We start from the raw sequence: 269269 nt of genomic DNA, 5'->3' as shown, positions 1-269269 counted from the left end.
CCTAACGAGCCGAAGAGGAGACCCTCACAATGTCTTCACCTTTGTTACCGAGCCGAAGAGAAGACCCTAAAATACAATGAAGAAAATAAAATGAAAAACTCTCTTGCCTCTTTAGATAGGCGGATTACAAATTTGATAGCTCACAAACACTCCAAGGAAGATAAAATGTAAAGCCTATGGAGTTCCTCTTCATAGAATGTAAAAATCAAGTTCAAAGAGGTTTAGTTTTTGATAGAAAGGTTTTAGCTCAAGGAAATGGGATTTTATCATTTCAAGAATGTTCAAAAGCTTTTAGAGATAGGTTTTAATCATGTATATATAATGTATTTCAAAATATGACCGTTTGGGGTAAAACTATAAATAACTGGCTTGAAAAAGTCAAGCAAAAACGCCCCAGCGGCTAGGTTGCCCGACCGTCGCGGTCGATCGAGCCACCGTGGTCGACCGAGCCACCGCGGTCGGGCGCCCTTGTCGGGCGCCCTTTTATATTTTCAAATTCCTTACCGTCGCGGTCGACGGACCCCATGGCGGTCGCCCGGCGAGGGCTACCTGTTCGCTCAAATTTTAAGCTCAAAAACCTATCCGCGGTCGACCGACCCACGGCGGTCACCCGCCGAAACCCATGACGGATTGTTCGTAACTTTCCAGGAACACCTCCACCCGGTCGACCGACCCACTAAAATTCCGCAAGTGCTGGATGTCCAACTACCTTGTCGCGGTCGCCCAGGACACCCCCGGTCGACCGGCCCTAGTTAAAATTCCATTTTTACTTTAAAGTCTAGGGGCTTTTGGGCCATGGTCTTTGGGCTTAAGTCCTAGGCTTTCAAACACATTTTTAGGTGTGTTGATGGTCTTCAAAGATGTAAAATGTTAAGTATAAAAACCATTTGAAAATCTTTTGAAAGTGTATTTAAACATAAAATCAAGAAAACTCCAAATACATTCTAAAAATGAATAACATGAGTCTTCTTGGAATATGTCGGCTCATTTGCACTTTCTTTGACTTCTTCGATTTGTGAGTGAACTTATTGACATTGTTTGGCTCTTGTGACTTGTCCTCCAATCTTCAATGCATGTTGAGGTACATGAGGTGTCACAATGGCATGTTCAACTCCAAGCTCCTTCTTAACACTTGTTTAGAGAACTTGTGGAATCTTCATGACGAGCTTCTTGATTTGAACATCTTCAAATGAGGATGTCTTCATTGTAAGTGCAAGCTCTTGGTTCCTTTGCTCCTTGATCCACAAGCCATGTGTTGTGAAGAGTTGTGTAATGGCGATTATGACATGAAATTCTTGTATACAACACAACACCTCAAAGCAACACATTAGCCCATAAATGCTAATCAATTTAGTTTGCTAGCATCAAAACAAGAAGGTAAGGTGAATGATTAACCCATGGGAATCCTTGGGCTTACAAAGATTAGTTAAGTTTGTGTGATAATCAAAACTGGGTTGTGTTAGCGTCATTCGTCTAAATGAAAGAGTAAAGAGGGTATGAATTATCGAAATTTGGGTGTGCAGATATTACCCTCCTTTTACTGTAAAAGACAATGCTCAATGAGAAAGGATTTGCCATTTTTTGTTAGGGCGATTTCGTAATTAGGGTATGGCTTTTGTTTTAAGCAATCCTTAGGAGCCATTAGATCAAATTAGAAGGTTAGGATCATGTGGAGAGAAGAGAATTTTTACTCTTTTTTCTACTTGGACCCCGCCCCTGTAGGATAAAAGGTGTTAAAAATTACAATAAGAGGGGTTGTTCCAAGGCAAAATAGGGGGGTTAAATATATCACTTCCCTTCACAAAAACCCACCGAATTAGGGCTTTGAGGAGGGGGGTTCTCATTTGAGAAAAGAGGAGAAACAGGGTGAGAAAAAATTTCGGGAGAAGGGATCGAGAGAAAGAGAGTTGCAAGGAGAGGGAGGAGCTCCCATTGCCACCACCATCGGCCGACCCCTTCCATCAGCACCACCACTACTATCATCTTCTCAGACCCCATTCGCTTGAGAGTTGATTTCTTAGTTGACTTCTTAGTTTTCAGGTTGAGTCTAAGAGAATTTGGAAAATAGTTAATCTCTAAACCCCTCTGTGTCTTGGGGTCATTGACAAGTTTGATATTGGCTATTCTCTAATTTTGTTTCCCTAACGACTAGTGATTCCTTTTCAGGTGTACTAGAAGAGAAAAAAGGAAAACTCTCATTAGATGTCACCAGTAATTGAGTCTTGGGCCATGCCCCATGATTTGATTTTGTCACGCATTGACCATGATTTTGATGTCTAGCAATGGGCCTGAGGCAAATTCCCTTTGATATTTATCCGATTTTGGTTATGGTTTTGGACCATTGAGTCCGGTCTCTCTTCCTCAATGTCGGTCTCCTATCGTGGTTGAGTCAGCTTCGTTTCTTGTGAAACAAGTCAGTTGAGGTGATGGAGTTATTCTCTTAGCTATATTAGCTTCGTTCCATATGGATCAAACCGGTTAGTAGGACAAATCTCGTTGTCATTGCCCCTTTTGGTTCTCCTCACCTCAGCACCCAAGACTTTTGTAGGACTTCTTTGGCCTTGGGCTATGATGAGGCTACTCGGGCCCACTCCTTTTCCTTTCCTCTTCTTCCCCTCTAGGCTTGAGTTTTATTTAGGATTCTTTGAGCATCTTCTCGTCATTAGCGGTTCTCATTAGAGATTGGGGTTCTCACGCGTATTTGTCCTACCCTTTGTTTCTTGGGAGTTTCCCCTCGGGTCAGGCTATGACGGAATGCTTCTTGAGCCAACTCATTCCCTTCCTGCCTTGGAGCTTTCGCAGGTTAAGGGATTTCTTCCTCTTTAGGGTCTTTCTTAGAGTTTAGGATTTTGTCCTATCATCATAGGGTCATAGGAGTCTGTCCTACCATCATATAGCCATAGGAGTCTGTCCTACCGTCATAGAGAGTTAGGAGTCTGTCTTACCGTCATAGAGAATTGGGAGTCTGTCCTATCATCGTAGAGAGTTAGGAGTCTGTCTTACCATCATAGAGAGTTAGGAGTATGTCCTGCCGTCATAGAATCTTAGGAGGCTATCCTACCTTCCTAGAGTCATAGGATTTTGTCCTACCCTTCAGAGTCTAGGATTATATCCTTCTTTCATAGAGCTTAGGATTCTGTCCACTAGTCTAGGAGTCTGTCCTCTTGAGTCAAAAACTCCTCTTTTAAACAAAAATAACAAAAAACATTTTTCGAAAAGCTGTTTCGAACTACTTTGGCTTGATCCTTTTCCGCATGGTACGTAGGCAGCTTGGGACCGTCATCCCAAGTCCAGTCAAAATCTTTTTGATAAATTCTTTGAAAACTTTGTAAGTAAATCTTTTCAAACCTTTTTGATAAATTCTTTCAAAACTTTGTATATAAATCTTTCAAACCTTTTAAATAAAACCTTTTCAAACCTTTTAAAGCAAAAAAACTAAAAAATGGGCAAGGATGGTGATTGCCAGGTCACTCGGAGCCCTCTTTTCATTTCATTTTTTATTTTGACTGTGGTTTTTCGGTTTTCATCGGTTTTTCAACGTTTTATCGGGTCTTGGGACGGGTGACGACGTAGTATGGCCCCTTAACAGGGATTGTCCACGCTGAGCCCAACAATAGGCTATGACAACCGCGAGACTCGTCCGATCTTTAGCGGATTAGGACCGCTGGGCTTGATTCCTTTAGAATCGCTCCCTGAGCCTATAGTATGTCCCCTCTTCTTTTCCCTGACGTTTTTGGTCCTCATATACTGTTGATTTCCCGATTCCTTTCTTTCCTTGCATCTTTTAGCTCATTGTGTGTTTGTCTTTAGTTTCTCATGTGTTACTTTTAGATTGCTTATTTTTCTAGCATGTGATTGATTACTATTTTCTTAGCATTATCTTTTGCATAGGCTCTCATGCTAGTGTGTTTATTCTACTGCTATAGTTGTTTACTGCTGTGCTTATCTGTTCATTCATATGCTTAGATGTAGCATTTACTTATCCATCTTATCTGTCATTATCTGCTTAGCTATAGCTGTGCATGTGGTTGTTTACTGCTTTTTTTAGACGGGATGAGTTAGGATTAGATGTGATGAGTTAGGACTTGTTTGTTTTATTTGCTCATCCCTGGGTCATGCATGCTTAGGTAGATGTCTTCTCTCGGGGATGCTTGTTCCCATTTCACATGATTTTCACCCAAAATTCTTCAAAGTTAATAAAAATGGCATAAGAGACCGAGTGCGCTCGGGCGAGTGGGATGCCTAACACCTTCCCCACTCGTAATCAGGCATGGGCCCAATTATCTCTGGTTTATCCATTGCACAGAGCAGATTTTTGGTTCCATGGCCATATTTCATGGATGATGACTCTGAGTTATTTTAGGTATGTCTTGATTTCAAGGCTTTTGTCTCCGAATCAAGAGGTATCTCAACTATATCGCCACTCATGTTGTGAGGGCACCATTAGGAGAGTTCCTTAGTAGAGCTCTCCTTCACATGTGGAGATCCAAAGGATGTAGGGGGATCCATCCCCCGCCGTTCTCAGATCGCGGGTCCACAGGTTCACTTTCACCCTTTCGTTTTCACTTTGTTCATCAAATTTTACATGTATTGCTTATTCCACGGTTAAGGTTCTTTGGTTGAAGACCCTATAAGACTTGCTCGTGGTGGAGTATCCTACAAATATACCTTCATCTGCTTTATGATCAAATTTGTGTAGATTGTCCTTTATGTTCAGAATATATCACTTACAACCAAAGATTCTAAAATAACTGGCGTTCTTTCCTTCCAAAGCTCATATGATGTTTTGCTAGTGTGGGGTCTTATAAGTACTCTATTGATCATATGGCAAGCTGTATTCACAGCTTGTGCCCAGAAATGCCTAAATATGTTATTGTCATGAAGGAGAGTTCTGGCTGTTAGCCCAAGGGTTCTCATGGGTTCATTCAATCACCTTGTTTTGATGATTAACAAACTCAAATTGATTAGTCGTTTATGGACTAATTGTTTGCCTTGAGTGTTGCACTATGGACAGAGAATTTATAGGTTAATCCATGATAGTACCAACACACACAGATGGCCTTTACTTGAAGATGAACCAACCAATGGACAATGGAGCTAAAGCATACTTGGACAAAACACACCTTGGAGGATCAACCAAGGAGAAGCTCAACATCATCCACATCAAGCATTGAATATACAGAAAAGATCATGAAGGCCAAAAGGATCAAGAACCAATGCAAATGACCAAGGAGCTTGTACCACAACTAGAGAAGTCAAAGCAAAGCTCACCTTTGAAGATCCCAAAGCAAGCCAAACACCTCATTAAAGATCAAATGAAGATTGGCTCAAGAGAAGTTCAAGAGAGTACTTAGAATGGTAGTATGTGTCACATTTCTCTCTTGTGTTTTCTTTTGATCAAGGCACATCTTAAAACCCCTTAAAAATATATTTTTCAAAGAAACAAACACATCATTTAAGGACTTAAATGAATAAGTGAATGGCCATAGTGGTGTACCAACATGTTGGTACCCATATGGCATTCAACACAACATTAAACAAAATAGAGTTCCGAAGAAACAACCTGGACCAGCAACTAAATCCTATCCAAACTTATTTAAAATATTTTTAAATATTTTTTAAAATATTTTAAAATATTTTTTAAAATATTTTTAACAGATATCTCTAATTTTTCTCATATCCGTAGAGTATAAGAACTTCAAAATCTGATAAGAAACGAAGCAGATGAATTTTACAAAATCGAAAAATCCTGCTAGAAATCTAGTTTCGGAATTCCGAGAATTGTTCTCGGAATTCCGAGCTCGAAATTCTGAGACATTTTCTCGGAACTCCAAAAAACCCCCTGGACTAAAAAAAAAATAGTCGTTGGGGGTCCAACGACTAGTTGACTGTTGGACCCTAAAATGACTGTTTTGCCCCTGAAACGGTCATATTGAGTTGGGACTTCATATATACCCATTCAAAGAGTCTAAAAAAAAGATGAACATTCTCCAACTCAATTAAACCCTTGAAAATCATTTGGCCATTATTTTTGGGTAAAATCTCTCTCCATCTCACTTATGCTTTGATCTTGAGGAATTCTTTTGAGATTGGATTAGGCTTTAGTTGTAATTATTTTGAGAGATTCTTGTGAGCTTTAGATTGTATCAAGCCTTCAAGAGGCTAAAGAGTGTGCTTCTATCTTCTTCTTCATTGTAAACTTCGCCGTATTTAAGACCCTTGGAGCTTGGACGCTCGGATTGTACTTGGCGAAAGGAACACCGTATTTAAGTTCCTTGGAAGATAGTGGATTCTTCAAGGAGACAAAACTTGAGAAGAGTAGAGTAGGTCTTGGGGTTAAGACCGAACCACTATAAATCTTCGTCTCTCTTGTGTGGTATTTATCTCTCTCTCACCCTCACTCTTATTTGTGCTTGTATTTATACACTTAGAATTGAGTGAGTAGTTAGCATTGGTAATTAACTTGCTTCTCTAGTACCTTGCTAATTAGCCCATTTAATCTTGTTAATTAAGTCTGCATGAACCTTCTACCAAGTGTTTGATAAAATGCCTAAAATAAACCATTCATCTTATTCATTTATCTTGTTGTGGGATTTACATTATATTTGTAATCTTTAATCATCCACCAACTATTTTGATAAAAAAGATTAAAAAAGAAATAATCAACTAGGGTTTTCAAAAGTCACCTAACAAGTGTTTGTTAAAAAAGTCTACGAGAGAATATCCACTTCAGCTTTTGAAAACTAACTAATCTTGCAAAAGTTTTTAAAGAAGATGAATTTTTTTAAAAGACACCCAATTCACCCCCCTCTTGGGTTGCCTATTGGAATTTCACTAGCCATTTCTTATAAGACCATATTCTTTATTTCTACAGCACCATTTTGTTGAGGGGTTGTAGGAGCTAAGAAGTTATGATCTATACGTAGTTCAGTGCACTATTCTTCAATTAAAGTGAAGATTGTTGGGAAAGTTGCCTCATTTCCCAGTGTCGAGTGGGAAGGCAATAGGCAAAAATTAGAAATCCCTTTTTAGGTTTTGGAAGACCTAAGTATTAAAGGCCTTGAATCCCACGAATTGTGTGGTCGGTAATATTGGTGAGAGGCTATTTGTGTGTTCGGCTGCACACCAAACCACCGGTGGATCTGACGACTCTGCCACTGCTTTCATCGCGTTGACTTCCTTCGATGCAGACGGTTTTTGAGAGGCGGTCCCTCTTGTTTTCAGGATGACCTTAGAGATCCAGTCACGAGTCACGGAATCTTCTATTTTGTTCCCGGTATCGACAAAGTGTTGCATCATCTGAATCTGCAAGTCTGAGAAAGACTCCATGGATCCTTGCTAGGAGGTCTCAAGATAGCGTTGGGAGGTTTCTATACCGTCTTCATAGGAGAATTGTTTGACAAATTCATCCATTATGCAGGCCCAGCCCATAGTTGGTAGTTCGGCCAGACTTAAAAGCCATTTTTTGTGCTATCCCCTTCAAGAACATTTGAAAAACCAAGACTAACTGCTCTGGAGACAAATTTTGAGATCGAAGAATGCCTTTGAACACAGTGAGATGCATACGAGGACAGCCTATTCCCATATATTTTTCAATGCCTGGCCATTTGAAATTGGCAGGAAGTTGTACATCGGGGAACAAAGAGACTTCCCGCATGGTGAGTCTTAATGACCCTTAGACTTTGATACCGTTGATTGAAAGGACTAAGTTTTGGGTATAACATTAACCCTAAGTGATTTAGAGAATAAGCATGATTACCTAATTAAGTGAGATTAGTGTTTATTATTTGATTTATTAAATTATTTAAGCTAGAGGGGTATTTTGGTAATTTCACTAGTGGCAAAACTGTAATTAATAAAAAGCCAAGGCTAATAGTCAAGGGCATTTTGGGTATTAGATATTAGCATGGCTGCGAAAGAGAGGAGAGTGACACTTGAAAATTCAAGTGTCATCTCTTTCATGCAAGGTTATTTGAGAATGAAAATCAATTTTATTTCATTTTAATTATCATAAAATCAAGAGAAAATTTGGGAAAATTCAAGAGAAATTCGTGCAAAATTTTGACAAAATATATGTTATATGATCTGTGATTTGGAAGTGTTTGAGAGCAAAGTTTATTGTAAAGAAGTGGAAAGGAGAAGAAATTTCTAAATATTTGTAACTTTAATCTTGTCTTTCATGTCCTTATGATTCCTGTGTGATTTCCACTCATTTTTAGCAGTTTTGATCAACTAAAAAGCTGTATATCTTGTTGAGTTAGTGTGATTACATATAAAGTTTTCCTGGTTTGGTTTTGATTTGAGAAAGTTATATCAGTTTTACTAAACTACAGTTTTAAAGACACTAAATGGTGTTTTCAATGTTTTCCGGCCACCTCTGACAAGATTTGGCAGGAAGTGTCAACATGAAATTTGTTGGAAATATTTTTACCCGGTTCAAAATGTTTTAAGAGGTATGATTGTTGCAAGATTTCAGTTTTGAAGAAATGGCAGATTTTGTGCTCTTTGAAGTTTTAACTTTTTCGGCCATCTCCGGTGGGATTTGGTGGGAGTTGTCAACTAAACAGATGTTCTTTGCTTTATAATCTACAAGTTCTATGTTTACAAGTTTTGATAATTCGTGCATTTGATTTGTGTTTAGAGGGTGCCAAATCCCAGTAATATGGATCTCTGCTTCAGGGCGGTATACCGACATTACCAGTATACCGCGACCCCTCTGGAGTTTATTTGGTGGTGCAGTTGTGGGGCTGGTACACCGGCAAGGCCGGTATACCGCCACCTAGTGTTTGTGTAATTTACACTTTAAAGTGTGTTTTGGGTTTTGAATCATGGTTTCACCACCTTATACTTGATGTTTAAGACCTAAGAAATGCATTGATTTGGAAACCCCAATATTTTAGGGTTTCAAGAAGAAAGAGAGAGAGAGAGAGAGAGAGAAAGAAAGAGAAAAGGCAAGGATAAAGTGACTTCCTAGTAAGTGATATAGTATCTGTCAGTATGCATTATATGTTATGCAAACTAAGCAAGTAAAAGACATGATGATGTGAATAAGAATAGTTAGTAACGTGTGTGTGTGTGTGTCTATATATATATATATCTATATATATATATATATATATATATATATATATATATATATATATATAGAGAGAGAGAGAGAGAGAGAGAGAGAGAGAGGAGAGTGTTCCTAAGCTATAGCTTAGATAAGCTTATCTAAGCTATAGCTCAAAAACACATGTGGCCCCACATTTTTTGGGGATCCAAAGCACTCATTTGGAAGGCCCTTCCATGAATAGGGTGTGTACCAAAAATCAGCCCATAGGATCATGCTAACCCAATCAAAGGTGGGTGGAAAATGGACAGACACTATGTGTCCTTGTTTCTGCCCATTTTTTCCTTCAACAGATGGCAGGGTTAGGATGATCCTATAGGGCTGGTTTTTGGTAAACACCCTATCCATGGAAGGGCCTTCCAAATGAATGCTTTTGATCCCCAAAAAATGTGGGGCAACATGTGTTTTTGAGCTATAGCTTAGGTAAGCTTATCTAAGCTATAGCTTAGGAACACTTTCCTCATATATATCTACTACTGTATATATGAGTGAAGTGTTCCTGCACAAGAGTACAGATAAGCTTATCTGCACTCGAGTGCAGGAACAGGGTGGTCCCACATTTTTTGGGGATCCAAGGCATTCACTTGGAAGGCCCCTTCATGGATAGGATGTGTAGAAAAAATCAGCCACATTAGATCATCCTAACCCTACCATTTGTGGAGGGAAAAATTGGGCAGAAACATAGGTTAGGATGATCCAATGGGGCTGATTTTTGGGACACACCCTATCCATGGAGGGGCCTTCCAAATGGTTGCTTGTGATGCCCCCAAAAATGTGGGCCTCCACCCTATTTCTACACTCGAGTGCAAATAACTTATCTGCACTCTTGTGCAAGAACACTTTACTATATATATATTATGGTTTGATTGATTTCTGCCTGGCTGGCCATTCCTCTGATTCGATTGATTTCTATCTGTTTGGTTATTCCTACATACGCTTACTATTCAATTTGTGTATACATTCTCTGATATGGTTCTTTTATATGCACGGTATGTCTGAAAAACTACACTTGCAATATGAATCTGCCAGTGGTGTGGCTGGATATGGACCCGCCAGTGGTGTATCTGGACATCATATTCATTTTGAATCTGAATCTGAACTTGAGCATGACTCTTGATATATTTCTTGTCAAATAAATTTGTTATATTTAGTTCTGCGTTGACTTGAACATGAAAATGTTATATGATATTATATGATACACTGCTAGATTACTATATTGCTTATTAGCCATGTGCTCATGTGCTCGATGTTTCACATTTCAGACTCTGAGGCATTCCTCATTTTCGATCCGTCCGTTCAGAGGCCTGCATATCAAGTCTGAGTTCAAGAGAGTGGCCATACCATAGTGAGTATGGTGATGTACCTTTTTTTTTTCTTTTTTTTTGTATAAAGGAACCTTGAGAGGCTTGTATATAAATGAATGAAAGTCTCTTTTATTCCCGTGTATTTAGTTATTTGTGGATATTATGTTTCTAACATATTTGTCTGGATTTATATATATTCAAAGGCCTTGTACGCTTGTCGAGTTTGCCTAGTTAGCATGCGGCCCCCGTCACATGCCTCAAGGGTTCCCGGGTCAAGGGCGTGATAGGAAAGAATGGTATCACAGCATAAAGATTCATAAATACTAGGTGTGGGAATCATTAGATAAGGAGCAACCAGTGATAGCACGATTGACTTGAGTGTGCCGGAGACGCCTAGTAACACAATAATTAATTTTGCAAAAAGAATTCAAAGTAATGAACTTGTATACGTCTGTGGCGCAGGACGATATATGAGTTAGTTACCTTGGTTAGTGATTATATGAAAAGAGCTCCATATGTGAGAATAAGTTTCTGCTATAGGCCTGTTTTGAAACAGGATGAGACCCCCTCGTAATAGAACAATAGTTTTATCATTTATGTCACTCTGTCATGGCATCATGTCTATGAACCAGTATGTGGCCGAGTTTGAAAGATTTTTGAGATATGTACCTATGATCTCGTCCAGCACTGAGATGAGGACCCATCGCTTTGAGCGGGGTCTTGGACCCTAAGACCAATGGTGCTTATTGTTCTAATGCATATCTGAAAGAGAAAAGGCAATGAACTAGAAGATGGTCCAATGATTGCTCACTACATCAACAAAGAATGCACTGACTCGCCATTTGAACTCTCCTCCATTTCAATCGGTCACACGTATTTTTTTTCTCCTTGGCTACAATCCAAGCAAAAGGCCACTACCCTAGGTGGAGCTGCTACTTCCCATATTATTGTGCAATGAGAGACTTCGTATCCATAGATGTCAACCTGTAGAAAAAAGAGCGCCCTAAAAAAAACCTGTAGGGTCAAGAGTCCAAACACTGATCATCATGGAAGGACAAAAATAGAACGAATCAAAACAAGACAGAAGCAAGGACAAGCAACGGATTTCACAGTCTCTACCCAAAATCTTGTCCCATGCCCTCTTCCCACTACAAAACTAACCATATGTTGATATAGTGACCTAGACTCACATATGGACTTCCATGCCCCCGAGCCTTTCCCTGAAGTGAAAGTTGTTACTTGCTTCTCATAAAGCTCCACTTGTCCTTTTTGTTCCATATGATTAACGCAAATGCAAAAGTGGTTGTTAGAAAGGTTGAAAATCCCGAGCAAAATCGCTAAATGTTGCGGAAGAATAAACCATGTGGAACAAAAAATTTGCTCTTACCCAGGATTTCTAGGGACTAATTGATCTTATGGTGATTTAATAGACATAAATATAAGTCAAATACCTTAGTTTCTATACAGAAGAAAATGTCTACGTGATCTACTCCTCGAAAATCCGCCGACGATCTAATCGACATGAAACCGCAACTTGAATCGATGGATTCCTTTTGTTGCACAAAGGAATCTGTGTACAACTATTTGTTTACTTTGTAATCTGATCTAAACCAGAATATACTATCGGAATATTTGTTTATAACAATGGAGCTTAGTTGGATGATTGTCTTTAAGCTCTAAAAGCCAAAACTAGTTGATGGAATTGAGAGAGACAAACAAGAGAATGAATTTGGGGTGTCTCTACCAATTTCTAGCACATGGAATTTTGGGAGAGCTCTAAAAAACTCCAGCAATTTTCTTATATTTATAGAGTTTTCAATTGCCTTTAACACAATCCAAAGTTTCTAGAGAAATCTCCAAAAAATAAGGAAACTAGTTAAAATTGGAATCCCAACTTGAGAAACAACCCAAACCCATTTGGGAAACCCACATGGGGCGCCCAAGGGGGGCGTGGCTTGCTGCCCAAGCAACCTTGGGTTGCCGCATGTGGTTTCTCTTTTCCAATTTTGTTTAGTCAATGTTTTCTTCTCGCTCTAATTCCATTTTCATCACATGTGTTGCTTTAATTTGTGAAAACAAATCAAGCAATAATATTTCAAATAAATATTTGAATTTAAAATTGATAGGGGCACACCACAGGGGTGTGTGGGCATGGGTCCCACCCAAATTCGTCCCATGTGGGTCCCACCTATCCAATTTAAATTCCCTTGCATTTTTTATTTAATTCCTAATTAAATTAATACAATTCAATCATATCCAATAGGATTAAAGCTCCAACATAATTTATGTTACTCCCAAAATATCCTTATGGTTAATACTTAACCATTTTGGTATTCCCAATGTATCCCATAGTGCATATACACTATATATATTGTGCATATCCTTTCAATGCATCCAATGCCATGAAACTAGTTCGTGTGAGCAACTACATAAATGCGGGACCTCTATCCAATAGATTATAATAGGTCAATCGAGTAGTGAATGGAATCGTAGCAGGGATTTAACGGTAGATCCTGCAGAATCCATAAGTGGGCCCCACTACGATTATTATTTTGTTGTTAATGCTACAAGTGCATTGACTCAGTGGCCTCCATCGAGACGTAACCATGAAGATAACTGTCAAATCATCATACCCCTAATCACATCAAATGTGCAAGTCCTTCTTCCAAGTCCACATCTACCAAGTTGAGTCCTACGAGGAATGGACATTAACTACCCCCTGAGCTCACTCATGGTTTACCTTTCAGTCAAGCAGTGTTGGCCTGCAAATGCATTTGTTACAACAATTTCAAATGAAAACTTATTTTGTGAAAACTTTTTGATAATCATTTTATGAAATCCACCTAGTCAGGTATTTTTCTAAGCCTACTACTCTGACAAAAACCATAGATGTTTATCATATTAAATAGGCGAAGAATTCCATGTCGGGTATCACTATTGACTTCAAAAGTTTGTCCAACACTCTAGTACTACCCTCTTGTGACTCCAATAAGAACCACGGTTAGATAGACCAAAAATAAAAGACTCTCCAATAGACTAATATGACCCCTCAGGTCAAAGGACATGTAAATGGTCATGTCTGGTAGAATAACTCAATTGTCTCATGTCCACAAGATATTCTAATGTAATCATTTTCAGTATGCAATCCCATTGTCGTACCCATTCTATCTTGCTCAGGGTCCACTACCCAAGTGATTGAGATAAGTCACTCCACATCTCGTGCATGTAGGTAAGATAGATGCTAGTTGTGTACAGGAGGTGTCTAACCTCAACGCTAATTAGGAACTACTAAGGTCTGCAAAGAACCGGAATCCCATATCTCCCTGCTCCCTAGGATTTGTGAATCCATGAGCATGGGTTTCCTACTTCGCTTCCTAAGGACAAATACGTGTCAATAACAAGTAACATCTCACACATATTTAACTTTTAGTTCCTATAAATGTCATGAAAAAGAAACTTTTATTGATTAATATTTGAATATACTAGGTTTTAGGGCACATACTCTAACAGTGGTCACCTTGCAAAGAAAGCAACCTCACTCTCCAATGTTATAGCAGCTCTATCCTTCCAATAGCCTGGCGGAAGTTCAAGGGAAGACCCACACAATGCTAAGCACTTCAGAACAACCAAATCTTCCTTACTTATGGACAATGGAGAAAAAATATGGCTTCACTTCTCATCCCTCTTTTTTTTCCTTTGAAAGATCACCCAAATATATTATTAAAAAAGGAGAGAATGGAGATGAGGGAGAGTAGGGCTTCTCCCTAACGAAGACCTCAGAAAATGAAAGAAACAAATTAGACAAGTATGGTCATCCCAAGAATTGCAATGGAGGAAGCCAATCACACACAACAAGAACATCCTAACACACAATCCCTAGCCAAACCAACTACAATCTCATTTGCATTCTGCCTAAAGATCACCCAAATATATTATTAAAAAGGAGAAAATGGAGATAAGGGAGAGTAGGGCTTCTCCCTAACGAAGACCTCAGAAAATGAAAGAAACAGATTAGACAAGTATGGTCATCCCAAGAATTGCAATGGAGGAAGCCAATCACACACCGCAAGTGCACGGACCGTGTGCAGATACGGGTTAAACTCAGGGAAGAGAAATCTAGTTCTCAATCTTATTCTTGTACCGAATAGAATACTAGCTATGATATAATGTTGCTTGGAATGGACTCAGGATTTTCGTGGACTTGACCTCGGAGCCAACACTATATATAAGCGTATATTCTAATCAATCTAAGAATCAAATTTAACTAAGATCTTTTTTATTTAAAATCCTAATTTAGGCAAAGTGTACCAAATTTTAATGATCTCTATTAACTATTTATCTAATTTAATTAGAAAACCAAATTCTAAGGGCTTAAGTAAATTATAATATTACAAAAGAAATCTGGAATAGTGTAAAAACCTTAAGTCAATATAAAAGAGTACTTAGGATTAGAATCCACCATGGGTTTGGATCAAAATTGATTAATTAAAATAACTCTTGAATTGGGTTGAAAATTCGATTAACTAATCAATAAGGAATAAGATTAAAGGGATGTCATTCCTTATAAGTAATTAATCAAATCCACTCTCAAATTTACATCAATTATATAGAACTTTATATTTGTTAATCAACAATCATTCATACGAAAGGGGAAAGCCAATGGCATGAATGATTGGGATTTTCCAAACACATAATCCTCCACAATTTTTCAATTGAGTAGATTGATTTAATTATAAGTATTTCTCATTTTCCATGTCTTCAACTAAACCCTAAGTAATTAGGATTTAGTTATTCATGAAGAAGCGAAGAAAAACAAAAATAAAAAAGATAGATGGGAAAATAATTGTCATATAGAACTTGAAAGGAAATGAAACAAAAGCAAATTACTTCTTCACTAACTTAAATTGAAACAAAATTACATCAAATTGAACTTAAAATAAATAACAAAAATTAAATAGAACTTAGACTTTTTCTTCTCCAACTTTGGCCAAATCCTCCTCTTCAAGCTTTAGTGTCACATTGGATTGAACGGTGGATGATTGATCCTTGGTTGAGAGTAGAAAAGAAAAAGAGCATGAAAAAGAGCAAGAGATAACAAAAAACTTAAGAGAGAGAGAGCTTGAGAGTGGTAGAGAAAAGAGCTTTTAGAGAAAAGAGAGCATAGGGAGAGAGAAAGAAGAGCATGGGGGAGAGAGCTACTAAGGGAAGAGAGAGAGAGAGAGAGAGAGAGAGAGAGAGTAGGCAAAAATATTAGGGGAATAGAGAAAAGTGTTGGACAAAATTCAAGAAGGGGAAAGATAAAAAAAAATTGATGAAAATTCAATGGGAAAAGAAAATTGCATGAGAGAGCAAAAGAGGATCATGGCTGCTGTTTTTATGCTCCCCCTTTTATGCTATGCTTGCTATATTCAAAAGAAAAAGAAATTTGGAAAGTCTCCCAAACTTTGGCTGCTTCCTTAAAATGTTGCACGTCTCTTTCTCTCTTCAAAAACATCCTTATAAAAGACAACGCCACATGGCAGCAACATATTATGCAAATTTCGGCATCCTCCTGCTTTGGTTGTCTTCATTGCCACATTCTCATAAAACTAAAATAACAAGTGGCTATTAATGTGCATGCCTTTGCATGGCTTTCCAAAAGCCATTTTCCCATAAAACGAAAATAGCAAGTGGCTAATAATAAATATAAAAATCAGCCACAACATTACTATTTTAACTTTTTCCCTTATTAGTAACAACACTCATCAAACTCATGCAAATATAGCAACCTTGCTGCTTTTTTTACGTGTATGCTTACATCATCAATTCCATGCAAATATAGCAAGTGACTAATTAAATACTACCTTGGATGTTCGGTCATCTCCTTCTTACTATTTCCATGCACATGCAGCCCATGTAGATATGACAACTTGCCATATCATTCTCCATGTTGCCTTCCTGCATAAGTGACCGAATATATATGCTTAAAATCCTGATCTTGGTGGGTCCCACTTAAATGACCGAATCCAAGATACAAGGCAAAGAGAGTGTTGCACCAATTAGGAAGGATCACAAGATGCCAAAAGTGGGGGCTGTTTTGGCCTCTTCTCTCTACCAATAGAAAATTTCTATTTGTAACCATCATCCAAAATAGCAAGGAGAGAGAGTGTCGGTTGAGTTTCTTTGGATTGATCCAAGCCATCCAATTGATTGGCCGACTACCCATTTCCATGCAATTCGTCCACCATTCAGTCAACATTAATTCCTATTTTTTAATGGTGGCCCCACTTTCAAAGTTGGTCGAAATTTATAATGAGAACAAAATATAACTTTTAATCCAATGTGCCTATCCCATTTTCTCATGTTGATCCGAACCGTTGAAATTGTAAGCCCTAATGCAAAACTGGTTGTAACCAAGGATAATTTCTCAAATTAATCTAGGCTGTCCAATTAATGAAAAAAAATATGTGAATTAATTATCGCCCATATTCCATTCCAATAGGTCGATCTAATCCGCACAAATGATGGCCCACAATGGGAATTGGTTATCCTTTGAATTTTTATTGTAAACAGCCCACTTTAACTTGCCTCATCAATAGCGAAATAATATATTCGGCCATATTTTCTTCGCACATGCTTGTGTGTGGCCCACATCATGGCATGATCCAAGTCATTCAATATTGATGATCTACACAGCCCATTTGATCACACACAGACACAGCCTACTAAATCAGTAATAACTTTTTAACCGCTGCTCCAAATTTTGGCCAAAAGTACTTGTTAGAAAGATCTTGAGAAGACTTAAAACTTTGTAGTTTACCACTTTCCCTAATTCTGTCATTTAATATCTTAAACATGTGGTTGAAAAACGGACTAGCAATGTCATTGTGACAGAACTGCCCCTGCATCAAAGATGAAAATAGCAAATGAGACTAGTTCGTTATGGGCCCTTGGTGCGACTTGGGTGAGGATGGTGAGAGCTGATGTGTAAATAGATGCCATCATTGTATAAGAGAAGTGATATTTACACCCACTTCTTGATTTTTGACCAAATCGATGCCCTTTTTATCTTTTTAGCTTCATTTTTTGTAAAAATCCATAGATAACCTTGTAACACCAGAAACACACAAAATATTAATAGCACCACTTTAAATGATAAAGATATGCATGTTTCCTACTACTATCATTCACACATAAATGTGTTCATCAAATTCCCCCATACTTAAGCTTTGCTTGTCCTCAAGCAAACAAGAAGAAAAAGAAAATTAAAACAAAAGAAAACAAAAGACAAGAACAAAAGAAAATTCTAACTCGCTTTCGTAGGAATCACGGTTGCACTTAGCACGTGCAACGAGCCTTTGAATCCCTAGGTTACTCTAGTGGACGAGTTTTGTCTCGTGAGTGTTTGTAGTGAATATACACACAAAATTCTAAAAATAAACTTTTCTTTCCAAATCTCACTATAGAGTAAAGCTAAAAATTTCTAATCATGTTGCTTTGATAAATTGCTCAAAATAGAAGAACAAGAATACCCTCATACTTAAACTTTGCATCCTATCCCAAGTTGGAAAAATTAGAAAAATATTTTAATCAAAGAATCCTCTTTTGAATTTGTCCTACTCTTCTCCCTTAAATTTGCTTTTAATTTAATCATACGATAAAAGAAATTTTATTCGAAACTTAGTAGAAAAATTACAAATTTATATGGTCCACTATCCTTTCCACTTTTCCATTACGTTCTAAGAATAGAACTCACTTTTTGTAATCCTCTACTGCTTTTGGCGTGAATGACATGCAAGGCATGCACCAGACACCCAGGCTACTCAGCAGTGTCAGAATAATCATGATTTCCATATATCATAGACATTGATGCATATGAGTCCAAATTCACTTTTGATTATGTGCAATGTTTTGATTTTTTAAGCTTTCTAATTGACCCATGTATGGAGTTTTTAGTCAATTGCTCTCAGGCCAGTTGGCTTCAAGAAACTAGGCATAAAAATCCTTCAGACTTAATAGCTCAAGTCAAAAAGGCTACAAATCAAAACTATAATCAAAAGGTAAAGTTTCTAAAAATATTTTTTTATTTTTTTTTCAACATTTCTTTCATTTTTCACCATACCATATAAAAAACAAGTTTCTATTTCTATTTCTTATTCAAATCCTTTCAAAAGAAAGATTCGAAAAGAAAACAAAACTAAGAAAGAAAAATATTCTTTCTAAATTTTTCGGATTCCAAAATTAAAATATCTACTTTCTTTCTTAAAATAGAAAAACAACTTTCTTTCTAAGAATACCAAGTTATTTCTAATTTGAGAAAAATTACCAAAAATAAAAAGAAAAGAAACTTTCTAACTTTAAATTATAAAAAAAACTAGAAAAGAAAAGTTTCTAAAAGTTACCCCCTCATACTTGATTTATGCATTGTTCTCAATGCATTAAAAGTAGAAAGAAAAATATGATGACTAAAAAATAAAAAGGAGGGTACGTACCTTATTTTCTTAAGTAGAATTGGAATATGAAGGTTCATGGAGAACCATGACTTCTTCCATATTCGGCTTTGACAACTCAATAAATGGCTTTAAACGTTGACCATTAACTTTAAAAATCTCACCATTGCTTGGATTTAGAACCTCGACCGCACTATGGGAGAAAAATTTGTTAACCACATATGGTCCATCCCAACAGGATCTTAACCTACCTGGAAAGATATGCAATCTTGAATTGTAAAGAATCACTTTTTCGCCCTCTTGAAACGATTTTCTCAAAATATGTTTGTCATGAAAATCTTTTGTCTTCTCTTTGTAGATTTTTGCATTCTCATAGGCATCATTCTGCAACTCTTCCAACTCGGCAAGTTGAAGTCTTTTATGATTACCTGCATCAGACAAATCAAAATTTAGTTTCTTAATAGCCCAAAAAGCTTTATGTTCCAATTCAACAGGGAGGTGACAAGCTTTTCCATACACAAGACGGTAAGGAGACTGACCAAGATCAATCTTGAATATCGTCCTATGAGCCCACAAGGCATCCACTAATCTAATGGATCAATCTTTGCGGTTTGGATTCACTGTCTTCTCCAAAATTTGCTTAATTTGCCTATTTGAAACTTCTAATTGACCTTTCGCTTTGTAACTCTTCCTAAGGATTGACATGACCTACAAGCTTAACAAAAATCAAAAGAATCTCTAAAGAGACTAGGCCAATAGAAATCACATTGTAAAACTTTGTGCGCGGTTTTCTTCGCACTAAAGTGGCCACCACAGGCTTGATCATGGCAAGAAGATAGAATCGATTGGTGCTCATGATCGGGCACACATCATCGGACAATCTGATCCGAACAAGTTTTGAACAAATAGGGATCATCCCAAAAGAAATATTTTACCAGTGAGTGAAACCGGGATTTGCCTTGGTTGGACCAATAATCCAGTATAGCACCTGTAACCAAGTTTTTACAATATCCGCATACCATGGCTCACTAGAAATAGCAAACAATTGCTCATCAGTGAAGTTTTCATTAATTGGACCTTCGTCATTCTTTGCATTAGGAAGTCTAGATAGGTGATCGGCAACCAAGTTTTTCGTACCCTTTTTATCTCTAATCTCTAAATCAAACTCTTAAAGAAGTAAAACCCATCTAATGAGGCGAGCTATAGCATCCTTCTTTCCAACAAGATACTTGATTGCCGAATGGTCAATATAAATTATCACATGCGATCCAATCAAGTAGGATCGAAACTTCTCTAATGCAAACACAACCACTAAGAATTCTTTTTACGTAGTGGTGTAGTTGAGTTGTGCAGCATTGAGAGTCCTACTTGCATAATAGATTACATGCGGTAATTTATTAAATCTTTGACCCAACACAGCTCCTATTGCAAAGTCGGAATCATCACACATAATTTCAAACGGTTCGGTCCAATTAGGTGCTTAAATGATGGGAGCCGTGTTAACTCTTATTTCAAACACTCAAAAGAATCGAAGCATTCTTTGGAAAACTCAATTTTTGATCTTTTGCTAACAAGTTGGTTAGAGGCCTAGCAATTTTAGAAAAATCTTTTATAAAACGCCGGTAAAAGCCCGCATGACCCAAAATTGATCGAATATTCATCACACTTTTGGGCGGTGGAAGATGAACAATGAGATCCACCTTGGCTTTATCAACCTTAATATCTTCTTTTGAAATCACATGTCCTAGAACGATGCCCTCTTTTACCATAAAATGACACTTTTCCCAATTGAGGACAAGGTTCTTTTCTCTACTCCTTCCTAAGACCAACTTTAAGTTATGTAAACATTCGGCATAGGTGGAGCCATGAATAGAAAAATCATCCATAAAAACCTCTAAGAAGGTCTCCACCATGTCAGAAAAGATAATCATCATGCATCTTTGGAAAGTTGCTGGTGCATTGCATAACCCAAAAGGCATGCGTCTATAAGCAAACGTTCCAAAGGGGCATGTGAATGTCGTTTTCTCTTGATCTTCAGGAGCTATGAGAATTTGGTTGTAACCCGAATATCCATCAAGAAAGTAATAATACTCATGACCTGCTAACCTTTCTAACATTTGATCAATAAAAGGCAAAGGAAAGTGATCCTTCCAAGTAGTCGCATTAAGCTTTCGGTAGTCAATACAAACCCGCCACCCCGTTTGAATACGACTAGGAATAAGTTCATTGGTAGCGGATTGTATAACTGTAACTCCCGACTTCTTAGGCACTACTTGGACGGGACTCACCCATTGGCTATCTGAGATGGGATATATGATCCTGTTATCTAAGCATTTTAAGATCTCTTTTTAGATGGCTTCCTTCATCACTGGATTAGCCCTTCTTTGAGGTTCCCTTGAAGGTTTGGAACCCTCAATGAGGTTGATGTGGTGTTGCAGAATCAAAGGGCTAATTCCTTTGATGTCAGCCATTGTCCAACCTATGGCTTCCTTGTTATCTATTAGGAATTTAATGAGTTCCTCCTCTTGAGTGGAGGTTAGGTCCGCAGCAATTATTACAGGCAAAGTACAATTATCATCCAAAAAGCATAACGTAAATGAGAAGGCAGGGGCTTCAACTCCAACTGTGGGGCTTCGTCGATTGATGGCTTTGGAAGAGATGTTGCTAGTGGTCCAACGGGCTCCGCATTTTGGATGGAAAAAGCTTTGGAAAAGAAATCATTTCCTAATTCGTCCAAGCATTCTTGGAATCCTGCATCAAAATCAATTTCAAAATTAGAAACAATATCGTCAGGAAAGGAATGCAACATATTGATTTCTTCATGAAAATTTGGTTGCTTACCCAATCTAAAGACATTAAAATCAACCGATGTGTTTCCAAAAGACAATTTCATCAATCCATTTCTACAATTAATGAGAGCATTGCTTGTAGCAAGGAACGGCCTGCCAAGAATGATAGGAATTTGGTCATTGTTATTAACAACGGGTTCCGTTTCCAAAACCACAAAATCCATAGGAAATAAGAAATCACCTACTTTTACTAGGACATCCTCAACCATACATTTTGGTGTTTTAATGGATCTATCCGCCAATTGGAGTGTGACGGTGGTAGGTTTAAGGTTACCTAGTCCTAATTGCTTGAAAACCGAAAACGGTATGAGATTTACACTAGCTCCCAAATCTAACAATGCATGATCAATTTGAGTGTTTCCAATAGTACATGATATAGTGGGACATCGTCCTTATATTTTGCTACCATTTGATGAGAAAAAATAGAACTAACGTTTGCGGCCAATAAAGCTTTCTTGGGCACATTCGTTGTTCTCTTTTGTGTACATAGATCTTTCAAAACTTTAGCATATGCGGCGACTTGGGAAATCGCATCAAGCAAAGGAATATTCACATGCACTTGCTTTAAAATATTCAAAACTTTATCAATTTGATCTACCTTTTTTATTATTAGCAAGTCTCCTTGAAAAATGAGCTTTATGAATGAAATCTCGTGCAGGGGGGCAGTTACCTCTTCTGTACTTACCTGTTTGGGCTCCTCTTCTGAGCCTGGAAAGGAAGGTTCTTCACTTACCTCCTTTGGAAGATCTTGCGCATTTTTAGAAGGTTCGGTGCTGACCTCCTCTTTTTGGTATTATTTTCCACTTCTCAAAGCATAAACCGATTGCATTGATTCGCAGGGTCCTGCTGCGGCAAACTATATTGCATGGCATTCAACTGATTCACCTGTGGTTGTTGATTCCCATTTATGGCCACATTCCTTGGATTAGGAATGGGTTAACTTGGCATCTTTCTTTTTTTTCTTTCACTTAGGGCCGTAGCAATTTGAGAAATTTGCTTTCCTAAGTTGTGTTCGCCCGTCATGAAGGTACTCATGAGAAGCTCCATGTTCTTCTCTAAAGATGTAATTCGTGCCGACTCCCCTTGTTTTTGAAAAACCGGAGGGGGCTGATTTGAAACATTATTAATCATGGGGTTTTGAAAAGTCGGAGGTGGAGGTGGCCGAACAAAAGTGGGAGGGAAAGTGGGCCTAGGTTGGCCGAATTGGCCTTGGCCTTAGAAATTAGATGATCCATCTTGACTCCATGAAAAGTTGGGATGATTTCTCCATCCCGAATTATAAGTGCTAGAATAAGGATTATTAGTATAAAGAGTACTCACATTCTCATTAGAATTACCAAATTTAGCAAGAGTTTAACACTCTTCCATGACATGGTCTGTGGCTTGACACCAACTACACATAGGAACACTATGTGCAATTTGATTGACTTGTGAATGTCCTTTAACAACTATTGCTTCTAGCCTTTTGATTAGGCTATCAAGATGGGACTCTTTTGCCACGGCACCCTCTATTAGAAATTCCTTGCTTGAAGTGGCTCTCTCACCTTCTAGAGTAGATTCTCACTCTCTTGTTTTTTCCGCCAAATCAAGTAAGAAGTTCCATGCCGCGGCCTCATCCGTGAAAGATGTAAAACCGTTAGGACACATGGACTCAAGAAGTTGTTTTGTTTGGTAATCTATGCCCTCATAAACAATTTGGCATAAGTGCCACAAATCAATTCCATGGTGAGGACACTCTTGGAGTAGGTCTTTGAACCTCTCAATAAACTTAGAAAATGACTCTAATGGCTTTTGTTTGAATTGTAAAATATCGTTCCTAAGCTTATTAGTTTTATATAATGGAAAAAATATTTTTAGGAAAGCGACAGCGAACTCCTCCCAAGTGGTGATGGAGTTCGTTGGGAAGCCATAGAGCCACTTTTTGGCTCCATCCTTGAGTGAAAATGTTATAAACCGCAACTTTACCCCATCATTGGTAAGTTGTTGCAACTTAATCAAAGCACATACATCTTCAAACTCACGGAAAAATAAATAAGCATCCTCCGAAGGGAGGCCATGAAAATGAAGAAGCAAAGAGATAAATTGCGATTTTAGCTCAAAATTATTGCCCTGCGCAACCCGCAATCTAATGCAAGAAGGTTGCGTGATTCGGGCCGGATAGAAGCGATCACGCAAAGTCCTTGGCGGCTCTTGTTCTTCCGCCATGACTACTTGATTTGGATTTTTGTTCGATGTCTTCCGCCGTCTCTGACCGGTTAATTCTTTCGAATCGATTGGCCGAGTTACGCACCCAACCTGCAATCATAAACATAAGAAAATAAAGTAAGAGAGATGGACAAGCAAGAAACCAAAAATATAACTAAACTAAAAATAACTACTAATCTAACACTTCGAATAATTAAGATTATAATGCAACTCTCTTCCCCGGCAACGGTGCCAAAAACTTGTTTATGATATTAAATAACCGCAAGTGCACGGATCGCGTGTAGATACGGGTGAAACTCAGGGAAAAGAAATCTAGTTGTCAATCATAGTCTTGTACCGATTAGAATACTAGCTATGATATAATGTTGCCTGGAATGGACTCAGGATTTTCGTGGACTTGATCTCGGAGCCAACACAATATATAAGCGTATATTCTAATCAATCTAAGAATCAAATTTAACTAAGATCTTTTTTAATTTAAAATCCTAATTTAGGCAAAGTGTACCAAATTTTAATGATCTCTATTAACTACTTATCTAATTTAATTAGAAAACCAAATTCTAAAGGCTTAAGTAAATTGAAAAATTACAAAAGTAATTTGGAATAGTGTAAAAACCTTAATTCAATATAAAAGAGTACTTAGGGTTAGAATCCACCATGGGTTTGATTAAAATTGATTAATTAAAACAACTCTTGAATTGGGTTCAAAATTCGAGTAACTAGTCAATAAGGAATACGATCAAAGGGATGTCATTCCTTATAAGTAATTAATCAAATCCACTCTCCAATTTACATTCATTATATAAAACTTTATATTTGTTAATAAAAAATCATTCATACGAAAAGGGAAAGCCAATGGCATGAATGATTGGGATTTTCCAAACACATAATCCTACACAATTTTTCAATTGAGTATATTGATTTAATTATAAATATTTCTCCTTCCCCATGCCTTCAACTAAATCCTAAGTAATTAGGATTTAGTTATTCATGAAGAAGGGAAGAAAAATAAAAATAAAAAAGGTAGATGGGAGAAGAATTGTCATATATAACTTGAAAGGAAATGAAACAAAAGCAAATTACTTCTTCACTAACTTGAATTGAAACAAAATTACATCAAATTGAACTTAAAATAAATAACAAAAATTAAATAGAACTTAGTCTTTTTCTTCTCCAACTTTGGCCAAATCCTCCTCTTCAAACTTTAGTGTCACCTTGGATTGAACGGTGGATGATTGATCCTTGGTTGAGAGTAGAAAAGAAAAAGAGCAAGAGAGAACAAGAAAACCTAAGAGAGAGAGAGAGAGAGAGAGAGCTTGAGAGTGGTAGAGAAAAGAGCTTTTAGAGAAAATAGAGCATAGGGAGAGAGAAAGAAGAGCATGGGGGAGAGAGCTACTAAGGGAAGAGAGAGAGAGAGTAAGCAAAAATATTAGGGGAATAGAGAAAAGTGTTGGACGAAATTCAAGAAGGGGGAAGATAAAAAAGAATTGATGAAAATTCAATGGGAAAAGAAAATTGCATGAGAGAGCAAAAGAGGATCATGGCTGCTGTTTTTATGCTCCCCCTTTTATGCTATGCTTGCTATATTCAAAAGAAAAAGAAATTCTCCCAAACTTTGGTTGTTTCCTTAAAATGTTGCACGTCTCTTTCTCTCTTCAAAAACATCCTTAGAAAAGACAACGCCACATGGCAGCAACATATCATGCAAATTTCGGCATCCTACTGTTTTGGTTGTCTTCATTGCCACACTCTCATAAAACTAAAATAACAAGTGGCTATTAATGTGCATGGCTTTCCAAAAGCCACGTTCCCATAAAACGAAAATAGCAAGTGGCTAATAATAAATATGAAAATCAGCCACAACATTGCTATTTTAACTTTTTCCCTTATTAGTAACTACACTCATCAAACTCATGCAAATATAGCAACCTTGCTGCCACTTTTACGTGCATGCTTACATCATCAATTCCATGCAAATATAGCAAGTGACTAATTAATACTACCTTGGATGTTCGGTCATCTCCTTCTTACTATTTCCATGCACATGCAGCCCATGTAGATATGACAACTTGCCGTATCATTCTCTTTGTTGCCTTCCTGCATAAGTGACCGAATATATATGCTTAAAATCCTGATCTTGGTGGGTCCCACTTAAATGACCGAATCCAAGATACAAGGCAAAGAGAGTGTTGCACCAATTAGGAAGGATCACAAGATGCCAAAAGTGGGGGCTGTTTTGGCCTCTTCTCTCTACCAATAGAAAATTTCTATTTGTAACCATCATCTAAAATAGCAAGGAGAGAGAGTGTCGGTTGAGTTTCTTTGGATTGATCCAAACCATCCAATTGATTGGCCGACTACCCCTTTCCATGTAATCCGTCCACCATTCAGTCAACATGAATTCCTACTTTTTAATGGTGGCCCCACTTTCAAAGTTGGTCGAAATTTATAATGAGAAAAAATATAACTTTTAATCCAATGTGCCTGTCCCATTTTCTTAGGTTGATCCGAACCGTTGAAATTGTGAGCTCTAATGCAAAACTGGTTGTAACCCAGAACATTTTCTCAAATTAATCTAGGTTGTCCAATTAATGAAAAAAAAATGAGAATTAATTATCACCCATAATCCATTCCCATAGGTCGATCTAATCCGCACAAATGATGGCCCACAATGGGAATTGGTTGTCCTTTATATTTTTATTCTAAACTGCCCACTTTAACTTGCCACATCAATAGCGAAATAATATATTCGGCCCAATTTTCTTCGCACATGCTTGTGTATGGCCCACGTCATGGCATGTTCCAAGTCATTCAATATTGATGATCCACACAGCCCATTTGATCGCACAAAGACACAACCTACTAAATCAGCAATAACGTTTTAACCGCTACTCCAAAATTTGGCCAAAAGTACTTGTTGGAAAGATCTTGGGAAGACCTAAAACTTTGTAGTTTACCACTTTTCCTATTTCTGTCATTTAATACCCTAAAAAGGTGGTTGAAAAATGGACCAGCAATGTCATTGTGACAGAACTGCCCCTGCATCAAAGATGAAAATAGCAAATGAGACTAGTTCGTTGTGGGCCCTTGGTGTGACTTGGGTGAGGATGGTGAGAGACGATGTGTAAATGGATGCCATCATTGTATAAGAGAAGTGATATTTACACCTACTTCTTGATTTTCGACCAAACCGATGCCCTTTTTATCTTTTTAGCTTCATTTTTTGTAAAAATCCATAGAGAACCTTGTAACACCAGAAACACACAAAATATTAGTAGCACCACTTTAAATGATAAAAATATACATGTTTCTTACTACTACCATTCACACATAGATGTGTTCATCATTGTACATAATGTGTGTATGTGTGTGTGTGTGTGTGTGAGAGAGAGAGAGAGAGAGAGAGAGAGAGAGAGAGGGGTTAAAGGGGGCGAATTTATCAGCGCCCTTTGTCTTTTCCTTAAATTTTCAGCCTTTGCACACCCTCGCCTCACTCCTACTTTTTCTAGTCTCTTCTTCTCCCACCTTGCCTAGCCTTCTCATCATTTGATAAATTAAAATTTCATAGAAAATATTTTCATCACGGCCAAACATGGCCTTAGTAACAGACATTTTTCGAAAGGGAAGTGATATATTCGCCACTTTTGATTACTTGGACACCCACTAGTCAGAGGGTCTGATGTACTTCACATAAGAAGGATTCAACGAGGTTGATTGCCATGTACACTGCTGCCCCCAAGTAATCAAAAGGGGCAGATATATCACTTCCCTTTTCGAAAATATCTAGCAAACGACAAATTTTAAAAGTCCAAAACATAAAAGAATGTTTGCCAAACAAGAGAATAGATTTTCCCGAAAATATTTTCAACAAAATACAACTTTGTTGGGGGCAGCTTGTTCACAGCCGCAAGCATGGAATTTATTTATTTTTAACCCGTACAGGCTTAATTTTCTGCAGCGTTACCAATGGGGGACAAACATTAGGTAAAATTATCAACAGAACCCATGCTTTTCAAAAATTATCAACGGGGGACAAAAGAGGTCTTGTCAGTAAAAGCTGGACGAAAATGCCCATTGGGATTTACAACACGTTTTGACCTTGGTTTTCCATTCTTCCCTTGTTGATTTAGAAAAGTAAAATGCCCTTTGGGATTTACATTTTCATTATCACCTTGTTGATTTTTTACCCTACCAGTTATCTTCCTCCTTGTTCAGCCACCATTGTTGTTGGCAAATCTTGAAAACTTGAATGTTGAGTTCTTACCATCTATCTCTTTGTATTTAGGTTTTGTTTTTTGTTTTTTTAGGGTTTTGCACTATTTTTCATTCCTCTATTTCTGATTTATCTTGTTTAGGGTTTAAGCTATTTGGTTTTTAGGGTGAGTTATGGAGATAATGCATGAATGGCTTCACTCACTTTTTTGGAAGACAAGTGGTTGTATAAGAAAAAGTTGATGTAATGCATGAATGGATGGCTACACATTTTTTTATTTACTTAATTATTATTTTTGTAATACACAAATTGGGATGTAATACATGAAGCACATTTAATGAAAACAACATCCATTTCTTTTGTTATTTCTATCATGAGCAGAATTGTAATGCCACTAGAAGAGTTGCTATAGGTAGGGGGTTTGTAGCAGAAGGGGTTTATCAACTCTCTGGAAGGGGGTTAGTAACTCTCAAAAGTAGGGTTACCAATTTTCGAATGGGCTTATCAAGTGCTTGAAAATTGGCGGAGAGTACTGAAGTTTTGGAAGAGGGTTTTCAAGTCTCTAGGAATGGGGTTATCTAGTATAAAAAATGGGGTTACCAATTTCCGAATGGGGTGATCAAGTCCCTGGAAATTGGCCAAGGGTAGTAGATTTTTCGAAGGGGGTTTTCAAGTCTCTGGGAGTGGGGTTATCTAGTATAAAAAATGGGGTTACCAATTTTTGAATGGGCTTATCAAGTCCTTGAAAATTGGCCGAGGGTACTGGAGTTTTGGAAAGGGGTTTTCAAGTCTCTAGGATTGGGGTTATCAAGTATCAAAATGGGGTTACCAATTTCCGAATGGGCTTATCAAGTCCTAGAAAATTGGCCGAGGGTACTAGAGTTTTAGAAAGGGGTTTTCAAGTATTTGGGATTGGGGTTATCTAGTATTAAAATGGGGTTACCAATTTACAAATGGGCTTATCAAGTCCCTTAAAATTGCCCAAGGGTACTGGAGTTTTGGAAGGGGGTTTTCAAGTCTCTGGAGTTGGGGTTATCCAGTATCAAAATGGGGTTACCAAATTTCGAATGGACTTATCAAGTCCCTTATGAATACGTTTTTACTTCCTGTTTTTTTCACTCGTTCATTTTCACGTTTTTTTCTTTCTACCTTACGATTCATCTTCTTCATCCTCCATTGAAAGGGAGAAGGAGAAATGCAAAACTCTAAAACAAATGAAAAACAAAACCTAGATATTGAGAGATAGATGGGAATGAACTCACGTTTCAAATTTTTGAGTTTTCCCGCCTCCAATGGTGGCTGAATGATGAAGAAGATGACTGGTAAGGTAAAAAAAACAAAGTTGAAAATGTAAAAGTAAATAAAAAGAGGGAAAGAAGAGAGAAGAGGGAAAAGTGGAAAAGCAAAACGTGTTGCTTAAGAAAATGACATTTTCGTCCAGCTTTTACTGACAAGACCTCTTTTTTCCCTCGTTGATGATTTCTGAAAAGCATGGGTCCTTTTGATAATTCCACCTAATTTTTGTCCCCCATTGGTAATTGATCCTAAGATGAAAAGTAAAGCTCGTTGTCTCACAAAAGGTAGTCAGTACCAAGGTTTAAATTTCGGTTTCGATACCGGTTTTCGGACCTTGAAATTTTAAGATTTCAGTTGAAATTTGGTACAAAAAAAACAATATTTTATTCATTATTAAATTTCGGTGTAATATTAAATTAATATTTTAAAAAACAGATTTTTTTTGCCTAATTTCGGAAAAACTGAAATTTCGACCGAAATTCCAAAATTTCGGCCGAAATAAATGACCATTTCGGTTTTGTGTAGTTTCCGTGTCGGTCTCGACCGCCGTCGAAATTTAAAACCATGCCAGTACTCAGATTGTTAATAAATTATGGGAAATGATATATTGGCCCTTTTATTTAGTTGGGACAGGCCCCTCTAGTGTAAAGGAGTTACTTATAAACACACTAGAGGGGCTGTCCCAAGTAATAAAAAGAGGCGAATCTATCACTGCCTCAAATTAATGGTCACATGGGCGTCCTTTCTCTGGCTTTACTTTTGCTTTATCACGAGGATCTAAGCACAGCTTTTTCCTCTTGATTGATTTATTCACAGAGAAGGGTAGATGAAAGGGCGCCCAAGATGAAAACCCACGGTGATGTTGCTCCATTTCTCTCATGGAAGACAAGAAGTGCATATTGTTGATAAGAGAAGAAAGTTTCGCCTCGCCCCTCACTCGAAAGTATCGAATCCCATCAGTTAAACTTTTATTTGAGGCAAAATGGTATGTTGAGCCTTTCTTCTTGCAAAGGCATCATTTCCTAAATCAAAAACTAGTTACAAAACTACTGAAGGGATCTTATATGGACAAAAGTCCGGTAGAAGTCTTGCTTCACATCTGGTTCTGCTATAGTGACTTACCCTCTCATATAACTAATAAGATAGGTGTCAATACGTCAAAGTTTGCTCATTGAAGATGGAATATTAAGGAGTTCAAGTGGATCCATGAGCAATCTTTGTAATATTTTTCATCCATTCAGAGATTACCGAGCTTCTGACAGTTTAGGAGGTAATTATCCATTACTTTATATTAATTTACTTCATTTTTTGCTTTATAATTCATTGTTCCTATATCAAACTTCGTGTCATATGCTAGTAGTTATTCGTGTCATATGCTAGTAGTTACTCAGTCATGCTCGACTATAAGCTCTTGGCCATATATTTCACAATATGAGAAGATTGGATAAAGATCAATCTTGTCAGGGTTACTTGCATTTTAGATTCTACCTTTCTTCTTCTAAGTTTCGTGACATGTGTATTCTACTATTTTTTTAATGGTATGAATATTCTACTATTAATTGATGTTATGAATATGAGGAGCTTATTTTTAGAAAATGGAAGCCGTGGAAGGATGGCATTGACCCAGTCTATGGATCGTTGTTTCATTGGGATCATTGTAGTTGTGGTGACTAAAGAAAACAAGGTTGAGTGAATATAGTTACATAGTTTAATCGTAGTACAAGTTTTCAATTTGATATGGAAAAATCGAAAAAACTGTTTTAAGTCACTAAAAGGGAGTATAATTATATAAGCCTCACCATTCAAAAAATAAATAAAAATTATATAACCCTCCCCTTGATCAAAGTGAATTTGATCCGGATGAACAATGACAGTTGGTCACAACCGGTGGTCCTATATTGGGAGGACTATTGCAAGGTAGTTAATTATCCACTAAACTTAAATTCTAGTAGTCCGGTTTGATTTTGTTAAAGATCATAATATATAGGGCGGCCCAGTGCACGAGGCTCCCACCATTGCGGGGTCTGGGGAGGGCTAGATGTACACAGCCTTACCCCTGCTTTGCAGAGAAGTTGTTTCCGTGACTCGAATATATACTTTCATTAAAAAAATTATAATATATACTTATAGATTATACAAGCAGGCGCACCCGGATGCATCTAAATTTAGGACGAGATCCATACTGCATTATGATGACTGATGAATTTGCACTATTTTAACAACACAGCTGCCAAAAAAGATTTGCCACAACGTGTATTGAAATACTTATGGATGATGCTATCATAGAGAACCATGAAGCCAAAATCGAGGGAGGCGAGTCCAGATTCAAATGTGATGCAAATATGGGCATTTCTTGAGAGAGTATACGGATGCAAACATGGGCATATCTCGAGTGATTAGACGTCTGTCTGTGACACCATCGGCGTCAAATTGTCTTAAAATGCGTGAAACAGAAATATTGAAGGGATTGTGGATATCATCCAACGAATGCTTGATGTTGTTGGTAACATGGTTCATGGTAAGCAAACCTAGGAGAGGCCCTTGAGAATCTGTCTGGAGTAGCAACGAGCTTATGCACTACTAGAAGCTAAACAAGGTAGATCAGTTTATGAAATGACTGACATTCCGAAAGAGATGGCTATTTTTTAACCTCCATCGAGGGTTGTCTTATGTATTTTCTGATGGATCATGTATTCATTTGATGGTAGTCTTGAGAGATGCACTAGTTGTTACTTTGACTAATTTGATATAAAAACATTTGAATGTATTTATATAAGCTATAGAATTATAGTAGTTTTTATATCGTGGAAGGATGTGCATGCATGTGCAGCAAAAAAATACGTCGGGCCAACATAGTTGGGTTATTTAAGCCATTCATTTCTTGAGCCCTAACATGGATAGGCTGTGCCCAAAAATCTTCTCCAGAAGCTGATCCTAATCCTCTGATTTGTGGAGGTATGCTGTTATTCCCGAGAGGAGTTCGATTCAAAGTTTAAATGGGTGAGAGAATTAAGTTCTGGAATGATGCGCTGTAAAGGATGATTTTTTCAAACCTTTTTACGGTGGCTTTAGACTACGGCTACTTGGTCAATGACTCCTTCAGAGAAACTCTTATATTCAATTGGAGGTTCTTGTTTCATAGGGATTACTTTGATATAGAAATTGACAGGCTGGCCTTGCTTTTATCCCATCTTGACTTGATATACATTAGACTTTCTGGGGTAACCAGAGAGTTTGGACTTGTAACACTGATGGATTTTCCTGACCATTCTCTCTACCAACTTCTTATGTCAGTGACAACTTCCTCGCTATTAGATCTTGAAAAACTCTAGCTCCTCCTAGAGTTTATGCCTTTGTTTAGATTGCGTGCCTCAACAAAATCGTCACACAGATCATCTTATGGAGCCGAAGGATGATCATCATTACTGTCACGCCGCAAGCCACTCACAAACATATTAATTTACAATCACAAGGCCTAGGGGTGCGACAGCGCCACATACCTGCAAAGTCGCCTTCACAAGCGTGCAAGGCTAGCAATAACAAAACCATGCTCAAATAAACTAAATCCAAATGACCATCCAACCTCAAAATAAATAAATCCATTACAATCCATATTCAATCTCTCATCCCCATGCCCAAAAATAAAAATAAATTAAATGAGTCTAAAGCTCTCTAATACTCACTAGTAACCTAAGAAAGCAAATAAAGAAAATCTCCAGATAATCCTCCCTCGCTGCTCCAACGTCAAGCTGGAAATCACGCCTCATGATCTGAAATTGTTAAATAAGGGTGAGCTAAACGCGCTCATGTGAAGTAATAAGAAAGCTACACTAATAGATATGGCATCAAAAGCAAAATCAATCAAAAGACGGTAAGGCATTCAATGGTAACAATAATCGGTAATTCAATGGGCATCAATTTCAGAAGTAAGGCATTATTCAATTTCAATATTCGATAAGGGGTTGGAGTTTCAATGGGTCAGAGTCTCTTGAGACATCGATAGTGCTATGTTTATTGATTCGATATCTGTCTACTATATGACAGTAATTACACTGGCCAGTGGTATCCAAGTGCCAAACGTATTTTGCATTCTCCCAGTGGCTAAGGGTCTAGAAATATAGTATAGTCTCTTATTACTCACCTCGATTGTAGTTCGAAATCCTTTTCACAGAACACCTTGGTCACCTACAATCAATATTATCCATATTCTCCATAAGTTCTATTATTAATAGCAGTCCTATAAGGTATATATATCCTTTCACTAACACAAGACACCCTTTGGTGCTCGATCGGAAAAGAATCGGTAACTCATCCGATAGTTATTTTTAGTATTTTGGTGATATCATTATTGTTAAATTTTCAAAACCTCTTGAAACTATTTTTAACAGAAAGATCACGTTTCCGGCATATCCGTAGAGTACAAGAACGTCGAAAACGGACGAGAAACGAATAAGTTATGAATTTTCGAAGTTTTGGAAAAATTGACGTGCCGGCCGTTCGAGAATGACGGACGTTCGGGATTACGGACGTCCGAGAATTGCGGACGTCCAAGGATCTATTGTTGCCAAACGTGGTAATCACGGACGTCCGCCCCACTCGCGAACCCAGATTTCTCCAAAACGCGATTTTTTTCACCGTTTTTGCACTAAAACGGTCATAACTCCTTGTTCGACATCCGATTTGCGCGTGGTTGGATCCGTTGGACTCTTATCGACGAGAGGAATCCATCTAATCCAATTCCACGCTCGAAAATTCTCAGATCTAATTACAAAATTTAATCAAAGCTTTTAGGGCATCCTTTAGATCATCATATATCATCCCGACGTCTTAATCTTATTCTCAATCCTTCGATTTCTTGTTTTAGTTTTCTTTCATTACACCTACGGATTATAAACGAGGGTTTAATTTCTTACCTCGATTCGCGTCTCCGATTTCTTGACCTCGATCTTCGTCTCCTTCGATTTGCTTCTCTCTCTCTTTTATGGCTGCAGAAACGATTAGGGTTGGAGTTATGTTCTGCAGAACCCTAAATGATGTATTTATAGCTTTCTTATTAGAAGTCCTAACCCTAATGGGTTTCCAAAAGACAAAAACACCCTCCTCTTTCAAAGGGTACGAAATTTTAAGTAGGGGTATTTTTGGAATAAAATTTCGGGCGTTCACAATTATGCCTTATGTTTCGAGGCAGATGAGGCTATAGATCATCTTTTCATTCAATGCAGGTTGACTAGAGCCATATTGGCATTTGTACTTCAGCTTTTTGATATCACCTGGGTATTTTCTACTCATATCGATCACTTGCTTGGCGGATGTTTGATTGCCCCTTGGCTTATAAGGGGTCGAAAACTCTGGAGTTTATCCCTTCTGGCTTCTATGCGGGCTATCTGGAAGAAAAGGAGCAAGTGTATTTTCAAAGCTATAGGCAAGAACTATCAAGTTTGAGCCCGCAAGTCTTTTCCTTGGTATTTCAATGAGCTATTGTCTTTCCAGAATTTAGAGGAATCGAGTGTGTTAGAGAGGAGATGAAGTGGAGAAAAGTGAGTTAGGGAAATCTCCCCCTCAGTTATGTATTTATATAAAGAGAGAGAATATTACATGACCATTATGCCCTTAGGCATATTACACACTCTAACACTCCCCCTCAAGCTAGAATGTATATATCATACATTCCTAGCTTGTTACAAATATCACTCAATTTAGACTTGCTTAATGACTTTGTAAACATGTCAGTCAACTGATACACTGAATGAATAAACTCAGTTCTTATATCCTTTTTTTGAATTCTTTGACGAATAAAATGACAATCCACTTCAATGTGTTTTGTGCGTGTTAGAACCTAGAAGTAATAATCATAAGGGAAAATTGGGAATATGTAATATATTACAGATATATATATATATATATATTAATATGCGTGTGGGGGAGAGAACAGTTAACGTTCTCTCCCATTCACGCCTCCCCTTCTTCGTCTCTCTTTCTTTCTCACATGTACACACACTCTCTCTCTCCATCCACAAAGGTATCATCCCATTCCCTTCTCCTTTGTTTTCCTTCTTAAAACCCTAAACAACCTTTCATTTGGGGTTTTCTATTAAACCCTAACCCTAACACTTGTCCCACCACTCTTTTCATCCAAAACCTATTCAATCCCTCTCCAACCCAACCGTCGTCCCTTTAAACCGTAATCCTTTCATTTTTTTTTGGTTTTTTAACCCGAAACCAAAACACAACCCTTTTTCCTATCTATCCTAGCCGTACTAAGGTTGCTGGAGCGGGAATCGAAGGCTCCCGGAATGGTCAAAAGCAGGGAATCGTGAAGTCATCGGAGATACGTCAGAGTCGCCGGGAATCGTTTGGGAGTTTGGAATGGCCAAGGAATCTCCGGGGAATCGCCGGAAAATCATGTTTCACATTGTAAGCCCAAGTGTACATCCCACTCTTGTTTTGATGATCAACAAACCCAAATTGATGGTAGTTTGCTAATGGCTTCTCTAGTGTTGTGTTTTAGACAGATTTCATTCAAGTCAACACTTGAAGCTAGAAGAACAAGGGCTAGTCTTGGAGAAAGTCAAGTATTGGTGGTTAACCTTCAAGCCATATGGTGTATTGAAGAAACAAGGGAATCACAAGCACAAGAACATGTTCAAAGACTATTTCAAGACAAAGGAAGACCCATGCAAGCATCCAAGAAGATTGAAGATCAAGAAGACTCAAGGTTCTTATGTTTGGAATGCATAGGAGTCCTCTTGGCACTTAATGTTTGCATGTTTTGATGTTTTCAAATCATATTTAAAACCATTTTTCTAAGTGTATTAATGTATTTGAAAACACATGTTTAAAGCCTAAAGACCAAGACCCTAAGTCCCTCCCACAAGTATTTTAAAACAAGTTTTTAAAGCAAGGCCGGTCAACCGGGATATCCGTAGACGACTCCCAGAGGAGGACATCGCTAAGCAACATACCCTGGTGGTTGCTCCGTATACTCCTCGGTGAGATCCCCATGAAGAAACGCATTCTTCACATCTAAGTAATGGAGGGCCCAACCACCATTTACTGCTCGAGAACGAACTCGAACAGATGGAATCTTTGCAACTGGAGAAAACATTTTAGTGTAGTCAACGCTAAATGTCTGAGTATACCCTTTTGCAACCAGACGCGCTTTCAAGCTATCAATACTGCCATCCGGTAAGTATTTAATGAAGAACACCCATGACAACCAACGGGGCGAGCACCAGATGGTAAAGGAACCAGATCCTAAGTCTCATTAGTGTGAAGTGCACCCATTTCTAGGTCCATGGCCGCACGCCAGCCAGGATGGGCGAGAGCCTCAGCCACAGTCTGTGGTAAGGAGACAGAAGACAAAGAAGATACAAAGCCTTTGAAGGAGGGAGTGGGAGATTATCATACGAAACAAATTAGAGAGGATTTGCGGTAGAGTGAGAACGAGTGCGGGAAGCAATAGGGGAGTCAGAAACCTGAATAGAGGAAGACTAAATGGATACCTGAGAAGACACTGGGATCATCGCCTAAGAGGAGGACAGATCGGCTGGAGGTGGCGTGGGATCAGTCTTTTGCCGGCGTCGTTGATATTGCTTCGTAGTAACTAGAGGTTCTAGCAGTGCCACCGAAGCGGGCAAAGTCTTAGGAGCTGGCAAAGGAGCCACTGAAATAGAATGAGGAATAGATGGGATCACTAGTGAATCCTACAGGACCGGTAGAGGAAGAGCGATCTCTGAGTTTGGAAGAGAAGTAAGAGGCTCAGCGTTCTGAGTGAAGAATAGCTCAGACTCAAAAAATGTAACGTCATAACCTTTAGAAAGTAAAATTCCATAGAAAGTAAATAAAAGCCCTAAATCTAAATAACTTGAGAAATAAAATCCTACAAACTAAATAACATGTAAATAAGAATCTTATAAACTAAATAACATGGAAATAAATCCCAATGGGCAAATACACCACTTATTGGCCTACTATCTGTATCATGCTCCCCCGCTTTAAAAGAACTTGACCTCGAGTTCTAATCCTCCTCGATCAAATATGTACACAACCAAATCAACTAGTAAGAGTCGTAATCCGGCAGAAGAACTCGCGACATCTAATGCTTGCGACAATCCTGAGAGTAGCCTGATATGCAGGTAGAGCAATAGGGAAGAAATTGCCCACGTAGAATCATAAGAACATAAACTGTGCCTGAGAAGTAAACTGGCTGGGAAGATAGCAGCGTACTCCTTCTGGATCAGTGGGATCGGCATGACAGCTATGTGCAGTACCAATCCATGACTAGCCTCAATAAGGTCAACATCTGCTAGTATCAAATCTGGCTCAATGGAATCAGGAACAAAGCCAACTGCTAGAACCGTATCTGGCTCAGTGATGTCAGGCTGACAACCTTCTTGATGATCATTATGTGCACTGAAATCCTCTGTCTCAACCTCCACAATCATCTCGAGTGGAACGTCTACAGTAGAATCAATCCTATCACTGTGCTCATATACTGATAGCATCCTCAATGAACTGCTCATGCGCTGCATGCTCTGGCAATGAATCATCAATCACTAGACTCTCTGGCTCTATATCTTCCATCTCTGATTCTGTATCTGCCATCATGGACTATGTATTTGACATAAGTTTGGGCTCAACAACTATAATGGTCTCATCCACAATGTCAACTGGATCATCAGGTGGCTCCTCATTAGTGTTAGCAAAGTCCTTCTCAACTGATTGATTTGTCAATTTCCTCATCCAAGTCATGCACTATCCTTTCAAATATTGTGTGAACTTCATCTTCTTGTGCAAGTCAAGCGGCTTCTTCACGCATCAATCTTTGTTTATACAGTGCTCGCTCACGTTTCAATCTCTGCTGATACGAATATGCATAAATCCTCGGCTGATACCAAATTTGATGTAGGACCGGGGAAGAGAAAATAGAATAAAGAGATGAAAGAATAGGAGAAGAGAAAGAAAAGAGGAGAAAGAGAAAAAGAATAGGGAAAGAAGAGAAGAATAGAAGAAGAATAGAGTAGAAAAAAAGAGAAGAGAAACCTTTAGAGGGAGAAGCCAATCAATCTTTATTCATCATAACTTAAAATCTCTAATACATGAGGCCTATTTATAGGCATCTGAAATAAAATTCCATGGAAAGTAAATAAAAGCCCTAAATCTAAATAACATGAAAAATAAAATCCTAGAAACTAAATAACATGTAAATAAGAATTTTATAAACTAAATAACATGGAAATAAATCCTCATGGGCAAATATGCCACTTATTGGCCTACTATCTGCATCATTGGGTCTCTTGGCAATCTAGTGATTAAGCTTGGCCAAGCCCACATAAATGATAAGGTATTAACACCCATTCCATAGATGATGCCATTGACTAGCCCTTTCATTTGATCTCTTTCCTGGGAGCTCACTATAGAGTTCTGTTGCCTGGTCCATCTTGCAGCCTAGCTGGTTGCAACTTTTCGCTCTTGCTTCAACTTCAAGCTCATTGACATTTGGAGAGTTGATGAAGGCAAACTTATTTCAAAGGGATTTGTAAAATTACCAAGCCCATTGGGCAATTTATCTGGTCCTGCTAGTGTCGAGACATATTCTAAAAACTTCCATAAAACTGGTTGCAAACTTTTTGGGTATTCCTGGACTGTTGCAACTCTGCTTCAAAACTCAGTGGGCTATGGTCAGCGTAGTTTACTAAGGTGCACAAGCAAAGAAATCTGGTGGGCAGAGCTCTTGATCTGTCCAAACAGCATGACCATGTTGACCTGTTAATTGAACTTGATATCTGCTTCAAATTCAGTGCAGCAACATATCATTGGATATCACATTATGGCGATGCTTGGTTGCGCGGGGGTGGCTCGGAGAGTAGTAGAATAAGAAGTCAACAAAGAGGAGACGAGCATTTGATTTGTCTAGAAAAATAGTGGAATAGTAGTAAGTAGTGTTTGGTTGCGCGGCGGTCCTCTTGGAGAGTACATGAAAAAGTAGGGGTGTCATTACCAATATATATATATATATATATATATATATATATATATATATAGAGAGAGAGAGAGAGAGAGAGAGAGAGAGAGAGAGAGAGAGAGAAAAGTCAAGACCTTTTCCACTATTCTTCTACCAAAATTTTACCATTTTGGTAGAATTAGGTTTGAATACGAGTACGAGGGACATTAGTCCCACATGGGCGCCATATGGGGAAAAAAAACAATAATGATGTCTGAAACATGTTTGGGAGTCAAGTGGAATTTCAATGCAATATTGGCAACCAAATAAGAAATCTTCATTCATTGACATTTAAAATTCCAATGAATGCCGAGCGTTTGTGGCGCGTTTGTGCAATCAAACAGAAACAACATTTGGCATGTTGAATATACAACATGGAAAAAAATCTGCTTCCGTTAACAGTTCGTCAAGGTCCTTGATGGACGTATGCGGGCATACCGGTCCACCTCTGTTGGAGAAGGCACAGTAACTACGCATGAGAATATTCCCAGCAATTGTTTGTCGGAAAAACTATACTTCGAGTGCCTCTGCAGTCAGCTCCTCAATTTCCATCTCCAAATCAGTATGTGTAAGAGCAACATCGTCATTGCAAGCTATGCAAATTCCAGAGCTGATAGTCTCTCTTCAACGTGCTCAACAACCACTTGATCTGGTAAACTGTTCCTCAAATGTTGAAGCTCTTGGTCAATGGTATTGTGTAGCACAAGAAGCCCGTTCTTGTTTCAACACAACATTCTAATTATTCTAGTGCCTGTTTTGGAGCTATTAACCACAGGGATGACGATTCCCAACTTAGATTCAAATGTGGTGTATACTTTCTCAGCCCTCCAATTACTACCAAACGGTAGGCATTTGTTAGTTTTGAGAAAGACAAACATCATAGGAATCTCAAACTGAATTTGAGTTACCATGATATGTACACAACCAAGACAAATGTAAACAAGGGTGGCAAGCAACACAGCAAAATGATAAATTTGAGCTCGTTGAAGTCTAGTTGATGCAGCACTTTTTCCTTTTACTTTTTTGCCTCACTTCGCTTTAACAGACAATCACCGTCGAGCGCTGTTTTGATCCTTCTATATTCTAAATCTGTAATCCATAACAGCAACCTCTGGCAAATTGGCTCTGAACTTGATGAATTTGATCATTTTGTCCCGATTTTGATAAAGTCATAAACATGTGGCAACTCACTCTTCATAAGATTTGAACAGTTCTCGAGCACAATATTTCCTGAAACAACATCTACAACAGTTTTTGCAGCCACCAGATGATTCATTAGCATGTTCTTCATAAACTCTCACTTGGCTTTTTGAAGTCGTAACAATATGCACATCTAAATTATCTGCTATCCTGTCAATTTCTGAGCTAGTGCCCACATCATCAATGAGCTTAATACCAATTTTGTGCCTTGTGGCTATACCAGATTGGTCCACCATGTTTCTGTTATGTAATGGCATGACTATTGTAACTGTGCACATCTGGTAGGAAGAGACATTGTGATTTTGGTTTTTCTTGTATATTGTGTCATGCCCCTTCCGTGTCAATTGCTAATTAGTGCATCTCGTGCAGGCTGGAATAAGATCTCTTCAAACTCTGCCCCGATGCAAAGACAGCAACAGAGGTTGTTATAGTCTTACAGAGGAGATATAGAAGGTGATACAACATCTCGGATTGCAAAGGAAACTAGCAATTATGATTCATCACTTTTCAAAGGAATATTTGGTGGAAGACTGGGCACGTGACCCAACTGCATGATGTTGGCAAGTATGTTCTGTTCTTTTTGTCTTGAAGCTCAGCTATGCAGGCATGTGTAACGACTGAATTCATTCATCAATTTCCATTTGCTCTCATCCTTTTCCTTTTCTTGTTTTGTCTAGGCATGCAGCAAATACATATGCCATATTTTGTACAGGTAAGTGGAGACAGGTGCAACCTGAAGACCACATGCTAAACAAGTACTGGGAATTTCTTGGTGTGTCTAGCAGAACATCGCATCGCATCTGAGCAATGGTAATTCTTAGCAATTCTCACCAATTCAATTCTCACCTTTTTTTTTCTATTCTCCAATTCAGTCTCTGTTTGTCGGACTTATTGGTGTTTCCTCTTTTCATGTTCATTGTATTTTTTGAATCTTCTTACAGTTATCAGTCGTGAAATATTCTTGTATTTGAATACATTGTTCTCCATATCTATCATTGATTGCTGGCCACTACAATCAGAATCCATCTTATATCATGATTGGAATCATCTTTTCTATAGATCGAAGAAGAAGTTTACCATTCTCTATAACATTTCATTCAGATCTCGTCTGAATGCTCTCTCCCATATCCAAAGCAACACTCTTTTCCCTCTTTAGTGGACATTGATTTCAATACATTAATGCTATGTCCAATTTTGAAGCAATGTTTGCAATCACAAAAGTCATTCAGTGTAGAGTCTGTGCTATAACTCTTTGAAACATATTTGTTAGAGTGGAAATGAGAGAATGAGAAGAGTTAGACTAGCTCTTCCTCTCTATCATATTTATATATTAGAATTATATACACTAACTAAACTGCCCTTAGGCTTATTACATATGTCTAACACTCCCCCTCAAGCTGGAATATAGATATTATTATACATTCCTAGCTTCTTACAAATGTCATTGAGTTTAGCTTTGCTTAAGGGCTTGGTAGACACATTTGCTAGCTGATCCACAGATCGAGTGAGGGCAACCTGAACTTCGCCCCTCTGTATCCTCTGGCAAATGAAATGACAGTATACCTCAATATGCTCAGTCCTCTTATGAAATACAGGATTAATAGTAATGTAAATGGCAACTTTATTATCACAATAAAGCTGTGCTGGAAATGACGATGAAAAACCAATCTCAGATAGGAGAGATCGTAGCCAGAGAAGCTCTCCACTCGCGTGACATAGCTCAATACTCTGCTTCTGCACTAGACTTGGAATCTATATCCTGCTTTTAACTTCACCATGATACAAGGTTCTCCCCATCAAATGTACAATATCCTGTGGTGGATCTCCTGTCTGCTGGAGAACCTGCCCAATCTGGATCAAAAAAGCCTTCCACATGGGTATGTCCATGTTTCTTGAATAGGAGACCTTTCCCTGGTGCCCCTTGAATTACCGCTGCCCAGTGAGAAGTGCGTGGTGCACTCATAAACTGACTAACCACCCCAACTGCATACGAAATGTCTGGATGAGTAACAGTAAGGTAGATAAGCTTCCCAACTAGTCGGCGATTTCTACCAGGATCATCCATCAAGTCTCCTGCCATAAGTTTAGTATTGGGGTTCATAGGCACAACCGCTGGTTTCATCCCTGTGGAACCAGTCTCCTCCAACAAATCCTGTACATATTTTCTCTGTGAGAGAGATAAACTAGTACTAGAGTATGCAACCTAGGCGTCCAAAGTCCTTTGTAGCAAACTCTTTTTGTAGGAACACCTTATCACTCCTTGTAATGATGATATCGTCTACATAGTGCTATTTGACTGCTAAAAATATTTGAAATTGCTATATCTTTAACCAACTATCCTCAATAATCTCGAGAAAAAATGTCTCACGAAGGGCATGGTCCGATCCTTGGACTGTTTACTGTTACTTCAATTTGGTTTCAGCAATGTCTTAACCATTCATTGTGTGTGCTTATGAAAAGTTGACATAAAAGATTTGAAAAATGCCCCTCTTGCCAATTTCAATCCACAATAATTGCATGAGTTGTATGTTGGGCAAACTCATTTCTTTTAGTAGCATGTTGTTAACTTTGCAGCTCATAGCTTTATAAATTATAACTCATTTCTAGTCCCATTGTGCAACTTTGGTTGTTGATTTAAATAAGTGTATGTAGTTTATTTGATATTGGTTGATTACATTAGTTTTATTTTTTTATTTATGGTTGATATTCATTATTTTATATATCAGAAATGGTTGGTGAAGCTTCTAACTTTCAAAAAAAAAATCTCATGGTTGCCTAACATGGACAACAATCTGTGTGACGCACTAGTCCGTCAAGTGAAGCTAGGTAAAAGGGGGGGAATAACCGGTTCTTTTAGACCCAAGGTGTGGAATTCAGTCTTTCAAACATTTCTTTTAGACCCAAGGTGTGGAATTCAGTCTTTCAAGATTTGAACAACTCATGCAATAGAAATGATATCATGGTCAACCACTGCAAAAATCGAATGAAGACATTGAGAAAACACTATGGCGTCGTCAAGCATTTGCGACTTATTGGGTTTGGCTGGGATGGTGTGCAGAAATGCTAGCGGTCGACAAACATGTATGAGATGTCTATCTTTAGGTACAACTCCTACTTTAAAAGTCATACATGTGCTAATTATAATTTGTTTAAAATAATGGAATTGAATTTAATATAATTTCATATATTTTGCAGGCTCATTTTGAGGCAAAATTTATAGGAAGAACAATATGTGCCAAATTTCGATGCATTGATTATTATTATTACTGGCGATGACTTAGCTGAAGGTAGAAGATCCAAAACTGGCATCGAGGTAAATACTAACGAATGAGTCTAAAACTTGAAGGACCTTAACACCAACAGTGAAATAACACTTAAGGATGATGATGGGCTAGGAGTTGAGGGTGGTATGGAGGATTCATTCATGGGTAATAGTTTGTCTAGGCAGAGTAGATCTTGATCTCCAACATTAGGCCCATCCACACTAACTAAAAAGAAAAGAAAGACTACTAGCTAATACATTGCTGAAACAATGACTGATTTGAGCAATGCTATTAGAGAACTAAGCACTATTAACAAGCGTTTAGTGAAAAGGGTACTTGATGAGGCTATAAAGATTTCAAATGTTGATATTTCATTTCAAGATCGAGCTCGACAGGTCATGATTGCAGATGGGAATACAACAATGTGGTTCTTGAACCTCCCCGGTGATGAAGAAAAGATGGCCTTAGCATTTACTTAATGCTTGAGAGGCAAGGATTCTCCCTCCCTCCTCCCTTATACTTGGCATTTTATTTTTACTTTTGGACATGTGGTAGTTTACTTTTCAAGAAGTAGAATTTCAGTTTTGATGTGTAGATGTCATTACTTTTATATGATGGCATTTTAATATCTAGTGGCCGAGTTATGGACATGTAATTTAGCTTTGATGTGTGGGCGCGATTTCTTTTATAGTTTAGTTGATATGTAGACATGATTTCTATATTGGCCCCTTCGATGTTTCCAACAATTTGGTTTTCAACAATATGGGTACTTTGAACATTTCCTGTATGATATCGGATAGGCAATAGATAGCAAACCAATGCTGGGAACCCTTTAGTTTTATTGGTAATTGAACTTTCATTATGGTTCGATACAAAAACATAAATTCCAAAAAATATTGTCCTTAATTTATAAACCAAATGCAAAAAAATGTTTTTCTTGAAAAATATTTTCCTTTTCAGGATTGGTAAATCCTAATAGTAGAATTTTATTTTTATTTTTTTTATTTTTTTGGAATTGTTTGGAAAATCACGCAAAGAAAAAAAAATCCCCAAGAAGAAATTTTCTACCAGAATTTTTTTTTTAATACAAACAAGCCCTATGTCATGGTTTAGTTTTTATTGTTTTTTGAATTGGAAATGGGTAAAGTATTTCTTTCGCCACATAAAATAGAACAGTAAAATTTTTAAGAAGGTAATTGTTTCTCCCTTCAGTCAATTTGGACATGCAACCCTCAACTCAACTCAACTAAGCCTTTGTCCCAAACTAGTTGGGGTCGGCTAATGAATCCTTTAGAAAATTTTGATGAAGAAGGTGAAAGGATCTACCTGGCTCAAATTGACTAGGTTTAATCCTGACACTCGGTGGGTTCGTCTACATGGATCATTTTCTTCTATTCTCTCCTATTCAAGGTCATGTTCTCTGTGATGTTCATAGCCCTCAAGTCTTTCCTCACTGTTTCTACGCAAGCCGTTTTCGGTCTGCCCTTACCTCTTTATACTCCAACTTGGCACGAGTCACTTCTTCTCACTGAAGCATCCAAAGGCCTACGTTGGATATGCCCAAACCATTTGAAGCAGTGCTCTCTCATCTTCTCCTTAATTGGTGCCACCCCCACCTTTTTACGGATGTCTTCATTTTTAATTCGATCTAACCTTGTGTAGCCACACATCCATCCAAGCATCCGCACCTCCGTTACACTCATCTTATGCACATGCTACTTCTTGGTGGCCCAACATTCTGAACCGTATAGCATGGCTGGCCTCACAGCTGTCTTATAAAACTTTTCCTTCAACTTGGTAGGTATTTTTATGGTCGCACAGAACTCGGGAAGCATGCTTCCACTTCAACCTCTTATTCTGTGGTTAACATCCTCTTCAATCTCTCCTTCCTTATGTAGGATTGAACCAAGATAGCATAAAATATCCCTCTTAGGTACCTTCAATCCAGTAATATTTACTACGTCCTCGCCTCGCCTCCTTACATTACTAAAGTTGCACTCCATATACTCAGTCTTGTGAAAATTATGTGTAAGCTGAAATTTTATTTTTTTGAAAGTTAATGTTTCCATTAATAAATCAAAGGTCTTAAAATTGAAAGGGGACATGATTTCCCCAAAAAAACTAAAGTACAGACCAGTGACTCCCCCCCCCCCCCCCAATGGCCCTATGATCAACAAATATCATCGATTCATTGAATACCACCTGTGTGTCTGTCTAATGTGTCCCCTCTCTTGCCAGACCCCGTCCACCATATAGTTTGCCGATCGCTGCCTATATGTAACTTGAGGAGAAATAGTACGGCTGAGATCACGAATCTCATCCAGTGTTTGGGATAGTCGCCAAGGACCGGAACAATGGTTCAATGCCCAAGCGATAACGTTGGAGGAGTCCCCTTCGACAATAAGGGGGCCACGATTGTGCTTTTTGTACCATCTGAGCGCGAAAATAAGGGCCCCCGCCTCCGCTTCGTTCGCGTCTGTTGAGAGAAGAGATTAAGATGAACATAATGAGTTGGAGATAGCTCCCCGTCACTTGGTATTTACATAAAGAGAGAAAGAGTACAAAGACGAGTGCCTGTAGGCACATATACACCTTCTAACAATCCCCCTCAAGCTGGAATGTATATATCATACATTCCTAGCTTGTTACAAATGTCACTCAGCTTTACTTAAGGGCTTGGTAAACATATCAACCAACTGATCCACTGATCTAGTAAAAACAGTGTATATCTCTTCTGTCTGGATTCTGTGACGGATGAAATGACAATCCACCTCATTGTGTTTAGTCCGGTCATGAAAGATCGGATTTGTAGCAATGTGAATTGCAGCCTTATTATCACAATACAACTGAGAAGGAGATGAAGTAGTGAGACCGATTTCTGACAGAAGAGAGTGTAATCAGATGAGCTCTCCACTCGTGTGTGCCATAGCCCTGTATTCGGCTTCTACACTAGATATGGCTATGACATCTTGTTTCTTGTTTCGCCATGACACCAAGTTACCTCCTACGGAGGTACAATATCCAGTGATTGATCTCCTATCTGTTAGAGATCCTTCCCAATTTGCATCAGTGAACCCTTCTATCTTCTCATGACCGTGCTGCTTAAATAATAGGGCTCTTCCTGGAGCACCTTCAAGTACCTGAGAATTTGGATCACCGCCGCCCAGTGAGAGGTACGAGGTGAGCTCATATACTGGCTATTACCCCAACAGCAAATGAGATGTCTGGGCAAGTGACTATAAGATATATGAGCTTGCCAACCAACCTCATAATTTTGTCAGGGTCATCTAACAAATCTCCCTCCTCTAGAAGGAGTTTCACATTCGGTTCCATGGGCACAACAAGAAGTTCTATCCCAAGGGAACTTGTCTCTTCTAATAAATCCAATACGTATTTCCTTTGTGAGAGGGAAAGGCCTCTGCTGGAATAGGCTACCTCAATCCCAAGAAAGTACCTTAGGCGATCCAAATCTTTGGTGAACTCTTTTTACAAGAGGGACTTCAACTTCTGAATACCAACTGAGTCACTCCCAGTAATGATAATATCATCAGCATATACTATCAGAAGAACACAACCAGCACACAACCAGCAGTAGACTGATTGCTAAAGACGAAGTGATCGACAACACATTGTTTCATGCCAAACCGCATGACAGCCTCACTGAATCTCCCAAACCATGCTCTAGGACATTGTTTTAGGCCATAGAGAGATTTTCTCAAACGACAAACTGAGGAGAACATCTCCCCCCGAGCAGCATACCCAGGAGGTTGCTCCATGTACACCTCCTCGGTAAGATCACCATGAAGAAAGGCGTTCTTCACATTTAGCTGATAGAGGGGCCAACCATGGTTAACCGTCAAGGAAATCAACACGCAAACAGAGAGAATCTTAGCGACAGGAGAGAAGGTCTCGGTGTAGTCGACCCAAAGGTCTGCGTATACCTCTTCGAAACTAATCGCGCCTTGAGGCGCTCAACTGCCCATCTGGCAAGTACTTGATGGAGAAAATCTATCGACACCCCACAGTACGAGCACCCTAAGGAAGAGAGACCAAATCCCAAGTTTGATTGATCTGAAGAGCACCCATCTCAAGGTCCATAGCAGTGAGCCATCGGGGGTGAACAAGAGCCTCGGCCAAAGACTGCGGCAAAGAAACATAAGACAAAGAAGATACAAAGCTGTGAAAGATAGGAGTGAGATTATCATAGGAAACAAAGTTAGAAATAGGATGGGCAGTAGAGTGAGAACGAGTATGAGAAGCAATAAGGGAATCTGAAGCAACATCAGGAGCAGGAAGAAGAGGTACCTGAGAGGTAGGGGCCGGTATCTCCAGCTGAAAAGATGACTCCTTGAGCGGAGGTAGATGTGCATCGTGTCTTGGACACCGCTAATAGGTCCTCATAGCAAGAGGAGGAGGAGGAGGAGCCGCTGGTACCTGCAATGGAGAAGTGTACTCTACATGCAATGATGAAGAAGGGGACACAACCAGGTCCGGAAGAACCGGAAGGGGAAGAGGGATCTCCAAATTGAGTACTGGCACTACTCTCATGACAAGTAGTAAAGAAGGACTCGGACTCAAAAAAGGTGAAGTCAACGGCATCGAATAATCTGCGTAAAAAAACGGAAATGAATAATCTGCGTAACCGGGGACTATAATATTGATAACCCTTCTTGGTATGAGAGTAACCCAGTAATACACAGCGCTCGACCCTAGGGTCTAATTTATCGAGACTGGGACTTAGAAAAAAGCAAACAGAACCAAAGACCCGGGGATTTAGAGGAAATGGATCCCGCTGAGGATATAAGACAGTGAAATGGGATTAACCACCGATAACCGATGAGGGAAGACGGTTAACCAAGAAACATGAGGTAAGGATGGCATCACTCCAATACGCTTTAGGAACCCGCATTTGAAAGAGGAGAGTGCAGCCCACATCAAGTAAATACCTCAATTTCCTCTTAGCAACACCATTTTGTTGAGAAGTGTAAGCACAAGAGGACTGGTACACTATACCATGAGTAGAGAGAAAATCCTTAAAGTTATTAGTGGTAGAAAATATTTCCTAGCGTTATCGGTGCGCAAACATTTCAGTGTACAATTATATTGGTTTGTGACCTCAGCATGAAAAGTACGAAAAACAAGAAAAACCTTAGATCAGTTTTAAGTAAGAAGAGTCATTTCATACGAGAGAAGCCGTTAACAAACACAATAAAATATCTATATCCAACAAAAGACAGTCCTTGAGGGACCACATACATCAGAATGTAGGGCTGCAAATGAACCGAGCCGTCTCGCGATCATGTTTGGGTTCGGCTCGTTAAAAGCTCGGCTCGGGCTTGTTCGTTTACTAAACGAGCCGAACCCGAGCCTAAAAATTATGCTCGCCAAATAAACGAGCTGAACTTGAGCTTTGTATAGTTCAGCTCAGAAAAGCTCGCAAGCTTTTTAGGCTCGGTTCATAAACGAGTCGAGCCGAGCTTTAAAGCTTGGATTATGTTTGCTTTTTATATATAAAATAAAAGAATGTGGGTTGTTTATCACAAATGAAAGTTTGGCCGAGTGGTTAAGGCGCTGGATTTAGAGGGGGCTTGGGTTCAAATCCCACAGATGCATGTTTTTATCATTCTTGAGACGAGCCGAGCCGAACTTAAGCTCGGTTCGTTCCCACTTAACGAGCCGAGCTTTTTCGAAAACTAAACGAGCCGAGCCGAACACGAGCCTTCATAAAAACTAAACGAGCCGAGCCCGAACACCCCAAAGCTCGGCTCGGCTCGGCTCATTTGCAGCCCTATCAAAAATGGACCAACTCAAAAGGACGGGAGACCCGACTAACTAATCTGGGCACGCGATGGTGTTTCCCAAGTTCGCAGTACTCGCACTGAAATGACTGTAGGGGGCCAAAAACAATGGACGTCTGCTAAAGTCATTGAAGAGATGGATGGCCAAGGCGACAGTGCCACTGGTAGGCATCGATGGAGCTATGCAAAACGGCGCGTGGGGAACTACAATCCAGACGATAAAACCAATCAAGAGATCTTGAAAGAGACAATAAGATGGATAAAATAATATAGAGAAGTTAAGACTTTCGATAAGTTAGCTAAAAGAAAGTAAACTAAAAGATGATTTAAGAACACAAATAACGAAGGATAAGGTAAGGCCAGGATGGGGAGAAATAATACCAACACTGAAGATGGGAGTAGTGGTCCCATCAGGAATAGTAACAGAGTGAGAAACAGAATGAAGAGACCGAAATGAACTAAGTTGACAAGGATTACCCACCATATGGTTCGAGGCCTCGGAGTCAATAATCCAGGAGCTGGAGTTAGTAAGGAGGGAGGCAAGATAGCTACCTAGCTATACAAAACTCGCGGTGGGAAGGCGAGTGCCCAAAGCAAGCGCTGAAACTCATAGTCGGCACAGGAGAGGAGGAAAGTATCATTAGGAACTGCTGGACCGGCGGTGAAATATGTAGGTGCATCAGAAGGATCGGTGTCTGTGATGTGAGCGAAACAGTGAAGGCGAAGCTCTGGATGTAGGGCATAGCAAGTATCAACATGATGGCCCTCCCTCCAACAATGAGTACAATATGGGCGGACACAGCCACCGGCATCCCGGCCACCACCTCTACCTCGATAACCCTTACCACGGCCAAATGTACTGCCACCGCGGCCGGAACGATCACCACTTTCATATGCAACGAGAGCCAAACCATCAACAGGGACGGCATGAGATGACTAAGATGCAGGAAGTCAGGGCCCAATGTGTCAAGGAAGTGAACAACGCGTAGCTGGTCCCGTTGTCGAGCTAGAACAGTCAGATCAGCGGTAAGAGGCATGAGTAGGATATCGACACTTGTGCTTTTCTTCCTGATATGCTTGCAAGGTAAATAATAATTATTACGACTTATGTTACCTAATTTGATAGCTCCCTCGAATCTGATTTGGGTATGCAATTCATATTTCGCGAGTTTCATATGACCCACTTTACTTCTTTGGTTCTCTTCAGCTTGCTAATTTGGTTTCGCCCTTAGAAGCACGAAACGGGTGTGGAAGCGAGGGCGGAGGCGGGGCGGGGGCGGAGGCGAAGGTGGAGGCGGGAGCGGGGAAGCGTGGAGTCTAGAAGAGTCTAAGTTTGGGAGCGCCATGGGAGTGTGTATGCAATATTTTCTTTATATATCTTTCAAAATTCAAGTACATCAAATAGTTTATAACCATTTTCATATGTATCTTTCAAAATTTAACTACATCTAAAAGCTAATTTCTAACCATTTTCAACATCTTCATTGGTGTGCACTCGTTCCTCATGCCTTCTGAAGTTGCACAAGCCTTTGTGCTTGCTCCAATGAAGTACTTTGCATAGTTTGAGGAGTTTGATGTAAGGAAGTTAGTGATGGTGAGACTTATAGAGTAATAGAAGCGGTCTGGGAGAGTCATTAGAGCGGTTCCCGTCTATCTGGGACCGCGCTCCCTAGAAGCTCCTTCCTAAGGAGCGCCGAATCGAGGTTCCAAGATGGGAGCGGCACCCCAAGAGAAGGTTTCTGCTTCTAAGGTTTCGCCCTTACTCAACGTGTACACACAACTTATGTATAGTTTGGTTAAAACTGCAGCCACTACTGCCAAAACCCAGCTTCCAGTAACACTGCTGAATTTAAGAGAAGTTCGGATTACCACTTAAGTAAATTTAAAGATGGTCGTCCCCTAAAAAATTTGGAGTTATTTAGTCATCGTCATTCATAAATACATAATGCCATCGAACATGCCTATGAAGGTATGTTTCTCTATATTGAAGCACGACGTATCCATATAAAGCACAAGTGAAAATCATCATCGTTTGTTGTATCAGAGAATCAACAACATGAATACATGATGATTTGGGCTTTGAGAGGTACAGCGAGCACAATTCCAAAGAAGTATAAGACAAGAGAAAGAGATTTTCAGTCTAAGATTCAGAGAATTTTCAATATAAGTGACAGAGTTGGGATTTGATAGGGACTTTCTCAAAAAGGCATTTCACGGATGACTGTTGCATGAGAGAGCAGCCACCTCAGATGAATTAAATGAATACTACAAAATCTGCTGAAAAGTGAGCCTAGGTGGCTGCTCTCTCACGCAACAGCCATCCGCTAAATGCCTTTCTGCGAAAGTCGCTGGCAAATCTCGATGGAGTTTGAATATGTAACCCATTCGCTTGTATATTTGATTTGAAATTGGTGATACCCTAGTTTATATTATAGATATTATATTTTTGATTGATTTTATCTATGGTTTATTAGGAATGTAGATATTCAAGTTCCTAGTACTAACCAAAACTCTGCTTGTTAGACATTAGGTATGGACCATCATCCTCATTGGACTTCTGGTGGAGCAAACACATTTAGGGAGGTCTGAGAATGGTTTTTTAAAAGTTGCATGGAAGGATAAGGAATTCAAATCTAATATTACAGGGGACCATTGCAAGAGTTGATTGAAAACTTAGAGAAACCAATACCTTATTGTAAAGAGCATATCGAAGGTGATTGCTGGTGATAGTCAGGGAAGATCATATGGAAGTACACATGCTAAATTGTAGTGGTAATTGATATGGTATTCTCAAAATTATTGGATATATACATAATATAACTTATTTTCTCCGCAGGTAGAGCCCAATGCAATACAATTTCGAAGAAAGTCTTTGCCAAACTATCATGACTTGCCCATCATTATGGGAAACGATCAAGATGGAAGCAAATACAAAATGAGCAATGAAGTGGAAGCTGATAACAATATTGCAGGATTGGATGATGTGACTTCAGTTTTGGATGATAACATGGAACCTATCACTCATGTGCACAACTTCAATTCACTATAATTTGTGCAAAATTTAGGAAAGTCTCCCTTCTTTGTGCAAAATTTACTATAATTTTTGCCCCCTTGTACAAAATTTTAGATAGAAATTTCTTCTATCTTAATTTTAAGATAGATAAAAAATTACTATAATTTTTGCCCCCCTTGTGCAAAATTTCTAACATCGCCCCTGTCTCTAGAGAAGAGGAAGAAGGCTATGGATCTGGTGTCTTTTTTGGTTGAAAAGGACACTTTTGATCAATAAATGCTGCTTATCTAACGGTTAGATCATTCTACAATCCAAATCGGCTCTGTAGTGATTGTGGCTTTGTGTAAAACTCGGTCCATCTCGTAACGGTCATTTGACCGTTAGATCGTGACCGATCGCCAACCTGAGGCCCGGACCGCAGCTGTTCTGTATATGATCCTTGTTATGCAATTGGACGCGATTTGGCAATCAAGATCGCACCTGATCTAGCACCGACCATTGTCATGTGATCCGATCATACAAACCAATTACAATTATGATCAACGGCTCAGATCTAATTTAGAAAAATTTAAGCAATCCAATCGCTCCTCATAACGATGCGGACGTGAAAAAATGAATTGGAATTAGTGTCAAGAGCACAACGAAATAAAAAAGCAAAAATCCATGTAGTACTTTATAATGAAAGGGTGCAATTTGGGTCGGGTCAGGTTGAGCTTTTGTTAAAAAATGAATTGGAATCAATTCTACTGCGACCCAATTTTATGGCAAGAGCTCAACTCGAATCCCCAAAAAACGAGCCAAGTTGCACCCTTTCATGGTTTAGAGTTGTTTGCTTTCGATGGTTTAGAGGGAAATGGTATGATTATGGTTAATTTAGAGGGATATCATCATAAATTGAAGTTCCCTCTAAATAAAAATTGAATAGGGTTGGTTTAAGTTATCTTCTTCTTGTGTAAAAATAAATTAAGAAATTTCTGAAATATTTTCTCTTTCCAAACTTTTCCAGAAAATCCCTGCAATCCCAGGGCCAAATGAAAGTATTTATTTTATCAAAGTGGCAGGTATGGAAGGTCATGCTTTTATCATAACAACGGGTTTGGATGCTCTCTCGAACCTTGCTTACTCCAAATTGTGGCCCCTGTTATGAATTGGCCAAAGTTGCAGGGGAAAATGATATTTTCGCCCCTTTTTTTGGGACAGCCCTTCTGGGCTGAAAGAGTAGTCATAAGACTCATAAATACATTAGGGGGGGGGCTGTTAGAAGTACAAAAAAAACAGAAGAATATATCACTAACCGGTTGCATGCGGTCCTAATTCCTAACCACCCAATCAGTTGTTTTTTACAGTTGGACCATTGCCCGCTTTTAGCTGAAGATTTGAATGCTACTAATCAAAAGGTCAACAAAATTCATAAATTTAAGGACCAATTACCAATGGGGCACAAAAAGATGATGTAATTATCAATATGACCCATGGTTTTCTGAAATTATGAATGAGGGACAAAAGAGGTCTTGTCAGTAAAAGTTGGACAAAAATGCCCTTTGGCATTTACAACAAGTTTTCACCTTGTTTTTTTCTTCTTCCCTCTTCTTTTACTTTTCCATTTTCACCTTTTTGATTTTTTACCCTACTTGTCATCTTCCTCCTCATTCAGCTACCATTGTTGCTTGCAAATTTTGAAAACTTGAAAGTTAGTTCTTACTATCTATCTCTTTGTATCCCAAAAACTTGAAAGTTGAGTATTTTTTACCTACTAGTCATCTTCCTCTGTTTCTGATTTATCTTGTTTAGGGTTTAAACAGTTTTTATTTTAGGGTGTGACCTGGAGATGATGCATGGATTGTTTCACTCACTTTTTGGAAGACAAGTGGTTGTATAAGAAAAAGTTGATGACATTAGAAGAGTTGCTATAGGCAGGGGGTTTTGTAGCATAAGGGGTTTATCAACTCTCTGGAAGGGGCTTAGCAGCTCTCAAAAGTAGGGTTACCAATTTTCGAATGGGCTTATCAAGTCCCTAAAAATTGGCTAAGGGTACTAAATTTTTGGAAGGGGGTTTTCAAGTCTCCGGGAATGGGGTTACCAATTTCCAAATGGGCTTATCAAGTCCCTGAAAATTGGCCGAGGGTACTCGAGTTTTGGAATGGGGTTTTCAAGCCTCTGGGATTGGGGTTATCTAGTATAAAAATGAGGTTACCAATTTCCAAACGGGCTTATCAAGTCCCTGAAAAATGGCAGAGGATAATGGTGTTTTGGAATGGGGGGTTTTCAAGCCTCTGGGATTGGGGTTATCAAGTATCAAAAATGGGGTTACCAATTTCCAAACAGGCTTATCAAGTCCCTAAAAATTGGTCGAGGGTACTAGAGTTTTGGAAGGGGGCTTTCAGGTATCTGTGATTGGGGTTATCTAGTATAAAATGGGGTTACCAATTTCCGAACGGGCTTATCAAGTCCCTAAAAAAATGGCCGAGGGTACTGGAGTTTTGGAAGGGGGTTTTCAAGCCTCTGGGATAGGGGTTTTCTCGTATAAAAAGTGGGGTTACCAATTTCCGAATGGACTTATCAAGTCCTTTATGAACACGTTTTTACTTCTTGTTTTGTTTTCACTCGTTCTTTTTCACAGTTTTTTTCCTTTCTACGCTATGATTCATCTTCCTCATCCGCCATTGAAAAGGAGAAGGAGAAATGTAAAACCCTAAAACAGATGAAAAACAAAACCTAGATACAGAGAGATAGATGGGAATGAACTCACGTTTCAAGTTTTCAAAACTTCCAAGCAACAATGGTGGCTGAACGATGAGGAAGATGACTGGTAGGGTAAAAAAATAATGTTGAAAATGGAAAAGTAAAAAAAAAAAAAAAGAGGGAAAAAAGAGAGAAGGGGGAAAAGTGGAAAAGTAAAACCTGTTACTTAAGAAAAGGGCATTTTTGTCCAGCTATTACTGAAAAGACCTCTTTTGTCCCTAGTTGATAATTTCATAAAAGCATGGGTCCTGTTTATAATTAGGTCATTTTTATGTCCCCCATTGGTAATTTTTCCTAAATATAATTTGATAAGATGGATCCAATGGGGCCACTTCTGTAGCTGGTTTTTGCAAGGGCACCTTTCAGTTTAACATTCATCCAAAAAAAAAATACATTTGCATATAATTTTTATAATAGTTTTAGAAATTATCAAGATAATGGCTTCCAAATAGGCCTTAGATTGCTGTTTGCAAATGAGATTAAATTTAAGTAATATCATTCACAAATGAGGACTAATTTTGGTGGCATCCAAAGAGGCCCTATATCATTTCTAAAACTATTACAACCATTATCTCCAAATAATCATACTTCAAGGCCATCTATAGATAAGAAAAAGGAGGAATGATAGATGCAAGGGTGCCCTTGCATAAACAGAGGCCCCACATGTATTACGGAATTTTAAGTAGGAAGCAACCAATAGGGTATTTTGGTCTAAAAGTGTTTTTTTTAGGGTTTTAGAACTTTCTAGTGCTCCTCGTTCTTCATACATATTGTAAGCCTTAGGGTACTTTTACGAATGCTATGTTATGTGATGATGAAAAAAAGATTTGAAGTTCTTTCTCTTATGTGGATGTGATGTCTACTTCTTGTCGAGGTAGGATGCCTTGCTCTTCCCTAAGGTGCAATGCCTAGGAACCCCTTGGTGTGATGCCTTAGGTTTTGGTTGGTGAGAATCCAACCTTGCTATTTATCTCTTTCATGTTTCTTTTCTTTCTGATTTTTCCCATAAATCACTGTCCTAGGAACCAGAAAACCTCTCTTGCATTATGTTTCCCTCATCTTCTACACAAAACCCCTAAAATATCCATTAAATAAATTTCTCAACCGTAGAAACATCATTCAAATCCATCCCTATCTCGTGTCTCTCTCCTTTTGTTCCAAAACTCATTTTGCACCTTCCTTGCATCTTTTGAAAGCTTCACGGTATCCTTCGAAAACCTCCCAGCACACGTTTGTGCCATTCTAAACCTACCCTAAACCTAGTAGAAATATTTTTCCAATCCCATAATTATTTTAGGAACCAAAACCTAATTTTTACCCATCATTTTCACCCCATCTGTCCCTTCATAGACCCATCCGTCATCAGATTTGGTATAAGACTGAAATATCAGTTAACCTTCGGTCGTCATGCATTAATTTGGTATCAGAGCTCAGGGTGGAAACATGTCGTTTAGATGCACTGAAAATCGAATAGTTAAATTGTTGGAAGGCTTAAAGTCCAAATCTGATGGGTTGCTATCCCACTTGGATTGTGTGGGTCACATTTACCAAGATTTTTATGCTTGTCCTCTAGCCATAGAAACTTCGAAGATTGCACAGAGTCCAGAGATTGTTCCAGAACAACCTTTATTGATACCTTATTTAGAGAGCACGAAATTAGAACAACAGACAAAAGCCATAATCGTCATACATAGATGGTTCCGATTGAAGTTAGTTCGTGAACATTATATGAGAATCAAGAGAGCAACGACTGCCATACAACACGCCTGGAAGAGGAAAGTCACTCGACCTAATCAGCAGCTAGCAGCTGTTACTCAAGAATTCAACATGGTTCCATCACATCCATCGGAGAGCTCGGCCGAGAGTTCACACACACCTTTTTAACAACTACCCTTGCCACAAGTGTATCGATGTTTTGATCGTTGTTAAAGAGAAGAAGGATCATACCCTCAAGGAATATTGTGACGCCACCAGACCGAATTTCAGGTCTAGGTACATAACAGTGCCACATATTCATCAAACCACGAATATGTAAGGCATTCTCACTGGAACCATGCAATAAACAGAGCCGCTAAATAATGACCAATTTATTAATCAACTATCAGAGTAATCAATGCGGAAACTAAATATCTTTGTCCAACGGACTACATCAATTAAACTAAATGAAATAATTAGATGTTCATTCCTACTAAACTACTATCTCAATTAACTGAATAATTGGAAATAATAAACCCCTAAACTGTCGCCCTTGCTCACACCCGAAGCCGACGCAATAAGCATCCTATTGTTCTCCACCTGTAACATAGAATGCGAGGAATGAGCTACCGCCCAGTGAAATATATATGTCTACACTAATAACATGATATTGACCCTTGTGTACACCAACACAGTCAATATCAATAAAGAACATGCATAACTTTGCATAATAAGTCATATTCAATATGTAGAACATATTTACTCACCCGTGGTACTTGTCTGTGTTTGTTTCCGATGGACAAGATCCTCAAATCACTGTGTAGCATTATCAACTACAATCCATATTAACCATTAATTAACACTTTGGATTAATATCTAATTTTTATGGGGCAGATCTGTGCCCTTCAGAACTAATTGGAAAACCTCCCAAAATCGGCCCCTCATAGTGTGTTCGGGCGTCCGAGACTTGTGATTTGGGTTTTCCCAATTCGCGCAAGAACATTATTTTCTCCGGTTTTCTACCCGAAAACCCCTCATTCTTCTTCCTTTAAGCATATTAAAATATCTTAACAAATTACCTTTTGATTTCCTCGATTGATTAGGATATCAACGCGAAACGAAAACGAAGATCTTCGGAAAAATCAATTCCCACAATCCCAATCTTTGGTTCTTGACTCGAGAAACACAAAAGCTAATTCAATTACTATAAGTACACTATAATCTTCATTCCAAAGAGATTTGAATCTCTATAGAGAGTAAAATAAACCATAATTTTATTTTATTTATATTTACATACCTCTTTAGGAGATGGATTCCCAAGCGTTTCTCCATTCTCATCTCCCAAAACTCCACATGTTTTCTCTTTAGGGTTAAAGTTCTAAAATCCGTAGCTTAAGTGTGTTTTTATTGATTCTTGTTTTTAAGAGTCCTAATTTAGTAGTCTTTTAGAAACCCTAATCTATTCAAACTAGGAAACTAATCATCCCCCTTTTCTTTATTTTATTAAATAAACTATTTTTTTTATTATCTACGGGATCAAAATACCCCTCCAAAAAGGTGTACCGTTTTGGGGTATTTCAAATATGTTGCTCGATTCAAAGTCGAGGCCTTGGAAATCTAGAAACTCAACAACTCTATAGCTTTGATCGTGATGCAAATGGGAGTCTGGAACTGTGATCTTAAGCTTCCAATTGGTATGCTTTCATTCTAGTGCGAGGTTTAGCCTGGCGAGGAGTGCCTCATATGTGAAGACTTTATTGACAAGCCTTTGGTAGGTAGCTCCAGCATTCCTCATGCCTATGGGCATGACCAGGTAACAAAAGAGTCCTTGCTAAATGATGAAGGACTTTTTCGGGATGTCCAGTCTGAACATCTAGATATGATTATAGCCAGAGAAGGCATCCATAGAGCTCAAGTGTTCATGGCCCGAAGTAGCATAAATAAGGAGGTCGATTCGGGGGAGAGGGTAGTGGTCCTTAGGGCAGGCTCGGTTAAGATCAGTGAACAACAATGCAGTCGACCAGGAGAAGGTAGGATTGACGCTCATCTTGTGAACAACAATCTTGGAAGAAACCCATGGTATATATGTTGCCGACCAGGAGAAAACATCGGTGTTCGTTGTTAAGAAATTTATGAGGTTGATCCGAAGTTTACCTCTAAGTAGTGAACCGATATGGACAGTGCAATCGTTGCTGCATTCAAGGACTGGCATCTCAATTATTTCTTCGACAGGTTCTCCTCGAATGATCTGAGTTTCATCTCGAATATTTGGTGCCTCAATGAAGAGGGCATCTTTCACCTTAATGGTGCCCTTTAGGGCGGTGACATAGCACGGGGGGCACCTCTTAGTCGGCTTTCACCTCATCTATGCCGTGATCAGTGGGGAACTTTATCTTAAGATGACTGGTAAAGACTACGGCCTTCAAGGTGTTCAAAGCAGGTCAGTCGATAATGGCATTGTAAGCCGAAGGAACATATACGACCATAAAAGTTTGCATGATCGTTCTCTAACATGGGTCGGCACCTACGGTGATAGGAAGCTCAATTTACCCTTCAACCTTGACCGTGTCCCCATAAAATATGTACATGGACCAATCCACTGGTATAAGTCGATCTAATCCGAGCTTCATTTCCTTGAATGCAACGAGTACAAGATATTGATCGAACTTCTGTTGTTGGAGAGAATTCCTTTGATGTCAAAGTCCACAATAGTCATTGTCACGACCACAGCATCATTATGAGGCAAGTGAGCATCGGTGTAATCTTCATCAAAAAAAGAAATTACCTGACTGGTCTTAGATGACTCAATTTTTTATTTCTTACTCGGACTTTGCATAGAGTGTACTTGATTGGTGTAGGCTTTCCACCCGGCGGTGGAAGGTCCTCCAGCTATTGGACCTCCAGCAACGGTATTGATGACTCCGACAAGAGTGAGGTGCTGTCTTTCATGTTGGAAGGGTTTTCACTCCCAGGCGAAATTACTACGCGCAACGGAACTAGAATTCGCGTAGAGGAAAAAATTTCTTCGATTTCGCTCGTGTAGACACCCTATTTTGACCGGACCCTAAGCCATCATGTTTGAATAAAAATATCACAAATAAGTGAATTAGAGTCCTAAAATTCACCCAAAGATAGTTTAGGATCCCAAGAAGGTCCCTGCTAAATTTCAGAAAAATCAGATAAAAATTACCTAATAAGACGAGCTGAGTTTGCATCACAGTGCAAAAAGATGTGTGAATTATCCAATTAACCAATCAACTTATACACTAAAACCAAAAGGTGGATGCATTAGCTGAACAAGAAGAGAACCTTAGCTTCATATCTAAGCTACCTTGGTATGGGGGGGTGGTTTAACCTACTAATTTTCCATTAAAAAATTTTCCCCAAGACCATCCTTTTTGAACAAAACAGTAGGATTAAAAATACTCAAAAGGGGCTGTCCACTGGCAAATAAAAGGGTGCAAAAATTATTAAAGCCTATAAATAGTAGTTTAAACCTTGTTCATTTTCATTTTTCAGACCTAGTATCGAGAAAACTCTAGTTGAGTGGAGAGAAAAGGAGTTTTCCATGATTTTCGGCCTATAAACAGTAGCTTTTCTCCGACGAGATCCCAAGCTTTGGCCATTTCACCCCTATTTCCGATTAACCTCTTCATTTGCCAATCTCTTCTTCGATTTCTCTCTTTGAAATTGCACTATAAACCCTAGACCTATCATTTTTCTTCATTAACAAGAGATCTAAACTATGTCTTAGCTCCATAAAACTTTAGATCCGAGAGCTTAAATCTTAGATTTGATTCTCATCTTTCCCCTTCAAACTTCATTTGTGAAAATTTCAAATGATGATCGTCAAATTTGACATCATTGAAGAAGAATAAGCAATTCGATTGATGCCTCGAGGATCTGAAGTGAGAAGGTAAGAAGGAAAAAATGAGAAGAAAAGGTAAATGTTTCTATCGAATTTGATTTCTCTCAATTCTTTTGCATGCATAGTTATTTCCATGTGGATCTAAGTTATAACATTGATTTGTTGATCATGTTGTTTTTTATGGTTATGATCTTACTGATTTGTTATTTATTGATAATTTTGTGTTATTTTATCATTTGATGCCTATAATCCCATGGATCTGAGGCTATCTTGCTATTTAATGTTTGAGATTTCATTGATCTGTTCAGAGCATAAAATCCTCATGTTCAGCTTTTATTTGCTTGATCTGTTCGTAGCATAAAATTCTCATTTCAGTTTTTTTATCTGTTTGATCTGTTCGGAGCATAAAATCCTCATGTTCAGCTTTTTATCTGGTTGATCTGTTCGGAGCATAAAATCTTCATGTTCAGTTTTTTATAATCTGTTCGTAGCACAAAATCCTTGTGTTCAGTTTTTTATCTCTTGGTTTTAATGATAGAATAATACTTGCATGTTATATTCGATTGAGATATACAATTGTTTAATCTGATTATAATACAAAGTTTATGTGTTCTGTCTTTAATTTTGAATGATTTCTCTTAGTCTGAATGATGGAATAATGCCTATACGTTAAATTTGATTAAAGCCTATAACTATCGATCTTGAATGTGGTAAGAAAGTTCATATGCTTTGTCTTTAATTAATTTTCTTTTGTTTGGATTGCAATATGTAGTTTGTGTGACTTTTTTCTCTGTTATTTTCCCTTGAAATTCAGTTGTTTTTCCTCAGCATGTTTGAAAATTTTATAATAGTCTTGTCTAATGGGGAGGTTTGGGTTATAAATGTGTTTTTGGTTCCTAGAATTAGTTGTTTATAATCATCCTTGTTGTTTTCATCATTGCACATATAGGAAAATGTCTTTTATTCAGGTTGAGAAGTTTAAGTTACAATTTGGACTAGCTTGTATATAAATGATGATGTTGTTTATTGACATGAAATGAGTACATCAATGCCTTAAGTTTCTATGATTACATCGAAGTAGCATGTCTTATTTGTAGATTTTCAAACAACTTATATAATATATTGTTCTTCTCATCAAATTGACTGTTAGACATCGTTTAGTACTTTATCAGTATGTATTAAGGCTTTGAGAATGAAAAGATTTTTCATTACCTCATCACATCCATCTTATCCAATTTACCCTTATAAACCTTCATTGTTAGTGCTGGCTGGAAATTTGTTTGTTACAATTTCTACTTTAATCTTAATTTTCAAAGTTTATGTTTTCCTTATAGTTTGGCCCTTGTTTTCTTCTACTATATCAGTATTTCCCCTACCTCTAAAGCTATGACAAGGAGGGGAAAAGGCATGGTTATTCTTGTTCTATTATAGTGTATGTTATTGTTAACCATCATTTTTTATAACATTCTCTTTCAAAAACAGTATGTATTTCACCCATAAGGATCTCGTTGTCTGATAGGTGCTTTCTTGCCGTAGATAATTTTTGCATAACATTTGCTTAGAATTGAATGATTTTATCAATGTGTGACTGCATGGGAATTACCTTCTTATTCATACTGAAGATAGTTGTACTGTGCATTTCATTGAAATTAGATGATTCGATCATTTTTCAGCTGGCCTGTTGGTCATTTTAGAGGTTATTTTCATTAAGTATATAAGTAAGATATAAAGAGGTCGTTAGATTTACTGATCATCTCCTATTCATTTTATGAATGGTTTGTGATTGGGTATATAAGTGAGGATGAATAACTTCATTAGTTTAATCATCATTTGATGAGTGTTATCAATTACCCCCCTCATATATATCACGATTAGTTTGTGTGGCACAACAAGGGTTGATTTTTATTGATCCCAATTATTCGGTCAATGTGTGTGTTGTGTTCATTTTGTGAAGGATTTGTGATAGAAATGTAACAAAGGTCAACTGGTCTTCTCAATATTAGCTATTTGATTAATATTTCTTCTTTAATTTCATAGATGGCCTGTGGTTTAGATTGAAGAATCCTATTAATTTTATAATTAGGTAACTTCTCCTTATTTTTCTATAGGCTGTTTATGTTGAGATAGCAATTGAGATGGAATAAATTCAGGATTTTATTTATCTTTTAAGACCTATTTTGAAGGCTTCTAAAATTTATACATTGGTTTGGAGCACCTACTGGTCTATAGAATCATATTGCCACATTCCCTTGATTCTTTGTAACTCAATTTATAATTACTTACTAAGGTGCATTTGATTTTCAAAAGCTCATCACTGATTTTATGCCTCATCTTATAATTGTTTTCATATATGCCCTAGTTGATTTCTTTTAAAGAGTTGTCTGTATTTTATTGCACCAAGACTATATATTTCTTTTAAAGATAGCCTTACTTATGAAAATCTATAATGCATTGAATCCTTTCATTTTCTCTGACCATAACCTTTTTCATTAGCAGTATTAGTATTGTCTTGAAATGACCCAGCTACACCTTGACTTTTGAGTTCAAATCTGTTACTTTTTTTTATAGTATTTATGTTTGAGACATTATATATATATATATATATATATATATATATATATATATATATGCTATTTATTTGTTTGCTCTATTCAGGCCAGGTAGAGTAGTTTTGCAGGTAATATTATTGGTAGAGTAGGGGCACTAATAACTTCTCATCTCAATTTTGAATCTTATTTTTTTTAGTATTCTCCTTTCCTTTCTTTTCTTTAAGAAGACCTTCTCCAGTCTTTTAAACATATAGCCTTAGATATTAGATTCCCTTTATTCATTGCAAGGGCAATGAAAGAGTCATCTAGAGCCCCCTTCAGGAGATAAATTTTGTCTCAGTTAGAGAGTTTATCTATAGGAGGCTAGCCTAGCTTCACTTGTAGAACCCCTCATACTAGTTGAAGACCAACTTGGTCTATTAGTTGTCTATAATCGTATTTATCATTGCTAGGGCAATGATAGGGATACTTGGAGCCCCCATAGGAGACATACCTTGTCTCATTAGTGGTAGTTGTTTCCCCTTTTAAGAGACACACTTTGTCTCATTAGAGTTATTTGTTTCCCTTATAGGAGACAATGCTTTGTCTCGTTAGAGTTAATTGTTTTCCCATAGGAGACATGCTTTGTCTCGTTTGTTTCAGTTGTCTTTTTCTTTGTTAAACACTCTTTAACTTATTTGCACCCCATCCTTTAGTGTTACTAGTTTTGGAGTCATCCTTTAGTTAAGAGTTTATCCTTTGGTTTAGGAGTTTACCCTTTAGCTAGGATTTACCCCCATAGCTTTAGAGATTATCTTTTATAGAGTAGGAGTTTATCCGTTAGTGTTGTTGTTACTCATTTTTTCATAGAGACTATATTGGTCTTATTAGAGCTTACCTACTTGGGATCTTATCCATTTTCATTTTCACCATGGGACACTAGTTTACTTGTTTGTAGATCATTTTATTTTCTGGGACATTAGTTCACTTGTTTAGGATTTTCCTTTTAGCCCTAGGAATTTTGCCCTAGTGTGTTGCTTTGTATGTTCCCTTTGGCTAAAAGAGTAAAGCTTTCATTTTTGAAAATCTAAAAACATCAAAAATTTGAAACTCAAAAAGATTAGAAAACATTTTTAAAATTCAAAAACATTTGGAAAAGTTAAAATTCTTTAGGAGAGTATTAGGAAAGTTTGTTTCCGAGCTACGTTGGCTTGATCCTCTCCCACGAGGTACGTAGGCAGCTTGGGATTTTTATCCTAAGTCCAGTCAAACATTTTAAAAGAAATCATTTTAAACCTTTTGAACAAATAGTTTCAACTGTTTTTTTAAAGATCTTCCTTTAGAGTTAGGAGTTTGTCCTAGATGTTTGAAGTGTTTTAGAGTTTAGGAGTTTGTCCTAGAGTCAGGAGAGTCCTAGAGTGAGGAGCCCCTGTGCGGTCAGCTTAACCATATAGCTTGGCGCACAGTCGGTTATGGCTAGATTAGGATGCACTTAGTTAGCCTATTGTTTTCTCTAGGATACAGCCTAGTTACACGTAGGATGTAGGGCTCGCCAGCATTAGTTTAGGGTTTAAAACTTTGCATTTAGTTAGGGCATATAGGAAGTCCTAAAATTCACAATCAACTTCAACTTAACTAATCGCCTTAAAGAAGCTTTAAAAACAAGTCGGATCCTTTAGGTTGAGTCTAGTTTAGTGGTCTAGGCACAAATAGGTATTATAGCTTAGAATAGGCCACAGAACTACCTTGACCTTGACCTTGACCTTGACTCTAAAAGGGGGCTTGGATATGTAGGCAACTTGGATGGCTGGTCATCGTGGTACTGTTGCACATTTTTTTAGGAGTTTCTAGTTCAGTACTTGTCATTATGTGTTGCATAGATGCATGCTTGTGTGCTTTCTTCCTTCGTTTAAGTGTTTACTCTCTTTAGATATATCTTTTGTACAGTTTTATTGCTTGTTATCATCTTCTATATAGGTACATGATAGTTTGTTCACTTATTTCTGCTGACCCCGATCTGGGAGAATCGGTGTTGAAGGATGCGAGATCCCCTGCAATCCTCTGAGATCTCCACAATGTGAAGGAGAGCTCTACTAAGGAACTCTCGAAATGATGTCATCCTTACAGCATAGCATGAGTGGCGATACAAAATGAATGAGATACTTCTTGATCCGGAGCCAGGGCTCGAAACCAAGACATACCTGAAATAACTCAGAGTCGCCATCCATGGATACGCCATGGAACAAAAAATAAATGCTCGTTTGCAATTGATAACTAGAGATACAAAAGGTCTGTGCCTGGTGACGAATGGAGAAGGTCCGAAGAGCACCCTCAATTTGTCCGAGTGCGAACACTTGGTCTCTCATGCCATTTATTTATTAACTTTGAAGAGTTTTGAGTGAAAATCATGTGAAATGAGAACGAATATCCCCGAGGAAAACGTCTGCCTAAACATGCACGACCCAAGGATAATAAGCACATACAAAATAAATAAAAAAAGTGTGCCACCTAAGCATTGCTAGGTTATGAGTGACATGCCTAATGGGTGTCTAAGTTCTGGTGGACAAACACATGCATGCTATAGCTAAAGGTATAAAGTCTGCACAGGAAAGTAAGAAAACACAACGAAACATACAACATGACAACAAAATAAATCCTAAGACTCTAATGATTAAGCCCAGGTCTTTAGATGGTCTGGTATTCATCCAAAAAAGCCTACGTATCCCCGCCTTCCCAAGAATCAAGGCAACGTAGTTTTTCGCGCCTATTCTAAGCTATGATGCCTAAGACACCTAGACCTCTATTCTGGACTCGATCTAAAAGACCGGACTAGTTATTAAAGTTTTTGAGCGATCATTTAGATTCCACTGAATTGTGGATTTTAGGACACCCTATATGCCCTAACTAAATGCATGTTAGCCCTAAACTAATGCAGGTGGTTCCTATATCCTATGTGTAACTAGGTTGTGTGTCCTAAGGAAAATAAAGGGATTACTAACGCATCCTAAACCTAGTCATCAGTCGGCAATGTGAATCGCCAACTGACCAGACGGAGGCGCAACAAACTCCTAACTCTAACACAAACATAAACCAAACACACAACATATCAAGGACAACCTCCTAACTCTAACAACGCACAAACCAAAACACACAACATATCAATGACAAACTCCTAACTCTAAAACTCTCTATCTAGAACAAACTCCTAACTCTAGAGGAAGAGCTTTTTGAAAATAATTTATAAAAGAATTCAAATGATTTATTTACAAAATTTGGCTGGACTTGGGATACAGATCCCAAGCTGCACTACGTACCTCATGAAAGAGGATCAAGCCAACGTAATTCAGAAACGAACTCTTCTAACTACGCTCCTAAAACTTAACACTTTAGATGCTTTTGGATTTTTCTGATTTTTTCAAATGTTTTTGATGTTTTAAATTTGTCTTGAAGTGTTTTTATATTTTTTGTGTTTAAAAGTGCGTTAACACCCTTTCAGCTAAAGGGGATCCGATAGAAGAGCCTCTATACCTACCATATCGCGGTAAGGTATCAAAGAGGGAAATAGGATCCCTAAAGCCTAGGGAAAAGAAAACAAACGAGGGAAGTAAAATTCCGATACGAGTAAACAATCTCAAAGAGATGACCAAAAGCTGACGAGACTTAGCCAGTCTCCAAAATAGAGGATATCTAACCTATGGAGTAAAACCCTTAAACAAATAACAGATGAAAAGCTTCTAGCTCTAAGGGCAGACTTCTAACCAATGACGCTAAAAAGGGTACTTGACAAGACAAATGGTGTCTAACAACTCTATGAGAAAGGAGGGGAGTATGAGGCTAGATAAGCCTCCTAAAGAAAAAACTCTCTAAATGAAACAAGGCTTGTCTTCAAATAGGGGCTCTACAAATGAGGCAAGGCATGCCTTATAGACACAAAGGTGGGCTCTAAATGAGGCTTGTCTCCCAAAGAGAACTGCCTCACGAGACAAGGTATGTCTCCTAATGGGGGCTCTAGATGGCTCTTTCATTGCCCTAGCAATGAGGGAGCTAACTATCTAAAAGGGCGTCTAAAAGACTAGGCAAGTCTACTATACAAAGAAGGGGAACACTACTTGGACTGAGTAAGTCCCATAAGGATGGGCTTGGGCTAACGCCTTTATCGCCCTAGCAAATGAAGGGGAACCAATGACTTGAAGTTGTCTAAAAGACTAAGAAAGTCTTTATCAAGAAGGGAAGAATGAAGGGGATACTACCGAGACTAAGTAAATCCCCCTAAGGATGGGCTTGTTCTACCGAGACATAGCTTGTCTCTAAAAGGGGAGGCTCCGGCTAGCGCCATCATAGCCCTTGGAACAAATGAGACCAATAATATCTAAGAGCAAGCGTCCAAAAATCTAAGAAAGTTTCTATCCTCTACGGGTGATGAAAGGATTAAGACAGAAATCACAAGATGCACATAACATCATATCACGACCATGTGAGAACTGATTTCTGGATGACATGCATCAACTGTCTTAAAAGAATTTATTATGATAATACTACATGAACTCTCAATTATCTTATATTTCTAAAAGATAAGTCACGATAATTAAGATACTAATCAAACATAGTTACACAATAAAACTAGTGGTGAACCTTGCAAAATTAGACTTTTCTTAAATACAGTTATAGACAAAGCACCTGTACATTAACCCACTCATCAATGAGTACACTTAAAACAGTATCTATGGCAACTGAACTTTTGTAACTAATACTTTCTGCACAAATACAAACAACAATATATATATATATATATATATATATATATATATATATATATATATATATATATATATATATATATATATATATATAAGAGAAAGAATACTCCAAATGCTAAAGCGAAGTGCGGACTGCATATAACAAAGTGAGATATATCAAAGTGAAAGAAAGAGGATAGAGTCTGAAATATGTAAATGTGAAAGGCAAATTGAACCTGTACAGTTACAACATAGATATAATAAGCAATGAAATCCTGTTTTCATTCAAATTGAATTCACAATAATAGCAACTATGAAAGGATTATCATACAAGAGAACGAGCTGATTCGATGACATCTAAAGCAAGGATTTAACTACAAAAGTATGGGTTGATTCCATGGACTAGTTCATAGACTGAACTCTATGCCAAACAGGAGCTGAATGTATGGACAAAACTGTGCCAAAAACAGGGGCTAAACTACGGACGGATTCGTGCCAAAACTGGGGCTGATTTGTGTGTAAAACTGGTGCCAAAACAGGGACAGATTTGTGCTTAAAACTTGTGCCAAAACAGGGACAGATTTGTGCTTAAAATAGGGACAGATTTGTGCTTAAAACTTGTGCCAAAACAGGGACAGATTTGTGGGTCAAACCTGTGCTCAAATGGGGGCTGATTCGTGGGTGAAAGCTATGCTCAACAAGGGCTGATTCGTGCTTAAAACAGGGACAGATTTGCGGGTTAAACCTGTGCTTGAATGGGACCTCATTCGTTTGAGCCCTCCACTCCCACCTATTTATCATCGCATAGATTGGAGAACAGAAATAAAGGAACCCAACACTCACATTTATACATCTTCTGCAGCGCACTCTCTTTTCATCCATCATCAAAACCCACCACAGAATCACAGTCAAGAACTTCCCAAACACCCAATTACTTAAATAAACTCAGCTGCATGTGATAGATAAAACACCCCATCATCTACATTCAAATAGTATTTCCTCCAATTCATATACATAAAGTCGATAAAATTTACACGGAGCTTGATTTTCTCAGCACACCTAACCCACAAAAACCCTAGAACAGTCCCTCCTCACAAAAACCCACTTGAAAAGAAACCACATTTACGCAGTAAACTAAAGAAAACTTCACAAAAAAAAAGAAGAGTAAGAGATAACCAAAGCCAAACAATGAAGAGGATAATCTCCTGCTCATACCTGACAAGCTGCTCCCACGAATAAATCAAGGAAATGACTTGCAATATAGAAAATCAACCCAAATCTGCGCCTCAAGTCACAATCGGAATATGCTCAAAATTTGGCCGGAGAAGAAGGATTCGCCGGAAAAGAGTTAGGGTTTGGACGAAGCTCGTTCTAAATACCTCTCTCTCTCTCTCTCTCTCTCTCTCTCTCTCTGTTTTCTCCACGAAAAATCCTCTTCAATGGTGGCGTTGGTGGTGGAAAAATGGGGGTGGAGGCTAAGGGTAGGAGATGGGTTTTAGTGATGAGGTGGGTTTGGATTTTAAAAATCTGAGAATAACTTAAAAATAATGGTAATGGAGGTGTGGTTGGATCAGAGAAGATGGAGGAGGTGGTGGTGCTAACCGGCGGCAATGGGGAGGCCGCGAATCGGATTCCAGCCGGAAATGGGGCCAGAGAAGTGGGTTTTTGATAGACATTCAGATTGATCACTCTCCGCTAAACCAGAGATGAGTCAAAGAAGTGAAGAAAGGAATGCTAACCTGCAACACAATCAAAGAGGAAGGAATAAACAACAACCGATTTGGATGAGAGATGATGTTGTTACTAAGTAATGATGGTAATTAGGTAGTAAATGAGAGATTAGTTAGTTTCAGTTTCTAGAAGAGAATATGCCAGTTGTAAGAGAATCAATTAGTGTCAGCCATTTTGTAACTAACTGACAGTGACAGCTTCTCCATAAAAGAGCATCACTGATGTAGAAAAGGGCAGAGAATAACGAAATACTTTTGTCTTTTCCTTTTCTTCTTCTTCTTCTTCTTCTTCTTCCCTTCCCTCTTCTTTCATGTTACTCTGTTTTTCCTGCAACTTTTCTTCAGATATAGATTTGAATCTATCAAATCCGTATCATTGGTGCTTTCATTGATCCCATTCATCTCCGATGGCTGATAACACACGCGCTCAGGCAAAGATGGATGAACAATTCAAGCAATTCCAACAACAGCTCAATGATCCGCGTCTTGTTCAATCTCAGCAACACGACGAACTCGTCGCCGTGATAAAACAGTTACAAGCTCGTTCCCAACCCGCTTCTTTCCAACGAACTAGTGGAGAAGATCATTCTGCAAGCAGTTCAGAGGACGGAATCGTTGCAATTTCGCCCACTTACAGTCGATTTATCCGCATGGATGTTCCCAAATTCGATGGATCTGATCCAATTGGCTGGTCATTTAAGGTTGAACAATTTTTCAACTGTTACAATACGCCGAAGGATCAACGATTGCAAATCAGTTCATTCAATTTGGAAGGACCTGCTTTATCCTGGTTTCAATGGGCTCAAAACAATAAACTCATCAATTCATGGAAAGGATTTCTGGATGCCATCCAGTTAAGATTCGGCCCATCTCTCTACGAAGATCACAAAGCCGCTTTGGCCAAATTACATCAGACCTCCTCCGTTGAGGAGTATCAATTCCGATTCGAGGATCACTCTAACAAGGTTAGTGGTCTTCCTGAGACATTTCTCATCAGTTTTTTCATTTCTGGGTTAAAACCAGATCTCAAACGAGAGCAGTTGGTCCAACATCCAACTTCTCTCTTGCAAGCATTTTCGCTCACTCGAATCTATGAGCAGAAATATGAGGACATGAAACGAGCATGGAAGCCACTGTGGAATACACCAGCGATGGGAGGCTCTGGATTGTTACCTACTCCTACCGGCAACCCCCTCCAGCCAATCACAGCTCCTCCATTGAATCAAATTCCTGTTCGCACTCGCCAGTTACAATCAGAAGAGATGAAACTCAAACGAGAAAAGGGTCTCTGTTATTTCTGCGATGAGAAGTACTCTGCAGGGCACGATTGTCGAAAACGTCTCTACCATTTCGCTGCCATTAACGATATCTCAGATCTTGGCGTCAACACTGCCGGAAGTGACATACCAGACGACGTCGGAGAACATTCCGCTGAAATTAGTTTTCATGCCCTCGTTGGCCAACTCAATCCTAATACATTTCGCGTTACAGGGGTCAGTAATACACATTCTACTCATATATTGCTCGATAGTGGCTCCACTCACAATTTCGTGAAGGAAGAAGTTGCTAAATCAATTAATTGGCCTATATTTTCTACTGTACCTTTCAGAGTTCTAATTGGAAATGGGGAATCCTTACTCTGTATTGCAAAATGTACTAGTGTTAAACTCACCCTCCAATCTCATGAATTCTCCTTTGATTTGTTTCTTATACCCATAAAAGGAGCTGATATCGTTTTGGGTGTACAATGGTTAGCAGAGTTAGGACCGATTCTAACGAATTACAGGGAGTCTACAATGGAATTTCAGTGGCAGAATAAACCAATCAAACTGGTAGGCGAACCGGCCCTCAATCCAAATCCCATTAAGGCTTCCCATCTCAAAGGTCTCTCCAAAATCGATCCCGTTGCTTCTTGCTTCCAACTGATTTGCACTGACATTTTGAATGATACCCCTTCTCCTAAGGCAATCATATCTGCTGATCTTCCACCTGACCTTCCATCTTCTATTGCTGATCTTTTACATAATTTCAGTTGTGTATTTCAGTTGCCAACTGAACTTGCCCCTAACCGTGTCATTGATCATCAAATCCATCTCTTACCTGGGTCTTGTCCCGTGAATGTCAAACCCTATCGATACCCTCACTTCCAAAAGACGGACATTGAGAGGTTATTCCACAAGTCAGTTGCTACCAGAGCTTCACACAAACTCAGCAAGAGATTTTATGGACCTTTAGAAATTGAATCCAGAGCGGGAAGAGTTGCTTACAAATTGAAACTTCCTGAGCATAGTAAAATCCACCCTGTCTTCCATATTTCGTTACTCAAGCCTTACTATGGTCCTTTCCCACAAATCATTTGCAATTTACCCACTCAGAGTGTTGATAATCAGCCAGTTATCTCACTTCTCGCCATTGTGAGAACACGGACTATCCTGCAAAATGCCAAACCCCTTCAACAGGTCCTGGTACAATGGCATGGTCTTCTTCCAGAATACTCTTCCTGGGAAAATTTCAATGACTTGCAAAACAATTACCCCTACTTAAACCTTGAGGACAAGGTTTGTTTCCAAGGGGACGGCATTGATAGACATTCAGATCGATCACTCTCCACTAAACCAGAGATGAGTCAGAGAAGTGAAGAAAGGAATGCTAACCTGCAACACAATCAAAGAGGAAGGAATAAACAACAACCGATTTGGATGAGAGATTATGTTGTTACTAAGTAATGATGGTAATTAGGTAGTAAATGAGAGATTAGTTAGTTTCAGTTTCTAGAAGAGAATATGCCAGTTGTAAGAGAATCAATTAGTGTCAACCATTTTGTAACTAACTGACAGTGACAGCTTCTCCATAAAAGAGCATCAGTGATGTAGAAAATGGCAGAGAATAACGAAATACTTTTGTCTTTTCCTTTTCTTCTTCTTCGTCTTCTTCTTCCCTTCCCTCTTCTTTCATGTTACTCTGTTTTTCCTGCAACTTTTCTTCAGATATAGATTTGAATCTATCAAATCCGTATCAGTTTTCTCTCTCAGATCTCTCTCTGTGATGGGTTCTAAAACCCTAAATGATAAGTAATGGATGTGGTTGTGGAAATGGTGGGAAGGGAAGGATATGGGTTTGGGGGAGAATAGTGGTGGGGTCGGATTCAATGGATTCTTGGCCGAATTCCGGCGAGATGCACGGAGAAGATGGAGATGGTGGAGGGATGGTGGCTAGGAAGGTAAAAAAGAAAAGAAGAAGGGTTTGAGAGAAGAGGGTTTGGATGATGGTGGTGGGGTCAGATTTAATGGGGGTGATTGAATGAGATGGTGGCTAAGATGGGAATGGGTTTTGGAGGAGATGGGTTTGCAGGTTTTTGCACATGGTGGATAAGGGGTTTGAGAGGGTTTGGTAGAAAAGGGGTGTGGGAAGAAGGTGGTGTTGGTGGATTCTCGCCGGATTCCGGCCGGAGAAAATGTAGAGGTGGCTGGCCGGAGAAGATGGTGGTGGATGAATGGTGGCTGGGAAGGTAAAAAGGAAAAGAAGAGGGGTTTTAGAGAAGAGGGTTTGGATGATGGTGGTGGGGGTCGGATTTAATGGGGGTGATTGAATGGCATGATGGCTGAGATGGGAATGGGTTTTGGAGGAGATGGGTTTGCAGGTTTTTGCAGATGGTGGATAAGGGGTTTGAGAGGGTTTGGTAGAAAAGGGGTGTGGGAAGAAGGTGGTGTTGGTGGATTCTCGCCGGATTCCGACAATTCGGACGGAGAAAATGTAGAGGTGGCTAGCCGGAGAAGATGGTGGCTGAGACAGAAATGGGTTTTGGAGGTGGTGGATAAGGTGATTGCAAATGAATGGAGGAGAGGAGGGTAGTGGTGGTGAAAAAATGGAGGTGGAGAAGATGGGTTTGTATATTAGGGATCTCTCTTTTCTTCCTCTCTCTCTGGTTTTTTGTCCAAGAAAATCAGCCTCCATCTCCAATGCCCTAATTCGATGGTTTTTATAAAACCATAATATTCGCACCCCTCTTCTTCCCTAGATAGCCATCTCCAGTGCATTTACTACTGCTCTTTTCTCAGCAAAGGGGTGGCTCGGGTGAGAAAAATAGAAATGGCATATTGAACCCCTTTTGCTTCATGGGCAGCCTCCATCTATGTATTTTTTTTACATGGGAAGGTGGTCCAGGGCAAGAGCAAAGGAAAAAAATTTGCAACAAATATCTTTTTTTTTTTTTTTGAAAATTGATCTCAACCCTCCAAATCCTCTTTAGATTCAATGGTAAGAATTGAGGGCTTTTTAACCACCTAGGAAGCTTCCAAGAAAGCTTCATAATATTCCCTCCCAATTAATCATAGCCCTAAACCTCAATTAATCTAGATTAGGCTCTAATCATTACTTGGAAATGAAGAAAGGAATCTTCCTTATTTACGAAACTGTCATGTTCCCGGATAATGCAACCCCCGATTATGTTATACAATAATCTGCACGCCTGCATATCCTCCTGGACAGCCTTCTGTAGTAAACTTGAACTAGCTTTCCAAGTTCAAATGCACCCCCCCCCCCCATCTGGATAAATCGCCACCCTTATTCCTACACTACACTATACTACAAACGTCATTCGTTCACTAGGCAAACCTTGACAGATTCAGATGAAATTTCATGGGGACCTAAATGAGATTTTAACCTACCCTAGGAACAAATTGGGGACGCTAAAACACTAATTTTATGGGGTTTCTATCCTAACTAAGCTTATTAGGGTTCGGTCAAAATGGGTGTCTACAATTTCTTTTGATTATCTTTATTTCTTGCACAGCTTCACATGTTTAGATGTAGTATACTTACTCCTTTATCGCTCTCATTATTGCTTATTCATATGCTTAGTTATAGCTCTTTATTGCTTACTCGTTTATTATCTCTCAAATCACATGTTTAGCTATAGTTTTTTTTACTGCTTTCCTGCTTATTTTAGTGTAGACACTCTCATTTTGTTCCGCTTTATCCAATGAAACCGTTTGTTAGTTCTTCTCATTTTAGAGTCCGTCCCTTATGTCTTTCTGTCATTTTCTATCGTTTTCCATCTATTTTCTTTCCAATTCCATCAGGTTCCCCTTAGAGGTATATTTTCCGAGGAAGATTTAAAGGTTAGATTTCGGTCAAAGGGCTCACCATTTTTAGGAAAATTGTAATTAAACAAGAGAATGATTTTTGGCAAATTGGATAAGGAGGCTTCCATTTTCTTGATGATTTCCAAACATTTTCAGCTAATATTGGATGGGGTCCACCCATAAACAGTGCTCTTATGTAGCCTATCGGAGTTGTTTCTAAAAGAAAAGAAAGTTGGGCAATATGGTCCTAGATTCGTTGGGCAATATGGTCCTAGTGGAATCTGATCACCCAAGTGGGGCCCACATTATGAATGATCCAAGCCAATCACTCGGTGGCCCATTAATTGGATGGCTCGGATCAGCCCATGGAGGTCATTTTAGAGCACAACCAAATCGTAGTGAGGCCCGCTAATTGGACATTTCGGATTATCCTATGGCGGTGGGTTGTGGGGTGCGACCAATTCACATCATGGCTCGTCAATTGGATGGTTTGGATCATCCTATGGAAATAATTAGGGGCTCATTCCCTTTGTGTCATCGCCCACCAAATGGACAGTTAAGATCATTCTATGAAAATTATTTTGGTGCAACTTGATATATTGCAGCTCATTGAAATGGATGGGGAGATGTAAACCACATGGTGGGCCCACCACAATGTTCTCAATCAATTCGGCCAGTGTCTAGTGAGGAGTGCCATTACCAAAAGAGGCAAGTCATGTTATGTGGGAAACTCTCTCTATATGGTGGAAGTTTCGGTCAGGGATCTTGGCAAACTACGGATTTTGGCAATTCCATTGCGTTCTTGGAAACGACTCTCTCTCTCTCTCTCTCTGTCTCTCTCTCTCCCTTAATATAAAAAGAAGGTGATATTAAGAAGGTGATATTTTGAAGGGCTGATTTTCTCTTTGATATGGTGGACGAAAAAGGAATGATTGTTTCAACAAGAGTAACTCCTCTCTATTAATTTGGCAGTACCGATCACATCTCGGCAATGGTCTAATTTCGGCAATTCCATCTCGTACCCAGAAAATGGCAAATCTCTCTATTTTTGTAATCTCGTAAAGATGGTAACTCCTCACCTGCTAATATGAATGGCAATTCTTCTCCCTACTTCTAGAAAAACAGTAACTTTCTCTCTTCTAAAAATCTTAATAAAAGAGGGCTATCAAATAAGAGTGGGGGGGCGGGGGGGAATTTAAATTTTTTATGAGGCATTTGGATAGGAGACTTTGCAGGGGTCATTCCACGTTTTATATTCAACCACTCCTCTTTCCCCATCCTTTGGATTCCTCTTGCATCTCATCTCATATCATAATTCTCATACCTCTTGTCTCACTTCTCAGGGCAAACCGGGAACCCTTTCCATCCTACACCTCACTGTATCTCTCCCCCACTCATTCTTTCTATTATGATCTCTACAGACCTTCTCTTCTCACATGTATTTTGAGTTGAGATCTCATATCTCTTATTTCTCACACCTATTCTTTCATCGGAAACCCCATTGCTGAATTTTGGTGGGCATAAATCTTGGTGGCCGGATTCTCGTGAAGCAAAATTTTGTAACCGAGCGCTCTCTTCTCTTACTTGGCCGAAACCAATATCTACCAATCGAGGTGAGTTCAATTTCTTTATCTCCTTGCATGTTCCAGTTTCTTCAAATTGTATGTCTTTAGTATTAATTCCTTTTGTTTTTAATTCACATGTTGAAGGTTTAATTTTCTAGTTTTAATTGCACGATCCCTGATTAGTGGTAGGTTTTCTTACACTAAATGGATTTTTTTATGCTAATATTTTCATGTTTAGATATAGTTTATTTAGGGGTACCTGATTTAGAGTAGGATATTTGAATTTATTAGCTCTAGGGATTTTCGAATCCTTTGGACAAAGCCATTAAAAATTAAAAAACTGATTTTTTAACTTAAATGATCATAAACCAACAGCCTGCTCCATTTGCTATCAACAACCCTTTGCTTCAATCTGATACCAACAGCCTACTCCCTTTGATATCAACAGCCCATTATTTCAATTTGAAATTTATAGCCTACCTTCTCAATTGATATCTACAGCCACTAGACAATCCATTAACCCATGCATCCCATCTAATACCAAACAGCCCCAACATGCATAAAAACCTCATTGAATATCCAACAGCACCTATAAACCCATAAGTCACAAAATGTTAAACCCATCTCCTGTCATTCACATAGAGCACCAAAGCCCATCTTCTTTTATTTTCACAAACTAAAAACCCACTTTTGCAGCCCATGGAATCGAATTTTGCAGCCCAAAGAACCCAATTTTGCAGGCCAAAAACCCAATTTTGCAGCCCCACTTAATCTCACGAACCCACTTTGCAGCCTACCTTTCCAATTAACAATCACAATTGATAAATAATAAAACAAGACAAACAAAATTGAAATGGAAAAGGAGGTGATGTCAGCACAATTATATTACACAAAATCAACTTGTCTTTTACTTTCTAATTGGCTAGAGCTTTTTTTTTTTGGAAAACGTAATAACCCTTTTCTTAAAACCCTTTGAACACCAAAGGACAGGAAGTAGGGATAAGACAAAAACGAGGTAGTGCCAATATCATTTCCGCCATAGTGTTGGTTGCCCGTCTTGTGACTAGACTTCGAAACTCTAAACAACAGATTCACAAAAAATGGTAAACTACAAAGTTGTAGCTCTTTGAAAGATCTTTCCAACGCATATTTGCACGCTAAATTTGGCCAAGGGTTAAAGAGATGATAGTTTTAGTGGATTGCGTTCGTTAGATCTTTAAATGGTCAAGCCTTTGTCAAGTTTGTACAATTGTCAAAACATGGTTGTGTTAATGTCGTTCTCCAAACAAAAATAAAAAAAACCCTAATCTAAAATACACCCAACCTAAAAGTCACAAATCTAAAATTCACCCATTTAAAATCCACCGATCTAAATCCGTTAAAAGCCATTAACCAAAAGACCACTAAAAATCACAAGTGAAACTAAAGTTTCCAATTAAACAACTTAAAAGTCACTAAACACACCTAAATATCTCCAGATAACTAAAAAACTTTCAGAAAACTCTAAAAGACTCAACAAACCCAAAAAGAACTCGAAATTCCTAAGAGCTTTTGGATTCAAAATTTTCTTTATGAACCATTAGAGCCCCCTTTAGGAACACGTAGATCACGTCGAGTTCTAGGTCTTAGGGAGTCCTAGAGTTAGGAGTCCGGTTAGCCTCATCATGGTCGGTTGCTATTATTAGTAACTGACTCTTAGATTAGGTTTCACCAATTAATCTCTTTTCCCTCTAGGACATACCTAGTTAACCTAGGATGTAGGGCGTACCTACATTATTCTAAAGAGTGTCTTGCATTTAGATATGATCATATAGCATCTTAGATAAAGTCCTAAGATAATAAAACGTAATCAACTTAAATTAATTAAATTCTCTTAAAACTGTTGAAACAGTATGTCCAGTCTAGATCGGTGTCCTAGATGAGTTAGGCATAAGTAACTTAGTTTAGGCGCACCGAACTACGTCGACTTTGATCCCAGTGAGGCTTGGGTACGTAGGCAACTTGGATGCTTGGGTGGCATTCCATGCTCAAGTCGACCCTACACACATTCCAGTAGGGTTTTAGGATTTTATTTTATTTATTTCTCGATCATCTTCAAATCCTAAATTAAATTGATTAAATCACTTAGGATTTTTCCAAAATTAGATTTTAGGAAAACTCTCACATAGATTAAACCAAACTGAATCAAGAGAATCAAAAGATACACCTAGGAATCACATTAAAATCAGATCATTACATGTCCCGTAGTTTGCATATCAAGAGAGTTTAAATGAGCCTTTTAAAAGAAATTTAAATGAGTTAATCTTTGAAATTGAAGACCGCGTATGGTGGTAATCCATCATACCTTCCATTCATGTAATCAGGTAACGAACCTAAACTTCTGAGATCGTAGATCATTGCAGTGCCACTTATGAGTCCTAGGTCCTTTACCTAGGTGGCGACTCTGGTCATTCTCTTTTGCGTGAAATTCGAATTTCTTTAATAATCCTATGTTCACGGAAAAGATTATACATATCAATAATAAAAAATGCACGCCATTCATGTGGGTACTAAAGACTAAGAGGGAGGCGGGTCACGCCCCTCTCGTGGGATCGGGTCCCACATTTAGCTTATCATATATGCTCATTATCATTACCATTACCTACTTAGCTGTAGTTGTGCATGTGGTTGTTTACCGCTTTCCTAGATGTGATGAGTTAGGATTAAATGTGATGTGATAGGATTAGTGGAGATAGATATCAGGGTTATCTTACATTAGATTGGCTCTAGTCTTCTCCACCTCTTTTAGAGACGGCAGATTATAGTGTTCAATCCAATGTCAGGTGACACTGATATCAATTCTCTTTAGGACTTGGATGTTTTATTTTTCGTTTGCCTATCCCCGGGTCATGCATGCTTAGGTAGACGTCTTATTGGGGATGATTGTTCTCATTTCACATATTTTTGCCCAAAATTCTTTGAAAATAATAAAAATGGCATGAGAGACCGAGTGCGCTCGGGCGAGTAGGGTGTCTAACACCTTCCCTGCTCGTAACCAGGCACGGACCCGATTGTTTGTGGTTATCAATTGCAAATGAAGTATATTTTTTTGGTTCCATGGATGACGACTCTTTGCTGTTTTTAGGTACGTCTTGATTCCAGACTTTATTTCTGAATCAAGAGGTATCTCATATATCGCCACTCATATTGTGAGGGCACTGTTTCGAGAGTTCCTTGGTAGAGCTCTCCTTCACATGTGGAGATCCAAAGGATGAGGGGATCTACATCCTCATCGTCCTCAGGATCGAGGTCCACACTCGGATGGCACGACATTCTCACTTTCCAGGATCCTTGGTATGTATCTCCTTCTCTTGTTCATAATTTCTACACAAACCTCCGTGTCTCCGTAGAAAACAAAACCCTTATCTCAAAGATAAGGCACCATAGTGTTAAACTCATTCTCTCCGAGTTTGCAAACATTCTCCAACTCTCCAATGACAGGCCATAAATTTATTTTGGCTGGACGACGACATTGCCTCCATCGGCATCCCACCGTCCACCGTTTATGCCTGCAATTGCAAAGCCTACGATCCCTCCATTATGGTCAAAACTAATCACATCACTGAGACCGCCCGAATTTATCACTTAATCATTTATAGCAACATCACTTCTAGGGCCGGTTGCTAGGATGAAGTACGCCCTCTCGAGGCGTTCCTCACCTTCGCCCTTCTCACGAACACCCCTGTCAACCTCGCTTATATCATTTTCTGCCATATGGCACGTGTCCAAACAAAGGCCCACACTCACCTTCCATATGGTCTTCTTCTCAACCGTATTTTTACCCATCTCTTGATTGACCTTGACATTGAAAAGAACTCTCCTGCATCTGTCGACATAGACAAAACCACCCTTTGTCGCATGCGCGTTCCTCAGTTTCTTTCCGATCCTCCTATTCTACATGACGATTCGGATGCTCCTAAGGACACTCATGATGAGGATGACATTATTGATCCTCCAGCTACTTCTACACCTCCTCCACCGTATTCATCCACAGATGGTCCTCTGCCTCCTTAGTTCACTGGCACGGCTTGCGATTTCCACATCCTGTACCGCGGTCTCCAAGGCTCTTTTTTGCATCACTATGATAGGCTCTAGCATTCTTTTGAGCAACTATGTTTGGAGAACAAGGCTCAGTACGACAGCCTTTCCAGTTCAGTTGAGTGACTATCCGTTGACATCGCTCATCTCCAAGAGGATTTCACTAATTTTTAGGGACGTTTCTTCCCGCCGCCGTCGCCGCCACCACCATAAGAGGATTAGGACTTCGGGTCCTATTGTGTTGATTTACATGCCCTTCTGATCACTTAGCTTTACTTTCTATTTTTCTCTTGGCATGTATTATTCAGGTTCAAAAACTACTTTTTTCCTTTTCTACACTTGATACTTACTACTATTTGAGGTGCCTTCAGGCTCCTTATGTTATTTGGTATGTTATTTCTGGTTGGATGATGGAATCTCTATCTCCATTCTGGCTGACCATGCATGGGAACTTGCTTATATTTCTCTATCTCTATAGGGAGAACGTATATGGTGCCCGACCGTCAAAGTAACAAGGGCGGAGAGAGACAAACCCACAGCCCTTTTTTTAATTTTTGCTGGATCAGAAATCAAGGGTTGCGGGTTTGTCTCTCTCCGCCCTTTATTTTGACGGTCGGGCATCATATAATTTCTCCTCTATAGGTATTATCTTTATTGCCATAATGTGTAGATGTTATGGATATTTTGAAAGGCTATATCCTCAATAATTTTACTATGAATCTGTTTGACCTACTTGTTGCCATTATTTTGGCTACCTTTCTATTACTCCATACTATGCCATGCCCTTCTTTGTAGCTCCCTTTTTGCTTATGTCAAAAGGGGGAGAAATAATGCAATGGTATTGATTGACTTATAATTGCAGTCTCTCATGCCTTAATGGTTGTTATTCAGGGGGAGCTTCAATTGAGGGGAGCAAATCTTATTGCTTATTAATTCTCCTACCTCTCAATCAATCTGGGTTTGCCATCAATAAAATAGGGGAGATTATAAGTCGAACGGCTTTCGATCACTGAAGTTTTGATTGGAACCAAACCCACATTGATTGATCAGTTATATCTAATGTCGCTTGCCTATGAAGTTATCAGGGTATGATACATCGCATCCATGCAAAGCGACTCAGACATTATAAGGTCCATGGAGCTTTTACGCACATACGATGTAACAACTTGGATTTTTACTGCACGGATTGCTACGGGCAACAAAACATATTTATTCCTATAATTACACAACAGAAGGTTAGTACATCCTGAATTTACAAAAATCCCAAGTATGACATATTTAAAACCTTTTTACATCTGAGGAGATTGACTAGGTTTATCATTTCTGTATTTTCTCAAGTTGCTTTCACACTTCTCATAACTAAGGTTCCTCATTGACAAATACTCACGCATCCAAATTTTTAAATCTTGGTAGGAAAAAGTGGGTTAGGAGAGCAGGTATATAGAAGCTTCGACAAGTAGCTGAAATCAATAATAAGAGATAGTTCTATAAAAATATGCAGTATTTTGTATAGAACATAATGTGAATTTAAAACTAATACTAGTAGGATTTTTTTATGGAAACAATTTAACCAGATAGTAAAACAAACCATTTAAAGCCCAATAGTTTCTAACTGTTTCTATTTCTGAAGTTTCCTGTAATGGTCTGTGTCACCCTCATATTGTCCGCTTTGGAATTGGCCTGCTTCCGCTTTTGGGTAAATTGATGGCTCAGAGGTACAAACACGTCACACGAGAGAGACTATCGTACATTTACCTCTTTCATTTCTCATTTTCGTTCAAACTTTTCGTGCATATGAAATCTAACATTTCATTTCATTTTCCAGAATGAAACACATTTTATCATTTTTAAACAAATATGATTTGATATTTTCCAAATGTAAACAATGAATATTTGAAGTAAAACGGATAAGAAATATCTGAATAAAACAACATATAATCATATCCCTATCACTTTCATTGAGAAAATATACCAGTCGAGTTTAACTATCACCAGCCTTATCAAACCTGAGACGTAGGAATTTGAAGATGCTTGACCTTGAAGATGACAACGATCAGGGAGAAGTGATTCTCCTAGCCTTTTCCTTCTTCTCCCTCTCCTCCTCCATTTTCTTTCTCTTTCTTCCTTTTCTCTTCCTTGCTGCTCTATTTATAGGAAAAACTGAGGAGAATAATAACATGTGAATAGTTTTTATGCATAATAACTGTTATTTTTACCGGGTATTACATTCTACCCCCTTAAAAGAATTTCGGAAAAGAGTTTCCTCCCCGAAATTCCTCTCTCCATACTCTAAGGAGAAAACAGTTCTACCCTAATCGTAACAATAAGCAATGGTTACATTCTACATCTGTAAGAGGAACACACAGAGGATTAGATATATTTCAAGCTCGATCTATTATCTATGTTTCATCTATCTAACCCCTTTCCTAAGACATACCCAAGACTCGTGCAACCAGGTTCCTCACAGACTAAATCTGGTGGCTATGATATTGTCTGGTTCTAGACTGCAGCCATCCTGGTTTTGTTTTTCCGCAGAAGACCCCTCTACACAAGGAAGGTGGGGATCTACACAAATAGCCCAAGAACTTTTTCTTTCCGCTTCCGGTGTGGGACCAACACACCCTACTAGAGGAGATATAGCTTTGATACCAACTGTAACGACCCAGATTTTTACCACACGGATCACTACGGGCAACAAAACATATTTATTCCTGTAATTACACAGCGGAAGGTTAGTACATCCTGAATTTACAAAATTCCAAGTATGACATATTTAAAACCTTTTTACATCTGAGGAGTTTGACTAGGTTTATCATTTCCATATTTTCTCAAGTTGCTTTCACACTTTTCATAACTAAGGTTCCTCATTGACAAATACTCCCGCATCCAAATTTTCAAATCCTGGTAGGAAGTGGATTAGGAGAGCAGGTACATAGAAGCTTCGACAAGTAGTTGAAATCAATAATAAGAGACAGTTCTATAAAAATATGTAGTATTTTGTATAGAACATAATATGAATTTAAACTAATACTAATAGGAATTTTTATAGAAACAATTTAACCAGATAGTAAAACAAACCATTTAAAGCCCAATAGTTTCCAACTGTTTCTATTTATGAAGTTTCCTGTAACGATCAGCCTCATCCTTGTATTGTCCGCTTTGGACTTGCCCGCTTCCTCTTTTGGGTAAGTCGACGGCTCAGAGGTACAAACACTTCACACGAGAGAGACTATCGCACATTTACCTCTTCCATTTCTTTCATTTCTCATTTTCGTTCAAACTTTTTGTGCATATGAAATCCAACATTTCATTTCATTTTCCAGAATGAAACACATTTCTTCATTTTGAAACAAATATGATTTGATATTTTTCAAATGTAAACAATGAACATTTGATGTAAAACAGATAAGAAATATCTGAATAAAACAACATATTATCATATCCCTATCACTTTCAATGAGAAAAGATACCAGTCGAGTCTAGCTATCACCTACCTTATCAAACCTGAGAAGTGAAAATTTGAAGATGCTTGGCCTTGAAGATGACAACGATCAGGGAGAAGTGATTTCCCTAGCCTTGTTCTCCCTCTCCTCCTCCCTTTTCTTTCTCTTTCTTCCTTTTCTCTTCTCGGCTGCTCTATTTATAGGAAAAACTGAGGGGTGAATAGTTTTTCTGCATAATAACTGCTCTTTTTACTGGGTATTAGATACGACAACGTGGATTGAAGTCCGAAGATTCATGAAGGTCAAGAAGAGAAGAAGAAGAGAAGACCACTTAAGGCAAATTAGATTGTAGGATCTCTCTTGATAAGTTTGAATGGTTTTGGCACTTAGGGAGTACCCTCATTAACCTAAAATATGTCTAGAAAGAACACTCTCCAAATAGGTTAAAAGTTCGTTGATAATTCCCCTCAGAAATACAATTTAAAGTTTCCAGGGAAATCACAGACGTCCGGGATTTTGGCGGACGTCCGTCTGTAACCTGGCCGATCATTAAAAGAAAAATCTGAGGCGATCACGAATGTCCGGGATATTCGCGAAAGTCCGTCTGTAAGTGGACTCAAAAGTTTAAAAAATGGCTGAGCCAAAGCTGGACATCTGGGAAATCGGCGGATGTCCGTATGAGATTTGATCTGAAAATAAAAAATAGCCAAGCTGACACCGGACGCTCGGGAAACCAGCGGACGTCCGTGACAGAACTGAGCGCACTTTTGAAATTCAGACGGCACTATTTGTTGGATGTCCGGATTTCGTCCTCGACGCCCGTGAAAGCCTAAAATTAAGGTTTTCTTGTTACACTACTATTTATACTCTATTTCTTAAAAATCCTAGAGCATAACTCTTAGATCTTTGATCCTCCATTGTTTATCTTTAAGTCTCCACCTACATTCCCTTTACACCTTGATTGAAAGAGAATATATCTACTTCTCTCTAAGTGCCATTACTTTTACTTCTAGAAAGATTCACTTGGGATCTATGTATTGAGTAAGACAAGAGTTACTTCACAAGCCTATATCTTTGTAATAGCCTAAAGAAGAGGCAAGAGAGATTTATATTTCCTTTTCCATTGTAAAGAAGGGTTGTGACCCTTGGAGAATTTAAAGACTCGTTGTTTGTAAAGAGGCCTCGAACCCGGCCGTGGTGTGGTGTCCAGAATAGTGGAGAAGCCCAAGGACGACAAACTTGAAAAAGTGGAGTAGGTCAGTTGAGAAGACCGAACAACTATAAATCTTGGTGTTCTTTGTGGTGTGTTTCTTACTCCTTCTCATTGCTCTTTGTGGTTGGTAATATCCCTTAACTCTTCCTTTTACCTTCTTAAAGTAACAAGGATTAGAATGAGTTTTAAAAAGAGTTGAAAAAGGGTGATTTGCAAAAACAAGTTTCCTGAACTATAATTTTTTTTATTATACCCAATTCACCCCCCCTCTTGGGTTGCTTAGTTGAATTTCATATTCCCTTGGAGGTTTTTTGTAAGAATGGAGTGTTCCTTGGAGGCGGTTTGTAAAAGAGGGATTGTTCCCATGAAGGAGTCAAGTTGTAAAACCCGGAGATTCTGCGTGCGGAATCTCAAATAGTGAAAGAAATCCCAAGGAAAGACCAAGTACTTGGGTAGTGGAATAGGTCCGTTTGTGACCGAACCACTATGAATTATTGTGTCGTCTCCTGTCTTCTATCTCCTTCATATTTGGGTAATTGGTAATATCGAAACCCTATTTCCATTGTTATGTTTATATGAACAAGGGTTAGAGCTACACCTGTTAAATTGATTTTAATATTCCACTTAATTCGCTTGAATTTTTTAATTACCCAATTCACCCCCCCCCCTTTTGTGTTGACTACTGGGATTTCAAAAACCAAAGGCATCACACCAAGGGGTTCCTAGGCATCACACCTTAGGGAAGAACAAGGAATCCCATCTCGACAAGAAATAGACATCACATCCACATAAGAGAAAAAACTTCAAATCTTTTTTTTCATCATAACATAGCATAGCATTCTTAAAAGTGCCCTAAGGCTTACTATATATGTTATAAAAGAAAAGCACTAGAGATTTTTAAAACGCTAAAAAAAACACTTTTAGACCAAAATACCCTCTTAGTTGCTTCCTACTTAAAATCCCGTAATACACAAGTGGGGCCTCTTTAAAACATACATAACTCAGAGAACTTAAGCTATTTGGATGTAAGAAGACTCTAATACCCCTACTGTAACATAAAGGGCTTAAAAGATACCTAAAACACACTTACAAATTAAAATAAGGCCCTACAATGGTCCCCATCATTCTCCCCCGCTTGAAAAGGTTTGACTCCATCAAATATATTGATTGGCATGATAAGTAAGAGTTCTTCAACTGGAATCCTTGCACGTGTCGTATACAGTTGTCCTTTCCAACGAACTAGGTACTTCCAACGCACAAGTAGCTTTAGGCAGTCATGTCATTGGTTTGAAGTAGGGTGATCCTTATGTGCACTTTCGATGTATTCCTGATGACATGTCAGCTTAGGCAAAGAGAAACTTGGTTCTTCAGCTTCCTTAAGTCTATTGGCCTCTACTTGTGTATCCTCGAGCAAGTAGTAAAAATTTGGCAAGGGTCCACACATTACGATCAATGACTTTCTTGGTAGGAAAGTGTTAGAAAGGTTGAAAAATCCCGAGCAAAATCGCTACACGTAGCGGAAGAATAAACAATGTAGAACAAAAAATTTGCTCTAACCCAGGATTCTTAGGGACTAATTGATTTTATTGTGATTTAATAAACTCAAATATAAATACATTTAGTTGATCTAGAAAAGAACTCGTCCGCTCGATCTACTCCTCGAAAATTCACCGCCGATCTAATTGACGCGAAACTGCAAGTTGAATCGATAGATTCCTTTTGTTGCACAAAGGATCTTGTTTACAACTCTTTGTTTACTTTATAATCTGATCTAAATCAAATTACAATATGAGAATATGTATTTAGATCAATGGAGTTTGGTTGGATATTTGTCTTTGACCCAGAAAAGACAAAACTAGTTGATGGAATTGAGAGAGAAGAAGAAAAAGATTTTGGGGTGTCTATACCAATTTCCATCACATGGAATTATGAAAGAGCTGTAGAAAACTCCAGCAATATGTCTGGTATTTAAAGAGTTTTCAATTTCCATATGCACAATACAAAGTTTCTAGAGAAATCCCAAAAACTAAAGAAACTAGTCACAATTGGAGGCTCCAATTGGGGAAGCAAGCAACCCCATAATTGGAAACCCATATGGGACGTCCAAGGGTGTTTGCTTACTACCCAAGCAACCCTTGGGTTGCCCCGTGTGGTTCCCAAGTTTCCAATTTCGTTTGTTGAATCTTTCTTTCTCTCTCTCTTTCTAATTTCATCACATGTGTTGCTTTAATTTGAAAAATCAAATCAAGCAATAATATTCCAAATATTATTTGAATTCTAAATTAACAATGACACACCACATGGGGCGTGTGGGCATGGGTCCCACCCAAATTTGTCCCATGTGGGTCCCTTATCCAATTCAAATTCCCATTGCATTTCATTTTAAATTCCCAATTAAATTAATGTAATCCAATTTTATCCAATAGGATTAAAGCTCCAATATATTTTATAATGTTCCCATAATACCCTTATGGTTAATACTTAACCATTTTGGTATTCCCAATGTATCCCGTAGTTCATATACACTATATATATTGTGTATATCCTTTCAATGCATCCAATGCCTCAAAACTAGTTTGTGTCAGCAACCAAATAAATGTGGGACCTCTATCTAATAGATTATAATAGGTCAATCGAGTAGTGAGTGGGATCGTAGCATGAATTTAACGATAGATCCTGGAGAACCCAGAAGTGGGCTCCACTCCGATTATTGCTTCATGCTAATGCTACAATCACATTGAGTCAATCTCCTCCATCAAGACGTAACCCTGAAGATAACTGTCAAATCATCATACCCCTAATCACATCAAATGTGCAAGTCATTTCTCCAAGTCCACATCTACCAAGTTAAGTCTTACGGAAGGTGGACATTAATTACCCCTAGGCTCACTCAGGGGGCCAACCTTTCAGTCAAGCAGTGTTGGGCGGCAAATGCATTTGCTAAAACCATTTCAAAACTTATTTTGTGAAATCCTTTTGATAAACATCTTATCAAATCCACCTGGCCAGGTATTTTTCTAGGCCTACTGCTCTGACCAAAACCGTAGATGTTATCCTATTAAATAGGTGGGGAATTCCATATTGGTATCACTATTGACCTCGAAAGTTTGTCCAACACTCCAGTACTACCCTCTCGTGACTCCAAGAGAATCACGGTTAGATAGACAAAAAATAAAATACTCGCCAACAGACCAATATGACGCATCAAGTCAAAGGACATGTTTGATAAAATAGCTCAACTGTCTCCTGTCCACATGCTATTCTAATATGATCCTATTCAGTATACAATCTCATTGTCATACCCATTCTATCTTGCTTAGGGTCAACTACTCAAGTGATTGAGATAAGTCACTCCACATCTCGTGCATGTAGGCAAGATAGATGCTAGTTGTATACAGGAGGAGATGTCCAACCTCAACCCCAGCTAGGAACTACTAAGGTCTGCAAAGAACCGCAACCCCGTATTTCCTTGCTCCCTAGGATCTGTGAATCCATAAGCATGTGTTTCCTACTTTGCTACCTAAGGACAACTACGTGTCAATAATAAGTAACATATCACACATATTTAACTTTTAGTACCCATTAATTGTCATGAAAAGAAACTTTTATTGATTAACAAGCGAAATATACAGGGTTTTAAGCCACCAACTCTAACAGAAAGCTCGACACATCACCCCATCAGATATGCTTTGGAAGAGCATAGTTCTATGGAATGTTAAAAGATGCTCGAGCGGATCGATTGTGCTATCATATGACTCGAACTGAGGCATCTTAAAGTTCGGAGGGGTTAAGTCGGCCAATACTCCTGGAGCAAATGGGGAATCACCTTCATGCTCTTACTCTTCTAGATCGCTTCTTTCCTTCCTCTCACCGATCTTCTGCCGCATCTCCTTGATTTGTTGTCGAAGAATGGAAATAACAGGATCGACCTCTCCATGACAGCTTGGTTCGACGGTGTGGCTAGAGTTTGAGGTGGAAGCTGAAGGCGTGTGTCTTCTTAGTTGGTGCAGGCTTTTGGGGGTTTCTCTAGGTGGGGCTTGATCATCATATTCCGGTATAGCCGCCATGGCCGGCCTTTCGTTTGCTCACCTTGGGGGTCGTTCCATGGCTCTGGCTGCTCTGGTATCATTGACGATGAAGGTTCTGAACATCCCGGCCAAATTGATGACTTTCTGTGGCAAGTCATTGAACTGGTCAAGCATTGGTGCGGCAGGAGGTTGAGTACTCTGAGATGGAATTCCTTCGGGCGGAGGAGGAATCTAGGTATCATTCGCAGGAGGGATTCTCATTGATGTGGATCCACGACAAGTTTGACTGCTTCGAGTCATCATATCACTCGGTTTGCAAGTTCTTCAAAAAACGATCCCATGGACGACGCCAATCTGTTGCTGTCTAAAACTGATTGGGTCGGAAGAGCTGATGAGGTACTTCGTCTGTGCTCGTTTTGCACTCAAAGAACACACGTAAGAGGGCAGTCTCGTTTTGCACTCAAAGAACACACGTAAGAGGTCCTAGAATTTGTACTCCGGGAAGACCCTCCAACGCTCAAGTCAGGAATCGGCACAACAGAAGGAAATTGAGCAACAATGGAGCAGAGTAATGGTTCAAGTGCTAGAGGATAGATACTTACCTTAAGTGTGGGGATCTATATACATAGCTAGAGTGTTAGGAAACTTAGAAGACTTGCATTTCTTGGAGACTTTTCCACTGGCTGACTCCCCTATTATGTTGTGGGCCCTATTATGTTGTGGGCCATTTGCTCATGATTCATGTCAAAATCCCAGACTTACATATTGATTTAATGTTACGTGACTAAATGGGTCCCCCCTTGGTTGAAATAAATTAGTTGGGATATTTTTTATTTTTATATTAGCTCTCTAGTTGTTTAGTATAGGTAGGATTCTTAGAGATGAAGGTTATCTATAGTAGGGGTTATTTATAAATAACATGTACACACATTTTCAAGGAATAAAGAAATTATCCCCAGAAATTTGTGTCTTTGTGCACAAAGGAAGAATGATCCTTCCCTCGAAGTGGATCAAGAGGCTGATCTTCCCTCAAAGAAGATAAAGTCCGTTGCACATTCAAACAATAATCAGCGATAGAAGAAAGCGCTTTAATTACACATGATCGAAGATCTGCAATCGGTTGGTGGGAACAAGATCAACGAGCTGATTATCTGATCTGTGGCTTCTGATCTGTGACTTTCTTGATCCATGACCGTCCAAATTAATTTGATTCTTTCTTATTTTCCCAAAATTACTTTGCTGCGCCTCTGCCCCGAGCATGAGCCGGAGCCCAACACTAACTGGCTGGCGCCCGCTTAAAAGATGTGAAAGGAAATGATATATTATCTCCTTTTTCTTCCCCGGGCCAGCCCATTCTAATGTAAAACATATAGAAATAAATACACTAAAAGGGGTGTCCTGGAGAAAAAAACGGAGGTTGTAATGTAAAAAAGTCATAAATACACTAAAAGGGGTGTCCCGGGGAAAATGGAGACTCTAATGTAAAAAATCTCATAAATATAGACTAAAAAGGGTGTCCGGCGGAGAAAACTGAGGCGAATATATCACTTCTCAGACGCCTCCTCAAAAGTCATTTGTCGCTCATGTGGGCAGTATCAATTTCCCGCGGTTTCCAGTGCCGCTAGGGTTACTGTTAAGTAACCTCCCGTCTCTAAAGCTCTAAAACCAGTGTAGTTAGGGTTTAATCGAGGCACTGCTGCTCCTCTCTTCCTACCAGTAGCAGGGGTCTCGAGATGCTTCCATTAACGCTCCTCGCTCGAACCCTACTATTACTGCTGGCACTTGTTCCGGCACCAATAGAGTCGGTTTCTGGTCCGCACATTGCCGATTTGAACGTATTGTTGCCTCCTCGGATGACTAACCCCGTCGAATATCGGCTCCAAGGCAGCGATGGCTGCTTCTCATGGTATGCCCCATAGTTTCTATCTTTCTTTTCAATGTCTAAACCTATCTGTTTCCCTCTTCCTTTTTGTTGGTCTTGAACATTAGCTGTTTGATAGAATGTCTGATTTGAAAACCTTGTTGAGGGCTTGTTTTTATTGTCTCCCTGTTTGTTATATTTTATGGCTACATAGTTCCCTTTCAAAGCAGCTTGCTATGAGAGGGAAATGGCAGTTTTTTGGCCGAAATGCAAGCAGAAATGCTACTGTGATATGGAGTAATTGAGATTTTTCATCTTGCATTTTGGGATTTAAGGACATTTTATGTGGTCTTGTGAGACTTTTTTGTCATCGATATTAATTCTTTCTTGCTTAATTCTTCTGCACATCATTTTTTTTTGCTGGTATGTTTAAAATCCTCTAAGTCTGAGTTGACCTGTATTTCCACGGTTAGCGAGTGATCGGGAATGCGCACTGACCAAATTAAGCGTGGGGGACCCTTTGCTTCTTGCATTTGGATCTTTGGCCAACCTTTTGTAATTGTTTATTTGTCCCACTTCCTGATTTGACCATAGGTTTAGTTTTGTATGTCTGAATTTTGCCCTTTTCCATATAATTTTTTTTTTCTATTAATGATGATTTATTTACTTGATAGGTCGTGGGACCATCATGATATTCTATCTGTTATACCCGAGTATAATGATAGTAGTCTCTGCTCAACAAGTGCTCGTTTAATATCAATTGCTCCCTATAGTGGTCGAAAGGAGACAGCTGTTTATGCTTCTGACTTCCTGAGAGGGACTGTCATACGTTGTGAAGTTTTTATTGATAAAATCTCGAGGATCAAGATATTTCATCACTCTGTTAAGCTTGATCTTGACAGTCTAGCTACGCTTCACGTCCGTGCCTTTGACGAAGAAGGTAAACACTAAAATATGTCTGCATATTTAATTTTAGTGTGATATTTATTGTATCAGCGTGTTTTTCTTGAATTCAATGCTGTCCGCTCTGTAGATACACAAGTTTTATGATTAATAAGATTTTATGATCGCATTTCTTTGTCTCTGGAGAAAGAGAGAAACTGCTTCAGTTAGTAACTTGTAGGAAAAAAATTTAATTTAGTTTAGCATGAGTTTTCGTGATAAATTAAGTAATCCCAACAGTATAGTCAACATCTAATCAAATTACTATGGGTATGTGGTAGTAAATGTAGAAGCCATATTCGCCACTTTCACTAGATGCTCCCGATCTTGATCTCATCAAAAACTAATTTGTACTATGCTTTGTTGTTGCTCTTTCACTTTGATGTCGGACATTTGTAGGGAAGGGAATGCTCGATGTGTTGAGAGGGTTTGGGAAATAGATTTTAGTAGTGAATTAGACGGTGTCCAATTTGAGAATTTCAAGAAAAATCACTTCGAAAAGTTTTCGAATTTAGAAAAATGGTTATTTTTAGAATATTGTCAAAATGTTTGTCAATAATCCTACCGTTTGATCCTTTTGAAATTTTAGTATGTGGTAGGAAATCAATTTTGGGTGACTATTAAAATTCAAGGTCAATCGGATCACTAAAACTCAAATTTGGGCGGTTTTTTTTTAAATCTGCAGGGTTTTCAATTTTAGGATTTGAAACTGGTCATAGATCACAATCTGACCGTTGGATAGGAATAAATTTTGACTATATTTAGTAGATTATAGTCTACGATAAAACTCTAAAATTTGATGGGGATTTAACAGGTAGATCATTGACTATAACTGATTATCAGGATAGGGTGGGAGAAGCATCAATATCTTTCCATCATGTAAGGAGGTCAGCCAATGATATGGCTGATAGGTTAGTTAGAGAGGGGGTTTCGAGGGAGAGTGGAATTGTTCGATTTTCTCGCTCCTTGACTTCTTTTCTCCTTTGTATGGCAGAGAACTTGCTATTGTATTTCTTTGTTTATTCAGTTGTTTCCTCTTTGTTTGTAAAAACCTCATCCGTCTTTGTTTGTAGTTAATGAAATTGCTTACCATTCAACTCAACTCAACTCAACAAAGCCTTTGTCTCAAACTAGTTGGGGTCAGCTAAATGAATCCTTTAGAAAAATTTCATGAAGAAGGTGAAGGGAATCGACCCGGCTCTAATCCTGGCTCTAGTTGGGTTCGTCTACATGGATCATTTGCTTCCATTCTATCCTATCCAAGGTCATGTTCTATGTTGGCTATCAAGTCTTTCCTCACTGTTTCTACCCAAGGTTTTTTCGGTTTACTCCATCAACTTGGCACGAGTCACCTCTTCTCACTGGAACATCCAAAGGCCTACGTTGGAAACGTCCAAACCATCTTAAGCGGTGCTCTCTCATCTTCTCCTCAATTGGTGCCACCCCCACCTTTTTACGAATGTCTTCATTTTTAATTCTATCTAACCTTGTGTGGCCGCACATCCATCTAAGCATTTGCATCTCCGCTACACTCATCTTGTGCACATGCTGCTTCTTGGTGGCCCAACATTTTGAGCCGTACAGCATGGCTGGCCTCATAGCTGTCTTATAAACTTTCCCTTCAACTTGGTAGGGATTTTACGGTCGCACAAAACTCCTGAGGCAAGCTTCCACCTTCAACCAACCTGCTTTTATTCTATGGTTAACATCCTCTTCAATCTCTCCTTCCTTATGTAGAATTGAACCAAAATAGTAGAAGATATCCCTCTTAGTTACCTCCTGTCCAGTCATATTTACTACATCCTCGTCCCGCCTCCTTACATTACTAAAGTTGCACTCCATATACTCTGTCTTAGTCCTACCCAGTCTAAAACATTTGGATTCCAAAGTAGTCCTCCATTGCTCCTCCATAGCTCTAACTTAGCATTTACTGCTGCTTTGGTTTCGTTGATTAATACTATGTCATCTACAAATAACATACACCACGACACCTCATCTTGGATGCCCTCCGTAAGCTCATCCGTAACTAGCGTAAAAAGATAAGGGCGTAGAGCTGATCCTTGGTGTAGTCCTATTGTAATTGGAAACTCACTAGACGTGCCATCCGCGGTTCTGACAGTAGTTATTGCTCCATTGTACATATCTTAATCACATCAACATATTTAATAGGCACTTCTTTCCTTTCAAGGACTCACCACATAACACTCCCGGGGACCCTATCATACGCTTTCTCCAAATCAATGAAAACCATATGAAGGCCCTTTTTATTTTCTCTATGTCTCTCCATTAACCGCCTAATTAAGAAGAAAGCTTCCATAGTCGATTGTCCGGGCATTAAACCAAACTGATTCTCCGACACCTCAGTGCATGTTCGACAACACTTCTCATTCTCGCCTAAAGAATCGCGCAGAAACGGAGTGATGAGAAACTTTAGAAACGGTTATTTATCGCTTCGAGGAATCCTATTTTTTAGTTGAAAAAGTAGCAGAAATTTTGGAAACGGACCTTAGCGGGTCACGCAGCCGAACAAGATTTTTTAGATTTTTTTAGCTTTCGTCATTCTCCACCCTTAAAAAAGGGGAAAATCCCGTAAAAGAATAGTTGCCGAACACGCCCTTAGTCTCTTTTCTTAGTCTATGCTCAATTACCCTCTCCCAAAGCTTCATGGTGTGACTCATTAGCTTAATCCCCAGGTAATTGGTGCAACTCTGAATATCCCCTTTATTCTTATAAATAGGTACTAATGTACTCTTCCTCTACTCATCAGGCATTTTCTTAGTCTTCAAAATATTGTTAAATAATCTAGTTAACCAAACCAAACCCACATAACCCAAGCATGAGCATCTCCAAGTCTCAATAGGAATATTGCCAGGCCCCTAAGCCTTACCTAATTTCATATTTTTCAAAGCTACTCTTACCTCTGATGTTCGGATTCTACGAACAAACCTCCAGTTTGTATCATCAAAAACATTATCAAGTTCTCCCAAATTCGCTACAGGTTCTCCATTAAACAACTTATCAAAGTAACTTCTCCACCTCTCTTTAACCTCATTTTCTTTTACTAACAATTTTTGATTCTCGTCTTTGATGCATAAATTGCTTACCATTAAAAAAAATAAATTGATTGAAAGTGATTAATTGAAGTCAACAATCTATATGATCACAACTATATGAATTTTAAACGATAAAGAATGAATAGACTGGAACATAAAAGCAGGAATCTAACTCATGGGTGCTACTCCCGCGCCAGAACTATGATTGAGCGCTCCTTAGGAAGGAAAACACTCCCATGATGCTCCCATAGAGATAGAAATCGCTCTCATGGTGCTCCCAACCGGCTCCTATTAATCCATCAGTTCGAGCATCACCAACTTCCTTGCATCAAACTCCTCCAACCATATTTTTGAAACTCCCTCACGTCATCATGGACACCCTCTAGTTGACTCCCTTTTACCTTGGCCGTGTTCCCCGTTTTGCTGCCGCATTTCGCGTTTTGCCGCTGCATTTCACATTTTGCCCTACAGAGTTAGTAAAAACTCCTTTACTTTCCCTAATTATGACCGCTTCAACTGAGTTCTCAACCATGTCAACTAAGTACTCGACCACGTTGTGCCGAGTCTACTAGGATTTTCTTCATCCGCGTTCCGTGCCGCATCCTCGTTTTGAAACACTGCTCCAACTCTTCAAAGTACTTCATTGGAGCATACACAAAGGCGTCTCAGAAGGTACGAGCAAAAGCTTCTAATCTTTATTCCATTCCATCATCCTTCCAAAATGTACGAGGCTTTCTCTTTTAATTTATGGGACGTTCTAGTAGTTATGGAACTCACTTTAAAAGAGAGAATGACACATGACAATGGGTGAATTTGGTAGGAGTTAACTACGTAGGACTTGGGATTCTCTCTTTTGAAAGAGAGAATGACAAATGGTAAATGGTGGTTTTAGTAGGACATAAATGCTTGGGCAACTCCTTTAACGATAGTTGGACACATGACACACTTAACATTTTACAACACATAATTATCAGGTTAGATAGATGATGATGATGATGGGCGGTCCAGTGCACGAGGCTCCCGCCATTGCGGGGTTGGGGAGGGCTAGATAGAAAAACTAAAATTAAAATACACAAGATAAATTAAAAATAAAAAAGGCCACTTTGAATCCATGGTTCTTCTCTTGGTTGTCTTTGTGTTCCGTATGGTCCCCCATCATACTCCATTTCGAAGATCTCAAATGTTGAACGGAGAAATCTGATCCATCTTCCAAGTATCCTCGAACGATGATTTATCTGTTCTTTAGAGATCTTTCTGTCTTGCATCGTCGTCTCAAGCCCAACATAACTCAAGTAAAATCCCAACTAGAAGAGCATCTCACCAATCTAGATAGGTTCTCGATGGAGTCACACTTCCAAGCTAGAAAATAGTCACGCTTCTCTATAACCGAAAGCTTAGAGTTATTGTCGAAATGAAAACAACATTTCATTCTTTTGAACCGATGTCATCCACCCTATGAAAGTCTATTGCAACATGTTTAACCCAGATTTTTCTTTGATACGAAACTGATGTAGGACATTTCTAGGGAATGTTCAACGGGTTAGAGGGTTTGGGAATTAAATTTTAGTAGTGAATTAGACGGCGTCCAATTTGAGAATTTCAAGAAATCACTTCGAAAAATTTTCGAATTTAGAAAAAAAATGCTTATTTTTATAATTTAGTAAGTTTTTTTTGGCAATGATCTGACTGTTGGAGCTCTTTGAAATTTTATTATGTGGAAGGAAATTAATTTTGGGTGAAAATATTATAATTCGAGGTCAATCTGATCACAAAAGCTCAAATCTGGGTGGTTTTTCAAGTCTGCTGGAATTTCAATTTTGGGATCTAAAACCGATCATAGATCACAATCCGATGATTGGATCGGGTTAAATCTTACTATGTTTGGTACACTATATTACAAGATAAAACTAAAAAATTTCACATAAATCTGACAGTCAGGTCAACGACTATGATCAATCGATTGAAATTGATTGCATGAAATCAACAGCCCACATGATCGATAGTGCATGAATTTTAAACAACAAGAAGTAATGAATAGATTGGAGGATAGAGAAGATAGTATGCTTGAATAGAAGGGAAATAGTGATCGAAGAAAAAAAAATAACGAGTTTAAGAAAGGATAGGAGCTAGGCATCACACTACTAACTAGCCAAAGGCATCACACCAATGGTACCAAAGGCATGACACCAATGGCAACAACATGAACATCACACCCGTGTCTAAGAATAATGGAAGTCAAATCCAATGGCAATAAATGAACATCACATCCGTGTCTAAGAATAATGGAAGTCAAATCCACCAAGAGCGAAAGCTTTTTATCTTTTTTCCATTTCATCATCTTTGGTATCAGAGCCATAGGTTTGTTTTCTTTTTCGTGTTTAGTGTAATTAGCTGCCTATTTTAAGACACCGTTTAGTTCCCCACTTGCATGCCCAGGCGTAGTGAAATTCACTATCACATGGGATCACCATCAGGACCCCCAAATCCTGACGAATGGGTTGAGATCCTTGCTAGAATCAAGGCTAAGCTAGACCATACGATGATCACCCACCAAGAAAATTTTGAGGCATGTGTAGTAATTTGGAGAATAATGCTAAGACTGTGGAGAATGACAACACCAGCAATGATGGACATCCTAGTATTAGAATCATGAGGAGAAACTCAATCCACACGAATGAAACTCAGCCTTTTCCTGGCTATCCATTTGAGCATGAGGAGCAGGTTGGACCTCATCAATATCCCCATCCTCCAAGGTTCCACACCTACCACTTCTCGAGGAAAAGGACTGTGATGCCCAAAATCATGAGTACAACTTGTATGGGTGCGACCTTGCTGGTGATATCTCACAAATAGCTAAAGTTGTTGTACCTTCTTTTGATACTAGACTTGACACCAAGGTTTCCCTAGACGAGATATCTGACATTCTGACATGAACCATTTACTTTGAGTGGTATGACATGTCTGATACCTGACGGGTTAGGTTTGTGAAAATGAAACCTATGGGTTAGGCCAAATTGTATTGGGCTAATGTAGAATGCCACTACGACAGAATGAGACATGATCCAATAATTTACTGGGATGAAATGAAGGATAAATTAAAAGAAAAGTCTCTTCTAGTTACTTATACAGATAATCTTATCGATCAGTTGCTCGCCCTTCGGCCGGGGAGTATGTCTGTGGCCGACTACATGATCCTATTTAATGAGCTAATGGTCCGTTGTGGCGGTGTGGAGGACCCGAAGTTGACTTTCTCTAGATTTCACACTTGGTCGAGACTTGAGACCCAAGATTAGGAGAGATATGATTCTTCATCTTTTAAAGTTAATGAAGAAAAATTTCTAATTGGCCTTAGAGTTAGAGCAATACCTTAAGCCCCCAACTATTAGGAAGTTTGGATCCCAAGCGAGGGAGTTTTCAAGTTAGAGATTTTTTGAGGGTGACCGACAACTCAAGACTTTCCTCCCATTCCCACTCTTCTAGAGCTGGTATGTTGGGACTGTCCTAAGGTATAAATTTTAATTTTTATGTACCTTTTAAGTCCTTTAAGTTATAATAGGGGGAACACAGTCTTTTTCCACTAATATCACTTAGTTTCTTTGAGTTATGAGTGTTTTAAATAGGGCACACATATGTATTACGAGGATTTTAAATGGGGAGAGAATTTTTAAGTCATTAGAGTGTATTTTTTGTCCAAAGTGTTAGTTTTTTATTTTAGGGTTTTAGAACTTTCTAGTTCTCTTCTTTTTCATTTTATATTGTAAGCCTCAATGCTTTCATATAGCCATGATGGAATGAATGAATGAAGAGGATTGTTCTTTGCTACTTTGCAAAATTGTGGGTGTGAAGCTTCATCCTCAAGGTGCCATACTTTGATCTTTCTTAATAGGTGAATCTTTGGGATTGCTAGTGTGATTCTAGCAAGTTCTTCTTCTTTGGTGAGATGCCAAAGAAAACTCTTGGTGGGATGCCTTTAGATAAGTTTCTTATTTCCTACACTACATATTTCTCTATTTTTTCTCTTTTTTTCTTCATTTCATGTACGAAAATAATATGCCCAGGAACTGAAAATTTTCTCTCCTAGCCTAAAACCTTAAAACTCTAATTTTTTCTTGTTTTACCCATCCCATCTCACCTAAACCTTGCACCTCTCTCGTTTTCCCCCAAAACTAATTTTATGCATTCCTGGCATCCCTCGACAGCATTCCGACATATGTTTGCACCTCTTCAAACCTATCCTAAGCCTCGTAGAAATATTTTCCCAATCTAATGACCCGTTTTTGGACCCAAACCCCAAATTTTCACTCACTCATATTTCTTACCATATTGTCTACACCATCCCGGCATAAATCTGGAACTTTTCGACTTGTGGCGACGCACCTCTAACATCCCTTCCTTCGAATGTCCTGCATTAAATTTGGTATCAGGGCAAATTAATATACATTCGTATCTTCCTTCGATTGCCTTGCATCATAGTAACAATCTTCAATCCCAACAAAGTGACACCAAAGGAAAAGGAGTGGTTTTTGAGCTCAAATGGTAATAACAAACAAGTGTGCTATACGTGTGGAGGCACTGCCCATTATGCTTATTAGTTTCCTACCCAAAACATGTTTGTAGGAGTAGGCAGAGATGAATAGGACAAAAAAAATGTTAAAGAAATGATCCATAACCCAAAAGAGGGAGTAAGTGATGAAGATACCAAGGAGTTGGATGAGACCATCCCTATAGTGTTTGTTGGCGGTTGGATGCTTTCCCAACCTAAGCGTGAGGATGATTGGAGAAGGATCACCATCTTCTGTAATTACATGAAGTGTGGAGATAAGTATTGGATGGCATAATTGATGGTGGAAGTTGTATGATACTAAAATTTCAAAGAGATCCAACGGTCGAATTATTGTCAATCATTTTGACCAGATTCTAAAAATATGAGTTGAATATGACACCGTTTAATTTACTATGGTCGAAAACTTTCAAATGTTTTTTTTATAAAATTCTCGAATTAGACACCGCCTAATTTGCTACTAAAATCTAATTCCCAAACTCTCCAACCCATCGAGAATTCCCTTCCCTAGAAATGTCCTACAACCAAGGTTTTAAATTTCGGCCGAAATAACTGAAAAAGTGGTATTTTATCAAAATTTTGGCCCAGATTTCCGAAATTTCTACCAAAATTTGGTCAATTTTGGCAATTTCGGTTTCAGAATGTTTCAGTTTCAGTCTTGACTAAATTCTGAAATTTTGGTCCAAAATTTCGGATTTCAGTCGAAATTTAAAACCATGCCTACATCATGCTCCCATCTCCCATCCTCACTATTACTCTACTCCTAAGGATTTTTTTTCAAATGGTAATATATTAAAAAGAAATCGAGATGGTCCACAAAGAAAATTACAGAGGGAGAAAAAACAACAATAAAAAATAACAATTATGGCGGCATATAATCAAACCACTCCAAACACACTATTGATTCCTGCTTTGGCCAAAAAATCAGCTTCGCCATTAGCAGACCTCCTAATATGCACAAAGGAGGTAGAAGATCCCATCACCCAATCTGAAATCTCCTCAACCATGCTAAGAAATCTCCATGGAGGGGGAGCAGAACCCGAAATCCATCTCACAACATTGGAAGAATCTCCTTCTACATTCACTTTATCCATTATTTCCTCGCCCAAATGTAAAATGCCCGAATAAGCGGCTTTGACTTCCGCCTCATTAGAGTCTGTAATACCACAGGGGCCAGAGAAAGCCCATACTACCAAACTTTCATCGTTCGTGAGGAGGCCACCAAATCCCGACGGGCCTGGATTCCCAAAACTAGCACCATCAAAGTTTAGCTTGAAATATCCAATCCGAGGTGGATTCCACTTTTGAATTACCTTAGGTTTGATTGCCGCCTCATTACATACTATTTGCCACCCCTCCCATAGATCGAAGGTTGAGACGCAGCAAAACATTGGGATGCTCCTCGCCCATTGGATGGATACTGCAGTTATTCTCAAATAAACCCCATAAGCTGATTTAACCTTCCCTTCAAATACTCTTCCATTTCTTTCCTTCCAAATGATCACCCTTTGGCCAAAAGGCAAATCCTCCATAAAACCTTCCCCTTCTTCTGAGGGACAAAATCTCAACATTTAAGCAGTTGGGAGATTGATCTTGGAAAGACCCATTGGATACCAAATCTCGACAGAATCAGATCCCAGATTTCTCTAGCAAACCTACAATACAAAAACAAATGATCAATGGACTCACCATCCTGCAAACATATAGGACAGTGGTCCACTAACCACATTCCTCTTTTTCTTAGGAAATCCATAGTCTGAATTCGACCACAACTAACAGACCATCCAAAGAAGCCTACTCTTGGGGGACAATGAAATGACCAAACCTTCGCCGATAAACAATCCTCCTCACCAACAACCAGCTAAGCATAACAAGATTTGACCGAAAAAACACCAGAAGGGCACAAAGTCCAAATTCTTTTATCCATTCCCGATCTTTTTATATGGACAATGAAATGACCAAACCTTTGCCGATAAACAATCCTCCTCACCAACAACCAGCCGAGCATAACAAGATTTGACCGAAAAAACACCAGAAGGGCACCAAGTCCAAATTCTTTTATCCATTCCCGATCTTTTTTTATATAGCATTTTTCAATGATCTCGAACAAGTTCGAGAGGGAGGACAATTCCCTCTCAAAAAAGTTTCTTCTAAATCTCGGGCACCATACTACCTTCTGCTCAACTCTTCCAAAACACTCACACACTACCACCTCCTTATTTGCAGCCACCAAAAGTAAATCAGGGAATAACAGGCTCAAAGGATCTTTGGAACCCCACGCATCGAGCCAGAATCTGATCCTATGGCCAGAATAAACCTTGAAGCAACAACCTTTTCGGAATTCATGCCTCAAACCAAGGATATCCCGCCAAGATGTTACTCCCCTCTTCTCGTAAGAGTCATCTGATTCCCAATTTCCTGAAAGAAACCCATATTTTCTTCCAATAACCCTCACCCACAATGAAAGTTCCTCTTCACCGAATCTCCATAGCCATTTACTCAATAGGGCATTATTGAATCCCTTAATTCTTTTGATGTTCAAAGCTCCTTTTTTTTTATTGGAATACCTTTTCCCATTTAACTAGTGGAATTCCATTTTTGGTGTTTGCTCCTCTCCATAGAAATCTCCTTTGAATCTTCTCGATCCTCAATGCCACACTTACTGGGCACTTAAATAAGGATAGGAAATAGACCGGAATATTAGCCAGCACCGACTTTATCAGAGTTAGTCTCCCTCCTTTTGAAACAAGGTTTCTCTTCCAGGTCTCCAATCTTCTTTCTATTCTATCCACTACCGGTTCCCAGAGATTTTTACTCGGTCTGCCCACCCTCAACGGGAGTCCAAGATAGGAGGAGGGAAGAGCTTCAATCTTGCAACCCAAAATTCCAGCATATTTCCTTACTTCCTCCAATGGGATATTTAAAGCAAATAACCTTGACTTTAGGAAGTTAGATCACTGCCCAGAAATCAGCTCTTAGCATCGAAGAATTGTCTTTAAGTTCAATAATTTAATCTTTTCTGGCAAACTAAAGAGAAGAGTATCGTTTGCAAATTGTAGAATTGATACTTCAACCTTGTCCTTCGCAATATAAAATCCTTCAATCAAGACCTTTTCACTTCCCTTCTGAATCAACTTACTCAGAGTTTCCGCAACAATAACAAAAAGAAAGGTAGATAAAGGATCCCCTTGCCTTAAACCTCTTGAAGATTTGAAGAAGCCTTTAGCAGACCCATTAACCAATACAGAAAACCACGTTGATGACACACACTTTCTAATCCAATCTCTCCATTTGCTGCTAAAGCCCATTCTCCCAAGAAGATAGTCCAGGCAATCCCACTCAACACGATCATAGGCCTTCTCCATGTCCAATTTACAAACCACCCCTTTTTCTCCATTCCTTGAATAAGAATCAATAGCTTCATTTGCAATTAACGAACAATCCAGAATTTGCCTATTGCTTACAAAAGCACTTTGACTAATGGAGATAATATTGGTAAGAACCACTTTTAGTCGATCTGCCAAGACTTTTGCTAAAACCTTGTAAAGACAATCCACCAAGCTAATAGGCCGAAAATCTGAAACTTTCGAAGCTCCCTCCATCTTAGGAATTAAGGCGATGAATGTAGCTCCCGTACCTTTATGAAGACTAGCCCCCTCGTGAAATTCTTTGAAAAATCTCAGAATATCGCCCTTCACAAAAGACCAACAAGACTGGAAAAAAGCAATGCAGAACCCATCTGGCCCAGGCCGAGCCTTGTCTCTAACCATGGAGAATAGAGCTGTTTTAACCTCTTCCTCACCAAAAGCCCTATCCAACTTAGAACTTTCCTCTAAAGTAAGACTCTCGAATTCAACCCCGTCCGGAATTGGACGGACTATGTCCTCAGATGCATACAAAGAAGAGAAAAAATTCACGATTGTCGAAGAAATACCTTCATTGCTGGAAACCATGCACCCATTCTCATTTAGCACTTCAATTCTATTTTTTCTTCTTCTAACACTAGCCATTGCATGAAAGAATGCTGTATTTTTATCTCCCTCTGACAACCACTTCACTCTAGACTTCTGGCGCCATGAAATCTCCTCATGCAGAAGAATAGCTTGATGTTCTTGCTTCAATCTACCCAACTCCTCCCACTCCTCTTCCCCCCCCACACCACTTTCTTCCAAAGCTTTCAACTCCACCAACCTAGTCTCAAATTCGAGCTTCCTCGCAGACATCAATTCTTTTTTATCTTTCACCCAAACTTTAATTTTATTCTTGATAAATCTTAACTTTTATCAAGAATAAACATGTGATAAGGATTAAACATGTAAATACAAAATCAAGCTATAACTTAGCAAGTTAGCTACATAAACATGTTATAAAATTCAAACTTCCCAAAATAAGGACTTGAAGGAATTCCATTGACATTAATAATTAACCAGGTGGATTCGGTGGTATTAAGAGATGGCCAAGGTAATGTCATATGGGCCTACTTAGGCCCGATAGGTGTCACGGATGCAAACGAGGCAGAAGTGCGGGCTATCCACCATGGTATTAAGCTTCTCATAAATGTTGATTTGGAAAAGGTGGAGATAGAAGGGGATTCAAAGAATGTGATCAGATGGATTAATGGAACTCACCCAATACCGTGGAGATTTGCTGCATTCTTTGACGAAATTCAAGATAGGGTCGGAGGAGCTCATATAAATGCATATCATGTGAAGAGGTCGACGAATGGTGTGGTGGATAAGCTAAGCTAGAGATGAAATTTTAGTTTGATTATCTTCCACCCTGAATCATTTCTTTCACTTCTATTCTTGGCTTTCTTGTAATTACTGTTCTGACCTTCTCGGTCACCTTTCGTTAATATTAATTCTACTTACCATTCAAAAAAAAAAAAGGATTAAATTTTTTTTTTTGAGAAATCACATCCTTTATTCATATTAAAAGTATCCTTTTCAAAATATTAAATTATTACTGAAAAATTTGCTATCCTCTTTTGATTATATATAGGAAGTAAAATTGTTATCTGTTATCCTGAAAAGCAACTAATGCATGTCATACTGACATGTCTATCTAAACTATCTTATTTAAGTACTTTATATCCCATTTTGATTTAACATTTCGGCCTGCCATGTTCATATGAAAGACGAATTCAAATTTTTTTTATTTATTATTTTCCACCTTGTTAAACTGAACCTCCTTTATAATAGATCACCTAGACGGAACCATACAAAAAAAAATAAAAATTCTAGATGGATATGTCTTGATAATGCTAAATGACTACCCATACTGCATTAGATGCATCTGTCTGCCATTGTGCCTATTTTTGTTCTTTCATAGGCAACTTTTTTTCTTAGAACATTGTTTAAGACTTGAAGTGTCTTCAGTTTCCAAGTTTTTTTGTTCCTTGAAAAGTATTTGGCTGTGTATGTTATCCTTTGAAGCATTGATACTAATGCTCTTTTGTATTATATGTGTTACCTCTAAAAAATGGGACAGTGGCACATGCCTACAGTTGAATTTGCCCAAATTGTGAACAATGGATTTTTTGCATAGGTAGAAGAAATTTAATATCAAATATTCACCTTATCTAATTTGTGTATGGGTTTATCTATATCTCACTTTTCACTTGTGGATAAATTGACTCGGTTTGTTCTCTTTCTTCACTTTGATTTTTTTTTTGTTTTTTTCCTAAATACTTGCCTTGTCTGGTCAAAAACCCTTTTATTGATATGCGGTTAACTTGCCTTGCAGAAAACATATTTTCATCACTGGTGGGCTTACAATTTATGTGGCAGCTTACGCCTAAACCTATTGAAGCTGTTCGGACGATTCATCATCTTGTTCATGTTCCTTTGCGAGATACTCCACTGAGTGACTGTGGTGGCTTTTCTGGCGACCTTAGCACCCAAATAAAACTGGAAAATAGTGTATGTATGATGTTACTGATGGCTAATGATCAGATAATCATGCTTTTATTTATTTATTTTCTTTGTGCAGTGAATGCCTAGAATTAGTCATTAGTCTATATCATGGTTTTAAATTTCGACTGAAACCAAAACCACCTGAAACCGAAATTTCAGTCAGAGTCCCAAAATTTGGCCGAAATTTCGGCACTTTTCAGAAACTTCTGCTGAAATTTACGTCTGGCCTAAATTTCAGTAATTTTGGCCGAAATTTCGGCACAAGTTTGAAATTTGTGTTTTTTTACCGATTTCAGTATTTCGGCCGAATTTCGGTTTTGGCTATGTCCGAAACTGAGACTGAAACCGAAATTTTAAACCTTGGTCTATAATAATTCATTTCTGAAATTTATATTGCAGGGTATAGGGTCTGACTTGTATGTAGTAAGGGGAACTGAAATTGGCCATGAGGTTGTGTCTGTGCACTTGCTGGAGCCCCAACTAGAGCATATCACAGACCAGATTGATTTAACTGTTGCTGAAGCTATGTCATTGGATCCTCCATCACCGATTTTTGTTATCATTGGTGCTTCCGTCCAATATAGTCTTAGAGTTATTCGCCATAATACTCCTCAAGGTGATCTAATACAAATTGCCACACTTTTATTTTTAATTGTTTCTTTTCCTATTTAATGTAACGTTTGCATCACTTTTAAGTTTTAACTGCTGACTGGTTATCAAGTGAGAAAAATTTCCTATGTGGCACTATCTTGTTTTTCCATAGCAGCTGAGCATGTAGAGAAAAAGATGTGAATCCACAATGATGTTCAATCTTGTTTCATTGTAACTGTTTTGGGTGCTTTTTCTAGAAGGGGATGTCAAAACATCACTCTCTGGTGCAGTAGTTTATTAAGCTCAAAGAAATATGCTTGTATAATTTTAGGCGAATTGATAATTCTAAGCCCTTTCCCAGCATTTCTGTGCCCCCTATTTTTTGTCTTTCTTATACGTACAAACAAAAGGCTGTAGAAATGCAGTCATTTTCAGGAAAAACAAACCAACGGGGTGGAAATATCATTTCTCTATTTTTTTGCTATGTAAATTATGCATGAACATTTTATAAAGTGCTATTCATAGACGGGAAGAATGACTAAACAGAAGTTCCTTGTTGTGATCAGTGATAACAGGCAATTTGAAGGTCACACAGGGGGACATATATGTGAAATCATGACTGTTTATCTTGTAGAAACAGGCAATTTGCAGGTTACACGGGGGCATCTATGTGAAATTATGACTGTTTATCTTGTAGAACATCATGATGCGACCAACATGGTCTTGGTCCCATCCTGAACTGACATCCCATGCCTAAGATAAAGGGCTACACAAATCAACGATTGAGGTTTTCTTGGTGGAACCCTCTATGAGGCTTGGTGGATAAAGACCATCTGATCAAGGTGCTCTCAATGACATTTGGATGGACTTATGATTTCCATTTGGGTCAACAGATCTGATCACGTATGCGAGTCATAATTGGGGCCGAATAATTGTTCTTAGGAAGCATGACAGCCCTTGTGTTTTTGCCATTTCCCTTCTTAGACATGTACTTGTAGGAATGGGATCGACTATTTTGTTGGATAACTTCCATGCACATCGAACAAACAAGGACAAATTAAAAGGAAACCGAACAATAGAAATTTATTTTAAAAATGAGAAAAAGAAGTTCGACATGGTCATGTGGACCCAATCTTGGTTTGACATGCATGGCACTGTTTCCTTCAATCATCATTCACCACCATTCTGCCAACAAGGCCAAATTCTTGGTCTTATGCCGTTTTGCTTCAAGGAACCAACATTTCTTGGGTGACAGACCTGACTCCAATTGACGAGGTGGGCTCTATATGTGTGTGTGTGTGTATATGTATGTATGTGTATATATATGTGTATATATATAGAGTAAAGTGTTCCTGCACAAGAGTGCAGATAAGCTTATCTGCACTCGACTGCAGAAACAGGGTGGTCCCACATTTTTTTGGGGATCACAAATTCACAAGCATTCATTTGGAAGGCCCCTTCATGGATATGATGCGTACCAAAAATCAGCCCCATTGGATCATCCAACCCTGCCATTTGTGGAGGGAAAAAATGGCAGAAACATGGACACACAGTGTTTGTCCATTTTCCCCTCCACCTTTGATTGGGTTAGGATGATCCAATGGGGCTGATTTTTGGGACACACCCTATGCATGGAAGGGCCTTCCAAATGAATGCTTGTGATCCCCCAAAAAATGTGGACCCGTACCCTGATTCTGCACTCATATGAGGAAAGTTTTTCTAGTCGGCCGACTAGAGAAGCTTCTCTAGTCCGCCGACCAAAAAACACAGTGTGCCCACATTATTTGGATAATCCAAAACATTCATTTGATAGGCCCTCGCATAGATCGGGTGTGCCCAAAAAAATCAGCTACATAGGATCATCCTAAACCTTTGATTTGTGGAGGTTAAAAATGGACAAATTTGTGGAGTTTATACGCTTCCATTTAAACCTCCATAAATTGAAGGGTTAGGATGATCCTATGGAGATGATTTTTTAGGCACATCCTATCTATGTCAGAGCTCATCAAATTAATGCTTTGGATCATCAAAACAACGTGGGCTCACTGTGTTTTTAACCTCCACTGTCCATTTTTAACCTCCACAAATCGAAGGGCTAGGATGATCCTATGCAGCTGATTTTTTGGGCACACCCTATCTATGCCAGGGCCCATCAAATGAATGCTTTGGATCATCCAAACATGTGCCCACTGTGTTTTTGGTCAGCGGACTAGAGAAGGTTCTCTAGTCGGCCGACTAGAAAAACTTTCCTCATATATATATATATATATATATATATATATATATATATATATATAGGCAAATGATTTCAGCACAACTATGTTTTGATATATCTGCTCATGTATCTTGTCTTTTAGCATATAATTGTCACGAAAGCGCTTTTTGGGGACTGTAAAATACCCTTTTACGGCTCTTTAAATATAAAAGACCAGAAACATGAGCGTCATGTATCAAACATGTTTGTGTTGAAATCATGTGTGTGTGTGTGTGTGTGTGTGTGTGTGTGTGTGTATATATATATATATATATATATATATATATATATATATATATATATCAGAAGAGAAAATGAGAGAATTATTTGAATTTCTCCCAAAATTCTAAGAGAATTACACATAACTTTTTTTGACTTTTTTTAACGAAGGGACCCATTCAACCCACATATTTTCAATCCTAGCCCCTCCTTTATGCTTTTTAACAAAGGCACCCATTAAAGCCACATAATTTCAATCCTACCCCCTCCTTTATGCTTTTTTAATTATGGAAACCTCTATAGATTGGAGGGCTAGGATCAGCCTATGGAAATGATTTTATGGGCACAACCTATTGATGTTGTGTTCCATCACATGGACGGTTTGGATCAACCAATGATGTGGTCCGTACAGCCTGAGCAACCCACTAAATACACCATCTACCATGTTGTTTGACTCATCCAACCCATTCATTCTATAGGACCTAACATAGATAGGGTGTCCCTAAGAAATCATCTCCATAGGATCATGGTAAGTGTTGATTTGTGGAGGTTTAAAATGGATGGCTACAAAATGGGCTTCTATAGATCGAATGGTTAGGATGATTGTATGGAGATGGTTTCTTAGGAACACCCTATCTATGTGAGGTCCTATAAAATGAATGGGTTGGATGAGTCAAACAACATGGGAGATGGTGTATTTTAGCGGGTTGCTCAGGCTGTGCGATACCTCAGAAACCTCTCTCTCTCTCTCTATATATATATATATATATAAATATATATATATATATATATATATATATATAGAGAGAGAGAGAGAGAGAGAGAGAGAGAGAGAGAGAGAGAGAGAGAGAGAGGAAATGGTTTGTGAGCAGCTGCTTAGATAAGCTTATATGAGCAAAGCTCACAAACATAGGGGGGCCACATTATTTGGATGATCCAAAGCATTCATTTGCAGCTGCTCACAAACCATTTCCTCATATATATATATGAGGAAAGTGTTGGTGCGCTCGAGTGTCCAATCACATGGGTCCCACATTTGTTGTGGTGATCCAAACCATTCATTTGAAAGGCCCTATCATAGATAGGGTGTGTACCAAAAATCAGGTCCATTGAATCATCCCAACACCTCCAAAAGTGGAGGGCAAAAATGGGCAGATTTGTGGACAAACAGTGTCTGTCCATTTTTGATGATCCTATGGAGCTGATTTTTGGTACACAGCCCATCTATGTAAGGGCCTTTCAAATGAATGGTTTGGATCATCCTAACAAAGTGGGCCCACATGTGATTGGGCACTCGAGCGCAACATAAGCTGGGTGCGCTCGAGCGCACGAAGACTTTCCTCTCTCTCTGTATCTCTACACACACACACAACCAAAAAAGAAAAGAAATGAATCATATTAAAATTTAGTAAATATGGATTATTATCTAGGTTTACCATAAAGTCCAACTACTTACGAACTAACAATGCATTGACAAAATCATGCACAATAGAAACTTGCATAGATAATGAGAGAAGAAAATTTGAGTATTTTTTTGTAGCAAGAAAAGAGCAGGTAGATAAATAGGTACTTGAGAGACATTTGAAAATCATATTATAGAACCAATTAATGGAAAAAGATTTATCTTCATTTTACTTATAACAACGTTGAAAAACCACAACAATTTTATGATAAAAAGAATAGCCTAAATTTCTTTGTAAAAAAAGAATAAGATAAACATATATCAAATAGAAACATGAATTACTCAGTTCAGCCCTGATTCATCATAAAGAAAATGTTTAAGATGAAAGAAGGCAGGAACACACAACGTATTTCTGAAGATGGCAAGGACGCAATGAAAATAGAGAAAACCATAAAAGCAAGATTTCGTTTGTTTTAAGAGAATTTAAAGGATACTTCAGTAATAAACTGTGTTTGAGACTCCACCCTTAATGCATCATTTGAAAACTACAATCTTCTTTTTAAGCACAGCCAATTTACGAAGAGAGCCTCTCGATTAGCTCAACTGAAGACCCCAGATCTCGATTTTAAGCTTCGATCGTACATATTTGAACAGATCAAAACCCTAAACACGAAACATTCCACATAAAAAATCAAAATATAAAGGGAAGCTACATATAAATTTCAAATAATGACCAAAAGAGATTCTAATTCGTACAAAGGCAAAGGGCAAAACAAAGGGTAAGAAATCAGATGCTTCAACCTACCTTAAAGATCAAATCTCCATGTGTTTCAAGCACACTATGAAGAAAAATGTCCACTCCCATGCATCCTATGTGTCCTTTCATTGTGAGAACCCTAGAAACCCTTGAATGCTTCATAGATTTTGCCTTTTTCTTTCTTTTCGACTGCTTCATTGAGATTGTTTTCGGGGAAACTAAGAAAACGTAACAATGCGAGGATGAAAATATAAGAGAGGGAGGGAGGGGGTTTGAGAATGGAGGTGGTGTCCGGGAGAGGGTTTTGATTTAGGGTTTAGTCGTTGGAGAGAGAGAGAGAGAGAGAGAGAGAGAGAGAGAGAGAGAGAGAGAGAGAGAGAGAGAGATGGATGTGTGGATTCGAGAAAAGAAAAGAAAATCATGCTTTTCTCTTCTGCTGTATATATATATATATATATATATATATATATATATATATATATATATATATATATATATATATATATATATATGGGAAGTGATATTTACGCCCACCAAGGACACCCAGCGTCAGTGTATCAATGACAAAAGGGGGGCTAATGTACTTGATGTCAGAAAAATCCAGTGGGTTTGATTGCAACGTACATTGGCCACTGGGTGTCCCTGGTGATCAAAAGGGGCGTAAATATATATATATATATATATATATATATTTTGTCTGTCACCAGAGTTGGGATCTTGTAGGGCATGGTAAATTTTGTAGGAATATTTGGTAGCGAGGCTTTGAGGAGCATAATTCTACAAGAGAATGAGTGGCTTTTACATTTTTCAGGATTCAACCTGAGACTCAATCCTCTCAATAACAGGATCCCAATCATGGATGTTGAGTGCCCCATCCTTCCGAGGGAAGCTCAAATATTTCATTGGAAGGGGCGAGGCTTCAATTCCCAGAATCGTACCCAAGGAGGAGATCCTTTCTCGACTCTTTATCCCACAAAATATTTGTTTGTGTTTAATTTTTGCCTGTGGTTTCTACCATGAAATCTAAATGAATATTTAAAGTTCTCACCCGGTTCATGGAGACTAACGAGGATAATGGCATCGTCAATGTTTTGAAGGTGATAGATGATTGGGCCTCCAGTCACAACTAGCTTGTGGAGAGTCCGCTATCACACGTGTGAAAAATATATCCGATTGACTCGGCGGATGAAGTAAACAAGAAAGAGGAGATAACGTCCAGCTGTCTAAGAATTCTTGATGGAAAGAAGTGGCCAACTTGTCCACTATTAACAATGATGGAAAAAATGGACTGATGAAATAACACCAAAGCATCCATTTTCTCCATCTCAGCCCAAAGCCCCTTTTCTGGAGGCTCCATATATGGGTAGACCAGTCCATCCTGTCATACGCGCAAACACAAGTAAATTTTGTGGATCATCCCTTTTGCTTTGGAGTATTAGACAGAATTAATGATCTTGTTGGCAGCAACGATGCTGTGCAGAATCTGACACCCTTTCACTAACACCCTATGATTTGGACAATAAGGTTGCTCATTATTCGGTTAAGTGAATAGAAAGAACCTTGGAAATAATTTTATATACCTCCTCCAGTCCTCCATAAGAGTAATAAAGGTTCCTCAATATTAGTCTCAATATTTACGCCTCAATATTAGTCTGCTTGGAGAAATAATTTTATATACCTCCTCCAGTCCTCCATTGAACGCACTGACTGTTTGGTGGCATAAGAAAAATTCTCCCATGACCTCTTCATAAAATCCCCCTCAATAGTATCCTAAATCTCATGAAAAATCATAGAAAAATCATATTGGCCTGGGATTTTATCCTTATCCATAGCTAAGAGATCAAGGTAGACTTCTTTTATGGTGAATGGGGATTCTAATATTCTTTTTCTGACAGGGGGAGGCAGGAAAAATACCATGTATCCAGGGTAGACTCTCTTCACCCGCCTGTAAAGAATAACGAAGAGAATAGCTTATTATTGCCTTCTTACCGTTTTTTTTGCTTCAAATGTTTTGGAGCTTACTTGCATTTTAAAAATTAGTTTTTTATTATAATGGGAGGTAGCGGTGCAATTATAACTTTATGTTATAGTCTCGAACATAAAGCTAGAGGCCCCTAGATATCTGTCTCCAGAAAGTTTCCTGATTCTCATTAATTCAATCCATCCTTTTTCAAGATGTTTCTCGTATTTCTATTTGCATCCGTTAATGGACCAAGCTCTTCTAGACTATCGAGAGTGCTATTTATTCCACATTTTTTTTTCTTGGTTGAAAGTTTACATAAATGATCTTTTTTTTTTGAAATGGCAATATATTGAAAGAATGGAACCGAGATGGTCCACGAAAATACAAAGAAAAGAAAAATTACATAAAAAGAGTAAAAATACATTTCACGGAGGGAGATGATCAAACCATTCCAAACCCTCTTTATGAACACCCGCTCTCGCAAGGGAATCAGCTTCACCATTGGCTGATCTTCTAACAAATTTAAACACTATGGATGACCCTGAAACAAGATCAGTGATTTCCTCAAAGAAGCTAAGAAAGCGCCACGGAGGTGTAATCTTCCTAGATAGCCAACTGATTACGTTAGAAGAATCACCTTCCACAATCACGATATCGAACGTATCCCTGCTCAAACGTTTTATTCCTTGAAAAGCCGTTTTAACTTCCGCTTCAGATGAGTCGCTTCTACCAATTGGGCCAGCAAAAGCCCAAGACACCACCCCTGCAGAATTCCTAGCAAGGCCACCAATACCTGCCGGACCCGGATTACCCTAACTAGACCCGTCAAAATTTATTTCAAGTACCCTTCAGAAGGGGCCTCCCATCTTTGAACTATCTTCTCTCTCCTCAACCCTTCCCAACACACAGTTCTCCAACCTTCCCATAGATCAAAAGCTGAAACAAATTGAAACCGAGGAAGACTCTTCGCCCAAAAAATCACCAAAGCAATAATTTTCATAAATAACCAATAAGTTGACTTAGCCACTCCATTAAAAACTCTCGAATTTCTTTCTTTCCAAATAACCCACCACAAAGCTATCAAACACAGCTTCCAGAGCAATTTCCCTTTCTTCCTCCAAGGCACAAAATCCCAACTCAACACTAGTTCTGGTATAGAGTTTGGGAAGATCCAACAGATACCAAACCTATCCAAAATGAGGCCACAAATCTCCCTTGCAACCTTGCAATGAATAAACAGATGATCAATAGATTCACCATCTTCCATACAAAGCGAACAATAATCTATCAACCACATTCCCCTTCTAAGAAATTCAATGGTCTGAATCCCCCCCCAGCAGACTGCCCAACCAAAAAAGGAAACAGATGGAGGCCCAAGGAACTTCCAAACGTCAGCTGCGAGAGGGGAGCCTGAAGCATGCACCAACCTAGAGTAAAATGACTTCACAGAGAAGAAGCCTGATGAGTCCCAGATCCAAATTCTTTTATCCACCCTACTTCTTTTTATATAGCAATTCTTAATCAAAAGAAGTAATCGAGAAATGGAATTTTACTCCCTGTCAAAAAAATTCCTTCTGAAGCTAGGCTTCCAAACCACCTTGGTGTCCACTCTCTAAAAACAATCACACACCAACACATCCTTCTTCAAAGCCGCCGAGAACAAATCAGGAAAAAGAGTCTTCAAGGGTTCCTCAGAGGACTAAGCATCCACCCAAAACTTTATACGATCCCCTTTATAAACTTTAAACTTAATACCCTCCTCAAATCTGTGCTTGAACCTCAAAATGTTTCGCCAAACAGTCCCCCCTTTCTTGCTATATGAATCATCCGAGCACCAATTCCCATTTAGGAAGCCATATTTGCTACTAATCACCTTTACCCACAAAGAAGATTGTGTCATACCAAAACGCCAAAGCCACTTTCCCAACAATGCACAGTTGAACTCTCTCAACTTTCTTATCCCCAAACCACCATTCTTTAACGGCATACAAACGTTTTCCCACTTCACTAAGGGTATACCACCCTTAATATCGGCACCTCCCTAAAGAAATCTTCTTTGAATCTTTTCTATTCTCAACACTACACTAATCGGACAATTGAACAATGATAAATAATACACTGGAATATTAGCTAGCACTGCTTTGACCAAGATGAGTCTCCCACTCTTAGAAACAAGATTCCGCTTCCAAGTTTCCAACCTTCTTTCTATCCTTTCCACTATAGGAGTCCAGAGCTCTTTTCCAGGTTTTCCCACCCCCAATGGAAGCCCTAAATACAAGGAAGGCAGGGAGTCCAACCTACACCCCATCACCTTAGCAAACTCATCAGCTTCAAAAGGGGAAAGATTAATAGCAAACAAGCTAGATTTCCTAAAATTTGATCTTTGACCAGTAACCAATTCATAGCATCTTAGAGTAGCCTTCAAGTTTAATATCATCTTCCTATCAGGGGCACAGAAAAGAATGGTGTCGTCAGCAAATTGCAGAAGAGAAACTTCCACTCTATCACATCCAATAACAAAACCTTCAAGCAGACCCAAGCAACAACCTTTACTCATCAACCTACTAAGAGTTTCCGCAATGATGACAAAAAGAAAAGGTGAAAGGGGATCCCCTTGCCTTAACCCCCGAGAAGACTTGAAAAAACCTTTCGGAGAACCATTTACCAAGATGGAAAACCACGCAGAGGAAATACACTTTCTCATCCAACCTCTCCAGTGATTTCCAAAACCCATTCTTCCAAGCAAAAAATCTAAGCAATCCCAATCCACTCTATCATAAGCTTTCTCCATGTCTAACTTACATAGCACACCTCCGGCTCCACTTTTCGAATAAGATTCGATACCTTCCTTCGCAATTAAAGAACAATCCAAAATTTGCCTCTTACTGATAAACGCACTCTGACTATCCGAGATAATATGAGGTAAGACCACTTTAATTCTATCAGCTAACACCTTAGCCAATAGCTTGTACAAGCACCCCACCAAGCTTATTGGACGAAAATCAGTCACCTTAGTAGCACCTTTGATCTTGGGTATTAAAGTTATAAAAGTAGCCCCTGTGCCTCGGTCAAGAGTCAGCCCTTCATAGAATTCTGTTAAGAATCTTAAGAATATCACATTTCACAACCGCCAGCAAGCTTGGAAGAAGGCTAGGCAAAAACCGTCGGGACCAGGAGCTTTATCTTTAGGCATCCTCTTTCAACTTCCTCTTCTGCAAAAGGTTGTTCCAGATTTGAGCTAAACTCCAGATTCAAACTCTTAAACTCCACTTCTTCAGGAATGGGGCGAAGAACTCCTTCTGAAGCATACAGAGCAGAATAAAAGTCTACTATGGCTGAAGATACCTCTTCCTTAGAGCTAATTACAGCACCATTTACTGAAATAGACTCAATTCTGTTCGACCTCCTTCGAGCACTAGCCATCGCGCGAAAATAAGCAGTATTCTTATCACCCTCCACCAGCCATTTGACCCTTGATTTTTGCCTCCAAGATATTTCATCCTGCAGCAATAGCCCTTTGTGTTCCTGCTTAACTTTCCCTAACTTCTGCCAATCTTCCTCAGAACTTAAACCACACTCCTCCAAAGCAAGTAATTCTTTTAACCTAGTTTCCAACCAAAACTTTCTACTATTTACCTGCAGATTCTGCTCCTTAGACCATTCTTTTAACTTTATTTTAACAAATCTGAGTTTTTTCCCAATCACCACATCCGCCGGGCCCTCAAAACGGCATGAAGACTACCAACTCCCCAATCTATCCTCCATCTGGGGGAAACTAAGCCAAGCCAACTCAAATTTAAAAGGGGGAGGACCCCACGACTCAAGATGAGGGTCAAGAAGAAGGGGACAGTGATCCGAAACCGAGTGCACCAATGCTTTCTGAGAGCTGTCAGAAACTAAATTCAGCCACCCTGAGCACATAAGAAATCTATCCAAACGACTCCGACTAGGACCTCTGGACCACGTGAAGGAAGCACCCGCTAAAGGAAGATCGATTAGCTCAAACTTTGCCACAAAATCAGCAAAGGCTTTGATCTGAGAATTGGTTCTTACATAACCTAATCTTTCTCGTACTTTCATAACCTCATTGAAATCACCTCCAATGCACCACGGCAGAGAACAAGCATCTCCGACCTTCTCCAGTTCCTCCCAAAACAGAGCCTTTTCCTCTCGAAGAACCCGGACCATAAACTCCGGAGAACAACCACATCGAATTATGTGCCTCCTTTTTCAAAGCAATCGACAGAGAATACTTTCCTATCCATTCCTCCTGCTTTTTCCAAACGTTCTCATTCCAAGCTACTAGAATACCACCTGAGGCACCATTAGATCCTATAAAGGAAAACTCCCACTCAGCCCGAACTCCCAACCCTCTAAGATCTCCCCTATCAACGGACTCCATTTTGGTTTCTTGCAAGCAGATAAGATCCGGCTTAATCTTCTTAACTAGCTTCTTAACTTGAGTTCTTTTGTCCTGATGGTTCAGGCCATTGACATTCCAAGATACAATCTTCATTATAAATCTAACTTGACAGACGGCTTCCCCTTCCTCCCGCTAGGTTTTCTTTTTTTATATCACTAGAAACCCCGTCCCCTTCCAAATCTTTACCAAAGTTAATGTCCATCCTCAGCTTCTGAAGTTCCCTGAGCTTCCTCCTTGAAGGCTCGATAGAACCCTTGCGCAAAGACTCTTGTTCCTTTGAATCCCGTAACTCAGCGCATTTAATTGCAGATATGAAATCCTCCTCCAACCCAGCGTAAACCAATCCCAGAATCTTGCTAACTCCCAGAGTATGAGACACCAAACCATCAATGTCCTCCATAATAACGGCCTCCCCAACTTCATCCCCAGATAGCCCTTCTACCGACTCCGAAAGAGCCTTCAGAGGCTTCATTTGAATATCAAAGGGGACACTATCTGATTCCACATCCATTTTTTCAGGGCTACTTGCTACTTCACCCCCAAAAACCACCACAAATGAAGAATCTCCAAGAGTATCCCCAATTGGAACTTCGTCTATCTCGATAATGGGCTTCAGAGGCTGCTTTGGAGAGACATGCATGACACCGTCTGTAACCTTTTTCAGATTTGCAGATAAAATTATTTCCGTCTCTCGACAAGATCTCTTCTTTCTACAGTAGCTTAGCCCCAACTTTGGCATAGGACAGCCCTCGATCCTTCCTAGCTCCCTAGCCTCTGATGGATAATTATACCGCACCATAATTCCCTTAAAATTATTTACCACTTCCCAAGGGCAGAATTGCTCCACTGATTTGTCTAAGAAAATACTTTCGAGATTCAAAGAGACCACCCCTACTTGCTTAAAAACCCAAGGATCGATACATTCTCTTACCACCACAGCCCTGGACCCAGAGCACACGCTAAAACGGAAAAATTCCAGGGACTCCGAGGCACTCTCAATGAGCAGAACAGCATCCCTCAGTATTCTATCCACCTCCACAGAGATATCATCTTCTGAAACTGATTCAAAATCTAGATGCCTAACCACATCCGCCAAATCTGCAGAAAGATCTTCAAGCTCCGTGTTATAACCTTTAGATTCTTTGATCTTAAAGACTTTACCTCAGGCGAGAACGAAAGACAAGTAACAGAATAAGGGCATCCCATTCCACTCTTAAAGAGTAATTGATTAGACAGTAATGGAATTGAGATCCCAATTCTCGAGTAACACTCAGGGGATTCCAAAGCACCCCTTACTCCACAACGGCCCAGAGGCCCAAAAATAGATGAAGAGGGCCCACCGCTAATATTCTCCTGAAGATGGGCCACCTCCCTTCTTTCGGAAACCACTGAGGGCGATTGGGAGCCCACCATCCTAGGCCCATCACCACCAAACTCTTGATCCACTCCCGAAAAGGAATAAGGATTTCTTCAATAGAGCCCACCTCCTGAAGCCCATTCGGACTTATGCTCGGATCCATCTCCAGATGAGACTTACAAATGTCCTCTGAAGTAGATCTTGGAGAAAGCGCCTCATAAGTATCACAATAGCTGTTAATACGGCAAGTGGGGCCCACCAGATCTGATGAGACAGGCCGAAAGTCGCACACACTCCGCCACCTGTACTCTAAGGGAGACAGGTTATTTTGAAATTCAAAATTTCCGCCAGATGGTAGAGGACTATCCTGCTCCCCATGCAGCGTAGGGTAGCATACAATGCTATCGTAAACTTCTTCTTCCACTTGGGGCACCACTGCAACCTGAGAATTATCATCATTCAATAACCCCTCCTCCAACCCACCACCCAGACCCTCGCTACTATGACCTCCTTCCAAAGTTCCCACCTAAGAAAAATCTTCATCGACCAAACCCTTGCCCGACAAACTGTCCTCATCTACCACCACATTCCCCACTTCCTCCACCATCCTAACTCTCACCCACCTAACCGCCCCATCCAGAGAGACTTGGAGAGGTACCTCCTGATTTATCACCCCAACTGTGGAAATAAGCACTTTTGCAAGAGAGTACCCCTCCCCCGCCTGGCACGACTGGTTCAACTCCACCACTCTTCCAATTTTCTCCCCAATTCTACTAAAATTTTCCTCACACCAAGCCTGAGGTGGCACACCTTCAACGGTCCACCAATGTTCACTCCCTTCCAGACTAAATTTCTCCCCCCAAAGTAAAAGTTCAATAAAAGGAGAATTAATTGCCTCTGTCCAAACACTAATTAGATGTAGTCTGTCAGCTCCTATTTGGGCAGAGATCAGAACCTCCATTGTAGATATTTTGTGTACAATAACTTCGCAATTAATATCCTTCCTGCTACTCAACCAATTTTCCAACGCTTTTAAATCACCTGACCACCCTTGTTTGATCCTTCCCCAAAAACCTAAATCAACATTACTTATAGACTTCAGAGGAACAGCTTCCGGGTTATAAGATTCTACCCCCTCCTATGAGAGAGGATCCACTCGATCTACACCCAGATTTTGAGAAGGCTCTTCCCTCTCTACTCCCAGCCCAACGATGTTTTCAGCCACCTGAGTTACCCTTCCTTGGTGAGGGGGAAAATTAAAATCAAAACCTGACCATATTTTTTTGCACTCCCAACAGACCTTTCTTCTTTGGAAGTTCCTGAAACCACATCGACAACATCTCCAGTCTCCAAAGGCTTCTTGCATTCTTCGCCTCGCTACCCTTTCAATTCTTTTAGTCCTCTTGTCCTTCAGCAAAGACCAGTTGTTCACAGTGGGGGTTCTGTAGATAAGATTTCCCCCTAAAGAGACCGAATTTGCTCCAGTGGCCCTTTGGACAGGATTTCCTCCCAAAGGGATCAAGTTTGCACCAGTGGCCACCCCTACGGGAACCCAGCCTTCTATTCGAGACCCTCCCGGACCAGCAAAAGATCTATCTCCGCCTCTCCTCATAAAGAACAAGCCTCACAGCCACTCCTCGAATCAGAAAGAATGTGCAGGTCACTAGACAGGAGAAATCCACCAGACTCCGACTCCAATATTCACGATGACACCGAGACGGAAAATGAAACCGAAGAAGTGGAAGATACGGAAGTAGAAGAGGCAGATGAAACAGAAGAAAAGTACGATGAGCCCTACGTGTACAACGTAGAAACCTCTACATCAGAAACTTCAGCAACAGCGTCGGAGAGGGAAGAAATCGAGGCTGAAATGGAGAGAACAAGGGAAAGTGACCAAACCACAATGAGTAGAACTCGCCTGAGAAGAACCCCCTCCCCAATTCCACCCAACTCTGAATCTCTCCGATCTGCTTACCAGCCACCCATCAATCGCCAGAGAAGAAGATCACCACGCCCTCTAAGTCCCATGGCATTCATAGATCTATCTACAGATTCTTCTTCAGATTAATCTTATCCCGAAGCCACAACTTGATTTCGCCGGAGAAGGAAACGGAACTCACAACCTCTCAGCCCCCACTTGGCCAAGACATAACGAGTAGAACTCACCGGAAAAGGAACTCGCCGGAGCTAGGAACTCACCTCACCTGAACAACATTTCAATTTAGTAAACCCTAGATATTGTGCGGCCAATCTGAAGCTCCATCATATCTTACCATTCTCTAATTGCAGAATTTGATACAAGAATTTATACTTCTCAATTTTACATAAATGATCTTTATGCATTTAAAGAAGAGCAGACTTCAGTTTCTTGTTTGTTCTGGGTGGTTGGATTTGGTTCCTGAAATTCCCAGAAAGCTTTGGTGCACCCAGTTTCGGATCACTGTCCCCTTCTTCTTGACCCGTGTCTAGAGTCATGGGGCCCTCCCCTCTTTAGATTTGAAATTGCATGGCTTAGCTATCCCCATATGGAGGACAAATTGGGCAATTGGTGGTCTTCGTGTAGTGTGGAGGGTCCTGCGGATGTGGTGATTGGGGAAAAAGCTCAGATTTGTTAAGAATAAATTAAGAGAATGGTCTAAGGAACAAAAACATCAATCTCATGGCAGGAAGTTTTGGTTGGAAAATCGGTTAAAGGAATTGTTAGCTTTGGAGGAGTGCGGATTAAGCTCTGAGGAAGATTGGGAGGAGTTGGGTAAAGTAAAACAAGAACATAAAGGATTATTGTTGCATGAAGAAATATCTTGGCGACAAAAATCAAGGGTGAAATGACTGGAGGAAGGAGATAAGAATACAACTTATTTTCATGCGATGGCTAGTGCTAGAAGAAGGACGAATAGAATCGAATCGATCTCAGTGAATGGTATCTTGTTGAATTCCAAGGAAGAAATTTCCTCGGCTATTGTTGATTTCTTTGCTTCGCTGTATGCTTCAGAAGGTATTTTGCATCCTATCCCTTAAGGTGTGGAGTTTAATAGTTTGAATGTGGAGGCAAGTTTGGATCTGGAACTTCCTTTTGAGGAAGAGGAAATTGAGAAAGGTTTGTCCTCGCTGCCAAAAGATAAAGCTCCTGGTCCTGATGGTTTCTGCTTAGTTTTTTCCAAGCTTGTTGGCTGGCGGTGAAAAGTTTCTAAGATTCTTTAAGGAGTTCTATGATGGTATGTCTCTTGATAGGGGCACAGGGGCTACATTCATTACTCTAATTCCCAAGATTAAAGGTGCATCTAAGGTGTCTGATTTCCGTCCAATCAGCTTGGTGAGGTGCCTGTACAAGTAATTGGCCAAGGTGCTAGCTGATCGAATTAAAGTGGTGCTCCCTTTATTATTTCTGATAGTCAGAGTGCTTTCGTTAGTAAGAGGCAAATATTGAACTGTTCTCTTATATCAAATGAAGTTATTGAAGCTTATTCGAGAAGTGGAGTTGGAGGTGTGTTGTGTAAGTTAGATATGCAGAAAGCCTATGATAGAGTGGATTGGGATTGTCTAGATTTTCTCCTTGGGAGGATGGGTTTTGGAAATCGATGGAGAGGATGGATGAGAAAATGCATTTCCTCGGCTTGGCTATCCATTTTGGTTAATGGGTCTTCAAAAGGCTGTTTTAAGTCTTCTAGGGGCTTAAGGCAAGGGGATCCTCTCTCTCCATTTCTCTTTGTTATTATTGCAGAAACTCTAAATAGATTGATGTTAAAGGGAAGTACTAAGGGGCTTTTTGAGGGTTTTATCATTGGTAGAGATAGAGTGGAAGTTTCGCTTTTGCAATTCGTTGATGACACCATTCTTTTCTGTGCTTCTGATAGGAATAAGATTTTAAATTTGAAGGGGATAGCTAAGCCAATGATCACTCGTGAACGATCAAACTTTATGAAATCTAGTTTGTTTGCTATCAATTTACCCCTTTCAGAAGCTTCTGATTTTGCAAAAGCGATGGGTTGCAGATTGGACTCTCTTCCTTCCTTGTATCTAGGGCTTCCTTTTGGGGTGGGAAGACTGAGAAAAGATTTATGGACTCCTATTGTAGAAAGAATAGAAAGAAGATTGGAAACTTGGAAAAGAAACCTTGTGTCTAAGGGAGGGAGACTGATTTTGGTCAAGGCGGTGTTGGCTAACATCCTGGTGTATTATCTGTCATTGTTTAATTGCCCGGTTAGTGTGGTGTTGAGAATTGAACAGATCCAAAGAAGATTTTTGTGGGGAGGTTCAAATAACAAAAGTGGAATCCCCTTAGTGAAGTGGGAAACGGTTTGTATTCCGATAAAGAATGGTGGTTTGGGGATTCGAAGATTGAAAGAGTTAAATCGCGCTCTTTTGGGTAAGTGGCTTTGGCATTTTGGTGTGGAACAATCATCTTTGTGGGTAAAAGTGATTGGGAGCAAGTACGGGTTCTTGCATGGGAATTGATGTTTTGATGATATTTACAGTAAGAAAGGAGAGATTATTTGGCGCAATATTTTGAGGTTTTGGCAAAGTTTTGAGGCGGGAATTCGGTTTAAAGTTTACAAAGGGGATCGAATAAAATTTTGGTTGGATGCTTGGTGTTCGGCTGATCCTTTGGCGGTGCTTTTCCTGGATTTGTTCTTGGTAGCGTTGAACAAAGAAGTGCTGGTGAGAGATTGTTTTGAGAGGGTTGATAGCAAGGTGATATGGAAGCCTAATTTCAGAAGGAATTTCTTTGACAGAGAGTTACTTTCTATTCTTCATTTGCTTCAACTGATTGAGGGCTGCTATTTAAAAAGAAATGGGGTTGCCAAAAGAATTTGGTTATGGGATCCGTCCGGATTTTTCTCAGTGAAATCTTTCTATTTTCGGTTGGTGCCTGCTTTCGGATCCCCTCTCTCAGCTGACGTTTGGAAGTTTCATGGTCCTCCATCGGTTTCTTTTTTCAGTTGGGCAGTGGGAAGATTCAGACCATTGAATTTCTAAGAAGAAGGGGTATGTGGCTAGTGGATCATTGCTCGCTTCGTTTGGAAGATGGGGAATATATTGACCATCTTTTTATCCCTTGTAAGGTAGCAAGGGAGATATGGGGGTTCATCCTGAAAAGGTTTGATATTTGTTGGGTTTTCCCAAATTCTATTGCTGTGCTATTGAAGAGTTGGGATTTTGTGCCTTGGAAAAAGAAAGGGAAGGTGCTTTAGAGATTGTGTTTGTTAGCTTTGTGGTGGGTTATATGGAGAGAAAGAAACTCGAGAGTTTTTGAAGGAGTGGCAAAGTCCTCATACTGGTTATTCATGAAAATTATCGCTTTGGTTATGTTTTGGGCGAAGAGTCTCCCTCAGTTTAAATTTGTCTCAGCCTTTGATCTTTGGGAGGGGTGGCGCATTGTGTGCTTTGAAGGTGTGAGGAGAGAAAAGATAGTTCAAAAATGGGAAGCACCTCCTGAAGGTTTTCTTAAGATTAATTTTGATGGCTCCAGTTTGGGTAACCCGGGTCCAGCTGGGGTTGGAGGTCTTTGTAGGGACTCTTTAGGGCTGGTGTCTTGGGCTTTTGCAGGTCCAATCGGAAGGATTGATTCAATTGAAGCGGAAGTTAGAGCTGCTTATCATGGGATAAACCATCTGAGTAGAGAGATTTATGATAGGGTGATTGTGGAAGGCGATTCTTCCAATGTAATTAGTTGGCTATTTACTTCGAGGAAATCTCTGACCTCATTTCAGATTCGTCTATGGTGTTTAAGCGTGTTAGAAGATCAGCTAATGGGGAAGCTGATTCCCTTGCTAGATCTGGAGTTCATAAAGTGGGGTTGGAGTGGTTCGACTTTCTTCCTCCGTGAGAAGTTTTATTCTGTTGTTTTTCATTGTAATTTTCTGTTTTCCTCTTTGTATTTTTCGTGGACCATCTCGGTTCTCTTATTCAATATACTGCCATTTCAAAAAGAAAGAAAGAAAGAAGAGCAGACTTGGAGAGCTTTGAGCCTCCGAAAAAAATCTGATCCCATGACTTCCTCTGAATGCATTAGATTTCCACCAATTAGTCACAAAAGATCTAAAATCCCTGTTAGAGGGCCAATCTAGTTCAAATCAGAACGGATCTGTGTTCCTCGAAAAAAAATCAGAACGGAGCTGTCATACTCTATATTTCATTTATTTTAAAATGAATAGGGGAATGGTTGGAAATAGGATGAGGGACGATCTTCTCAAATGACATAAGAAACAATTCCTTCCACCCAGATGATAGGAGAAAGTGGTCCAACCTCCTCATCAACAGGATAGCTTAATTCCTAGTCCATATAAATTTGCCTACCCGTGACACGAATCCACCATTGGAAACTGCCAATTTATGTGATGAGTGGAGCTCCGTAGAGCCCACAATTGACATCATAATGATGTTTTGCTTGCTTCGGGCCTACTTTTGGATCTTGATCAACCATCCTCTCCTGTCAAGTCATAGTTGCTGATTTATGGGTGTGTTCATGAACTTTTATTGTATTAGTTCTCTCTGCTTGGAGAAAACTCTCGCCACCTTCAACTGCCAATAAGTAATGGTAGTCTCATGTCTGCAAGTCTTCTTTTGAAAACCACAAACCTTTGATGCTTGTGATTGGAGAAAACTGTCTCTCCACTTGCAAGTACCAACAAGTAGTGGTAGTCTCATGTTTGCAGGTGGTCTTTTGAAAAAAAATACAAACCTTTGATCCTATGCTTGTTTTTCCTTGTTTCGCCCATCGATTCATCATAACAAACCATCTTCGAAAAAGTTTACAGTAATGATGTTATCAATTTCTTAAGATTGCATCGACTAAGCAAAACTACCAAGTTATATCAATCTAGCAATTTCCTTCAAGCTTTAAATTTCTATCCAGTAATAAAAAAACAATTTTCCTGTTCGATGCTTCCCAACCATATGAAATATCACCCATCGTTCTGGAAAAGAAGCTATTTTTTTAATCTGATTTACCAACTTTCGAGAGCGAATCGAACTCTTATATTCTCGAAAAATCAAAATTCATGGAAGGAATGGGCTTTCCTTTCTCCATTAACACTAGAGGCTTAGGAGTGATTGTTGATTGAACATCGTCCTTACTAACTACACATACTCAATTTCCAAGTCATTGTTATCTTCTATGATCTTTTGCAAATTAAAATAAAAAGTCTCCTCTTTACAAGGCCTGGGTTTTGAATCTTCCTCCATAGGCAAAAATGCATTTTTTCTCCATCTTTCACAAAAGAATATATGTTTTTCTTTCTTGTATGAGTTATGTCTTGATCATATTGCTCTGCTTTCCCTACCAATATGCAATATGCATCCATTGGGACTACATCTCATCACATCACATTTCCTCCTTGTACTTGGGTCCAATAGAAAGTGAAACTAAGCTATGAATAGTACCCCACTTCCTTTCATGAATCATTGTATCTTGTACTGTCAAGGATGCTTTTCTTCTTTCAATTCTTATGGTATTCTGGCCTTTATTCTTGAGTGGCGATTTCGTTCTTGCACTTGGACAAATTGATTGTCTCCATAGTTTTGTTCTTGATCTCAATCACCACAAACTCGACCTTCAACTTCACATGCCGAGGCCCCACATTGATGAAAAAGGTTGGGAAAGACGTATCAAGATCCGGCTACCCACCTCGTCCACTTCCCTATCGACTTCCAGCTCGGGGCCTAGAAGGCAGGCTACCCCTTATGTGTTTCGCAACTCGAGATCCCTCTTTCCCAAATTGGCCTACTGCCCTATTGGATAAGACGAGAGACAAGGCCAGTAGGGTTGATGTCGGTGCATCTTTCCATCATTGAACACACATTGGTTTCATGCCCATTCTCCACTTTCCCACCACATGGTGATTCAACAACCAAAGCAAGTCCATATCTAGTATTTGCAGCACGTCTTGGGGAATTCTTTCCAGTCGTTCAATCATTAGATGTTATCATTCCTTGGTGCTACTAGGAATCCACCTAAAGTAGACACTTGCTACAGAATTGGACGATCACACAGGCAATCGAAGAAATCATTGCAGATGATGCTATAGACATAAAGTGAGAATAGATTCAATCAACAGAAGATCAAAGTAGGGTAAAACCCAAATCTAAAGGGAAATTTCATAAGTAATCATTAACCTCTTTAAAAGTACATGGAAACTTCATAAAATTAGTTGCTCCAAAAGCTTAAGCTGATGGGGACGGCGTTATTTAATCTTTTATACTTTAACAAATTGTAAGCGTAAGTATAGGATCCATTTCAGCCCTTAGATCAACTAAATAGAGTGTAATTTCTATTTTAAAGCAGCCCAAAATAAAAGTAGAAAGTGTATTACATGCTGTCTTAAAAATAATTTTCACATTTTAGTTACACATTGCCAACCCAAAATCAACTTCAACTTTGCCTAAAGTAAATTAATTATCATAAATATTTTTGTCAATTTTCGTGGTGAGCTGAGCTCTTAGGGCCTGATATTGACATTGGTATAATGTTTTGATCGCCTTTGGGCCTACTTTTTGATTTCAATTGATTCTCTTCTCTAAGCATCTTTTATGAATTATTGCTTGTTTACGAAGGACTGACTTGCCCCTATGATATGAAGTACACCACTAATCTCATTCTTTCTAATGCTGAGGCTTAGGAAATGTTCTCATTATGTTCATTTAGCACCATCTGGCATCAGGGGTGTTTGATGAGTAAGCCGACTGACTCTGCATCATTCAGCGGGTGATCATAGGAATATAGCCTAATGGAGGTTTTTGATGAAATTGTCAGTGTTCTTTGTAGTATAGTGGTGTTTCACTTGTCAGTTATCTAAAGGGAAGTGAACTTGGTTCCTTACGAAAAGTCAAATTGTATTCTAAAGGGAAAGGTAGTTTGGACTCTAGAATATTTCTCTTATTCTAATAGTATATTTTCTGTGGAAAATGAACTTGTGAGGGTTAGTATTTGATGCAGTTTGCATATTTCCATCATTCTCGTCCTTTTGCAATTTTATTTAGAGGGTTATGCTTTTGCTCTTGTACATATCTGAGTATTCTAGATACTATGCTTCATTTCAAATGTATGCATATTTACTGAGATGGGCCATGCTTTTTTTTTTTTTTTTTTTTTTTATAAAAAAGTTGATTTTTCTTTTATAAAAAAGCTTTTATATTCTAAAATAGGCAGTTGGTTTGTATGGATAAAATAATCTTTCCTCAATTTGACCTATGAGGGCTTGATGGGATATTTAAACGAGACGTGTACATTAATCCTGTTGGACAATTGATGATTGTATTTCCTTTGCTTCCATAGTGATTGATTTACCATCTCCCTATCACCGATGGTATGTGTTGAACTCTTCGGTAGCTCGGGTTGACTCCATGATGGGATTGGCTCATGCACTGAACTTTGGAATCACGAATGTCATTGTTGAAGACGCCAGAGTGGCTGGCCACCTACAGATGTCATCCATGCATGTGGTCCTCCCAGATAAGTTACATTTATACCTTGTACCTGTGACCATTTCTTGTGACCCTGTTGAAGGAACAAAGTCTACTCCATCAACAGTCCTTTGGTATGTTGTTGCTGGCCGACAATATGTTGTGTACATGAAGGTTTTCTCTCGTGGACCTGGTGCACAAGAGATATATATTACAGGGGTATTCACTATTTTCGTTTATCTGCATTTTCGTTGTACAGTTTTCGATTGGGACCGAAACCGAAATTTCACAAAATCCGAAATTTCGGGACAACCCCGAAATGAATAGTTAATTTTTTACTGGATTTAGGCCGAAATTTCAGGATTTCGTGAAATTTCGGTTTCGGCCAATTGGTACCGAAATTGAAATTTAAAACCATTGTTGTAGATAATATTAATAGGATGTTTATTAGCAGGAGGATGGCCTTTCTGAAGATATTCTATTTCTGCACGGGCACTAGATTGTATGGTTTAGATGCATTTTCACCATGCATGGCTCACTTGAGTTTCATTTCAGAGATGCTTTATCAATTATTTGATCGTTATTTATGCATCCTAAATTCTGAGCGATGGTCATTTATCCTTATTTCCTTGGCAGACTGATGATGTTAAGTTGCAATACAACCATTCTTCATACTGGGATGTGTTCCCGTTGCCAAATGGTATTGCTGCTAAACATGGTTGGAGGTGTTCTAGATTAATCAAAGCAACTTCTCAGGGACTTGGAAGTTTGGCTGCTTCTCTTTCTTACCATAGTGGGAATGCGGAAAAGACCGAGGTGACCTCTTTTTGGTGGTTTGGAATTTGAAAAAGAATATAGGCATGTTAATGTTTTGGATATTGTTGCTTTGTGGGGGAGTAGTTCTTCAGAAAGCATTATAACTTAAGTATCAGCTCCTCACTCAGTCCGATATTCTTTTTTAGGTTCTCAAGATTGTTCAAGATGTTATGGTCTGCGATCAAGTCAAAATCCGCATGCGTGAAACAAATGAGTACTCTCGAACCATTCACCTTCCTTGGGCCCGCGGAGTTTATCAGGAAGTCAAGCTAACTGCAGTAGGAGGTCCGTAGTTTTTTTTTTTCTGAATGGTAGTTTTTTAACTTCTATGTTTTTAAATAATTGATTTCCTCTTGACATTTTTCGATGGCCTTGGGTTTTCACTGATTGCTACAGGTTGTGCAAAAAGCTCCAAAGATTATAGCTGGTTTTCCTTTAATGTGGCTGTGGCATCAGTCTCTGATGCTGGGCTTGTCCGTGTCAATAGCCCTGGGCAAGCTATCATTAGAGTTGTATCAGTTTTCGACTCAATAAATTGCGACGAGGTATTTACATTTGAATAGCATTTCTTTTTCTCATTTCGCTCCTCGTGTGCTGCATAGACTATACTGTATATTTAGATCAGTAATGGACTGTTTTTCATGTTTAGGCTTTTAGTTGACTTGTGGAGTGCTGTAAGTTTCATTACGGGTTAACTTATGGAAAAAAGACGAACTGTAATGGCAACAGAAAACATGTGTCTTTTAATTAACTCAGAAACTTTCCGAAGGCATAACTTTTTATGCAAGTGTCTGTTTTAAGCCGTCATAGCTTGTTCCGATGATCTTTTCAAGATCAATGACAAACTTTTATCTGGATTTTGGGATATTTAATCTCTTTTTGGCCTCAAAAGGTAGCCCAAATGTTACGGTCAAAATTTGTAACACGATGTGGCAGTCAAGAGAAAGCTGACTTGGTTGGATTATGAGCGGGAAATAGCTGATCTGATACGTACCACGACTAGGCCTGCACGTGGCTGTGTCCTGCACAAAGTAGCACCCGGTCAGATGACCAACCTGGAGTGGTAACTCTGGATAGGTCCTCCGATACTTACCGGATAAGGAAAGTAGAGCTGTGAATGGTAAGTTTTTTGGGATTCAGCCCCATACCTTAGAATTTATGAGGTCTATTTATAGTGGGGGCTTAGGTATTAGATTACCCTTTTGCCCTTTGACAGGTGTCAATTTGTAATTGGGCAGGATCTGCTTTAGGGTTTTCTACTGGGGTGTGATTACTTGCTTACCCCTGGCTTTGATGCCTAATCCCACTTTTGCCTTTGTGCCACGTGTTGACCAGTGATTGGGGGTTTTCTTTTTACACTCCATCAGTTGCCCCCCCCCCCCCCCCCCCCCCAAATCTAGTCTGACGGCTTGAGTGGGATCATCTTTCCACGTCTTCAGAATCTGGATGTTTAGGCTTTGGACGAACTGAACATCAAGACTAATATTCAGTTCGGCTTGAGACGATCTGGGCTTTGCACGAACTGAACATCAAGACTAATATTCAGTTTGGCTTGAGACGATTTGAGGAATCTGGACGGACTGAACTTCAAGACTGATATTCAGTTCGGCAAGAGATGATCCGAGGGATCTGGACGAACTGAACTTCAAGACGGATATTCAGTTCGACAAGAGACGATCTGAGAGTTTGGATGAACTGAAATTCAAGACTAATTATTCAGTTCGGCATGAGGCTGTCTGAATTTGGACGAACTGAACTTCAAGAATAATATTCAGTTCAGCTTGAGACGATCTGAGGAATATGGAGTTCGGCATGAGATAGTCTGAATTTGGACGAACTGAACTTCAAGACTAATATTCAGTTCGGCTTGAGACAATCTGAGGAATCTGGACGAACTGAACTTCAAGACTGATATTCAGTTCGGCAAGTGACGATCTGAGAGTTTGGATAAACTGAAATTCAAGACTAATTATTCAGTTCGACATGAGACGGTCTGAAATTTTGTCGTTTTGTGGATTGCGCCATATCCTGAACGGCTTTAGACAATCTGAATTTTGTCGTTTAGTGGATTGCGCCATACGACTTCAGACGATCTAAATTTTGTCGTTTAGTGGATTGTGCCATATTCTGAACGGTTTCAGACGATCTGAATTTTGTCGTTTAGTAGATTGCGCCATATCCTGAACGGCTTCAGACGATCTGAATTTTATCGTTTAGTAGATTGCGCAAATCGTGAACGGCTTCAGACTATCTGAATTTTATCGTTTAGTGGATTGCGCCATATCCTGAACGGCTTCAAACGATCTGAATTTTGTCGTTTAGTGGATTGCGCCATATCCTTAATGGCTTCAGACGATCTGGATTGTCTTTTAGTGGATTGCGCCATATCCTGAACGACTTCAGACGATCTGAATTTTGTCGACGAACTACTATACGTAGTAGTTTTTGTCTCTTTTTTTGAAGCGTCGCGTCACTTCGTGTTTCATACCTCCTCTTTAATGCTTGCTGCGTGGCGTGATTTGGATCGTGGATGTGAGCTGTCGTCTGACAGGTTCGGCTATAAGAGAAGTGGCCTCATTTCTCCATTCACCTTTTGTATTTCTTACTTTTGCTTCGCTGATCAGCTCGTCTCTTCTTGTTCTGTTCATCTTTGTTAGGCACTGCTTGAGCTCGGGGTCGCATCTACTAGACCGGTAACATTCCTTAGTTCTTCTCTTTGCATTGAGTTTTTCTTTCTTCATAATGTCCAGTAGCTCTAGTTCGGATTCTAGTTCCAGTTTGTCCTCCGGAGAAACTTCCTCCTCGAGCGGTTCTGGAACTAGTTCATCCGAAAGGCGAGATTTGATCCAAATAGGGGAGGAGGCCAGACTATGGCCGATCAAAGTGGAGATGTGATCGTCGACCTCGAAGGGGAGGGAGACTATCAATATGTAGAGATCATCATGGGTGGTGGGATCTTGGAATTGAACTCTAGTTCTGTTCGGGTAGATCGTCCAGACGCGGCGGAGCCGAGCGGTGAGGCTGGTGTTGAAGAGGATGACGATGACGACCACAGGGCGTCAAGTTCCTTCGCGGGAAGCAGGGCAGCTGACGTTGTGGCCTCGGCCCAGATGGATGCCGATCCCAAGTACAATATTGCGGCCGTTTTCGAGGAGAACGTCCTTGACGAGTCTAGGCTTAGTGACGTATGAGTTAGGTACTACATCCCTGATCGATTTATTTTGAGAGTGGCCATTGAGGGAGACAGTACGAATAATGATAGTACAGATGTCTGCATGTACGAGGAGGCCTTGAAGGCCGGCTTTAGGTTCTCTATCAATTCTTTCATCGCCGAGGTGTTGCGATTTTACGGTCTAGTCCCACCTCAAGTGGTACCGAACTCCTGGAGAACGCTGGTCGGCTTTATATACTTGGTGCGGTATAGGCTGAGAAGGGATCTGTCAGTGACCTTGTTTCGTAGGTGTGCGCATTTGAAGTCGCACCGGTCAGGGGGTTGGATTTACATCAGCCAACGACTCGAAGTGAAGATGATTATCGGAATACCGTCCTCAATCCATGGATGAAAGAACAGTTTTCTGTATGTAAGTCTTGCGGATCCTGAAGAGGGGTGGCCGGTCCCCTTGAAGTGGTCATCCGTTAATACCAAGGCACTGAGTCGGAAGCCACCATTGGAGGGTGAGGACGAGTTGACCTTCGTGAAGATCCGTGAAGAGATCCGTCGTGGCTCCAGGACCTGATGGGTTCCCCATGGCGTTCTATCTCTGATATTGGGAGTTCATCAAGAGTGATGTATTGGCTGTTATGAAGGAATTTTTTGAAAGGGGTATCATTAACAAGGAGGCAAATACTAAATTCTTACCTTGATCCCAAAGAAGGAAGGCGCCGTTGAACCGAAGGACTTTCGGCCAAGAAACCTTTTGCGTGGTCTGTACATATTATTTGCCAAAGTTTTGGCTATTCGATCAAGTGCTGTCATGGGGGAAATATATCCAAGTTTCAAGGGGCCTTTGTAAATGACCGTCAAATACTTGATGGTGTACTTATTGGCAAAGAAGTACTCGACTTGGCAAAGAGGACTGGTGATTGCGGCATTATTGCTAGAATTGATCTGGAAAAGGCTTATGATCATGTTGATTGGAACATGTTGGATTATATCATGAACCAAATGAGGTTTGGGGCTAAATGGAGAAGGTGGATTACGTCCTGCATATCCTCAGCATCGTTTTCAATATTAATAAATGGCTCTCCTCAAGGATTTTTTTGGTAGCACCAGAGGTCTCAGACAAGGTGACCTCCTCTCTCCTTAAACCTACCCGTAACTCCGTGACAGTATCACACCTTCAATTTGCAGATGACACGTTAGTATTCATGAGTGAAGCATTGTTAGTATATGCCCTAGAAATCCAGGAGAATAACATTTTGTAATCAATAAATGCTTATTTCATGACATGAATGGGTATTTATATTAATGAATGTGTGTGGTGTGCTTATTTTATGACACATGTTCGTCCTTAGGTAACATAGTAGAAATGCCATGCTCGAAGGATTCACAGATCCAAGGGAGTAAGGAGATATGACATCTCGGTTCTATGCAATCCTTAGTAGTTCCTAGTTGGGAAAGAGTCTGGACATCTCTTTCTGTATATAACTAGCACCAGTCTTACCTATATGCACGCTCTGTTCTAAAAGGCGGCCGCCTAGGCGCCGCTTAGGCACTGGGCGCAGAAAAAGCGCATCGGCCAGGCCCTGTGCGTTTAAAAAAACGGTCTCATCGCCTGGGCGTTATTAGGCAGCCGCCCAGGAGATGAGGCGGCGCCTGGGCCCTGAGCGTGGGCCTGGGCGGGGCGGGGCGGGTTTGAAGACTCAGATGAAGTTAGAGTCTTAGTCTTGGAGGGAGAGGACAATGATCGGTGAAGACTGAAGAAGTGCTTGGATTTTAATCTTTTTTTGGTCATGGATTTGTGTTGTATTGTTAAATACTTAAATTATTAAGTACTTTATGCTTAATTTCTTATTATGTTTTTGACTTTTTGTTATAATTTAATGTTTAGTGCTTATGCATAAAATGGTTTGGATTGTTATGTATTCAAGTATTTATATTTTATATAAAAAATGTAAGATATTATGAAAATGAGGAAAAGGATTGTACGCTCGACCATACCTAAAGTTAGGTACGGTAGAGTGCCAAATCACATGGGTCCTCCATTTTTGGTGAGCATCTAAACCATTCATGTGCAAGGCCCCATCATAGATAGGGTGCATACCAAAAATCAGCACCATTGAATCATCCTAACCCCTCCAAAACTGGAGGGCAAAATGGGCAGATTTGTGGACAAACACTGTCTGTCCATTTTGGCCTCCACAAATGGATGGGTTAGGATGTTCCTATGGAGCTGATTTTTGGTATGCACCCTATCTATGATGGGGCCTTGCAAATGAATGGTTTAGATGCTCACCAAAAATGTGGGACCCATGTGATTTGGCACTCTACCGTACCTAACTTTAGGTACGGTCGAGCGTACAATCTTTTTCCTCTATGAAAATATATTAATATCTAAAAAAATGAAAAACGCCTCAAAACGCCTGGGCGTTGGGAGGTCAGTCAGCCGCCCAGCTCCGCCCAGCGCTTTTTTGAACACTGTATGCACGTGTTGTTAGGTGACTTATCTCTGTCATCTGGGTAGTGGACCCTAAGTAAGAAGAGTGGGTGCTACGATTTGATCGCCCAATCGAACCAGATCAAATAAAAGAACAACTTGTGGACAAGAGAGTGTAAAGTTGTTCTTCCATACAGGACCCCTCACATGTCCTTAGACCCGAGGGATCTTATTGGTCTGTGGGTCCGTTCTAGGGTCTTAGTCTATCCTGGAGCAAACCCTCACTCTATAATGATTCTAATATAGAGTCACAATCGGATAGTGCTATATCTTGGAGCAAACCCTTAAGACCAATAGTGATTCTCAACAAGGGATTCTTTGCCCTAAAATTTAGGGAATGACATCTACAATTTTTTTAGAGCGGTAGGCCTATTAAATAACCTGTCCAGGTGGATTTGATAAAAGGTTTATCAGAATGTTTTCTGAAACATTGAAATTTTTTTCAAAGGATTTTACAAATGCATTTGGAGGCTGAACACCGCTTGACCAAAATGATATAGCCAGAGTAGGCCAAGGGGGTAAGAGGTGTCCACCCCCCGAATGGCTCAACTCAGTAGATGTAGTTAAGAAGAAAAGACTTGCACATACAAGATGTGATTAGGGGTAAGATGATCTGACAGTCATCTTCAGGGTTACGTCTCGATGGAGGCCACTGATCTAATGTGAGTAGTTTAACTACAGAGCGAGATCGCAGTGGAACCCACTATAGGATTTCGCAGGATCGACCCTCGGATCCCTGCGACGATCCCACTCACAACTCGAATGACCCGATAGCATCCAAACGGTTCAGGGTTCCGCATTTTATGTAATTGCACGGATGGATATGATCCGTTAGATGAATGTTGATATTTATTAAATAATTATATATATATATATATATATTTGTATATATACTTGTCTTTGTTAGATAACTAACAAGAGATAATGAGAGAATTTTTAAGAACAAAGATTGGAGCCGAATTACTCCCATTGGATGGGAGTTATTGATTTATTAGTTGGATAAATTAGTTATTCATTTAATTAATAAATATTAATGTTATTAATATGATTAATAATATTAATATAATTTGATATCCAAATGAGGATAGTTATTCCCAAATTGGTTTAGCAAAGAGAGCCAAGTTAGAATGGAATTGGGAATTGGAATTGTCCTAACATTGGAAAACTTGTGGTGGGGCCCACCACATGCCCAACACCGATGGGAGACTTGGGAAAACGTTTCCCAATGGTTGGACTTCGAGTTGCACTAGAACTCCTTTTGGAATAGGAATTGTTCAAATGAAGCTTCTAGATTTCTAGCAATTCGTTTCCAACTCGAACACCTCTATTGGATAAGGCCTCAATGGGCTGGAAAGTGACTTCAAAAAACGTCCCCATAAGGTTACTTGGGCGTCCCACTCAGCCATGGTCAGTTGGGAGAGTCCCATTCGGTCAAGGAGTTTCAATGCAACTTGGTTTCCAAATTGGATAGGAATTGGATGAGAGAAAGCTGGACTACACCATCCAAACTCTTTTATTATAAAAGTGGAAAAGGCTGGACGAATTCCCAAGATTGAGAAGTCCAAAATTCGTCCTCCCTTCTCCCCTTTGAAAATTCGTTTTCGCTCCCTCTCTATCTCTTTCTCAATTGCAAAAAGGGACACCAAAGATCAATAGAAAGGCTTCCAATCTAGTTTCTAATCTCTACAACAAAGGTACTGATTAGATCAGAGCATATAGAAGTGAATAAGAGTTATTCACATCCACAATCAATGGTGCAAAGAAAAGAATCCATCGGTTCAACTTGCGGGGTTCGTGGTGTTCAGAACGATCGCAACTGTTCGAGGAGTAGATCAAGCAACGTGGTTTTCTAATTCCTTCTTGAAAGTGGTAATACTTATGTTAGATTAACAATAATAACTAATCTAGACTCTTTTGTGGGGTTTAAAACCCCCAATAAAGTCATTCCGAATCTTCCGAAAGAGCTTTCGCCTTTGCATTGTGCGTTCAGTGGATCGATGAACTCTAGTTTATCCCTTAGCAAAGTCAATACAATCTGTAATTTTCAACCATCCCCCAGTGGTGTTAACTGTCTTCTATCAATCAATAGGATCCAGTCACCACAGATCCTTTCGTCAGTCAATCGGATCCCGTCACCACGGATCCCCCTCAAACACACGGTAGCCCACCAGGGTAAGTCTGTTACCACACTGTAGCCCACCAGGGTAAGTCCATTACCACACAGTAACCCTCCTGGGTAAGTCTGTTATCACACGGTAGCCCTCAAAAGCCAGAGTAAGTCCGTTACCAGGGTAAGTCCGTTACCACACGGTAGCTCTCAAAGACCAGGGTTAGTTCGTTACCACACGGTAGCCCACCAAGGTAAGTTCGTTGCCACACGGTAGCCCTTCTAGGCAAGTCCGTTACCACACGGTAGCCTTCAAAACCAGCACTGGATGCTAGAACGGCATCCTACCTTGTAGGTTGCTCGTACTCGTACGGCAACCAGTTTTTTGGCCAACCCTCAAGGCTCCATGCACTGGATGCTAGAACAATACCCTATCCTTGTAGGTGTTTGTATCCGTACTGACACTAGTCTTTTGGCCAACCCTTAAGACATCAACCTTATATGTCAGAAAGGCATCTTCCCAAATCAAAAACCCATTAGAACACGATACCTCTTGTGCAATTTTATCAAATCTCATACATAATCTGTCGTAGCAAACACTGGATGCCGCACAGGTATCCCCTTCATCAACATTAGCACTGGATGCCGAAACGACGACCCTCGAGGTCCCTCCCCAAGTCAGGCACCATACCTGACTTTAGATGACCTTCTTGGCTATTAAGAACGACATCCGCCCAAGGCTCGTTTAAGCAGTCACACTTTTAAAATTCAAAACCGTCAGGGAGAGGTATCCACTCGAGGACCTGACAGCAGGACTCCTCGGTAAAGGCTGAGAGCCTAAGGGGTCCAATGCGAGCCTTGCAACCCTATCATTAGTCCCCACTGACAAAATTTTGCTGTCTCCTTACTTTGGCATTCGTGTGCCTTTCACCCTCTACCAAAGAGGGGCATCTGTAGACACCCAATTTTGTAAGGTGGTACTAATGATAGGTTGTCGTGAGGATGACTCCCATGACGAGCCCAAGGCCCCTGTTTTCTTTCTCCTGATCTCTCTCTGGTTCGCGAAACAGGAAATACTTCTCAGAAACGAAATTGTCCCAAAGTTAAAACCCAAAAGTCCATCGGGTCTGACCGTGCAAGATTTGGAGTCCAAACGAAGGAGTTTCGGCCCGACGAAGCTCCCGAAAATCCCCAAAACCAATCGACCTAATATGGGCCAACAAATCAAAATTTGCGATTTTCAAATCGCAAATTGCGATTTGGGTCCGAACCTATATATAGGAGGGATAAGTGTAAAAATCAGATTTTAACCATTCAAGAAGTTAATTTTCAGTAAAAAAACTTCAGTCTTTTCTGTTTTTCAGAGAGTGAGAAAGTAGAGAAACACTTATGGAGCTTACACTGGGCGTCGGCATTCTGCCGAATTTCTGAGGACTCGGAGCGACACTACTTTCCTAGCGCCGTTGTTCTGGCGAATGTCAGAGAACTCGGAGCCCTACTATCCGACTAGCGCTGTTGTTCTACCGGATTTCGAAGAACTCGGAGCCCCACTGTCCGATTAGCGCCATTGTTCTGCTGAATTTTCGAAGAACTTGGAGCTACATCATCAAACTAGCGCCGCTACGCCGCCGACTTTTCTGAGGATGTTGACGCTTCATCGGTATATTTACATTAATTTCCAGCTTTCCGCTTTTCTATTATAAAACCCAGTATAGAGTAGTTATAAGGTCCGGGGTTCCACTTGCCCTGAATCCAATAACATAAATCCCGTTCCTTTCTTTGTAAATAGGGTTATGTTCCCTCTCCTTATCCCACCACTCTCTCTCCGTTCCTACTACGGAGACAAAAGAGACAGAGATGAGAGCCCTTGTGCCTCAATGGTGTTGGACAAACGGAGGGAATTAAACACCCTTTTTTTTTTCTTTATTTTCGCCACTCCATTCTTTCGAAATAAAAAAGGGAATTAAGCTTAATATTAATTAAGGATAAAAAGTTAAGGTTTTGGATAAAATTCTTTAAAAAAACTGCCATGTCAAGTGACTGGGTTTTCCCGGGCATAAGGGGTGCCTAACACCTTCCCTGAATGTAACCATATCCCTTATTCATATTTCTGTAAAGACCATGCCTAAAAACAGAGTAAAATTACGAGTTCTAGGCCCTGACCAAGATGACAGCTTTGGTTACTGCTCTTCCTATGAAATTCGGATCGTTATCCCTGTTTCATCAGAAAAGCAAACACGGGTCCTAGGCCCTAACTAGGTGGCGACTCTGAGACTCTTTTCTGTGGAATTCGGATTTGGTCCCTAGTTCACGGAAAACACACACACATTCACGAACACTCCCCTTCGACCCCGAAGAAGACGTGGTCTCGGGGAACCGGCATCGCAAAGGTGGAGGATGATCTGCATGCCAGCACCTCTGATAGACCTTCGTAGTAGTAGCAGGAGGAGGAGGTACTGCCGAAGACTGTAAGGGGGCGAAATTTGATAGAGGGGGAACCACTGTGTAAGAACCGGTAAAATATATATATATATAAATATAAAAATGGCCTCATAGGTGGGTAATCATCGGCCATTACTCATTTTCCCCAAGTTAATCGGGCATGAGGACATCTGGCATAATGGGGCGTACACGATTCGAACCCAAGTCTAAGCTAAGATTGAACGGCTTCCTACCACTAAGCCACCGCCCCAGATGTCAACAAAAACGGAATAGATATATATATATGTTAAAAATTTCCAATAGTCACTATTCACAATTACTATTCACAATAGTCACTATGCGAGATTACTATGCAGAAATACTATGCAAGTTCACTATTGAGATACACTATTTAAAAGTATTATTCACAGTAGGACCCACCGAGTACTATTCATAAGCGGGTCCCACATCAGCGGGCCCCATACAAGCAGGCCCCACATAAGCGGATCCAACACCAGTGGGTCCCACATCAGCGGGTCCCACACGAGCGGGCCCCACGACCAGCGGGTCCTACCACCAGCGGGACCCATCCCTAGTGGAAACGAAAATATCATCGCACCGACGAAAATAATAATAAAAAAATGCAAAAATACTATTGACCGACAAAATTAATAATAAAAAAATATTATTAACTATGCAAAATACTGTTAACCGACGAAAATAATAATTTAAAATAGTAAATAGTTTTTACTATGCAAAAGTACTATGCAAAAATACTATTGACCGACAGAAATAATAATTTAAAATAGTAAATAGTCTTTACTATGCAAAAAGTACTATGCAAAAAAATGTCTATAAATAGAGGAGGAGGAGGAGAAGAAAAGGAGAAGAGAAGAGAAGAGAAGAGAAGAGAGAGAGAGAGAGGAAGAGAAGAGAAGAAAGAGAAAGAGGAAGAGAGAGAGAGAAGAAGGAAAAAGAAAATCCACTACCAAGTAAGTCTTTTATAATAGTCTCTCTTTCATGGTTGGTTCTACCACCTAAATTATTTAATGATCTCTTTCAATGGTTGGTTCTACCACCTAAATTATTTAATGATCTCTTTCATGGTTGGTTCTACCACCTACCTATATTTTATTTGAAGTAATGGTTGGTTTTACCACCTATATGGATAAAGTAATGGTTGGTTCTACCACCTATATACTTAACGGTGAAATACTAGCATAGTAACCGTAAAGTAAACTTTATCAACTTATGGTGAAATGAATAGTGACATGATGGGGCCCACATAAATAGTGACATGCAGGGCCCACATGAATAGTGACATGCGGGGCCCACATAAATAGTGACATAATGGGGCCCACATGAATAGTAGCATGTGGGGCCCACATGAATAGTGAACACAGGGAACCTTATTACAACTGTAACGACCCGATTTCCGACGAGTCGCTACGAGCAAAAGAAAGCAAAAATCATGTAACTATTTTTTTTTTTATACAAGCATCAACCACGATAGAATCTTATTACAACTGAAAGATGTCTTATCATAACAAAGTATTGATAGACATGGTAAATGACGCAAGGCGTCAAAATGTAAAAACTCAGGAACAAACTCTCTGATAACACAGTCCCTTATCCCATGGTTCCTTCATTTGCAAATGCTCCACCATCTAATGCCTCAACTCCTGTGGTGGAGGAATCAACGTCAAGCAGAGTGATAGTAACCTAGCAGGTATGATAGTTCAATCTAAACAGCAGATCAAGATCCATATTTATTCAAATAACATTCAAATACTTTTCCAACATAATAATTCATAGAGATTTTCTAAACCAGAATTCAATTCAAATAAACTGAACAAATACTTTTCCAATATGATAGAAGGTCCAGCCCTGATACCATGATGTGAAATCCCGATCCTACCCATGTAGATACTGTCCGCTATTATCCGGTTCTGGGTCATGCCCTTTTGGGTCACTGCCCTTTTGGGTCCACGCCCTCCCCAGTTTTAAAACACGTCTACATAGTGAGGAGAAATTTTCCATATACAGCCCAGCAACCTTTCCTACCTTTCCTCGAGATTTTCAGAATCATTTCAAATAAATACAATTTAAACTGAATCCATTTCAACATATAATATAGAATAACTTAGAAACAATGTAAATCAAATACTTCACCATTCTTGTTGGATACATTGAAAGTCGTACGAGCAAAGTTAGGTATCACCTGCCTTGTAAAGACTTCGGATGTATATATATTGGGACGGCCTCTAAGTGAGGGTGTGAGGGGCATCATCCTGAAGATAAAATCATATTCACGTTCTGTTTTGGCATAGACACTCATTTTGAGGCGCTATACTGCTGTCTCATTTTTTTATATCAAACTTCCACCAAAGATATATATACCCCAATTTGAGGGTGGTTCCACCTTGCACGTGTATGCCTCCCTACCAAGTGGGCCCAAAAATTAACAGTTATCATCAAATTCATATTTTAAGGTAGTGTCCTTTCTATCCAGGTAATGTCCATCAATGTCCAAAATAATGTTCCCTGTGGACCCCATATTATTTGTTATCAAATTCATATTTCAAGATCATGGGGCCTAGCAGACACTATTCATATGGACCCCACATGTTACTATGCATGTGGACCCCATAGGTTACCATTCATGTGGACCCCACATGCTACTATTCATGTGGGCCCCGCATGTTACTATTCATGTGGGCCTCGCATGTTACTATTCATGTGGGCCCCGCATGTTACTATTCATGTGGGCCTCGCATGTTACTATTCATGTGGGCCCCGCATGTTATTATTCATGTGGGCCACCATTCTTTGGCTACTATGCTCAGCAGTTCGCCTTTCTTCGCCTTTCTTTCCTTACAGTTTACTTTACGGTTACTATGCGAGCATTTCACCGTTCAGTATATAGGTGGTAGAACCAACCATTACTTTATCCATATAGGTGGTAAAACCAACCATTACTTCAAATAAAATATAGGTAGGTGGTAGAACCAACCATGAAAGAGATCATTAAATAATTTAGGTGGTAGAACCAACCATTGAAAGAGATCATTGCTTTCAAATAATTTTAGGTGGTAGAACCAACCATGAAAGAGAGACTATTATAAAAGACTTACTTGGTAGTGGATTTTCTTTTTCCTTCTTCTCTCTCTCTTCCTCTTTCTCTTTCTTCTCTTCTCTTCCTCTCTCTCTCTCTCTCTCTTCTCTTCTCTTCTCTTCTCTTCTCTTCTCCTTTTCTTCTCCTCCTCCTCCTCTATTTATAGACATTTTTTTGCATAGTACTTTTTGCATAGTAAAGACTATTTACTATTTTAAATTATTATTTCTGTCGGTCAATAGTATTTTTGCATAGTACTTTTGCATAGTAAAAACTATTTACTATTTTAAATTATTATTTTCGTCGGTTAACAGTATTTTGCATAGTTAATAATATTTTTTTATTATTAATTTTGTCGGTCAATAGTATTTTTGCATTTTTTTATTATTATTTTCGTCGGTGCGATGATATTTTCGTTTCCACTAGGGATGGGTCCCGCTGGTGGTAGGACCCGCTGGTCGTGGGGCCCGCTTGTGTGGGACCTACTTGTGTGAGACCTACTTGTGTGGGGCCCGCTGATGTGGGGCCCGCTGATGTGGGGCCCGCTGATGTGGGACCTGCGGGTGTGGGGCCCGCTGATGTGGGACCTACTGATGGTGGGACTCGTTTGTAAATAGTACTCGGTGGGTCCTACTGTGAATAATACTTTTAAATAGTGTATCTCAATAGTGAACTTGCATAGTATTTCTGCATAGTAATCTCGCATAGTGACTATTGTGAATAGTAATTGTGAATAGTGACTATTGGAAATTTTTAACATATATATATATCTATTCCGTTTTTGTTGACATCTGGGGCGGTGGCTTAGTGGTAGGAAGCCGTTCAATCTTAGCTTAGACTTGGGTTCGAATCGTGTACGCCCCATTATGCCAGATGTCCTCATGCCCGATTAACGACCCGATTTCCGTCGTGTCGCTACGAGCAAAAGAAAGTAAAAATCATGGAAATATTTTTTTTTTTTTTTTTTTTTTTTTTTATACAAGCATCAACGACGATCCCGATAGAATCTTATTACAACTTAAAAATGATACATGACGTAAGACGTCAAAATGCAAGGACTCCAGGAACGAACTCTCTGATCACACAGTCCCTTATCCCATGGTTCCTTCATTTGCAAATGCTCCGCCATCTAATGCCTCAACCCCTGTGGTGGAGGAATCAACGTCAAAGCAGGGTCATCCAAAGACCGAGCAGAGTAAAAGAGACAATATAAACAGTTCATACAATATAATCCACATTTCAATAATGTCTAGAATAAAGATTACAATGCCCATGGCAATATAAATCAAAGGAGTGACAATAATTTCAATGTATGCTATGTATGCATGTATGCAACAATTTTATAAAATGAGACAGCACATTCCCCAGGTACATCCGGCTTTTCCCCCATTTATTTTTCTGTCAGTTCTTTTCTGACTTTTTCATTTTATTTTATTTTTTTCTGCCGGTGTCCTTGCCGCACGGCTAACCACTACCCCTGTCTGAAGGTAGTGACGTTATGGACTTGGATTACGGTCTCGCATTTTGCCGAGCCGGGGATACTATCCCTCGGGGATACTTTCCCTTTTTGGTTGGTTTGCCAACGAAAGGCAGTACACGCTTCTCGCGTTGGCCTTTGGACCTTAGGTCCCAGGATGATTCCACCACACCCTTATGTTCCCCTTCACTCTCCCCCATGTATGCAACATGTATGCAATTACTTACCTTTGCCTTTCTTCCTGCATTCATTTCAATTCATTTGATTCCAGCATTCATTTCAATTCATTTGATTCCAGGCAAGCGAGTATAAATTCACTAAGCAGGTATTTATCAGGCAATTTATAAGCAGAGCTACATTGCATAGACAATTATATTGAATACCATTACAAGACAAGGTCTAGCTGTCACCTGCCTTTTTTTATAGTCGCAGTAGGACGAGATGGCTCCTGTAGGCAAATAAGTGAAATAGGTCAACTTATTTTAGGACATAAATGGACACAGAAAGGACAAGTGTTGTCTGTGTGATATTAAAAGGACCTAGACTAAAATAAGTTGACCTATTTCACTTATTTGCCTACAGGAGCCATCTCGTCCTACTGCGACTATAAAAAAAGGCAGGTGACAGCTAGACCTTGTCTTGTAATGGTATTCAATATAATTGTCTATGCAATGTAGCTCTGCTTATAAATTGCCTGATAAATACCTGCTTAGTGAATTTATACTCGCTTGCCTGGAATCAAATGAATTGAAATGAATGCTGGAATCAAATGAATTGAAATGAATGCAGGAAGAAAGGCAAAGGTAAGTAATTGCATACATGTTGCATACATGGGGGAGAGTGAAGGGGAACATAAGGGTGTGGTGGAATCATCCTGGGACCTAAGGTCCAAAGGCCAACGCGAGAAGCGTGTACTGCCTTTCGTTGGCAAACCAACCAAAAAGGGAAAGTATCCCCGAGGGATAGTATCCCCGGCTCGGCAAAATGCGAGACCGTAATCCAAGTCCATAACGTCACTACCTTCAGACAGGGGTAGTGGTTAGCCGTGCGGCAAGGACACCGGCAGAAAAAAATAAAATAAAATGAAAAAGTCAGAAAAGAACTGACAGAAAAATAATTGGGGGAAAAGCCGGATGTACCTGGGGAATGTGCTGTCTCATAATTATTGCATGCATAGCATACATTGAAATTATTGTCATTCCTTTTATTTATATTGCCATGGGCATTGTAATCTTTATTATATTGTTTCTAGACATTATTGAGGATGTGGATTATATTGTATGCACTGTTATTATTGTCTCTTTTACTTTGCTCGGTCTTTGGATGACCCTGCTTTGACGTTGATTCCTCCACCACAGGGGTTGAGGCATTAGATGGCGGAGCATTTGCAAATGAAGGAACCATGGGATAAGGGACTGTGTGATCAGAGAGTTCGTTCCTGGAGTCCTTGCATTTTGACGTCTTACGTCATGTATCATTTTTAAGTTGTAATAAGATTCTATCGGGATCGTCGTTGATGCTTGTATAAAAAAAAAAAAAATATTTCCATGATTTTTACTTTCTTTTGCTCGTAGCGACACGACGGAAATCGGGTCGTTACACACTGACACCTCTTAAAGAAGGAGGACATGGTGCAACTGGGACGGGAAGAGAAAGAGGCATGCGTGAGGCAGGAAGAGTAGGCCCATGCTTAGTATAGGTAGTATTAAAGGAGGAAAGAGACTCAATGAAGGTAACATTGGCGGAGACAAAGATCCGACAAAGTCTAGGGATGTAACGCTTATAACGATTCTGGGTACGAGAGTAGCCCAAGAAGACACAGCGCTCTGCTCGGGGTTCTAATTTATCCACACCCGGGGCAATGTTGTGAACTAAAGCAAACACAACCAAAGACCCATGGGGTAAGGGGAAAGGGGTCTCCATGGGGATGTAATATAGAGAAGGGAGAATGATTTCCTAAGACTCAAGAGGGAAGACGGTTTGCTAAGAAGCAGGCCATAAGAATAGCGGTTTGGGGACTTGCATCTGAAAGAGCATGGTGCGAGCCACATTTAGGAGATACCTTAACTCCCTCTCAACTAAGCCATTCTGCTGGGAGGTGTAACCACAAGAGGATTGATGGTTGATGCCATAGGATGTTAAGAGCTCCTGAAAACCATTCGAGGTAGAGAAGTACTCCCTAACATTGTCTGTACACAAACATGTAAGGTCAAAATCGTATTAATTTGTAATTTCAGCATAAAAGGTGCGAAAGGCATTAAAGTCCTCATATCAATCCTTAAGTGAAATAACCATGCCATTTGAGAAAAGTCATCGACAAAAACAATAAACTATCTATATCCAACAAGCAACTTGGTCCTCGATGGACCCCATTACATCAGAATGAACCAACTCACAAGGTCTCGAGACCCGACTAACAACCCTAGGGGGGAAGGACGTACCACGATGTTTCCCGAGCTCACTTGACTCGCAGTGAGAGGGCTGAAGTGGAGAAGAGATAATAGAGGTCTACTGGAGTCGCTGAAGAGAAGGATGACCAAGGCGACAATGCCACTGATAACCATCGACAGAGCTATGCAAAATGGTGGGCGACGGTGTACACTGAAGGTGATAGAGGCCGTCCACCTCACATCCCGAGCCAATCGTCCTCCTAGTCGAGAGATCTTGAAAAAGATAGTAAGAAGGGAAAAATGAGACAGAGCAGTTAGGCTTTGGTAATTTGACTAACATAGAGCAAATTAAAAGGGCACTTTGGAACACAAATTACGTAAGATAAAGTAAAGCCCGAATGGGGAGAAAGAGTACTAAAACCAGAGATGGGAGCCGTAGTCCCATTAGCAAGAGTAACTGACTGAGATAGAAAATGAAGGGTCGAAATGAACTAAGGGGGGGAAGAGTTACCAATCAAGTGGTTGGAAGCCCAAAATCAATAATCCAGGGACTGAAGCGAGTGAGAAGAGTGGCAGGTGAACTACCTGGATGCACAAAGCCGGCAGTGGGTGGTTGGCTGCTCAGACGAAGGTGCTGGAACTCCTCATAATCGGCCCTGGATAGCTGAAAGGTATCATCAGAGGGGCAGGTACAATAGGCAAGGAGGAACATTAGTAGTACCATCAACAAACACGTGTGTAGAGCGAGAGAGACGAAGCTCTAGATGTAAGGTAAAGCAGGTATCAACGTGATGGCCCTCTCTTTGGCAATGAGTGCGAAATGGGCAGATACGACCACCACTACCTTGACCACCACCAAAATCGCGGCCACCGCCACGGTCCCGACGACCGCGACCACGGACAAAGGAGCCTCTGCCCAGTCCAGATCGGTCACCAGTATCATACGCTGCAGGGGCAGAGCTCTTGGCAGGGAGAGACGGGAAGGAACCAGCCGGGAGGACCTGCTGGGCGTGTGAATAAATCTCCTTGATAGAAAGAAGAGAACCAGATCCAATAAGCTGCTGCCTGAAGGGTAGAAAGTTCGGGCCCAAGGACTCAAGGAAATGAATGGCAAGGAGTTGGTTCCGCTACCGAGTAAGGACTGTCAGATCAGTGGTGAGGGGCATGAAGGTGTCCAGCTGCTGGCATAGAGTAACAAAGCGGCTGTAATGAATAGCGAGATGGGTATCACCATGCTCAAGACGTATCCACTCGAAGTAAGTGGCGCAAATACGTGTGAGGTTATCAGCCCCAGAATTGAGAAGAGCAGTGTGATCCCAAATGACCTTGGCAGTCTCTAGGCACATCATCGTACGGGTGCCATGAGGGGCCATGCTCTGCCACAGTAGAGTGTGAATCAAGGCGTCATCCTGTCGCCGCCTGTCATAGGACTGATCCATGGAGGGAGGTGGGTCACGTCCAATCAGAGAAACCTTACTCCGAGTGAGGAGGTAGGTTTGAACGACTATGCGCCAAATGAGATAATTGGATTTGGATCCATCAAGTTTCTCCGAAGTTATTTGTGAATGGAGTGCTCCACAGATAGTATGTGGAAGGCGAGTAACTAGATGAAGGAGGCGGGGGTGGAGCAGTGAAGCTACCAGTGGAAGATGGGCTGGCAGACAGATCCGTGACGATAGGAGGATCCATGAAATGAGAAATAAAGAGAGGCTCTCACTCGCACTAGAAATAGGAGGAAAAGAAGGAGAGGCGGAAGATATAGGGAGAAATCACAAAACAGATTCGAGCATGAGACCGCGGCCCCGATTAAGAAAGATAATGGCTAGGGCCATAGGAGGACTAGCCAAAGAGAAGGCGAATGGGGCTAGAGCTAGGACAAAGAACTAGCAATATCGGAGTTGCGAACAAGGAGGAGAAAGGAGTGAAATTGATCTAAACCATGGAGGGAAGGAGGTAGAGTTTGAAGAGGAAGGTTAGAGGTGCAAGGTGAGAGAGAGAAAAGTTACTATATAGTTGTTTAGAGTTGGTAGAGAAGGGAAGAGGGGACAGATATGCGAGGGGGAAGAGAAGGGAGGTGTGTGTGTGTGTGCGCGCGGAATCGTAGGGGTTGGGGGGTGCAATTATTGTTTTTTGTGGTGGGGGGATCATAAGATGCGATTAGGGTGGGGGAGATTGGGAATCGCAAGTTGCGATTTGGTTGAGGCTGCAGGAGGTACTGTGGGCAGCTGGCGGGCGGGGGAAGGGTTGCGGGCTAGGGTTTTGGGTGGGAGAAGAAGAAGAAGAAGAAAAAGGAGAAGACGAAGAAGAGGGAGGAGAAGGGGGGTTTCTCCAATGGTGGTCGCTAGGGCATCACAACCCTATTGCTCTGATACTGATATACCATGTTGAGAGAAGAGAAGGAGAGAAGAATGAGAGGAAAAAGTGAGTTGAGGATGACTCCCCCTCACTAATGTATTTATATAAAGATAAAGAGATACAAAGACTAAAATGCCCTTAGGCATACTACACACAATACTCACTTCTAACATATATATATATATATATATATATATATATATATATAGTGAAATGTTATCAGCACTACTGTCTTTTGATGATGGCACTCCTCACTTTATTAAAAGTATGGTATGGCCTGCATGATAGGATGATCCAAACCGTCCATTAGATGGGCCACGGCCTAAATAGGTTGTGCCCCCAAAATTATTTCCATAGGTTGATTATATCCCTACGATCTATAGAGGGTTGGGATCAACCCTCTAACATTTAGATCGGAGGGTTAGGATCAACCTATGGAAATAATTTTTGGGGCACAACCTATTTAGGCTGTGGCCCATCTAATGGACGGTTTGGATCATCCTATGATGCGGGCCATACCGTATTTTAATAAAGTTAGGAGTGCCGTCATCAAAATACAGTAGTGCTGATAACATTTCCCTATATGTATATATATCTGTGTATGCTTTTGGTATAGTGCATATACCTTCCGAAATACTATATATGCACATAAATATATATATATATATATATATATATATATATATTATTTACCATTCAAAATAAATAAATATATATATTATAATGATTAGAAATAATAAAATATATAATATAGTGTATGTATGCATGCATCCGTTTACCTGTTTATTTATTTGTCCAATTGTCCCTGTTATATTTAAAATTATTAGGATGCCTTTTCTATTTCTCTGTAGAACAATTTTGGAAGTTCTTAGCTATTTTTTGCATTATTTGATCTATTGATTATTTTTTATCTTGTGCAGTGCCCATTAAATTTTCATAATGCATGCCAGAGTATGATCCACTATTCATCTGAGAATTTGGAGTGCTGGTAAAATAATATGTATTCCACTACTATATTATTCATACCACTCCATGTGTAGTGTATATATACAAATACATTATAACATGATGTCTTATTATAATTTCAACTGAAAACCAGGGAATTTTCTATTACTTTGATTCTAGCATTGGATTTTTGTAGTACCTTGGTTTATGGATATTCACGGATGGACTTAATTTAGTGAATAAAGAAGTGGTCACTGCCCAGGACTCGATTGTCTGCTTGACTAGAAAGACATTATTTAGATTTGTAAATCCATAGTTATGTTATGACACACTGTATCTTCCGTTACCTTTGTGTTCATCGACCAAAGCTTCGAATCATGTATCCTTTAAATGACCTGCTAATGTCATGATCAATTTTCTACTTTTTAAAAATCCAGAGAATATAATATGCTCTTTCACAGGTTTCCGTATTTATAACATTAGTAACTATGTACGTATTTTTGTTGTTTTTATGGTACTCCTGTGTTTGTTTGACTCCTTGTTACTTCTTTGTCTAGGTGGTTATCGAAGTTTCCATCCCCACTTCTATGGTACTTCAAACCTTCCCTGTGGAGGTTGTTGTAGGGAAACAGGTGCAGGCTACATTGACTATGAAAACATTTAATGGTGATTACCATATCCCTGAAGTCATCTGGAAATTGATTTTTTTCTTTCCCATTCCACTTAACTTCATACTCCTAGTTAGTTATTCTTATTGGTATTTTTGCAGGTAATGACTTTTATAGCTGTGACGCTCTTAGTTCCTTTGTAAGATGGGAAGTGCATGCTGGAAGTGAGTCTTTCAAAATTGTTAATACAGTAAGGGACATGCAAGCCTTCGACAACCTGTGGAATGTTGAGGACTCTAAATCACTTTATAGTCCTCCATGCTCATGGACTTACTTAATTGCTTCTGGTGCTGGCCGTGCTATGTTGCATGCAACATTGCCCGTAGATAGGAAGGGTTCAGATCACTCTTCGGACGGGCCCATTATTATAAACGCGTCATCGCTTATAGCTGCTTACCTTCCTCTTGTTATTCATCAAGCTGGGAGTGGAAACCGATTTGGTGGTTACTGGGCTGATTTAGCAGGAGTACAATCTGCCTTTAAGGATCCAGTTTTGGCAGGTTTGGATGAGCTGTATCTTGTTCCTGGAACAGGGTTAGAGGTTGTACTTCTAGGAGGACCTGAGCCGTGGGGTCAAGGGTTTGAATTTGTTGAAACTGTAGAAATTTTCACTGAAGGTCATAAGCTTTACAAAGATGGAGTTCTTGTAAATCAGGCACCCACTGGTGGTGGAAAATTTTACAGAATTTTTTGTCAAAAAGTGGGGAACTTTGTAAGTTGTTGCAGATTTCTTATTTTATTATTTTTTTCTTTTTCCTTTTTTTTTCTTCCTGTTTTTGTATTTTCAGGCATCCCAAAATTGCTTATCTAACAACCTTCATAATTGATGTGAACTTGGATTTTCTGTTAACATTTTTCTGGTTTTGGTTTCTCACATGACAGACACTGGTCTTTTCACGTGGCCACTTAGCTGGGGAAGGTCATCCGCTGCCAGTTGTAGAAAATGTAGAATTGCCTCTTATATGTAGCTTTCCTTCATCGGTCGTAGTGATTGCTAACGAACCTGGTATGAGTAATGTTCATTCACATACACTAATCACATACATGCATATATCTGCGTGTGTGTGTGAAACAACCAATTACTCCAAAAGCTTAAGCTGTTGGAGACTCACGCGTGGTCCCTCTTTCTAAGGTTGGCCTACATGTGGCACCTCTTTTGGGTTTGGCCATTGCATGTGGATTTTTGCTATCAAGGAGGGTTGAACTCAGGACCTTTGGCTCTGATACCATGCGAAACAACTAATTACTCCAAAAGCTTAAGCTATTGGAGAAGGCATTATTTATTCTTTTATACTTTAACAATATTGATTATTTTATTCATGCATGCGTGCACTAATTTCTTCTGGTAATGTGCATTCCATGATATTGATTATTTTACTCATTTCATTTTATTTGATTTTTCGTTTCTCACTTAGGTAATTTACCTCTATTATGTCTTTCAGTGAGCAGGGCTGATCTCATATGGGCTGCCTATCAAGCTGATCGTGGTCCAGGGAAAGTTCGAAAGTCTCCAATTACTGTGGCAAATGGCTGCACTATACGTATAGCTGCTGTTGGAATTCATAACTCTGGAAGGGCATTTGCAAACTCATCGTCCCTTATCTTAAGGTGGGAATTAAGTGCTTGTGATGACCTGGCATATTGGAATGACACTGGCAGTTCAGAAAGCTCCGAGTCCGCCTGGGAGAGGTTTTTGGTTTTGCAGAATGCAACAGGACTGGTAAAACCAAATTATTTCTATTTATATCTCCTCAATAATGCTTTGTTTAATCCTTCTGAAGTTCCTCGATAAGATAGTACTCATCCAGATATTGTACATTCCAAGATAGTTGTACGCTTCTTGGTTTCCTCGGTGTTTATTAGAAATGAATGTCATAAATTCAAGAGATGGATTAGAAAAACTTGGAATTCAAAAACTATGGTCACACCTACTATGGAAGCATTTTTTATTACTTGTAAGTTTTAACTGAGATTCACATCATGTTCAACTTGTTTGAGCAGGAAAGGTTTAGAAAAAATGAAATTCTAATTCTGTTTGCTTGAGTGCGGGTAAAAAATGAAGCAGGGAAGGTTTAGAGAAAATGTATAGGATATTTGCTGTGTCTATCAAACTACTACAACACTAAAGTGTATCTTACCGAGATTATTTCTGAACTTGTTACTTCTGGTCATGGACAGAGCTCATCTCTTGTCTAACTTCTCTTCTTCATTTGTTACTTTTCCTAGAACTTGAAATCCTGCTACATGTAATATATTCGGGCTGGTTTTGATATCACTATCTATCTACAGTAGTTTTAATTAGAGTACTCCTACTATATTATTGGTGTAAAGTGAAATTAATATATATTCTGTGAGATTCAAACTAGGGAAAGTGTACTTCCAATAAGTTTCAACTTCATAAATATAGGACTTACTAGATGGTTGGAGGAACACAACAGATCTTTGTTTTTCCTTATATCCTTCTACCTAATGAATATTACATGTAGATTGTGCATCATGAGTGCCTTCAATTTAAGGTACCGGTTCTGTAATTTGTTACTTGCATATGTTTGGTTGTATGCCTGATGCAATTGTGAAACCCACCATGAACAATTTTAGTTTATCAAGAATTATGGTGCATCTTGATAATTCAGGGCTTAAGTTTGAAGTGTGTCAAATCTTCTCTTGAAATCTGAGGAATATTTGTGACTGGCGTGTGATTTTTCGTTTCATTGTAGTGGGAATTTGTCATTTGTTTTCTCCTTTACAATGACAGAAATCTTGATTATAAGCTCAATTTGAATGATCAGGTTTTGATGTGTTGGTGCTGTTTTCCTTGGGTCAGATTAAATTTGGTTGAATCCAATTTTGAGGGAATTTCAACTAGTTTCACTCTTATCCTGCCTCTTCTACTACTATCTTTTCTGATTCAGAACTTGATCTTCCCATCATATTATGTTAGAGGAACCATACTTTTGCATCTCACGTCATTCATAGCCTTGTATCATAAAGGCCTCTTTCTCCTTCATTCTGGGCATTTATTTTATCTATTTTCTTTTTGGTGTTTTTGTTTAATGCTAATGTGCGCTGGGTCAATATACAAGAGGAAAGAAACCATGATAAAGGAGATGGAAATATAATTAAAGGATTAAGATCCAAGAATTCGTCGAGTGTTCTCTTTTTTGTTTTGGTAGGAAAGCAGGGTTTGAATCCTTAAGCTTCTGGATCTGACACAAAGCTCCATTCCAACTTAGAGAGAGACTGAATCACTGTATGAGCCAAGTTGCCATATGAAAAGCATGTGTTGGTGTAAGTAGGTATCTTTCCGTGTTTCCGTAGAGAGTAGTCTGACTGGTTGCCGAGGGCTTCAACAAGCATACTAGGTTGTTTACCCGGTGGGATTTGCTTCTATTGCAATATACAACTCCATGTTTTGCCAATGGAAACTAATTTGTCATGCTCTCTACACCAGCTTTACATAAATAATGCATTATTTCAATGTGATTTTCATGAGGATGTAGAATGGGTCTAACGCTAGGGTTCACATTAATGGGATGAATACAATGCGTGCAAACTAAAGAATTCCATTTATATTGGTTTTTTTGTTGCCTGGTAACTTAATTGATTATTGATCAACCTGGGATTATTTACTGAAATGCGGTGATGAAGTTGCTAATAAGTTTCTTTTTTATTACATTATATAAGTCTTGTATCAATGTTATAATTCATACATCTGACTGTTTTACAATGAAAAGGAGTACCTCAAAAGAGTTTTAATCAGATACACCATAACTTGTTATGGATATGAATATCCCAACGAATCCTATTTTTTCATATCATTTTTCTTAACATTTAGAAAATTTTGGTCTCCTTAATTATTGTGGGTTGTTTTGATGTATATGCTCTATCTTTTGTCACGCTCCCATAATTTAGTGATGTAGGCTATTTCATACACATGGTTATAACAATTATTACTTATTAGACATGCTATTTTCTTTTCTCTTGCTCACAAAAGCTGACTTATTTATTTGCTTTTCTTCCTAGCTTCTCACCTGGTTTCGCCTGCTGAATATTTATGCTTGTTTTGAATTTGCTGGGATATTTGCTCACTAACGTTATCCAATGAATATTTTACTTCTCAGTGTATTGTTAGATCTACGGTAATTGGATTTTCTGATGTTTCTACTGGTGATGTTTTTGAGAAAGTGTCTTTACCGCTAGAAAGTTCTAAGAGTGTTCTCACAGATGCAGTACAGTTACAGGTCCATTGAACATATTTTCTTTTATAAACATACCTGTCATTTTTGTTGTTTCTCTCTTTTTGATTCTTATTTGGGTGTCTGTTGGACTGATGCAGCTGGTGTCTTCACTAAGAATCATTCCAGAGACTGTCTTAATGTTCTTTGATCCTGATGCAAAGGTATCAGTGTTTCCCATGCTTATCTTCCAGGCTAACAGATGGTTTCATGATTGTACCGTTCCTAGTAGCATTCATAAGTGCTGCCTTGGTATCTGTATGGGTAACTTTCTATGTCACAAATATCTCCGATATTTTCAAAATAACGCATTTTTATCGCGACATTTCGGTAAAACGACAAAATCCCGAAATAATCCTTAGATTTTAAAAATATAGCGTTATTTTCATTTTTATCATAAAAAATATTGCGATAATATCACGATATTTTCCTGGTTTTTTACAATATTTTTATTATATATAGGGATTTGCTAGCCAATTTCGCAGAAAGCCATTTTTTGGCTGGCTTTTGGATGTGAGACTTGTCCGTATGTGAAAGAATGGGAGGGAAGATGCCCGTTGGTGACTTTCCCAATCATGCTTAACATTTGTTTTTGGGCAGCTATTTCTTCTCAATATTCTCCATAAAAGATCCGAGTATATGAACTGATGTAGTTCTCTTTGTAGGCGAAGGGAAGCACCGTATACCATATTCAATTAAGTCAAGCAACTGTCCTTCTTTGTGCCATTAATTGTTCTTGAAGAGAGTACCTTTGCCATCCCCAATGAATTGTTGAATCTTGGGTCTTGCTTCTTCTTCATCCCGAGTGACTGAATCTGATTTGCGTCAAAGAGGCATATTTTCAGCAATTTTGTAGGAGAGGTCGAGAGGGGAAGCGCCATATACCATATTCAATTAAGTCAAGCAATCATCCTTCTTTGAGCCATGGATTGTTATGGAAGAGAGTAGCTTTGCCATCCCCAATGAAGTGTTGAATCTTGGGTCTTGCTTCTTAATTTTTTTAAATAGAGGCGGACCCATTTGCATGATTTTTTAAATATGCATGTGAACATACCATCAGCATCCAGGTGGCGTTCTCAACCTTGCAAGGATAGACTTGACATATCAATGTTTAAAGTACTTTGTGGTCATCCCTTAGATGTGCAGCTAGAAAAGAGCATTCAGATCCTGCACATGGGCAGTTATATGGTCTGAAGTTACACTAAGCTTCGTGTTTTGAGTTTACCGTAGTATGGGAAAATCTCTGGACAGCCATGTGTGTGGTACTTGCTAGGTAGTTCTAGTAACTCAGCCACGTTTTTCAGCACTAGACACCTGATGTCTCCAAGCTCCTGTCTACAACTTGGGCACCTGTTTTGCATCCTTGATTTGCAGGTAGAGCATAGTGTATGCCCTTATGCCTGGATTGGTGGGTACATGTAGACCAGGCATTTGAGCAGCTTATAGATGCTGGTAGCTGGAGAAAGTGCCGACAAGATGTTGTTGTGGGTATCTTCGTGCTCAATCCCATCCGACGATGAGATGCATTCAATGCCATCCAATGCCATTAATAAAAACCTCGCGTCTTGCTTTCATTTGTACATTCAGAATATCCCTGAAATCCCAAGAGGACTTTGATGGAATTTAAATGTCCCAAATTGAATTATCTTTACTGTATTTTCTCTTCACCTAATGACAGACCACAATTGAAGAATGAAAGAAGCTATGTTTCAATGATAAAGCATTTATTGTCCAATGCAATCCTGGCTTTGTTTACAGATATTGACCGTTTTTAGTGGACATTTTTTCGTGTTTATTTTGGGTCCAGACCATGAGAAATCATAACAGAACTGTTCAATTTTGTTGACGACTTTTGTAGTCAGAATTGGCTGGTTAGAATACTAGCCATTCAAAATTTCTTTAGCGAACTCCAGCATCCATCATTATAATCCTATCTTCATTTTGATTCGTCAATTTGGAGAGGAAATTCCAGTTCTGTCAAATATAGGAAATCAATGGAAGGCCTAAATAAAGGATGGGCAATATGTCTCCATCCATACCTTGCTTAGAGAGAATCCCATCTTTTTTTTCTGGCCAGTAGTGCAATATGTCTCCATCCATACCTAAGTTAGAGAGAATCCCATCTTTTGCTGGCCAGAAGTGCTGGTTAAGCAATCCCGACTTCTGTAAACTTGCCGCTACATCATGTCCCTGGCTCACTCTATTCCTAATTTTTTCCTTGGAAAGTGGCATTGTCTTATTCATTTGGTGATTTCTGTTAGCTATATTCGTCATGGAAAGCATTTTACTAGAATTTTCAGGTTGATTTTTTTTGGGTAGATTGTTGATGATGTACCATGACCTCATTTCAGGAAATGATTGTTTTCATGCTTCATAAATTTCACTTATTTCTGCACTTGTTCTTGGCTTTTTTATCCTTCTTTATCTTTCGAATTAGATAAACTGATAGGATAGTTCTGCTGTTGAGATGCCTTTATCAGTTTTATCTTTGGCCGTCATTCACTATTTTGATGCACACTATGAATAGATGAAGAGCAGCCATGCGCAAGTGTGTTCCAAGTCTATATTAAATGTTCTTTTCATATGCTTCTCCACACTGTGCATAGGTATATTTATGAAAAAAAGATATATAATAAGTTGGTCTTCTGTTCATCTAATGCTCTTGTACTGAAATGGCGATATGCTCTCTCTTTCTTTGGAATCATGGGTGCATATCCATGTGTGCCACTAATTTCATTAGTCTTTTAGTCTATTTAAGATTGTATAACGCATTCATCTTTCTTTTACTCTTGTCTGGGTCACTTGTTCTAGGTAAATCTATCCATTACTGGGGGAACCTGTTTCCTTGATCCTGCTGTGAATGATACCCAAGTCGTACAAGTAATTCGGCTGCCACCAAGTATGCAATGTTCAACTTTGATACTGGGTGCCAGAGGGTTGGGAACTGCACTAATCACTGTTCGAGATATGGGACTTGTTCCTCCTATTGCAGCGTCAGCATTGGTAATTTATTTACCTTTCCATATGTGCGTGCGTGCGTGCCATGCTGGCAGTCAGTTTGAACAATAGGTCTTAATGGCATAGGAAATACTTTTTGGGTGTCGTTTTGCCTCTTGTGCTTTCAAGAGCTTCTAGATTGTACTTAATGACGTTGAAAGAAAGATGCAGGTTAAGAAAAGCACTGGTCATGGTAAATCTTAATACTTATTCAGGGGAAATTCCTAATCTGCCTTGGTTTTTCTTTTTAATATTTATATATTGCATCAGTGATATGTTCAACGTGGTTCTGGATATTGAATCTGTTTAACCCATTCACCTAAATCATTAATTTTCACAATTGTTTAAAGGGGCGTGCATATATGTTCTGTCCTAGCAGCTTCTAATATTTGATATTCAACCTTTCAATGTCCTAGTCTAATTTTCCCCTCTAATTTTAGATACATTTCTGGTGTAAAAGTGGACTTTAGTATGATAATTTATAGTAGACATTAGTTTGTTGTTTCCTGACACCTTTTAAGTATAAAATTAACGATGCGTGTCGCAAAAATTTGTTATAAGTTATAATAATGTGTAAAATAATGCTTATGGTATCAGAGGAGGCCCCGGTGAGAATCAAGCTTCCAGCTGTTATAGATGACGTTGTGCACTTGATTTTAGTTCGAAAATTAAACAATAGGATGGGAGGTCGAGAAGATTTAGAAATAGCTGGCGGCGAGGATGAGAAACGATAGTCAGAATGTTTCCTTCCTGGTGATGTTTATCTGGAAGTGGTGGAGAGTTGTCGTCGATGGCGCTCGATAGTGTCGCGGCTCACGATAGTATGAGGATGGCACACGATAGCCGAGCGGCGAATTCGACTTTTGAATTAGTCAGAGAGCAGAGTTTCCATGTGCAGGAAGAATCCATCTGGCAGTTGAGGAGAGGGGCGTAGAAAGTGCAGTTGATCAAATGGCGGGAGTTGTGGTAAACCGGCTAACTTGAAACACAATCCCGACAGCTGTCCAGATTGAATGTTGATGTGAGTTTGGAGGGGTGGAATTTCGACAAATATCAAAATAGGCGAGAGGGCTCACCTCATCAGGATTGGATAGCCATATCTTTGTATTAATAACATTCCCTACATCATTCCCAATGAGTAGGATGTCGTATACATACAAAACTATAAACGTCACAACACTCCTACTTACCTTTTTATAAACACGTGCCTTGTCCAAGTTTTGTTAGAAATCAAACTCTTTTATTTCCTCTTCAAAACGGAGGTCCAACTCCACGGCGTATGCTTCAAGAGATCAATAGGAGATGATTACTTTGTCGTTTATTCGATGATCGGAGAATGATAAGGGACAATTTCTGTCTTTGATTGATCAAGAGTTTAATTGGAGATGATCACTTAATATTTGCAGCATTGTTTAAAGACTCATACTCAGTCAAGAACTAGATAGATGGGTTACCATTGAATATTGAACACTTGCACTGTTCAATGCACTTTCAGTGCACTGCGTTGCTGGGATTCTTTTATTCTTCAAAAATGTTTCTCATTGTCCGGATAACAGTACGAGCACCAATAATTAGAACTATATATTCTGTTAATTTTGATCTCAACTCCACTTTAGTGACTGATTGTGCTGTAATTGCTCTTGTTTCTCATAATTTGTTGCTATATATGATTCTACTAACTAGCCCGAACTAATCTAGATGCAGTGAACGAAAATCAGAGTGAGATTTGATAAAAAATACTCTTAGCATGTTGATATCAGTAAGATCTTGGCGCTTACCAACTCTCCCAAAAGTAATTGCTGATGGGAAAGGCGCTATCATCATCTTTATTAAGAGTCCAGACCAGGGGGCATTGCTGGCGCAAGGCCTAGGACCACGCGGCCAACCTCCGATCTGGGTCTAGTACCCGCCTAGGCCAACAATCCCCCACAACAATGACCCCCGGGGGACTCGAACCTGAGACCTGGCTTTGATACCACTTGTAGGATCGTGACGCTTACCAACTCTCCGAAAAGCAATTGCTGATGGGAAAGGCGCTACAATTATTTTTATTAAGAGTCCAGACCAGGGGACATTGCTGGCACAAGGCCTAGGACCACACGGCCAACCTCCGTTCTGGGTCCAGTACCCGCCTAGGCCAACAATATGTCTATGATGTCATTTAGTAAATAGGAGCCCTTCATAGGAAGTCTGGATTTTAGATCTCGAGTAAAAAAGTTATGAGCAGAAGCCCTTCATTAAGATGTTCCTAGATGCATTGTATTGGTTGATAGTGATACTAAAACTATGGGTTGTTTGGATATAAGAGTTACTGAAATTTTTTATAATGAACATTAATAAATTGACACTTAGCATGTTATGGCTTTAGGTTTACAAAATGTCGCTATATTTGACGTGCGAGGCATTTTATGGATTGAGGTTTACAAAATGTCGCTATATTTGATGTGCTGCCATATTATTGCTTATATCCATTTAACACAGTTCCATATCTAAGTGTACATGAACATCCGGTGTTGCAATGTGCAAATGTCATATGTTTTCAGAACATGGTCCATTTGTCTTATTAAAGATTGGTCCTTGCTTGCCTATTTAGTTTATGTTTTAATTGGTACTCGAAGCCACTTTTAGAAATTATTTTCACACCATATTCCTCCACATTCAATGATGTTTTTCAAGATGGTATCTACCGTTACAGGTTCAAGTGGCAGATCTGGACTGGATTAAGATTGTCTCACAAGAAGAGATAAGTCTTATGGTATGTTGATTTGTCTCATGGTGATCTTCTATTTTGTTATCTTGTACGTTTGATAAGTTTTGCTTTCCTTGTTTGTAGGAAGGGACGACAAAGTCAATTGACATTTTAGCAGGGATTTATGACGGAAATGTCTTTGATTCTTCTCAGGTTCGAAGAGTTCCGGGTTGTATTTATTTGAAGAAGCCTAATTTCTTTTTTTCTGTTCTACTTCTATTGTTCTTCACTCATAAGTTACACGATATGTGCTTGACACAAAAATATGCTTGCATCTCCTCAAAAACCCTCCTTTTCTAGACAACTTCATTCATATCTAGGGACTCTACTTGCCAGAATAGATGTTTAGATGGATATTGCCTACCTAATGGAGAATTCATGTGTATATGCATTTTGATAGCAAGATGAGATCTAAAAGTATGATGAAACTTGTGAGTTGTTCCACCCCTTGACACCTAATTATATTCATATGTAGCTTGCTACTTATATACCTCCAATGTCCCTAGCAGTAAGTCTTGGGTAGGGGAACAAAAGAAGAAATGAACCAAGATTATACCTATAGCAGAAATGACACTTTTGCTCTTCCACACTCTGACAAGCTGGAGACAATGGTGTATTAGCAGGTTTAGCCTTTAGTTTACCAGTTTTATCTAGAAGATTGAGAGTCTTTCTATGAGAAAAATTTATCGGATAGGCAACATCTATTCAAAGATGTATTTCAAATGCGGATTATCTTTAATTTAAAAAAATGTAATGTTCTTTAGACTACCTAATTTAATTCTTGTTTCATTTAGATCTTATATAATGGTGTAGTGTTGTTACATGTGTCTGATTAGATCAATTCATTGTTGGTTATTTGCCTTTATTGTTTCCCTCCCACGTTTTCTAGTAGTTTGATAGATAAACAATTCCTTGTTGGTCATTTGCTTTTATTGTTTCCCTCCCACTTTTGTATTAGTTTGATAGATTAAATTATGAATGATTGAAATTGAAATCATTCAAAGTTCTCTGTGTCTATGTTACTTATCCATATCGGCACTTGCATATCAGGTCTGAAATACAGGTGTGACGATCCAATCCATTTAATTAAGCACTAATTAGTTTAACCCTTGTTCAAATAGGTATATCAATAAGCTCTAGGGATTAAACTTTCTAATCATGCACATTTAGCTAACCCCTGTTCAAATAGATATTATAATGTAATTTAGGGTTTAGACATTTATCTTAAGTGCATTCACTAACCCTTGTTCAATTAAAGCATAAACATAAGTAAGGTTAGAGATTACCAATCACCACACGAGAGAGAGAGAGAGAGAGAGAGAGAGAGAGAGAGAGAGAGAGAGAAGAGCAAGCATCCACAAGGCACAAGATTTATAGTGGTTCGGTCACAACTTGACCTACTCCACTCTTCCAAGTTTACCTCATTGGGATCTCCACAAAAATGATGAAGCCGTACACCCTACTCCTTCATCTCCAAAGGGAACAAACCCTTGCTTTTCCATTCTCAAGGGCCAAAGCGAAGCCCCTTGCACGAAGCCTTGACAAGGGAGTCAAACTCTTGCACATGATTCACCTTTCTTCACAGGCCGAATCAGAGACCATTTTTTTCACCTTTCTTTACGGGCCGAAGAGGAGACCCTCACATGAAGAACAAATTAAAAAAAAAACTCTCTTGCCTCTTAATAGGCGGATTACAAAGTTTAAGCTCACAATTACTCCAAGAATATACAAATGTAAAGCCCTATGGAGTGCCTCTTGATAACAGCTAGAAATGGAAGATCAAAGAGGTTTTTAGCTTTTGAAATAAAATGTTGAAGCTCAAAGAGAAATGGGATTTGATCTTTCTCTAATGTTCAAAAGCTTGTGGAGATAGGTTTTAATCATGTATGTATAGTGTATTTGAAAATATGACCGTTTGGGGTAAAACTATAAATTTGGCTTGAAAAAGTCAAGCAGAAAACGCCCCAACTGCTAGTTTGCTCAACCGCGGCGGTCGACCGGGCTACAGCGGTTGTCCGCCCCTATCGGGCGCCCTATTCTATTTTCAAATTTCTTACCGTCGCGGTCAACTGGCCACATGGCGGTCGCCCGACGAGGGCTAACTGTTTGCTCAGAAAATTTGGCTCAAAAACCTATCTCGGTCGACCGACCCACGGAGTTCGCCCGCCCTAGACCAAATTGGATTGATCTGTTTGAAACAGAAGCGCATCTGCGGTCGCCCGGCTTAACCCGGTCGACCGACCCGATAAAATTCGAGATGGCCTGGATTTCCAGGATCCATCCCGCGATCGCGCGGTATAGCTCGGTCGACCGGCCTTGTATAAAATTCCATTTTCACTTTTAAGATCAGGGGCTTTTGGGCTATGGTCTTTGGGCTAAAGTCCAAGGTTTTCAAACACATTTTTGGTTGTGTTGATGGTTTTCAAAGATGTAAAATGTTAAGTATAAAAACCATTTGAAAACCTTTTGAAAGTGCATTTAAACATAAAATTAAGAGGACTCCAAATACATTCTAAAAATAAGAACCTTGAGTCTTCTTGGAATGTCTTGGCTTCTTTGGACTTTTTTGGACTTCTTCGGCTTGGGTGAACATCTTGACCTTGGCTTGGCTCTTGTGACATTTTCCAATCTTCACTGCATGTAGTGAGGTGCATGAGGTGTCACTAATGGTATGTTCAGCTCCAAGCTCCTTCTTGACATTTGCTTAGGAACTTGTGAGATCTTCATGATGAGCTTCTTTACTTGAGCATCTACAAATGAGGATGACTCCAATGTAGGTACAACCTCTTGGTTCCTTTGATCCTTGATCCATGATCCACAAGTCATGTGTTGTGAAGAGTTGTGTAATGGCGATTATGACATGAAATTCCTGTATACAACACAACATCTCAAAGCAACACATCGGTCCATAAATGCTAATCAATTTAGTTTGCTAGCATCAAAACAAGAAGGTAAGGTGAATGATTAACCCATGGAAACCCTTGGGCTTACAAGGCCCTTGCCATATGTATATCCTGAGATTTTCTTTAGAGTATCCCCTTACTTGCCACTGAGGTTTTAAATTTCGGTTTCAGTTTCAATTTCGGTCACCATTGAAATGGAAACATTCCAGTTTTGATTGGAAATTTCAGTGGAAATCCTGTAAAATCATGGAAACATACGAAAACATAAGCAAATGGTAGAATTTTAAGATGAAACTTCAAGAAATGCTAGAATAGAAAAACACATGCTTAAAGTGAGGATTAAAAATGAGGAAAGGAACAAAAGCAAACAAAGTAGAAGTGACCCTTCTTCCGTTCAAACAAAGTATTCGTAGCTATTGTTTGATTTTATTTTCTATTTTTATCTTCATAGGATTTTCTGTCTACATATGTTTATCCATATGGTACGCCGAACTCGTAAGCTTGCTCTCTGACATGGATATGTTTGTGTTAATTTGATTATCCTTATTGACACATGCATCGGATAGAAAATATTAACTTTTGATGTTTAAGCATCAGTTCTTTGGTTTTTTTTTCCTTGTAATTGAAGAACTTTGTGAAAGTGATATGCCTATATCTTGATTTTTCTTACGTTGTATTCATCTTGGGGAAGTATGCGTACATGAATATTCACGTGCATCTTATGGACGGTGTACTCGAGCTTGTTGATGAGGATGGTTTCCCACGCCCTAGTGCTGGGGAAATCCGTCTGCCTAATTTTGTTATTCGAGCGGTACATCTCGGGGTTACAACTCTTCATGTAAGTCTGTGTTTTCCGTCCTTGTGATTTACGCTTTCTCATTTCAGCTATTAGTGCCAAGATGCTCTGACATGTTTTAAGTTTGCGATTTTGAATATTCAGGTCAGTGCTAGAAGACAATCTGGGCATGAAATATTGAGTCAAGTTATCAAGGTGGAAGTCTATTCACCACTAAGAATTCACCCTGAAGATATTTACCTTTCACCTGGTGCATCATATGTGGTATGTGCTAGAATATTTATCATGTTGTTTGATCCTCTTGGGGATCCTTGTGAAACAACCAATTACTCCCAAAGCTTAAGCTGTAGGAGAAGGCGTTATTTAATCTTTTATACCTTAACACTCCCCTTCACTTGCGGCCCCTCTTTTTAGGGTTGGCCTACACATGGCACATGTGACCCCTCTTTTGGGTTGGCAATTAGATGTGGATTTTTATTATCAAGGAGTTTTGGACCCAGGACCTTGGCTCTGATACCATGTGTAACAACCAATTCATCCAAAAGCTTAAGCTGTTGGAGAAGGCATTATTTAATCTTTTATACCTTAACAATACTGATATACTACATTAGTAATTGAATTATAAATGAAACTTATCATGGTTTCCTGCACATCAATTTCTCTTTATTTTTCTTTTTTTTTTTTCTTTTTTTTGAATTGTAAAACTTTTCATTTTTCTAGAAGTGCCAATACGATAACAGTTTGCACTTCTAATCAGTAGATGATGTGTTAGGAGTTTCTGATCACGTCTTCTATTTGTTGGTAGCAAATACTTTTTCGTGTCTTTCACATTATTACTGTGTTGTCTTATCCTTTCTTGTTTAGCTTACTGTGGAAGGAGGGCCAAGGATTGGTGTGGTTGTTGAGTATGGTACCGTGGATAATATGATTGCCACGATCCATAGATCTTCAGGAAAGCTTTCTGCAGTGTCCACGGGAAATACTGTAAGTGGTCACCAAATATTCTGGATATGAACCATGTGCTCCTTATTTTAACCTCCTGATGGGTTTCTTAGTTTCTTCTTTTTTATTGATTAATATTTTTACCCTTTTGTTTTCCTTTTTATTGATTTCTGTTACTCTGTTCCACTTTTGCTACAAAATTTGTGTTTCTTCTTTTTTATTTTTTTAATATTTTTACACTTTTAGTTTTCTTTTTTATTGAGTTACTCTGTAACGCTCCAAAATTTGTCTTGGTTCTTGTATAACTGTGTATTGGTTCTCATGGTCAGACTGTAAGTGCCAAAGTTTATCGAAATGGAGGCAAAGTGATTTGTGAAGCACGTGGAAGAGTGAAAGTACGGATCCCATCTTCAATGATCTTGAATTTACAGAGTGAACAGCTTTCTGTTGGTCGCGAAATGCCAGTGTTCATTTCTTCCTCTGAGGCAAGCATGAAAAGACCATGTTTTTGTCATATTCCTACTGTGCTCGGTTTCCTCATGTTCAATTAACACATGAATGTATCCCCAGGGTAATTTGTTTTCTTTTTATGAGCTCTGCAAGAACTACAAATGGACTATAGAAGATGAGCAGGTTGGAATTCTTAATTCTATCCTCTGGTTATGCTTGTGATTCTTCAATTTCTTGGGGAGTTGGCAGATTGCCTTTTGTCTTAATGACAATAGAACAACATTTTTTTACTTGTATATGTAGGTCTTGCGCTTCCAAATGGCGGGATCCTCACGTAATGATGATGTGTATGAAGTTCCATTTTCTGGTGCAGAGGACAAATATTTCCCTAATTATTCAAATGGGAATGATCTTGGATTTATTAATACACTCTATGGAAGGTATTTTCTAACTATCCTGATAATACTAATGCACTTCTAGTGAAGATATCAGCAAAATACTGAAATACTCATTCTCAACAACTTGACTGAGAACTTCCCGAAGTTGCAAGCTATTTTGAAATACAGAGAAAACTAAGAGTGTATTTGGTCTACTTATATTTAAAATTCTAGTTTTGACTTTTCACTTGAAAGTTGTTGGAAGGGTTCAATAATAATATAGTCATTTAGGGGTATTTTAGTCTTTCTCCTTGTACAATCCTAATATATATACATATATAGGGGATTGCTAGCGTCCATTGCAAAAGGCATTTCACGGCTGGTCTGGCGCATGTCATACCAGCCACCTTGTGAATGAAGACAACAGCTTTTGTCTCCATTCACATGGTGGCTGGTCTGACATGCGACAGACCAGCCGCGAAACGCCTTTTGCGATGGACCTTGGCAAATCTCTCCCTCCCCCCCCCCCCCCTCCCAACCCACCCGCGCGCACACACACACACACACACACACATATTTGTGAGAGGTCATATTATTGACTCTCTTTTCAACCGTCATTCTATCTCTCTCTTTCTCTGCTCCATTGTTAACATGGTATCAAAGCATTAGGCTAATAATATGCACCACCATCTTCTCTTCCTTTTCTTTATACACAAAGCAAATCAAAAAATGAGGAGTCAGATCTGTCGCCACTAGGGTGTCATCCACTGTCCGCCGTCGCTGTGGCCCGCTGTTGCTTAGGCATCCCGCCGCCACCTGACACTAGGGATGACGTTAGCAACGCCGGTGCTGGCGTTAGCAGGGTCTTGTGAGACCTGAGATCTTGTCTGCTGATGATGAATCTTATGCTCATTTGAGGATTTAATGTTGTGATCATTTGATTTTTTTCTGTATGGTCCTTAGAAATCTGAATATAGGGCTTGTTTGGTGCTTTGATCACATTGGAATGGCGTTTTTCTTGAGTCTAAATGGTTTTAAGGCCTGACACCCCCAATTGCCTTCTTTTTATGGATTAGTTGTTCGAAGTGTCTCTGGCATGTTTGTTGTTGGCTGCCTGTTGTTGTGACTGGGTTCTTGTGGCTATTTGAGAGACGTTTTTTGCACTAGGACATCTTCTTTGCGGTGTTCTTATTGGCTTTACTTGGATATTATGGCCACTTCTATTGGTTCTTCAACTATGGAAATTTAGAATATTCGGATTACATCCATTAAATTATATGCATCGAATTATCCTCAGTGGCGAATGACGGTTGAAACCTTTCTCCTTTCCCGAGGAAATGTTGAGTAGATCCCCCCGATATTGTGAGGATAAGTTGTATCGGAAGTGGAGGTAGGAAGATGTGATTAAGACCCTTCTTTGGAATAGTATGGAATCCAAAATTGATGGCCCCATAATGTATATCAGATCTTCCAAAGATATTTGGAAACGAGCTGAGACCCTATATTCAAGGGTAAATAATTTGACTAGCATCTGTAGTGTCTACTCTGAACTCCTGATTTTAAAGGATGGAGACAAGTTTGATTTTAAAGTGTGGAGATATGTCCGTTTCTGAATTCTATTCCCAGTACGTGACTCTTTTTTTTTTGAATGGTTCCCAGTATGTGACTCTATGCGAGTAGATTGATATGTACTTACCATTTTCGACTGATGCCACTGTCTTAGCCAAGCGTCAGCAGGATTTGTGTGTTGTTCAGTTTCTTGATGCTTTGGGACCAGAGTTCCTCTATATCCGTCAGGAGATTGTCGGTTTAGGCTCTCTTCCCTCTCTTGATGAAGTGTTTTCTTAAGTTCAGAGGTCTATTAGTGTTGAGTGTCCTAGTGAACCTTCTGTTGAGCGTTCAGCCTTAGCTGCTTAGTTGGGTGGTGATTGTGGTGGTCGATCTGCTTGTGGTAGATGCCCTCTTGGTCGTGGTAGCGGCCATGATTCAAGAGGAAGTCGTGGTGCTAGAGGTCGTGGGATCCGCTTATGCACTCATTGTTGTATGGAGGCTCACTCTATCGACTATTGTTATGATTTGCATTCGGAGTTGCGTCCTCCTCGATATGCGAATCATGCTTCAATTTTTGTACTTACGAGTTCAGTGCCATTGCCATCTGGACAAGCTGAACAAGATGATTCTCTAGCGCTTTCTTGTGCTGAGTATGATGAGTTTTTAAGATCAAAGGACAAAGGCAAGCTGCAAGGTAGCACCACCTTTCCTTACTGCTTCTAGGTCATGCCTTATTTATTTAGGAGCATCAAACCATATGGCCGGTAAATCCGATATACTCTATTCTTTCTCGTTACATTTTTCTCCTAATCAGAGAGTTACCTTGGTTTGCAAGTTGAGCTACTTGAGTGTTACTCGTCCTGACATCTCCTTCATTGTAGGCATGGTTAGCTTGCTTATGAGTTCTCCACGAACCTGTTAGAAAGGTTGTAAAACCCCGAGCAAAATCGCTACACGTAGAGGAAGAATAAACTGTGTAGAATTTTTTTTCTCTAACCCAGGATTCCTAGAAACTAATAGATTTTATGGTGATTTAATAAACACAAATATAAATACCTTTATGGAGAAAAGAACTCGTCCGCTTGATCGACTCCTCGAAAATTCGCCGGCGATCTAATCGACTCGAAACCGCAAGTTGAATCGATGGATTCCTTTTGTTGCACAAAGGATTTTGTAAACAACTCTTTGTTTACCTTATAATATGATCTTAATCAGATTATAATATGAGAATTATTGTTTAGAACAATGGAGATTAGTTGGATGAATGCCTTTGAGCTCAAAAACTCAAAACCAGTTGATGAATAAAGAAAGAGAACCAAGGGGACGAATTTTCTTGTGTCTCTTTCGATTTCAAGCACATGGATTATGAAAGAGGTATAGAAAACTCTATTCCTTTGTCTTGTATTTATAGAGATTTGAATTGCCTTTGATACAATCCAAAGTTCTTAGAGAATTATCAAAAAACAAGGAAACTAGTCAAAATTGGGAGCTTCCAATTTGGAAACAAGCTAGGTTGGTTTTTTTTTTCAAAATAGAAACTAAACATTGTGGAGAATGTTTTTAAAAATTCTTGGACATTTAGAAAGCCCTAAATTGAGCGTTTTTCAAAGTAGAAAACGTGGGTTGCTTTATTAGATAAAAACAATCCCTAAATATCTCCCACATTGTTTCCTTTTTCTACTTTCCCGCTATAATGCTGTAGGTCAAATTTCGACTTCATTTTTGGATAAATAAATGGCAGAATTAGAGAAAATCATAAACTACAAAGTTGTAGATCTTTCAAAGTTCGTCGAAATGAGTACTTACATATTAATTTTTGGCCAAGAGATGAGTAAGTTATGACTGTTTTAGTAAAACAAGTCTATAAGCTAAATTTACAATTGTTTATTTAATTTTTTAATTAAATAAACATATTTCCTCCCGTCCAATGGGATAAAAGCTCTATCCATATTTGTCTATAATTCCTAAAATACCGTTATGGTTAATACTTAACCATTTTGGTATTCCCAATGTATCCCATAGTGCATATACACTATATACATTGTGTTTATCCTTTCAATGCATCTAATGCTACAAAACTAGTTCGTGTAAGCAACCAAATACCTCTATCAAATAGATTATAATAGGTCAATTGAGTAGTGAGTGGGATTGTAGCAGAGATTTAACAGTAGATCCTGCAGAACCCACAAGTGGGCCCCACTGCGATTATTGCCCCGTAGCTAATGCTTCAATCGCATTGAGTCAGTGGCCTGCATCTAGACGTAATCCCGAAGATAACCGTCAAATCATCATATCCCTAATCACATCAAATATGCAAGTCCTTTCTCCAAGTCCACATCTACCGAGTTAAGTCTTACGAGGAGTGGACATTAACTACCCCCTAGGCTCATTCGTGGTATACCTTTCAGTCAAGCAGTGTTGGCCCGCAAATGCATTTGCTAAAACCATTTCAAAACTTATTTTGTGAAATCCTTTTGATAAACACTTTATCAAATCCACCTGGCCAGGTATTTTTGTAGGCCTACTGCTCTGACCAAAACCATAGATGTTATCCTATTAAATAGGTGGAGAATTCAATGTCGGGTATCACTATTGACCTTGAAGGTTTGTCCAACAGTCCAGTACTACCCTCTGATGACTCCAAGAGAATCACAGTTAGATAGACAAAAAATGAGAGACTCGCCAACAGACCAATATGACCCCTCAGGTCAAAGGACATGGAAAGGGTTCTGTCTGGTAGAATAGTTCAAGTGTCTCCTGTCTACAAGCCATTCTAATGTGATCTTGTTCAGTATGCAATCTCATTGTCGTACCCATTCTATCTTTCTTAGGGTCCACTACCGAAGTGATTGACACAAGTCACTCCACATCTCGTGCATGTAGGCAAGATAGATGCCAGTTGTGTACAGGAAGATGTGTCCAACCTCAATCCCAACTAGGAACTACTAAGGTCTGCAAAGAACCGAAATCCCATATCTCCTTGCTCCCTAGTATCTGTGAATTCATGAGCATGTGTTTCCTATTTTGCTACCTAAAGACAAATATGTGTCAATGATAAGTAATATATCATACATATTTAACTTTTAATACCCATAATTTGTAATGAAAAGAAACTTTTATTGATTAACATGCGAAATATACTGGGTTATAGGCCACCAACTCTAACAGAACCTCTCATTGAGGAGTAGCTTTTCAAATAGTTAAATACTTGAAGAGTGCTTCGGGAAAAAGGCTTATTCTTTAGAAGACATAATCATGTGAAGTTGCAAGGATTCACTGAAGCAGACTAGGGCAGGATCTCCTGTAACGACTCGGAAAGCCGAGCCTCTATGGGAAAAAGAAACTTGTTGAAAACCATCATTTTTTTTTTAAAACATAAGGCATCAATATAAAACCAAATTCTAACCACTAAACATCCATATTCACGAGTCTTATTCCAATTATTAAGCTTCATCCACAATACATAAATGTCTCCATAATAATAAAAGTATCAACAACAAAAAGTAAACAAAAGATGACGAGGCTCGTCATCGAGATCATTATTAGCTCCCCCATCCGTGCACACCCCTTATACTTTAGGGCTCCTCATTGGCAAAGGCCGCACCATCCATGACTGGAAGTCCTGCGGTGTGAACTATATTAGAGCAGGATCCCTTAGCGACCAAATCAAGTAATTACAACAATATTAGAGAGAGGCATTGTCATATGATTCCATAACTATTAGTGTTAAAAGAGTGTGGTAGCACAAAATTATGGCAAGAGATAGTAGTGAGCCTGTAAAACATAACCTGAATCAAAAGACAATAATAAATAGTACGTGTCAAGTGCGTGACATGCAAATGTTATGAGACGGCTAACCCCAGGTAATCCGGCTTTCCCCAATCCGGCTTCTTTTCCTTTTCTTTTTCATTCTGCATGTTACCCGGCCACACGACTACCCACTACCCCCGTCAAAAGGTAGTGGCGTTATCTTCTTGGATTATGGTTTTTCCAAACCTCCTCGGGGATTATGTCGCTTCGGATTTATTGCCAATAGAGGGCTGTACACGCTGCTTGTATTGGCCTTTAGACTTAATAGTCCTTGGATGGCATCAACGACCACCCATCACTCCATCTACTCATGCCCATGCAAGTCTTTGGTATAAAGTGTAATAACAAGTTTCTCCTTTCTTTTTTTTAAACAAGTAATACAGATCTTTATTACATTGAATGTGTCTAATATGCTAAAGCATCATGATACGGTTACGAACAAAATTAGATGCAATTTTTTCATTGATAGGACGTAATTGGTTAAAGCATCATGATCCTTATTACATTTTTTTTGTTTCTTTTGTTTTGGATTTTTAGTTCACATTTATCCCCTTTAATTATCACCTTAATGACTAAAGCTTTTACAAGTTATAAAATTAGGTACTTAGTGTAACGACCCGGACTTTTTTTTTGGGCATTTTTTTTTCCAAAATCTGAATCGCTACCACAAGAGAAACAAGATAAGTCTCAATTGAAAAATACTAAATATATTTTCTTGAAATTAGATTATAATAAGGACTCAAAAAAATATTGATTTGAAAATCATATCCATCCTTTTAAAACACCATCATTAGTTAAGAGAGTTTAACATAATAAAAGAACACTAAGACAGGGCTTCCGTCAATGCCACATGACTAAACCAGACTCTTTGCGCACCCCCCCTTTTTTTTTCTCCCCAATGGCATTAGTTTCGTCATCCACTGTCGTGAAACCTGAAATATATATCAACATTAGATACAACGATCTAACAAAGTCATTCAGCTAACCAAACAAGTATAGAGATCAACAAAAGAGTGAAGCAGTAATAGAATGACAATCTAGAATAAGCAGGAATAAAACTCATAAGGATGATTAGAATAATAGAAATATGAGTAATAAGGAGAATAACTAAACAGTGTGTAATATGCATGAAGTATGAGACGAATACCCAAGGTACTCCGGCTCCCCATAGCCTGTTACCTTTGCCTTCACGGTCGGTTCCGTGAAGGCTTGTTGCGGCAGATCCTATCGCTTCGGGGCTTTTAGTGTCCAGAGGATTCCTCATCGACAAGGGTTAACGCTTATCACTCTTGACGTCTAAATATCCGGGGATTAGCTCGTTGGCCTCCCATCACCCACCCCATTAACAATGTTCATATAATGGTTCCTTTTTCCATTTTGGATCCAAGGCATAATAACAATTTCTTTTTATGCAATAGAATCTACTATCACATGACAGCTATAACATTACATCTCGTTGGCCTCCCATCACCCACCCCATTAACAATGTTCATATAATGGTTCCTTTTTCCATTTTGGATCCAAGGCATAATAACAATTTCTTTTTATGCAATAGAATCTACTATCACATGACAGCTATAACATTACATCCCTGTCAAAGAACTAACCGTTTTACCAGTTTTATTGCATGCTACAAGCACAACAAGTATGGTGTAACATCTTATCAGGTCTAAGAATATATCATGTTATCATTCAATAAACTACTTCCCTTATTGAAAACCATACAAAGTTTAGGTTAGCTGTCATCTGCCTTTTCAAACCTGTGAATTGAGAGAATCAGCACGGTCTCTAAGTGAGAGGATAGAGTAATAGGCCTGAAACCAAGGAGTTATACACTAAGTTTTCCATTTATTTCACAATTCAAGTCCTATCCTATGGTAGATTAAGTAAGTCATATAGGTCTATATGTTCTTACCCTAAAACAACCCCCATTTTGACTCTATATGCATAGATATACATACATATTCATTTACACCAAAACAATACTTGAAACTGATACGTTTGTTTATAGAAGATAATACACAGTACCATTATTGATCATTTTCTTTTTTCTTTTAAAATACACGCGAACAATACTTATTCTTATCATGCTCGCACATGAAGGTAACACCCAACAATACTTATGTTGATCATTTTTTTTTTTGTGATAGTGCACACAAACCGGACATATCTCGTCCTTTTCGTATATTTAAATATAATATAAACAATTCCTAGTTTGATCAATTTTTGTTTATGAAAAATATATGCAACAGTACCTAATACGGATTATCTTGTTCGAGGAACTAACACATTAAACTAGATCTGAAATTGGTCCTTTTGTACACGAAAACACATGTGAAATAGTACAGTATATGGGCTTGTATATGGAAATAGCTCATCAAATATTACCAATTTTTTTTTTTATGAAAATGCCATGCATTAATAGTACCAACTTTGGACAGATTTGCACTCAGATTTAGGGCACACAAACAGTCCCAAATCTGGACAAATGTGCACTCCAAACACTCGCACAATCAGCTCCAAATCTGGACAGATGTGTGTCCCAAAAACTCACACCCAACCCGTCCCAAATCTGGACAGATTTGTGCTCCTAAGATAAAGCACACGAACAATGTGATTGCTATCCAGTTTTTAAACTCACACTACTCACACAAACAGTTACAAATCTGACCCAAATTGTACTCGAAGACGGACCGCACAAATTATTCCAAATCTAGTCTGAATTGTATTCGAAAATAGATTATATAAACAGTCCCAAATCCATAAACACACGTACAAACAGTTTCAAAACTGATCTTACAAAAACATAAGAATACCTACTCAGATTAGTCCTAAAAAATATTTTATCTTTACATGTGTGATTAACAACGTACAACATGGATATTTAGCCTCAAAACTGTCCCAAAAATTTGATTTTTACAGAAGAGATTAATAACACACAACATGGATTTTTACCCAAAAAAAAGTCCCAAAAATCTGATTCTTTACATGCCAGGTTTGTAGCATACAAACATAGATTTTACACTAGAACAAATTCTAAAAGTTTAGGACTCTTTTTTATTAAGAAAAACTGTTTTCTGGATTTTGTTTTCCAGGAAAATATTCTGGAAATCTGTTTTCTGGATCCAGATTTCCAGGGAAATAGGTTATGGAAACCTGTTTTCTGGGTTCAGGATTCCAGGAAACAGATTCTGGAAATCTGTTTTTTTTTTCTGGATTTCTGGTTTCTGGGAAACAGATTCTGGAAATCTGTTTTCTGGATTTAAATTCCAAGAAAACAGATTCTTTAAATAGAGTAAAAGTGTTTGGTGGATTTCTACGAAAGATGGAGTCCTTGGATTCGTACTTACCTGGAAGGCCGGAAAATGCGAGGTTCTCCTCCGATCATCCCTTTCTTCCTGACCTCTCTCTCTCTCTCTCTCTCTCTCTCTCTTTCTTTTTCTCTTTCTCTCCCTCTCTACAAGAATTTTCTTTTCTATGGGGCGAGCTCCCTCTCTATTTAAAAGAAACTTACCACCTGAAAGGATTGTTACCAACCCTTTCCAAGTTTATTCCTTTGACATGTGTGCTTGCCAAATTAGAGGTACGAAAACGTAAAGATTCCATGAGAATTTTCCCTCTCAAAAGCTAGCCTTTTGAATTATGAGCAATCACTAAAAATGGAAGATAATGAATAAATTCTTGCTACAAAAGAGATTAGTAAGTCAACTTTCCAACTAAAGATCCAATCAAATCAAATCAAATCTCATCGGATTCAAATAATAATGGACATTATTTTAATAACGAAAACTTGTCCAAAAAGGGGGGGGGGGGGTGAAGAAGAATGACATTATTTTGCAAGATCTCTCCCAAGATATCAATCAAATATTCTTTCTTTCTTTTTAGATGATACAAGATTGGATAAAGGGAATATTGAGTATCCAACAAATCTTGGAAGGAATCATATCTAATCAAATATGGGAGGGAAAAGAAGTCAAACATTGTGATTCACTTTTTCCCTCCAAGGGAAATTCGTCAACCAACAAGGGGCCCACTAGATTTGTTGCGAAAAATAAATTCCAAGGAAGATTTTTAATGTAAATAGCATACTTGTGATTTTTTTTTTTTTGAAAAAAAGGGGAAACAAAGAGAGCCCTTGACCATACTCCTTGATCTTAAAAGATCAAGAAATAATTTTATTCAAAAAGTACGATCAGATATGTACTTAGGATAAATCACTGATCCAAGTGATCCAACACTTGATCCGACGGTCCAAAAAGGCTCCTAGGGACCGTCGATCAAGAGAAATTGATCCTAAATAAAAGAAATTGTTAAACCGAGTGACCCAAGGTCACAGGACTAATGATCAAGACCATAGGTCGAGAGATTTATGGTCAGATCATTGAATCAAACACAAAAAAAACTAGACCCAAGTAGGGTCAAGTCTTTACATTCTACCCCCCTTAAATGAATTTCGTCCCTGAAATTCCATTTTTTTGTTTGAATCATTGTTTACATTACTGACATTTGGCGAGGTAGGGCATTACACTTGGGTTCGTGCATTTTTGTAGCGTTTGCTCTTATCTTTGATAATTGAGTTTGAATTAGCTGGCTTCTCCTATGAATTTAGGACAAAAGTCTGAACTTCACAAAATGAGCAAAAGACCAGAGTCGCCACGTAGGTAGCCTAGGACCCATAATTAACTCTGTAGGTTTGGTTTACGAATCAAAGTTGGGTAAGTTACCTGGTTACAAGATTGGAAGGTGTTAGGTACCAATCTTGCCCGACAAATATCGGTCTTTGCTTTTAAAAGCTTTAATTATTTGAGTTTTAACTAAAATGGATAAATATGAGTGTTATTTGAACTAATCTAAGGGTTTCTAAGGATTTGGCTGTTCACAGTTTAGACTCATGCGGGCCAGGAGTTTTGAAATAGCATTTGAATGGTGAAGGGAATGGAGAAAGAGAGGGAAGGGTGTAGCAAAATGGGGTGTCTACAGGAATGGTCCAACCATCCTTAAACTAAGAGCTGAATATAGAATAGTCCACAGCGCACTAAGTCATGCCAAACCTTACAACTGCTTCACTGGATCTCCCAAACCAGGCATGGGGAGATTGCTTAAGGCCATACAAATCCTTGTTCAACATACAGACAACATTTTTCATCTCCCCCAGAGCAACATACCCAGGAGGTTGCTCCATATAAACCTTCTCCTGCAGATCACTATGCAGGAATGCATTTTTGACATCTAACTAATAAAGTGGCCACGACATATTAACAAGTGAGATCAGAACTCTGACTTACGGGATCTTAGCTACAAAAGAGAACGTGTCCGTGTAATCAATGCGATATGTTTGTGTGTATCCTTTTGCTACCAGTCTTGCTTTCAGTCTTTCCACTGTACCATCTGGTAAATATTTGACTGTGAACACCTACTTACAGCCCACTGCCTGAGCTCCATGAGGAAGAGAAACCAACCGCCATGAATGATTAATCTGCAAAGCACTCATCTCAGCATCCATCGCTGCTCGCCAACCAAGGTGTGCTGAGGCCTCTGCAACTGAACGAGGCATAGAAACAGAGGATACAGATAACAAAAAGGAACTAAAAGTAGGTGACATGCGAGCATAAGAAACTACTTTAGAAATAGCATGCTGGGTGGAACGGGAACATGTACGAGATGACACAGGAGCATCATCAGGCACAGTCGATGGAACAATTACCTGAGGAGCAGTGGGAGGGTCAGCAGGCTGTGGTGGAGGTGGTGGCTCATATGATGGGCTGTCTGCACATGTGTGTAATACAATTTGTCGAGGACTACGGGAATAAACTTTCATCCTAGGTGATGAAGAGGCTACGGGTGGAACAAGAGCAGGCAACGGAGGTGGTGGTACAGGTAAAGAAGGAGTAGCAAGCGCAGTAAAGTAGGGCGTGTCCTCGAAGAAAGTGACATTTGCAGAGACATTAACACGTAGAAGCTGTGGACTATAATACCTGTAGCCTTTCTGAGTGCGAGAGTAGCCAATGAAGACTCATTTGATGGCACGTGTAGCAAGCTTATCGAGGCCTTGTGCTAGATTACGAACAAAACATGTGCATCCAAACACTAAAAAATAAAGGGAACGGATTCTCCGACAGATGTAGTCTTACCGAAAAATGAGACATTCCATGCCCTCGGAGAGTGCTTTGTCGTGCTAGGTCACTGACATATCCTTTGTCTTTATCGGACCCCAAGAATGGATTGGATCGAAACGACTTTCCTGTCGCAGGTGAGTCTATTGTAGATCCCCATTTCGGATAACCTATTGGCATTGGCACCTTGCCAGGTAATGTTCAGTAGTACGCCCTGTTCTCGAAAGCCGAAGAGCAGCTAAACTAAGCAACTTGTTGGGAGATTAGGCGGCAGTTGAAAGAGCTGCTCGAAAGCCCCTTGTTTTTTAGTATTTTTCTAAAATGGAGAATGGTGACCTATTTTGGAGGATAGAGGAAGGAAGACGGTTCGCTAGAAAACATGATGTAAGAACAGCGTCAGCCGAGTATGTCTATGGAACATGCATCTGGAATAAGGGAGTGCATGTCATGTCAACCAGATATCTAAACTTCCTCTCGGCAACACCATTTTGTTGGGAAGTATGAGCACAGGATGGCTGGTGTAAAATGCCATGACTAGAGAGAAACGGCTAAAATCCATAAGAAATAGAAAAATATTCGAGTGCATTATCTGTGCATAAGCATTTAATGGAGCAAGAGTATTGTGTAGAGATCTCAGCATAAAGGGAAGAAACACATTAAATGCCTCTGAACAATCTTTTATTACATATAACCAAGTCATTCTCAAATAGGCGTCCACCATAGTTGTAAATTCCGTTTCGGTCGCCATTTCGTTTTGGCCACCGAAACGGAATTTCGGTGGGATTTCGGTCATTTCGGTGCATTTCGGTCGAAACTTTTCGTTCACACAAAAAATATATTAAAAAATATGAGAAAAATCCAAAAAAATAAAAAATCAATAGAAAAAGATGAAAAACTAATAAATAGTCCAAAATATGTGTCCCAAAAGGCATATTCATTACTTAAACACATAAAGTCTTGCACAAGTGCAACTGATAGTCTGATACATAGAAAAACATTAAAAAAAAAGATACATGAAAATGAAACATAGACAATAGCTAGTAGCAACAACTCTTAGTCATCATAACCCGGATGATCATACTCAATGTCTTCTTCGTCGTCGTCGTTGTCGCCGCCGCCGTCATCACCACCTGGAGGGTGGACCACCAGTATGGACATCTTCTTCAAGAGGCATGAGAAAGTCGTCGTTGTCGTCCCCGGCCCCAACCACAACAGTAGGTGCTTCAAGATTTTCCCACCCAATGTCTTCCGGCGTGAATATGACATCTTCTTCTGCAACCCAATCGATCATGACATCCAGATGGTCTATGCTCAAAGGGTCACTAGTGGTAGATGATTTCCTCAACAAGTCCCTGAAAAGGAAAACATTAAGTTTAATCAATGTCAAAGGTTAAACTTAAAAGCTTAAAGTGATGAGGTGAGAGTTGAAAACATTATATTACGTTGTATACCTTTCTCGAAACTTAAGATTGTAATGGACAAACACCAAGTCATCTAATCTCTGGTGCTCCAACCTATTTCTCTTTGCAGAGTGAATGTGTTCGAAGGTGCTCCAATTCCTTTCACACCCAGTCGCACTGCAGGTCTGACTGAGAATTCTGATCGCAAATGTCTGTAATTCTTCCACGTCACCTCCGAATTGATTCCACCATGCAACTGTAAAGTAACAAATAGTAAATCATTATTTGTTGAGAAACTGAAAGTTAAAATGAATTATACTTAATTAAACAAAAAACTCAAATATACCTGGTCCCAACTTCGTTCGGTTGCGGATTGCAAGCTTCATTCCAAACATACCCTTAGCCTCTCGATAATCCTCAATCTGATTGGTGATGAGGTCTTGTGTACCTTCATCAGGTACCAGTCGAGTGATGCATGCCAACAAGCCTCTGGTTACTTCACTGTGCCTAGAGAAGGTAGGAGTGAAAAAGAGAGCAGGGTTAAGAAAATATCCTGCTGCATGGAGGGGACTGTGGAGTTGCCTATCCCATCTTTGGTCGATGATCCTCCAGATGAGATTGTAATCTGATTTTCTCTTCAACCTTTCCTTGATGTTCTCTTTGGCCTTATCCATAGCCTCATATAGGTAACCCATCGCCGGTTTGTCCTGCCGATCTACCAAGCGCAGCACTCTCACTAAAGGCTCGCTGATGTTTAGAATGTACTTGCATTGGTCCCAAAAAGATTTATCCAACACAGTACTAACTACCCCTTCACTCAGTGGGTGTTGGACAAACCTACTAGTACTATACTCATCAGACACAAACATCTGCTGAAGTGCTTTCCGATTCAACACCAGACTTTGTATGCTAATGAAATTTGTAGCAAATCTGGTTGCAGCAGGGCGGCACAACTCCTTCCCTCCTGTGAACTTCTTCCTCATCAAATTCAAGAGGCTTCCATGGTTGTAGATGAACTTTGTAATCGTTCGAGCCCTCTCAATTGTGGTTGCTATGTGAGGAAATACAGTCGGTTTGCACAGATGCTCCAAGATGAGATCTAAGCAATGAGCTGCGCACGGAGTCCAGAAGAATGTACCAAACGCGGCTTCTAGTCTTTTCCCAGCAGCTTTGTAACTTGGCTCACTGTCAGTTACAAATTGCACCACATATTCCGGATTCACCTCTCCGACAATCTTTGCAAAGATATTGTATAATTCATCGGCATTCTTCACTATGCCAGATGCATCAACGGATTTGAGGAATATGACTCCTTTAGGGCAGTATACCAAAAAGTTGATTAGGGAACGTTGTTTGGTGTCTGTCCATCCATCTGCCATAATGCTACAACCAGTGTATCTCCACGACATCTTAATTTCCTCCAAGTAGTTGTTTACCTCATCCACTGTATTCTTCAAAATGGGACCCCTTAAAGCATGATAAGTAGGTGCCTTATAACCCGAACCCACGGCAATCACAGCGTCAAACATAGGTTGCCAGAAAGGTGAATTGGCAACGTTGAAAGGGAGATTGGCATCGTACCAAAGCATGCCAACCGCCATGTCTGCTCTATCCATTGTTTCTTTAGTAGCCAAAACACTTTTAATGCTTGGCTGGGCTCCAGGGGTTGTTCGTGCTGCAAAGAAATTCCTGATCCCTCCTGTGATTCCCTTCTTCTTCCTTTTTGTACCACTCGGTTCTACAAGAACTTCCTTACCTCTTCGTTGAGGGACTTGAGGCAATTGTGTGCCAAGGTCTTCTTCATCCTGCTCTTCTTCTTCGTCTGGTGTGCCATAAAAACCTCCAACCTCTGCTCTGGATATGCTCATCCTAGCCATTTCTTTTCTCTTTGCATCTAAAAGGTGCTTCATTCGATATTTTACATCTTCAGTCACTTTTTTGCATGATGCTACTTCACCAGGAACAACTGCTAAATGTTCTTTCAAGCGGGTTATACCTCCACCCGATATGACTTTGCCACAGAATATGCAAGTTATTTTATTTCTTTGACCCGGAACCAATGTACCGTAAGACCATGCCGGGTCATCCGATCTAGCGGGTGCCGAACCAATAGAGGATGCTCCTGCAGAAGGTCCCGAACCCGACCCACTCATTCTGAAATGAAGTAGAAGAAGGGGAAAAATGAATTAGAAGAAAGAAAATTGAAACAAATTACAAAAAAATGAAGTAGAAGGGGACAAATGAAGTAAGAAATAAAAGAAAGGAAATGGAAAGAAATAAAGAGAACCTTGGGGTTGAACTTGAGTTGAAGAGAAGAAGAAAAAATTAGCCTTCACTCACTTGAAATAAGCCTTTGGAAATAGTTCTTGACTTCTTGTAGTGGTAAGTTGAATGTATGCCTTCCCTTTGCTCCAAAATAGACTTGGATTGAGTTGAAGAAGAGGGTAGACTTGTAGGAAATTTAGTAGAATAGATAGTGTAAGTGAAAGTAGAGAAGAGAAGGAGAATCACTTATGTGAAGGTGGAGGAAAAGAAGGTAGGGAAAATGCTATTTATAGAGTTTTTTATTGATTGTGCATTTAAAAATGACTAAAATACCCTTCCCAACAGCTATAAACGGTCACATTTTGAGGTTAAAATGGTCAAAAACCAAAAAGAGCCGTTGCAGGGGCATTGTCGTAAATTCTGCAAGTCAAACTAGCCGTTATGGACGATTTCGGCCGGAATGGAGAATTTCGTCCATTCCGGACGAAATTCCGGATTTCGGAAAATTTCGTCCGGAATGGACGAAATGGAACGAAATTTCGTCCGAAACGAAATTTTGTCAATTTCATTCCGGAATTTGAACGAAATCGGTTCGTTTCGTCCATTCCGGACGAAACGAAACGGTATTTACAACTATGGCGTCCACAAATATATTAAAATAACGATGTTCAAATAATGATGGAGTTATACAAGGACCCTAAATATCTGAATGAACAAGCTCAGACGGGCTAGATGCACGATTGACTGGCCTCGACGGGAAGGAAACATGATGGTGTTTTCCGTAGTGACCGGACTCACACTGAAATGAACTAATAGGACCAGACACGATAGAGGACTGCTGAAGATGATCCGTGGGGGTGACCAAGGCGACAATGCCACATGAAGGAATCAACAGAAGCGCCCAAGGCAGAAAAGGAATGTGCACTGTCAAAGTAGTAGAGGCTGCCCGCCACATTGCTCGAGCCAATCCTCCTAGTCGCAAGATCCTGAAAGACACAATAAGATGGAAAAAATGTTATAGAACATCGTAGATGGCGAGTAATTTGACTAACATAAAGTTAGCTACAAGGAAAACTTGGAACACACAATATAGAAGAAAGAGAAAAATCAGGGCCGAGCGATGTGCCCCTTGTACCAGAAATAGGACACATCGTTCCATTTGCCAGGGTGATACAAGTACGGGCAGAATTAGGTTCAAAGGAACTGAGGATTCTATTGTTACCAATCAAATGATGAGAGGCTCCAGAGTCAATAAGCCAAGAACTGGACTGAATGAGATAGCAGGATGGGGTGCTACCTTCCTTAGCAACAGTGGCAATTACTGGTTTCCCTGATCCTATGTGTGTAAAAGAGCCTCATATGCAGTGCGTGAAATAAGCAGTGTGTCCGAAGGAGTAGGCTGCGAAGGGGCCTCAACAGAGGTAGAAGAAGTCACTCCAGAGACGTGATGAGCAGCACGTGAGGTCGTAGCTCTAGATGTAAATCGTAGCAAAAGTCTATAATATGACCCTCATTGCTACAATGTGTACAATAATGGGATTCATGGACTCCCCCTGAATCTCTACCAGCACGTCCACGACCATGGTCGCCACATGTACCACGACCTGAACCGGTATGCACTATAAGAGCGGAACGCTTGATGGAGGAATCATCAGGGACCTCTAGCCGCAGAGCATGCTGAACTCGGGACAATGTCTCTGTGAAGGACAATAAAGATTTCTGCCCTATAATCTGCTGACGAATCGGTAAAAAATCACGGCCCAAACCATCAAGGAACTGAACAACCCTCAAGTCACTTTATTGCTTGGCCAGCACGTCAGGGCCTGTAGAGAAGGGCTGGAATGTGTCAAGTTGCTCACAAAGGTGAACAAACTCGGAATAGTAATCAGAAAAAGCCTGATCACTATGCTCTAGATGTTGTAGAGCCAAGTAAGTGTCACAAATCCGTGTCAGATTATTTTCACCCGAATACAGTGTTTTAGTATGATCTCAGATCTCTTTGGCCATGTCAAAGAGGAGAGTCTGAGTGTGTGCATCTTCCTTTTGCCACTGTATACATTCCTTACTTTTTGATGAAGGAGGAGCCGATGTAAGATAACTAGTTTTCCCTTGGCTCTAACTTAAATTTGAACATACCGAGATGAAGCAGGATAGTTCTTGCCATTCAATTTGACAGAAGTCATCGGAACCACAGCGAGGGTCATAGAAAACCTAGAAGCCACAGTCGACGTGGTAGGGGTCGCCATAACGAATCTTCACAACTGCTACAAACAACACGAGCAATATATAATCACTAATCATCACAACCTCACAATAAGTAACGAGGGAGGCAATTAGGGTTAGGGTTTGAAGAAATCCAACATTTGGGGGGGTTAGGTTTTGGGTTGAATATGACTTGGTTTGAAAGGGTTAGGGTTGGAGAGAGGTTGTGGCTAGGGTGGAACAGAAAAACCCAAACAAGTTAGGGTTCGACTATTGTAGGGTGGGAGAAACCAAAATACTATGAAGAAAGAGGATGAAGAACCTTCGTTTCCTTCTCAATGTTGATGTAGATCCCTCTAACATTTAGCTCTGATACCATGTTAGAGGTATCCTATCTTCCATGATAGAGAGCCGAAGTGGAGAAGAGAAGAGAAGATGTGGAGAAGAGTAAATCGTGTATGAGAGAGTCGGTCACACTCCCACATGATATATTATTGTTCAATCTTACATCTTAATATGTGAGAGATGAGAGTGGAAGAATAAGAGAAAGATGAGTAGAGAAGATTGGAGAAAAGATGCTTGAGAGATTAGGTCTCTCTTCACACGAAAAAATATATTTATATATGGTGTATATACAATGACTGAATACCCTTAGGCTTGCGCACAATAAGTTAACACTCCCCCTCAAGCTTGACTGTATATATCATACATTCCGAGCTTGTCACAAGCATCTTTTAACTTAGCAGGTCCTAAGGCTTTGGTAAACACATCTAGGAGGATCTGTTGATCAAGTGAACACAATACAAATTTCCCCTCTCTGAATCCTCTGGCGAATGAAATGACAGTCAATTTCGATGTGCTCATTCCTTTCATGAAAGATAGGATTACTAGCAATATGAATTGCAGACTTGTTATCATAATACAATCGAGCTGGGCCTGGAGATGAGAGACCAATCTCTGATAAGAAGGAACATAACCAGATTAATTCTCCACTAGTATAAGACGTGGCCCCGTACTCTGCATTTGCACTTGATTTAGACACAATGTCTTGCTTCTTACTTCTCCATGACAGCAAATTACCCTCAACAAAAGTACCATACCCAGTCGTGGATCTCTTATCAGCTGGAGACCTTTCCTAGTCAGTATGTGTGAATCCTTCTACTCTCTCATGTCCATTCTTTTTGAAACACAATCCTCTTCCTGGGGTACCCTTCAAGTGCCTAATAATCTGAGTTACTGCTGCCCAATGGAAGTCCGAGGAGAATTCATAAATTTACTGACTACCTCTACAACAAAAGAGATATCAAGACGAATAATTGTCAAATAAATCAATTTCGAGCCTCCTGTATCGTGCTAGATCATCTAACAAGTCACCTTCCTCTGGAAGTAGTTTAACATATTTGATCCATAGGTGTAGATGCTGGCTTTACCCCCATTGAGTCTGTCTCTTCTAAAATATCTAAGGTGTACATCCTCTATGAAAAAGATAGTCCATACTGAGAACGAGCCACTTCATTGCCAAAGAAATATCTGAGGAAACCCCAAATCTTTGGTGGAAAACTCTTATTGAAGAAAAGTTTTCAAACGGCATATACCAACTCTGTCGTCTCCTATGATTACGATATCATCCACATATACAATCAAGAAGATGTAACCCGCTGAAGACAGAATGATTAACAACGCACTGTTTCATACCTAATCCCGGAATTTCTGCACTGAACCTCCCAAACCATGCTCTCGGAGATTGCTTGAGTTCATAGATAGCTTTCTGAAGACGACAGACTAATGAACACATCTCCCCCTGAGCAACATACCCAAGAGATTGCTCCATATACACTTCCTCACTGAGATTACCATGGAGAACTGCATTTTTAGCATCAAGTTGATAAAGTGGCCAACCACGATTAGCAGCAATAGAAATCAAAACCTTAATAGATTGTATCTTGGCAACAAGAGAGAATGTCACCTGATAGTCAAAACCAATGTTACCTGGAATGCGGTTCATTCCGGTACGTGGTACGGAAACGGGTGCAAGCTACGATCGTAGCCCGGTACGTTGTACGATGAGGGTATGCTACGTTGGTTCGCTATTCGGGGTCGTGGTTCGGTTTGGAGCACTAATTCGGGTCGCTCCCGTACACACACAATCTCTCTCTCTCTCTATATATATATCTATATATATTGTGTGTGTGTATATATATACAATTTCATATATTTTTACAAGAATGTCATTCCATAGTACACACTACATACATTTAATACACAAAATATAAAAACCTCATGTATGTCATACATATTTTTTTCAAAAAGAAAGTTCTCGTTGGAATATATGAATATCCTTCCATAGTCCATACTACATGTATTTAATAAACAAATAAAAAAAAACCTCATGTATGCCCTACATATTTTTTTCATAAAGAAAGCTCTAGTTCCAATCGAGTAGGCCCAATAAGCTCTATATTTTTTAACATGGGATTTTTCGTCCTAAAATTTAGGGACTAACATCTACAATTTTGTTAGAGCAGTAGGCTTAATAGGCTGGCCAGACGGACTTGATAAAAGGTTTATCGAAATCTTTTCAAAGGATTTTACAAATGCATTTGGAGGCCGAACACCGCTTGACCAAAATGGTATACCAAGAATGGGCCAAGGTGGTAAGAGGTGTCCACGCCCCGTATAACTCAACTCAATAGATGTAGTCAAGAAGAAATGACTTGCACATACAAGATGTGATTAGGGGTAAGATGATCTGACGGTCATCTTCAGGGTTACGTCTCGATGGAGGCCACTGACCTAATACGAGTATAGTTTACTACATAGCGAGATCGCAGTGGGGCCCACCATAGGATTCTGTAGGATCGACCGTCGAATCCCTGCAACGATCGCACTCATAACTCGAATGACCCGGTAACATCCAAACGGATCCCTACGACGATCCCACTTATGTAATTGCACGGACTGATATGATCCGTCAGATCAATGTGGATATTAATTAAGTATATATATATATGTTGATATATGTATATTTACATGTCTTTGTTAATAGTCAACAAGAGAAAATGAGAGAATTTTTCGAAGACAAATTGGAGCCGAAATAACTCCCATTGGATGTGAGTTAGTAATTAATTAAATGGATAATTAATTATTAATTAATTATTCATTTATTATACATTATTATATATTATTATATATTATTAGGATATATGGTTTGTGTGCTAGAGCTCAGCCTGAGCTAGAGCTCACAAACCATATATCCCATAGTTGGTTTAGTCATCCAACCCATTAGTTTTATAGGTTATAGTTATGGTTATGGTTTATGGTTAGGGTTATGATTTGTGGAGGTTTAAAATGAATGGCTAGAAATTATGCTCCTATAGATCGGATGGTTAGGATTATGGTATGGAGATGGTTTCTTAGGAACATCCTTTCTATGTGAGGTGCTACAAAATGAATGGGTTGGATGCGTCAAACACCTATGGGAGATGAGGTATTGTAAGCTCTAGCGCAGGCTGAGCTCTAACTCACGAACTGTGCCCCCATATTATTAATACGATTAATAATAATAATAATAATAATAATAAGTATAATAATGTGAAATCCAAATGAGAATAGTTATTCTCAATCCGGTTTTGCAAAAGTTGCAGAATTGGAATGGAATTGGGAATTGGGAGAGGACTACACATTTGGATAAGGTTGATGGGGCCCACCACACTCCCAAAACAGTTGGAGAGCTGTGGAAAACGTTCTCAAGTGCTCAGGGACTTTGAGTTGCACTCAAACTCATCTTTGGATAAGAATTGCTAAAATGTAGGATGTACAAAGTAAGCAATTTGTTTCTAACATCAACTCTGATGAGATAAGGCCACAAGGGCTAAGGAGAGACTTCAATACACGTTTCCCAAGGTTTGTTGGGCGTCCCCACAAAACCTTGGACGTTTGGGAAGAGTCCCAATTCGTCAAGGAGTCAATGCAACTAGTCTTCGTATTGGATATGAATTGGGAGAGATAAACAAGCTTCTTATTATTTAAGTGAGAGGGCTGAACGAATCTTGGAAGTATTCCATCTCCAAAATTCGTCAGCCACTTCTCCTCTCCTTGGAAAATCGTTTTCACACCCTCTCTCTCTCTCTCTCTTCATTTCTTCCAATTGTTGGAAATTCACCCTATAGTTTCAAAGAGAGAGGCTTCTAATATAATTCTCTGATCTTTATATCAAAGGTAATGATTAGATCAGACCTTCAAGAAGTGAATAAGTGTTATTCACTTCCACATTCAACGGTGCAAAGAAAATAATCCGTCTGTTCAACTTGCGGGGTTCGCGACGTTGAGAACGATCGCAACTGTTCGAGGAGTAGATGAAGCAGCGTGGTTCTTTGATTTTTTTCTTCAAAGATGTATTTCTTTATGTTTAATTAACATAATTAACTAATCTAGACTCTAGGATCTTGGGCAATAGCAAGATCAAAAAGAAAATTTAAAGTTTTATGTAATTTTTGTTCTGCTGCGCATAGCGATCTTGCCTGAAGGGGATAACCTTCCTTCAGCTTATCAAAACCAGGTCCTAATGTTTATGAACGAAACATGTACACCCAAAGACACATGGATGTACTGGAAAGGGGTCACCTAACGGGTATCATGTAGAGAAAGGTGTCTGGCCATATAACACTGAAGAGGTGAGTCGATTCGCTAAGTAGCATGCAGTAAGAGCTGAATCTCCCCAATAGACTTTAGGTACGCGCATCTTAAACATTATAGTGCGACTAATATCCAATAAATATCTAATATTCCTCTCTGCAACACTATTTTGTTGTGAAGTATATTAACACGATGATTGATGAATGATGCCTCGTGAATCAAGGAAATGATGAAATATATTCTCTAGCATTATTTGTATGCAAGCAAGAAATAGAAAATTTAAAGTGATTAACAATTTCAAAGTAAAAACTACGAAATGCATTAAAAACTTCAGAACAATCCTTCAAGAGGAACAAGCACGTAACACAAGAGAAATCATCCACAAAGATAATAAAGTATTTAAATCCAAATAAAGGAACAGTACGTGAGACCCCACACAGTTGGGTGAATAAGCTCAAAGGGTTGTGACGCATGACGAACACCACACGAAGGGAAAGACACACGATGATGTTTTTCCAACTCACAAGACTCACAAGAAAAAGACTCAACCGATGTAATAACGAAGGGAGATTTCTTAAGACTACCAGCAAGAGAGTGGCCCAAACGACAATGCCTCTGATAAGCTTCAACAAAGGTGTGAAGCGCAACACCAATAAGAGTAGAATCGAAATAGTACAATTCATCAATCTCATGTCCTAAACCAATCCTCGTCCCAGTCTTTAGATCTTGAAAAATACAATAAGAAGGAAAGAAAGAAACAGAACAGTTCAGAGTTTTCGTCAATTGATGCACAGACAATAAGCTAACAGGAAATGAGAGAACATAAAGAACTGAGGATAAGCAAAGGTCTTTAGAGATAGAAACTACGCCTACCTTGGAAATGACCGATTTAGTACTGTTAGACATATAAGGGTATTATCAACATTTTATATGTAAATATATATTCATATAAAGAATAAAGCGTGAGGGAGAGAAGGACTGACGATTCTCTCTTTCTCTCAGCTTCTCAATCTAACATGGTATTAGAGCCATGTGGATGAGTCACCCTTCTTCATCCAAACCCATCTTGCCGTAACCCTCTTAACCCTAATCCTTTTCCTATCTTGTTGTAACCCTAATCCTATCTTGCCATAACCCATCTTCCCTCCAAATCTATCCCAACCCCCCTATGACTCCTAATCCTAATCCAACCCCCACCCCTCCTAATCGTATCACCCCCCCAGCCCCCTTTATGTTGGTCGTATACCCCCCCCTACGACACAAATCGTAACCCTTTGTGTTGCCGTACCTCCCTCCAAATCGTAAACCCCACACCCTTACTAATTGTATCCCCACCCAGCCCCCTTCGCACTCCCACACCCCCAATCCCACACTCCCACTCTCCCATTATCCCCTTTTCTGGGTCATGGCCGTTTTCTTTTCGCCATCCAGTGCCATCTCCTCCTCCTCTTACCCCTCTTTTTATCCTTTCTGGGTCATGTCCGTTTTCTTTTCTCCATCCATGACCCTTTTATGACTTAACTGTAGAAGGATAGTTGTTTCTTAATTGTTTCTGGGTAGTTTGGGGTTCCTTCGTGTTTGTGGTGATATTAATGGTTGTCTGTAGGTGGTGATAGATGGTATATTGTGATTTTTATCGATGTTCTTCGTAATTGGTTAGTGTCCTGGATATTTGAGTGTTGGCTGGCTTGTGGTGATTGTTCGTATTGATGGTCGTGTGTTGGTGATGATTGATGATTGTTCGCATTGGTGGTCGTAGTATGTTGACGATTGTTGTGCCTATCGTGTGTGTGTTTCGCAGTTTTATTGGAGGTTTGTGTTGTTGATACTCAGTGGTGCTTTTTCTGGTATGTTGTTGCTTGTGATTCTGCGGGCTTTTGACTATACTTGTGGTGGCCTGAAGTTGCATTGTTGGCTATTTCGTTGTTCATTTCTTATTATTTTCTACCGTTTTTCCCATTCAGTCATCGTCGCCGATGGCGTCCTTGAAAACTGATGTGGTGTCTTCTTCTGCACTTAGTTCTTCTACGGGCTACTCGCATGCGGAAGCCCCTCTTCAGATGACTTCGATTCGTGTGGATGGGAAGAATTATCCTCCCTGGAGGAGAGCCGTTTGTACTTATCTTGGTCATGGCAAAGTACGTTTTCTGGAACGTCCTCCTCCGCCCATCAAGAATTCTTTGAAAAATGGGAACAGGAGGATGCTGTCGTCAGGTCTTTTCTTTGGAGTTGTATCGATTATCAAGTGGCAGCGAATATGATGTTTCTTCACTCTTCTAAGGAAGTTTGGGAGTATGCTACAACCTTTTATTCGGTGCTAATAATGTCACACGAATGTGTAACCTGTTCTCTGACTTGTTAGGATTCTAGCGTGATGACATGTCTCTTTCAGACCATTTTAGCTCTTATCAGGCTCTCTGTCAGCAGTTAGACTTACTCATGCCTTTTAGGAGGAGATGCGCGTTGTTCGATATTTGGATTCTTTAGGGCCCGATTTCCTGTAGTTTCGGCAACAGATTTTTGGTTCTGGTAGCTTACCATCGCTTCAGGAGACATTTTCTCGGGTTCGTCGTATGAGGGCTCCTCCGACAACAAATAATACTCTTGATAGCCCTTGTTACCTCCTAAGGTACTGATCGTGGTCGAGGATCTGGCCGTGGTGGTTGGGGTCGTGGCCGTGGGTCTCGCTTTTGTACCCACTGGAGGTTGGAAGACCACAACATTGATTATTGTTATAACTTACATCCAGAGCTTTGCCCTTTACCTATTGCTTCTGTTGCTACATCTGATGGCCCTGGTTCTGCTATTGTTACTCTTCCACGTTTGCCTCCTGCCACTTTGCCTACTGCTGATCAAATGGTAGTCAGTCGTGCTGAATATGAAGATCTCATCCGCATGCTTGATAAAGGCAAGCAATCTGGTCCCACCTTTGCCCAGCCAGGTAGCTCGTCTTGTTTCCTTTCTCGTCCATCCTCTGAATCATGGCTCATTGATTATGACTGGTAATTTTCGACTTCTTTCTTCTTTCCAGTCAGCACTACCTACTGCGCCTCGTACTGTTACATTAGCAGACAGGACTACATCACCAGTCTCTGGTGTTGGTGTCCATCTCTAATGGTCTCTTATCATCATCTGTTCCTTCCCGATTAATCTATTATCTGTGCTTCACTTGACACAAACTTTGAAGTGCTTTGTTTCATTCTTTCCTTCTTATTGCACTTTTTAGGATCTGAAGACTGGGACGAGGATTGGTTGGGGCCGTGAGATGGGTGGCTTATATTACCTTGATTCTGTATCTAATGGCGCTGCTCTTACTACCTCTGTCGACGCTTTTCACTGGCATTGTCGTGTGACATCCTCCTGCAGACAAATTACGAAAATCTCCTTTCGTTAATAAGTCTATTGAGTCTTCTTCATGTGAGTCTTGTGAGTTGGGAAAGCACCATTGAGTGTCTTTTCCTTCGTGTGGTGGTCGATGGTCGTCTAGACCTTTTGAGCTTATTCATTTAGATGTATGGGGTCCTACACGAACTGCTTCTTTATATGGATATTAGTATTTTGTTATATTTGTTGATGATTTTTCTCGTACTACATGGTTATATCTTCTCAAGAAGCGTTCTGATCTGTTTATTGCTTTTTGTAGTTTTTATTTTGAAATTGAGAATCAATTTAAATGCTCTATCTCTTATTTGCGTACTGATAATGCCAAAGAGTATTTTCCAGTAGTAGTGGTTTCAATCAATTTCTAGACTCTAGAGGCATTATTCATTAGTCTTCATGTGCTTATTCTTCCCAACAGAATGGGGTTGCCGAGCGCAAGATCAGATACCTTTTAGATATAACTCGCACTATCATGTTCCAAATGCGAGTTTCAAAGGTCTATTGGGGTGATGCCATACTCAGGGCATGTTTTGTAGGGGGAATCGACTGCCATCCTCTGCACTTTCTGGTGAGACCCCATTCTCAGTTCTTTATCCTCTAGGTAATCCTTTCCCTTTATTGCCTCGTGTGTTTGGATGTACTTGCTTTGTTCACAAAGTTAGCCCGGGGACTGGATAAATTAGTCCCTCGTTCGGAAAAATTTATCTTTTTGGGTTATTCATGGACTCAGAAAGGATACAAATGCTATAGTCCTAGCCTACGAAAAACATTTGTTTCGGCATATGTCTCCTTTTTTGAGGATACTCCCTAATTTTTAGACTCTCAGGTTTCTGTCGCAGAGCCGCTAAGTTTAATTTTACCTCTCCATGCTCCGGACGTTATTACCGATAGTTTTGAATCTCCTTCGGCTGAGCCTATGGAAGATTCTTCCTCTTCGGCTGCACGTATGCGAGAATCTTCGAAAGTTCATATAGTGCAAGCACAAAAAGTATACAGCCGACGTCCAAAAGAGGTAGTTTTGTCTCCATCTCCTCAACAAGCCAATCCTACTTCTCTGATGATCATCCTTTAGCTAATCCCCTTATTTTTTCTGATTCTCCTATTGCTACTCGTACTCGTTCACGTACGACTGCTCATCCTTCATGTAATCCCCTTTTTATTTTTGGTTCTCCTATTGCTACTCGTACTCGTTTACGTACGAATGCTCATCCTATTTCAAAGTTTATCTCTTATGATCATTTTTCACCCAAATTTCGCTCATTTGTTTTCAGTGTTTCTACTATTTCTATTCCTAAATCAGTTATAGAGGCAATGGCTCATCCTGGCTGGAGAGCTGCAATGGATGCAGAGATGGATGCCCTACACTTAAATCGAACATGGCAACTTATTCCACTACCTTCTGGTGCGCAGACAGTTGGTTGTAGATGGGTATTTGCTATTAAGTATTAGCCCGATGGGACAACTAAGCGCCTAAAAGCGAGGTTAGTTGCAAAGGGTTATACTTAGGGTTGCAACTTGGGTTAGGTTTTACCCGACCCGCATCAACCCGACCCGAAAAAACCATGGGTTGGGTTTAGGAATCCCGGGTTTTTCAAAAAATAAACTGACCCGACCCGACCCGAGATAGCTTCTAGGGTAGGGTAGGGTAGGGTTCTGGAAAACTCGACCCGACCCGACCGGAGTTGCAGCTCAAAGGAGTAGTCTTTAAAAGCTTACACAAGAAAGTGGAATAGTGATTTTTGGAATATTGTCTTCAAATATTTATTGAACTCTAGACCTTTGGAATAGTGGGTCCTATAGAAGTAAAAAGTAAGACATTCGTTGGTGGTAATATGGTGTCTTGGAGAAGTAAAAAGGAAGATATTGTGTCTAACTCTAGTGCAGAGGCCGAGTACAGAGCTATGTCCTATACGACTGGAGAGTTAATTTGGTTACGTTCCTTCTTGTCGGAGATTGGTTTTCCTCCTTCAGGACCATCACGGTTGTATTTTGATAACCGGTCAACTATTTCTATTGCCAAGAATCCAGTTTTCCACGAGCGAACCAAGCATATTGAGGTTGACTGTCATTTCATTCGTTGGAGGATCCAAAGAGGAGAGATTTGCACCATGTTTACTAGATCCACAGATCAACTTGTTGATGTGTTTACCAAAGCATTAGGGCCTGCAAAATTAAAGGACGCATGTAACAAACTAGGAATGTATGATATATACATTCTAGCTTGAGGGGGAGTGTTAGACATATGAGGGTATTATCGACATTTTATATGTAGATATATAGGGAAATGATTTCAGCGCTTCAGTTCCCAAAAAGCTCTCACAAGCCCTTTAAATGCTAAAAGACAAGAAACATGAGCGGAATATCAAAACATTAGAGCACAGATATCATTTTCCTATATATATATATATAAATTGAGAAGACAAATGTACCCCCATAAGTGGGTAATAGATATGCATATACTCAACAATTCATATTAAGTAGAAGGGTTCAACCAACTTTAGAGAGATGGTTATGTTTACATCAGACAGCTCCAATTTGCCTTGAAGTTTGAGTAGAATGTTTAACATACTTTTGATTCATCTTGAAAAATATTCTTTGGCATTATTAGAATGCAAGATGCCTACATTCTTTCCAAATTTGCTTTGAATTTCCTTATGAAGTATATATTATAATGGTTAATTGGAGTATTTCTTGTTTAATTCTTTTGTGGAGAAGGCACCACTCTAGCATGAGAGAAGCTGGAAATGATAAACTAGCCTTTGAATAGGATTGCAACTCGGGTCGGGCGGGTAGGGTTTTCCAGAACCCTACCCTCGCTGAGAATCTATCTCGGGTCGGGTCGGGTCGGGTTGGATATTTAAAAAAAAGCCCAAGATTCCCAAACCTGACCCAACCTAAGATAGTTTCTCGGGTCTGGTTGTGTTTGACCGGGTTTTCTACATTCTTGATACATGCATCATGATTTATGTTCCAATAGTTGAATTCAAGGTTTTAAATTTCGGTTTCGGTGTTGGTTCAGCCACCACCGAAACCGAAATATTTCAGTTTCGTGCGAAATCATGTAAAAAATATGATAATGATTTCGTTTTTTTTTTATTTTGACTGAAATGTCTAAAATTTCGGTGTAAATTTCGGCTGACAATTTTAAAAGGGCAGTGATAAATCAACCCCCGTATATCTTAAATCAACCCCCATGCAGGGCAGGCTTAGAGAGAGAGAGATGGGGGTCGATTTAAGATACTAGGTGGTTGATTTATCACTGCCCTTTTAAAATTTTGGTGGAAATTTTGTAAAGAAGGCTATAAATGAAATTTCAACTAAAATTGATATTTCGGCGAAATTTCAAAATTTCGGTGAAATTTTGCCGAAATCTTGTAAAGAAACGACTTCATGTAAATTTCCTTTCGGCTATGGTCGAAACCAAAATATTCGGCCATTTCGTTTCTGCTGAAATTTATAACCATGGTTGAATTTATGGTGCATGATCTATTCCAATCCAACTGTTGAACTTAAATATTTGGAACACATCTTGCTAAACAGTTTTTCCTTTCATAAGACCTCCCAATATGATAAATCAACACTCAGAGAGGCGTGTATGTTCATGCTCGATGCCCACATTAAAATGATGTTTAATCTTCGGTATTAAATCTTAGTGCATTAAGAATCGCTACGACCCAAGAAATTATTGTTGTTGCATGGACTGATAATGATTAATTCCGATGATCCCCGGCCTAGGGCTGGCAACGGGGCGGGTCGGGGCCGGATGTTGGGGTCCCCTAACCCTTCCCCTCTGCGGGGAATTTTCCCCCTCCCCTTCCCCTTCCCCTTTGCGGGGATGGTGGGCAATCCCCCTCCCCTCCCCGCGGGGAATATCTAATCCCCTTCCCCTTCCCCTTCCCCTCCCCGCATCCTTCGGGGACAAAATCCCCTCCCCTCCCCGCCCCGCCCCGCATCCTTCGGAAACAAAGGGAATTCTCCTGAAAGACTGTTATTGTTAAGCCTCCTGATGTTTCAACTTTCAAATCAAATATCCAATGTCAGAATCAGGCCAAGAACACAATTGCAAATACAAAATCATCTATGTTTTTACTTGTCAATTCAGAGAAAGAAGTCAAAGAACTTGAAATAATTCAATGGTTCAAAAAATTGATATATTTTTCTTTATGGGTTTCTGTTCAAGAACTAAAACAATCGAACTTCAGAAGCACTTTTCTCTTCATCAACAAGGTACTTACAAGTATTCAAGGCTTTTCAAGTGGCTTAAAGAAGAGGGAATTTCGCCAGTGAAGAAATTGTTAGACAGATCAAGTGTATGAAGTCTTGAAGGGTTAGGATGATCCGATGGAGCTGGTTTTTTGGGCACACCCTATCTATGTCAGGACCTATCAAATGAACGCTTTGGATCATCCAAATAATGTGGGCCCATACCCGAATCCAAACACTACCAAAAAATCATCCAAATAATGTGGGCCCACATTGTTTGGATGATCCAAAGCGTTCATTTGATGGGCCCTGACATAGATAGGGTGTGCCCAAAAAATCAGCTCCATCGGATCATCCTAACCCTTCAATCTTTGGACGAACCTTCAGCAGTTCAGCTGAGGGGGCCTACCTTAAACAAATTGAAACTACATGGGTGTATTTGTCACATTTTAAACTATAGGGGTGGAAGTGGATGTGTCAGAAACTAGAGGGGGTGTAAATGTAATTATCCCTATTATTTTAGTGTCCATTTGATATTCTATGTGTTGTGTCTCTCAGTCTCTGTGAAGGCCGTTCAATACCATAGTCATACCATCTAATTACTGATTTACTGGGGAGTGGGGAAATGATACATCTCAATCTAATTACTGGGGAAATGATCGAAACCATCTAATTTGGGATGATTTTTGGCCGTTCAATACCATACCAAATTAGGGACTAGCAAATGAACAATCCAGATCATCCGAAGCGAGTCATGTTCTGGGTTGTTGTTTTTTGTGATCTAATGTAGTAATGTGGTACGTGGCACACACGCAAGGTGATCCGAGCTGTTGGTATGGTTTGGCAATTGGCACTTTGGGCCTTTGGCCACTGCCTGCTAGATTTGAGATTAGCTGATCCACAACTAGGGGGCGAAAAATCATCTCCCACAAATAAATTGTACATTTTTATTGTGGGGCTAGGATCGTTCAGATCAGTTTTAAGCCGTTTCTTTCGTGGGAAGGAATTAAGGAAACCCTAACTCCCTAAGTCCCTAACCAAAATAAAAATGCAATTTATTATTTTATTTTCGCCACCGATATTGGGCCTGTTGGCACTACGATTTTTTGATAATTGCATACACTCAGCGTCTCAGCTTGTCTTTATTATTTCAACATCTGTGAAAAGGTTATTATAGTTCCCAAAATGCTCTCAGAAGCTAAGTAAAAGGAAAAGACAAGCTAAGTTTATGTTTGGAGGAATCTTGTAGCCGATCCACAGAGTTTCTAGTAGTTTTCCTTAAAAATTTACAAAAAAAAATGGCATTGATTATTTGATTAGCGGGGCGGGGCGGGGCGGGGCGGGGACAACTCCATCCCCTTCCCCTTCCCCTCCCCGCACCGGGGAATTTTTATATTCCCCTTCCCCTTCCCCTTCCCCTTTCAAATCGGGGAATCCCCTCCCCAAACGGGGCGGGGCGGGGCGGATCCCCGCTTTTTCGGGTGAAATTGCCAGCCCTAGATCCCCCCGATGGAAGTGACATGCACATATACTGGAGTTGCAACTTGGGTTGGGCGGGTCGTCTTTTCCAGAACCCTACCGTACCCTAGAAGAATTCTCGGGTCGGGTCGCGTTATTTTTTTAAAAACCCGAGATTCCTAAACCCGAGCCATGGTTTTTTCGGGTCGATTTGATGCGGGTCGTGTAAAACCAGGCCCAACTTGCAACCCTACCTTTGAACGTCTAGTGTTTGGATATCTTGCTAAATGCAGTATTTCTCAAGCGGACACATATTATGCTTGTTAAAACCAATTGCATTTTAGAAGTATTATTTCTATATGATTTATTGATGTAGAGGCAGTTAACTTTTTTTCAGTTTTTGGCTCTCTCTCCCTGAAGTTCTAGGATGAAACATAATTTTTGTTCGATTCCGTTGTTGTTTTAGGATATGGTGCTACATGCTCATTTCTTGCTTATAAAAGGCACTTCTAATGGAAATTCGACTAAATTGCGAGCTAGCGTGGGAAATTCTATGCTTAACTATGAGTTGGTTGAAATGTTTTCGGTAAAAAATATGGTTACTGATTTGCTCATGTTTCACCTTTTCCCCAATTTTTTTTGTTAAATTTAGTTTCCATTACGAGTGTGTTCACTTATTTGTACTTGCAATTTTTTCACAAATTTCAAGATCTATGCATTACAAGTTGATATATGCAAAATTGCTTTTACATTGATACGTTCGCCCCTGAATGTCTTCCTCTACACCAGATCTGCTGGCAGAACAACTGTCGCTGTTTCACTTACTTGTGATTTCATTTCTTCGGGGCCCTCGCACACAATATCTTATAATGCATCTAAATCAGTAGTGGTGATATCTGATCCTCCACTAGCTCTTGGAGAGACGATAACATGGCTCCTTCCACCTTTTTATGCTACATCAAAGCTTTTGCCTGGATCATCAGAATCATATGGTAAATGGGATTCTCATAGCCAAAAAAGAAGTATTATCTATTCCCTATTGAGACTTGGTGGTGAAATTCCACAACACGATGCTATTGCTATTGATGGCAGTAGAATAAAGACGAGGGAGGGTAATAGTCTTGGTTGCATTCAGGCAAAAGACCGGGCAACGGGAAAAGCTGTAATTGCATCCTGTGTAAGGGTTGCTGAGGTATGGATATGCATTCATCTTCATGATGCTAAATGATTTTAATCCACTCAACATTGACCACCACAGTTATCAATTTTATTTTTGCAATGAACATTAGTATATGCTTTCAGTTTCAGCCCTCTTTCGCTGGTTCTTCTGCAGTGCATTAATCTCAATTTGCAGTCTTGATTGTTTGTTGTTAGTAGTAGAAGAAATGGGGAAGGTATTGATTTATCAATTACTTTTAGGAATTCTATTCTAAATCCACGTTAAAAAATGAGAAATGGGATTTGGTGAAAGAGGGAATCCAAAAGCAGTCCCTCAATAGCCATTACAGCAAACTCGAAAAAACTTTCATTCCGAAGATCTCTGAAACTTTTGAATGAAAGGTCTGAAATCAAATGAAGAAATGATGAGAAAACAGAGATTTTTGTGCAAAATGATTGGAGAAAAATGGAGATTGGAATTAGGGTCTTGAAAGCAGAAATTTCTTATTTTCCTTGTGAGACAAAAAGTCCATCTGTCATTTTAGATACAAGAATTCCATTTTAGCTTCGTGTATGTGTTGGCATCTTCTAATCTTGGGCTTTTGGTTCTCGTTTAGCATTGTTAAGTGTATTAAGGGTATTTTGGACATTGTAATATATATATATATATATATATATATATAGTGAAATCATGGGTGGGAGAGAACTGGTTCTCTCCCATTCATGCCCCCTCTTCTCTTGTCAATCTCTCTCTCTCATACTTTATCTCTCTCTCCTTCATCATGTGGTACTTCAACATGGAAAACCTTTGAAATGATTTCAATATTGGACCTTGGACATATAATAGTTCCGAATCGAATCTCTTTAGAAAGCAGATCTTTTGTCCATGGTAGCCTGCTCTAGTCCCCTTACGAAACTTTCATGATTTAGAGCTAATGGTTTGAGAGATCCGCATCAACATCAACGAAGGTTCTTCATTCCATTCCTATTTTTTTTCAATTTTTTCGGTTTTTTTTCTTTCAACCCTAACCATCTAGTGTTCTCAACCCAATCCTTCTCCAAAAATCATCCTATACCCTTCCTTTGATTTTCGCGCACCCCCCCCTTTTGTTTCTTTGTTTGTCTTATTCTCAAACCCTAACCCTCATTCCCTTTTATTTTTTGGGTTTTTACTTCCCATCTAAGTCGTCCATCTTTATCCTTCCCTAACCCTAGCCGAACCATCCCTCACTCCCATAGTTTTTTTTCGCACCCGCCGCCCCCCCCCCCCCCCCCCCCCCCGGCTCCCTTGTCCAGCTTGTGTTTCCTCACATCCCTACAACCTACCCTAAATTGATCCAAACCCTAACCCTAGTTTCTATTTGTGATCTTTGGGACTTCTACAACCGAGGTTGGTGATTAAATCATATCATAACCTCATTTTCTTTGCAAATCAGCACCTTGGGTGGATAAAAAATATCTAAATCATATCATAACCTCATTTTTTATTGCGATATATGTGCTGGCTCGTGGTATTAATGATTCGTTCTATCTCGGACACGTGTTGGAGATGATATTGTTGGTGGCAAGGTTTTAAATTTCGGTTTCGGAATGCGTTTCATTCCTCACTGGAACCTGAAATTCGGACGAAATCTAACGAAATCATATTAAATAATATTTTATCTCATACACAATTTTGATCGAAATTACCTAAATTTCGGTATAATATTAAATAAAGAACAAATTCCAAAATTTTTGGAGATTTCCCTTAAATTTTGGACCGAAATTTCAGGGATAACGATTAAAATTTTGATCGAAATTTTGTTACATTTTGAGTTTAGTTTCAGGGTTGACTGAAACTCGAAATTTCGGTCGAAATTTATAACCTTGGTTCGGGGTTTGATGATTATTGGATGGTGCATCTGTTGCATGTGTTGTTGGTGGTTGTTGTTGGCACAGTTGTGGTGATTGACTTACGGATGGTTTGCTACATGTATAATAGCCTCCTTGTTGTTGCCTCATCATGGGGGTGCTGTGGTGCTTGTTGTTGGTGACTGCCTTCATATGTGGCTGAGGTGTTGAAGGCTCTTTGTGCTTGTTGTTGGTGCTAATGTGGTGTTGCAGTAGGTTGTTGAGTGCCTTGTTGGAGGTTCTTATTTGTGTTGTGGTTGTGGTATACTTGTTGGTTGTTCTGTTTGTGGTGCTCTTGCTATGGATTTAGTGTAGCCCTCCGCTCGGCAACTTTCTGCTCTCAAGGTTGATGAGGTCCGTTCGTCATCGTATAATGCTCAGTCTAGTTATTCCCATGTCGAGCCTTCCCTTCAGATGACTTCAATAAAACTGGATGGGACAAATTACCCCCCGTGGAAGATGCGTGTCTACACTTTATCTAGTTGGACGTAGGAAAATCAATTTTCTTGAGCACTCCCCTTCGGCTAGCATTGACTCAACATATAATCAGTGGCGTGAAGATGATGCTGTGATCCGCTCCTTTCTCTGGGGTTTTGTGGAACCTCATATTGCTACTTCCATGATGTATCTTTAGTCTTCGGAAGAAATATGGGACCAGGCGGCTACGATGTATTCAGGGGTGGATAATATGACCCTTATATGTGATCGTTTTTCAGAGTGGTTTATTCTTCAGAGAGGAGACAAACATGTGGCTACCCTCTACAGTGATTACCTTGCACTATGTCTGGAGCTTGACATATTGTTGCCCTTTACTGTTGATCCTGATGTTCTTAAAAAGCTTCAGGAGGAGATACAAGTTGTTCGGTTTCTTGATTCTTTGTGGCTTGACTTTCTCCTGCTCCGCCAGCAGCTTGTTAGTTCTGGTTCGATTTCCACCCTGGCAGATGCCTTCTCCCGTGTACAACGTATGAGTTGTTCAACAGAGCGACCCTATGGTGGATGGGTCTGCTCATGTGACATATGTTGGGACTGATCGTGGTCATGGCGGGGGTCGTTTTGGACACGGCCGAGACGGTGGTGGCCGTGGTCATGGCCATGGCGGTGGTAGTGGCCGAGAGTCAGTGGGAGGCGGAGATGGTGGAGCAGTGGGAGGCGGAGATGGTGGAGGCCGTTGACGTGGGTCCCGTTATTGTTAAACTTCTACTACTTCTATAGATCCAAATGTTAAACTTCTTCCTCATCAGGGAGAGTTATCTGGGAGAGTTGCTGGATGATCCTGGTTGGTATAGAAGACTGGTTGGGAAACTAGTCTATTTGACTGTTACCCGTCCAGACATATCATTTGCAGTTAGCATTGTTAGTCGCTCTATGAGTTCTCCACGTACTTCACACTGGGCGGCTGTCATTAAAATCATCAAATATTTAAAAGGTACTCCAGGTAAAGGTTTCTGCTTCAGGAAATATGGACATGAAAAAGTAGAAGGATTCAGTGATGCAGATTGGGCAGGATCTCCTGACAGGAGATCAACTGATGGATATTGTACGTTTGTCGGAGGTAATTTGGTGTTGAGGAGAAGTAAAAGGCAAGATGTTGTGTCTATCTTGAGTGCAGAGGCCGAGTATAGAGCCATGTCCTATACGAGTGGTGAGCTAATCTGGCTTCACTCCTTATCAGAGATTGGGTTCTCATCGACATCTCCACCACAGTTGTATTGTGATAATAGAGCTGCAATTCTTGTTGCAATGAATCTAGTGTTTTGTGAGCGAACCAAACATACTGAGGTAGATTGTCACTTCATTCGTCATATGATTCAGAGTGGTGAAATTTGCACTGTGTTTACTCGATCTGCAGATCAGCTTGCAGATATGTTTACCAAACCATTAGGGTGTGTGAAATTGAAAGATTCTCGTAACAAGCTTGGAATGTATGATATATACCTTCCAGCTTGAGGAGGAGTGTTAAGGGTATTCTGCACATTGTAATATATATATATATATATATATATATATATATATATATATATATAGTGAAATCGTGGGTCAGAGAGAAATATTCAGTTCTCTCCCATTCATGCCCCCTTTTCTCTTCTCAATCTCTCTCTCTCTCTCTCTCTCTCTCATGTAGAACATCAACAAGCATCTTTCTTTCGAGATCTTTGAAGCAGTTATTTTCTACATAAGCTTTGATTTTCATGATTGGAATGTTGTTTGCTTTCTAGCTTGAGAGTATTTTCTCCTCTGGGTAGGGCTCTGTTTCTTTTGACGTAAAAATGGACGTAAAATTTGGTTTATGTTTTTTGCAACATAAAACAAATTTTACATCCATTTTTACATCGAAAGAAATGGAGCCTAAGGGGCCATTTGGATACGCGGATTTTAGAATTTTGGATATCCTCAAAATCGTAGACAAGTTTTTAAATTTCGACCGAAATCCGAAACTTCGGACCGAAATTTCGGGTTTCGGTCTAGACAGAAATCAAAATGGCTTGAAATCGAAACGTTACAAAATTTCGATCGAAATTTCGTTTTCCCCGAAATTTAAGGGATATCACCAAAAAATCAGATTTTTATTCATTATTTAATATTATCCCGAAATTTCAGGGATTTCGCCCGAAATTTTGTCGGGGATAAAATACTACGTTATTCTATTTCGCCAGATTTCGTCCGAAATTTCGAAATTTCGGTTTCGGTGAGGACCGAAACGCACTCCAAAACCGAAATTTAAAACCTTGATCGTAGATGGGAGACACGAGAAGGAGACCAGATGCCATTTTCTGATTTCTCGCCCTTCTTTCCATCGGCAAGAGAGTAGGAGATCATCCCATGTTTCCAGGTTTTAGCAATCTCAGGATGGGGTAGAGATTTCTAAAACCTGGATTTTTTACTTAAAATCCAAGAGTCTAAAGAGAAGCAAAACGGACAGTTTCCTAAAAGTTAGTTCTTTTTAGGTGATTTCTAGTATCTGTTTGTCATATTTTACTAGATTAACATTTGAACTCAAAGATTGTTAACATTATTTACATTGATTTGACTATTGCTCTTCTACCGTCAATTAACTCGCTTTTCATTACTTGTCCCCAAAATTTATCCATCTGAAACTTTCAGCCGAATTTCCAAATTCTCTATCTGCGTTGAAATTCGTCACAGGCATGTCCAGAGCGTATCTCAATCTTCAAATATTGCGTCAATCCAGTACCATGCGTAGGATTATCAGTTTCTCGTGGGTGTGCACTGGGCTTGAACCTATGCCATCTCTCTAGGGCTAGGCTTAGGCAGACACCAGCTCTGGCCGATCCCCACCAATTGAAAGCTCTTATGAAATGGACTTATTTCTTCTATACCCAATATAAAATTCAATTAAGAAGGAAAATAATTTCATTTATATATATATATATATATATATATATATATATATATATAGAGAGAGAGAGAGAGAGAGAGAGAGAGAGAGAGAGAGAGAGAGAGAGAGAGAGAGATTGGTGAGACTACCTGTGCAATGCATGGGGTGATGAAAATGGAGAGGGGGCAATGGTAAAAGACCAATGAAAACGCGTAACTTGAAGAAACAAAATGAAAAGAGAGGCTCTCTACTTTTAAAACAGCAATAACAAAAAGAGTTTATGATGAAATATGGTATATTTTACTTAACCTAACCTAACTCTTGCTAGCTTTCAGAAAATACAACTTGGATATGTTAGAGAGGCCGGGCCAAGACCAATGGGAAACATTCGCATATGGATGTCTGAAAGATGCAACAATATCCCCAACTTACCTGTTGACTGAAAACTCAAATAATAAAGAAAATAACACCGAAGCTCAGTGTGGAATATAAATCTGAAAAATCTGTTATCAGTATCTCTACTTTGTCCGATAGGAAATAGAGTAAAAGAAATCCCTTAAACTATTCTCCGGTACTTCTTTCCAATGTGACTACCAAATCTGCTATAGAAGGAATGCAGAAACGAAGATTTTCAACAATGGAAAATGGAAGTAGTAGTAGTAAGTACTACATACGGTGAGCCAGGTGTCAAGATCTAACCAAAGGTGTCAGAACTCAGAAGATATGGTTCAGGGCAGACTCACGGTCGACAATCATCGCTAGTCGTGTCTCCACACCCTGTGCATCCCGAATGAAGCACTCACCCTCAACACTTCGATTGATCTCCGTTGACTGCATCATTTCACTGTTGTATCTTCCAAAGAATGGGGTTTGATGTTTGGGGAAGGTGGAAAGGCTAGAAATTGAAGAAAAAGGCCCAAATAATATTAAACAGACAATGAAAATGAAATATAAATCCATTGTAAAAAAGAAATTAAAATGAAATCCAAAAATCAGAAAAGGAGAAAAAGAAGCCTTAGCTTCGGCGACTGACATCTAAACATCTTCCATGGTGATTAGAGCCTTTTGTATAGTCACATGTTCCTGAAAAAAGAAAGGAAAAACAGATACCCAGTGAGTTTTCATTTCTTATCGTGGCGACCAAAAAAGGGTGGGCTTAGATCGCAGGACGGTCTTGGCTGTTCATCCTCCCTTTTTGTTCGATCATTTCAGAACAATCCAAAATGAACGTGGGTGCCATCTTCTCGGAGAAAAGGGCGAACATGATTGGGGTTGCCGGTGGAGAAAATCGCCTCGGCAGCAAGAGATAACCGAAAAAACAGGCATCGAACCGCGGATCCTAAAAATGGGTTTTATAGTGATTTCCTTGATCTTGGGGTAAGACCTTTGTCTGGTTGTTCGTCGTCATTTGGCCGGAGATGACGGTGGGAAATCTGAAGGGTTGGAGGGTTGCACAACTGGGAAAACCAGTAATTTTATATGAAGGACTGTTGGCGGGTTTATTGCATTGAAAAATCACTGTTTATTTGAGAGAGAGAAGGATATGGCAAAACCAAATTAGTTGGGGAAAACTGTATATTAGCACAAAACCGAATTGTGGGAAATCGGAAGTTAGCAGTAAAACATAATTTCTAATTAGCCAGCTGAAAATTGGAAGTTAGTGGCAAAATATAGTTAGTAGCAAGAGCAAAACCGATTTTCTAGAGGAAAGTGTTTTCCAAAAAAATTCCATGGATAAAAAAAATGGCAATGGAGAAAAACATGGTTAGTATATATTATAGATGATTTCTCCCAACTCATGTCCAACATGTATAATTAATGTAATGTGTGTGACAGCTTACGAGATGTACTGTATTCTCTCACCTCACTTAAAGTACACCTGCTGAGAAAAATACTCCTATTTCTTTGCTAGATTGTTGCCAAGGTTTTAAATTTCAGTTTTGGTTTTGGTTTCGATCACAACAGAAACGTTTCTGTTTCTGTTTCGGATGGAAATTTTGGTAGAAATCCTGTAAAATCATGCAAATGTATGAAAATATATGCAGATGATATAATTTTTTAGATAAAACTTCAAGAAATGCTAGAATAAACACAAATACGCACTTGACCATCACATAAGCAAGACAACCATCCATAATGGTTTAATAACATCGAACACCTAGTTACATGCGCTGGCATGCATGTTTGATAATTGAGTACATACCACATTTCATATGTAATTCATATAAATATGTATACATACACCACATTTCACATGCAATTCATATAAATATAATTATGTAATACATATTGATATAGTATACCACTAATGCATTTGCGATTTTAGATTCGGTATATGTTTCAGTTTCGGTATCGTATCAGTGAGGATGGAAATGGAAACATTTGTTTGTTTCCTGTTAGTTTCGGTGGAAATGTAAAGCCATGATTGTTGCATTATCCTACCCTTATTTTAAATTATTTATATTGATAATATCATCTGGTCAATATTGTTCGTCTTGTATGAGTAGTTAAGTTGTTTGGAATATCTTATGAGTTTTGTCTAAAGCTTACTTTGGAGATATGTTCATTTTATGATCAGGTAGCTCAAATAAGAGTAAATACTAAAGAATTTCCTTTCCATGTGGCTGAGCTTGGCATTGGTGCTAAACTGGAATTGGTTATAAACTACACAGATGCTCTAGGTATTTCTATTCCAGCAGTACAACTGAAGTGCTTTTGTTTCTCCTTTCACTTCTTTCTTATTTGAGGCTTTACTTGTCAATTTCTTGTCAATTGTCTTTCTGTGTAGGAAATCCCTTCTATGAAGCATATGGTGTGGTACCGTTGGATATTGAGACTAATTATCCTGATATTGTGTCCATTCAAAATTCAAAGGGGGGTAGTCGGATACGTGATAGCAATGGAGAAGTCCATATCCAGGTCTGTTATTCTCTTTCTGTTGATGTACAGGAGACACAAATTTAAGATCTTGAAGCACCTAAACACATTAGTTCAGTTTATTATTCTCTCCGTATGTTTCACTTAATAAATTCATCTCTCTCTTTGGCTATCTTGTTTTATGAAGGCAATACACCATGGTAGAGCTCTAGTCCGGATATCAATCAACAATAACCCGCAGAAGGCTGACTACATTCTGGTATTCATCTTTTCACATATTTTGGTGAAATTTGAAGAGTTATTTAGTGATTCCTTAAAAACCATAAATTTCAGAGTGTTATCGAAATTGATGAGTTTTTTTAATTAACACTGTTGAGAGAGAATGAGAAAAGTGAGTTAGAGCTAGCTCCCCCTCACTATAGTATTTATATATTAAGAGATAGAAATAGATACAATGAGTATAATGCCCCTACTAGTCTTATTCTAACACTTCCCCTCATGCTAGAATGTGTAAGTTATACATTCCTAGCTTGTTACAGATATCATTCAACTTTGCTTTATTCAATGGCGTTGTAAACATATCAGCCAACTGTTCTACGGAACGAGTAAACACAGTACATATCTCCCCTTTCTGAATCCTCTGACGGATGAAATGACAATCGACTTCGATGTGCTTTGTTCGTTCATGGAAGACTGGATTTGTTGCAATATAGATGGCTGCCTTGTTGTCACAGTACAACTGTGACGGTGAAGAAGATACAATGTCGATCTCAGACAAAAGTGATCTCAACCATATAAGTTCTGTGCTTATGTGCGCCATCGCTTTGTATTTTGCTTCAGCACTCGACTTTGCAATAACGTCTTGCTTCTTGCTTTTCCATGACACCAGGTTACCTCCTACAAAGGTACAATACCCAGTAGTTGATCTCCTGTCTGCAGGAGATCCAGCCCAATCAGCATCAGAGAACCCCTCAATTCTCATATGACCGTGTCTTTTGAATAATAGGCCCTTTCCTGGTGCACCTTTCAGGTATTTAAGAATCTGAATCACTGCACTCCAGTGTGAGGTATGTGGGGAGCTTATATTCTGGCTGACTACCCCTACAGCGTAAGATATATTAGGGCAAGTAACAGTGAGATATATGAGCTTGCCCACCAGTCTTCTATACCTGTCAGGGTCCTCCAACAAATCTCCTTCTTCTGGAACTAGTTTTGTATTGGGATCCATAGGTGCAGACACATGTTTTACGCTAAGATTCCCAGTCTCCAACAAATCCAAAACATACTTCCTCTGTGATAGGGACAAACCACGAGAGGAGTATGCTACCTCTATCCCAAGAAAATATATGAGGCGTCCCAAGTCTTTTGTAGCAAATTCTCTTTGCAGGAAGGTCTTCAGCTTCTGTATTCCACCTGAATTACTACCTGTGATGATGATATCATCAACATACACGATCAATAGAATGCACCCTGCTGAGGACTGATGACTAAATACCGAATGATCTACAACGCATTGTCTCAAACCAAACCGCATAACAGCCTCACTGAATCTGCCAAACCATGCTCGTGGAGACTGTTTCAAGCCATACAAAGATTTCCTGAGGCGACATACAGAAGAGGACATCTCCCCCTGAGCAACATACCCTGGAGGTTGCTTCATATAAACCTCTTCATGAAGGTCTCCATCTATGTTGCATGGATTCTTTGCCCCCTATGCCGAATCCGTGTCGACACGCCTCCACACGCGAATCGAACATGGATTCTCGTGGGACACACCCGGATTCTTGTAATAGCCGTGTCCCGCACGAATCTTGTTTTTTTCGGATGAATCTGACTCATCGGATTCTCTTTTAAAATGTGAATCCTATATATATTTCCCCCTTAAATTTTTTTTTTCTTAACTTTTTTTAAATGAAGGCGCAACCTGTACTTTCTTACTAAAAACCCTAGCGCCTCGACCCTGGAAGATCGACTCCCCTTCCTCCTCCGTTTCTAAATTCAAACGCATCAATCCTTCACCCTCAAAATTTTCATGAATATATATATATATATATATAGAGGAAAGTGAAGCTACACCACCGGTGTAGCTAACTTAGCTACACCGCCGGCTTAAAATACAATGGGCCCACATTGTTTTGGTGATCCAAAGAATTCATTTGATTGGCCCTCACATAGATAGGGTGTCCACCAAAAATCAGCTCCATAGGATCATCCCAACCCTACGATTTGTGGAGGCAAAAATGGACGTGTAAAAACCTTCACAAATTTGTCCATTTTTGCCTACACAGTTTGAAGGGTTGGGATGATCCTATGGAGCTGATTTTTGGTGGACACACTATCTATGTGAGGGCCAATCAAATGAATTCTTTGGATCACCAAAACAATGTGGGCCCATTGTATTTTAAGCCGGCGGTGTAGCTAAGTTAGCTACACCGGTGGTGTAGCTTCACTTTCCTCATATATATATATATATATATATATATATAGAGGAAAAGGATTGTACGCTCGACCGTACCTAAAGTTAGGTACGGTAGAGTGCCAAATCACATGGGTCCCCCATTTTTGGTGGGCATCTAAACCATTCATTTGCAAGGCCCCATCATAGATAGGGTGCATACCAAAAATCAGCACCATTGAATCATCCTAACCCCTCCAAAACTGGAGGCCAAAATGGGCAGATTTGTGGACAAACACTGTCTGTCCATTTTGGCCTCCACAAATGAATGGGTTAGGATGATCCTATGGAGCTGATTTTTGGTATGCACCCTATCTATGATGGGGCCTTGCAAATGAATGGTTTAGATGCTCACCAAAAATGTGGGACCCATGTGATTTGGCACTCTACCGTACCTAACTTTAGGTACGGTCGAGCGTACAATCTTATTCCTCATATATATATATATATATATATATATATATATGAGGAAAGTGAAGCTACACCGTCGGCTTAAAATACAATGGGCCCACATTGTTTTGGTGATCCAAAGATACACCGTCGGCTTAAAATACAATGGGCCCACATTGTTTTGGTGATCCAAAGAATTCATTTGATTGATATATATATATATATATATATATATATATATATATATATATATATATATATATGAGGAAAGTGAAGCTACACCGTCGGCTTAAAATACAATGGGCCCACATTGTTTTGGTGATCCAAAGAATTCATTTGATTGGCCCTCACATAGATAGGGTGTCCACCAAAAATCAGCTCCATAGGATCATCCCAACCCTTCAAACTGTGGAGGCAAAAATGGACAAATTTGTGAAGGTTTTTACACATTCATTTTTGCCTCCACAAATCGTAGGGTTGGGATGATCCTATGGAGCTGATTTTTGGTGGACACCCTATCTATGTGAGGGCCAATCAAATGAATTCTTTGGATTACCAAAACAATGTGGGCCCATTGTATTTTAAGCCGGCGGTGTAGTAAGTTTGCTACACCGGCGGTGTAGCTTCATTTTCCTCTCTCTCTCTCTCTCTCTCTCTCTCTATATATATATATATATATATATATATATATATATATCTATATATATATATATATCTATATATATATATATATTTAAATTTATAGTTTTAAAAATTTTATTTTATTTAAAAATTACCGAATCCACAAATCCTAGTTTTTGGGGTTTGCCGATCCGACACCTAGAATTCGTGTAGGATCCCGACACGGGAATCCGAATCCATGCAACACAGGTGGTCGCCATGTAATATGGCATTTTTCACATCGGGGGGGGGGGGGGGGGGGGGGGGGTCGCGGGTGGAGGAGGATGGTGGGGTTGGGAGGGGGAAAAGTGGGGTCGTGGGGAAGGTTACTGTAGCAGGGAATGGAGGAGAGGAGGCGGCATGGGGTGTGATATGGGTTAGGGTTAGGTTAGAGAGAGGGATTAGGGTTGGGGTTGATGAAGAAGATGGATACCATGTTGAGAGAGAATGAGAAAAGTGAGTTAAAGCTAGCTCCCCCTCACTATTGTATTTATATATTAAGAGATAGAAATAGATACAATGACTATAATGCCCCTACTGGGCTTATTCTAACAAACACTTTAAGAAAAAATGAAACAGTTCTTTAACCCTTTCATGCGGTACAGTGACACTATTTAAATTTAGGCTGGTTAGATTATTTGGCTAAGAAATTCACATTTTTCCATGGCTTTGACATTTTGTGCCTTGACCATTCTTACTGGATGTTTATCAGGTATCAGTGGGTGCTCGTTTAAGTCCTCAGAATCCTTTTCTTCATGTTGGGCATTATCGTAACTTCAGTATAACTGGAGAAGGTAATCATATTCTTAGTCTGTTTTGAATGCTGGGGCTGATTTCATTTTAATATCACCATATCTCAAAAACAATCTCGTCTTTACTAGTTTACCTCAAATTAGAGGTACCCACACCAGCTTGTTCAGTATTTTTCTTTCAACATGTTAGTTGGGCTCCTATGTGTAATGGATCCTTGTGTTTATTATATCCATATTACTTTGAAATTATAGGAACACCCTTGAAGTACTATGCAATACCCTCCATTGAGAAGTGTTGTAGTTTATTTCTGTTCTTTATCATTATTGGTTATTTTTTTGGCGTGGATTAGTGATCCTCTTTTATTTCCACTCAGGAGTGGCACACATGTCATACTCTGAAACTCCATTTCTATAAAGCATATTTATTTCCAGTATTTATCATTATTGTTTATAATGTTAGGGTGGATTAGTCATTCTCTTTTATTTCCACTTATGAGTGGCACGTATGTAGTATTCTCGAATTCCCTTTCTATAAGGCATATTATAGAAGTCGTGAGGTGTGATGAACAATTTTTTTCAACCTCACAACTCTGTCTCTCTTTTTTTCTTTCATTCTCTTTTTATTTATACTCTAACAAGGCATCGAAGATTTAATGCTTCTGATCTTCAAATCGCTGTTGACGCCTTTTTCTTTTCTTTTTTCCTTCCTATTTATAATATGTATATTCCCTTGGAAACCCAATGTCTGTCGTGTGCTGATCTAACCACAGCATCGAGGGTTTTCCCTCCTTAAGGGTGCCAAAATCTATGTGGTTCTTGGTGTTTGTGTGTTTTGATATAAAGAGGTGAATTTCTTCATCTCCCATTAGGTCAAATCAAAGAGAAAAGTGATATGATGCGGTCCTTATTTGCATGGTGTGTTTTAAAGGCTGTGGAATCTTGTCCAACGATCAAGTGTGAAACTTCTAGTTGCTGATCGAATTCAAGTATTTGTTTCCCAAAATGTTAAACGTGGGTGGAATATAGTGTTATTTTTGTTCTTGTGGGTGAGATATCTGGACATAATTGCATATCTTTGATCCCTATTGATTTGCTAGGATCTTCTCTAGGTATACTCGGACCTCTAATCCGTATTTGTGTGTGTTGAATCTCATCTGGACATTGTTATAATTCGTAAATTGCATGATTTGTAGCACTATGTTGTGGTTGTGTTCTGACGAGTTATGGTAAACCTATCATATCCAACCTTATGATGATGTCGGGTTTACAACTTATCTCAGAAAAGCTAAAGGTGACCGGCTATCTTCTCTGGGATAATATATGTAAATGTTGCCGTGGCCCGTGGGTGCCAAGGAGAAGTTAATGGATTGAATTGAGGAAGGTCTAGATGAATTTGGTATGAGGTGTGAAGAGTATAAGCAAGAGAATTGTCAAATTATGACTTGGATATGGAATATCATGAAAACATTACTGTTTGCTAATGTGATGTTTTCATATGCTACCAAAGAAGTATGTGACACTGCAAGGGTGATGTATTCTTTAGATGATGAACTGAATGTATATTAGCATTATCCAATGATGTGGAATTTTTGAAGAGACGAGAGGACTTTAGAATGGAAACAGAATTATATCTTAGGTTTCTTTTTGGATGCTATCCCCAATTAAGATGGAGGCCAACTAAGAAACCAAAAATAGGTCTTAGCCTACTTCTTTATGATAACTTTGCTCTGGTATCATGTTATTGTTGAGAATCTTCATCCATGCGTACACATTGATGGTGGAAGAAAAACTAGATAGAAGAGGGAGAACCGGAGAACAAGAAAAGAGAAAAGAAGAGGGAGAGAAGAGATTTCATGAAGGTTGTGCCTCCCATTCTACAAATTCATTATATTTATAAGATCTCAATTATGAATATTACAAGTATACCATTAAAGCCATTGAAAGAAGGGTCTTATCAAATAAACTTAAAAATAACTCGGTCTAATGAACATAAGAACATTTGGAAATATAGTGGGCCCTATCTAACTTAAAATCTTTAACAGTTGCCATTGTTTTGTTTATGTTAAGGTATTTATATGCTGATATAAAATATTTCTTAATATCATTTCACTTCATTGCATATATCTCCATATAATACATATTTGAACACACATGCATATGAATGTGTTTTTTAGTGCATGTTGAATGGGCTTCATGTGGTTGAAGGAATATTGTTACTGTGTGAGTATCTAAGATGTGGGTACATAGTAAAATATGTTTTGCACTGGGTTTTGAAAGAAGGTTCATAATGTTTGGTTTAGTAGTTAGGATTTTAACCACACACGTGTATGTGTGTGTAACGATCCGGCTTCCGTTGCCTGAGTTAGCTACCAAAAACCACATAATTTTTTTTAAAATACCAATCCAATATAAACGGAAGCGATAAGAATTTAATCCAAATAAAGCATTACTTTAATTGTTTACCTCAATCATTAAAACAACCTTGTTCCTTAACCACAAAATTAAAATAATCCAACCACGAATTAAAAACCAACTATAATAAAATCTTAAAACCAATTGAAATAAAAAAGAACTAAAGTCCACTAGACACAACTCTCGGTAATCACACCATGTCACTTTGAACTTCCGACATGAGCTCTTCCCCATTCCCGCATTGGTTTAATCAAATATTTTCGTTGGCGAAAGCTCCTTCCTCTTCACCTACATTTGCTGTAGGATAGGTGGGTTAGAACAAAGTAAAGGTAACTCTCAGAATAATGAAAATGAGTAACATGAATTGTACTACAATACTTCATACAATAATGGTACAATAAAGAAAACATGAAACTTAAGCAATCTTCGTAGTATTCAACAACACAATGATTAATGATGAAGTTCAAAATGCAAATGCACGGGTCATAATTAGAATGTTCTCTCCTTTTTCCCTAATGATCATGCAGCAATCCCCATCGGTTTTCTTCTCATATACAGTGGTGGCTTTTTAGCCTGGCCGGTGATCATTGACCCTCGAGGACCCTCCGTTCCCTAATGGAATGTGATCCACTTTAGGATTTCGATCGGTTCACCACAAGGATTCCTCTCAAATGCATGGCCTACCAGCTGTCGTACGCTCTCGGGCTGGTCGTGTCACGCCCCAAACCGAGTTTCCGGTCTAGGCACACAACAGCGCCACATATTCATCAACCACGAATATGTAAGGCATTCATACTGGAACCATGCAATAAACAAAGCTACTAAAATTAACCAAATTAATTAACTATCAGTGTAACGACTCGGATTTGGGGCAAATTTTTAGACATAATTTTTTTTTCCAAATTCCAAAATCCCAAAATCCGAATCGCTACCCCAAAAGGGAAATAAGCGGACAAAAAAAAAAATCCAACACAACTCACAAAGTAAAGGCACTTTGCCCGACAAGGCTGCATGGCCACACTATTTTCTCGATCCCTTTAGCTCCCTTCTTTTATGTTCATGTCATAATGTCAACCTACAAGAACTGTAGTAACTAAGTCAGGCAAGCTGCACAAGTTTATAGTAGACTCGTATAATAAAAGAACCATAATGAATTTGTATTACAATAATGATCTAAATGTATTAAGCCTAGATAGGCAATCAATCAAAGTAAGCAAAATGAGTGCCTCAAAAAGATCATGCGAAGGACAAGTGAAGGTAACCAATATAAGCAATTGAGAGAATCAACATAATATGGAATATCAATAATGTAACTTGTTAAGATGTCAAAAGGATACAATTATGGGTAGTTAAAAAGGAAGTATCACACCTTTTGTGGAAATATTTCTCAATCTATAGCGTCATATGTATATACATGGATTATACATCACATACTTATTGTATGCGGATCAAGGTCATTATATATATATACTTTTGTATATATAGATCAAATAAGAGTACCATACAAAAACATCATGTATATGCATATGGGCCAAAATAAAAAGATCCAAAATAAGGATTTCTAAAGTTCCTAAAGCATAAAAAAATGATAGATAATGGCATGATAGATAAAGAACAAAATCATAATATCCAAGTCATTACGTGAACCATTATCATAAGAGTCAACTACAACTTGCCTTGAGTTTTCGTGAGTACGATGAGACGGCAAAAGTTAGCTCTATATAGCAAATCGAAGGGTAACCTGTAAATATAACATGCCGAAGGTGTCAATCGGTTTCCCTAATATTCTTAACTCCTACTTGTTCCTCTTAACCTATTTGTTCCCACTTGAAAAATCTATTTCAAATCTATTCCTACTCATAAACCTACCTATACCCGCTTTCTTTGAAAGACAACTTTCGTAATCATATCCTATTTATGACATTTTCCTTATAAAAACTCATTAAGGCTAAATTTTAAACCTAAGTACTGATTTTCTTTTTAAAACAATTGTATATCATTATTTTAATACTTATAAATCCGATCTTTTTTAAAACTATGATTAAAATAATTTTCTAACTCTTTTTAGGTGCTGATTTTAATGAAAATCAGCCCTGTAGGGCTTATATATTATTTATATATATTATATCTTCTATGAAAAACAATATACATGCATTATATAACTAGTATATAAGAGAGTTTACATAAAACAGCCCATAAAAACACTCGTACATGCTGATTTTTGAGCAAATCTGCCCTTTAAAGCATAAATATATTTTAGTTATATCCCTAACTTCATAAAAGCAACATATACATGCTATATGATATATATGTGATAGAATTTTCACAAAACAGTCCATAAACTTACTGTTTTTATGCTGATTTTTGTGAATATTCACCCTTCAAAGCATATGAGATATACTTACATATCATACCCTTCATGAAAAATAATTTATATAACAATTATTAGATGAAATCTTTGCAAAACAGCCACTATTGTGTGCTGATTTGTATTAAAATCAGTGACTTAATCCCCACAAAATCACACACATACGTTTAGGCATCCAAAAACCATCTCTACTATACTATAGATTACTCAAATTAGGGTTTTACATAAAGAAAATACAATACATATGTATTTAGGGTATAGGATCTTGAAAAGAAAATTTAAAACAAGTTTCTTGATTCAAAAGAAAACAAAGAAATCAATAAAACATTGTTAGAAACCTTGATTAGGTTAAAACAAGATCAATAAAAGCAAAAACTTTGAATTTAAACAAGAAATCATGAAAAATATGATTTCGAGCACTTACTCGAAGACGAAAACCCAAAACGACGAAAAACACCAATTCTTCTTCTCATTTTCTTTTCTTTTCTTCCTTTTTTTTCCTTCTCTCTCTCTCTCTCTCTCTCTCTCTCTCTCTCTCTCTCTCTCTCTCTCTTGGTGTGCACAAGTAGGGTTGCAAAAGCCCATGTTTTGTATTTTTAATAGCTAATGAGTTTTGTGCTAAAAGTGGGTTTCCCAATTAGATTTAATGTTACAAGTTAGTTTCCTAATCTAAGTCTTCCACAATTAGCAAGAGTCCATCTTTATTAAAACTCCCTAAGGGTGTACTTATCAAATTTAACAATTAAACTAAAGTTTTAAATAAAAATAAAATCCCAAAAGTTGCCTAACAAGACAAAACTCGTAACTATACCTAACCCTAATAGAAAAAAGGTCATAACTTTCTCAAGTCATGTCCGAATCGTTAAATCTTGGGTCCTTTGGATAACTATTCGAAATACCCATCTGTCGGGACCAAAATATGTCGAACAGACAAGATTTGATGCCCCAAAAATTAGTTATACTAAAACAAATGAAAATACACTGTAGAGATTTTTGGTCTGGGGATCTACGGTCCAGATTTAATTAAGGTTATTAACTTTCTAGGCCCATGTGGGGCCGGGTCTTTACAATCAGAGTAATCAATGCGGAAACTAAATATCTTTATCCAACGGACTACATCAATTCAAGCCAAATTAAATAGCTAAATGTTCATTCCAACTAAAGCTACTGTCTGAATAACTGAAATTAACAAATCCTAAATTGTCGCCCTTGCTCACTCCCAAGCCCGCGAAATTAGGCATCTATTGTTCTCCACCTGTAACATAGAATGCGTGGAATGAGCTAAAGCCCAGTGAAATAGACATGTCTACACTAATAGCATGATATCAATCAGTATAACAGAGTAACTGGCAATATAAGTAAAAACTGTTACTGGCATAGCAATCTAGCTAGCAAACTGTATAACTGGCATAAACATGCATAACTGTATTTGTAACTGTAACTGTACCTGATGCCTAGTGTAGTGAGACTAGTACTGCTAGACTATGTAGCCAATGGAACCTGCCTACTAACTCGTAGGAAGCCGAATCCCAACGATCTCATACATGATTTCATCCTTGAAAATACTGCGAAAGGTGATACTGCGGCTTGATCCGTGACTTTACTTCGACGGTCTAGAAAAAGTCTCGTACACTAGTAACCAAGCCTTAACACTGTCTCAACGGAGATTAACTGTTGCATCTTCCCTCAGATAACACCATATCCTGATGCAAAACTGTGACTATAAAAGTCTAACTGGCACATACGTGCATATGGTAGATCCGAATTAGGAGTCGATACCATACTATGAATATTGACCCTTGTGTACACCAACACAATCAATATCAATCAAGAACATAATCGGCAATGGAGGTGGCTTTGCCGCTGGGAAAAGCAACATAATCGGCAAAATGCACCCGAAAGTATTCCCCCAAATTCATGGCAGTGGAGAAAAAACAAAACAAAAAAGGAGAAAAAAAAGTGATGAAAATGATTCTAAATGGGGAATTAGCAGATTGGGGTTGCCCCTCCTGTAAATATTTCAATTTTAGCTAGAGAGATAGATGCCGGAGATGTAGTATGGAATCAAAGAATGGGACTCATCCTCCGGGTGAGAAATACAATAATATGGACCCCGAATTGGATCTTAATCAAGATGATCTTTGGCCCGACTCGGGGACAATTTTCATTATCTCTAAGGTAGGCTCTCCTGTCCTTTCCTTTTCCGGAATCGAGGTGGAATCAAGAGTATCGTCACTTAGATGTTGTCTAATTGGCAAAACAAAAGAGTTTGGATCTCCGGCCCTCTCTATATCGGCTAACAATAATCTTTATGATCTTTGGTGGTGGGCCAAAAGAATCTTGAACCTCCCCTGCCTCTCATGTTCTTGTCTGCTATCTGCGGACGAAGTTTTATTTATCTTCGAATCAGAACAAGAAGCTGCAGAGATCCTGGACAAAGGCAATGATTTGTCGAAAGATCGCCTTCACTCCCTCCTCCCTTGGTTCAAAGATTTCTCCCCGGGGTTGGAGGAATTTTGGGTCAGATTTTATGGTATCCCTCTTCATGTTTGGACCATATTAACAGTTCAGGCCCTTGGTAATCTTTTTGGTCGAGTCCTAGAGTAAAAATGGAAGGGAGCCATAATCACTATATAACCTTCGTCTCTGTTAAGATTCATGCTCCGTGGTGGAAATTTTTACCACCCTCTGTTCAAATTCAAATTTCAGGATAAGCTTATACAATCGGAATCGAACCTTTGGGGAGTAGGGGGCTATCGTCTCCGAATAAAGAATCACTCCTATCAGGCTCCAACCCCTTGAATTTTGGCTCTCAAATTCTGGAAAATTCTGTGTTGGTGGTGGAATGTCCGCCTGTTCTTTCACCGGAAAATCTTGGCCAGGGAACCGTTGGACCCTCTGGGCCCTCCCCTTTGATTTCAAATTTCAAACCTCCCTCCTTGTCAGAATGGTCTCCTACCTGTTGCCTGGGCTATATCCGGCCTAGAACCGGAAATGGGTTAAAATTTAAGAAATCTCTGGTGTAGAGCCCATCAAGGCATGTCAGTCCTTTTCGCACTTGGTCAAGCAAAGAATGTTTTGCTGGATCGAGGAAATATTTAGGTATTGTCAGAGAAAGATCTATCATATCCCTTCCAGAAAGTTGCCAAGGGGGTCGCGTGAAGAATCCCTAGATAACAATGCATGATGCAATCTTTCGTAGGGGATCCCGATCCAAGATAAAGGAAAATGTAGTAGGGCCCCACTTGGACTCATTTGGTAAAACCGCCTTGCATCGTAATCTCCTCGTTTCTTGTAGATGATGAGTTCTCCTAATTGGTAGATAGGCTTCCTATTTTGTAGATAGGCATCTATTAGTTAAAATTTTGAATATTTCTGCTGAGAGGGTGGTTTGAGTAAGCTAGTAGTATATACGGTATTATCTTGCCTAATGAAAAAGGATATGGGTATGTGATGACGGCCACTTTTGACGGTAACAGCTCTTTGTTGATATTAGGATTTGCCTTGTCAGGCAAACAACCTAATTTTGTAACAACTGACATTATCGAGAACAGGTTGTGGGCCCAGGATGCGAAGATATGGGTTTTATTTAATGGGATATTAGGTCAATTTATTAGGTCTGTTCGTATTCTTAAGCAAAGGTAAGTAATACTCTTATCTGGTGGTTAAGAGAATGGCTGCTTCTTCCTCTACTTCATCTGTTCCCTGTACCTGTAAGAGACCACGGAGAGAGATTCCAGATTACACGGAGGGCGCGTTTGGATCGCCGGAATCAGGAATCAAAATGGGTGTCCCATTCCAAATTCGGCGATTCCAATGTTTCGCTGTGATTATGGAATGGAATGAAGTACTCCAGGCGGAATTTTGAGTGGAATACACGGGGTCACCTGTTACCCACCTAAGGAGGTGGTATTCTGATTCCTGGAATCGGACTTAAAACGACGCTCAAAATCGTTCGTCACTCCAAAAAGCCCGAGAAATCCAGGGTGGAGAGAGCTTGTAGTCGAAGAAGAAAACGCTTTAGAAAAATAGCTTGCCGCTGCAAAATGGGCACTGAACTCCATTTGGATGTAAATAGAAGGTTTGCATGATCCCATTTGCATGAAAGCATTCCATTTTCGGTTTCTTCAATAAAATGAATTGGGGTTGGGAAATTTGGGGGAAAATCCTCTTGCAATCTGTGTTTTACGTGGTTATGGATCAGGCCTCATTCGTTTCCGAATAAAGCTTGGCCGCCGATGAAGTTAAGGCGTGACTTGGGCTGCTATTACAGGGGTATTGAAATTGTGAAGATCTCTACGCGAGCTGACTGGTGTTTAATTACATAGAAGTCCCTACTGCATCTAAGCTGTTTGTAGAAAGTCTTCAAAGGGCTCAAATGAATTCAAAGTTCTGTGATAAAGACACTTATGCCCATATGAACAATGGTTTTGAGCATTGAAATTGGATGCTTTTCAATTATGTGTTGATTGGTTCCAACCCATATAAAACTTAGCCATATGTTTTTCATGCTGAAGCTTCATTGGGCTGAATGTTAGACTTGAAAGTGGAGACTTTAACAAGCTATAGACAGTCAAACCAAGTTGTTAATCGAGTACTGGGTAATTACTAGTATTATACTATTATGGGAGCAGAGTTAGTTTCGGCCAAAGCCTCGTTCTTGGGACTGAGCATCTTCAAAAATTGGGCATAAATCAGTGACGACATCACTTGGCGTAAGAGCAGCACCCAGTAAGATAGTTTCGGCCAAAGCCTCGTTCTTGGGACTGATCATCTTCAAAAATTGGGCATAAATCAGTGACGACATCACTCGGCGTAAGAGCACCACCTAGTAAGATAGTTTCGGCCAAAGCCTCGTTCTTTGGACTGAGCATCTTCAAAAATTGGGCATAAATCAGTGACGACATCACTTGGCGTAAGAGCACCACCCAGTAAGATAGTGTATAACTAATACCTACAGATGTTCTTATAAGTTATAACTACAATAGCAAAATTCATCATTGCCCTTTTGGAGAATTTATCATGCCTACATAAGTTCTTAAAATTTGTTTTGATATAATAGAAAATTTGATGAAAATTTGATGAAAATTTCGACATTAGCTGGGACGCTACCAAACTCTAGAATCAGAATCACGGCTTATTCCCTTGTTGAATTTCTCTCCTCACCCAAACACTAGAATCAGAGTTGCATTCTGTTTACAAGGGGAATTGGAATAGGATTGGAATCTGATGTTGATACCGATTCCTCATTCCTGCCATCCAAACGCACCTGGAGTGGTTTCAACATCGTCAATGGGTTCGTAGCCTGCAAGATAATATTACAAAAGCCTCGGTGGAAGACCCCACCGTCTCGGAACAAGTTAAAGGGATTATTAAGTGTCAGTGGAAGCAATTCCAGGAAGACTACAAACTCATTGCCGAAGAGTTTTTCCCTCTAACAGGTACACTTCATTTAAAGGAGTTTTGTACACCTGTGTATAAGCTTCCTTTTTTCCAAGGCTGGTTGGAATATACCAATACCCTGCGACGGCTTAAATGGGATGCAAAACGAACCCTATGCATTCGCAAGATAGCAGAGCTTATAGCTATCCGGAAGAACCTGGTGGAAGAGGTTCCCTATCCGCAGTTTGCCTTAGATTTTTTCCGGGATGATATGGAATTAGAGTTAGACATCGGAATCCTAATCGTGGAGCTGAGCGAATGTGCGTGATACTATTAACCTAAGGTTCGTTTTGGAAATTGATGGATGGTTTTTTGGAAGCTGAAACATAGAAAAAGAAGAAGAATGAATTTTTAATAATTTATATGGATGATACACTTGTAGAATTTTAATTTTGTTTTTTGGAAGAAATAACAGTTTGATGGAAGCCCGGGTGAGGGTCCTAATACTGGAAGAGATATGGGTGCTTCTGGAAAACAACCATAAAAATCATAGGAAAACCATACAAAACAGTAGTTAATAACACTGTGTTTTAACTGCTTTTGTTGAAAACAACCATAAAAATCATATATAACACACCTAGGTATCATATCTTTCATGAAAAACATCTTATATGATTTATACGACAAGTATTCGATAAAATCTCTGAAAAATAGCCACTTTTAAGTGCTATTTTTTAAGGAAAACAATGACAAATCCCCTACAAAATCACACGCATCGGTTTAGGCTTCCAAATATCATTCCTATTATACTCTAGATTACTCCAATTAGGGTTTTTCATAAGAAAAATACAATACATATATTTTTGAGGCATAAAATCTTAAAAAGAAATTTTAAAATAAGTTTTTTTATTCAAAAGAAAGTAAGAAAATCAATAAAACATTGTTAGAAACCCTAATTAAGTTGTAACAAGACCAACAAAAGCAAAAACTTTGAATTTAAACAAGAAATTATGAAAAATATTATTTTCGGGCACTTCCTCGAAGACGAAAAACCGGATCGGAAAAAAGCCCTTGATCTTCCTTTTCTTTTCGTTTCTTTTTCTTCTCTTTTCTTCTCTTTTTTCTCTCTCTTTCCCTCTTTCTCGTTCTCTCTCGGTTTCGCGTGTGCATAGTGCGTGCGTGAGTGGAGAGAAGAAATTGTGTTCTACTTCTTCTTTTTTTTCTTTCATTTAATGTATGATTACTATTTTACTCCTAAAAGGAATGGTAAGAGAACACAACTTTTCTTTTATTTAATGTATATTCCTATTTTAATCCTAAAAGGAATGGCAAGTGTTTCTTTTTATTTAGGTTTTTTTAATTCAATCCTTATTCAATAAAGCAATTACAAAAAAAGGAAACTAATATTTGATTTTTTTTAACATTATGTGGTCTAATAGGACAAATCCCGTCATAAGGCCCCACCTTAATGGGAAATGGCCCATAACTTCGCCAAATCGCATCCAAATCGTGAAATCTTGGGTCCATTGGATGCGTAATTGAAAAACCCATCTAACAGATCCTAAATTACGTCGAACGGACATGATTTGACGTCCCAAAAGTGAGTAAAGTGACTGGATTACACTACGAGCCGTCGATTTTCCCCAATCTCTTGATCTCTTGAGGATGAAATGGGATCGATACTCAAGTGACATAATATGTCATCCATTCGAGCTTGATCGATGTCCCGAGGGATCCGATAATCGATCAAACGGTCCGAAAGGCTACAAATCACAATCTAGACCATTGATCTTTGATCAAAGGATCTTTGACCAAGATTTAATTAAAATTTATTGAAATCCCAGTTAGGCGACCAAGAGGGGGGGTGAATTGGTTGTCTTATAAAATTTTATCTTTTAAAAACTTTTGCTATTTAGATTTCTAGTGTTGTTTTTAATAGCTTAAATAATGGAAGATTGATTAACAACACTTAACACTCAATTAGCATTCAACACTAGTTTTAAGTTTGTTAACTTAATCAATGTAATTTGATTACACAAATAAGCACTAGTTAATTGATGGGCCAAATCCAAGAGATGTCTTCAATAAACATAAATCAAAGGTATTCACATCAATCAAGCAGGATAGAGAGAGTGCACCAATAAGGAGAAGAAGATTGCGCACAAGATTTAAAGTGGTTCGGCCTTCAAACTCAAGGCCTACGTCCCCTCTTCTTGAGGTTGTAGTCAAGGGTATCCACTATTCGAACACCACACAAAGCCTGGCTTCAAGGCTCCTTACAAGTCAACTTTGATACAAGAGGATGGCTCCGTGTCCTCCACACTCGCCAACAATTTCTCCTTAACGGCTGAGATTAAAGCCCTTCTCTTTGAGTCTTTAAACTCCAAGGGTTTTAAGAACGGTGCCCTTCCACCAATTACGATGTTGTATCTCAAGAAGAAGAAAAAGATATAGCCTCTATGTAGGCTTGATTACAAGATGAGGCTCACACAAAAATTCTCTCTCGAAGATTACAAGTAAAGCTTAAATCCACTCTCCAAAGGGTTTAATCAAGATCAAGGCATAAATGAGGTGGAGAGAGATATTCAAGGCAAAGAGGGTTTGAAAGTGTTTGTATAGGCCTCAGATGGGTTGGAAAACCTTTTTATCTCGTTAAAATGCAAGTTTAAACCCATATATATAAATATATATATATATATATAGCCAAAAATCAAAACTAGCCGTTACAGGGGCAAAACGATAATTCTGTGCAACTTTTATAACTCCAACGGTTATATTTTTTAAGTTCCAGCGTCCTCCACGGAGTTACGTGGACAGAACTCCGTGGGATCCCACGGAATCTCGGTGCACGGAACTCCGTGGGATCCCACGGAATTCTGTGACTAGATTCCAAATTTCAGCTTCCAACTTGTAAAATTCTTATTTGCTTCGTTTCTTATCGGATTTCGACATTCTTCTACTCGATTTGAATGGAAAGGATGAGATCATTCTGCTAAAAATATTTTCAAAACTATTTGAAAATGTTTTGGACCAGTTATGATAGGATTTGTGCTGGATCCATTTTTCAAATGCTAATTTCATGTCTTTCCATTTTAAAACTTAACTTAGCACTTTGGGGCCACTTGGTTTTGGGTCACTTTTTAAAAACATTTTGGGGTATTTTTGCTTGACATCTTCCATTCTTTGAGGTCTTTACTTGTGGGATGATGTCACCCATGTATTCATTCTCTTTGACCTTTTGCTTGTTGATCCTCAACTTTTGGCCGTCAATGATCTTCCCTTGCTTGTTCAATTGCTTGGGCTGCTTGAGATTGAGCTTATCCTTGGCTGAACCTCCAAGGCATGATGATTCATGTTTCTTCCAGCTCATTTGACTTGTGTATGGTTCATTCTCAAGCATAGGCCATGTGTTGTGATGTGCTAGCATGAATCAACCTGTGAATACCTGTCTATAGCATAACTCTCAAGGCAACACATAGTCCATAAAAGAACTAATCAATTTGTGTTTATTGATAATCAAAACATGGGTGATTAAATGAACCCATGGGAACTCTTGGGCTAACATTTATTAATTTTCCTGACCCTTGGTGGGGCTGGGTGTTATAGAGAGAGAGAGAGAGAGAGAGAGAGAGAGAGAGAGAGAGAATCTTGTTTCGTTCAAATTGAATTCAACATTTTCTTCATGCTATAAAAGGTCCGTAATTTGTTATTTTTGTATTTTTTTTCTTATAAATACCACTGTATGTTTTGTTAGCAGCACATTTCATGTAGTCGCTACTGTTGTCTTGATAAGTACCTTATTTAGCAGGATTGAATGATGTAGCATCTGGACAGTGGGTAAGTGCCAATGTAAGTGTGCTATCTATTGATAGGCTGTCTGGAGAGGCTCATGCTGTTGGTGAAGGCACCACTCAAGGTAATGTGTCAAACTATCTTTCATCTCAAGTGGCAACTGTAACTACGAAAGGAATTTAGCATCACTGACTTTCTTAATAGGGTTTTGCTAATGAGTGTTCAATCCTAGCCCTCCGATCTATAGAGGAATTTCTTAGTACGGGTACCTTTATTGATCCCAATCCTCCTATCAAAAGAGGTATTCATAACATGTTGTTCCTCTAAACATCGGAGAGCTGGGATCATCCTATAGAAATGATTTTTATTCACAATTTATTGTGGCCCATAAAATGGACAGTTTGGATCATCATATGGTGTGCGACGTACTGTACTTTTTGAAAATTACGGGATTGTACAAGGTTACACCTTATAGAATCTCTCTTTTTTGGGTAATCTAGAGTTTGACGGGACCCCTACAGGTTTATTTGATAAAATGAAAGATGTTACATTTACAGGCACAATATGCCATCCCCGACTTGGAACACATGAGGTAGGGAGATTCAAAACTCGGGATAGACTAGCTTTATGGGAGTGTGTTGGGATCTTTGCAACTCGGGTCAATTTTTGGGAATTCAGGTTCACCTTTTAAATTGCCCTTGAGATCGTGATTTTACACATAATTTGAAATATTTACACGTCTTTTGAGATTTTATTATCAAAACATGTGTAAAATATGATCCCAAGGGCAATTAAATGCCCCTTAACGAATGCCCGTAGGGCACTCATTAGCAAAACCCTTCTCACTAATATCTCTATCATTCTCATTACTTGCAACATAAATATGGAACTGCTGATTAGGTTCTCATTTGAATGGTGTCTGCCATTAACAGTAATCTTCGAAGGTTTGAATTTCAAACTAAGAACACCAGTTAAGGTGCTGAGGGTGGCTTCGGTTTCAGTTGATGCTCCAGTGGAGACCTTAACAAATGTTCCTTTCCCAATGAAGGGCTATAACTTCTCCATAAGATTTAGGTTTGTATATATTAAGCTTCGTTATTGAAAACAATCAATTATAGCTAATCCAATCAGAATTATATTCCACGGATATTTTGTGTGCTATCTTACCAATGTTACATCTTTGAATTTATTTTTGATTCTGTGACATAATTTAGCCCAAACCTTGATAAGACAAGGTGGATGTTATATAATGCATTAACTAATTTACAGTGAAAACTTTTATATGTTTATTCTTTCTAGAGGATCTCTGTATGTTTTTCTAGCCATAGGCTGGGTACTTTATGATTTTTTTTGGGGGGACGAATACACAAAACATAAGACTTGTTGAACCTCAAATCTCATTAGTCTTCCTAATTTTTTTTTTTTTTGGGGGTAGGTAAGCTGAAATCGAACCTACGACCTCAAGGTTTAGAAACCAAACCTCAACCATTGAGCTACAGGCCTAACCCCAGTAGTATTCCTAATGTCTTAAGATGATCAATATTCTATCATTAACTAAGTCAAATAGCATAATATATGGACAGGCAGAAAATATTTGAATAATGAAGTGCATGTCTCTAGTGTTAATGACGCTGAAATCATTTTGGAATATATTTGGGGCTTCCAGAGGTACGGAGTTTTCAATAGTAGCATCATGAGATGGTATCAATATTGCAGTGATGATGATGATAACCAGGACCAAGGTGGCAATGAAGTTGGTAATAACATTGTAGGACCTGTAGAAGCTATTGATGACCTAAATACGATTCCTAGGCCTGGAGATTTTAGATATGGTGGGCACGGGTATGTGGAACATAGCCTACTTATATACACCATTATTTGGTGTTAGTCCCAAGGAAGTGTATTTGGAAAAAAAAATATTTACAGACATTATTTCAGTGTATACGATTAGATATGAGCTTACTTACGCTTATCCCCCTCAAATATATATTATATAATATGGGTATTATTGTAATCGTGTTGAGCCATTATTAAATACTAGGGACAGATCTTGGGACTTGATTTGGTCTCTCCTATTCTTTTTGGTAGGTAAGAGTAAGAAAGTCCGCTGTTGCATTTGCATCTCTCCATGTGTGTGAGATCTTCCAAGAATTGGGAGATCTTAGGGAGGGAATCTTCTATCTTGGCAAGTGTTGTTCTTTTCCTCCTTGGACATATATGGTGGGCTTCGATGACGATGACTACCGCCATCGAGTCGGATTCTATCCATAGATTATTGGTCAATAGCTCCTTTGCAAGAAGTTACCTTTTGTGAACGGTGTAAAGTTCCAGTGCATAGATATCTTCCACCTCAGTCTTTGTAGAGAACATACCTGTGATGCAGCCTTTTGAATCTCTTATGATCCCTCCAATAGAGGACCCTTGCTCTCAAGGGAAGCATCGATGTTGAGTTTATAGCAGTTTGCCTCTGGCTTAGTCCACTTGCAATGGTTCGTTTCGCTTCACTTTTGTTTTCTTTCACTATATATCCATTAGTAGCCGCTCTCACTTGATTTCTTTTGCTATTTTCGTCTTCAAGGGTCAAGTATTTCAATCTAATACGAAGGTTTTGAGAATGTCGTGAATTAGCACTCTCTTGTGTTTTGCTTTGCATTCAAAGATTCTTGCATTCCTTTCCAGTGATATATGATAAGTTGCTACAATGAAAGCCAGTTTCATTGCGGTGGTTATCTCTCCGTTACTTTTAGAATTTGCTCTCATCTAGGCCTCTTCTTCCGCCAAGCTCCTTCGTGGTTTTCTCCTATGTTTAAACTTTAAACCTCCATAATATTGATCTCCACACTTGAGCCGAATATGAACACGTGAAAAATAGATCATTGATGTTTTCTACTTCCACATTGCATAACGTGCAGGTTCAGCTGTGATGAACAGTTAAGAAATACATACGATCCAAAGTACTAATCTTGTCTTGAAGGGCTTGCCAAGTAACCAAGGCGTGCTTTGGGATGTAGCCAGGAAACAATATTGAGGTTTTCCATGACACATTTTGCTTGTGATTCCTTATGACATTCCATGGACTTTTGAGGGTAAAGGGGTCTTCTGTAGTCTTCTTCCAAATCGGTCTATTGTGGTTGCCAGTGATGATAAATGATCTTGATAGTACTTCTTTGAGATCTCAAACCGAATGTTTATTGAAGATTGGTCCCATTTACCATTGGTTAATAATTTATCAACACCGATCTTGCAAGGGAACCATATGGCTCTGCTTTGTATTTTCTCTAGAAGAGGGTCATTCGGGTGCCACGGTTCCTCCCAAAAATCTCCGTCTTTCGGTCTCCAATAATGAAGCATATGCTGCTTTTTGCATGTTCCCTTGATTTTAGTACACTTCTGAAACCCTCTGAGGGGTTTGGGACATTTTGATTTGCCCAATGTTTCTTTCCTTGAGATATTTATTGTTGACTAGGTATTCTAAGGTGTTTCTATCATGCCCCCAGACCACATACACAGCCCATGAGAAGATAGTGCCGTATAAGTAGTTTCTATCATGCCCCATACCACAGACACAGCCCAGGAGAAGGCAGTGCCATATACTTTCAAAGAGAACCCTGCAAGCATACAAGGCTAACCAAGCAATACCAAAATCATTCATGGTAGAACAAATATAAAAGCTAAGAGTCATACATAATCCAATTAATCAATGTCAAACCCTCACTTTCCCCAAGTCCCGCAATAACAAAATAACCAAGTATCAGTCAATCAATGTCTAAACAATACTCACTGTCTGTGGAAACTAAAAGTAAATCGAATAGAGATAATAGTCAAAGAGTCACGCCTCTTCTCCCTCGTCCACACCACGAGGGTCAAAATCTGAAAAATGTTAGGAACCACAGTCAGTTGAAGCTCAGTACATAATAATGCACTACAACAGTGGGGTCATGCATTGTAACCAAGGTTTAAAATTTGGTTTCGGACCCTGGAATTTCGAAATTTCGACCGAAATTTTGAAATTTCAGTCGAAATCTGGTACATAACCTGAAATGATTATTTTATTTAATATTAAATTTTGGCCGAAATTACCGAAATTTCGGTAAAATATTAAATTAATATTAAAAAACAGTTTTTTTTGGTCAAATTTTGGAAAAACCGAAATTTCGACCGAAATTCTGAAATTTCGGCCGAAATAAATGACCGTTTCGGTTTTGGGGTCAATTTCGGTGTTAGTCAATTTCGGATTTCGGTCGAAATCTAAAACCATGATTGTAACGAGGCCCAGATTTGGGGCAAATTTTTAGACATGATTTCTTTTTTTCAAAATCCCAAAATCCGAATCGCTACCCCAAAAAGGGAAACAACAAAAAAAAAATTATATTCCATTAGCAAAATGTCTATTACATGATTTATCTCAACCCCAGAAGAAATCATATGAGTGCTCTCTCCCATCCTAAGTGCCACCTAGACCTGTTCATCGGCAAAGGCTCCTTTGCTTTCCTCACCTACAAAGTCTGGAAAATAAACTAAATTAATAGCAAGGTCATGTGACTGGCTCAAGCAGTAAGAGTGACAAAAATGTAAATTGCATTATAGTAGTGGTTCTTATGGTATTCACATGATAAGAAGGAAACAACAAAAATCTCAAGATAAATGATCCGGATATGGAATACCGTGAAATATGTGAGAGTATCAACTGATAACTAAATATGACGACAACACGTAACAAGTAAAAGAGACACAGGGATTAAGATACTACCGCTCTCTAATACATCATATGTATATACTCAGTGAGCATCATCACAAACCGTAGTCTGTGGCTATCTAAAACCATATACATAAAGAGACATCTCATACCTTAGTATGAGGCAACAAAGGTTCTCGCGTATATCTCATATGGCCTAAAAATAAAAATCCTAAGTAGGCACTTCTAACCGCAGATTTTGTCAACAGTTCAAGGATACATTTTCTAGGATATAAGAACAGTCATATGAAACAAAACTACAATAACAAAATTATTAATGTAACCATTATTACAAGAGTCAGTCATCACTTGCCTTATAGTTTGAGTGTAGAATGAGACGTGAAGCTCTATGTACCAATCGGAAAGGAACTCGAATACGAAAACCCAAAACGAAAAAACACCAATTCTTCTTCTCTTTTTCTTCTTTTTTTTTGTTCTCTCTTGGTGTGCGCAAGTAGGGTTGCAAAAGCCCATGTTTTGGATTTTTAATAGCTAATGAGTTTTGTGCTTAAAGTGGGTCTTCCAATTAGATTTAATATTAAAAGTTAGTTTCCTAATCTAAGTCTTCCACAATTAGCAAGAGTCCATCTTTATTAAAACTCTCTAAGGGTGTACTTATCAAATTTAACAACTAAACTAAGTTTTAAATGAAAATAAAAACCCAAAAGTTGCCTAATAAGACTAAACTCGTAACTATGCCTAACCCTAATCGAAAAAATTGCTCAAATCACGTCCGAATCGCTAAGTCTTGGGTCCGTTGGATAGGTATTCGAAATACCCATCCACCGAGACCAAAATCATGTCGAAAATAGCTTATACTAAAAAAACGAAAATACACTGTTGTGATTTTTGGTCTGGGGATCTACGGTCCAAATTTAATTAAGGTTATTAACTTTCTAGGCCCGTGTGGGCCGGGTCTTTACATGCATGCCAATATCAAGGTAATCAAAAAATAAACAAGGAGAGTACAAAGCTACACATGAAACGGCTAACATGAATCCGCACAACTGTGATAAGTACAATAAGTAGGTGAGAAGCATAATCCAAAAGGTCGTATATCAAAAGTGTCACAACAAAGAGAGTCACAAGTCCTGAGGGATCACTGAATGTAGTCAAGCTGAGAACGATACCACCTCAAGGTCATCGGCTTAGTCCAAAAAGCTAGTTATTGCTTACACGGCCCAGGGTGTCGGAACTAGTTCCTCAATCCACATACCTATCGATAGGTCCAGGGTATCGTCCCACTAACGGGACCCATATAATCAACGTACTAGCCCCATTGGTGAGGGCCCTCATAGTCCAAATATAAACCTGAGCCTCCACAAAAGGTGTCCACATATAGTATACGTCAGGTTCAAAAGGATTGCAAAGGTCAAGTGGCAGTGATTCACATGGGTTCTACAAAGGTTTCAATGTAGTTGGGTACACATTATTCGAAAAGTGCACTAGAAGTCCTTTATTATGGGGCACACATCCAATACGAATAACAGAAGGTGTTAATGAGTATAAGGTTCTATAGATTTCAAACAATAAAGGGATTGAGCATGCGTGACCCAAACCAAACGTCAAGGTTATATCATGGTTTTTCATATATTGGTAGAAGTTATAAAAGTTGGGAACACAAGGGGTCCACAATCAAATTGAATATCCAACACCGAAGTAGTATGAAATTACGTACCTCAATTGATTATCTTCACAACTCTTCCAAATCAAAGTTGGTCACCTAATGATGTAATTCATCTCATTATTAACAATGGGGAACAAAAGAAATGTAAGAAAATACCAAAAGTCAAAATCCGGAAGCAGGAGAAAAAAACAGTGCATTTGTGCACTGCTCGGTCGGCCAACCCTGCTTGGTCGACTCTGATAGTTGATCGAGTAGGCTCGGTCGGCCGTCTAGAATGTGATATCACAAAGTGGGTTTCTAGATAGTCGATTGAGCTTCCTCGATCGATCGTCCAGTGCACGAAGCGCGAGATTCCAAGATTTTGAGTCTTTGGGGGATCCAAATATCATGAATACTCATCCAAATCAATTCTGCTTGGATTCGATGGACTCCGTATGACGGGGAGGGGGGGGATTCATCAAACCTAACTTGGTCGTCGGAAAATCACCGGATGAAGATCGGTGATGAAAATCGAAGTTTAGGTCAAAAATCGCAAATATTCGCTTTCAATGGTCAAAACATGATGATCTAGGGTTTGATAGGGATCCAATGGCACAATCAAGCCCAAGGAACTCTAGATCCATAAGAGGAACTCCTCCAAACGTGATCGAACACCCAAAAATCACATCTCTTTAATCATGCATTCAACTTTTTAGGGTTTTTCCAAGAACAAAACTGAATAGGAATAGGATCCTTACCTTAGATCGCGAACCTCGGCTTCCAAATCCACTTCTCTCTCTTCCACACGCACTCCACGTTCAAGGGTTGGAGAAAAACGTTTTAGGTTTTCTTAATCTCTCAGTAACCCACGAAAGTGGGTATTTATAGACTTTATTAAAAACCCTAACTACAACTTATCCCAAAGGACAAAAACATCCCTCTTACACTAAAGCGGAACAAAATTTGAAGTGGGGGTATTTGTGGTATTTCAGTTTCTCTTTTGCTAACAATGTGCCAGAGATGCCTGATTGATGAATCTTTGTTCATGTCGGCTAGCCATCTAATGCCTAGGGCCAAGGTTTGAAATTTCGGTTTCGGTTTCAGCTGTGGAAATTTCTGTAATTTCGTTGTAAATCGTAAAATTCCAGTATAAATTTCGGTTTCGGTCCTGGTCGAAATCGGAAATCGAAATTTCGGATTTCGGCCGAAATTTAAAACCATGCTCTCCTTCAATTTTTGGCCTGCGTATAACATCCCCATGATTCTGGGTGGTACTTGCATTTCATGTCATTTCCTGACCAGATGTAGTCCTTGAAGATCTTTTCAATACTTTCCAAGACTCCCTTTGGAATGTTGTTTTTTCCCTTCGGAATGTTGAAGTCCAATAGGTCCAATAAGAGTTGCCAGTTCAATTCGTCCTACTCTTGTTAAGTGTTTGTTATACCAAGTGGCAATTTTCGTTCGAATCTTCCCTATAAGAGGCAAGCAGTCCTTTGTCGTTAATCTTGATGTGAAAAGTGGTAGTCCAAGATATCTTATAGGAAGATGTCCTTAATATTCAGCTTCTAGAGAATGAGACCCGTGCACTGGTGGACGATTCCATTGAAAAAAAAATTTACACTTTTTAAGGTTAGCTTCAAGTCCCGTTTGAAGCTTGAATTTGTGGAGGCAATCTAGAATTCCTTGAGCTGTCTTCATATCTGTTGTCGTGAAAATCATAAGATCGTTGGCAAATAAAACGTGAGAGGTGGAGTGGTTACCTTCTAAGAAGCACGGGTACTCTCCGGAGGACCACGTACCCGTGTCGGGTGCGTTTCGGTTGCGGGTGCTCTTGGGTACTCTTTGGGTGCGTACCGGGTACGCATCCAGGTTTGTGTACATATCGGGTGCGCACCCGGTTCAAATTAAATCGAAAATTACAGATTTACAATAAAGGGGCTGTCCCAATTAACAAAAGGGGGGTTGAATATATCAAAATATCAAAATATCATTTCAAAAAAAATATATATCAAAATATCAATAATATATCTATATCCCGTAATTAAAAACCTAACAACTTAGAAGTAATATTAGATTTTAGTGATGTTATTGTTATTTGATTGTTCTCCAATTAAATTGTTTGAATTCTTTAACAAAATATTTAATTTTTTATTTTTATAAATATAAAACAAATATAAAAATATATTATATTCAGCGTACCCCCAACGTACCTGTATCCCTTTTTTTTTTAATTCACATATCCACGTACCCGTATCGTGTCGTACCCGCACCCCATACCCGTATCCGTGCTTCATTGGTTACCTTTGGTGAATGGCGTGGATATGAGACCGTTTTGCTCTACTTCATCAAGTGTGACAAAGCATTTCCGTCACTATACAAAAAAGGAGATGTGATAGTGGAACTCCCTGTCCTAGACTGTTAGAGGTAAAGTAATCAAGGGGGAAGCCATTAATAACGACTGATAAAGAGGGTTTACCTAAGCATTGGCGAATCCACTCACACCAAACCTTATCAAATCCTTGCTTTCGCATGAACGATAGCAAGGCATCTCCATTAACATTGTCCAATGCTTTGAGTAAGTCCACTTTGATACACATAGTAGGCTTTGTTTGTTATAATTTTATACAAAAAGTTTCATAGGGAAATGAGCCGAAACATTTCTGGCGAGTTGGCATTATTGCATTCAGGGATCGAGACTATAAAGGTCGAAAAAGGTGCTGAAGTCACAGGAATGCAAATGAAACAACCACGTTGCAACCACCCCTGAAAAACAATGGAGCCCACTCTTCTCAAAGAACATAGACCAGAGTTTCCCCACCAAACTGGAATACGTCACACCAACAGAGGAAGAAGAGAACCCAGAGGTGTATTTTGAATAAGAGGATTCCAAGGAAGCAAAGGAAAACTGAGAAAACAGTCTCATTGGCTATTTTTGGGGGCGGAGACTGATGTGGACTGGGTACCGGCCAGAGAGTACAAGGGCCTAGTGTAGTAGGTGTGACAAGTAGTGTGTTATGTAAGGGTTACATGATTTGTAAATAGCAAGAAATAAGGGGTGTGATGTATTGGGGTAGCCTTGTAATAAGAGGGCCTTTGAGTGGCCGGGTAGTGTGGTTAATTGTAAAAGAGGGAAATTTGAATTTTAAAAGGAGGGAATGCAGTTGGTAGTCCACTGTAAATCGGAGGTTTACTCAAATTTCAGAACTTTTGATGAATTTGAGAAATTTTATGTGCATCAGCTTGGAGAGAGAGATTTTGAGCTCTTGTGAGGGAAGAACTTTGAATGAAGTTAGAGAGAAATTCTTGGAAATCAAAGGCCTTTCATCTCTTCTTCTCGGCTTCATATTTCTGCTGAGCTAAGTCCTTTCTTACTTTTTTCTATTACAGTTTCAATATCAAATACAATTTCCTTCTTCTCATCTTTTGTTTTAAATATCTTGCGGTGTTTTTCATCAATTTAGCTTGTGTCATAACAAATCTATAGTTTTTCTTTGTTTTCTCTTAGCATTTGTGATTGAGATCATAGTTTTTAAACTCCCCCACGCCATCATGTACTCCACCAAGTCGACTCCCTTTTCCCTTGGCCGTGTTCCGCATTTTGCCGTGCATAGTCGATAAAAACTCCTTTGGCTCTCCCGAGTTATTACCACTTCAGTTGAGTACTCAACCACGTCAACCGAGTACTTAACTTCGTCATGCCGAGTCGACTAGGATTTTCTTCGACCGCGTTTTGACCTAGATCCGCATTTTGAAACACTGATTTAGATAGCAATTTCATCATTTTTTTAATGTATTACAGCCACATATTGTTTGTTAGAAGAGATTGAGAGGAGAAGAAGTGAGTTAGGTCATCTCCCCCTCACTTATGTATTTATATAATAAGAGATGTACAAAAGACCAATATACCCATAGGCACACACCAACACTCCCCCTCAAGCTGGAATGTATATGTCAAACATTCCTAGCTTGTTACAATTATCACTTAATTTGGCTTTTTTCAACGGTTTGGTAAACATATCCGCTAATTGGTCAACCGATCTAGTAAACACGGTGCATATTTCACCCTTTTGAATCCGGTGGCGGATGAAGTGGCAATCAACTTCGATATGTTTAGTTCTCTCATGAAAAACTGGATTTGTGGCAATGTGAATCGCAGCCTTGTTGTCACAATATAATTGAGAAGGAGATAATGGGGAGAAGCCAATTTCTGACAAGAGAGAGTAAACAAATGAGCTCTCCACCTGTGTGTGCCATAGCTCTATATTCTGCCTCTGCACTAGATTTGGAAATAACATCATGTTTCTTACTCCGCCATGACACAAGGTTACCTCCTACAAATGTGCAATAACCTATGGTAGATCTCCTATCAGTTGGAGACCCTGCCCAATCTGCATCTGTGTAACCTTCTATATTTCCTCTGTGAGAGATAAATTCCCTTTGTCGAATATGCACTTCAATACCCAAGAAGTATCTGAGACGGCTCAAATCTTTGGTAGGGAACTCATTTTGCAAGAATGTCTTCAATTTCTGGATCCGACTGTATCGCTGCCAGTGATGATGATGTCATCGATATAAACTATCAAGGGAACACACCCAACTTTAGATTGGCAGCTGAAGACAGAGTGATCAACTGCACACTGCTTCATGCCAAAGCGCATAATGGCATCACTGAACCGTCCAAACCACGCTCTAGAAGACTGCTTGAGACCATAAATGGATTTCTTCAATCTACACACAGAGGCTAACATCTCCCCATGAGCAACATCCCCAAGAGGTTACTCCTGTTAACTTCCTCTATGAACTCACCATGGAGAAATACATTTTTGACATCCAATTGATGTAGAGGCCAGCCTTGATTGACAGCAAGAGAGATGAGAACACACACTGATGGAATCTTCGTTGCAGGAGAAAAGGTCTCACAATAGTCCACCCCAAACGTCTGAGTGTACCCTTTGGCAACCAAGCGTGCCTTAAGGCGCTCAACAGATCCATCAGGCAAATATTTGACCATATATACCCAACGACATCCTACAGGAGCCATCCATCGAAGAAGACGAGGTAATGTAGGATGAAGATGATGATGGGCGAGTCGAAGAAATAGTAGTCTCAGAGGGCTATAAGCGAGTGGGATCCTCAATGATTGGGCTATCCATAAGTAAATAGGCAAAGGTAGGAAATCGACAGACGAAAAAGTAATATGCCGAGAGGAAATAAAAAAGAGAAGTCAATAAAGGAGATGGTGGCTTCTGAGGGAGACTAATGAGAAATAGGGCATGAGAGAAACCCTTGTTGTCATGAAAAAGAAACGTGATAGAGAGAAATGAGATAGGAGCCGCAGAGAATAAGAAGAAAGAGAATAGCTTAGGAGTTTAAGCCATGGGAGAAGAGAGGGGAAAGAAAGATGACAAATCTAGGTCAAGAAAAAAAGGGGTTTAGGGAATTTACAGTTGGTGGGGTGGGGTAGAGGGGAATTTCACGCCCGGGGGGGGGGGGGGGGGGGTGACATTCACACCAACACTGTTCATCCTCTGTTTTTTATAACAATTAACAGTTTTTGAACAGTTCTTGTGCAAGTTCCCTGAAAAAAAAAATCTGATTTGCAATATCAACCACCTTGCATTACTTCTTTGATGAAAATTTGAATTTCCTAGCCAAGATCTACATTAGAGACCCTACTTTGTTGCACTTAGAGAAGCCGTCACCCGAAGTGGAAGCTGGAAGGAGATTTTCAACTCGTTACATTAGAGAACGGCTTCTTTCTATTCATGTTCACAAACCTGGAGGACTGTCCCCAAGTCTTGGAAATGACAAACCACAACTATGGAGGACGAGCCCTAATTCTACAAAGATGGAGCCCGGACACATCCCTACAGAGGCTGAAACTTACTGGAATCCCCACTGGGATCTGTCTCCCGAACTTGCACCTAAAATTCTGTACTCCCCGCAACCCAAGCAAGATAGCAAGTATTATTGGGAAGCCACTCTACATGGACACCCAAACAGTAGAAGCGTCAAGGTTTGGACTACGGTACGGTTTGCGTTAAAGTCACTGTTGGGAAACCGCTCCCAGACATAATTCAAATCAAAACCCCAATAGAAGCTGTCATGCAGCAACAGTTTACAACTGGAAACCGAAATCATGTGCTAAGTGCAAGGATTTCAATCACACAACTGAGGGCTGCCACAAACCACCTCTAGGCAGGCTAAAACAGTAAACCAAAAATCAGAAGAGCAAAGTGACATGCAGCTTGATGACTACAATGGAGGTGATGATGTGGACCAGAATCCAATTCCCCCATGACTGACAAATATGAGATTAAGTCAAGCTAGCAAAACTGCTGCTCAACAAGCCCCCTCACAAACTCGACCAAATTCTCAATTACTTCCTTCGGGGCCTGGATTATTAGGATACAATTCCTGAAAAGGTTTTAAATACCTGTTTCAGTTTCGGTTTTGGTTTCGATCATCAGCGAAACCAAAACAGAAGACATTTCTGTTTCGGTACTAAATTTCAGCTGAAATCTTGTAAAATCACAGAAACATTTCGGTACGAATCACGACTGAAATCCAGGTAAGATAGTTCACCACTCTTTTTGCTTTTTATTTTTGTCCTTTTTTAGAAATATCTTAAAGGAATCTTGTTGTTCTTCTCTTTTTTTGTCAAGGTTGCGACATTTCGACCGAAACATTGCTTTTTTATCTGAAAAGATGCTTGTTTCGCATATTTCGACCGAAATTTCGGCTGAAATCCCGAAAGTTCAGACAAAATCTGATATTTTTCCAAATCCAGGTGGGATTTTGTTTCCGCCACAGCCGAAATCGAAATATTTCGTCCGAAACAAAAAATTTCGGCCGAAATCAATGATTTAGCTAACACCTTGAATTTATTGCCGACACACATGTCCTGCCATGTCCGACACAACACGCGTGTCCACACATGTCGACACTCCTTTGGACACTTTTTTTTTTTTGAAATGGTAGAATGATTTCATTAGATAAGGGAGCGGGCTGAGGAGGACCACTCCCGAAAGTACACGAGAAACAATAAAAATAAAGATACAAAAAAACTCTCAAAGAGGGAGGAAGTCAAACCACTCCAATGTCATACGACTAACCCCACCCCTAGCCAAAGAATCCGCCTCCCCATTGGCAGATCTCCGCACATGATTGAAAACAATAGCAGAGCCCGAGATTAGATCATCTATTTCATCAAAGATGACGAAAATCTCCAAGGAGGCAACACTGCCCCCTTCAACCATCGAATTACATTGAGTGAATCACCCTCCACAATAATGTGACCCATGCTCTCTCTATCAAGTCTTTTAATACCATGATATACCGCCTTTACCTCGGCCTCTGAGGCATCACATACCCCAAGAGGGCCAGAATAAGCCCACACAACTTCGCTGCAATCATCACGACATAACCCACCTACCCCGGCTGGGCCCGGGTTCCCAAAACTCGACCCATCGAAGTTAATTTTGAACATCCCAATAGGAGGAGCCTCCCACTGCTAAGCAATCTGAGACCTAGCCTCCCTACTAAAGCAAACTTCTCTCCACCCCTCCCATAAGTCAAAGGCCGAAACGAATCGGAATGCCGAAAGACATCTTGCCCACGATATAGAGAGGGCAATAATTTTCATATATAGCCAGTAAGGAGATTTAGCAACCGCCTCAAAAACTCTAGAATTTCTCTCTTTCCGAATCACCCACCATGTTGCAAGCAAACAAATTTTCCACAATAATTTTCCTTTCTTTCTCCACGGCACAAACTCCCACTGATGCATCAAATCCGGAATAGATAAAGGAAAAACCCAAGATATGCCAAACCTCAGAAGTATATAGCTCCATATTTGACGAGAAAAGGAACAATGCATGAAGAGATGACCCACAGATTCACCATCATCCAAGCTTAGGGGGTAATGGTCCACAAGCAACATACCTCGCTTCCTAAGGAAGTTAATCGTTTGAATCCGATCGCGACAAACAGCCCATCCGAAGATACAAACTCTAGATGGACAATGAAATTTTCATACCTTGGCTGAGATAGAGGATACATCGCAAGGCATCAAGAATAAATAAAAAGATTTGACAGTGAAAAAACCAGAAGATACCGCAGTCCATACTCTTTTATCCAAACCGGTCCTCTTAATATAGCACCCATCTAGAAGCTTAAGAAATTGGGATACCGACTCTAACTCCCTATCAAAGAAATTCCTCCTGAAGATCGGAGACCAAACTAAACTACCCCCATCGCGGACAAAACAATCACAAACAAAAGCCTCTTTATTGGAAGCTACACTATATAGATCTGGGAACACAACCATAAGAGGATCATCCCCACACCATACATCACTACAAAATTTAATCCTATCCCCCGAATAAAATCTAAACCTAACACACTTGTTAAAAGCATGTGACATTTGACATTTTCAAAATGTCACGCCATACGGTCAATGAAATGTTAGGAGTGTTAGAGTTAATGTGGGTGTGTTAACACATATTTGTGTAATAATCAATTATTTTTTGCATGTGTGTGTCACGGTGTCACCACTTCTAGAGGTTTAGATGTTGTCAAGTCAGGCAACTCATTTCCGTGTCAAAACTCGGCACACAAATCCATATCGACAAATTATGATTATATATACTTTCTATTTTAGTCGTATCCCCGTTACTAAATTTTGGGGGTTTGCCATGTCCGACATTCCGTGTCAGTGTCGACACATGAGACTCATGTCCGTGTCCACAAATCATAGGCCGAAATTTAAAACCATGGTTCCTGGGCAAAAGGAATAGTGAATAGTCTAATTCATTACCTTGGGCCTATGCTCCAAAACAAAAGAGATGTTAGAATGTTCATTCAAAGAAGCAGATGTTTTGGCCACAGCCGAAATCGAAATATTTCGTCCAAACGAAATGTTTCGGCTGAAATTTAAAACCATGGTTCCCGGGCAAAAGAAATAGTGAATAGTCTAATTCACTTCCTTGGGGCCTGTGCTCCAAAACAAAAGAGATGTTAGAATGCTCATTCAAAGAAGCAGTTATTGGAGTTTTACAATAGATCTGGAGTTTTGGAATTTCAGGAGGCGGGCTTGGTAGTTTCAGATGAATCAGTCAACTTGTAGTTTCAAGAGAGATTTGTTTAGGGGATCTAGACTAGTATGCAGTTTTAAAAAGGTACAGATGAAAGTTTTGAAAGAATGCTATGAAAGATGTAAAGAAGGCATGCTACAGAACAGAGGAAAGGATTAGTTAGTTTCTACTGCACTTTTTGTTTCTTTTGAATTGATCTCTGGTATGCCGGTGCCAATTCATCTTAATATTTTGTATTGCAGGCTGGGCCCATCTGAATGTTATTGAAATGTATCATTTTAAAAAAAAAAAGAAGCAGATGGCTTGGCATTCTCAACACCAAGTCGTCTGGACTGAATTTGAATAGTTGTTTGTTGTAATTGTGATCAAGGGCTATCCTGCCCCTGTTTGTTCCTCTATCTATTAGATATTTTGTTTCCAGGGATAGGGATGGTGTTTGGTATTCTCAGGTGTATTATCTTTTTATTTTAATACACCGATAGGGATCATGCTAAACCCCAGCTTACCCACCAAAAAAAGAAAACAAAAGTTGTTATTTAGCATGCTAATACCCCATAGGTGCACCATCTCCAAATATACTAATGTCAAATTTATGTGGTTACAGCCCATTTTGCTTGGAGGTATCTTTGTAAGACTCAGAAGCATGACGTTTGGCATTACACGGTCTTGTCCTCTCAAAATAGAAGTCGATGCATCTCAAACTCCTAGGGGTGGAATTTTCAAACAAAAATTGCGCACCTCAAGAACCTTAAAAGCCTCACCAAAACCCTTTGAGACTAAGAGCTCCTTCGACAATGAAGAAGGAAGGCCTTTTCAAGTAGTTGTTTTCATTGCTGATTAGACTTTGTGAAAAATGTGTAAATTATTTACCTTTGTTTACGTCTTCGAAAGAGCTTTCAAATGAATCCCAGTTCTGATGATAAAGCATCTAAGTTGGGACCAAATGCTATGACATGCTTGGATGAAACTGGGCACAAATACTTCAACTTCTGCTTCTTATGCGGAATGACGGAATGAGGGATAGATCAACCGAGATCCGTGCCACGACAAACTGTCCATTGCTTCACGCCAAATCTTTTCATTTCCACCCCCACTAAATGCGTACCAAAATTGAAATACAAACTTAAACCAAAATTATTAGTATATTAGAAGTACTATTCTAGTATGTGTTACATAATTATTTATATGAATTACATGTAAAATGTTGTGTATGTATTATGCATAAATATTTATATGAATTCCATATGAAATTTAGTATGTACTTGGATATCACTACGTGTCTGTCTGTTGTTAAACCACAATGGTTTTTTCTTATGTGATGATTCTTTTTATCATGTATTTCAGTATTATTTTGGCACTTCTTGAAGTTTCATCTTAAATGCCCTATTTGTGCTTATTTTGGCACTTCTTGAAGTTTCATCTTAAATGCCCATCATTTGCATGTGTTTTCATAAGCTTCCTGTATTTATAGGATTTCCACCGAAATTCCATCAGAAACTGACATGTTTCCATTTTCATGATGACTGAAATGCATAATTAAACAGAAACATGAAACCTTGGCTTTTCTATTGGCCTCTAATTTGCATTATTCTTTTTGTGTTGTCCTATAATGAACTGAACTAATCGAAATCATCAGATTTATAATAAATTCTGTTGTCAGGGTTAGTCTTCTGTTGCAATTTGTTGTAATTTCTCTACATAAATAATTTAGTAAATTCACTTTAATTATTCCCTTTCATCTGCTAGGCTGACAATGAAGGCAATTAAGAAAAGGGTGAAAAGCATAGATCAAAGAGAAATAAAGCAGAAATGTTTGAGATGTGATGTATATCTTTTATGAACTATGTATTCCCTAAGTTTACCTTCTCCTTATTCGATAATCCATCGCTGTAGTTCGTCAATTAATTATTTAGTCAATTATGCCACTCCTAATATATGCAGCTTTGTAGTTTGGCATGCTCTAGACAGTCTTTCATCTAACTATTTAACTGTTGTTTTAGATACCTTGGTGCATATGACTATTTAACAGATTTTCATCCTTTTCTTTGATTGTAAAAAGTGATTCGTACAATGACAAGTTTGAAGCCAATGGGAGTAGTAAGGGACTCCAGTATGATTGTAAAGTTGACCCACCTTTTGTTGGGTATGTTCCTATTTTATTCTTCTGTACTTCTTTGTTTAGGAACTATTATAATTTTCCTCTCATCTTTATTATATTGTTTTCTTTTGGTGGATTTTCAGGTATGCAAAGCCATGGACAGATCTTGATACTGGCCATTCATTTTGCCTCTTTTTCCCTTACTCTCCAGAGTATTTGGCTCGTTCTATGCCCAAGTTGATGGCTATGAGACCTGAACTTAAGAGTAGCGGCAGTGAGGGGTTTATGTACATTTCTGTCATAGCCTCATTGAGAGGAGCACCGCAGATTATGGGATCTGCAAATGCACCTTTTGTTGGAGGATTTTCAATTTTGGAAATAAAGAAGGTAATATCATGTTTTAGAGAAAAATACTTATTCCACGTGCAGAGACAAGCATTTGGGCATGTATTGGTACTGTCTTTTTTCAGTTCCAGTTTTGGATGCCTAAAACTACAAAGTATCGTTCTCTCATCAATTCCAGCATGAATGACTGAAAATTAATTATTAGGGAACTGAAGAATTTTTTTCAATGTTTCTTACATTGTGAACTGCTGCCTTTTACTAAAATTGCTGCAGTTGAATTTGACACCAAACTCCAACAAGAGTTTCATAACAGTTATTGGGAACACAGGTGATGACTGATCTAACAGATTTTGTATTTAAAATTTTTAATTTTAATTGAATCGGTAATTGGTATTTATCATATCCTCTTTGTAGATGTTGAAATCAATTGGCATGCCAAAGATTTAATGTTGATTAGGCCCTTCCGCAGAGATGACATGGGGATTGGTGGGCAGGCAGAATTTGAGGTGAGTATGTTTCCATACATAATACATATATAGGAAAAATGTATATATATACATACATGAGAAAAGAGTTCCTACTCCCCGGAGTAGATAACTTATCTACTGTGCTTAAAATACAGTGGGGGCCACATTGTTTGGGTTATCCAAAGCATTCATTTGATGGGCCCTCACATAGATAGGGTGGGCCCAAAAAATCAGCTCCATAGTATCATCCCAACCCTTCGTTTTGTGGAGGCAAAACTGGACGGGTATAAACCTTCACAAATCTGTATGTAAAAGTAAAACTGTGCAGGTAAGCTTATATATATATGAGAAACATTTTTTTGGTGTGCTGAAGTGGTTATAACGCCGCCCATTGGTTCGCTTAAGCAGGACCCAAACATTTACACGAATGGGAGGCGTTATAAGTTATAACCACGCACCAACATATTCCTCTCTCTCTCTCTCTCTCTCTCTCTCTCTCTCTCTCTGTATATATATATATATATATATATATATATATGAGAAAACGGTTCCTACACATATGTGTAGAGAGTTCTCTACACACTAGCTTAAAATACAGTGGGGGCCCACATTGTTTGGGTGATCCAAGCCATCCATTTTAAAGGCCCTCACATAGATAGGGTGTCTACAAAAAATCAGATCCATAGGATCATCTTAACCCTACGATTTGTGGAGGTAAAATGGATGTCTTTAAACCTTCACAAATTAGTCCATTTTTTGCCTCCACAGGTCAAATGGTTAGGATGATCCTTTGGATCTGATTTTTTGTGGACACCCTATCTATGTGAGGGCCTTAAAAATGAATGGTTTGGATCACCCAAATAATGTGGCCCCCACTGTATTTTAAGCTAGTGTGTAGATAACTTATCTACACATATGTGTAGGAACCGTTTTCTCTATATATATATATATATATATATATATATATGAGAAAACGGTTTCTATACACAAGTGTAGATAAGTTATCTACACACTAGCTTAAAATACAGTGGAGGGCATATTGTTTGGGTGATCCAAACCTTTCATTTTATTGGCCCTCACATAGATAGGGTGTCCACAAAAAATCAGCTCCATAGTATCATGCCAACCCTATGATTTGTGGAGGTAAAATGGACGTGTATAAACCTTCACAAATCTGTCTATTTTTTGCCTCCACCGTTCGAAGGGTTAGGAGGATCCTATGAAGCTGATTTTTTGGGCATACCCTATCTATGTGAGGGCCCATCAAATTAATGCTTTAGATCACCCAAACAATGTGGGCCCCCACTGTATTTTAAGCTAGTGTGTAGATAACTTTTCTACGCTTGTGTGTAGAAACCGTTCTCTCTCTCTCTCTCTCTCTCTCTCTCTCTATATATATATATATATATATATATATATATATAAGGGGAGGAGGTTGGAGTTTGGAGCTAGCTCTGTTCTAAAAGGCGGCCCAGACCGCCTAGGCGCTGGACGCAGAGAAAACGCCCCGCCCAGGCCCTGGGCGTTTAAAAAAGCGGTCTCACCGCCTGGGCGTTATTAGGCGGCCGCCCAGGCGATGAGGCACAGCCCAGGCACTGAGCATGGGCCTAGGCGGGTTTGAAGACTCAGATGAAGATAGAGTCTTGGTCTTGGAGGGAGAGGACAATGATTGGTGAAGACTGAAGAAGTGCTTGGATTTTAATCTTTTTCTAGTCATGGATTTGTGTGGTATTGTTAAATACTTAATTATTAAGTATTTTATGCTTAATTTCTTATTATGTTTTTGACTTTTTGTTATTATTTAATGTTTAGTGCTTATGCATAAAATGGTTTGGATTGTTATGTATTCAAGTATTTATATTTTATATAAAAAAATGCAAGATATTATGAAAATATATTAATATCTAAAAAAAATAAAAAACGCCTGGGCGCTGGCAGGTCAGTCAGCCGCCCATCTCCGCCCAGCGCTTTTTAGAACACTGGGAGCTACGAAGGCTCTTGGTCGCAGAGCTGTGGAATCTAATTGAAGGCCATTCTCGAGTGGGAGTGACTGGCTGTGCTTAAAATGTAACTACAAAAACTTTGGCTCACGCACCATATGCAGGAAATGCTTGGAACCTAGAAATAGAGAGAACCCTAACATAGTGTGGAGACCGAAAAAGATCCAAGTCACCACTCATGACGAGGATCGATGTTTGGACATTCCAGCTTCAGTAGTAGAAGAAAAAAAAAAGAAATCTTAAGAGCTGCCTTATTGGGAGTTTGAAATCTGGCTCTTGGCACTTAGATGATGTTTGGGTTTGGGCCAAAAAGTTGTAGGGCCTTCCGGAGTTGGAAAACCTTTCGCTATTAGCACAGTGGACATCATATTTCGCTTCGACTCTGAGATCCAGGCTATCTCTATTCTCCGACGAGGAGGTGACTCTTTTGGGGGATATCTTTCTTCCCTCCAGCCCTAGTTCCCGGCATATAATATAGGGGCTAGAACAGTTCGGTTGCGGTTTTATGACATTCCACTTCATGCATGATCTTCTGCCACGGTGAAGATCCTAGGTTTACATCTGGGTCAGGTCCTGGAGACCCAGCTTTTTGTGAATCACACTCATTGTTTGGCCTTTGCTTCTGCCCTGGTTATTTCCCCTTGTGGAAATCCATCCCTTAATCCATTAATTTAAGGGTAGATTCTACCATTTATTTGGTAGGAGTTAAGGTGGTGTCTGAGGATAGTATAAATTATCTGGCAATGTCGGTGGTGGCAAAATCTAGTAGTAAAGACAATTTGACTCTTTTTGAGGGATCCGATCAGATTCCCATCGATATAGGCTCACCGGCGGCGGTCTGCCCACCGGAAAAGGTGGTAGTGGCCACTGGCCGCGGATCGGAGCCGGTAGTGGTCCCCATTTCAAATTTTGAATTGCCCACCTACCCGCCTGTCCCCTCTGAGATTGCCCCTGTCTCGTCAGAAAGTAGGGAGGCTAAGCTGAGGGGACCTATGAGCCTGCCTAATGTAAGGATAGCACCAAAATCAGTATTGGCAGCTCCATGTAGCTCAAAAGGAAAGGCGGGTAGAAAAGATGTTGTAGACTCTTTTAGCCTAAAGTCGACGAAGGAGCTGAAGGCTTTAAAATTAAAAAATAGGTTCCTCAAGGCAGGCAAGAGCATAGTTGCCGGAAACTCCTTGGGCGAGTGGGAAACCCGTTTCCCCTAAAACGCGTTTCTTGCGGTTGGGAAACTCGTTTCCCCTAAAATGAGGGAAACACGTTTCGGAAACGTTTCTAAAATATGATACAAAATTGGAGAAATATTTCTGAAACACATGGGAAACATATGGTAAATGCGTAATAAACATATGCAATACTCGTAGAAAAATCAAATGAAATGTTTAGGAAACATATGTGGAACTTACGAAAGTCATTGTGGAAAAAATACATAATTTCCTTAGACGTTTCTCGTATGATTTTCTATTGTTTCTCGTTTCTCGTTTCCCCTGTACTTTTTTTCATGCGTTTCCCGTTTCCGTTTCACGTTTCGTTTCCTGTTTCCGTTTCCCACCTTGGTAACTATAGGCTAGAGTGTCGATGGAAATGGTACATGTTTGGGTAAAGGTAAATTCAGGAGAGGCCTCGGGAATGATGCTTGTATCTTGGCTACCCGTGGCGGCCTATCAGTACTTAACAGGAAGATTAAGTGTTTGTATCGAAAGAAGGAAGTCAGAAAGAAAATTCTTGAATCCGAAAATCACCATTACCTACGAATCCGGCAAAACTCGCCTAGTTCAAGTATGTCTGGTAATGATCGATCTGATGATACAATTAGTGTAGCTAAGGGTGTAATTACCCTAGTGGATGGAGACCTTGACTTCCTAAAAAAACTTAAATATAATGAAAAGCTTGCGAGGAAGGAAGCGCCTACCACCAGGTAGTCAATTCCTTAAGAAACAATGAATGAAAGAAAGGGCAGCAGGTAGTCGAAACTCGGGATTGTCTCCTTCCCAGACCACCTTGAATAGTGAGGAAGAACTTCACATGCCCCTTCGTAATTTGCCAATTTTCAAGAAGATTTTAGAAAAGGAAAGGCGCACCCGAAGGTGTCTGTGGGAGGAGGAGAAATATCTCAAGATCTCAAGTCTGGAAAATAGGCGCGAGGCCTTGGGTGCTGACCCGGATCGGGGGCGAGGTTTCCCAGAGGTGGAGGATGGTCGGCGATTAATGCAGTCTAATGAGTCCAATAGAAATGACAAAGGAAATGGGAGTTTTGTTATCGCCGACTTTAGAGGAACCTAGGCACCCAGAGTTGGAGGGTTTTAATGATTTCTTTGCAATGGGAGATGTTTTTGGGATCTCTTATCAGGAAACCTAGGCAAGACCAGAGAAATGTTCCTTGCAATGCAAACCAGAGTCGCAGCGGAGAAAATAGAAAGAGTCAAGGAGGCTGAAACAGAACTTGGATTATGAGATTAAAGGATCCTATCTTGAGAAGTTGGTAACTGTTACAGGGATCGTGTATTGCTTTCCAAAAATCTTATTTAAGGAGAATTCGTTATTTGTGGAACTGTGTATTCGACTTCTGGTGGAACACTATTTAGACATGATGCTTTTGTTTGATTTAATTATTAGAGCCTGGTTGGGAAGGAGATGGTTGCAGGAAGGCGGGAACTCAGTACGGAGGTGGTGGAAATTGTGACGTTGGTTTCAGTTCTATAGGTTGGGGGTAAGGTAATTTGCTAGAATGAATGATCGCAGGGGTTAGTCTTTGTGCTAGGTAACTCCAGATCCTAGATGAGTTGAGAAAAGATTTAGCTCCTCAATAGCTTGAGAGACCATGGTCTTTCGCTAGGCGAGGCACTTTGGTCTGGGAGTCCTTACTGTGATTAGTCAAGAAATGAATAGATAAAGGAATAGAGGAAAGGATTATGTGCAGATTAGAATTAAGTGTAGTTCAAGAACTATATGCAGTACAATAGAGGAAAGGAATAGTTGGTTTTTTGTAATTTATTCTGGCTACTTTTAAATTGGCTTCGGGTATGCCCGTGCAGATTCATCTTAATATTTTGTATTGCAGGATGGGACTACCGGTCTCGAATGCTTTTTGAATATTAATGAAATTTGTCATCTTTCAAATATATATATATATATCGTTACAATTTTACTTTTAGTTCTTTCCTAATGCCGTTTCTCACATCTTCAGGTCAGAGTTCTACAAGGTCAAAGTTTTGTGGATAAGATTATCATCACACTTCCAGCCACTGGTACGTAGTTGATATTATTCTGTGTGAAAACAGTAGACTTCTAACTGTTCATGGAAATGCCCAAAAGTTTATAGGCTTAAAAAATGTGAACATTATTTCCTTTTGTGATACTTCAAAGTTTCACTATCTTATTTGTATGATACTTGGGAGTGTACTCCTACACTTCCTTTGATTGAAGACCACCTTGACTGAGACTTGAGTAAAAAGGTGCAGGCTTTACACATTACTTTTAAAAGATTAGATACCATTAGTTGATGCATTTAAATGGTTCACAAATGACAGTGGGAGGAGGAAACACTCTGATTAGTAGAGATCCATAAAAATTCATGAGAAATTCTGAAGCTTTGCATGAAGATGTAGTTTCTGTTGAACTATATTAACTTGTTTTTCTACTGCTTGACCATAGTGACTGCTGACAGATTGGTTACCATTTTTGCGTCTATCATGACAATCAATACTAGGATAGGGAGGATGTCCTGCTTAAAGAATTTTTAACTATCAAGAGTAGCGGTTCTTGGAATTTACTACAAAAACAATGACGTAATGTTTTCTTATTACAGGCCATAGGGAGGAAATTGATGTCAACTATGAGACTGGAGAAAGAACCACATCATCAATTATGGGAAATTTTGTATGGGCTGCCATTCTTGGGAGTGTTGTGTTGATACTAACTGTCCTCATCTACATATGGTTGCTGGACAGACCCAACAGATCCAGGCAGTTGGTGCCTGCCACATCAGCTACTGCAGGTCCTACAACTCGTAACCTTAGTCCCCCAGGTAACATTCAGCACTCTCCACAGACACCTCAGCCGTTTGTAGAATATGTGAGGAGGACAATCGACGAAACACCTTATTACAAGCGAGCAGGAAGGAGGAGGTTTGATCCCCAGTATACTTATTAGATCCAAGAGCCTGCTATTTTGTGAGCCATATTTTTCTGTTTACTCTTACTTTTATCTCTAGCGGGAGCAGAAATGTATTTTAACAGAAAAACTTGGACCTGGCCGAGGAAGGAAGACAGAAGGAGAAATGAAGTTACAGAACTAGAGAGAAAAAATTTGGCAGAATATGTGTGTAATGATCAGATATACCACGCGTAATGCACCACTCTTTTGTATACTTGTAAGCATGTACCAGTGGTATGTTTCTTCCATGTAAAACCTTAAATTTTGATAATTGTATTTTATTGCATCCTTGTTAGTTGATAGTGTTTAAATTTTAAAATGCAAATGCTACATATGTGATCCTCAGAAGCAGGAAGATAAAATATATTGGAAATTAAGGGTTTGTAAGGTTTATTATGTTGGCAATGGAAGATTCAAGCTTTGTAAAAAATTTTTGTATATTGAAGTGAGATGACGTAGATTTGAATATTTTTTGGGCAGTGATAAATCGACTCCCCAAATCACTCCCCTATTTTTTGTGATTTATAGATACTTTATGTGGGATTTGCTAGGTCATTTCACGGGAATCCATTTCACGGGAAGCCATATTTTGGCCGACTTTTGCATGAATGAACAGGACACATTTCTGCAGATTTTCTCCTATTCATTTAACTCATCTGAGGTGGCTGTTCTCTCTTGCAAAAGCCTGCCACAAAATGGCTTCCGGCGAAATTGGGTAACAAATCCCACTTTATATAAAGCGAAGCCCCTCCTATTTTTTAGCGGGGGCAGGTAAAATGATTTCCTATGGTCACGATTACTCTACCCATGTTTGGAAACCTTGTAAAGTTTTCCATGGAATTTTTATAAGGCCACTCGTAAGAGATTAGGGGAGGATGAAAAGCTCCTAAATGGCGGTGATAAATTCACCCCTTGGGAGGATAAAGGGTACAACCCGCTCTCTTCATGAACCTTTGGTGGGCCCTAACAAGTGAATTATTTCGATCTTTGAAAGAGGTGGGCTCCACTTGTACTTAATCTCACAACCAATGCTTTCTCGTCTCTCTAAGTACAAACCCTTGATGGGCTTTCTCGTCTCTCTAAGTACAAACCCTTGATGGGCCTCAACAATGAATGGTTTAGATCTTTGAAGGAGGACACCATAAAAATTGTATTTTATTTTGAAAAATCACTTAGCCCACATGATTCGAAGATCCAATCCATTTCATTTGTTGGGCCTAAACGTAAATAAGCCTTTCCCATAAAAATCATTTTCATAGGATGATTCAAACCCTCCGATTAGCCTCTACTGAGGAGATGATTTTTGCGTAGAGGCCGGTCTACATTGGGGCACATCAACAGAATGGTTTGGATATTAGAATAACGTGGGCTGCAATGAATTTTCTAATAAATATGTGTTGCCTGATGTATGAATTTAGGTGCACATTTTTTTTTTTTTAAATGGAGTGGGGCCCACCTTGTTTAAAGATCTAAATCATTCAGTTGCTAGGCCCCAACGTAAATACTTTGTCTCTTGAAAATCATCTCCATTGGATGATCCCAACTCTTCAATCTATAGATTTTAAATGGTATAGTTTATCTACAGATTAGAGAGATAAGATCATCCAATGCCCAATGGAGATAATTTTTTGGGAAGAGTCTGGAAACATTGGTGCCCAACAACTGAATGGTTTGGATCTTCGAAGAAGGTGGGCTTTATTGTATTTTTCAAAAGGGTGATGATATTTTCAAACCAAACCACCCCCACACCCCCCACCCCCGCCATTATGCATGCTCCTCCCTATAACGTGTTTTGACGTCACAAAGTGTTAAAGTTGCCCACTTTTCACGTCAAATCACATTATAAGTGTATTGCATACGTACTGCAGGGGCGTTAAAATAGCATCTCTCTTTTTAAAGATATAGACTCTCCTATGGACGTAATACATACTTGGGCCTACCTATTATATGGTACTTTTTACATCACATAAACTTTAGAAAATTCATTGGGACCACTTTGTTTTTTATGATCCAACCCGATCATTTGTTGAACCTCAACATAAATAGGTTGTGCCCCAAAAATCATCTCCCTTGAATGATCCTAACCCTCCAATAAATCTCTACAGTTCAAAGAGTTAGGTTCATCTTAGGGAGATGATTGTAGGGAAAGGCATGTGTATGTTGGATCACAACAACTGAACCGTTTGGATCTTCAAACAAAGTGAGTTTAAGTGATTTGTCAAAAAAATAAGATACTTTTTTATGTCATTGTTCAACAACTATTCTTTTCCTGGATTTTCTCCTTTTTTAGTTGTGTAGAAAGAGGAAAGCCAGAAAAAACTCTAAAATCTCGTTCGGCTACGTGACCCGTTTAGGTCCGTTTCTAAAATTTTGCCAATTTCTCTTATTTTTCAACTAAAAAATAGGATTCTACGAAGTGATAAATAACCGTTTCTAAAGTTTCTCATCACACCGTTTCTCGTCCGTTTAATCAGGCGAGAATATGCTAGCTCAGCAAGATCTAGAGTCTAAGCGGGAAAAGCCTATCTACTACATCAGCAAGAAAATGCTAGAAAATGAAATGAAATACACCATTTTGGAAAAGACTTCTCTAGCATTAGTCTAGGCAACCTAGAGGCTTAGATACTATCTGCTATCAAACAAGGTACTGCTTTCACGGATGGATCTGTTAAAGTACTTGTTTGAGAAACCCGCCCTCACTGGAAGAACAACAAGGTGGTTATTGCTGCTGTCTGAGTTCGACGTCACTTACGTCGCTTAGAAAACAATCAAAGGGCGAGTCATAGCCGTGCAGTTGGCCGATTCTCTCATAGAGAAAAATGCACTTCTGAAGGCTGAGTTCCCTGACGAAGAAATTATGGATATAGAAGAAGAGACTCTAAGTACTAAATGGCAAATGTATTTTGATGGAACAGTTAACAACCAAGGTCAAGGAGTAGGGGCAGAGTTGATATACTCAAAGAAGGAATACATTCCTATATCCATTAAGCTTCAATTTGAATGTACGAATAACATGGCAGAATATGAGGCATGTATTGTAGAATTGGAAGCAGCTTTAGCCTTGCACATTCAAGATCTAGATGTGTTTGGAGATTCAATCTTAATCATTTGCCAAATTAATGGACGATGGAGAACAAGAGAAACTAGGTTGATCCCTTATAACACTTATCTAGAATCTCTGGTCAAGAAATTCAGGAATATCACTTTCACTCATTTGTCAAGGACCATGAATCATTTCGATGATGCTCTAGATACACTTGCTTCAATGTTAGATATTTTTGCGACAATGGAAGTCCAACCGCTAGCTGGAAGGTTACAATGGGCTCCGACACATGTGAATGCAATTGAGATATCAGCTAGGTGTCCAGATAGAAAGCCTTGGTATACAGACATCAAGAACCTCATTTTAGGCAATGGGCATCCACCTGAAGCTTCAGGAAAAAAGCAGAGAACTCGTCAGAGGTTAGCTTCCAATTTTATTATCTGTGGTGAAGAGTTATACAGGCGATCATTTGATGGAATACAATTCATGTGTGTTGAGATCAAGCAGCTGTACTTATAGAACAAATACACGAGGGAGTTTGCGGACCTCATATGAATGGCAAGATGCTATCGAGGAAAATCTTAAGACTTGAATTTTATTGGCTGACAATGGAAGCAGATTGCTTCACATTTGTTAAGAAATGTCACTAATGTCAAGTCTATGCCAATCTTATTCATGTGCCTCTTTCAGAGTTGCATTCTCTTTCTTCGTCATGGCCATTCTCAGTATGGGGGATTGACATCATTGAAAAAATCTATCCAAGGTCATCAAGTGAACATGAGTACATTCTAGTAGCCATTGATTACTTTACAAAATGGATAGAAGCTGCTTCTTATGCTTCCTTAACTTCAGCATCAGTTGCGAAGTTCATCCGAACGAATATCATTTGCAGGTACGGAGTACCACATGAGTTAATCACTGATAATGGGGTCACACTTCAAGAAGTGGTACACCTGTGTGAGGAGTTCAAAATCAAGCATCGTAAGTCATCTCTTTACAGACCTCAGACCAATGGAGTTGTTGAGGCAGCAAATAAGAATACCAAGGTTATTATCAGCAAAATGACTGACATATAAAGACTGGTCGAATAAACTCCCATATGCCTTATGGACTTATAAGACATGGATCAAATCCTCTACAGGTGCAACTCCGTACTCCTTAGTGTATGGAATGGATGCAGTCCTGCCTGTCGAGCTGATAATCACATCCTTAAGAGTAATGATGCAAGCTAACCTGCCAGAGTAAGAATGGGCAAAGGCTAGATATCAAGAATTGTAAATGATAGATGAGAAGAGGCTAAAAGCTCTTTACCATATTCAAGGATATTAGAGGCGGATTGAAAGGGCTTTAACAAGAAGGTCCGTGTCCGAGACTAAAAGCCAGGAGACCTTGTCTTGAAGTCCTATAGGGCATTGGTATTTGATCCAAGAGGGAAGTTCAGACAAAACTGGGCTGGTCCTAACATTGTTAATGAAGTCCTGCCGGGAAAAGCCGTAAGACTCTTCGATGAAAATAGAGAAAAACTAACAGAAACTACAAACTTGGATTAGTTAAAGAAATATTATGCTTGAAACACAATGAGGCCATCTTTGGACGATCAGAGTTAAAAGCCAAAAATCCAAATGTCAAAAACCATTTGTAAAACACTTTGAGCCGAAAAAAAATCAAACTTTCTTTGTCAAACCCAAACTAGGGGCATTTTAAAACTCGAACTACGCGGACCTGATCCCCATTTCTTCGGGAGTACGTAGGCAGTCTGGAGGGTCAAAATTCGGTCCAAATACATGTAAACATACCAAAGTCCAATCCTTTTGAACCCAAGCTTACCTAAAAGTCCTTCTGGTGTTTAGGCCCAGGTTTGTAGAGAAACAGAAAGAAAGAAAAATGATGGAGTCTTAGACCCGCTAGACTGAACACTCGAAAGGGCAGTCTAGGCAAGGGCAGTCTAGGCAAAAGATAAGGTCATTCACCCGCTAAGTTGAAAATCCGACATGGCGATTTAGGTAAAAATTAGGGTGCTGAGCCTGTTGGATGGAAAACCTACAAGGGCAGGCAGTCCAGACAAAATATAAGGCATGCGGTCCGCCAAATTGAAAACCTAAAATGGTGATTTGGTCGTTGCAGTGACTTCACAAAGGACAGAACTTCTGAAAGCCAGTTGTACTTTCATCTCTGTATTAGCATTACTCCAAAGTCTAAGTGAGCACCAGTAAGACTCCATTTGATACTTCTTCAAGTTAGGAGGTTGAAACTAAGCAATCCAAAGGGATAATAACCATGACGGAAATACCGAAAAGAGGAATGAAACACCTTTAAACATGGTATTCAAAGGATTCCAAGAGTGGTGGACTGTTACTATCTTAAAATACTTATCAGGCTAAGAAGCATATTCAATCTCTCTTAGAGCTAGAGTAATGTACTTGTCAAAGTCCTCGTTCATTACTTGTCAAAGTCTTTTCTTTGTCAAGTCGATGTCAAGTCCAAAAGTCATGTTTAGTCAGTATCCCTTCCAAAGCTGGGAGGACAGGTCCAAAAGCAAGGAACCACGTTTCCTGAAAACAAATGCAAAGTAGAACAGAGTTCAGAAGATGGCAGGCTCTCAAACCCATCTGATGCATCGGCAGATAGCACAGATGAAAGAAAGTTACAAGCAGAATCAGTTTCTTGTACATTTGAAAGCCATGTACCCCTGAATGTTGATGAAATAAAAACTTTATGTTCATCCCTTTTGTTTTGCTTTCCAATGAATCTTGTCATGGGAGTAAAATCATACTAGGGGCATCTTTTATGACATGGTCTATCAGGTCATAAAAGATGTCAAACAAACAATGATAATTGAGATGGCTATTCTCAGCAAATAGAGATAAGAGGAGCGTGAACACATTCCTTTGAGTCGAACTCCTCAACCAAAATGTTTTCTAGAAGAGCCAACTTTCACATAAAATTAATTTTCCCAGTGGAGTCTAGAATTCACTCCTGCGGTTTTAAAACCTAAGCAGAATGCTATTCACCTCTAAAAAACAGAGTCAATACCCAAAAATCCCTTCAAGTTAATTGAGTTTGGTCTTCGGCAAAGATCATGCACTTTTAGTCATTCTCTACAAGAGAAAACTAATTCCTCAGTGAAATCAATCAAAGTTTGGTCAAGTTTTCAATCAAGTTTTGGATGTGTAAAAAGACTAATAAAGTAAGAAATTGTCAGAGAAGTAGCTCCGTGCTTTGGGGTTTGGCATTTTCTTGATTCCCCTTTGCTTTCTGGTTTGCTCACAACCAAGCAGAGCTTTGACTCTCTGGCTCGCTCGCATTCCAGTTTGTCGCCCATGGTAATTAGACAAAGAAATGCCAAGTAGTAGCTTGTCTAATTATCACCCTGCAATGTACCGCTACCTAATGAATTAGGAGTTAGGTATATCTGTGCGGATTTATATGGAGCCTTTCCACAGGACCATATAAATCCTAGGTGATCCGCTACCTTGAAAAATAGGAGTCATGATTACCCGGATAGCTAGTACAGATGGATTTTAAGCAATGGTCTGTATAGCTATCGCCTGGTGAAAAGTAATTTCACCCTGTGTTGAGTGTTTGGGCTAAAGTAGTTTCCCCAAATATTTGAATACCGTGATTATTTGCAATTGAAATGCCAAGTAGTGGCCTGCTTAATCATCGCTCTGCAATGTAACGCTACATATGAATTAGGAGTCATGTATATCTGCGCGGATTTATATGGAGCCTTTCCATAGGACCATATAAATCCTGGATGATCCGCTACCTTGAAAAATAGGAGTCAGGATTACCTATGTAGCTAGTACGGATGGATTCTAAGCGATGGTCTGTATAGCTGCTCTGATAATTAGCCAAGCAATGGATGGTCTAATTGTCTCCTTGTATGTACCGCTACCCAAATTTGGAGTCAGGTATACTTGTGTCTGGAGTATGCTTGTTTCGATAAAAGTAGTTATTTATCGATACAAGTAAGAAAGTTTGGTGTGTGCTTTTATAAAAAACTTTGTTTGTAAGTATGTTGGGTAAGTCTTGATGAGTAGCAGTGAGATGCCAAATAGTGGCCTGTCTAATCATCGCCTTGCAATGTACCACTACCTAAGGATTAGGAGTCATGTATGTCTGCGTCAATTTATATGGAGCATTTCCACAGGCCCATATAAATTTGGGTGATCTGCTACCTTGAAAAATAGGAGTCAAGATTACCTGTGTAGCTACTAAGGATGGATTCTGAGTAATGGTCTGTATAGCTGCTCTGATAATTAGACAAGCAATGGTATATCTAATTGTCGCCCTTTGTTTACCGCAACCCAAATTGGGAGACAGGTATACTTGTGAGTCCTTGTGTCGGTAAAAGTCCTTGTTCATTAATACAAATAAGTGAATGTTTAGTGTATGATTGCCTTGATAAAGTCATTGTTTGTCAATGCAAAAGAATGTCTAGTGTGTTTGTTTCAAGTAAAAGTCATTGTTTATCGATATAGATGATAAGTCACGAGTCCAGAGATAGGCTATCTCACTGATGTGTCATGATTGTCAAGTTAAGAGTCCGGTGAGAGGCTATCTCCCCAATGCTTGCAGAGTTAGAGTTCGGTGAGAGGCTATTGTAAGCCCAAGGGTCTACTCTCCAATCTTGTTTTGATGATTCTAAACATAATTGATTGTGTTTTTGAATACTAATCAATTTGCTTTGAAGTGTTGTGTTTAAAATAGGATTGATCATTGAAGAAACCAACACACAACATGGTCATGCTTGAAGATGTACCCAACAAGAGTCAAAGGAGCTAAGTGGAGCTCACATCATCACTCAAGCAAGCATACAAAGATGGAAGATCAATTGAAGACCAAAGCTAAAGAGGAATTGAAGGTTGCATAGGTATCATTGTACATCCCTTCTCTTTAGATTTTCAAGTCAAGGCAAAACGTTTTCAAAGTGTTTTTCAAAATTATTTTTCACACAACACTTAAAGAACTTCAACGGTTTAGTGAATGATTATATGGTGGACCAACATGTTGGGACCCTCATAAACATTCCATAATTATCATAGGAGTTGAGTTCCAAAAGCCAAAAATCAAACAAGAAATAAAATCTCAAAATATACAGATTTTTAGGCTTCTCGGAGCTCCGAGCTCGGAACTCCGAGAGTTCTCTCGGAACTCCGAGAAATGGTCCAGTAGCTTCTGGCCATTTTCTCGGAACTCCGAGAAATGGTCCAGTAGAATATTTTGTTCTTCTGGCCGTTTTCTCGGAACTCCGAGAATTTCTCGGAGCTCCGAGAATGGTTCTCGTAACTCCGAGAACCTCGCGACAGGTAAGAATATAGCCGTTGGGATTTGAATTAATTTGTGAAATTTGATATTTCCACCCCCAAACGGTCATATTCTCTTGAGGGATTATAAATACAACATCTAGAGGATTTTTTCCTCTCTCTTGATCATTTTGAAAACATACTTGAGCATCAAAGAAAACTTGCAATCTATTTGTGCTTGATATTTTGTTTTCTTCCCAAACTTGCCTTGCACTTGCAAATTTCTTGAGTTGGGATACTTAGAGCTTTCACTTGCAACTACCATCATTGAAGAGCAATCAAGGATCTACAAAGAGCATCAAGCTTTCAAGAAGAAGCCAAGCTATTCAATCTTCACTTCTTGTATAGGTGGCTAGGGCATTCCTTTTTTAATTCCCTAGAGAGCAACCGCTTAGAACTCGGCGGAGAAGGAGAGTCTTTGTAAAGGTGTAAGGGCATCCTCATTTAATATCCCTTGGAAGTGTAACCGCCTCGGAGCCGGACATCGTGGAGGTCTCCAATAGTGGAAATCCTTAAGGACGATCTTAAGAAGAGTGGAGTAGGGCTTTGCCCGAACCACTATACATCGGTGTGTTCTTTCTTGTCTTGCACTTTCATTATTGTTTTTGGTTTGGCATTTCATTTTGCTTTCAATTATATTTGCACTAACCAAATATTTAATTAAGTGAAGAAAAATTCCAATTAGGGTTCATAGGTAATTTTCAAAAGGGCTAATTTAGTGTTAAAATCAATTCACCCCCCCTCTTGAGTATTTCAATTGGTATCAAAGCCTCGTTTCTAATTTTTAGAAAACCCTAACCGGTCTAGAGTAAAGATTCTAAAATGGCAAACTACCCTCAACACCATGAAGGTTATTCAAACACTAGACCACCCTATTTTGATGGAACAAACTATGGTTTTTGGAAAACTAAAATGAAAATCTTTTTAACCCAAGATTATCAAATGTGGAGAGCCATTAATAATGAATACACATTACCCACAAGAAATCTAAATGATTGGACCGAAGCCGAACAACAAGCTTCAAATTATAATGCCAAAGCTATGAATTCCCTTATTTGTGCTCTATCTCCCGGAGAATTCAATAGAGTATCAAATTTGAATTCGGCTAAGAAAATTTGGGATACCTTAGAAGTCACCCATGAAGGAACCAATCAAGTCATAGAATCTAAAATGAACCATCTTTTTCGGCAATATGAACTCTTTCAAATGACACCCGATGAAACAATTGCCGACATGTACACTAGATTCACCAATCTTGTAAATGGACTAAGGGGTCTTGGAAAACAATTTTCCAATAGAGATTTAGTGACTAAAATCCTTAGGTCCCTACCTTTGTCTTGGGAATCCAAAACCTCCGCAATCACCGAAGCCAAGGATATGAACACATTGAACCTAGATGAACTAATAGGGTCCTTGATCACCCATGAAATGATTTTCAAAACAAAAGCACCCGAAATTGAAACTAAAATTGAAAAAGGAAAAGGAATTACTTTTGGATATAATGTAGGTGAAAATGAAGATGCAAAGGAAGACATGGAAGATGAGGTTGCCCTCCTAACAAGAAGGATCAAATTCTTGCAAAGGAACATGGAGGCATGAGAAATAGAAGGACAAATCCCCCATTCAAGAAGAAAGAAGAACTTGGTGATGGATCTTCTCAACCCCGATGCTACGGTTGCAAGAAGCTTGGACACATTCGCCCGGATTGTCCACTCAACAATGAACCTACTTCAAACAACCGCTTCAAGAGAAGAGAAGGCAAGAAAGGAATGACCGCCACGTGGGATGAGGAAATTGAAAGCGAAGGCGAACAAAATGATGGCGAAGATTGTTTGATGGCAAGGAATGTGTGCTTCATGGCCTCAACAAACGACAATAACGAGGTAAACACTTTAAATGATGTCATTATTTTAAAAGAAGTTCTTCATTCCTTACAAAATGCAAATGATGAACTTGAAATTCAATTTGATAAAATTGCATCACTTGAAGATTCTCTTGCTAACATGACAAAAGAATTTGGTTGGTTAAAGAAAGATCATGAATTTTTAGATGATAAAAATGAAAAATACAAAGTAGAAATTCATGAGTTAAATGCTTCTATCAAAATCTTAAATGAAAACAGACAAGAACTTTCTAATGAAAACAACAAGCTAAAGCATGAAAATGGTAGACTATCCTTTGAATATGATGAACTAAAGAAACTTTTTGAAAAATTTGAAAATAGTTCATTGAAATTGGATAAGCTTGTTAATCTTCAAAGAATGTCAAGTGACAAAAGTGGACTTGGACATAAATGGAATACCACAATATCTAACTATAAAAACAAACTTGAAAAGGTTTCTTCTAGCGGTACCAAAATTTGCTTTTATTGTGGTCTAGAAGGTCATTATAAGGTAGCTTGCTTGCATGCTAAACAAGATAAGATCAAGTTGAACTCTAAAGTGAAAATAAATGAACATAGCAAGATTAGGAAGATTTGGGTACCTAAGGGATCTCACTTGCCTATTCATATGTAGGTATGCCTTAAAAGCCACAACAAGAGGAACACATGGTACCTTGATAGTGGATGCTCTAGACACATGACTGGAGACCTTACTCAATTCGCATCGCTATCACTCAAGGATGGTGGAGAAGTTACCTTTGGAGATGATAAGAAAGAAAAAGTCAAAGGTGAAGGCACCATAGGTAACTCTACCTCTCCCATACATGATGTACTCTTTGTTGATGGCTTGTCCCATAATCTTATTAGCATTAGTCAATTATGTGATAATGGTTTTGAAGTTGTCTTCAATCCCGATAAATGCATTGTTAAAAATAAGATAGATGGAGAAGTAAAATTCATAGGTTCTAGAGACAATAACATTTACACAATTGGACTAGATGATCTTAGACTCCAAAATGTGACTTGTCTTAATGCCATTAGTGAGGATTCTTGGCTATGGCATAGGAGGTTGGGTCATGCCGGAATGGATCTCATTTCGACCCTCTCCTCAAAAGAAATTGTTAGAGGATTGCCTAAGTTCAAATACACCAAAGATCACATTTGTAGAACTTGTCAATTAGGAAAACAATTAAAGAGCTCATTTGCACCTAAAAATATGATTTCAACTTCCTACCCCTTGGAGCTACTTCATATGGATATTTTTGGACCAATGAAGACTAGTAGCCTAGGTGGAAAGAGGTACGTGTTTGTAGTTGTGAATGACTACTCACGATTTACTTGGGTCATATTTCTAGCACACAAAGATGAAACTTATGAAAACTTCCTTATATTGTGCAATCAAATACAAAATGAAAGAGGTATTGCTATCTCTTACATTAGAAGTGATCATGGAACGGAATTTGAAAATGTACATTTTGACACTTATTGTAATGAACATGGCATAAAACATAATTTTTCTGCACCTAGAACACCTCAACAAAATGGAGTAGTAGAAAGAAAGAATCGAACTCTCCAAGAAATGGCTAGAACAATGTTGCATGAAAATGATCTCCCTAGATATTTTTGGGCGGAAGCGGTTAGCACCGCTTGCTATATCATAAACAGGGTATATTTAAGGCCAATTTCTAAGAAAACACCATATGAGCTTTGGAAAAACTTGAAACCAAATATAAGCTATTTTAGAGTGTTTGGATGTAAATGCTTCATTTTAAACATCAAAGATAATCTACACAAATTTGATAGGAAGTCGAATGATGGAATATTCTTAGGGTATTCTTCTCATACCAAGGCATATAGAGTATTTAATAGGAGAACCCTAGTGGTAGAAGAATCCATGCATGTGACATTTGATGAAAGAGAGCCAACACCTCAAGAAATGCCACATGATGAGGATGAACCCATTGAACATCTTTTTCCAAAATTGAGTGCTCCTCCTCATGCATCTACAAGTCATACACTACCTAGTGAGGAAGTAGAAAATGAAAATGACAACTCATTACCTAGGGATAGGAGAACATTGGTAGATCATCCTGAATCTCAAATTTTAGGTGATGCCACATCGCCAGTGAGAACTAGATCATACTATCGTAGTGCGAGCAACAATTTGGCGTTCCTATCCGAATTAGAACCAAAATCCATCAAGGAAGCTGAAAAGGATGAATATTGGTTGATGGCCATGCAAGAAGAGTTAAGTCAATTCGAAAGGAACAAGGTGTGGAGGCTAGTGCCTAGACCTAGTGATCATCCAGTCATTGGCACGAGATGGGTGTATAGAAATAATTGGATGAAAATGGAATTATCACTAGAAATAAAGCTAGGTTGATAGCCCAAGGGTACAATCAGGAGGAGGGAATAGACTATGATGAGACATTTGCTCCTGTTGCCCGTATGGAGGCTATTAGGATACTCTTGGCATATGCATCTCATAAAGGATTTAAACTATATCAAATGGATGTCAAAAGTGCCTTCCTAAATGGCTATATCCAAGAGGAAGTGTATGTTGAGCAACCTCCAAGTTTTGAAGACTTCAAACACCCAAATCATGTCTTCAGGCTTGATAAAGCTTTATATGGATTAAAGCAAGCTCCTAGAGCTTGGTATGAGAGGCTTTGCACTTTCTTAGTTGAAAAAGGTTTTGAGATGGGAAAGGTGGATAAAACATTATTTATCAAAAGAGAAAATCAAGATATCCTCCTTGTCCAGATCTATGTGGATGATACCATTTGTGGCTCAACTAATCAAAAATTGTGTGATGAATTTGCAACTCTAATGAAAAATGAATTTGAAATGAGCATGATGGGTGAGTTAACCTACTTCTTAGGACTCCAAATTAAACAATACAAAAATGGGATATTTTTAAATCAAGAAAAATATACAAAGGAGTTATTAAAGAAGTATGGCATGGATAGCAGTAAGACATCAAGAATTCCCATGAGTACTACTGCTAAGCTAGAAAAGGATGAATTTGGCAAATCTGTGGATCAGAAATTGTATAGGGGTATGATAGGTAGTTTGCTCTATTTGACAGCCAGCAGACCAGACATTATGTTTACTGTCTGTCTTTGTGCTCGATTTCAATCGGATCCAAAAGAGTCTCACCTATCGGCAGTCAAGAAGATCTTCAAGTACTTAAGAGGAACCCAAAGTCTTGGACTATGGTATGAAAGATCATCTGCCTTCACTCTCATTGGATATTCAGATGCAGACTTTGCTGGATGTAGAGTGGATAGGAAAAGCACTAGTGGGACTTGTCAATTCTTGGGAAAATCACTTGTTTCATGGTTTAGCAAGAAACAAAATTCAGTAGCTCTTTCCACAGCAGAAGCAGAATATGTGGCAGCTGGAGCTTGCTGTGCTCAAGTCCTATGGATGAAAAGCACATTGATGGACTATGCAATCAAAATGGAAAATATTCTCATCCAATGTGACAATACTAGTGCTATAAGCTTAACAAAGAACCCCATACAACACTCAAGAACAAAACACATTGAGATTAGGCACCACTTCATCAAAGATCACTCACAAAAAGGGGATATTTGCTTAAAATATATCAACACTGAAGATCAATTAGCGAATATCTTTACAAAACCCCTTAGTGATGATAGAATTTGCTATATCCGAAGTGCCTTAAACATATGGAGTGCGGATCAAGTTAAAGAAATTGCCATATAAATACTTTGTGCCTTTCACCAGCTTATCTATATAGTATTTATATATATATCATCTTTGTTTGGTAGTATCTGCATGAATGAGATGTCAAATTTTTAATCTTAAAAATCACTCAATTGGTACTCTTAGCCTTCTTAGTTCTCTAAGTTGGAGAGGTACCTTCACTTTAATTAAAATACCTAACATTTTGACGTATGTCAACATCTCGATCATGAACAGGTATATGTGCATTACTTGGTTATATATTTTTATACCATAAGCATTGATTTAGGGGGAGTTATCTACTCCTAAATTTTTTTTTACACCCTTTCTGTCGATGACAAAAGGGGGAGAAGGTTTGAAATTGATTATCTATTCAATTGACTATATGCACCACATGCTTATAACTTGTATCATTTATCTGTGTGCATATATTGAGGGGGAGTTCCAGTATTCACTTGCCTACTATGTCACTCCACACACACCTCATAATCAATTTTGTTTGTCATCATCAAAAAGGGGGAGATTGTAAGCCCAAGGGTCTACTCTCCAATCTTGTTTTGATGATTCTAAACATAATTGATTGTGTTTTTGAATACTAATCGATTTGCTTTGAAGTGTTGTGTTTAAAATAGGATTGATCATTGAAGAAACCAACACACAACATGGTCATGCTTGAAGATGTACCCAACAAGAGTCAAAGGAGCTAAGTGGAGCTCACATCATCACTCAAGGAAGCATACAAAGATGGAAGATCAATTGAAGACCAAAGCTAAAGAGGAATTGAAGGTTGCATAGGTATCATTGTACATCCCTTCTCTTTAGATTTTCAAGTCAAGGCAAAACGTTTTCAAAGTGTTTTTCAAAATTGTTTTTCACACAACAATTAAAGAACTTCAACGGTTTAGTGAATGATTATGTGGTGGACCAACATGTTGGGACCCTCATAAACATTCCATAATTATCATAGGAGTTGAGTTCCAAAAGCCAAAAATCAAACAAGAAATAAAATCTCAAAATATACAGATTTTTAGGCTTCTCGGAACTCCGAGAGTTCTCTCGGAACTCCGAGAAATGGTCCAGTAGAATATTTTGTTCTTCTGGCCGTTTTCTCGGAACTCCGAGAATATTTCTCGGAGCTCCTAGAACCTCGCGACAGGTAAGAATATAGCCGTTGGGATTTGAATTAATTTGTGAAATTTGATATTTCCACCCCCAAACGGTCATATTCTCTTGAGGGATTATAAATACAACATCTAGAGGATTTTTTCCTCTCTCTTGATCATTTTGAAAACATACTTGAGCATCAAAGAAAACTTGCAATCTATTTGTGCTTGATATTTTGTTTTCTTCTCAAACTTGCCTTGCACTTGCAAATTTCTTGAGTTGGGATACTTAGAGCTTTCACTTGCAACTACCATCATTGAAGAGCAATCAAGGATCTACAAAGAGCATCAAGCTTTCAAGAAGAAGCCAAGCTATTCAATCTTCATTTCTTGTATAGGTGGCTAGGGCATTCCTTTTTTAATTCCCTAGAGAGCAACCGCTTAGAACTCGGCAGAGAAGGAGAGTCTTTGTAAAGGTGTAAGGGCATCCTCATTTAATATCCCTTGGAAGTGTAACCGCCTCGGAGCCGGACATCGTGGAGGTCTCCAATAGTGGAAATCCTTAAGGACGATCTTAAGAAGAGTGGAGTAGGGCTTTGCCCGAACCACTATACATCGGTGTGTTCTTTCTTGTCTTGTACTTTCATTATTGTTTTTGGTTTGGCATTTCATTTTGCTTTCAATTATATTTGCACTAACCAAATATTTAATTAAGTGAAGAAAAATTCCAATTAGGGTTCATAGGTAATTTTCAAAAGGGCTAATTTAGTGTTAAAATCAATTCACCCCCCCTCTTGAGTATTTCAGCTATCTCCCCAATGCTTACAGAGTTAGAGTCCGGTGAAAGGCTATTTCACTAATTTACCCTTGAATGTCGTTTTCAAAACCAAAGTCAAAATGTTTGATTTTGGGTTGGCCAAAATATGTTTTCTGTTCAGCTTTGACATTCGTGTGACAGGCACACTCTGCCAAAGAGTGGCATCTCTAGACACCCCATTTTGACGAACCCTAAATAACTATGTGTGAATAAAATTTCTTCAGATGAGCGAATTAGTGTCTTAAATTTTACCCTACGGTAGGCTAGGATCCTAAGTAGCTCCCTGCAAAGTTTCAAAAAATTCGGGCCAAAATTACCTAATAGGACGAGCTTAGTGAGAATGACAGTGTAAAAGGGGAGTGTATTATCCACTGACCCAACTTAACCAATAAATAGAATGAAACATTTGCTAGGGGGGTTGTCCAGGAACTTAATGGGGGTGAATCATCTTTACTAAATTTTTCATTGAGGTTTTTCCTATAGACCACCCTATTTTACCAAGGAAATGCTAAATGTAACTACGAGGGGGCTGTATGAAGCTAAGATGGGGGTGTAAATTTATTAAATGTCTATAAATAGAAAGGATCTCTATCATTTTTTATTAATCTAGGGTTTTCTTTTCTAATTAGAGTGAGCTAGAGAGAGAAAAGAGAAGAAAAAATATTTCACACCCGAACCCTTGCTTCCGATCAATTCTTTTCATCTCCGGCAAGATTTCGGCAAAAGTCCGGCCAACTTTTCTGGCCATTCTCTGATTAACTCTTGCTCATCTTAGAAATCTTTTCTTTGCTTTTTAAGCTCACATCTGAGTTCTTAAACCACGGATCCAAGCTCTGAAACCTTCGATCGACCGTTTTACCCAAACTCAAACCCTAGATATGTGACTGACTTTTCTTAAAACCTTAGTTTGTGCTATAGAACTTTAGATCCATACTTTATAATATTAGATCTAAGGAGTATATGCTCGAATCCAGCCTACTTGAAGTAAGGTAAAGTGTAGAAAGGCCACAAGAAATAGGGAAGAAAATAGCATATAAGGTGTGGACCTCGATCCGAGAGAGAGGTGGGGGACGAGCTCCCAGCGGCCTCTGGATCTCCACACGAAAGAGAGCTCTACCAAGGAACTCTCGAAACGGTGCCACTCTCATAGCATAGCACGAGTGGCGATATAAAAAGAAAGAGATACTTCTTGATCCGGAGCCAAGGCTCGAAACCAAGACGCACCTAAAATAATTCAGAGTCGCCATCCATGGATAGGCCATGGAACCCCAAAATCAAATCCTCTGTGCAATGGATAACCAAAAATATGTATGGGTCCGTGCCTGATTACAAATGGAGAAGGTCCAAAGAGCACCCCCAATTCGTCCGAGTGTGAACATTTGGTCTCTTATGCCATTTTATTAATTTCAAAGAACTTTAGGCAAAATCATGTGAAATGGGAACATATATCTCCGAAGAGACGTCTATCTAATCATACATGTCTCGGAGATAAAATAGTAATCACGCACAAAATAAATGAAAGAAGTGTCACCTAAGCATTGCTAGGTTATAAGTGACATACCTAATGGGTGTCTAAGTTCTGGTGGACAAACACATGCATGCTACAGCTAAATGTATAAGGTCTCTACAAGAAAGTAAGAAAACACAATAAAACATATAATATGACAAAACAATAAATCCTAAGACTCTAAACGATTTAACCCGAGTCTTCGGATGGTCTGATGTTCATCCAAAGAAGCCTACATATCTCCGCCTCCACAAGAATCAGAGTCACGTAGTTCTTTGCTCCTATTCTAAACTATGATGCCTAAGACATCTAGACCTCTATCCTAGACCGATCTAAAAAATCGGACTAGTTATTAAAGCTTTTTATGCGATTATTTAAATTCCAATGGATTGTGGATTTTAGGACACCCTATATGCCATAACTAAATGCAGGTTAGCCCTATGCTAATGTAGGTGGTTCCTACAACCTATGTGTAACTAGGCTGTGTGTCCTAAGAAAAACCATGAGATCACTAACGTATCTTAGACTTAGTCATCAGTCGGCGATGTGAATCGCCAACTGACAGGACGGAGGCGCCCCTATAACTCTAGGACAACCCCTAACTCTAAAACAAATACAAACAAGCACACAACAAATCAAAGACAAACTACTAGCTCTAAAACTCTCTATCTAGGACAAACTCATAACTCTAGAGGAAGATCTTGTTGAAAATAAGGTTTTGAAGAAAAAAGAGTTAAAGTATTTATTTACAAAGTTTGGCTGAACTTGGGATGAAGATCCCAAGCTGCACTACGTACCTCGCGGAAGAGGATCAAGCCAACGTAGTTCGAAAATGAACTCTCCTAATTACCACTAAAAAGCTTAACACTCCAAATGATTTAAAGCTTTTGATATTTTTTAAAGTTTTCATATGTTTTTGAATTTTAAGATATTTCAAATGTTTTTGTTTTGAATTTTAAAGTGTTCGAGTGTTTTTTTAGATTTTTAAAACATTTTCACTCTTTTAGTCAAAGACCCAAAGGGAACACACAAAGCAACAAACTAGGGCAAAATCCTAAAGCTACGGGGAAACCCCGAACAAGCAAACTAGTGTCAAAGACACTTGAACTAAACCACAAACAAGTAACTAAAATCCAAAGTAAAAGAGAAAGGATAAGATTTCTAACAAGTCAACACTCGAACAGGACTAAGCTAGTCTCTAAGGATAAACTTCTAAACCAAGCAACACTAAAGAGGGGTTACAAATTGAGGTACAAGTAGGAGAGGTTCTATAAATGAGACACTGTATGCCTCCTATGGGTACCTCTCTGTTAAACTAGGTACACTCCCTAAGGGTAAGCTTTAAATGAGGATTATCTCCAAATGAGAACTACCTAATGAGACATAGTGTGTCTCCTAATGAGGGCTCTACTATCTAAGAGGTGTCTAAAAGATTGTGTTAGTCTACTAAATAAAAAGGGGAGCACTACTTGGACTAAGCAAGTCCCCTAAGGATGGGCTTGGGCTAACGCCTTCATCGCCCTTGCCTTATAATGACAACAGAGAATCTAATGCCTAAAAGAGATGTCTAAAAGACTTAAAGAGTCACCTAAAATAAAGAAAGAGAAAATGATACTACATAGGACTTGGTAAGTCTTTTTAAAAGATGGGCTATAAATAATTTTAACCATAATAAAACTATTATCAAAAGATGAAGAATATTCTTAAAGTCTTGTTATTCTAAAACCAAGGTAGTATAAATTTGATTAGGTTACTTCACCTTGAATATTTAATTATAAACTTTCCTTGGAACATCTACAGTAAAAGGGAAAGCAACAAAAAAGAACTATGACTCTTTTTCCTGTATCATTCGAATATGCAAATCTAGACTAAAAATCACCATGTACTTAAAAACAAAACCAAAGCCTTATACATGATAATAAAGTAACAGATGTCATTGTACTAATACTCTTTCCTTTACAAATTCTAAATTAGCCATTTAAAAATCATTGAAACTTATCACAATAAAGTCAAAGTCATGACTTTCTAAAAAAACAACTACAACTGTCAATATTGAAATGAAAGAAAAAGGTTGAATTAGCCCTAAACATGGGCATCCATTTACAGATGAAATTTGAATAAAAACTTGACCAAGGATTAGGGATAAAGTATCTTTAGTGAAATGAAAATAAAATGAGTTGTTTCTCTCATATTCAAAGCCTTATTATATAAGGGATAAGATGAGAATGTAATGGTGAGTCTCTAACTAAAAATATAAACTGGATATCTGAGAGACATATTGAAACAGGTATCAAACTAGATGAATTTAGATTTCCTATGCAAACTATATGGCAATCAAAGATCACATACACAATAATATTGGATTGGCAAGACCATGTTTCGACAGGTTACCACTACAAATTCATAAATAAAATAATAGAAAGGGACAAACTAATGATTTAAACCATCAAAATATAATGAGCTGGATAACCTGTACAAGTGACTATAAAGCATTTTATGCTTGAAGATCCATACCAGCCCTATTATTATCCAATCCTATCATATCCAGCTCAGCCTTAACCTTTCAAGGAAACTTATATCCAGATGACTACTATTTCACTCTACCCTATTCGTACCCTTAACAAGATAAATATACATGTTCAACAAGAGAGCACAAATACCAATTGCTACAATACACTGGAAGTTTCTTCAACTAAAAATAAAATAATAATAATTGTTTGTATGTATGAGTCAAACCAAATGAAGTCAATTTTCTCAAGTGACTTTATAAAGGACATTTGTACAAGACCAAAACCTCACCCAAAGTTTTCAAAAAAACAATTTTTTTATGCAAATTTACTAGAGCGTGAACTAAAAGAATTTGAAATAAATAACCTAGCAACACTATATAAACCTCATCAGTAAAAGTTTCTGCAAACCCAAAAGAATTCAAGATTCCTAAGAGCCTGTGAATTCAAAATTCATTTAGGAACCTTTAGAACAAATTAGGAACACTTACGTCTCGTCTTAGGTTTTAGGGTGTCCTAGAGTTAGGGAGTTCAGCCTCATCACGACCGATTACTATTATTAGCAATTGAGTCATAGATCTAGTTACACTAGTTACCCATTTTCCCATAGGACAAGCCTAGTTACCTAGGATGTAGGTTAACCTGCATTAGTCTAAGGGAAGACTTGCACTTACATAGGACCATATAGCATCTTAGATGAAGTCCTAGGATAATAAAATCTTCAACTTCAACTAAATAATCTCTCTTAAACTGTTGAAACAATCCTTCCAGTCTAGATTGGTGTCCTAGATGTCTTAGGCATGTAGCTTAGTTTAGGCACCGAACTACGATCGACTATGATTCCAGTGAGGCTAGGATACGTAGGCAACTTGGATACTTGAGTGGCATACCAAGCCTCAGT

At 39.1% G+C, this 269269-nt stretch overlaps 2 protein-coding genes, 1 long non-coding RNA gene and 1 pseudogene across 4 annotated transcripts; 1 reads left to right on the top strand and 3 right to left on the bottom strand.

Moving 5' to 3' along the window:
• Positions 1-39747: 39747 nt before the first annotated feature.
• On the bottom strand, positions 39748-45463 carry LOC143861444 (eukaryotic translation initiation factor 6 pseudogene; annotated as a pseudogene).
• A 45471-nt stretch (positions 45464-90934) lies between these two features.
• Positions 90935-248784, top strand: EMB3012 (embryo defective 3012). Of its 2 annotated transcripts, none has more exons than XM_077372843.1 (36): positions 90935-91300; positions 91930-92195; positions 105557-105732; positions 106126-106342; positions 127967-128313; positions 128731-128910; positions 129057-129195; positions 129307-129455; positions 149935-150043; positions 150147-150757; positions 150928-151051; positions 151488-151765; positions 154167-154286; positions 154382-154444; positions 157092-157283; positions 159973-160032; positions 160111-160179; positions 163621-163767; positions 163870-163989; positions 164590-164709; positions 164997-165152; positions 165238-165300; positions 165421-165557; positions 197302-197704; positions 205479-205581; positions 205689-205819; positions 205965-206036; positions 209995-210076; positions 224005-224112; positions 224921-225062; positions 241484-241567; positions 241666-241909; positions 242141-242195; positions 242282-242373; positions 247522-247582; positions 248143-248784. In XM_077372843.1, exons 1-36 carry the CDS (start codon positions 91128-91130, stop codon positions 248484-248486), a joined length of 5937 nt encoding a protein of 1978 aa, XP_077228958.1. In that variant the 5' UTR covers positions 90935-91127; the 3' UTR covers positions 248487-248784. The 2 variants fall into 2 exon arrangements, with proteins under 2 accessions (XP_077228958.1, XP_077228957.1); XM_077372842.1 differs by having other exon boundaries at positions 224002-224112.
• LOC143862008 (uncharacterized) lies at positions 140568-142743 on the bottom strand. Its single transcript, XR_013240123.1, has 2 exons — positions 142230-142743; positions 140568-141536 (listed from the first exon to the last, which is right to left on the bottom strand). It is a non-coding gene; the product is annotated as an uncharacterized LOC143862008 (long non-coding RNA).
• Positions 178054-179873, bottom strand: LOC143861887 (uncharacterized). Its single transcript, XM_077372844.1, has 3 exons — positions 178715-179873; positions 178420-178624; positions 178054-178320 (listed from the first exon to the last, which is right to left on the bottom strand). The coding sequence occupies exons 1-3, from the start codon at positions 179775-179777 to the stop codon at positions 178092-178094; spliced, it is 1497 nt and encodes a 498-aa protein (XP_077228959.1). The 5' UTR covers positions 179778-179873; the 3' UTR covers positions 178054-178091.
• Positions 248785-269269: the final 20485 nt, after the last annotated feature.

This window comes from Tasmannia lanceolata, unplaced genomic scaffold (genome assembly GCF_043159265.1).
Source record: "Tasmannia lanceolata isolate RefF3 unplaced genomic scaffold, GAP_Taslan_0.1 ptg000037l, whole genome shotgun sequence".
NCBI classification, from domain to species: domain Eukaryota; kingdom Viridiplantae; phylum Streptophyta; class Magnoliopsida; order Canellales; family Winteraceae; genus Tasmannia; species Tasmannia lanceolata.
This window is presented reverse-complemented; position numbering and strand designations above follow the sequence as displayed.

What these genes read in the sequence shown, in the direction of transcription:
- EMB3012 (XM_077372842.1), top strand. Translation starts at nt 91,128, where the DNA reads ATGCTTCCATTAACGCTCCTCGCTCGAACCCTACTATTACTGCTGGCA. An exon ending in AACAGTTATTGGGAACACAG is followed by an intron (nt 242,196 to 242,281) that starts GTGATGACTGAT and finishes TCCTCTTTGTAG; the next exon opens with ATGTTGAAATCAATTGGCAT. An exon ending in GTGGGCAGGCAGAATTTGAG is followed by an intron (nt 242,374 to 247,521) that starts GTGAGTATGTTT and finishes TCACATCTTCAG; the next exon opens with GTCAGAGTTCTACAAGGTCA.
- LOC143861887 (XM_077372844.1), bottom strand. Translation starts at nt 179,777, where the DNA reads ATGTCGTGGAGATACACTGGTTGTAGCATTATGGCAGATGGATGGACA. An exon ending in CCGAACGAAGTTGGGACCAG is followed by an intron (nt 178,625 to 178,714) that starts GTATATTTGAGT and finishes GTTACTTTACAG; the next exon opens with TTGCATGGTGGAATCAATTC. An exon ending in AATCTTAAGTTTCGAGAAAG is followed by an intron (nt 178,321 to 178,419) that starts GTATACAACGTA and finishes TTTCCTTTTCAG; the next exon opens with GGACTTGTTGAGGAAATCAT.